Here is a 264,295-nt window from a genome sequence, read left to right on the forward strand (position 1 = left end):
CTAAAGAACCTCATTAATCATGATGCCACAGAGCTTGCACTAAGCAAGGTTGAACCTCCCTTGACTTATTGTGATTCATTCATGCATGTTATTACAGAACAAAAACGTAATTTTCAAATAAAATAAAATAAATTGTTCTTCCTCTGAAATAACTTTCCTTCTTTTTTGACTACACTTAGGCCGCGCGGGCTATAATGTTAACCAATAGTCAAATAGCTGCAGTATTTAGGCATTATTTTACAGTAGCAAACACGCATTCAGGTCTGGCTCCATTATGGCATTTAAAGACCACTTTTCACCATCAAATCAATCCAATGAATCAATCCCAACCTGAAGTTTTCTAGTTTAACATCATGTTTCACTCAGAAATACAGTAAGTTAAATGGTTTGTGAATGACTTATCGGGCCCTATTTTAAGAGTGCTAGCGCTAAGCGCAGCGCTATGCTTTAAGTCATAACGGTGAAGTCAGTGGGCATGGTCATGAAGTTTTGGTTGAAGTTCATAAAGTTCATGAAGTTCATAAAGTCTCGGCGCAAGTGGGTTTGGCGAAATTACATGCCCAAAGCGCTAATGGGCTGGGTCAAGTGCATTTTAATTCTTGGGTTCTCTGGTTATTCCACCTTCAGCTTTCTACTTTATAGTCTATTCCCTGTCAAGCACCAGCAATGTAAACAAAGACAGCACATTTATAAGAAGCTGGTAGTGTAAATGGACCGTATGCAATGAATTAGAAGAATAGAAATATGGATTTACCTCTTTATATGTCTTGTTTTGTTTTTTTGTTTTTGTTTGTTTTTTTGACAGTGACTCACTTTTTTTATACGCATGGAAAATGTGGTTCTTGACAGGATTGTAATTATTTTAATTAAAGAGAATGTAAGAATTAATCATTTTTATCTACTGACGTACAATCATGGCTAGTACTAAAAATGATTGTATCGGCACGCACTTGTACTGGCCGATTTCGATTAAATTCTTTTAAATTTATTTATTGAAATAAAACAAAATAAAAAAATGTAAACAAAAAAAATGTCTTAATTCAAATTACACATCAAACTATATGAAAATATATTCATAATAATGAAGTGGATTAAAAAAATCATACCAAATCCAAACATTTTCCTCCAACTTCTTCCACTGGCCCCTTTTGCAGTGACTTAAAATCACAGGTGGGAAAATACCAATATAAATTAGATAATAAATACAATTGTAAATATAAACAACAATAATAATAATTGAAAAATAAAACATTACCTATATTTTCTCTGGAAAATAGCTAATTGTACTTTGCATCACTTCATTTACCATACACAATACAATACCACAATACACCCCACAGTTTGTGTGCATACACCCACAGATAGCGCAAAAAAAAACAACAAATGGGGTTACTATGAATGCAAATTTTAATACACTGAAAAATACACTCTATTAGCATAACATAAATATATATATAAATAAATAAAAATTTACAACATTCTTTTGAATGTCCATGAACTAAAATAAAATATTTGATGCCATGAGTGTACCTTAATTTACTATTACTATTATTTTGAATGGCCATGGAAAATGAAGCAATGTGATAAAAAATTTACCTGGTCGCAAAAAGTAATCCGTTAATTTACCTGATGAACTTTCACCTTTTGCCGACCCTTTATGCTTCGCAGAGCTAATGTGTGCTTCTAAATCACTTGGACCTTTATTAGCAACTGACACATAAGTGCCAGCTTTACATGTCATACATTCTGCTTCCCACTGATCTCAACCTGGACGAAAGCATGAGCTGTCATTTGCTGCTACTGTCAAGCAACTGTTTGATGCCGAACACAACAGCGCTTCGCGCATTCGCAGAGAGACTGACAGGCAGGAATTTTGCCAATAGTTGCTGCAAGCCTCTTATAATCGACCAATTGGTGTGCGAGAAGGCGAGACTTACAAAGAAGGGTTAAAGCAATGCAAATATGCTTGCACACACATTGAAGTATTAGACCAGATGCACATCATAATGCAACTAAAGCTGAATCCCGGACATTTTCGCAAATTTAGAAATCCCGGCCGGATGCTTTTTTAAGGTCAGAAAAAGAGGACATGTCCAAGAAAAAGAGGACGTATGGTCACCCTACATAAAAGAATCCACACAACTTCTTGAGCGGTGTCATTTCACTGGAATCCAAAGTGTAATATACAAAATTAAGAGAGAGAGAGAGAGAAAAAAATAGCAACACATAAGATGCTTGTTATGTATTGTGTGAGGGTCATAAACATGACTGAACATGTCATTCGAGGTTGCTCTCTGAAATAAATTTGGTGCTTTGTGTCCCAATAGTCTTCACTTCTACAACAGCCATTTTGACAACAAGAGCCAGAGCAGAACTGAAAGAGATGAGTTTTCGATCATTAAAAGGGAGAGATTACAGTCTACAGTCTGTAATTGTTTTTGAGCCCAAAGCTTTTTTAATGCTCCCTGTTGAGCGAAACACAATCTTGTCACAATCTTCACCTGTCAGAGAAGAAGCACTTTTTCTGCAGTACATAGAGTCCTTAGCTTTGTCTTAAACTAGGAACTACACAGTGTACTTACACTATACACTATGCACTCAACCATCACATGTATGAATTTTGAACACTAACGTTTACTACATGGATGCATTTGGATGCATTTTTCAGTTGGGGGAAATTACATTTCAAATGCATGTGATTAGCCAACTTGAGTCCAACGCTTGGGGGCACAGTTAAACATATACTATTATATAATAAATTATTGTGATTTATATGTAGCTCACAAACATTTTATTTATGCAAAATACATGGCTTATTCTGAATAACTGTCAGTGGAGAATAATGCTTTTTGGCAACATAATGGTGTTATTATGTTACAACATTTACCAGCATTTACCTCTCATCGCTTTCTTTCAGTATCTCTCTTGCCTTTTGCTTTCTTTTCCTCTTCTGTGTGATGTATAATGCAAAGACTGGGGCCTATCATTTTACACTTTTATTAGAACACATTTTAAACAGTCCTTGAATTCCTCTGTGCTCTCTCTCTCTCTCTCTCTCTCTCTCTCTCTCTCTCTCTCTCTCTCTCCCTCAATCCTTTGCCACGTAACATGTCAGAATTTTGATGCCATTAGAACACAACTTCACCATTCCTGACCATTCCTCTGTTTTCCCTCTGAGAAGCAATTAGATAGGCTGTACAACACACTGAAGCCGTGTTAGAAAAACTAGATAGGCAGCTACCATCTGTAACAGGTAGAATTGGGTACTGCCTCTTTAAGAGCAGCGCGCTCTTTACTGTTTCCTTTTCCGTTGAGCACTCAGTCTACATAGTGATAGCAAACTGTGCACACCATATGTCTGGGGGGTACGGAAGCTTTTCATATTTCTGTTGCTCTTCTTTTAAGTTATTTTTGTTTATTTAGTAACACTGTTGACAGTGGAGTGTTTGCTGACTGCAAACAAATGCCACCTGTGGAATGCCAGCCACATTGTGAGTCTCTGTCTAACTCAGAGAGATGTTACACTTCTAAGGCAGGATCCTAACTTAAATGGAACCTCATTAGTGACTGATTTGGAATACTCTACATAAAGTAGCTAGCAAATCTTGAAGTTTGATGTTAGCATGTTGCTAAGATGACACCGGAGTATGGAAATTTACATAGCACACACAAATATTGGGCAAAATATATTTTTTTAAATTATATTAAACAGGTTTTTATCCATACTTTCAGCACTGAATGAATCATTGTTATATTTAAAATAAACATTTATCTACAGTTGTGCTCAAAAGTTTGCATACCCTTGGAGAATTGGTAATATATGTACCATTTTTAAAGAAAACATGAGTGAGCAGGCAAAACACATTTCTATTTTTTCTTATGGGATTCATATTCAACTGTAGGTTATAACAGAATGGCACAATCATAAAACAAAACATGGCAACAAAGAAAAAAATGAAAAGTCTTCATACCCTTCTTAGTTCTTAATACTGTGTATTGCTCCCTTTAGCATCAATGACAGCGTGCAGTCTTTTGTAATAGTTGTCTATGAGGCCCCAAATTCTTGCAGGTGGTATAGCTGCCCATTCGTCTTGGCAAAATGCCTTCAGGTCATGCTAAGTCTTTGGTCGTCTTGCATGAACCGCACGTTTGAGATCTTCCCAGAGTGGATTGATGATATTAAGGTCAGGAGACTGTGATGGCCACTCCAGAACCTTCACCTTTTATCTGCTGTAACCACTGGAGGGCCAACTTGGCCTTGTGCTTAGGGTCATTGTCATACTGGAAAGTCCAAGAGCGTCCCATGTACAGCTTTCATGCATAAGAATGCAAACTGTCTGCAAGTATTTTCTGATAACATGCTGCATTCATCTTGCCATAAATTTTCACAAGATTCCCCGTGCCTTTAGAGCTCGCACCCTCCCAAAACATCAGTGAGCCACCACCATGCTTCACAGTGGGGATGGTATTCTTTTCACTATAGGCCTTGTTGACTCCTCTCCAAACATAGCACTTATGGTTGTGACCATAAAGCTCTATTTTGGTCTCGTCACTCCAAATTACAGTGTGCCAGAAGCTGTGAGGCGTGTCAAGGTGTTGTCATTTGTGGCATTGGTGCAGTAAAGGCTTCTTTCTGGCAACTCGACCATGCAGCTCATTTTTGTTCAAGTATCTTCGTATTGTGCTCCTTGAAACAACCACACCGTCTTTTTCCAGAGCAGCCTGTATTTCTCCTGAGGTTACCTGTGGGTTTTTCTTTGTATCCCAAACAATTCTTCTGGCAGATGTGGCTGAAATCTTTCTTGGTCTACCTGACCTTGGCTTGGTATCAAGAGATCCCCGAATTTTTCACTTCTTAATAAGTGATTGAACAGTACTGACTGGCATTTTCAAGGCTTTGGATATCTTTTTATATCCTTTTCCATCTTTATAAAGTTCCATTACCTTGTTACGCATGTCTTTTGACAGTTCTTTTCTGCTCCCCATGGCTCAGTATCTAGCCTGCTCAGTGCATCCACGTGAGAGCTAACAAACTCATTGACTATATGTACACAGACACTAATTGCAATTTTAAAAGCCACAGGTGTGGGAAATTAACCTTTTATTGCCATTTAAACCTGTGTGTGTCACCTTGTGTGTCCGTAACAAGGCCAAACATTCAAGGGTATGCAGACTTTTGATCAGGGCCATTTGGATGATTTCTGTTATCATTATGATTTAAAAAGGAGCCAAACAACTATTTGATGATAAATGGCTTCATATGATCACTATCCTTAAATAAAAGATGATGATCAGTCATATTTTCAAAATCAATGCCAAAATTTCACAATTTCTGCCAGGGTATGCAAACTTTTGAGCACAACTGTACATTATTTTTTTTACTGAACTTGTCGCAGTGCATTCTTAGATTGCATACCTTCTCTGTGAAGGATATACGTATGCCAGTGCACTCTCATAACACACATCCCTATGGCGAGTTTTTGCCTGCGCCACCAAATAATCCTCCTAGGTCCGTTGCCTGCATCACCAAAACGTCACCTTGACTCATGTCCTTATTTTATTTGTCGTTATTCAACTTATTGTGGAGGATTTCAATACTTTACCCAAGGGTACATTTTAAAATGAAACGAACTAAAAATTCTGTCATCATTTACTCATTGCTTTATTATTTTATTGCTTATTTGATCATTGATTTGTTTTGTGTGCATAAAATGAGTTTTCAGAATGTCTGAGTTCCGGTTCAAAAAATTAGAAAAGCACCAAAAAGTAATAAAAAAAATTATACATGCTATTTGTGCACTGTATTCCAGATCCTGAGATGTGTAATTGCTTTGTGTGAGGAACAAATCCAAATGTAAGCCTTCATGCAGCGATCGGCGTCTCCACCGTAACACTCAAATCCCGCTCTCATTTAAACATTTAAAATTGCTGCCTCAACAAGTGTTAACACAGCTTTGATGCCAGTGATGTCAAATGCTTTTGGATTTCGTATGTCTTGCTGTGACATTCTAATGTTTGAATGTTTCACTTTGTTTCTCACACAACTATTGTGTGACTTGTGAGGATTTTGAATGCAATATAAGTCATTTGAAATACTTTTATTGTGTTTTTTGTAATTTTTTGGAATAAATGATTGTGACTGTACTTGCATCTACATGTTACATATTATACTGTTGGTTGGTTATATTGTTGTTAGATAATTGGTTTGGTTTTGGCATAGGGGTGGGGTTAGGTGTTCAAATATATCTATATTATAGTCTAATGTAAATAAAATAATTGTGACTACATGTACCTGCCTGTGACGTGTTTATATTGTCTTTAAGGTTAAGGGTGGGGTAGTCTTGTGTAGCCAGACCTATGACTACGGCATAATTCTGGGTTCTATAGCAGCTTTAATTGGTCAAGAACCACCTATTTAAAAAGGAAAAGCTATCTAACTGACATGTTAAGCAACCAATCACAGTCTGTTTTGTCATTACGGGTGTTTTGGGGCAGGGTTATCGGAGATGTATCATACCAAAGTAAAAGACATGGGGGGGGGGGGGGTAATTTATATAATTTATAAATGGTGCACGAGTCTCCATGAGCAATTGCACAGGAAAAACGGGAGAATAGAAGAAAATGTGCAGAGAGTCTAAGTACAGCACAAAAAACCTCATTATAGAGAATTTTACAGACATAACTAGGTAAACAATGAGAAAATGCAGCTCTGCTTGTGAATATCTGCTTCACTTTCTGCTACGTGCCTAAAACTGAACTCTGAATATCTTTAAAAGATTAGATTCTCTGAATATCTTTAAAAGATTTGATTCTGTGATTATTTCGTTCTCAAAAGCGCTCATTCTATCAGCGCGGAACTTCCAGGCGGACTGATGAAACGTCCTGTGTGTGTCTGCTCATGGAAGTTCCATCGAAGCAGACAATCAAGTTTATGCTGAGTTGATCGAGAAAGCGTTTTCCAGGTTTGTGTGCTATATCAGACGGTTAGAGAACAACCTGTGGGCGGTCCGTGGGTGTGCCGTCTGAGGCTGATACTAGGGGTGGGGTTGGGTTCTAAAAGCTAACAACTTTTTAAGTATAATGAAACATAATGTGTTCATTTACGATAATTCAGAAAATGTCCAAAATGAAATAGCCTTCATGTCAGGAAAGCACCTTTGGTACCTTATAAGGCTTCATATGGAGGCAGCTCATAGGTTTTAAGTGTGAGTCTGTGAAACTCAATATGTAGGTGCATAGGAAATGTGAGTACTTTCATTAGTCCAATGAATAATCAGATATGATTACGTGTTGGAAGGGACAGAGTAATCAGACCATTGAAGGTGTCTACACAGCATAGTGTAAGGCAGTGGTTCCCAACCCTATTTCTGGAGGCCCCCCAAAACTACACATTTTGGATATCTCCCTAATCAAACACACCTGATTCAACTTATTAGCTCGCTGGTAGAGACTCCAAGACCTGAACTGCGTGTGTCAGATAAGGGAGATATGCAAAATGTGCATTGTTGGGGGGCCTCCAGGAACAGAGTTGGGAACCAGTGGTGTAAGATATAGGTAGGTAAAAAAAAAAAAATTTTGCAGATCTTCTGGGCATTTTGCTTCATTAGTGTTTATATTGGGCATTCATCCCTCAGGCCATTGAGGTAGACCCATATATATGCTGAGCCAGATGAAAGGACATGTGTTGCATACCAACAGATCACCTGTGAGCAGCAGCTCCCATTATACATCACTCCTTTCGAACAGAACAAATAAGTGTTTGCTTTCCTTATTAGCACTTCCAGTTGCACCTGAGATTGCAAACAGTACCTCTTGATTATGGAGAACTTGGTCTTCCAATTCAAGTGTTTTCATAGGCAATCAGTGTCTGATGCAGTTTTACAGAATGTTGAAGACCACTGCATAGGCTTGTTTAGATTCTACAAAGAAAACCAGCATGCTTTTCAAGCTGTAGGAGTTCAAGGACTTCACAAAAGGCCTGATTTAAACCGAATCATGGATTAGAGACCTTGTTTCTTAATTAGACAACATGTATTAGTCAACATATAGTAGTAGTCAACATATATTTGAACTGATACCCAAGGATTTTTAGGATATATTCAGTAGGATGATAGTTCTTCTGTTACAGTCCAGCAGTGTGGTCATGTGCCTCCCTAAAGAGCCAGGATATCAGCAGTTTACTGCCTGCCATGTGGCTGGCACAGATGGAAACGGGCCATTCTCTTCATAAGGGGAAAGCAAAGGATAAGGATGCCTGCCTTGCACCACAACCCTGGGGTGAAGCTTCAACAATGGGCACCTGGAGGCCTTGAGTCGGTCTGACTCTCAAGCTTAAACTTTAATAAGGCCATTTCTATTCACAAATGGATTACAGAGCCGTCAGATACTGTATTTATAAAATCAGGAAACAAAAAAGGTGGTTTTGTTGAAGACAGTGCTCTGCAATCCTTAAAGGTAATCTTTAAATAGTTCACCTAAAAATGAATGTCTGATGCTGTTGTAAACCCAAATGACTTTATTTCTTTCGTGGAACACAAAAGGAAATGTTAGGCAGTTTGTTAACCTTAGTCACCATTCACTTTCATTGCATCTGTTTTCAATACAATGTACATGAATGGTGACTGAGGCTGTCATTCTGCCTAACATCTCCTTTTATGTTCCGCATAATTAATCCTTTCTCGTGTGTTTTTCCTGTACTGACAGATCCCCCAGTGTGAGTTCTTTAATGCATGCTGTAATAAAAAAATATCTTACCTTACACTTCAAAGCAAATGTACTGGAGGACAGATTAAATATGATTAAACATATACTGTAATGTGATTTTTAGATGTTTATAATGATTTATTATGATAGATAAGATGCGAACGCGATTGCCGGCTATGTGAACAGACATATTGTTTACATGGCAATTCAGCATGGGATTCTGAGTTCAAGCATAGAAGGTTCTTAAAACCTAGCCCCTCCACTTTTCTTGCACTAGAAGTGGTGAGAGTAAGTAACGGACAGAATTGTAGAAGGCTGGAGTGGACTGACTAGTTTTTATATTCTTTGTTTGACATCAGAAAACATAGCCGTATTGCTGCATTAAAACGGTAATGGCTTTAAACTTTTATTTAGTGATTGTTTGAATGTTTGTTACATTACGAAATACAGATATTGTGATGTTGAAAAGACTGTTTGAGCAGCTGGTTCATTATGACAGTTCAGAACCTCTTTCCTGGTTAACAGCAGCACGAATGCAGATTGCACCGGTTTGATCGTACGCCTCTAAGCCCAGCAGAGTGTAATCACACCAGTTTGATCGTACTTGCGAAATGGTTAAGGAAGTCATGTTTGGAACCACATGAGAATGAGTAAATGATGACAGAATTTTCATTTTTGGGTGAACTATCCCTTTAATGAGTGGCGCATGCATGGCATGCACATGCAAAATTTGCAGTTGATGATCAACAACTACATATGGTTGTTGATTCATTTACAGTACATCAATACACTATTCATAATTTCATACGTCCATATTAAAAATCTCTCATAAAACTAATGCGTGTGCATGTAATAAATATGTATCTATGATAAACACAGTTGCTATGAGGCAAGCGATATACAAAATTGGCTTTGTATTTTACATTTCTGCCTCAGGTTTGTCATGCATAAAACAGAACAGAATATGAATCCGGTTTTTCATTTTGAACAATAATTGCATTTCTGAGGGGAGAGACCTCTCATGACACATTGCTGCCCGCTTCTCAGTCCAAGGTTTTAGACAGAAAGCATCCGATAATTGAGGCCAGTTTCCTGTCTTATTGAGGCTTAATATTTAACCACTGTGGAGCTTCACACATCTTCTCTGTCTCCAGTTTTATTTGAGTACAATTCAAAGCCCATCCCTTCTTTTTGACAGTGCCTGGATTACCATCCAGGTTTATGGAAGGGAGACTGTTATTTTTAATGCCCTGCCTGTTGCTAGGCAGGCCTGTATGCATTGCTAGAGTGTTCTGCTTGAATTGCAGCATGGTTAATTGAGGAGAAAGTAGCCACGTTAATGCTAATGACCACAGCCAGAGTTAAAAGAGAGAGAGCATGACAGATAGGCCTACAAGGAAATGATGAATTCATATTAATTGTGCATTTCATCATATTTATTTTTGCTTGTTGCTTAAATAGCTGACATTCAGACTATGTGACTGGCTTGGTACATCACAGTCTCATGGCTTTACACTGAATGCACTTAAATATGAGTCTCCTCCCTTTGAGAAATACAGATTCTTTTTTTTAAATGTGCAGGTGGCAGCATATATAGTGCATAGTACAGTATATTTAGACATGGGATCAATTGTGGATTCTGACGGCACCTTGAATCAGTCATAACATTCAATAAAGGTAATCAAAAAAATTGATAAAAGAAGGGAACTCAGAGTGCTCCTCATCATTTCTGATTGCATTTATTGAAATACCTTCAAATAGCTTTCAGCTGAAACAGATTATACCTGAAACACTTCACTATTGAAATCACTGATATCACTATTGCCATCACTCTCAAACAGTTTCATCATAAAGATGCACCACAATTTGATTAGCCACTTTAATGGACACATTTTAAAGCTATGATCAGTGCTTTCCCTACAAGCTAGACTATGCACTTAAAGGGGAGACCGGGTTAGTTGTCACACAGGGAAGTTATCACAAGGGCTATGTCTCGGTAACAATGAGATTTGGAGTCAAAAGTCCAATTGCGCAAATGCGTGTTGCAAAAAGAGGTTTTGTTTGTTTGTTTCAAACACCTACTTCAAAACCCTCTTAAATTAGATTATTTTTCATGAATTCTAACCTCCAAAGTAAATTTTCACAATATCATCATATTTTTGTTATAGCTCTTGAGTAAAGAAGTGAACATAATCAAACCACATTGGCATACATTAAGGGCAGGGTCAACTACACTGTACTGTGGACACTGGTGTTTTGGTTCAGCTGGTTTTCATGTTAACTGGTGACCTTTTTCCATTTTACACCAGATGTGTATGACAGGCCGCAGGTTCGTCGATTCTGAAAATCATGCTCCTGACTCAATATCTTGCTCTCCATAAATGCAAACTTATTACATGATGATGTCATCATTGTACAGATAGGAATAAGTGGTATTATTAGATTGAATGGCAGAAGTATGCAAGATTTGTTTTTTTAAATTCTCACCAAGGCAGGAGATTCGAAAACGGCCATCAATAATATGATTAGCGTGACACTACAACGCATTATCAATTTGAGCTACAAGATGGCAACAACAGATGGTAGCATATCTGTATCCACATCAGTGTTCAGTCTGTGCTCGGTGTGAAATGGTATGCATTATCCAGCAATGTGTCCATGTTAACTTGTGCCTCACGTTTACAAACTGATGGTCTTGTCCAATTATGACATTGAATGAAATATTTTTTCTCGTCGAAATGCTTCACCCAAATATTATGCGACATCATAAAATCAATCAGTAATTGAATGAACAAACTTCAGCATGAGTTTGTTTGTTATTAGTGCAGACAGGGTTGGGACAGGTTTACTTTTGAAATGTATTCCACTACAGATTACAGAATACATGCTGTGAAATGTAATTTGTAACGTATTCTGTTAGATTACTCAAGGTCAGTAACATATTCTAAATACTTTGGATTACTTCTTCAGCACTGGTAGATTTTTTTTTTCATTTGTATTGACTATAAAAACTCTGCCAGTACAGTAAGACAAAATACACGTTAAAAATACATTCTCTAAAAACCTAAATATCTTTTGCAGTGTTGTTTATAAAACAAGATTAATCAAATTGATCTTGTTTTAAGAATTTTTTGATATTTTTACAGGAAAACAATAAAAAAATTATTATCAAGAATAAGATTTTTGCCCTAATATCAAAGGTCTTACTAGAAAACAAGAAATTATGATCCATTGTGAATTTTCTTGATAAAAAATATGATCGTGCCTGGTAACGTGCATGTAAAATGGATAAAAATAGCATTTTAGCTTAGCGTAAAGCTGACAATTTACACAATGTTTATTCTGTTTCTTCTGCTCCAAACTTACTTCAAACTTACTTCTCTGTCTATATGTATAAATGTTTTCCATCTGAAAGGACTAAATGTTAAATGAAACAAATGACAATAAAATGCAATGTAATCTCTTCAGTAATCTAAATACTTTTTGAATGTAACTGTATTCTAATTACCAATGATTTAAATTGTGACTGTAGTGGAATACAGGTACTTATATTTTGTATTTTAAATACATAATCCCATTACATGTATTCCGTTACTCCCCAACACTGAGTACGGACATGCTCAGTAGGCTTAGTAGTGACAATAATGTAGATCAACATCATAAGATTGCCCATTGTTGCCTATTGTTAAAGAGTTTATTGTCATTTCAATATTTGATTAAATGTTTTTTTTCATGTTGGTATGCAATATGTTAATGTATCTAATAGTGTAACTATTCATACCAGACTATAACTTTTTGTTCAAACTGCAAAAAGGGGGTTGATTAATGTTATACTCAGATGACCTTTCAAAGCTCTGTAGGGCTTGTGGTAAACATTCTACACATGAGCAGTGGGTAAAAGTGAGTGTCTAAATTTACAGTATGTCTGGATATATTCATAGATATAGAATTTTGTTCATTCAATTACTGATTGATTTTATGATGTCGCATAATATTTGGGGGTAGCATTTCGATGATATGAATAATGACTTTCATATTTCATACAATGTCATAATCAGACAAGACCATCAGCTTGTGAACGAGAGGCACAAGTTGACATGGACACATTGCTGGATAAGGTAGATTTTTACCAAAAGCCTTAAATGCTGTTAGAAAAATAGTTTTTCATGAAAATATATATATATATATATATTGTTTTTATCTTTCCAAAAATCAAATGTTTTCCTAAAAATGTATGTCCACATATGTGGACAGCAGGACTAAGTTGTGAAATTTTAAATAATACCAAGCTATAGAAAGTAAGATATTTTTTTTAAATCAGATTGTTTCCAGGAGTGTTGTATATTCATGTTTTTGAGATGTTACAGACATTACAGCTGATTTTTTGTAAAGCTGCTATGGAACAATGTGAATTGGGAAAAGCACACATAAAAAACTATACAAATAAAAATTATTTGACTTGATTTGACTTTTATGTTGCAATATTTATTTATTCTTTTCTGTTTGGCAACAAAATCTCAATGTTCTCTCTTTGAATTGTCAAACAAACTATTGATAGCCAGTGTTGAAGCATTTTACAAATCAGAAATTAGCATTAATAATTCTGATACAAGTAATGGCCAGCATCTTCCAATTACTGCCAACCATGTTAAAACAAAATTATACATAGTACATTCTGAATCTAAGTACTGATTACCACTGTCCCATGTCTGCCAAATATGTTGAGTGGTTCAAACATCATCTGCATCCTTTTGCTAGGAAGTTTGTATTGATTGCACTTGGCTTCATAGGAAAGCTAGGATGCTCCCTTGCTCCCTATTTAGTGAATGACTTAACCTCCAGTGTGCTGTCTGTCTGAACTGGTCTCAGAACAGTTCAAAATATACCTTATTTTCATCCTAACTCCATATAAAGCCTCTGAAAGCAAATTTGTTTTTCTCAGTGTGAAACTGCACAGTAAATGTAGGATTTATTAGGAAAATAGCGCAATTGTCACTATAGTATACATTGTGCTTAGCAGCATGGCCTTTCACGACAAATCACTCAAATTTTTAAAATACCATTTTTCAATGTAAAAACATATTAGGCTTTTTTTTGCCATATGTAGTTTTGTTGGTGTTTCAAAGACAAACCCTGCTGTGATCGGCGCCATGATGTTTTGACACATGACTCCCCACATCGAACGTTTAACCCTTTTCTGACAGTCTCCTGAACTGAGATCAGTTGGTTTAAATTAAATTATGTGTTGCGTTGTGTATAGCGAAGCCAAATACAACATCCACGCATGCAAACGTGGGGTTGCATAAGGATAAATCTCTCAAATGAACAATATTTGTTGACCTTTTCCATTTTTGTTGCTTCATATATTGTTTTGTGCCTCATAATACATTTAGCTGAAAATCCTATAATAGGCTGTTTAATGCTGGCGTAGATTTAAAAATAGGCATAGATTTTGTTTTTGTGGTGGTGGGGTTTCACATGAAACCTCTGCCACTGATAAAATGTTCACTGTAACATTTAACCCCATATAGTGTGACAACATGCTATTGATTGGTTCAACGTGTGTTCAATGAACTGCATGTTTTTTGGTTTTTCGTAGCCAAGAATTTAAGGTACTGTATTTGGTTATGCAGAAATTCACTTTCAAAAATAAACCCACCCTGAGAAATATTCACTGAGTATAAAGTGTGACAGTTAAGTCTCTCAATTAATATGGGTCATTAAAGTAATATGTATAGAATTATACAAGAATAAGCAAAATGCTGTTTAAAATACTAGAATATGTATACAGCAGTATGCCATTTCCTAAAGGTATTTCATGTCACCTATCTCCATCGTTTGATAAAGTGAGAGAGAGAGAGAGAGAATGTGTTCTGACAGCATAGAACACAGAGACTCTTCAGGTACCTGCCACAGTCTACATGGCCTGACAAATGCCACATTACACAACAAGGAGATATGAGGAGGTAATGCAGGAGAGAGCCAAAAGAAACAGGCAGAATAAGAGAAAGCCTTTACTCTATTCCACTCTGCTGTGGTGAGCATCCATGTTTATTAAATGTGACAGGACAATTTTGTGTGTGTGTGTGTGTGTGTGTGTGTGTGTGTGTGTGTACGTGCATGCGTGCATACAGTATGAGCCATAGGCAGAGGCACTATGGATTGCCTGCAAGCAAAATTAAGAAGAATTGACTGTTTCTTGTTGCCTTATTATAGAGATTTACTGCTAGGCGCCACACACTCGGGGAAGGAGAAGTGCTAATTGCCCTGTCTGTGGAAGATCTGAGATGGTAAATATAAATGAAGGTCAAGGAATGATTTAATTCTGGATGAATTTAATCTTAGGTGGACAGTATGAAAGCTAATCAGTGCAGGATCCATCTCATCTCAGAATGGAGAAAGTTTCAGAGAGAAACAATTATCATAGATAACTTCGATCAGCAGTCGTTGATATTGTCTTCAGAACTGTCTTCCAGTTCTCTGGCAATTTGGCCTCAGCAGATGAACAAACTGCCCAATAACAAGCCACAAGCTTTGCACTGCAAAAAATTATTTTCAAGACAAGTATTTTTGTCTTGTTTTCCAGTAAAAATATCTAAACATTCTTAAAACGTGAATTTATTTACTTGACAAGCAAACTGGTATAAGATTTTAAGTCTTGTTTTGAGAGAAATCTAATCAAATTTAATGAGATTTATGCTTAAAACAAGAAAGAACTGTTTGCCAATGGGGTAAGAAAAATACACTTAATTCAAAGGGAAGACAAGTTTACCCCATTGGCAGATCTTGTTTTATGTCTAAAGTTCACTAAAGTTTGTCAGATTTACCTTAAAACAAGACTTAATATCTTATCCCATTTTCCTTGACAAGCAAATAAATCATGGTTAAAGAATGTTTAGATAATTGTACAGGAAAACAAGACAAAAATTCTTGTCTTGAAATTCATTTTTGTGCAGTGTGTCCCAACTGGGAAAGCTGTCAAAAACATCAGGCTGAATTGTGGCCACAGCTCATCAACTGATATCTTGCATAGATAACCAAAAATGTTACTGCGGAAGTGAAAAAAAAAATTACATCAGCAAGTAACTGCCCTCCAGTTAAGGATGAGTGAGGGATGGTTACGTGAGGCTAGGTAAAGACTAGAGGAGTGACAGAAATTCTAATGGAGGACTCAGGCCAGAGCGTGTGCAATTGCATGATTATCATGCAGGCCGACAGAGTGGATGGACATACACCTCTACACAACAATCAGTTGCCAGGCCCCACCACATTTCAAACTGAATTCTGCTCACAAAACCCACACACACACAGAGAGAGAGAAGAGAGAGAGAGAGAGAGAGAGAGAGAGAGAGAGAGAGAGAGGGAGCAGGGAGAGAAGAAAGCAGAAACGGTAAAAATGAGAGAAAGGTGCAACGTAACAAAACATTTTCAGATCTGTTTAAATCTGCTCAAAATATGTTTACAGCAACGCCAGCCAGCTGGGTGGAAATTGCTAATGTAGAGCATCTGTTGCAATCATCGTTCAGTATGTGATTTCAAACAGGGTGGTTTATAAGCCTGTTTAAAGGTTATAGTGAGAAGGCTTGTCCACCCCAAGGCTTGTTCAACATTACGCAAACAATCGTTAGTGACCCTGAGCCGATGAGCAACTATGACACACTGTTTATTGGCTTCTTTAGACATATTTACAATCTGCTTCCAGTCATGTCAACTTCAGCAACATCAGAGTTTAGTGATGTTTATTACTTTACGCAATTTCCCTATGGCAATATATAGTCATGATGCCCAAAAATGAATATGTTTTCAGAAAGATCTGAAAGACATGAGACTCGAGGCATAGATGTTCATTATAGAAAGTCTTCTGTTCATATAATGTTACATCCTTGTTTTCTTTATGCTTGCATGGGAACATACTGGCCTTAATGAGGATGAATGAAAAAGTGCTGGGAGGGAAAGAAATTACACCCCTGCACACGCATACCTCCTATGTGTTTTTAGATCCTCCGTCAACTTCATTAAAGTGTGTGTGCCTGCTCAAGTGAAATTCGAGGAAGAACACGCATGTTTGCATTACACAAATGTATTTGTCTGGCATGTGATATACCTGAATGTGTGTGTGTGTGTGTGTGTGTGTGTGTGTGTGTGTGTGTGTTTGTGTAAGAGTTCATGTTCAGATCTTTCAATATAGTTTAACATTTGAGAATGTTATTGCACAAAAGACTCAACAGCTGAATCAAAGACAGTTTAAGATCTTACTTAGTATACAGTAATGTACAAGCTGGCATATCATTCATTTTAAGGAATAGTTCATCCAAAAATGAGAAATCTGTCATCATTTACCTACCCTCATGTCTTCCAAAACTTGGATGACATTCTGTCTTCTGTTGGCACACTAAACAATGTAAATTTCAGTCTGTTCCTCACACATGACTTCAGACGACTTGGAATATAGTACATGAATCATATTGACTTTTTTTGGAGCTTGACAGCCCCTTGTCCCCATCCACTTTCATTGTATGGAAGAGAGCAGCATGAACATTCTTCAGAATCTCTCTTGTGTTTCACAGAAAATAGAAAGTCATACGAGTTAAAAAAACATAAGGGTGAGAACATGATGCCAGAATTTCCATTTTGTGTGAACCATCCCTTTAATAATTATTTATTACAGAATTTATTATTAAGTCCTTAAAAAAGTGCCTCAGAGACATTCGACAGTTGAAATAAAATGTATGACGCATATAATAATACGTCACTGTATGCTCAGAATCCCTTGAAGTTTAGTACCGTATGCATATGTGTTCTTGAAAGAAACGAGGGCACGTTCATGTGAGCAGATGCAGTGAATTGATAAAGGTCTATAATGTTTGGTTGCCAGAATGCACTGTTTTTTTCCTTAGGGTAAATCTAACGAACCCGCTACACAATCAACCATATTGTGCAGGATGTAAAACAAATGAATGTGACTGAGGCTACTTCAAGAACAGATGTCAATGAGTGCACCTTTCAAACAAGCAGTAAATTCAAACTACATGTGGGCTGAAAATCTTGAAATAAGGGCATGTGTGTCCAGTAATGGGAAAGACTGGGATACACAGGCCCATAGAGAACCCAGCACAGTGCCACGATTGACAGGAGCATTGACCCTTATGTTATATTACATTTACCATTCGCAGCAGTCAAGTGACAGATGGAATTATGTCAAGAGAGATGACTCTACAATGTCTACAAGGACTGACTAGGATAGGCTGATGGAACCAACAAGAAAATGTCAATGAACGTAAACTATTAGAATTTACTTTTGCCAAATGTTAGGGCAGTTTTCCGACTTAAGAGGAGGCTGGGGCATATTAGTTCCAGTCATGTGAACGGATAAAGGTATTCTTATGTAGTGGGTTTGACATTTTTCTAACCTCTTTCTCTCAGGGGCATGGAACAGATTTACATATCATTCCATGTCTGTGTTTGAGTGATCAGGTTGTGTAGTATGTGCATGCATTAAATTCTCTTGGGCAGAATTTAAGCTTATCACTGCTTTGTTTAGATTTGGCTTGTTTACAAGGAATGCTTGAAAGATTAGACAGTAACAGATCTTGGGTTTTCTGTTGACAGTTTAATTGCAGGACTGTAAGAACAAATTGATATTTGAAAAATAATAATAATAATAATTAATGTAAAACATTATCATTGTTTTAACAACTTTTTATTTAAATGAACTTATAACAAACGTCACACAAACCCATTATAGTAATGTCACATTTAGACTTGTGGTTTCTGCACATTAACATAAGCAGAAGGAGAAATCGTGCCTATGCTTTTTAAACAGAAGCTCTTGTGTGCCCTTTTGCTTAAACCTGTATGGGATGGGGTATACTGGCATGCAAGGAGAGAGAAAAATTCACAGAAATTACAATATTTGCTAATATAATTCCTTTTTTTCCCACTTCAAAGTTTATGATATGAATGCATTTATTTTTTATTTTTTTGTTAACTAAATAAAATCACAAGTTAAAAACAAACAAACATTAGAATAAATATTTTTATTCGAGGATTGATATTCTCAATACAACATCGATACAAAAATATCACAGAAGTAAATATTTTATGACCGATCCAAAATAAAATACCTCATATGGGGTTACCGACAGGGAACCACCACATATGGAGCACCTATCCCAAGTACAAGGGCTGACCTGAAAGGGCATACTTCACGAGTACTGGGCCTGGCATTGAATTCCTCCACCGATTTCACAGGGTGCTGAAGGAGGAAGGACATCCAGGGTTCGCCGGTCCCAGGAACTCACGTGGACGAAAAACGCACACGTTATACCCTCGGGGAGGGGAAAGGCGCTAAGTGCAAGCGGTACACCCAGCCAGCTGCCCGCATACTTACCTGTTCGTACCTGCTATCACAGGGGACAAAACTGGCTCAACCCGGAGATTTTAAAATCTCGCAAAGGTACTGGGTGTCGCCCAGCCTGCTGCTCTACAGATGTCTGTTAGAGAAGTGCCATTCGCCAGGGCCCAGGAGGATGTCACACTCCTAGTGGAGTGTACTCATACTCCCAGGGGGGACGGCGTGCCCTGGGCCTGGTATGCCAAAGCAATGGCATCCACAATCCAGTGGGCAATCCTCTGTTTGGAGCCTTCCCCTTCTGCTGTCCCCCAAAACAGCAAAGAGCTGCTCTGTGCGGTCCAAGTAAACACGCAAATCGCGTACCGGACACATCAATGACAAGGCTGGTTCTGCCTCCTCCCAGGGCAGTGCTTGCAAGTTCACCACTTGATCCCTAAAAGGGGTAGTGGAAACCTTGGGCATGTATCCCGGCCGGGGTCTCAGGATCACGTGAGAGTATGCCAGACTGAACTCTAAGCACGTATTTCTGTCAGAGAACGCCTGCAGGTCCCCAACCCTCTTGATGGAAGTAAGTGCAGTCAGGAGGGCTGTCTTCAATGAGAAGGCCTTTAGCTTGACTGACTCCAGGGGCTCAAATGGGGCTCTCTGTAGGCTCAGCAAGACCACAGAGAGGTCCCACGAGGGAATGAGGTGTGGCCTAGGAGGATTTAACCTCCTGGCGCCTCTAAGGAACCTGATAATCAGGTTGTGCTTCCCCAAGGACTTAACATCTACTGCGGCCACATACACTTAAGGTGGAGAGGGACAGCTGCCCCTCCAACCTCTCCTGCAGGAAGGAAAGCACCAACCTGACTGCACATCTCTGTGGGTCTTCACCTCGGGAAGAACACCAATTCACGAACAGACACCACTTCAAGGCATACAGCTGCGAAAGGAGGTCCATCCACAGGGGAATTCACCAGGGAGGGGCTGTCACGAGGAGCATGAGCTCTGAGAACCAAGTCTGGGTGGGCCAGTATGGTGCCACCAACTCGACTTGTTCTTCGACCTCCCTGACTTTGCACAATGTCTGTGCAAACAGGCTCACTGGGGGAAACGCATACTTGTGCAGGCCCCAAGGCCAGCTGTGTGCCAACGTGTCCGTGCTGAGCGGGGCCTTGGCCAGGGAGTACCATAGCGGGCAGTAGGAGGATTCCTGGGAAGCAAACAGGTCTACCTGAGCTTCGCCGAATCGACTCCAAATCAGCTGAACCACCTGGGGGTGGAGTCTCCACTCTCCTCTGAGGGTCACTTGTCGTGACAGCACGTGCGCTGCGTGATTGAGTTTGCCTGGGATGTGAGTGGCCCGCAACGACTTCAGTCACTGCTGACTCCAAAGGAGGAGATGGCGGGCGAGTTGTGACATGCTACGTGAGCGTAAACCACCTTGGCGATTTATTTATGCTACTGTCGCCGTGTTGTCCATCTGGAATAACACGTGCTTGCCCTGGATCAACGGCCGAAACCTCCACAGAGCCAGAAATGCCACCAGCAACTTGAGGCAGTTGATATGCCAACGCAGTCAAGGTCCTGTCCAGGAGCCAGAGGCTGCATGCCCATTGCAAATGGCACCACAGCCTGACTTGGACGCATCTGTTGTGACAATGACACGCCTGGACTCTTGTTCTAGAGGAACCCCTGCTCGTAGAAATGCAAGGTCCGTCCAAGAGCTGAACGTGCGGTGACAGATCGGTGTGATAGCCACACAATGTGTACTGTGGCGCCATGCCCATCTTGGGACTATAGTCTGAAGCCAGTGCTGAAGCGGTCACATATGCATCAACCTGAGTGGCATAACTGCCGCCGAGGATGCCACATGCCCCAGGAGCCTCTGAAATTGTTTCAGTGGGACCGCTGTTCTTCCCCTGAATGACTTAAGGCAATTCAGCTCCGACTTAGCGTGCTCGCTCGTGAGGCGCGCTGTCATAATGACTGAGTCCAACTCCATCCCAAGAAAAGAGATGCTCTGCACCAGGGAGAGCTTGCTCTTTTCCCAGTTGACCTGAAGCCCCAATTGGCTGAGGTGTATGAGCACCAGGTCCCTGTGCGCACACAATAGGTCTCGGGAGTGAGCTAGAATCAGCCAGTCATCGAGATAATTGAGGATGCGGACACCCACGACTTTCGTAAAGACATGAGGTGACAGGTACAGACCAAAGGGGAGGACCTTGTACTGATATGCCTAGCCCTCTAAGGCAAACCGAAGAAACGGTCTGTGTCTAGGCAAAATCGAGACATGAAAGTATGCATCCTTCAGGTCTACTGCCACTAACCAGTCTTGATGCCGGATGCATGACAGAATGCGCTTCTGTGTCAGCATTTTGAACGGGAGCTTGTGCAGGGCCCGATTCAAATCTCACAGGTCTAAGGTTGGCAGCAACCCACCGCCTTTCTTCGGTACGATGAAGCAGGGGCTGTAGAACCCCTTCTTCATTTCAGCTGGATGGACAGGCTCTATCGCGTCCTTCTCTAGAAGGACTGTGATTTCCACACGCAGAACAGCGGCGTCCTTGCCTACTACCAAGATAAATGGGAGAGGAGGCTGGGCGTCCTCATGGCACGTCACATCCGCTTGATCGTGGGTGTGTGTCACAGCTGGGTGTGCAAAGGCGGAGGACCACAGTGCCCCTGCTGCGAGTGTTCAATGTACGGCTGTCGTGACAACAACAATTGTTGGCCTAGAGTCAGGGGAAGGAGTGGTCTGTGTACCACCTCCTGACTTACAGCGGGTCTCCTCACCCCTGGATCACCCATCTCAGGGACGCTTTGAAGCTTTCCTGGGGTTCTTGGTGCCAGAACGAAGGACGGGGGCATCAGCTTCCTGCAGGGAGCTCTATGCTGGGGCCGAGCAGTTGGCTCGGGCTGTGGAGGAGCTGGTGTTGCTGCCTCAGGAGGATGCCCTCGGCGGCAAGTAGACGGGGTGCAGGATCTCGGCAGCCCGTAGGAAGAATCACGCCGGGGCAGAATGTGCTGGATGGCCTCTGTCTGCTTCTTGACCTTCGAGAACTGCTGGGCAAAGTCCTCGACAGTGTCGCCGAACAGACCTTGGACGGGAGCCTAGGATGATTCCACCAGGTGACGGCGTTTTGCGGGCACAGGTGCACCACAATCACCTGCTCCACCTGAGGAACCTCCGTATACCCCTTGGCCGCCCCCACCATCAAGGGTAGTGAGAGTGGAGGAACTCGAGAGCCGGGTCCGGGCAGTAAAAGGTGCCCACCATGACTTTGTGAGCTCCTCATGCACCTCCGGGAAGAATGGAACTGGGGCAGAGCGTGGCTGTGTGTGGCGCTCTGAGCCCAGGAACCAGTCATCCAGCCATGAACGCTCAGGGCAGGGTGGAGGGTTCCACTCCAGCCCGATGCTCACGGCAGCCCGGGCAAGCATGGCTGCCAGCTCTGCGTTGGCTCAAACTGGACGATCGCAATGTATCTTTGTACATTTACGTGTAATTACGTGCAACTGAGTTCACATGTGAGTGCATGCAAACTAATGAAGATAAATCAGTAGCAAAACTTGGGAGCTTGCATATTTGGATTTGAGAACTTGTACAATAAATATGTGTACTCGTAAGTTGTAATTTACACTCACAGCCCTGATGTGAAAACTTGTAAAATAAAAAATTTAAGTTGAATGTTGCAATCTGCACTCACAGACAATAATTCAAAGCTTGTCTTCTGAATTTACAATTGCAGACAAATAGTCTGTGTAAAATGACATTCACATAAATACAACTACAGACACAAACTCGTATTACACATTAACTTTTGTACTTTCATTCATTTTCACAGTAAAACCACAAATCGGCACTGCAACTTTAAATCTTCACGACCCTGAATTTTGCAACTACTTTTGCAAAAAACCTGTAGCAAAACTCACTTGTGCACTTGTAAATACTGATACGAGAGAGCAAGACCAGTGTTTGGAAGTGTTGGGGAGTAGCTAACTACATGCAGCGACACTACTAATTTAACTACATTTTTCAGTAGCTTGACAGTAGCTCAGCTGCTTTTAAAACAGAGTATCTTTTCCAGTAGCAAACCACTTTTTCCAGCAAGTAGCAGTGTAACGTGACCAAACACTACATCATGTTGGTCAGATTATAACTAATAGCCTTCCTTATTGCGTAGAAGCCAAACTTTTACCGGCAAAACGTCCGACGATCTGGCAGCATATTTCTGTCTGCTGATCAGAATCAGGCAGCGTCGTCTTCTTTTGTTATGGCAGATCACAAACAAAAATAGTGAATTACCACCATCTACTGAGAGCTTATTACAGCTCATTTGGATAAGAAGAGATTGTCTGATGGTTATGTAAATCATGCAACCACAGTTTGTTTACCTTTACAAGACGTACAGGGGCAGGTAAATCTGAAAATGATAAAAGAACACCATTTTATTCTTCTATGAAACAAAGAATGTTTCAGACACTTTGTTCTTAATAGATCACACAAGAGCATATTTACCTTTAGTGTTTTAAATAAAATAATTAAAAAAGTTATTATTGCCTTTTGAGGGATTTTGTTTCTGTTCTAAATATGTTTATTTCACTTCTCATCATATGTGCGTTATTGGGAGCAGTGAGTGAATTATTATTATAATATTTATAAATATACAGTATATATTATTATGATAATCTCAACTTCTTAGCATTTAATTAACTATTATTTTCATGTAAAATAAATGAAATGATTGGTAAAAGAAATAATTTATGGCATGTATTATTATGCAACAATCTAGTATGACCATCCGTCCAATTTTTTTGGACCTGAACAAAGAGAACAAATATTTGTAGAGCAACCTCTGTATGTGACCTGTAAAGCTGGCACTTGCATGTCAATGGCAAAAAAAAAAAAAAAAAAATGCAATGAGCATGAACCCAGGTGAGGGGAGAAACAAGCCCTGAGTCTTTATTCACATATTATCCACACTAAATATTATGTGACAAGAACAAAAAATGCCAGCCCAAGGAGAGTTTGTCATAAAAATTTGATCTTTGGGGAAGTAGGCTACACCTGGCCACAGCAGGACTGTAAAGTGTGAAGTATAGTATAAAAATGATTTTTTAATGGCGTCTGATCTTTTTTGTTTTTATTTTATACTGTTGTATTTAATTTATGGCCATTATTAACTGTATTAATGTTACTATTCATTAAATATATTAAATACATTTAATATATTTAATGAAACATTAAATTTTGTTATTAATATTATTAGTTTGATAGTAACATAAAAAAAATATATATTGCCTCATTAAGTAGCTTCAATGTAGCTAGCTACTTTTTGATAGTAACTTGTAGTGTAGTTAACTACTTTTTCAAAAGAGTAGCATAACTACTTAAAATTATGAGTAGCTTGTAGTTTGTCAAACTACAGTTTCAAAGTAGCTTCCCCAACACTGGTGTTTGGAGGGGGAGGGGCAATGAAGTCGTTTTATTGGTTAATGCCTAGCCAATGAAATGGGATGTTTTTGTACGCGATGACATCACGCCACAGCACCAGCCCGTGCCTTTTTGTTAGGGCAAAGCAGAGCCGGTCATATGCAATAATGCTTTTGTTAGGGTACAATAAATAGGATTTTTTTTTTTTTTTTTACAGAACTGGAAAGCGAGAGAGAGAGTTACATTTTTTTGTTGATCTTCTAGATCAGAGGATAAAAGATAAAACTAGATAAAAACATATAACACAAAACTCAATATTTGTGTCATTTGCTTAATTTGCTCAATGCAACTTGGATGCATTGCATAATTTTAAAGTTTTGTTAATAAATTCAGCAAGCTTAAGCATCATGAATGTGAGACCAAACCTTGCGTTTCTTGAATTCGAGCAGATGGAGGGCTATATCTGGTGCTAATAAAATGAAAATGCAAAGAGAGAAACTAATAATAAAAGTGATATTGTTAATATATTTTACATTTGCCTTTTTTTACATTTTAATTTATTCATTAACTATTTATTTTTATAGTTTTAACAGTAGTATTTGTAACAAGACCATAGTAAACTCACAGAAACATGGATCTTCTTCACTACCATGGTTAGATGTAACATGATTTCTATAAAACAAACTATGACATTTTTGTAATTATAAACAGTAAACCTACACTAAACACATGTAAAAACAATAAATACAAAATATAAATATTCAAAAAATAATTATATTCCCTCACTCCCCTAATGTAGCCTATGACAAATTTAACTGAGCTGAAGTAGTGATATGATAATATATATTATCAATCTATTTCTGCTTAAAGTACAGTTAGTGTTACTATAGTAAATTCAAGGGTGGTGAAACCAAATAATTCAGATGCATCGCTAGATTTCAAAATCAGATGAACTGTGGTACAAATGCATACCAACTCATATAATTGAGAACCAACTGATATACTCCAAGTCTAGATAAACATTTGAATGCAAAGAGGAACTTGACGATAGATTTGATTATTATGACTGATAAAATATCTTTATAGGAAAAGTTCTATTAAACCTCGAGGAAAGTCATTTTGGAACTCTCGTTTCCCAGAGATTGCATGGAAAAAACTTCCTTTTCGTTTATGTGTTTATGTGTCGTCACATGTGTTATGTGTCACTAATAAGATTCATGAAATACTGGTAAAAATTCTTCATAACATATACTTTTGCAACCACACTTTGTCAAGATTTCTTTAAATTGATGAAAATTGGTCATTTTGTATAGATCAGCCAAAAACAATATATTTTTTTTTACTGCTGTTACTCTGAGAGATTTTGGAAAGAAATATCAGATACATTTAACCGACATCAGGTCATCCTCTTGATATAAATCGCAGAGATGTGTTTATTTATTTTGAGTCCAAAATTGTTACTGTGAATTTTATTGTGAACCTTATAATTTTATTTGGTAAATGTCATATACATAAAAGCAAAATTAGTGAATCTTAACTAGTGCCTGACCGATATATCGGTCAGCCGATATTAGCTCTTCACCGATATATCTGTATCAGCGTATATTTTACCGATATCCGCCGATATGAAAACTTTTTTTCAGAACATATAATTCAGAAAACAATGCTTTAGAATTGGTGTCATAGCATAGTTTGTCCAGCAGAGCATGCTCCGGCTCCATTGTTTACAAAGCTGAACTGACGGTGGCTCTGCAGACAGGGCAGAGTTCAGCGGTGTCATCACTGTAAATTGTTAACTAGTTTGTTAAATACATACTGGAAACTTAAAAAAAATGACCCCATCATTTTCCCTTTTCAATATAACTAATATAATGTTAACCTTGTCCCTGACAACCATGTCACTCATGTCTGTTTGCTGTTAGCCAGCTATAGTTTGTCAGTGCAGTCAGTAATGTAGCAAATTGAAAGGTAAACATCAGAGCATCTTTTTGCAGCTCAGCAGACAACGGTGCGGTGGTGGATTGTGTCTGTTGAGTGTTGATTTCACGCTACGCTGTTACCTAGTTGGTGAGACACAATGCTGGAAAGTAAAATAAACAACGTCCGTCTTTTACTCATCGTGACAATGAGCTTATAGCTAACTAGCTAATCACGTAGCTACTTTCATTGTTGTCAGCTGAGTGGAAGCTAATGTGTAAACATGTATTCACCAAACTGTTTATGTTTAGGATTCACAGTTTGGTACCCCCTTCAACTGAACAATTCCAGTTGTTGTCATTTATAAAATGTAATATTTAAAAGTCTGGTTTTCCACTGTTGAAAGTTTCCCCTGAACTTGTATATCAGAATACGGTGTAACACCGCTGCCACTGTTTATCTCTTGACTCGGCAGTATTAATATAGTCATCATTTGACTGATGCTAAACAGTAATACCGATGTTTATTTAGCTATTTATTTATTTTTTATTTATTCTTTATTTTAATTGTCAGCATTTGACTGATACTAAACTGTACTGATATTTATTTAGCTATTTATTTTATTTTTATTTATTCTTTATTTAAATGGTCAGCATTTGACTGTTACTAAACAGTACTGATGTTTATTTAGCTATTTATTTTATTTTTATTTATTTTTTATTTTAATGGTCAGCATTTGACTGATACTAAACTGTACTGATGTTTATTTAGCTATTTATTTTATTTTTATTTATTCTTTATTTAAATGGTCAGCATTTGACTTATACTAAACAGTAATACTGATGTTTATTTAGCTATTTATTTTATTTTTATTTATTCTTTATTTAAATGGTCAGCATTTGACTGATACTAAATAGTACTGATGTTTATTTAGCTATTTATTTTATTTTTATTTATTCTTTATTTAAATGGTCAGCATTTGACTTATACTAAACATACAGTACTGATGTGTATTTAGCTATTTATTTTATTTTATTTATTCTTTATTTAAATGGTCAGCATTTGACTTATACTAAACATACAGTACTGATGTTTATTAAGCTATTTATTGTATTTTTATTTATTCTTTATTTTCTCAGTGTTCATTTCTAGAATTTGTTGACAATGTATTATAATAATAATGTCAAATATTCTTTGATAAAAAACATTTGTTTAAGAAAGCAGCCTTCTGAGTACATTTGCATAGTCATATCAGTGAAAAATCGGTGAAAATCCACATAGAAAAGGTCTGTTTTCATTCCAGATCAAAAATTATATATATCGGCCACCATATGTTTAATCGGTGAATTTTCCCTCTCTAAAATCGGTATCAGTCTCAAAAATCCCATATCAGTCGGGCTCTAATCTTTGCTTTAAGGTTTCATAACTGATTTTTTTTTCTTCATTTGTGTTTCTTAAATATATTAATAATTAAAAATCTAATTGTACTATTTAATTTGCTAAAGAGCTGAATTTAACTTAATTCATTTTTAAATTGCTGTCCTTTTATATTTATTTATTGTCTTTGAAACCCCTGTTGCTATGTGGATGTCTCTGGTTTGTATGTGTATTGTTCTGTAATAATAATAATAATAATAATAATAATAATAATAATAATAATAATAATAACTAATGGGGAATGACCAGGCAAAATAAAAGTACTCACTGTGACAAAAAAAACAGAGCCGGTCATCGTGAAGCAGGGATCTAAATATCCAAGGATACGTTTTTTAATAATTAATTACATAGCATTTAAAAAAGTTTTGTAAAACTTCCACACTTATCAATATGTTTTCCTTCACTGATATACTAACTTATATTATTGATGAAGACCACTTTTCGCTCGACAATGTAAAGTTGTACCAGGTATCCAAGTACTGTACAGGTAGTTGTCCATTAGTGTGATGTCTAAATAACCAACATAATTCATTATTCTTTTAGCTGAAGCAAGTTTGCTAATGATAATCAATATTTAAGGGAAAATGTACAGTCAGTCAGTCATTATCTTAAAATAAACCATGACACGTTGATCAGGGCCCCAACGTGAAGCAGTCTTTTATTATCACACTGAATGCGGTTTATTTTGCGACAAGGTATTAGTAAGTATGGGAGTTTTACAAAACTTCTTTTAATACTATTTAATTAACTATTAAAAAACATACCCTCGGATTGTTAGATCCCTCCATCGCAATGACTGGCTCTGATTTGCCCTAACAAAAAGGCGCGGGCTGGCGCTACAAAAATGTCCCATTTGATTGGCTAGGCATTAACCAATAAAATGACTTCATTGCCTCCTTGTCCGCCAAACACTGGTCTTGCTCTCTCGCATCAGTATTTACAAGTGCACAAGTGAGTTTTGCTACAGAGTTTTCGCAAAAGTAGTTGCAAAAGTCAAGGCATGAAGATTTACATTTGCAGTGCCAGATTTGAGAGGTTGTAAGTGCCGATTTGTGATTGTACTGCAAAAATGAATTAAAGTACAAAAGTTAATGTGTAATACAAGTTTGTGTCTGTAGTTGTATTTATGTGAATGTCATTTTACACATTTGTGACTACTTGTCTGCAATTGTGAATTCAGAAGACAAGCTTTGAATTATTGTCTGTGAGTGCAGATTGCAACATTCAAGTCATCTTTATTTCTAAGGCTCACTTAAAAACAACAACAGTTGAACCAAAGTGCTGTACAATTTCACATCAAAGTGCAATAGTAAACACAAATATATAAAAACAATCAAACAAAGAAAAATCACATAAAAGGAAACATCAGTAAGCACCATATAAAAAACCATCACTTAAATGGTATCAAAAGATAACGAGTACAGATAAGTTTTAAGGGAATATTTAAAACTTGATAGAGATGGGGCAGACCTCACGTGAGAAGGGAGACTGTTCCAGATTCTGGGGGCAACAACAGAAAAAGCTCGATCTCCTTTTGAGTTACAATGGCAGTGGGGAACCGATGGAAGAATTTGATTACAAGAGTATGAGAAAGAGTTCTAGGAGGCGAGTATGGGAGCAAAAGGTCACTACTATATTGTGGAGCATGACCAGACAGTGCCCTGTACACATAGATCAGAATTTTAAAGTTAATTCTAAACCTGACAGGAAGCCAATGAAGCAAAGCCAGTACAGGGGTAATGTGATCCCGTTTAAAATGTGAAATATCTAGCTGTGGCATTTTGGACGATCTGCAAATGAGATAGAGCAGACTGAGGCAAACCACATACACAAATTTACAATAATCCAGCCATGATAAGCGCATTGATCAAAGTTTCCAGGTGTTTACTGGAAAGAAAATGTTTCAATTTAGCAATACACCTTAAATGGAAGAAACTTCCCTTTATCACAGCACTAATTTGTTTGTCAAACAGTAATGATGTGTCAGAAATGACCCCAAGATTTTTGACATGCTTGTGTATTAAAGGAGAGAGGCCCTAGCTGGGCTTCAGTGGCAGAGGAAGTCCTGGTAGGGCCAAAAATCATCACTTCGGTTTTGCTTTCATTTAACTGCAAGAAATTATTTGCCATCCAGCCTTTAATTTCCTCAAAACACATAAACAGAGATTCAACGGAGCTACAGCTATCAAGCTTAACAGGTAAATAAAATTGAGAATCGTCAGCAAAACAATGATAGGAGATATTGAATTTCTGAAAAATGGTCTGCAAGGGAAGCATGTAGAGAGTGAACAATAATGGTCCCAGTATAGAACCCTGGGGCACACTGCAAGATAAAGGGGCCTATATTCACAGAAAAGGTCCTTTCTTTCAGGTAGGAGGCAAACCACTGCAAGGCCAAACCCTGAATACCAACCATACACTCCAATCGATTTAAAAGTATTTTATGATCAGTAGTGTCAAATGCTGCGCTCAGATCCCAAAAAACCAAAACAGCACAAGATCCTGAGTAAAGTGAGAGCAAAATGTCATTAGTGACCTTTAGAAGAGCAGATTCGCTACTCTGTAGCATTCTAAAACCAGACTGGTACATGTCATAAATATGAAAATAATTCAAATATGCACATACCTGAAAATAAACAACCTTCTCCTAAAGATTTGAAATGAATGGCAACTTGGAGATTGGCCTGTAGTTGGAATATACAGTATGATCAAGATGTGACTTTTTGAGAAGAGGCTGTACGATTGCATGCATAAAACTAGCTGGGACTACCCCATTTGTTAGTGAGCTGTTAATAATCGTGGTCACATCAGAGCTCACCATACCAAAAACATCTTTAAATAGATGTGGAGGCAGAACACAAGTCTTACAGCTTGAACATTTCATCTATGACACTAAATCGATAAGATGTGTTGAAGAGACTGGTTGAAAGCAAGTTAGAGAGCCGAGAGGTTTTAATACCAGTTGTGAGTGGAATTTCGAGGGCTGAATAGAGGCCCTAATTTCTTGGATTTTATGAGTAAAAAATTTGAGAAACTTTTCACAGGTCTCAGAAGACAAATCCTGACAGACAGTTGAGACAGGGTGAAACACAGTATCAATAGTCTTAAAAAGCACTTTAGGCCTATTTGAATTTTCATTGATTCATTTAGAGAGGAAAGTAGATTTGGTCAATTTTACTTATTTTTTATAGTTAGTTAAACAATCCCTTAACATTTTATACGAGACCTGGAGTTTATCTTTCTTTCACTTATGCTCAGCCTTTCTGCACTATTGTCTGAGAGAGCGGGTAATATCATTTAACCAAGGCTTAGAGGGACCCTTACCCTTAGCTCTACTGGGTTTAACAGGAGCAACAAGGTCTAAAGTAAAAGAACATGATTTGTTAAAAACTTCAACCAGCTCCCCAGTATCCAAACCAGAGAGAAAAGAGCCTGAAAAATGGGCCTGATAGTAGTTTGCAAATTGACTAGCAGTAGAGAAATGAATGCCCCGACAGAACTTTAAAAACTGCAACCTTATGGATAGGCCGTGAGCAGACAGAGTCAAATACACTTTATCAGAAATACCAACATCAGTAATCTCAAGATTGTTTACAGAAATCCATCAGACAGAACCAGACCAAGTGTGTGACCCAAATTATGAGTAGGACCAGAGACTGATTGTGTAAAATTAAAGGATTCTAAAAGGCATACAAAACATTTCTCCAGAGGTTTAGATGGACAACAGAGGTGGATGTTAAAATCACCGAGAATCATCAGTTGATCACTACGGGATACTAAGTCAGAGAGAAAATCAGAAAATTGATGGATGAAATCCTTGTTAAATTTAGGATGTCTGTACACCAAAGCACATAGCACAGGACCTATAATGTTAATATTTAATAGCTGTACCTCAAAGCTGGAGAACAAGTTTGTTGGGAAAAATGTGCATCTAAAATTATTTTTAAAAACAGTAGCAACACCACCTCCATGTCCAGAGGTCCTTGAAGAGCTGAAGAACGCACAGTCTGGGGGAGAAAGTTCACCAAGAGTGCTGAAGTACCAGGACTTAGCTAAGTCACTGTCACAAATTAAAAAGTCCAAAGAGTGTAACATAAAAAAGTCATTTAGAACAAAAGATTTGTTCGATAATGATCTTGCATTTACTAGGGCCATCTTGACTGTAGTAGGATCTGAGTCCATGGTAGAGCTAGGAATAAAACGCTTCAGCGGATGGAGACTCTCAGGATTAACATGTCATTTGTGCACAACCCAGGCGCGGGGGCGGTGAAAAGAAGACCACATTGCCGTTATGTTGGAACTCCCTAAGGGGACATCAAACACCTGCTTATGCGAGCGATGACGCAAACCTCGGTGAACATTCCGTGGTCGGCGTATAATTCCCAAGGCAGCACACTGATTGTAGATTCCAGCGGAGAGACGATATGAGGAATTCAGATGGAATTCAGAATTTCACATCGGTGCAGTGAGTGTAAATTACAGCTTAAGAGTACACATATTTATTGTACAAGTTCTCAAATCCAAATATGCAAGCTCTCGAGTTTAGCTACTGATTTAACTTCATACAAATGCATCTCTCTTAGCTTTGCATGTTTCAATGTTTGTGTGTGTTTCATTAAAGACGAGATAGAAGAAAGAATGCGGGCTAGGGAGAAACAGAGCAGTGTGTTGAGTTTACATTCGACTGTGAAAAAAAAAAAAAACACACACACAAGATAAAAATAAGTCAAATAAGCAGACAAACGAAATATGTTTGTTCACTGCTGATAAGAAGCAGTCATGCAAGATGATGATGTAACAAGCTTCCTCTGGAATATATGAAAACAATGTCCACTTAACATATTCACAGAGCTGCTACACTGGGGGCAGATACAATAAAGAAACCAAGAGTGGAATCCCTACATGGGAGCGGAGAGAGGCTTTGCATGTAGTGCATTAGACACTTTGCTGTTTGCACGCTGAACACAGCTGAGGCATACTTAAACAGAAGCTCTTGTGTGCTCTTGTGTAGGATGGGGTATACTGGCATGCAAGGAGAGAGAAACAATAACAACACAGCTTCAGTATGATGGTTTGGTGGACTTGGGCTAACATTAAATAAGATGATTTTGATGAAGGAAAGAAACATTATTTGTATATCAGCTGATTTATTTTCTCTTTGAACCACACTTTGACTGCACTTCCATTGCTTGCTGTACTCCATGCAGAGGTTTAATATACTTACATTAAACCTCTAAAGTTATATTAAAACTTAACACAAGCCATCTGGAATAAATCATCAGAATAGTGTAATTTACACTCCCAAAATTTCCCAATATACACCACTTAAAAAATAAATAAATAAATAATAATAATAAATAAATTGTGGACTGATTTTTGATTACATAAGTTATTGGTCATCACAGAAGACTCTGGGTAAGTGCTACAATATGACAATTTTGACATGATTAAAATAAATTAACATGTGCAAGGCATATGTTCATGTATGTTAAAAGCAAACATTGCAATGGTTCATATTAAGAAGACTGAGCCAAATGAGAACAGCTATTTTTACGTGATTAATTTCTGCTTTCACATAAGCATTTTGTAATTAGATGTTTTATTCTGCCAAAATTCCAATGTGTTATTAAATTGCAATTTTGCTAATCAGCCATAACAAATTCCATTTTGCCAGCCATGAGGGCATCTCCCCTCTGAGGCTGCATATAAGAGCCATGAAGGCACAACACAAAAATGGCAATGCAGTTATTACAAATGCCATGTGTAAAGGATTCAGGCGGTCATTATCACAAAATAAACACAGATAGGGACAGGCCTTGTATCATTCTGAAGGGGTTTATTTTGTGATAATGATCGTCTGACTGCACATTATCCCACTTATAACATGGATGTTTACCAAATAAATAAAAAATGGACATGAAATATTGATTTGATTTGAAATTATTTTATTATGTGGGAAGAAATAGACTGCCGAGTGATATGAGAGACAGGAAATTAGCACAGTTACAACATGATCACACTGGAAATCAACACATTGCTTCCTAAAGTGCATCTTCCCTGAAATCAACCCCATCTGAATTACTGACAAGAGCCATCCCCCGTAAGACATTTTGCCTCAAGTGTGATCACATTTCAGCTACCTACGAGACATGGCTTCTGGTCCTGTGGAAACCAGGAAGTAATCACATTCACATACACAATAGTGAGCACGATTTTGATGTTGCAATTTCGATCTAAAAATTACATTTGTAACCTTTAACGCTTTTTCAGGGCACCCACGCCCCCTAAGCATTATTGTTTACATTTGTTCAATGTTACTCTGTAGTTTTAATGTAAAAAACTTGTATATAGTTGACAAACTATATATCAGTAAAAAGTGCTAAGCCACAGGCATCGATGTAAGACCTATGTTTTACAGTAGAAATGTTACTGTCAGAGTAAATTCTTAATTTATGTCAATATGTCAAAATATCAATGCAAGCGTTATGAAAATGAAACCATTATAAAATACGCACGTACCTAGTGAATGATGTAAAACTCCTGTTCTTTTGTTCCAAGCAGGCTTCAGTGAACAACATCCAATTGAACATTCAGTCCAAAAGTGTGCACATTTACAGAAATATTGATGGATTTCATGAAGAATTATTATTTATGTCCATTTTCCACTCATTTATGCCATGTGATGCGCTGATACGCTGTAAATCTCTCATATGGTGATTTACAATCCTCCAGGAAGCTAGAGGCGCAGAAGTTAATTTCTCATTCCAAATATTTTCATGTGAAGAGTTTGCTATGACATCATGCCTACCTCAGGGTCTAGAAGGGACCCCTCTCTTGTCAACTTCTCGCACATGCGCATTCTGTTAAGATGCATTCGCCTGTGCTTTTTTGCTCGCATCTCAGCATATTAATGATGGAAAGCATTAGAAACTTCAATATTATCAACAATATAGCATTATTATTATTATTATTATTATTATTATTTTATTATTATTATTATTATTATTATTATTATTATTATTATCATTATCATTATCACAGAGTGACTATTTGCACTAGGTGTAAATACCTGCCACATAGTGCGGCTATTTGCACTGAAATAGTCTTGTGGAATCAAACAAATTAAAGACAAACTGCTCCTTGAGTGTTTCTGCAATGGCTTAGTGTGATAAGATGGTGTAAATGTGCTTTTTCTATGTGGATGACCTGGGTTCTAATCCTCCTTTTGACCCAGTTTTCCCCCTGTTTTCAGTCTCCACTCTTAATATTTTTCTTTAATACTACGTATAATAATAAATAAAATGAATTTAAAGGTTTATTTCCTCGCAGTGATAGGTTGGTGTAGGGTGTCTGTGGGACTCTAAATAAACTATAATTACAGATACTGATGAATCAGAAGAGAGATGCCAGTTTATTGCAGAGCAGCATGTTAACACTAAGAGTTTAAGCGGTTGATAGAATCATAGAGGTTTGCACATAATTTTGTTGCATCTCGTCAGCCACATGTAGTCATTATAGTGTACTAGGAAGTCCTCTTGACCCAGTTCATAAGAAATCATGTTTATTTGTGGGGTTGACTACACTGTAGAAACTGAAAAATATAAATAATATATTTTCATTTTTATATAATTCGTATATTTAGTGCCTTTTAAGCATCTTAACTTGCTGAGCTACCCAGGCCCCTGTGTGAGTCTGTATTTCTAATTTTATATATATATATATATATATATATATATATAAAATCAACTGACTATAAACAACAGAAAATATATTACATGAGACATTATCAATGACAAATGTATTGTGTGGATCTTGTCTTTAGGACACACATTACATGGTACGAGTGCTGATCTTCGCATATTAAAAGATCGATCTTGGGATTTTAATAATGGATATGGTCAAATGAAGATTGCGATTATTTAGAAAATCTAGATTTTTACTCAGCCCTATCCCCTATTATTTTTATTTTAAGTCATACATTTTGTTTTATGGGTTCATCATATCAAAATCCAATTCTTTTCACATTACCCCTGGAACCTGCTTATGTACCCCTGGTGTATGCATACCCCCAGTTGGGAATCACTGCTCAATGAACATCAGAGTGTCAAAGATCCACCACTAAAGGCAGAAGCTGAAGAAACTGAGGCAACAGTTCAGGGAGACTGAAGAGGAGGAGAAGGGGCCACTGTCAGAGCTGCATAGCATGCTGCAGAATAAACTCCTCACCTTAAGATGAGCTAAATGGCATCGGAGAGAGGCAGGAATCAAGCAGCCTTTCTAGCAAACCCATTTCAGTTTACTAAGCAGCTGCTGGGAGAAACGCATTGGACAGCTTACCTGCTCCATAGCAGAGGTGGACAACTACCTCAGTGGACAATTCACACTGAGTGACAAGAGGAGGGAGCAAGAACTCGGCAACTGTAGGTCCTTGATTGACCCACCCTAGCCAACTCAGGGTTTCCACGGGAAGGAGCCCAGCTACAAGGATGTCTATGAAGTTTCAAAATTTCATGAATTTTCAGCACCAGGCCAAAGTAGGGTGTCTTTCAAGGTTTACAAGCACTGCCCAAGGCTACCCCACAGGCTCTGGAGGATCATGAAGGTGATCTGGAGGAGGGGTAAGGTGGCCAACCAGTGGAGATATGCAGAAAGCATGTGGATTCTGAAGGAGGAGGGGTCAAGGAACATTGGCAAGTTCAGGATGATCTCTCAATGCTCTGTGCATTTTCGCCAGATGACTAACCGACTACCTCTTAAGGAATTCCCACATCAACACCTCAGTCCAGAATTGAGGTATCCCGAAGGTGCCAGTTTGCCTAGAACACTAATGTGTGGTCACCCAGCTCATCAGGGAGGCCCGAGAGAAAACAGCGGACCTGCTTGTGATGTGGCTGGACCTCACCAACACGTATGGCTCCATACCCCACAAGTTAGGGGAAATGGCGCTGACCCAGCACCACCTCCCAAGGAAATTCATAGAGCACGCACTGGACTACTTTAACAGCTTCAGTATGAGAGTCTCATCTGGAAGCACCACATCAGACTAGCACAAGCTGCCTTTGTCATGAACATGCTGGTGAAGTCTGCTGAAGTTGAATGCAGAGGTCCACTCACCAAGTCAAGTGTACGTCAACCACCATTAGAGCATTTATGAATGACTTGATGGTGACAACATCAGTCCCAGGGAGTAGATGGATCATCAAAGGCCTGAAGAAAATTATTTCATGGGCATTCATGAGCTTTAAGCCAGCAAAGTCCAGATCCCTGGTTCTGAGGAAAGGTAAGATAGAGGACAAGTACCGTTTCTCCCTCGGAAGTACTCCAATCCCATGAATCACAGAACAACCTATCAAAAGCCTGGAGAAGGTCTTCGACTGCAGCCTAAAAGATGCTAGGGATGTGCATGGTTACTGTTTTTATTATTGGTTAACCGTGAGGGTTCACAAATGGTTATTTGGTTTTTCTTCATGATTTGGGAATAAGTAAAGTTTTTTGCAGTGGATATGCGTCAGAAACTAATCAAAATAGCAGGGAATAATGTCCAGAGTGAGCTATGAGCTTAAATAGCTCTACATAGATCTCCAAATGATAAAATAACTCACATTAAAGTAAAAAAATAAATAAAAACTCAAACTGTCACTGCCTGCAACATAGCTTTCTTAACAAACAGAAAATTCATAATTTAAGTGCCAAATGACATTTGCTCTGCCTGGGCAGTTTCATTTCCATGAGGCAGCGAACGCTAGAATTGTTGTGTGCATAGAGTTATAGGGCCCTATGGAATCCGTTTTATTTTTTTCCAAATTCCGTTTTATTTTTTCCCAAATTCTGTATTTTCTATGAAAGTTTAATTACATTTTGTCATTAAAAAAAACTGTCTAAACAAATTTTAATAAAATGAAAACAGAACAATTACTATATAACATACCATTGCATTATATTTTATTAAATGAAAACTGTCTATACTGATCTTCACAGCACAATCAAAACCCAAAATTTAGATTTTATTTATTTATTTATTTATTTATTATTATTATTATCATTTTATTTTTTTGACAAACCGAATGTGCCTGGCTCCCACATCTATAGTTTCACTGTATGCCAAATATAAAAATATAAAATATCAAGGAAACCACCACTTCCCATGAGAGAATATGTATTTTTTGTAATTATTTCAGACTTTTCTGAGACTGCTGTGGAAAAGAAATACATTACTGCTTTGAGATGGAATGTGAAGAAATTCCGTTTTAGATAAAAAGACCGTATGGACATTTTTATACTAAAAAAAAAAAAAAAAGGTCTAGTGCCTGTAGTTACAGAATCACCCATTTTTATTTTTATTTTTATTTTTTTTACAGGAAAAAAAAAAGTATTTGTAAAAGTGAAATTAAACAGTTGTTCATTTCCATAGGGGAGGAAGCTTAAATTTTAAGCCAGGCAGCAGTAATGTGGATATTTTTTTTTTTTTTTTTGTCAAAATCCTGACTGCAATATTGCTAAGTACAGTGAATAATGGTTAGCACATAGCCACCCTTGGAACTGAAAATATTTCAAGGTAATTTTATTCAATTTAAAGCAGAACTTGAACTGATTAAATAATATATGGAGTCAGATGCATTATTATAATTTTAAGACAGCAAGGTTGGAAAACAAAATTTTTAATTCACAGTTGACCGTGCATTTCTCACTTTTCTGTAAGCTAAGAAATTTTTTTTCTACTTAAAATCTACATGTTCACTTTCACTTTAGTGAAAAAAATATTAAATATTGACCTGTTTCTCACCCACATCTATCATATCACTTCTGAAGACATGAATTAAACCACTGGAGTCTTGTGGATTACTTTTATGGTGTCTTTATGTGCTTTTTGGACCTTCTGACTTTTAGTCACCATTCACTTGCATTGTATGGACCTACAGAGCTGAGATATTCTTCTAAAAAATCTTAATTTGAGTGTTGCAGAAGTCATACACACCTGGGATGGCATGATGGTGAGTAAATGATGAGAGAGTTTTCATTTTGGGTGAACTATCCTTTTGTTCTAATTGTTAATTTGAAATAATATTCTTTTCTTTACTTTCTTTTTCTTTTTTTGGATTTTTCCCTTTTTCTCCCCAGTTTGGTATGCCCAATTCCCAATGTGCTCTAGGTTTTCATGGTGGCGTAGTGACTCGCCTCAATCCGTGTGGCAGAGGATGAATCTCAGCTGCCTCCGCATCTGAGACAGTCAATCCGCGCATCTTATCACGTGGCTTGTTAAGTGCATTACCGCGGAGACATAGCGTGTGTGGAGGCTCACGCTATTCTCCGCGGCATCCACGCACTACTCACCATGTGCCCCACTGAGAGCGAGAACCTCATTATAGCAACCACAAGGAGGTTAACCCAACGTGACTCTACCCACCCTAGCAACCGTGCCAACTGGTTGCTTAGGAGACCTGACTGGAGTCACTCAGCACGCCTTGGATTCGAACTTGCGGAGACATAGCGCGTGTGGAGGCTCACGCTATTCTCCGCAGCATCCACGCACAAATCACCACGCGACCCACTATGGCGTCATTTTGATATCACCAGAACTTGAATTTGAAAAATCCTCTGAATTCATGATCTTGAAAAAAGACTGGGTGTACTTTGATGTTATCAAAATTTTTTGCTGTTAATTTTAAATATTTGAAAATATTTTGTGTGAATTCACCTCCAAAAAATTCAGGTTGTGAAATTCAAGTTTTTATTATTCAAGTGGTGGATTTCAGGTCATGAAATTCAGGTCTCAATATTCAGATTGTTGAATACAGGTTGAAAAATTCAGGTGGCAAAATTTGAGGATGACATCTGGGAATGCAAGGAAGAGCAAACGAGCGTCGATGTAATCCATTTCTCTCTTGGACAATCGCAAAGCGAAATTGTAAGTAGCTCTTAGTAGCCAATCCGAAGGCAGGAGGCGGGACCTACCAGAATACGGGTGGGGGAAAAAATAACACAGTTTCAATATCTACCATTGAGAGCTTCAAGAGCAGGGTCAGCTGGTTCCTGCGTAAAATCGCTCAGTCTCACTCAGGGCAAAGCAATGTTCTGAAGCTTTCCATCAGCAGCTTGGAGGAATTCAAGGTCACCCGTGCATAACAGAGATTGGGTTATCATGTTTATTCCACGCAAAATCTCTCCCCTCTCTTATGGATTTATAATTATTTTTTTACATTATTTACATATCATACACAATTATACATATTATACAATACCATACTAATTAATATCTATGTCATATTTCATGTTATAAATAGTTTAAGAAATACAATGCGGAAAGGCCACAGAAATTCATGTTTAAATTTTTTTTCTTTAGTTCATGCAGAATAAAAAGAAGGCCTTTGCTGACAGCATTCGTGGTGTCCGGATTCATTCATTAAATGAATACACAACGCAGAGTAAAGGGAAACCGATCACATGAGGGAGGTGCTTCTGTATAAAGAGTCCTGTGACCCAAATCACTCAAGCAGGCATAGCAGTAAGGAGAGGGCAGAAATGGAGAGCTGCAGAAGCCGTGGAGATAGTTGAGTCACAGCTGAGGCATAGGGGGCTGGTGGGGACAGTGACCCGAGGTAGAACTTGCCTTGATTGTGCTACTAGCCCAAGCTACAGCAAGGCATAGGTGAAGAAAAGGAGGGCCCTGATCCAGAGAAAGGTGCCAGCAGCCATCAAGGAGCAGCGATCCAGAAGGATGGCTGACATGCAGCAGGGAGCCTGAACAAGATGGGAGCATGAAACTGAGAGTAAGATCTCATGGGCTGAGCTCTGGAAGGTGGAGTCCCTCTGCACCAAAGTCTTGATCCAGGTTGTCTACGATGTTCTACTAAGCCCAGCCAACTTGTTCTGTTGGGGAAGGATGGAGAGCCCAGGCGAAAGGTACCCTGGAGCACATCTTAAGCAGGTGTCCAAAAGCACTGGGTGAGGGGCGCTTCCACTGGCATCATGACCAAGTCCTGAAGGCCATAGCGGACACCATCCCCAGTGCTATCACGCACTGCAAGTGTAGCGTGCCCAGAAAAAGAACTATTCCATTAGGGGGCAGTATTTGCCCCTAGGAATTGATTTCCATGGGCATTTGTTTCCTTTGTAAGGGCATTTTTTTCTTACCTTATAAAATGACTCTGTGTCATCCTTTTATGTGAAATACTTCATTTTAATCAATAAATTCAATTTAAATGATGAGATATTGTAGGCTATTACCAATAAAATTAAATCAACATCACCTAATATTTATAGGGCTGGGTGTTGGCATTTATTTCCCAATTTAATTTGATTAAATTAGATTCCATTTTTTTATTCGATTTAATATCAATTTATTTTTGGTATTATTTCAGTTACAATGCGAACATGCTTCTATAATTACATTTTGTCTGATCTCTACATTCCGGGATTACTTTTTTTTTTTTTCTCATTAATGTATTTTCAAATATTTTGGCTATTAAGTTAACATTGCCTACAAAACTAAAATAATGCAATGACACAGATGAGGAGATGAAAGCATTTCTCTAGATTAGGAATAAGGAGCTTATTAAACAAAACGATTATCAAATCCTTCATGCCAATTTAGTAAAACAAGGCAAAAATAAACATTTCACAGAGTGTTTAGTCAGAGATATGATTCACACAATAAAAGTGGTTAATGTTCTCTAGTATTATTATTGTATTGTATAAGTGTTATTGTATTATTAATACAGTTGTATTTAACATTAGGGTTATTTAACAAATCCAGATTAATTAACATATTAATATTATTATTAAGTAAATTGTAGCATTTGGTTGCATTATATTTTGTGATGTCTCATACCTGATTAACCTACTATATGTATAACATCCATCCCTCCCGCACCTTTGGCATTTAGCAGGTGAGAAGGCTTTTCAGACAGATAGCCTCTTAAGTGAGATGGGCCAATGAGCAAGGGAAATATAGTACAGGAAGCAATAGATTTTTACTCACATTTTTGTCAATTCCGGTGGCAATTTTGCACTGAGCCCCCATTAATTTCTGTCCCTGGTGGGAGAGAAACCTTCAACCACCTCCCTGCACATGAGCTGGGGGCTTGATCAAACCCCAGCTGGGTCACCTGGGCGAGTGTCTGATGAAGAAAGACTCTAAACATTCGAAGACCCATGGAACATCACTGACAGATAAAGGTATCTCTTGTGAAATGCATGTGTAATGTATAGCAAAAAGCAAAAATTGTGATAAATGCATATCATTTAGATGCTACCACTTACATTTTTTTCAGGTTATTTGCCAAAACATTTTTCACAGTAGATGATAAGCATGCTGCCCTAGGAAATGCACTGTAATGCAGGCCATGTTTCTTACTGTGCTTGAATATAAAGGGAAAATAGGATTGTAAATCACATCAAACAATAGTGGAACTGAGGACCACCATGGTGTGTTGTTAAAAAATGAACAGAACACGGTACATTGAGAATAAGGATGATATGATAGACAAGCTATCACATAAGTGCAAACTTACTGAGCTCTTTGCTTGCAAACTCTAAGCTGGAATTTGGCCTGAACTTGGAGAGAGTCCTGAATCATTGAAGCTTTTTGTAGACGCATTCACTCTCACAGAGAGAGTATGCAAGTGCCTCCCTAAATCTTTAAATGAGTTGCAGCCTGTTTTGGAATGCTGATGGAATGGTGAAAATTAATGTCTCTCAAATACAGCCTTCAGCAAGGATATAAGAATTACATTTTATGTTAGAGCAACATGAAAAACAGTGATCAATGTCAATGAATAAAAACATGTGGATGCTATTTTTTTCCCCTTTATTCTCCAGAAATCTTCTGCTATCATACATCTTAGCTGAGCTGCTGAGTGTCAGGCTACATTCACACTGCAAGCCTTAGTGCTCAATTCAGATTTATTGCTCAGATCTGACTTTTTTGTTTGGCAGTTCACATTATTTTTTAAATGTGGCCAATACCAGATTCCAGTGTGAACTGGTCATGGTCCTGAACTGAATAATAACAAAGACGTTACACACAGCACACTGTCATACGGAAGTAAGCATGGAGGCCACTGAAGTCAGCGTTTACGCATTCATTTATAAGGTGATGTGCAGCAGAAGCCAGCAAATTCGTGAGCAGGTGATAAGGAGGATGAGGAGAAAGAGAGCAAAATTTTCGCTATGCTCTCAAACACAGACCGGTTACGATAGGACCCCTCAAGTTTTGCTTGTATAGAGCTGTAACCCCAAATACTTAAGAGTTCTAACACCTCACTGTCCCTCCACTGACTACCTTCGCAGCTGTCTTCCATATTCACAGAGTGACCAAAGAGCTACCAGTATGTAAAATCTTTGGAGTGACTCCCTCCAGCGCAGCATTGTGATGAATGTCGAGAGTGACATGAAAGTCACATGAATTCCAATATGACTGCTCAGACTGAGGTCGCATTGCAAAAAATCAGACCTGTATCTGATTTAGGAACTCATATGGAAGTGGCCCAAATCAGAATCGAAAAGATCAGATTCTATGTGATTTGTGCTGTTCACACTGTTATGAAAAAAGCAGATCTGAGACACATATGAGCAAAAAAATCAGACTTGGACCACTTTTGCCTGCAGTCTGAACGTAGCCTAAGATGAGCTGTGAAGTTCAAAACAGGAAAAAGAGACCAAATAAGACAACATAATACAAATCTTTACAACTCCACCCAACACATCTGCAATTCCAGGAAGAAATACCAATATCCCCTGGTGGTTTTACACAAAAAGAGTGTGTAAAGTAAAAGTCTGAAAGAATGACAGAAGGTTTAGAAATTGTTTGAAGAAGTCTTGTATTTATGTGGTTAAATATGCTTAAGAAACAAGTGATCAAAACACACTGATGTACAGATTTCAGGTATAGCCTAACTGTTGAGCATTTTTTTAATCGTAAGAAAAGAAATGCTTGTTTGTTGATACTGCTGTCTGGCATACTTGCACAAGAGAGCAGATAACAGGCACTGAGCCACTGCATTACAAACAGATCCTAGAGGAAAGAGGATTAATCCAAATTTATAACAGCATGCACTGTTTGGCACTATGTGCTAAGAGAGTGGATTGGACAGATAAACAGGCAAAAATTGACAGAAAGGGGAGATTCAGGAAACTTAAATCTAGAGGAGAATCTAAATGTTAATTTACATATATTTCTCCAAGAAATAACATGACACATTTCCCATAAAGTCATCACCGTAAACTCGCACGGTTTTGTTTCCTGTAATAGCGAAAATATGATCCTTTTCTCTCATTTTAGTTTCTACTTAGATCCACTGATTTATCAAAGAGCAGTCAGTTGTGCTATGCTATTTCTGTTCCTGTCATAGCTAATTGGATCAAAGAAGAATGTTGGTCTTAACCTTTACAACAGCTGTTAAATCATTATGGCTCAAATAAAATGGCAGCTCAAACAGGAAACTATGTAGGTGAGTATGAGAACATTTGTATGCACCCCTGAGAGGGTATTATTCCTTTTACAGAAATAAAATAAATTTTTAACATCCTGAATGTCCTCACAATGCACTCCAACTTCCAAAGCACACCTCAAAAATATTTCTTACTCCTTGAAAGTATAATATAATGCAAAGATACAATGGCTGTAAATCATTTAAAAAGTTTTGTCAAATATCATGAGATGGTAATTAGTTAATCAAATTAATTGTAATTCATCATATATATATATATATATTTAATTAAACGGCCCCAAAATTAACATAATTCAATATAATAATTATACATATAATATATTAAAAGCTTAAAAAAATTTTTTATACAAATTTAGGTAATTCAAAGACATTACATTATTGTGGTAGACAAGTAAACCATTAGACAATACAAAAAAAAAAAAAGGCTTTAGAAGTTAGTATATTGATTGGTTTCAGCAATCCATTTTGCATTTGTTTTCTTTAGTATGTCTAAGGTAGACTTGGGCTGTTTACAGAATGCGGGCTGTACACATGCGGCAGACAGACCCTTTTGGAGTGTCTCACTGAGCTTGCATAATGTTTCACTGAGTTTCAGTGTCCTAGCCATAAATGCTGCATTTTTAGCATGCTGTATCAAGTTAAATGTACTTTGAAATTTAAAAAAAATATGTGTCTCGAGTGCTTTTTGCATTATTATAGCAACATCAGGAGTTTTCTAAGTGTAAATTAGGCTGCTTGAGCATTCAGTGTCAGATCAAGTTTTGAAAAGTAGTGCTGCGTTCCATTCAACTCGGAAAGTCGGATTTTACAACTTCCTACTAGGAAAATGCATCTTTAAGTTAGAATTACAACTTGTAGGCTTGTGCAGAAATTCTTAACTCTGATTTCACCGAGATGCAAAGGCATGATGTCACACAAACTTGTCGACACTCAGGGACATATACAAAGTAAGTGATAAACATTCACTTTATAAAGTAATATTGATAAATGAGTTTGTTTCCACATTACATGATATTAAAGCTTGTTTAACAAACGCCTGCAGAAAAAGGTGTATAAAACATTATAATCTCTTTTTATAATCGTACACCTGTAGCACACATGCTAGCACTGCAGCATTGTTTATCAGTTGGGTTGCTAGGAGACATCTCTAATGAGAGTCAAACCTCTGCTAAGCTAATGGGAGCATTGCAGTTTTGTTTCCTTAAACGTCATCTTCCGAATATTGGGGAATGGAATGCATTTATGGTCGGAGATATCAAGTAGGAATATCCCACATCCAACTTGAATGGAACGCAGCATAACCAGGTACCCTGACAAAACGAAATATATTGCAAGCAACATTTAAATCGCAAATATTATTAGATAGATTTTTCCAGGTATTATAGACCGCCTTGGTAGAGTCATATGAAAAATTATGATTTTTGAATGTCTGTTCGGGAGATGTTCATTTCACAAAACAGTCATGCTGCAGTTAAAATTAGGCTTGCTTGAGCATTAAGTGTCATTTCAAATTCTGGCTTTCGTGCGTGGATGTGTTTTTAAAATCTCATTTGGTATTACTAGTTAGCTGCGACATAATGTTTGATGCCCAAAGGCATAGGGTGTCTTATTCATTGTGAAACTGTGTTTTCTTAATGGCATGAATCACACTGAAGGCCTAGACTTTAAATGCACGGCCCGCCACTGAATCATGCTATGGTCCAAATAACTGAAATCACATTTTTTCCCCTTTCTGATGGTTGACGTGAACATTAACTGAAGCTCCTGACCCGTATCTGAATGATTTTATGCACTACACTGCTGCCACACGATTGGCTGATTAGATAATTGCATGGATGATTGCTGGTGCCAGACGGGCTGGTTTGAGTATTTAGAGTCTCTAGAATTTACTCCGAAGGGGCCAAAAACAAAAAACATCCAGTGAGGGGCAGTTCTGCAGATGGAAATGCCTTGTTGATGAGAGAGGTCAACAGAGAATGGCCAGATTGGTTCAAACTGACAAAGTCTACAGTAACTCAGATAAACGCTCTGTACAATTTTGATGAGAAGAATAGGTTTGGGGCTGTTTTGGCAGCACGAGGTGGACCTACACAATATAAGGCAGGCGGTTTTAATGTTGTGGCTGATCGGGGTGTGTGTTTATATATATATATATATATATATACTGTATATAATCAGACTGAATAAATGTGTTAAATCGACAGCCTTGAAATATACTATTTATACACTTTCCTTTTAGTAGAAGTAACCTGGTTTCCATTTAGAGCAAACCATTTAGAGCCAGGCTGTTGCCTTATGCTGTATATATATATATATATACAGTTCCTTAGATGAACCATACTGCTACAGCCACCCACAGAGTTGCCTTTTATTTCTCTGTTACATCCCCTCTTTTTTGTGTGTTACCTGAAGCTGGTGTACAAGGTCAGTCTAAATAGGGATCAAGAAGTGCCAAATTGGAGTGAATGATTTTGTAACATGTTTTTTCAAAGGCAATATACAATTAAAGATACCTGCATTTTGATCCACAGTTAAATGGAGAAGGCTAGGAAATGAGTCATAGTTTCAATAAATGTAGAAAAGAAGAGAGGCTCCACGCATGAACCGTGATGAGGTATCTGCTCATACTTTTCAGAGGAAGATGTGGTTTAGGGTGGTGTGTATATGTATCTAAATGTGTGGAGGGAGCTTTACTCATCACTTAGTGTGCTCAGAGTCTCACCAAGTGAGCAAAGGATATAAAATGACAAAGCAATGTTCTCTCATTCGGCACACTTCACTCTCTGAACTGCACTCATACTCTCGCTTCTGAAGGTTCTTCTCATGTAACTCAGTCAAACAGTGAGTATGGATTATGCAGAGGCTTTGAGCTTGTGCAATATCTAAGTGGATATTCATCTTTATTGATGCGAGTCAAGAATGGCAAGAAAAAACCACTGGAAGATGTAAAAACTCAATTTGATCTCCTCTGTTAGATTATGGCAAAATAAATTTTCACCCAAATTAAGATTCTGTTATCTATATTTTCATCTGTTTCTACACTAGTTTCTAATCTGTTTAAGGGTCAACATTTTATGATACGGTTCTATTAGTTAACATTAGTGAATGAAATAAGAATCATGAAATAACAATATACAATATATTTTTGCAGCATGTATTAATCTTGTTTAATGTTAATTTATGAAAATACAGTTGTTCATTGTTAGTTCATATTACAGTAGTTCATCATGCATTAGCTAATGTTAATGTATATACATTTTATTTTTAAAAAGTTATTAGTATATTTTGAAATTAATATTTATCATGATTAATAAATGATGTAAAAGTATTGTTCATTGTGAGTTTAAAGTCATTTTAATATTTTTTTCTAGGGCTTAAAGTCGAAAATGTCATGGTGTGTAACAGTAAACAAAATGGACATTAAAAAAAAGCAAACAAAAAACTAAGTCTCACTAAAACCTGAAATGCTAAAATAATAATAATACAAATAAATGTTGGCATGAGTAGAGCAAAATAATCTTTTACTATTATTTATTTGAAAAATAAGGAGTACAACATTTGTATTTTAAAATATGATTAATGTTTTAAAAACTTTTGTCCACGAAATCAAAGTCAAGTGGTATAACCGACATATACTATAAGTTTGTCAAATCATTAAATATCAATATTTTGACATTTTTATGAAATGGCAAATTTTTTTTCAAGTCATATGGTGTAACCCTGAGATAAGTCTTTGATATCAAAAATTCATGATTTTTTTTTTTTTTACAAGGAAAGTATTTTAATACCTTGATGGGTACACCACATTACATTTTTAAAACTAGATTTTTTAAATATATATATATATTTTTTTACTTTTATCATCTGGACAGCCTTATTACCCTTAAGACTTAAGAAATATATGATAAACATTTTCTTAAATATGTTCTTTGGGGTGAGCAATTCTAAAGAATTTAAAGTATTGAATAATTGTCTATTTTAATTCTGGTAAAATTGCATGCTTAAAGCGATTGAAATGTTAATGATTCATAAACTAAAGATTGAATGTGTTGATTCAGCAGGGTTAGGGCCAGATACAATTTTTAATTAGCTTTAAACAAATACCTTAATGGGAGGCATTACAAGAACTAAACGGTGGAGAAAATATCACAAAAGTGACATTTACTTAATGCCAAGCCATGGTTTAATTACATTGCTCTCTAGCATGCAGGCAGAATAGCCTGTGGAGGTTATGACTCAGCTTCTGTCAGTTGCTGTCAATAGTTTTATGTTGAAGCTGTGTTTTAAGTCTTAAGGTCTCTGTTGAAAGCCAATTGCAGAATGTACATAAAATAAATAAATTAATTAAAAAAACATTCTGACAGCTAAACCCAGCCTGAGCTTTTCCTGGACCCTGTTTTATTTCTGGCTAAGCCACTTCTCTTCCTCACACTAAAGCCCTAATGTTTTGTCAGGCTAGAGATTTCCATAACATACTTCCACATAAAGTGATTGCTCCATGACAATATTCAGATGGACACTTTCTGGTTAACATTGCGCAAATGTAGGTTTTAAACACCTTTTGTGAAATAAATATACAGTGCATGGACATTCACCCCCATGAGATAGAGTAGTATTTGTATTTGTATTTTAGAACAGGTTAAATTAATTTCATTTGTTAATCAAGTATTTGTCTTTTTTTTTTTTTTTTTATGTTACCGATACAGATTGCTTGAGAGGAGCTTTAATATAAATTTTGCATTAAAAATACGAGTGAAGTCATCAGATAAGACACCATATCATCAAGAGAAACCAACTTCCTAGCTAACTTGTTAAGTGAATGAGCTAGATAGCTAGCTTTTCATGACAGACATAATGATTCAGCAGAAGCTATAAAATTGTTTGGCTACTTTTTAGCTGTTGCATCATAATCACAAGGGAATCTTGCAGCAGTTCAAATGTGTTCACCTTTCTCTCTATTGCTTCTGAGACCATGTTGTGTGAGCAACCTCCAAGATATGGGTTCTTGTCTCATGGAATCCAGGAAGTAATTGCCTTCACATAAACAATAGTGCGTGCGTGATTCAGAGGTTGCATTTTCGCTCTAAAAATAAATTTTTACTCCTCTGATGGTTAGGTTTAGGGTTGGGGTTTGGGTTGAGGGGTAGGGTTAATACAATATGCATTCCTGTTGACTTTACTACATAATTTCATAATTTACGACTAAAAATAGAACTTGCGTTTGACACCACTATATAGACATTTCACAACTGCCTATACTTTTAACAACATTTCCAGCTTTGGCCACTGGGGGCTGTAGTTTGAGTTTCAGTAGGCACAGACCGATTTCAAAAGTAGAATTAATAGGCTACTTTGCAGTCTGGATGTTAACACGAGCTAGCTAGACATGAGCGTTACTAGCTACTCTTGTGGGAGTTATTTGAATCCAAATATATGCGTGAAATGACAATGTTTACAAGTCAGTCTTTTAAATTAAAGCATTTGACTACTTTCATCACATTCATTAGTGGGCAAATCTCTTTTCTGCTGAACTGAATGTATCATTTCATAGATGTTGCTTGCTGTCATACGCTTTCAGCTGTCACTCTGTGCTTTATCTCTCTTCAAAGATGGACATGAACTGATTTCCATGAACTCCTTAGATTAGTAATGTTGAGGTAACTCGTGTTCTTAGATATTCCAGAATTATGAGGTCAAAATAGTGATCCCAGTCCATTACACTGTAGTAACTGTGTAATTGGTATATTAATGTTTTTTTTTTTTTCAATGAATTTGATGTTTAGAAAAGATAAGAGTGTAAAATCTTGCAGATCATTAAATCATACCAGATCTTTCTTAATCCTTTTAATGAACTTTATTTGATATGCAGGGGCCGACAGTGCCTGTTCTCAAAGATTGCTTTTAAAAAGCCTTTACAAATTATACAAACTGTACATACAATTATACAAATTATTACAAACTGTATTCCACTACAGTTACAATTTAAATAGTTGGTAATCAGAATACAGTTACATTCAAAAAGTATTTTGATTACTGAAGAGATTACTTTGAATTTTATTGTAATTTGTTACTTTAATATTTAGTGTATTCAGTTGGAAAACATTTATCCCTATAAATGATGCGATTCAAAGAGCATTTGATCAGAGTTGAAACACTTTCTTAAGATGTTACATTCATACGTGCAGACAGAAAGTTAGGAGCAGCATAAATAGAAATAAACCTTGTGAAAACTGTCATGTAAACATTTAGCTTTATGCTAAACTATTATGCTATTTCTAGCCATTTTACATGCACCTGTTACCAGGCACGATCATATATTTTTTTATCAAGAAAATCCACATTAGAATATTAATAATTTTTGCTCTAGTAAGACCTTGATATTATGGCAAAAGCCTTATTCTTGATCAGAATTTATGTATTTTTTTTTTAATCTAAAAATCCTTAAAACAAGATCAATTTGTTTTAACTTGTTTTAGAAGCAACACTGCATAAGATATTTAGGCTTTTTTTCAGAGAATATTCAGTATTTTTAACATGTGTATTTTGTCTTACTGTACTGGCAGATTTTTTATAGTCAAAACAAGTAAAAAAACCAGTGTTGAAGTAATCCAAAGTATTTATATTACGTTACTGACCTTGAGTAATCTAACAGTACATTACAAGTAACATTTTACACCATGTATTCTGTAATCTGTAGTGGAATACATTATTTTTTTTATTTTCTCCCCTTTTCTCCCCAAAATGGAATGCCCAATTCCCAATGCACTCTAAGTCCTCGTGGTGGCGCCTCAGTCCGGGTGGCGGAGGATGAATCTCAGTTGCCTCCACGTCTGGAGACCGTCAATCCGCGTATCTTATTACGTGGCTTGTTGAGCGAGTTACTGCGGAGACCTAGCGCGTGTGGATGCTTCACGCTACTCTCCGCGGCATCCATGCATCCATTATGGTGACCACGAGAAGGTTAACCCAATGTGACTCTACCCACCCTAGCAACCGTTCCAGCTGGCTGCTTAGGAAGCCTGACTGGATTCACTCAGCATGCCCTGGATTCAAATTTGTGACTCCAGGTGTGGTAGTCAGCGTCTTTACTTGCTGAACTACCCAGGCCCCCTCCTAGTGGAATACATTTTAAAAGTAACCCTCCCAACCCTTATTACACCTCTGTTGTCATACAGAACAATTTTGCAGTGGCAATGGCCACAGAGGCTGCTTCCCTGCCACTACCAGCATCCATGGCCATGGAGGCCATTTCCCTTCCGCTGCCAGCATCTCCGGCTATGGAGGCCGTTTCCCTGCCACTGCCAGCATCCACAGCCATGGAGGCTATTTCCCTGCCGCTGCCAGTGTCCACGGCCACAGAGGTCGTTCCCCTTCCGCTGCCAGCATCTCCGGCTATGGAGGCCGTTTCCCTGCCACTGCCAGCATCCACGCCCATGGAGGCTATTTTCCTGCTGCTGCCAGTGTCCACGGCCACGGAGGTCGTTCCCCTGTCACTGCCTGTGCTCACAGCCACGGAGGCTGTTCCCCTGTCACTGCCAGTAGCCACAGAGGCTATTCCCCTGCTGCTGCCAGTGCCCACGGCCACCGAGACAGTTCCCCTCCCGCTGCCAGCACTCACAGCCACGGAGGCTGTACCTCTGTCAATGCCAGTGCCCACGAGTGTTTTGTTGTCTTGTGAGAGCATGTGGCTTTGTTTTGTTTCTGTATCACCGCATGTCTCTCTGTCTTACTTTATACCCCACCTCCTTGTTTGCACATTACTAGTTTATTTGTCACACCTTCCCTGCATTAACATGTTTGACTTCCTTCCCTATTTTAGTCTCCTTTTAGTGCTGTCCAGTGCCAGTGCGTCTTGTGCTTGTTTGTGTGTATGGTCACATTCCTTGTCGGTCCAGTTGCCTTACCTTGTCCTGGTATCCAGTCCCCCATTCATCTGCCCCAGCATGGGTTATATTTACTTTGTATTTTTCCCCTTCGGGGCTGTTTAAATTTATTGGTTTCCCCCTTGTGGGATTTTTGGTTTGATTTTTGCCCTTTTGTTTGTATTAATCAATTCCTTTATTTTTAACTCTACACTTGGGTCCTGAGCCTCTCTGGTTTCTGACAATTTCTGACATATTTTTAGTCTAAAGTCCATCCAACTTGAGAGATGAGATTGTTTGGTTATTATGGTAACCAATGGAAAATTGCCACCTGGTTTGTTCTGATATCTGTCTGTTTATTTCGGAGTGTTGTCCTTTAAAATGGGTTTTGTTCTGACTCCTGGATTGAACAGGGTTGCCTCTGGAAAATTGAATAAAATTCATGACAAATGTGTAGTGATGTGTGATGTCTGTTTTCTTTCACTAACAAGTTCCCTATTTTCCCTCTTGGACCCCAGTTGTGCATGGAGAGCCCAGTTTAACATGACAGCCCATTTCTCTCTCTCCATCTCTCTCTCTCTCTCTCTCTCTCTCTCTCTCTCTCTCTCTCACACACACACACATACACACACTCACAGTTTGTTTTCTTTCATGGTTGGGACTTTCCAATGACATACTGTATGTAGTTTTTATGCATCTCACACAAAGCTTTTAATTTTTTTTTAAATAATTATTTAATAGCCTATGTTTAAGCCGTTTTCCTAATGTAGGTGGTTTAAGGTTTTTATAGACTAAACCTGTCTGACACACACAAATACATATAGATGCACACACAGAGATGCAAATTTTGTAATATGATGGCATTTTCTTGAATAATACAGAGGATAATAACCATTCAGACTGAAGTGTAAGGTGAGCATCTATTTGATATCTGTGTTATTTATGGAATGGATCAGTGGCAACCCATACATTTTAAGTCTAGGCCTTCAGTGTCATTCATGGCATTAAGAAAACACAGTTTCACAATTAACAAGACACTTTATGGACATGATAATTTATGTCGCAGCCATCTAATATCACCAATTTACATTTTACAAATATGCCCATGCATGAAAGCCAAAAGTTGAAAAGATGCTGTATGCTCAAGACAGTCTAATTTTAACTGCAGCATGATTGTTTTGTGAAATACATTATTAAATAAGAGTTGGATACACTCCCAAACTGACATTCAAAAATGATACATTTTCATATGATTCTACCAAGGAGTTCTACAATACCTGGAAAAAGCTATCTAATAATATTTATGATTTAGATGTTGCTTGCAAAAAATTTAGTTTTGTCAGGGTACTCGATTACTTATCAAAACTTGAAGACACTGAATGCTCAAGCAGCCTAATTTACACTTAGAAAACTCCTGATGTTGCTATAACAATGCAAAAAGCATTTACCAATTTACTTGTAGTGAAAATCAGTCCTCCTTCCTGATTAATAAATTAATCAAGCACACAATCAAGCAGAGCATTTAGAGTTTTTAAATCCATAAGGATCTCTTTCTCAGTGGTGATAGTGGCAATAATGACAGCCGACTCTCTCATCTAGGTCTCGTCTCATGCTCTTCGCTTTAAAATTACGTCCATCACTCATTGCATAATTGCGTCACTCGAAGCCAGCTAGAAGGCCTTGACTGGGACATATCTAAAAGATTACACCCACCAAGAACAAATAAATCAACCTGATTGGCTGATGAATCTGACAATCTGACAATAGATGCCTATTCATTTGCACAGCTGATGCATTCAGTGGAAATTCTGAAGGCTTAAGGGAGTTGAGCTCAGACTCATGCGCTGCTTCAGCCAAGATACTCGGCTTCAGCATGCGATGTGATACAACCATCACGCTTTGCTTGTAAGCATTAAGGAATAAATTCTGATTGGATAAACTTTTCATTTGTAGATAAATTAGGAGTGGAAATTGATTGAAAATAAATAGGCAAAAAGGTGAATGAGAATGAAAGGATGAAAACGTAATTTTTTATTAGGCACATTAGGCCAGCAGAGAAGGCTTTGCTGGCCCTGAGAATTCACCACTGGAATGGATGTTGTTAATCACACTGGCTTGGGAGTTTATGATGGTCATGGGTGGCCGCATCCATCAGGACCATGTCAACATGCATGATGGAGGAAGTGCCTATGGGACTCCCAGAGCTCTGGTAATTGATTACATGTTTAACACATACAAACAAAACAGTGCCACTGAGAGCTGCTAAGAACATTTTTCATGACTGATGTCTCAGAATTCAAGTTGATGAAATGAAAAATAGTATGCATCAACCATGTATAATGCAGATATCAATAATAACTTCCAGTTCTGAGCTACATGTCCACATTGAGACTATTAGTTCCCCCAGCAGTGTAATGAAGAAACACTTTTAAACAGACAAAACTAAATATTTATTTTAATCTTGAACTGTACTGCTGAAAGCTTCAAATTAATTTTGGTGCTGCCAAAATTCTTCAGTAAATGTATTCAGGGCTTGGGTCATTTGATTATTGGTTTTAAGGTCAGGTATGGAATTTCTGCACCATTAGCATCACCTAACAAAACTGCAAACATAATGACTCAAAATATGATTCCTTGATCCTTCCCCCTTTGGTCAGAAAACAGAGCCACAGCTTTTTCACTTTAATTACTTATAGTTACCTCTGTATATTCAATGCATTCTCATGAGTATTCATAGGTGTTCTTTCATAAAGTGTGGTTATAGCACATGTACATTCAAGGATTTATAAATATTTTTACGTTTCTAAAGCTGTAAATACATAAAAACTGTTACATATTAGATGCTGTCAGTACGTCCATATTATACGTTTCAGTGTCCATCCAAACATACAAAAATGTACATGTAATTACTTACGAAAACCTATGAATAAAAATGAGATGAGTTTTGAATCGAATAAAACCTATTAATAGATGTAACCACATGGAGCACATTTTTAGATTACCTCACAAAACATTTTTTACACTGTACCTTCAAGCCAAACATATCTTCTTAAAACTCAATCTACATTGCTCTCTGTTTAAAACAGAAACACACAAGCTCAGCTTTTATCCATGGAAATGGATACATAAAATCCTTTGCTGCTCACAAGAAATAGGATTTAAGGAATACTTTAATCTGATCAGATCACAGACATGGAGCAACAACACCCAGACTCACTTATTATTATTCTCGGCGATTTTAACAAAGCCAACCTCACCCGTGAACTGCCAAAATACAGACAGCACATTACATGCCCCAACAGGGACAGAAATATACTGGACCACTGCTACACAATATTAAAGGATGCATATTTCTCTGTCCCTAGAGCAGCTTTGGGATCTCTGATCACTGTCTGGTTCATCTTCTTCTGACCTACAGACAGAAACTTAAATCAGCTAGACCTGTAGTTAAGACTGTAAAAAGATGGACCAATGAAGCAGAGCTGGAACTACAAGCCTGCTTTGACTGCACTGATTGGAGTGTTTTTGAAGCTGCAAACACAAATCTGGACAAGCTTACAGATACTGTGACATCATATATCAGTTTCTGCGAGGATATGTGCATTCCTACTAGGACTAATTTAATGTTCAAAAACAACAAACCACGGTTTACTGTAAAGGGGATGCTTATAGAAGTGGGGATAAAATCTTGTATAATCAGGCCAAAAACTCACCGACTAAGGAAATTAAAATGGCTAAAGGAACCTACTCTGGGAAGCTGAAAAACAAGTTTTCAGCTAAAGACCCTGCATCAGTGTGGAGAGGCCTGAAAGACATTACTCACTTCAAGACACCATCCTACAACACTGTAGGGACCCAACAACTGGCTGATGACTTGAATGTGTATTACTGTAGATTTGAAAAGCCCAGTCTCACACCCCACACCTGCTCTGACCTTCACTTCACACAAACACCAACACCTCCTGTAGGCCTGTATAGCAGTAAAATCAAACAAAGGGAGTCCAAACAGACTACAGATCCCATCAAGCCTTGCTCACTTTACACCTAGGTGTAAAATCCTGTAGGATCGAACTCTCAACTCCTATTGGATGAAACACATGACAGAATGCTTCCCTCAACCATGATGTCATCGAGAGTATAAAACCCCATCTCACCCTTTTGCTTGCAGAAGTAAAGAGAGAAGATTTCTCTTCCACTGTCACCTTCGCTGATATCTCCACCAACCCGCCGAGAATCCGCCGCCATACCACCTGCCGACAGAGTGAGGAAACGGCCTCCCATCATCACCCGAGATTTGAGGAACCGAGTAGGAGTCAAACAACGGATGAACACGCATTCTACCCGAGTCCTCACGCAACTCAAGTAAGAGGTTTACGTCTGGGCAGAGATAGATTATTATAGTGTGTTGTTCTTGTATATCAAGGTTATTGTGTGTACAGTTTACGGACCACCGAGTCCGCTCATTGCTGCTAATAATATTCAAGGTATTACTGTAAATTACTGTTACCACAAATGAGATTTGCTGTGTTGTCGTCCAACCACGTTGGGCTGTTTGTGCATTTCCGCCATCGCGGGTGAGACCAGCACACTGAGTTTATCCATTAAAGAACCAATAACCGAGGCGGGTGGATTACGAGCCATTCGCGTTGTCTCTGAGTGATAAAACTAATGGTTGACGTCTCTCCCACGATCGCTAAACCGGCTTCGGTGTCATCCCCCTGCTCTCTCTCTCTCATACTAACCACAGACACACACACGACCCCTCACAAACATACCCGCACACACATTTGGTGAACAGATAACTTGGTGATAGGGCCCAGCTTTGTCCCTAAGTTATCGTACCAGCGGAGACACGTGTTAAATGGGCAGATGCCATTAACCAGTCTCTCCGCCCACATTCTCTGGCTGGAAACCTCGCATGACACACTCTCCACGAGAGCCACGCCAGCCATTTTGTGCACTCCTTCTCTCCTTATGCACACAAACACACACACATACACCAATTCACACACACACACACACACACACACACACACACACACACACACACACACACACACACACACCTCTACCCTCCTCTCATATTTAATAGGCTTATCTGTTACCATATCTAATCATGTTTCTGTTTAGTTTGTAGTTGGAAATGGTAAGTTGTATTGAATTGATTATTAATTGATATTATTGCATCAATAAAATTTTGTTATACTTTAAAGAGAAGTGTTTTGGTACTGTTCTGCATGCACCTGTGCCAAGGGCTGGCAGGGGATGTCAGTGCTCAGTTTCAAGCCTTCATTGTTCCCTTTTTGAATGTCGATGTTCTCCGGAGATCGATTTCCTAAGAGAACAATCCTATATTGAGACTGCTATACTGTCTGGTTATTAGTCCCTGATTCCAGGGTGGTGCCACTGCAATATTAATTCTTATTAAAATTCTATTGATTTTGATAATTAATAGTTATCTTTGATGATTGTTGATTTGAAGGACTAATAAGCTAATATTGATTCTAATCAATGTTCTATTGATTTTAATAATTAATAATTATCTTTGATAATTATTAATTATTGCTAAAAACCAAACCTGCTCCCGAACGAAGCCCCAACAATTCTTACTTAATAACTACATATACTTATTATTAGGGTTGGAAGGGTTACTTTTGAAATGTATTAACTACAGATTACAGAATACGTGCTGTAAATTGTAATTTGTAATGTATTCCGTTAGATTACTTAAGGTCAGTTATGTATTATAAATAATTTGGATTACTTCTTCAGCACTGGTAGATTTTTTCACTTGTTTTGACTATAAAAACTCTGCCAGTACAGTAAGACAAAATACACATGTTAAAAATACATTCTCTGAAAAACCTAAATATCTTATGTAGTGTTGTTTCTAAAACAAGATAAATCAAATTGATCTTGTTTTAATGATTTTTAGATATTTTTACAGGAAAACAATACAAACATTATTATCAAGAATATGATTTTTACCCTAATATCAAAGGTCTTACTAGAAAAAAAGAAATTATGATCTAACGTGAATTTTCTTGATAAAAAAATATGATCGTGCCTGGTAACGTGCATATAAAATGGCTAGAAATAGTAGTTTAGCTTAGCGTAAAGCTGACAATTTACACAGGGTTTATTTCTATTTCTTCTGTTCCAAACTTCAAACTTACTTCTCTGTCTGCTCGTATGAATGTAACACATCATAAGAAAGTGTTTCACTGCTGTTCAAATGCACTTTGGATCACATCATTTATATGGATAAATGTTTTCCAACTGAAAGGACTTAATATTAAACGAAACAAATGACAATAAAATGCAAAGTAATCTCTTCAGTAATCAAAATACTTTTTGAATGTAAATGTATTCTAATTACCAATGATTTAAATTGTAATTGTAGTGGAATCCATTATTTGTATTTTAAATATGTAATCCCGTTACATGTATTCCGTTACTCCCCAACCCTGCTTATTATTGTAAATAAATAATTTTGTCTCGCTATCGCCCGTGACAGTATCAGCTAAAATGATTTAGTCTCTTTAACTTAACTTTAACTCTTTTTCAGGTCAGAATGTAATTATAATTTTATCTTTAAAAATAAATAAAATAAAAATAGAATATAATACAGTAGATGTTGCAAAATAGAGTATAATTGCCATTGTACAAGCTTTTAAATCTTTTTATGTATAAAGTATATATATCCCTGAACAAAGGGGTGGTCAAAATCAAAAGTAACAGTCTGTAACTGATGTGGCCACCAGCTGCATTAAGTACTGCAGTGCATCTCCTCCTCATGGACTGCACCAGATTTGCCAGTTCTTGCTGTGAGATGTTCTTCCACCAAGGCACTAGCAAGTTCCCGGACATTTCTGCGGGGAATGGCCCTAGCCCTCACCCTCCGATCCAACAGGTCCCAGACATGCTCGATGGGATTGAGATATGGGCTCTTCGCTGGCCATGGCAGAACACTGACATTCCTGTCTTGCAGGAAATCACGCACAGAATGAGCAGTATGGCTGGTGGCATTGTCATGCTGGAGGGTCATGTCAGGATGAGCCTGCAGGAAGGGTACCACATGAGGGAGGAGGAAGTCTTCACTGTAACACACAGCATTGAGATTGCCTGCAATGACAACAAGCTCAGTCCGATGATGCTGTGACACACCGCCCCAGACCATGACGGAGCCTCCACCTCCAAATCGATCCCGCTCTAGAGTACAGGCCTTGGTGTAACGCTCATTCCTTCGATAATAAAAGTGAGTCACCCCTGGTGAGACAAAACTGTGACTCGTCAGTGAAGAGTGCTTTTTGCCAGTCCTGTCTAGTCCAGCAAAGGTGGGTTTGTGCCCATAGGCGACAATGTTTCCGGTGATGTCTGGTAAGGACCTGTCTTACAACAGGCCTAAAAGCCCTCAGTCCAGCCTCTCTCAGCCTATTGCGGACAGTCTGAGCACTGATGGAGGGATTGTGCATTCCTGGTGTAACACGGGCAGATGTTGTTGTCATCCTGTACCTGTCCCGCAGGTGTGATATTCGGATGTACCGATCCTGTGCAGGTGTTGTTACATGTGGTCTGCCATTGCAAGGACGATCAGCTGTCCTTCCTGTTTCCCTGTAGTGCTGTCTTAGGCATCTCACAGTACGGCAGCATGCCTAAGGCACGTTCACGCAGATGAGCAGGGACCCTGGGCATCTTTCTTTGGGTGTTTTTCAGAGTCAGTAGAAAGGTCTCTTTAGTGTCCTAAGTTTTTATAACTGTGACCTTAATTGTCTGCTATCTGTAAGCTGTTAGTGTCTTAATGACCATTCCACAGGTGCATGTTCATTAATTGTTTATGGTTCATTGAACAAGCATGGAAAACATTGTTTAAACCCTTTACAATAAAGATCTGTAAAGTTATTTGGATTTTTACAAAATTATCTTTAAAATACAGTGTCCTGAAAAGGTTTATATATAAATACACACTGGTGGCCAAATGTTTGGAATAAATGTACAGATTTTGGTCTTATGGAAATAAATTGGTACTTTTATTCACCAAAGTGGCATTCAACTGATCACAATGTATAGTCAGGACATTAATAACATAAAATATTACTATTACAATTTGAAAAAAAATTTCTCATCAAAACATCCTCCACGTGCAGCAATGACAACTTTGTAGATCCTTGGCATTCTAACTGTCAGTTTGTCCAGATACACAGGTAACATTTCCCCCAAGCTTCCTGTAGAAATTGCCATAGATGTAGCTGTATTTTCGGGCAGTTCTCACGCACCTTACAGTCTAGCTGATCCCACAAAATCTCAGTGGGGTTAAGATCCATAACACTCTTTTCCAATTATCTGTTGTCCAATGTCTGTGTTCTTTGCCCACTCTAACCTTTAATTTTTGTTTTTCTGTTTCAAAAGTTGCTTTTTATTTGCAATTCTTCCCATAAGGCCTGCACCCCTGAGTCTTCTCTTTACTGTTGTACATGAAACTAGTGTTGAGTGGGTAGAATTCAATTAAGCTGTCAGTTGAGGACATGTGAGGCGTCTATTTCTCAGACTAAAGACTCTGATGTACATATCCTCTTGTTTAATTGTATCTGGGCCTTCCACATCATTTTCTGTCCTTGTTAGAGCCAGTTGTCCTTTGTCTTTGAAGAATGTAGTGTACACCTTTGTTTGAAATCAGTTTTTTTTTTGCAATTTCAAGCATTGTATAGCCTTCAGTCCTCAAAACAATGATTGACTGACGAGTTTCTAGAGAAAGCTGTTTCTTTTTTGCCTAATATTGACCTTAAGACATGCCAGTCTATTGCATACTGTGTCAACTCAAAAACAAACACAAAGGCAATGTTAAGCTTCATTTAACGAACCAAATAGCTTTCAGCTGTTCGATATCATGGCAAGTGATTTTCTAGTACCAAATTAGCAATTTAGCATGATTGTTAAGCATAATGTGTTGGAGTGATGGCTGCTGGAAATGGGGATTGTCTAGATTTGATAAAAAATGACTTGTTTTTCAAATATTGATGGTGCTCTTTTTTAGATCAGTACTGTCCTGACTATACTTTGATTAGTTGAATGACAATTTGGTGAATTAAAGTACCAATTTCCTTCCGAAACAGCAAAATCTGTACATTATTCCAAACTTTTGGCCGCCAGTGTGTGTGTGTATATATATATATATATATATATATATATATATATATATATATATATATATATATATATATATCAATATCTTAGACTAATATCTTTAACAATTAATTGAGATATTTTAAGTCAGTAAAGTCTTTTTCAGAAGTGATGTCTGAAGTTTGCAAACTATAGGCATCCAATGAGATTATTTCACACATTTGGAAACTGAATCTGACAGGTTTTCTATGTTTGTCATCAACAGATTTGTTGCACAAGTGGAGAGTAAGGATTCATCTTAAACATTTTCGATTGTCCATAACTTATTATACTGTTTTTGGTCATAAAACTCACATTATTACATCAATGGTTTTTACAGGAAATTATTCTCCACTTTAAGAATTTATTATTGTAACACTCTGCATATTTCTGTACAAATAACACAGTGCATATAACTTTCTGCTGACATTTACACTGTGGGCATATAACATTTCCACATGCATAAGATGCATAATATCAGAAGATGCTACACTGTAATCCTCTCTACAGCAATCCAGATATCTGCAGTGGTTGTTGTATATTGTATTTCAGAGATTGACACTTTTGTCACTGTCGACATTCCTGGGAGTTTATTCGACTCCATTGACCTCTTTATTGCAGAATAACCTGTACTGGACTCTCGGAGACTAGTATACTCCAACTTCTCATAGACCTGGTCAAATTGAGCTGATAGTGATGGGTGGATAAGAAAATAAACGTTAACATATGAGAATGAAACCAGCGAAAGACTTTCTCTTAACCAGTAATGTGTGTCGCCACTCATACAGTAGGTGCTCTAAAGTGTTTGTTTTCTGACATGCAAGTGTAACCCAGGTTAAAAAACTAAGCCTCGGAAATAACACTCTAAATAAGCCCTAAATGCCTAAATGATAAATAAATAGGTGTGGAAAATAAATAATTGTATTTTTGTCAAAACTTATCAAAAGTTTTTAGAATATTTATTAAAATTGATATACAACTAAGCAAGAATTAGGAAAATAAATAAAACACTGAAATAAGAGATTGTGATGTAGATACTGATGTGACGCAACCCACGTATGATGTAGTCATGCAAAGAATGCGGAAGCGGAGAGTGAAATGTTTCGGTGAACACGAGATGAAGCACGAGAGAGAGAGAGAGAGAGAGAGAGAGAGAGAGAGAGAGAGAAGCTGGAAAAATAAATGATGATGGTCAAGATGGAAGTGGATGCGAACCGATTGTGGAATCACATGTCTATGTGAGGTATTAGCTAGAATGTGAAATCATCTGGCTTGGTCAGGCCTTATGTTTGGATCGCGAATAGAGGAGAAACTCTGTGACACTGGAACATGTGAACTGAAACTCGGTGAAACCGAGATGGTGAGCCACCCACAAGTGTAATCTGAGAAAATGGAACAAGTGTGATTACAGACAACGGATTGAGAGCAGACGTTCTGTGATTTTATTTTTGCAGGATTAAGGAACTTTACATCTATGAGTATAGAGACAAATTCCACACTCTGAATGTCTTTATCATCCACTGGAACTAGAGTATTTCATATGAGCCTACTGAGATGTTCTGTTGAACTATTTCATTTGAGCCTACTGAGAATTTCTACTGAACAAAGTATTTTTACTTTGTTGTTTTAATATTATTTTGTTTTGTCTCTTTTGTTTATTGGGTATATTTGAATTTGAGGTTGATGGGCTGATGTGAAAAAGGCATTAATTCTTATTAGGAAAAAATAATTAAAAAGAAAACCAGTTAAGTTGAAACAGACGTGTTTGTAGACATCTGCGTGTAGATGATCCAAAATCGCCTTATCATAGGGATGTTATCATAGAGTATGAAGGCTGTTCTGCTCTATTGACTCTTGAACCTCTGTTGCCATACACTTGCCAGCAGTAACTGAGCATGCCACTGCTGACGCAGCTCCACCTGAAATAAAGTGATAGTTGAACACCTGGTGAGGAATCCATGAAATTCCCACATGCATACGCCTTTCGGACTTAGAGTGTTCTCAGGAACGAGTCCATGTCCCAACGCTGAAGTTGATTATGACACCTGGAGAGGTTGTGTAGAATTACTTCTCCAAGATCCTTCGTTTTCTGATCTGCACTGATCTAGAAAGATATTAGACAGCATACTACCTCCAGCATCAGAAACTGTGAAGCAGTTAGGTGCAACAGCTCTATTTAATGAATACCTTAACATCTTAGACTCTTCGTTTGCCACAGTTGAGGACGAAGACGATCTCTTTGCAAATTTTTTGAGTACATTGCAGAATGCAGGAGAAAAACCCTCCTTGTATCTACAACGTTTACAAGCAGCCCTCACAAAAGCAATCAAATCAAATCAAATCACTTTTATTGTCACACAGCCATATACACAAGTGCAATGGTGTGTGAAATTCTTGGGTGCAGTTTCGATCAACATAGCAGTCGTGACAGTGATGAGACATATACCAATTTACAATAACATCAAATTAACACAACACAATTTAAAGTCTAATATACACATAATTACACACAACACAATATACAAATAATAACATACACTGTACAGTATACAATACACACAATATAGATACACATTATTCAATAAAAAAAAGTATATATAGTATATATAGAATGTACAGTAGGTTGTATTGTACTGTATTGTCCGTTGATAGTAAGTTGTTAAGAGAGAATATAATCTAATAATAATATAATTTATGACAGTCCGGTGTGAGATATAAGAGTAAGAGTATAAAGTGCAGTGCTGATGTATTTTGATCGTGGGAGATCAAGAGTTCAAAAGTCTGATTGCTTGGGGGAAGAAGCTATCATGGAGTCGGCTGGTGCGGGTCCTGATGCTGCGATACTGCCTACCTGATGGTAGCAGTGAGAACAGCCCATGGCTCAGGTGGCTGGAGTCTCTGATGATCCTCCGAGCTTTTTTCACACACCGCCTGGTATATATGTCCTGGAGGGAGGGAAGCTCACCTCCGATGATGTATCTGGCAGTTCGCACCACCCTTTGCAGTGCTTTGCGGTTGTGGGCTGTGCTATTGCCGTACCAGGCGGAGATGCAGCCAGTCATGATGCTCTATACAGTGCAGGTGTAGAACCGTGTGAGGATGTGGTGGTTCATTCCAAACTTCCTCAGCCATCTCAGGAAGAAGAGGCGCTGATGAGTCTTCTTCACAACGACTTCAGTGTGGATGGACCATGTGAGTTCCTCAGTGATGTGGACACCCAGGAACTTGAAGCTGCTGACTCTCTCCACTGGTGCTCCATTGATGGTGATGGGACTGTGTTCTCTGTCTTTTCTCCTGAAGTCCACCACAAGCTCCTTTGTCTTACTGACGTTGAGGGTGAGGTTGTGCTCCTGACACCATTGTGACACACATGTTTCATCATTGTCAGTGATCAGACCTACCACCGTCGTGTCATTAACAAACTTAATGATGGCATTGGAGCTATGTGTTGCCACACAGTCATGTCTGTACAAGGAATACAAGAGTGGGCTGAGAACACAGCCCTGTGGGGCTCCAGTGTTGAGGGTCAGTGATGAGGAGATGTTGCTGCCTATTCTAACCACCTGGCATCTGCTTAACAGGAAGTCCAGGATCCAGCTGCACAGCGAGCTGTTTAAGCCCAGAGCCCGGAGTTTCTCATCTAGCTTGGAGGGCACTATGGTGTTGAATACTGAGCTGTAGTCTACAAACAACATTCTCACATAAGTGTTCTTTTTTTCCAGGTGGGAGAGAGCAGTGTGTATTGCAAATGCAATGGCATCATCAGTGGAGCGGTTGTTGCGGTAAGCAAACTGCAATGGGTCTAGAGAGAGAGGCAGCACAGAGCAGATGTAATCTCTGATTAGTCTCTCAAAGCATTTGCTGATGATGGGGGTCAGAGCAACAGGATGCTTAAAGTCATTTAAGCAAGTGATTTTTGATTGCTTTGGAACAGGCACAATGGTGGATGTTTTAAAGCATGTGGGGACTACAGACAAAGAGAGGGAAAGGTTGAAAATGTCCGTAAAAACACCAGCCAGCTGGTTCGCACACGCTTTGATGACGCGGCCCGGAATGCAGTCTGGACCCGCGGCTTTGCGGATATTCACCCGTCGGAAGGATCAGGTTACATCCGCTACAGAGACAGAGAGTGAACTAACCTCTGTAGCTTCAGCCGCGAGAGCTCTCTCCGCGAGGGCAGTGTTATTTCCCTCAAAACGACCATAAAATGTATTTAGCTCATCCGGGGGAGAGGCAGCGGTGTTCATAGCGGAGTTTTAATTCCCTTTAAAGTCCGTGATGATGTTAATTCCCTGCCACATGCTTCTAGAGTTGGTGGTGTTAAACTGTCCTTCAATCTTGTTCCTGTACTTGCATTTTGCTGATCTGATTTCGGAGGGCATAACTGGCTTGTTTATGCTCCTCCGTGTTCCCGGAATTAAAAGCGGAGGTCCGCACATTAAGTGCCACGCGAACATCGCTATTTATCCATGGCTTCTGGTTCGGATAGATCCGTGTTGTTCTGGTCGGAACAACATCCTCTACGCACTTTCTGATGAAACACATTACGCTATCAGCGTAAAGCTCGATGTCATCATCAGAGGCGGACCACGGAACATCTCCCAGTCCGTGTGATCAAAACAGTCCTGTAGTGTAGAGTCTGATTGGTCCAACCAGCACTGGATCGTTCTGAGGGTGGGTGCTTCCTATTTCAGTTTCTGCCTGTAAGCGGGCAGAAGCAGAATGGAAGAGTGGTCCGATTTGCCAATTGGTGGGCGGGGGAGGGATTTGTAGCCATCCCGGAAGGGAGAGTAGCAATGGTCCAAAACCCAGTCCCCTCATTTGTTGAAACTAATGTGCTGGTGGTATTTTGGTGTGACTGATTTGAAACTGGCTTTATTAAAGTCCCTGGTCACAATGAACGCAGCCTCAGGGTGCGCGGTTTCCTGCTTGCTTATAATCCCATACAGTTCCTTGAGTGCCCGGTCTGTGTCGGCTTGTGGGGGGGGATGTACACAGCAGTGATAATGACCGCTGTGAATTCCCTCGGTAGCCAGAATGGTCGACACAGAAGCATGAGAAATTCCAGATCAGGAGAGCAGAAAGACTTGATAGAATGTACGTTCCTCTGATCACACCAGGATTTGTTGATCATAAAACATACACCACCACCTCTGCTTTTACCTGAGAGGTCTTTCGCTCTGTCCACTCGGTGCACGAAGAACCCCGCGGGTTCAATGGCTGAATCTGGAATCTCAGCAGACATCCAAGTTTCCGTTAGGCAGATAATGCAGCAGTCCCTCATCTCTCGTTGGAAAGAAATCCGCGCTCTCAGCTCGCAGAGTTTGTTATCCAGAGACTGAACATTTGCCAGTAGAATACTGGGTAGCGTGGGTCGATTTGTGCGGCGTCTTACTCTGATGAGAACGCCGGCTCTGTTTCCCCTTTTCCTCCTGCTTTTCTGTGGCTGTGCAGCACAGACAAAGAGCTCCGCTTGCGTGTTTGTAAACAGCGGGTCGGCATTGAGGAATTTGAAGTCCGGTTTACGGTGTGTAATTGCTGAGCCAATGTCCAAAAGTGTTTGTCTGTTGTAGACAATAAGGCAGACAACATCCAAGACAAAAAAACATAAGAATTGTAAACAAAAAAACAAAACACTACCATGTTGTGTCGGAGCTCGCAACGCAGCAGCCATACTCGGCGCCATCTTGAGTCCAATGAAAAGAGGTGCTATTTCTTTTAATGAAGCTGATAAACAGCTCTTGAAACAGTTCTGTCGAGGCTGTTGGAATGACACGTTAATAACAAACCTCCAGTTTGAGAGTAAAAGAGACAATCTGCCTACATTTTCTGAACTGCTTTTACAATTACGCAGTGAAGAAAATAGACACTTTGCTAAAGAGAGCCGTGTGTGGCAACATCTGAATGTGCATCACCAGAAGGCTAGCTCTAATGTTGATTCTGCAAATTCCTTTGACTTAGAACAGAATATGACATCAGAGAGAAATGAAGTTGTAGAGTTAAGACGACATGTCACAAAACTCCAAAGTCAGCTTAACAAGCAGAAAGCTAAGCAAATGGAGAAAGCAGTGCTACCGCAGAGTAAGGATATTCTTGAGTTGAGAAAACAGATTGCAGAACTCCAGATTTAGGTTACGAAGCTAACGTTCCAAAAGCCACCAAAGCTAAACAAAAACCCCTGTGAGACCAAACAGACTTACTCTAAGTCCACTCAGCCAACCATTTCAGCCGCTGTCCAAGAGTTACATAGCAGACCCAAACCAGGCTATTGTTTCTGCTGCGGCGAGGATGGACATATCGCATATGTGTGCGAAAACGAACCAAATTCATCTCTAGTGAGCAAAAAAACGGAAGCAGCTGAGAGAACTACAGAGTTTATGGGACCGCCCGCAGGGTGCAAGAGTATCAGAGTCTTTAATCTGGAATTAGCCCATGTAGCGAGATGTACACGGGCTACTATGTGTAAGTCAACCCTCAAGAAGCCAATGGGAAAAAGGAGGAGCTCAAAGCCATTCCAAAGTAAAGGTACTTTGGTCAGCCTTCCAAAGGGGCTGATAGGAGCCAAATGTACTGCTCAAGTGTACGTGGAAGGGAAACTGTGTTCTTGCCTCCAAGACACAGGGTCGCAAGTAATGACAATTTCCCAAACTTACCATGAGCAGAATCTAATTCCACTGGAGAATTTGCTAGAGGTAGAAGCAGCAAATGGGCAGACAATACCCTATTTAGGTTATGTCGAAATACGGGTCAGGTTCCCTGAAGATTTCCTTGGTTCTTCCGTAGATGTGTCGACGCATGCTCTAGTAATTCCAGATACAAATGGCACTGCTCAGCCAAAAGTGCTCATCGGTACAAATACTTTGGGCCTGGCATACGAAAATCACCTTGAGATAAAGGATACTGTCTGCAAATTCGTCCTATTCAGATATAGAGCAGTTGTAAAAACCATTGAATACAGACGAAATCAAAGAGTAAACAGCAACGTCGGAGTTGTCAGACTTCCCAGTGCTACTGCAGCTGTTGTACCTGCAGGGCAAAATTGCATCCTTGAGGGAGTCGTAACTGTAAAAGGCCAAGTGACGGACAAGTGAGTAGTGATGGAATCCCCCTTGCACTCCTCTGTTCCTGAGGACTTCTAGTCGCCAGTTGTTTGCTAGACTTACCTAAGCATCCATCTCAGAATGTCCCAGTAGTACTTAAAAATGAGATGGAGCATGATAGTACTATTCCTGATAAGAGTGTGATCGCTGACATCCATGCTCTACAGAAAGTAATGTCAAGTAAAGGTGCTCAGAAAGAAAACATGCCCCAAAATGCACAAGGGAAACCTGCAGAGAAACTCTGTTTCGACATTGGTGACTCTCCATTACCCAAAGAATGGAAGGGGAGAATTTCTGAGAAATTACGAGCTATGCCCGAAGTCTTTGCTTTACATGACCTTGATGTGGGGCAGACCGACAAAGTGAAGCACAGTATCAAGCTACATGATAACACTCCTTTCAAGCACAGGATTAGACCAATACACCCTGATGACTTTAAAGTGGTCTGTAGGCATCTTCGTTACTTGAAACTGGAATAATCCGGGAATCAGAATCTTCCTCTTCGTCACCCATTGTAGTTGTCAAAAAGAAAAATGGTGACGGGAGTCAAGCACAACAACTCACTCATTTTCAGTCATAATAGAGATGGCTGAACATGAGAGAAAACATGAGAGAAAACAAAAGCAAAATAGTTTTGGGGCACTTATATGTGTCATGTATTCCCTGTGGTTTGTTTAGTTTTATTCTGAGTACTTTGTTTATCTTTTGTTTCATTAAAGGCTGCATTTAGACCCTCATTCCTCGCCTGCCTCGTCACAGAAAGACTGACCAAAAATGGATCTAGTGGCTGTCAGAATTCTGCTCCTTAAGCAAGGGGACCGTCCAGTTGAGGATCACGTCCGTGAGTTTGTAAGAGCTAGCGAATTTAGTGTACTATCCAGACCGCTCTCTGGTGGTTTTTCCGGACTGGTCTGAATAGTACACTGAAAGGACCTAATGCCTCTGGTTGATCCTCACTGGCACTCTACGAATATGTGGAGAAGGCTCTGGAACTTTGTAGTTCCCTTTACACAGTGGATTATGGTGGGAACCCCGGGCCAAAACCTGCATCTTCGGCTCCCACGGCTCCTTGCTCCAAGTCTTCCATGGCTCCTTGCTCCAAGCCTTCCATTGCTCCTTGCTCCAAGCCTTCAACAGCTCTTTGTTTTAAGCCTTCCACGGCTCCTTGCTCCAAGCCTTCCACAGCTCCTTGCTCCAAGCCTTCCACGGCTCATTTCTCCAAGTCTTCCACGGCTCCTTGCTCCAAGCCAGCACCCACGCCTGCCACGGGCAACAAGCCAGTGCCCACGCCTGAGTCTGCTCCACACTGTGTCACACCCAAGTCTGAATCTGCTCCACGCCATGTCACAGCCAAGCCTTCCACGACTCCTTGCTCCAAGCCTCCCGTGGCCCCTGTCTCAAAGCCTTCCATGGCCCCTGTCTCCAAGTTGAATGATCTGCCACTGATGTTGTTGCGTAGGGCCATGAAGACCCTACCTCACAAATTGTCAGCGCCCATGCCTGCCACGGCCAATGAACCAGTGCCCACGCCTGCCATGGCCAACGAGCTAGTGCCCATGCCTGCGTTGCCAACCTCATCCGTCCCAGAGCCAGTGTTGCCAGCCTCAGCCGTCCCAGAGCCAGCGTTGTGAACTTCGGCCATCTGGAGGAGGAGGAGAATAAAGCCTTCTGTTCCCAAGTCTCTTCCCATGTACACGACCATGGAGGTCATTTCCCAGTCTCTGCCCATATTCACGACCACAGAGGTCATTCCCGAGTCTCTGCCCATGCCCACGAACACAGAGGTCGTTCCCGAGTCTCCGCCCATGCTCATGACCACAGAGGACATTCACATGTCTCTTCCCATGTACACAACCACGGAGGTCATTTCCAAGTCTCTGCCCATGTTCATGACCACGGAGGTTGTTCTTGAGTCTCTGCCCATGCCCATGACTACAGAGGTCATTCCCAAGTCTCTTCCCATATACACAACCACGGAGGTCGTTTCCCAGTCTCTGCCCATATTCACAACCACGGAGGTCATTCCCGAGTCTCTGCCCATGCCCACGAACACAGAGGTCGTTCCCGAGTCTCTTCCCATGTACACAACCACAGAGGTCGTTTCCAAGTCTCTGCCCATGTTCACGACCATGGAGGTCGTTCCCGAGTCTCTGCCCATGCCCACGACCACAGAGGTCATCTCCGAATCTCAGCCAGTGTTTATGACCACAGAGGTCATTCCCAAGTCTCTGCCAGTGTTCACGACCACAGAGGTCGTTCCCAATTCTCTTCCCATGTTCGCGACCACGGAGGTCGTTTCCCAGTCATCCAGGACTCATTGTCTTGAGCCTCCCATGGCTCCGCCTTCCATGGCTTCGCCCCTCGAGCCTGCCTTGACTTCGCCTTCATTGGCTTCGCCCCTCGAGCCTCACACGGCTCTGCCTTACATGGTTTTTCCGCTCGAGCCTCTCCTGGCTCCGCCTGCCTTTGTCGAACCTCTCCTGGCTCCGCCCACAGAGTTTTCCATGGCTCTGCCCACAGAGTCTTCCACGGCTCCGCCCACAGAGTCTTCCATGGCTCTGCCCGCTTCCCCAGAGACTATTCCTCCAGCGGCTCCGCTCGCTCCCCCAGAGACTATTCCTCCAGCAACTCTGCCCGCTCCCCCAGAGACTATTCCTCCAGCGGCTCCACCCGCTCCCCCAGAGACTATTCCTCCAGCGGCTCTGCCCGCTCCCCCAGAAACTCCTCCTCCAGTGGCTCCACCCACTCATCCAGAGACTCCTCCAGCAGTTCTGTCCACCTTACCAGAGACTTCTCTTACAGCAGCTCCACTGCCTGACCCAGTCCCTGTCCAGTGGCTGCCTCCCAGGCCTCCTGACGCTGTCTCGGCCCTGCGGCTGCCTCCCAGACCTCCTGACCCTGTCTCGGCCCTGCGGCCACCTCCCAGACCTCCTGACCCTGTCTCGGCCCTGCGGCCGCCTACCAGGACTCCTGATCCAGTCCCCACCTTGAGGTCATCTCCTTGGTCTCCTGGCCACCTGCCTGATCTGCTCTGGTCTCCTGGCCATCCGCCTGATCTGCTCTGGTCTCCTTGGTCCTCACTCCCACCAGCTCTGCCTCGGTCTTCCGAGCCCCCAGCTCCTCCTCAGCCCTCTGAACCTCTAGCTCCAGCTTGGTCCTCCGAGCCTGCAGCATCGCCCTGGCTCTCCATCCCTCTGGCTCCGCCTTGGTCTCAATTATCCCTGAATTTGCCTTGTTCCTCTGCTCCCCTTGCCCCTTGTGCCCCCTTGAACTGCCTGTTTCCCCCTTCCCCTCACATCCCATGGACAATTTTTAATTTTTTGTGAAGTGTCTGGAATCCACTCCTTAAAGGGGGGCTCTGTCATGTATTCCCTGTGTTTTGTTTCATTTTATTCTGAGTACTTTGTTTATCTTTTGTTTCATTAAAAGCTGCATTTAGAGCCTCATTCCTCGCCTGCCTTGTCACAATATGTATATCAATCATGGGCCAAAGTTTGAACGTGTGAAGAGTGACGATGTTAGAACCGTTTGCAAATCAAATATTCTGGATATTATATTCAAACCTTTGAGAATTAAGTGAAATCAGGCATTGCCACCAAAACCAGAACTGCTTAGAAACCTAATATAAATTCATAAATATTTATTCTCGCAAGGAATGTTTTGGGTTTAATACAAGTTGAATTCTATTGATGGCATTTGTGGCATAATGTTGATTACCACAGAAAATAATATCAACTAATCCCTCTTTTTATTAAAAAAAAAAAGAAAATCACATACAGTAAGGCATACTATTTAGGTAAACGGATCCAATACATAAAACATGAACTATACACTGTTTCAGAAGTATAGCCGCAATACTTGAACATAATATGTGTTAACAGGACTCTAGTGTGATAAAATTACTACTAACCTTATCTGTGTGAATTTATCCCATATTTGGTAACATTTTACAATAAGGTTCCATTCGCTGATATTAGTTAATGCATTAGGCATCATGAACTAACAATGAACAATATATTTTTTTACAGCATTTATTAATCTGGTAAAACTTTACAATAAGGTTCCATTTGTTAACATTAGTTAATGCATAGGGTATCATGAATAAACAATTAACAATAAATGTTTTATAAATCTTTGTTAATGTTATTTAATAAAAATACAATTGTTCTTTGTTAGTTAATGTTCGTAAATATTGTATTGACTAATGTTAACAAATACAACTTTGAATATTAAAAATGTATTACTATATGTTAAACTTAACATTAACTAAGATTAATAAATGGTTAATAAGTTTTGTTCATTGTTAGTTAATGTTAACTAATGTTGTTAACTAATGTTAACAAATGGAACCTTATTGTAAAGTGTTACCATTAATCTTTGTTATTGCTAGTTAATAACACAATTGTTATTAGTTCATGTTAGTTCATAGTGCATTAACTAATATTAATATATACAACATTTGATTTTAAAAATATATTACTATATGTTGAAATTAACATTAACCAAGATTAATAAATGCTGTAAAAAATACTGTACATTGTTAGTTCATGTTAACTAATGTAAACAAATGAAACCTCATTGTAAAGTGTTACCCAGTATTTCAACTCTGCATGCCTAAATCCCGGCAACTTTCTCACAATGTAAATGAAACCGAAAAGAGAGTTGACATGACTTTGAGTTTTTGGTTTTCATCATTGTGTTCGGTTTTTGAACAAGCTGTCTTGTTATCCTGTCCATGATCAGAAGTACGGAGAAGACACAATGGAATATGTGCATCTAAAGTAAGCAAACAGCTGCTTTACGTATGGAACACTAGAGTAGCAGATCTGCGGCCAACAAACATGCTCATTTCGGCCCGGTTATCAACTGCAGTCCATTCTAACGAGCGACTCTGATCTCACCACGTTGTTAAATGTAGAAGTCCACTCCCAGTGTCTCGTGTGTGCTTTTGAATTCTCCAGTGTAATGCGAGCTCATCCATGAGGCAGCGCAATGATTAGATAGAAGCATAAATTCTCATGAATAATGTAGAGAAATGCTCAGAATCTAATGACATATTAGCATACTCTACAACAAATCACAACTCAGAGTTTACGCCAAACCCTCATATTTCATGATGTTGCTTGTATCATGTTTAAATTGGAAGAACAAAATGGCTAAATAATAATAATAATGATAATAATAATAATAATAATAATAATAATAATAATAATAAACACTTTACCATTAACAATAAGCATAATGAGAGCAATAATTGTTTTCAATTATGTACAACCTGTACATGTCTTATAACACCTCAAAAAATGTGTTTTGGTGTTTCATGACCCTTTAAAACAACATTCTGAGAAGGATACATGGTCAGACAAATGGAAAGTCCATACAGCCAATCCACCATATGGAGTCACTGTATGCCAAATTCTGTTCTATAATGCAGCTTGAAATGCAGCAAAGCTCGCAGCTCTCACAGACACCCCTATCTTTATTATAAGTAAATAAAGAGGGAGCTGCTGTATTGAAAATATATAATTAATAGGGTTCTTAGGTGTTTCTGGAAGATTTAGAAGTAAATGTCTAAAGCCAGTCCAGGGACTCTCAGCTGGACCTCTGTGCCATGCCTATACCATGAAATCACATTAAAACCCTTTTCAGCATTGGAGATCTTTAGATTTTCAATTACCTTCCCCCAGTGCTCCAGCCACCTCTGTGATTTCCTAACCCACTCCCCTTTTCTCATGAAGGCCAGCTGATCTGGATGCAGGTGGGGTTGAGATTGATTGTGCTGCTGGTGGGAGCTATGATGAGCTGGGCAGCAGATGCTGGTGATCAGATGGAGCTGTAAACTGCCCTGACAGATTTGAACAGCTGTGATGACCCTCTGGTAACAGGTTGCTGAGAATCAGGTCCATTTTGATATTGTTGTCCCCTATACTGGCTAATCACAAATGCTTATTTATCTTCAGCAAATATTCATTGTTTTTGAATCCCTTTTTGCTTGACTTACAGCATGACAGGAATCCAGGCTCTGAGTATGGTTCATCTGTGAAAGACCACATGACATGAAACTTAGTAATGTGGCTTTTAGTCTATTTGTATTAGCTTTTAAGTCACCTATATGCTAGTGTACTCCTAACTGTTGACAAAATTTACTTCAATTCATTGTCTTTCTCCTCAAAAAAATGGATAAGATATATTGATGACTCATGTAGCACAGATTTTTGTTCTATCAAATGCTATCAAGTGTGGCAAGAGGGGGCGAGGATGAGAAAAGGTAATGAGAAGAAAAAACCTATGTTAAAATTACAGAAATGTAATTAAAGAAATGTAGCCAACTTTGCCACCCCGGGAATTTGCACAAGTGTGAAATTAAATCCATACATGAAAAAGGTCACACAGGTCCGTTTCCTTCAATTAAAAAGGCAGGAGACATGGAAACCATTACAAAAATATATTTATTTTATTTGTGTCACACTTAATCAAAAACAGTAAAAACACTAGTAAACTCTGTGGCACTAGAACTGTGTGAAACTGCAGAGATCCACATCACAGTAACAATTCATACCACGCTCAAACACACACACAAACACACACACACACACACACACACACACACACACACACACACACACACACACACACACACACACACACACACACATATATTATAAAACACACAACACTAAACAGAGCTGAAACTTACCAGCAGGAAGCAGCTAATTGCATAGAATATCTATCCTAGAAAACACCAGGATTCAGCATGTCAACAAGCCCACCAGGAAAAGGTGGCTCATTAGACCACACCAAAATAGCCAACAGTGGTAACGCAACAGATAAATTTGCTGGGGATGAACAGCCAGCACTACGGTTCCCAACATCTGCAACATCCTTGAATTCGTTAAAAGTCAAATTACATTGACCAAAACAACATGCCATGACTTAGCCAAACAGCTAATGGAAAGTAGCACTCAGACGACCCATGTGATACTGGAAAGAAGGTTGGGCTGACAGAGATGCATCCACAAGTGGCAGACAAGAGCCCTCAAATAGACTGGATGTGACACTGATCAATGACATCATTACTCAAAAAAAAAGAGAGGTGACAGCCTATCCTGCTACATATGCACCCTGCAACTGACTAAGGCCTATTGGTTATTTAAAGAGTAAGGATTTTGCATATGCTCACCTAAAATCAGTGAAGATACATATGGGCGCCACCGCCAGAACAAACGAGTAGGCTTGTGACCCTTAACTTTTCAATCTACTGACGCGATGCCACAGCACAGTTGAGTGAATTGTGATTTTCTTATTTTAAAAAGTGTAAAGAGATTCTTTCTAAACAAGGACAGAGCAGCAGGGGCGGGAGCGCTGAACTGAAGGCATGAGCAAGATAGACAGTCAGACTCATCTGAGCAACCAATCAGAACATTAATTTCAGCTGAGATAGGATATTTGTCGCCATAATTTGTGCTGTTAATTTACTTTGCTGATAAACTTGAACATATTTATGCATTTAAATACAACTTATGCTATTAAACTTTGTGAAAATACTGACTGTCCCTGCGCTAGTTTTTGTTGATCTTCGCAGATGCTGGCCAAGATATCTGAGTTGTCCCATAATTATATCAAATGTCATTTTATTTCTGCCTTTTACTTCTGTTAGTGGAGCTTTTTTATCATGAGATCAAATAATTAAAATTTATATTTCAGGTATTTCACATTAAGTAAAATTTTTATATGTGAATGAAGGAAAAACAATGCCAGGGCAAATGGAGAAACAATATGCAGAAAAACATTTTATGCAGTTTTGGTGAAAAAACAAATTATGGAAAGATGACAAGAAAATCTTGTTTATTATAACATTAAAACTATTCAGTTTTCTGTTTTGCGTGTACATCTCTATACTCTTTGCAAATTTTCACACTTTACACACTTTATTTAAGACATTTTTATAAAAACATGACACAGTGTTTGTGTTGCGCATCCACAAGTGTCTGACTGACTTTTGGCAAGTTTCTAAAAACTTTAAACTGTTTAGATGCTGCTGACTGCAGGCCTACCACTTTGGTGCTGTTCACATTTTATGGCATTGTAGCACTCGTGGGTGATACTTCTCTTGTTGAACTTCAATGATTGTTCAATTCCACCATACAAAGAGTGCAAATGAGATGTTGAATGTTCTGTTCTACACGCACGCACACACACACACACACACACACACACACACACGTGAGTGAGTGAGTGAGTGAGTGAGTGAGTGAGTGATTGAGTGAGCAAGCAAGCATGAGAGAGTGAGAGAGAGAGAGAGGCTGAGAGGGAGAGAGCTGCGCTGCTGCTCCAATCTGATTAGCTCCGATTGCAATCATATTTTCAAATGGAAATGTTTTCAAATGGTGTTCAACATCAAATTGAGGAAAGCCTATGCATTGCTAAAGTTAAAAAAAAAAAAAATATATCGTACTTAATTAATCTCATGATCCCCCGTGAGAAAGCACAAATTAGCTTTCCAGGGGGTTTCTGAGACCCCCCTAGACCCCCGTAATTTACATAGTTACTATGAGTGCATAAAAACTACATGCTAAATAATTACAAACATAATTAACAAAATGCTGTTAAAAATAGTTATACAGTACCAGGACTGTAGCAAGTCACCTCTCCAAAAGATTTCATGTTAATTACCCAAATACGTCAACATATGACCAAAAAACTGCACTCACCAAGCAATTTCATGGGGTCTTTAAAGCTTTACCTGAAAGTTTAGGCATCAGCACAGTTTTCATGTTATTAGCGTATTTACTCATAGCCTATACGTGACAAACAACCCCCAGCAATCCCTCACCTATCTGTTTTCTCTCTATCTGCTTCTCTTTGAAATCTCAGAGGGAACAGTTGGTTGTTAATCTTGTTTCAGCGAGCTGACAAAAGCTGTTGTTTCATGCACAGAGGCTTGCATGAGCCAACATGTTTCCGTTTCACACAGCGCTGAATGAAACAATCTGTTCAGGATGAAATGCCACAATAATATGTCAGACTGTTAAAGAGATTGTTGAAAAAAAAAAAAACACTAAATGGCTGATGATGAGAGCCTCCAATTTCACAGTTACTTAATTGATTTAAAGAAAGAACACAAACCCTCCATCAGGGAACAGAGGTTACACTAGTAACCTAGACATTCCCTGTCTGTCACTCACTCGACGTTGTGTCAATGTAGTGACACTAGGGGTTCTTATAGGTAACACCACAGGTGCTGAACCATGTCACGAGGTACGGAAGAGTGGACACGGGCAAGCTGCTGCGTGCCTCGCAGCGAGCACTCGACCACGTCGTGAACTTCCAGCAAGTTAGGTAAGGCGTCTCCCTAGTCCCGTTAAGGGGGAAGGAGGCACTTACCCAAGGAGGCTACAGGCACTTACCCAAGGTGGCCTTTCTTAATATTGCTGTTAAGCAATTTCCCACTGAGCACCTTCTGGAATAAAGCTGGGAAGTGCTCTTCCCTCTCCAGGAGGGAGGGCACTATGGAGACCACATCCTACCAGAGGGAGGTTAACATGTGGAGAATACCTCACATGGACTTACCAACGGGGAAGTTCACATATGGAATTATGCCACCGGGAGGACCCTATCTACGGAGAGGGTACACAGCAACAGTGGCTGAAGCAGAGTGAAGCTCTGATGAGGGGAAACACAGGGTTCACCTAAGGGGAAACCGAACAGTGGAAACGTGTCACACAGGATTACCAAGAGGGGAATCACCAGTGCAATGGAGCACTGAGCCCGAGTACACGGGCTCACTTGAAAAGGGGCATACCACGAGTACTGGGCCTGGTGGCATCACTCCTCCACCAAGTTCGTCACCGAACAGTGCTTAAGACTTAAAGAGGTGTCCAGGGTCCACCAGTTACGAGGAACTGTTGTGGACAAAATAGCGCACATTATCACCTTGAAAAAGGGGAAAGGCGTAAATGCAAGTGGTACACCCAACCGGCTGCCCGGCCTACCTGCTGTTACCCTGTAACACTAGGGATGAAACCGGTTCTATGCGTAGGTTGTTTTCTATTTTAAGCAAAGGTGATTGGGGCTCTTAAGATCGAACCCCTAGTGTCACTACATCGACACAATGTCGAGTGAATGACAAACAGGGAACAGTTTGTTATATGATTAGTTCTGCAGTTAGTGTTAATCATTAATTGCCAAATAATAATAAATAGCCACTTGTTGTGAGGGGCACCTACTATGGCATTTGCATAATACAAACTTAAAACAACATGGTTTTTCAAAATAAACTAAATGAATGTAAAAACCACAACCAAGTAAATCTATTTGAAGTTGAAATAAAAGTAACTAAGTACTTGTGATGTTGATATGTTGCTAGTATTTAATGTATTGTCTTATGCTGACAAGATCTGGAGAGGCTGAAAGGCTGTAGTGGATACTAATAGTAAATGTGAACCTGTTTGAAGGGCCATACACATGTAAACAATACCCATAGTGCCACAAGCGATAAGAAACAGGACATTCTATCAATTGCTTGGTTTCTATTTTTGTGGCATTGTGCCAGTCCAAAATCCTACAGTACTCCTCATACAGTAACTGTACATTTAAAATCAAATGTGTTCTGATATGCTGTGTTTGTGCTGTTTAGCGCAACATTGTCACGTTCAATGTGGACAGACAAATATCACTGGAATCTTATTGCATTGAGTCTGTGTAGGACACTATTGTTACATTTTCAGGAATGAGGCTGGGATTAATCACGGGAAACACAGAGAACAGAGACACAACCAAAACCCAAAACCAAACTTCAGACTAAAAGTCTTAGTCCTCCTAGCAAACTCTAGTAGCCGCTAGGGCAAATGTTCCAAGTGTTACAGAGCCCCCCATCCAAGGAGCGGCTCCTGACGCTCCTTAACACATAAAACAAAACAAAAAAATAGTTCATAGGAAGAGCAGGAGGTGGAAACTAAGGTGTCGGAACCGCAGGAGGTGGAGACTCAGGGGGTGGAGCTACAGGAGACAAGGGCTCAATGGCGGAGCTGCAGGAGGTGGAGGATCTGGAGATGGAGCCACAGGAGGCAAGGGTTCAGAGGGCGGAGCCGCAGGAGGTTCAAGAGGCAGAGCAGCAGGAAGTTCAAGCAAGTCGGCAGCCACTTGGAACAGGATAGCAACCGCTGGGCAGGGGTCATACAGGAAGTGGGCGGTAGCTGGGCACTGAACAGACTGGTGACTAGTGTCTGACAGGTGCTGGTTACTGAACTGAGCAACAGCCTGGTGGTTTGTGTCTGACAGGTGCTGGCAACTGGACTGAGCAAAGGGCTGGTCGACTGCCACTATGGACTGGAAAGAATAGTCGACAGTGACAGGGGACAACAGACTTGTCGACAGCCTCAGGGAAATGGACAGCCTCAAGGAATTGGACAGACTCATCGACAGCCTCATGGAACTGGACAGGCTCGTCGACAGCCTCAGGGAGCTAGACAATAGGAAGGAAACGGGAGCCAGGGTTGCAGTCCAAGCAAGTGCGCTTTTTATTATTCCAAATATAAATATTATTTATGTCAAAATGTGCTTTTCAGCCAGTCATTTACTTTTCACACATTGCTTCAATTATCACAGTCAGCATAAACTCAATACAATAATACAGCTTTTCAGTGTGGAGCTTCTGGGTGTTTGGCTCATACTCTCTCCCTCGGTCTATCGCTACGGTGGCCTTTTAAAGCCCGTCTCTGTCATCACTGAAACGAGACTCAGGTATTTAATATCAACAATCATCAGGTGATGGTCCTTACCGCTTACTCTCTCCCCAGTGACAGACACACAACCATGTCCCACTCCACATACCCCCACTGCTTAACTCAGGCCTGGGCCCCATCCGGCCTGCTAACCCCCCCCATTCCTGGAGAGGAAATCAGCCAGAACCATCTGCGGCCCCGGCCTGTGGACCACCTTAAGTTTGAACGGCTGTAGCGTCAGGTACCAACGAGTGATCCACGCATTGGTATCCTTCATGTGGTGGAGCCAATGAAGCGGAGCGTGATCTGAGCAGAGGATGAAGGCCTGCCCCAGCAGGTAATAGCAGAGGATTAGGACTGCCCACTTGATGGCCAGGCACTCTTTCTCAATCGTGCTGTACTTAGTCTCCCTCAAAAAGAGCTTGCAACTAATGTACAGCACAGACCACACACCCCCTCCACCTCCTGCGAGAGCACGGCCCCCAACCCCCTCTCTGATGCACCTGTCTGCAAAATGAAGGGGAGAGAGAAGTTAGGAGCATGTAGAAGCAGCCTGCCACAGAGTGCAGATTTCACTCTCGTGAAAGCCTGTTGGCACGCCTCCGTCCACTGGGCCGGATCTGGCGCCCCCTTTTAGTGAGATCAGTCAAGGGGCTGGTGACATCAGAGAAACTAGGCACAAACCTTCGGTAGTAGCCAGCCAGCCCCATAAAACTCCTTTTTGGTCTTGGGATGTGGGCAGGCCGCTATCACCGCAGTCTTATCAATTTGGGGCCATACCTGCCCATGACTCAAGTAGAAGCCCAGATACCGTACTTCCACCCGTCCAAATGCACAGCCCAATCCTGTGACCTCAGGACGGCTCTTAGATGCTGCATATGCCTCTGCCAGTTGTTACTGTATATAATGATGTCGTCCAAATAGCCAGTGGCATATGCAGCGTGCGGCCGGAGAATCTTATCCATGAGGCACTGGAACGTGGCAGGAGCCCCGAGCAAACATAACGGATGAGTGACGAATTGGTGTAATCCGAACGGTGTAGAAAATGCCATTGTTTCTCGGGATAATGTAGTTAAGGGGATCTGCCAATACCCCTTTGTTAAATCCAGTGTCAAATAAAATTGAGCCACGCCCAACCGATCGAGCAGTTCATCAATTCGGGGCATTGGGTATGCGTCAAATTTAGACAACGTGTTGACTTTCCGGTAATCTACACAGAACTGGACTGACCCGTCACTCTTAGGTACAAGAACAACTGGGCTGGCCCAATCACTGTTTGATTCTTCTATTACCCCCATCTCGAGCATTGCCTCTAATTCATCCTGAATCACTTTTTTCGTATGTTCGGGCAAGCGGTACATCCGACTACGCTCTACCACTAAGGGTGGGGTCTAGACATGTTGTTGTATGAGGTTCGTACGACCAGGAAGAGGAGAGAACACATCTGCAAATTCCTTTTGCAATTTGGCCACCCCCGTGAGCTGGGACGGTGAGAGGTGGTCTCCACAATGGACCGGGGTGAATGGATCACTTTGAACTTAACCTACGGCCCGAGCTCCGCCCTCTCTGGAACTACCGTCGCCATGGACATAGTAACTGCCTCTCTCCATAATTTAAGGAGGTTGAGGTGGTAAATTTGATGTGCGCTGCCTCTATCTGTTCGTTTAACCTCTTAATCAAGATCCCCGATTGCTTTGTGACCTCAAAGGGCCCTTGCCACTTGGCAAGTAATTTCAAGCTCGATGTGGGGAGTAATACAAGTACTTTGTCTCCCGGTGCAAATTCCTGAAGCTGGGCAACCCTATTATAGAGCCCGCTTTGTGTCTCTTGAGCTTGGAGCAAATTTTCCTGTGACAACCGACCCAGTGTGTGTAGCCTTGCTCGAAGATCAAGGACATACTGAATTTCATTTTTGCTTTGGGAAGGTCCTTCCTCCCATGCCTCCCGTATGACGTCAAGCACCCCGCAGGGCCGACACCCATACAGGAGCTCGAAGGGGGGAAAACCCCATGGAGGCTTGTGGGACCTCCCTGACTGCAAATAATAGGGGTTCCAGCCATTTTTCCCAGTTTCTAGTGTCCTCGTGTACGAACTTACGAATCATATTTTTCAGGGTTCGATTAAATCGTTCAACCAGCCCATCGGTTTGAGGGTGGTAAACGTTGGTGCGAATCGATTTAATTCCAAGTAATTCATGAAGTTTGTGTAGTGTACGTGACAGAAATGTTGTGCCTTGATTGGTGAGGATTTCCTTCGGAATCCCCACCCGGGAGATAATTTTGAAGAGTGCCTCCGCAACACTGTGTGCTGAGATGTTGCCTAAAGGCACCGCTTCCAGATATCACGTTGCATAATAATACAAACCGATATCCGCATGCCGACCGCTTTAATGGTCCATACCAATTCTTTCAAAGGGGGCCTCGATTAATGGTAATGGACACAGCGGCGCTCTTGCGGTGGCCGGTGGATTCACCAACTGACATTCAAGGCATGCTGCACACCATCTGCGCACATCCCCGTGAATGCCCGGCCAATAAAAGTGGGCCATTAACCAGTGCATTGTTCTTTCTTGTCCTAAGTGACCCACCATAGGATTATGGTGAGCCATCTGGAAAAGTGTTTCCCGACGGCTCAGTCTGCGTTTGGAGGAGTTTCTGAAAGCGCCACTCCTGGATGCTAGCCAGGGCACGGATGACTTCGCCCAGCGGTGAGGTGTCCATGGCGGCCAGTCTTCTTTCTTTTCCCGGGTTCAAGCAAGTGTGCATTTTATTATTCACTTTAAAGTCAAAATTAACTTTTCAGCCAGTCATTTACTTTTCACACACAGCTTCAGTTATCACAGTCCGAATAAATTCAATACAATAATACAGCTTTTCAGCGTGGAGCTTCTGGGTGTGTGGCTCATACTCTCTCTCTCTCAGTCTGTTGCTCCAGCGGCCTTTTAAAGCCTGTCTCCATCGTCACTGAAGACACAGGTGTTTAATATCAACAATCACCAGGTGATGGCCCTTACCTCTTCTTCTCTCCCCAGTGACAGACACACAACCACGTCCCGCTCCACAGACAGATTCAGGGAACTTTATAGGCTTGTCGACAGCCACTGGGAACTGGACAGGCTCTTCAACAGCCTCAGGGAACCGGACAGATTCAGGGAACTTGATGGGATTGTCGACAGCCTCAGGGAACTGGACAGATTCAGGGAACTGAACAGGCTCATCGACAGCCTCAGGGAACTGGACAGGCTCTATACTATATACTGTGTATACACTAATGTTAGTCATTAAACAACACATGATAAGATTATAAAGCACTGATTTTATTCATGCCACCAGACTAAAATGTAAACAAATTAATCATATTTACACTGCAAGTTGATATGGAAAATACTTCACATTTTTAAATGATCTTATAAATAAATTAACTTTTACATTAACTACACTCCAAAAGAGACATTTTTAAATGCATGACAACATAAGCAAAACACAATAGTAGTTAACTCCAGGTATACTTGACTATGTGTTTTTGCCTCGGTTTCTTTCTTTGTATTCATCATGAGCTGACAGACTTTTTTGGCTGCTCTAAATCCAGCACTTACATTCAAACAGACAGAATCATTATAGATGTTATGTAATATTGTGTAAGGTGGTTTTTTTCAACCTACAGTGGTTCAAGCTGTAGGAATGCTGAGGTGACTAAAGAAATGGTATAAAAATTTGCTGTGTTAAATTTTATCTGTTACCACCTTCTGCTACTTATACCAATGATGGAAATAAGTGCAGTTAAAATAGCTAATAATGTGAGAGAGCGTTGTTTAGGACCGTACTATGACCTTATTGTAATGCAATTTGGAGCACTTAAAAGTATATAGTTTATACATTTAAACTGACCAATCAGCAGACCACCTTTAACCCCCACTGTAACCCCAATACACAAACATCTCAGCCAGTAGGCTGATACATCACTATCAGCACTCTCTGGAATGCAAGATGACCATTTTCACAAAGGAATAAGGGTTGTAACACAGACATGAATATCTTTGTTCATTTTCAATCCTACAATTGACCAAATATGATGGTGGCGCGTGAGCAGCGCGAGGCTCGGCTTCACTCTAGAGTTAGCAGATTAGCAATCATCTATGTACTTTCTGTCAGTCGTTTTGTATGATATAACATTGCAAGCATTGCATATAGCCGACAAATCCTGTTAGACATTTGAGCGCTTTGTACAGGTGCAGATATCGACACTTCACTCGGACTCCACCAGCTACCACCGGAGATAGCCAGGCTTAAGTAATTCAGGTAGTCCAACAGAAAGTGCCCCTCGCAGGCGATGAGATCATAAACAGAAGAGGGGTAAACGTGGAGGGCTGCGTGCTAGGCTTAAGCTAAACCCACATCGACCGGCACTCCCCAGCATTTTCCTCACTAATGTACGATCTCTGGAGTTTTGCATGATTAAATGCAGACCATTCTACCTGCCCCATGAATTGTTTGCATAGACCTTTTTCACAGACTGTGATGATGCATTTCTGCCTTATTTATCAGCATAAATCGTGCATTTTTTTATATTATAAATTTTGTAAATCTTGAGTGTAAATTTATAACATTATTCTTTGTTTTATATTACCCTGGAATTAGTTTTAATAAACGAATTACCACAGCTGCGAGGGGGTTTCTATTACAGCTGTTGAGAGAGTGACAGTACATTCACCATCTTCTCCCATTTTACTGTCTTAATCCACCGCTCTCTATTTTTTTTTCCTTTTCTGGAAAGTCATTCAAACATAATAATGGATATTTTCTTTTGGTCATGGAGCAAATGGGTAAGTGAAAATAATATTTGCTGCGATCTCCCATTCACTCCCATTCACCGCTGTTGAAGTTTACCCTTAAACTTAACTTCCAAACCCCAGAGTGTGAAAAAGATCTATTACTGCTATTGCTGTTTATATCCCCCAAGAGGCTAATGCTAAACTAACCTTGAAAGAACTGTGCATTTGCATAATTAAACTGCAAACTACACACCTGGACAACACCTTCATTGTTGACAGTGATTTTAATCATGCAAAACATGAACAAATAGGTGCGGCTCCTACTGCATGTGCGGGATGCTGCCTTCAGGTCAGGAGACCGGGATGCCTACAGCTCATCCAGGTTAAATCTGAGGAGGGGAATTAAAGAAGCCAAGCGTGCCTACAAACAGCAGGTTGAGGACAACTTAAAAAAATGCTGCTCCTCGATGCATGTGGCACAGAATTCACATCCTCATGGACTATAAACAATCTTACTCTCACCCTGATACCAGTGATGCCTCCCTTCCTGACAGTCTAACACATCTGAAATCCTGACTGCCCTCAACACTAGACAACTACCAGTTCCCCTATCATCCTAATAGGTCAACAGAGGATGCCATCATCACTGCTCTTCACTCTGCCATGACCCACTTGGATAATAACAATTCCTATGTGAGGATGCACCTTTTTTTCCTGAGGAAGGCTCACCTATCTTCACAGATACTGGTGAACTTTTATCGCTGTACCATTGAGAGCAATCTGACAAACTGCATCTCAGTGTGGCATGGCAACTGCTCAGCAGCTGACAAAAAGGCTTTCCAGCAAGTGGTGAAAACTGCTCAACATATCATCGGTGCCTAGCTCCCAACAATTACAGAAATTTACAATAAACGCTGCCTGCAGAGGGTAAGAGGCATCCTCAAGGATCCCTCTCATCCCAATCATGGACTGTTTACCCTCCTCCTTTCAGGGAGATGCTACAGGAGCTTGTACTGTCACACCAGTTGGCTTAGGAATAGATTCCTTCCCTCTGCTGTTGCCCTTCTGAATTCTGAGCTAATGCGTTAACCTATCCCCAACACTTTCTTCACATACCCTTATCCATCCTTACAATGCACACACACAGCGGTCCATACAGGACCCTCATGGACATTTAAAATGCACATTCACAGTGGCCCATTAGGCCCATTAACCTGCCTTTGCACAGGACTATTGCTACTACTGCACCTTCCGCACTGTATTTTACAGTAGCTTGCGCAACATTTTTTACAGGATTTGCACAGCTTTTGTATAGCTAACGGTTACTGTTTATAATTAATACTGCTGTCCATTATCCGGCACTTCTACAGTTAATACTTTATTTAACTTACTTGTCATATTTATTGCTATTTGCACTTTTGGTCAGAAACTAACTGCATGTCATTGTCTCTGTATGCATACACTACACAATGACAATAAAGTTTAATCTGAATCTGAATTAGAACAGAAAACAACACAAAAACATCTGTAACTTCTGAATGAGAGATGTTTACAATGATGTACAGGTTGGCACGTGCAGAGGTGGATAGAGTAGCCAAAAATTGTACTCAAGTAAAAGCTTTTAAAAAGTCTTAAAAAAATTAATTACTCAAGTAGAAGTAAAAGTACTAATGTTAATAATAAATTGGGTAAGAGTAAGAAAGTATTGAATTAAAAGATTACTCAAGTAGCGAGTAACTAGTTACATTGCAAATTGCATTGCAAAGATCTGATTATTAATTTTAACACATTGCGTGCATGAATCATGTGCCTAAGTCATCCTTTATACCCACTGTTAAAAAGATAGTTTAAAAATTAAAATGATGATATAATTTATTCACCCTCGTGTTCTAAACCAGTATGACTTGGACACAATGAACACAAATAAGGAGATGTTAGACAGAATTTTAGCCTCAGTCGCCATTCACTTCCATTTGTTTGTGATTTTTAAAAGTGAATGGTGACTGGGGATATCAGTCCCTAACATTCTGCCTAACACCTTGTTTTTGGTTCCAGAAAAGATGAAGACACAAAGGTTTGGAACAACAACAGTGAGTCTAAATGATGACAGAATATTAATTTATGGGTGAACTATCACTTTAAGGATGCTTAACAGATTGAGTTTGAAGAAAAGTTTGGAAACGTTCCTAGCAATTATTACAGAAAAAAACGAAATGTCTCACAGGCTCAATTATATTATTATGTATAATACTGTATATTCTTAGTTATGAATCAAAGCAAGATCATGCATTATTAACACCTAATGTCGCTATTTCACAACTTTTTAAAGTCCTGCATGGATTCTTAGTTCAGTATATTCTTTAGCTTATAGTATATACACTGACCAAAGAACTTAGATCATTAGTTTTGTGCAATAAAAAGTGATTAAAAAAATGTATTTGAGTTCATAGCTTTTTCTCTGTTGTCCTTAATAAAAATGCATTGTAAGCGTGCTTTATAACGCATATGGCTGTATGCTCGTGCCGCATTATCAAGAACGCAATCAGCAGAGCAAAATAACATTCTGTTTACATCAAACGCTGCGGTGCAGCAAGATGCGACAAAAACAAATTGCTCCCATTGTAATCAATGACACTGTCTACAATGGATGCGTCCACATGGCATTGCGACACGACATTGCTCACATCCGTTGTAGACAGTTTGTATGAATTTATATGCACTGATGTATTGCAGCTGTGACACCTCCACCGAGCTCTCCCTTGCTCCGTTCACTTTCCCCGAGCTTCTAATCACCTGTACCTGCACTTCGTTACCACAGTAATCAAGGACAGCTCATATACCCGTCACAAACTCACAGTCACTGTCTAATCTCCCTTAGGAACACACAGACCTCACTGCTCTTCCACAGCAGTGTCCTTACTCTTCGTATGCTTATCATCATTGTGATACCTTCTTCAGTCATCATCATCTGCAAACCAAGTGACTCAGTACACAAGTTAAGTTTGTCTACTGTTATACTCAACAGTGTTTCTATCTGTGTTTCAATAAAGTTTCCGCATCTAGGTTCACCTTCCATCTGCGTGTGTTGACTTCCTAACAGAAGACTAGACTGGCATTATGGACCCAGCTGGAGCAAATCTTCATCTGTCCCTGGACGATATTGAAACGCTGGTTAACTGGTATTGTCAAGCTCTCATCACCACTTCACCAGTGTCCACTTCAAACTCAAACATTACCAACCCATGAGAATCTGTCGATACTCGACACTGCGCTTCCGCTCCACTTGCTGCTGCCACTTCTTCGGCCTCTGCCTCCGAGAGTTCAGCCAGTCCTTTGATCTCACCAGCACCATACACTGATTCAGCAGAGGATTGCAATGGCTTTCTACTTCAGTGTTCACTTGCTATGGAGATGCAGCCTCACAGATTCAGTACTGAAAAAGGTAAAATGGCATTTATCATCTCCTTCCTCACCAGGCGAGCTTTGCAGTTGGCCACCACCATATGGGAGCAGGATGGATCTGTCACTCATTCCCTCGAAGCTTTCATCTCTCACTTTAAAGAGGTCTTTGGCCATGCCATTGGCCAACTCTATCACCTCCACCAAGGAAAACGGGCATTATTTGACTATGCCATCCAGTTTAGAACTCTAGTGGCAGCCAGTGGATGGAATGAGCCATCCTTCTTGACCACTTTCCGGTTACTTGACAGGGACTCGAACCTTCATTAAGTCTGCAACTTTCAGCATATGATGACACTATGGGGCTAGAGCGTTTCATTCAACTTTCCATAAGAGTGGCCAATCATATGAAATCATGCCAATCTGAAACTGTTCCTCGTCCATGTTTAACATCCTCCAATGCCCTACCGGCTCACCATCCTGCAACCTCTAAGGAACCCATGAAGGTCAATTCATTCAGTTTAAGTCCCTCAGAACATCAACACCATATTCAACTTCATCTGTGCCTATACTGTGGAGCTGCTGGCCATGCCATCCCAGAGTATCCAGTCCATCCACCATGTCTAACGGTGAGCTCCATAACCTGTTCCCCAGTCATCTTTACACTACTGAGCACCACCGTGACGAAATCCTCTGCCTCTGTTTCCCTCATAGTCAAGGCCTTCATCGACTCAGGCTCAGCAGGGAACTTCATCTCAAGGGCACTCTGCCAACAACTCCACCTCCGCATGACCACTCGCCCGTCTCGCTTCCGATCCACTCAGTAGTGGGACAACCACTAGGCAAAGGTCTCATCACACATGAAACAGTCCCAGCAACCCTTCGCATTGGTTTCACCCATTATGAGAGCATCACCTTTCTGGTTCTGGACAGATCCACCGCTGGCGTTATCCTCGGCAGGCCATGGTTGGTGCAACATTCTCCTATTATATCTTGGGTGTCTGGAGAATTCCTGTCCTGGGGTGAGGCCTGCTTTCAGAGCTGTTTGATACTTCCTCGTTGGGTTCCTAGTACCATTACCCATTCTGACCCACCATGTCCAGCCTTTTTCTTTGCCACCTCCATTGAAAGTCCCCTGAGCGATCGCAAACCTGATATCCCTCCAGTCTGCCTAAACTACTGAGATGTCTTTAGTCTTCAGAGAGCTTCACAGCTGCTACCTCATCGACCCTAGGACTTTGCCAGTGACCTGCTGCCAGGAGCTCCGTTACCATGAGGTTGCAGCTATTCTCTCTCACTCCCCAAACAAAGGGCCATGGAGGAGTACATGGAGAAAGCTTTCAAGCAAGGATACATCCATCCCTCAACGTTCCCTGCCGCATCAAGTTTTTTTCTTTGTTTCCAAAAAGGATGGTGGTTTACGGCCCTGCATAGACTACCGTGCTCTGAATGAGGGCATTGTGAAATTATGGTACCCTCTACACTTGGTCCCGGCCGCTCTGGAGACTTTATGGGGAGTGTTAAGGTTTGGCGCGTAACCGTAACAAAAAAGGGCGATCACAAAATAGATATGGTTGCAAAAATATGTATTTATTACAAAGCTCTAGGGGAAAACATAATGAAATGAAAAACAAAAATGATATCCAAATGCCAACCAGTTCAACCATGGCCACAAGGTAGATGGGACAAACGAAGATCTCATGATGGTAGAGAAGTTATAATCCAAAGACACTTGCCACCAGCCAAGTCCTGCAAAAAAACAAGAAAAGAACAAAGAGCATCGAACAACCCCTCAACAACCCACTGGTTAACAAACAAGCACTTAAATACCCACAGCCCATCCAAACCAGGTGTTCACAATATCTCAATCACAGACAGACAGCAACGGATAACTAACAAAAAGAAAAACAAAACCAAAGAAAATAACACAGTAAGACTGTGACAGGAGCAACGGTGTTCACCAACCTCGACCTGCACAGTGCGTATAATCTCATCCGAATACGTAAAGGAGACAAATGGAAAACTGACCTCATAACACCTACTGGCCACTATAAATACCGGGTGATGCTGTATGGCCTGGCCAACGCCCCCTTCATATTCCAGGGGTTCATGAACGAGATTTTCCATGAGTACCTCAAGCGATTCGTCCTCATCTATATCGACAACATCCTCATCTTCTCCCGAACCTTGTCTGATCATACCATACATGTTGCTTTGGTCCTAGAAAATCAGTTGTTCCTCAAAGAGGAGAAGTGCACATTCCATCAGTCCTCTGTTCACTTCCTGGGATATAACATTGGTACCAAAGGCATACAGATGGACTCAGGGAAATTTCAAGCTGTTCAGACTTGGCCAAAACCCACTACTGTCAAGAACTTGCAACGCTTCCTTGGGTTTGCAAACTTCTACCGATGCTTTATAAGGAAATATAGTACCATCGCGGCACCTCTCATTTCCCTCCTGCGTGCCAAGCCAAAGTCTCTGTCCTGATCCTCCCAAGCCGATCATGACTTCCAGTGACTCAAAGAGTCTTTCACCACTGCTCCAATCCTACAAAATCCATATCAGAAAAGACCATTTGTAGTCGAAGTGGATGCTTCCACCACTGGCGTTGGAGCCATCCTCTCTCAGCGGCTGGGGAATCCTTTTAAGCTTCACCCATATGCCTTCTTCTCCAGAAAACTGTCCCCAGTGGAGCAGAACTATGACATTGGCAACCGGGAGCTTCTCACCATCAAGCTGGCCCTGGAGGAATGGCACCACTGGCTTGAGGGTTCCCATCACCCCTCTCAAGTAATCACTGATCACTGCAACATCGAATACTGCCAGGAGGCACTTTGGCTGAACCCTCGCCAGGCCAGGTGAACCCTATTTTTCACACGTTTCAATTTCACCATCACCTATCGTCCAGGGTCCAAAAACATCAAGGCGGTTGCCCTCTCCTGGCTTCATTCTCCTGACACTGCCTCTATCACTCCAGAATCCATCCTTCCTCCATCCCTCTACGTCAGCCCCATTCAGTGGACCCTGGACAAGCAAACTGCAGAAGCTACCTCCACCGAGCCTGCTCCACCAGGGTGTCCAGAGGGACACACCTACGTACCCACAGCTCTCCTGGACTCCCTGCAGTCCATCCTGGGCACGGGACACCCACGTATCCACAAGACCCTCTCACTTCTTCGAGATCGCTACTGTTGGCCCCGCATGTCTCAGGAAGTCCAACACTTCGTTCAAGCCTGTCCCGAATGTGCTATGTCAATGTTGGGCCTCATGTATTCAGATAGAAGACAAAGGCAGGCCTAACACAGTCATAAACTCTAACTCAGTCCCCACATACCAGGTTGTAAATCTTACTGATAATAACCGCACCAAAATCAAACAAAGGGAGTCCAAAACAGACTACAAATCCCATGAAGCCTTGCTCACTAAAGGATCGAACTCTCAACTCCTATTGGATGAGGCACACAACAGAACGCACCTCAACCATGACATCATCAGGAGTAGAAATACCTCTGAAATGCTTCCGGGATTTGCTTCCAGCATCTTTGTTTGCCGTGTATAGATGCAGCTCATCGCTGCTCTCAGGTGCAGCCTCGTGGCACAAGGAAGTAACGTCTGACTTGAAACTGTGGCCATACAATCTCCATCTCACTGGACAAGTTGAGATTACTCTGTGTTCAACCGAACACTCTAACGAATCCGAAGGAGACCGCCGAGCAATCCGCATCTTCATCCGTTTGCCTGCAGAAGTGAAGAGATTAAAGATTTCTCTTCCATCTTCAATCAAGTTGACATTTCTGATTTCTCCGCCAGCCCGCTGAGAATCAGCAGCTGTACCGCCCTCCGACAGAGTGAGGAAACGGCCTCCCGTCATCACCCGAGCCTCGAGGAACCGAGTCTGAGTTAAAGGACGGATGAACACACATTCTGCATCCTCATGCGATTCAAGTAAGAGGTTTACGTCTGGGCAGAGATAGAATATTATAGTGTGTTATTCTTGTGTTTCAAGGTTTTGCTTGTACAGTTTACGGACCGCCATGTCCGCTCATTATTAATATTCAGGGTATTAATTATCACGAATTTGATTTGCTGTATTGTGGTCCAACCAAATTGGACTGTTGTGCATTTTCTCCATCGCGGGTGAGACCGGCAAACTGAGTTTATCCATTAAAGAATCAAAGAACGCGGGACTGTTTACGAGCCGTGCACCGCGTCTCTGAGTGATAAACTAACAGCTGCTTTCTCTCCCACGATCGCAAAATCGGCTCTCTCGTACTAACCACACACACACATGCACACACACACACACACACACGACCCATCACAAACATTCTGGTACATATTTTTGGCTCGTAGATAGCTTCTTGCTAAAGCTCAGCTTTGTCCCTAAGCTATCGTACAAGCGGTTACTCGCGGTAACTGTTAGACGCCATTGTCTGGTTTCTCTCTGCCCACATTCGCGGTCATATTCCCTGGCCAGAAGTCTCGCGTGACATACTCTCCACGAGAGTCACGTCCGCCATTTTGTGCTCGTCCCTCCTTACACACACACACTCGCTCTCACACACACACACACCCTCATGTGTTATATGATTATTTTGATTTCCATATCTAATCATATCACTGTTAAGTTTGTAGTTGTAAGTCGGAAGTTTATTGACTGCATTGTATTAATTATTAATTGATATTACTGCATAAATAAACTTTTTATTACAAAGAGAAGTGTTTATATTACAAAGAGAAGTGTTTTGGTTTGTTTTGCATACGCCTGTGTCATGCTGATGGGATGTCAGTGCTCGGATTCAAGCCTTCATTCATTGTTTTTTTCCCGAAAATCAATATTCTTCGGATGTCGATTTTCCTAAGAAAACAATCTAATATTGAGACTGTTATACTATCTGGTTATTAGTCCCTGATTCCAGGGTGGTGCCCCGTCAATGTTAATCCTTATTAATATTCTGTTGATTTTTGATAATTGATAATTATCTTTGATGATTGTTGAATTTGAATGATCAATAAGCTAGTGTTAATTTTAATTAATGTTTCATCGATGTTAACAGTTAACGATTATCTTTGATAATTGTTGATTTAAAGGATTAAAAAAGCTAACATTGATTCTCATCAATGTTCTATTGATTTTAGTAATTAATAATTATCTTTGATAATTATTAATTATTGCTAATAACCAAACCCGCTCCTAAATGTAGCACACTACATTTACTGGAGCCCCATATGAGGTTTTAATGAGTTAGATTCAATTAATTAATTTAAATATTAATTAATAAGTAAAGAAATAATTATTAATTATTTCTGATAGTAACACTGATCTAAACAACCAGTAAAGCCCTACATCTAAGTCCCCTCATCATTTTCCAGATGGCAAAATCCTTCCTCTTCCCATACCTCATCGTCCCTGGTCACACCTAGGAGTGGACTTCATAACCGATTTGCCATCCTACAGTTTTTACACCTGTGTGCTGGTGGCAGTCAATCAATTCTCCAAAGCCTGTCGAATGGTACCTCTGAAGGGACTACCTACTGCTCTGGTGACCGTGGAAGCACTATTCCACCATGTCTTCCAAAACTTCGGCATCCCAGAAGACATAGTGTCTGACCGTGGTCTCCAGTTAATTTCCCGGGTGTTGAAGGCTGCCTTCTCCCTCCTGGGAGTTTCATTCAGACTCTCGTCTGGTTATCACCCTCAGACTAACAGACAGACAGAATGGAAGATCCAAGAGATCAGATGCTTCTTGAGGACCTACTGCCACTGCCACCAACACAGCTGGAACCTTTTTCTTCCTTGGGCCGAGTATGCCCAGAATTCCCTCCAACAACCTGCGACAGGGTTAACTCCTTTTCAGTGTGTGCTCGGCTTTTAGCCTCCTCTGTTCCTATGGTCCGGTGAGCCATCCGAGGTCCCCACTGTTACACACTGGTTTGAGGAGAGTGAGAGGATCTGGGACGCAGCTCACGTCCATCTTCAGAGGGCAGTCTGGCGCCAAAAGTGTCAGGCCAATGCTCGGCGCTCCACTCCACCTCCATACCAGCCCGGGCAAAAGGTCTGGCTCTCCACATGAGACATCCGGCTCCAGCTGCCCTGTAAAAAGCTAAGTCCCCATTACATTGGTCCCTTCACAATTACAGAACAGAAACACAGCCACATACCGGCTTCATTTACCCTCACATTACAGTATTGCACCTACCTTCCGTTTTGTTTCTTAAACCTCACCATCCTTCTTTGTCTCCTTCTTCCTCAGAGTCTGGTGGAGCTGATGGTCCTCCTCCTCTGCTACTCCACTATGATGGCCCAGTGTATGTTGTATGGAAGATTGTGGACTCTCGACGTCTGAGGGGTCATCTCGAATACCTTGTCAACTGGTCTTGGGAAGCCCGGGACGACATCCTGGATCCGACCCTGATTACCAACTTCCATGTAGATCATTCCAATCATCCGGCTCCATGTGGACGGGGCTGGCCCTGGCATTGGGGGTCTCAGTCCTCTGGAGCAGCACGTAGAGGGGGGGTACTGTCATGCCTCCACCGAGCTCTCCCTTGCCCTGTTCACTTTCCCTGAGCTTCAAATCACCTGCACCTACACTTAGTTACCACAGTAACCAAGGACAGCTCATATACCCGTCACAACCCCACAGTCACTGTCTAGTCTCCCTTAGGAACACACAGACCTCACTGCTCTTCCACAGCAGTGCCCTTACTTTTCATATGCTCATCATCATCGTGACACCTTCTTCAGTCATCATCATCTGCAAACCAAGTGACTCAGTACACAAGTTAAGTTTGTCTACTATTATACTCACCAGTGTTTCTATCTGTGTTTCAATAAAGTTACCACATCTGGGTTCACCTTCCATCTGCGTGTGTTGCCACTGATATAAAAAATTTATAATTAAAAACGGAATCACGCTGAAACTGTCCATTACCATAACAAACAAGCCCTCATTATCATTATCACCACAACTTACAGCATGTTTTCTTAGTTTAATCCATAATTCTGTATGCTGAAATCCCCGCTTGTTTTGGTGTTGAATAAAGCCATCGCATAAACGCAATTCTTCAATTATTTCATTGTGTGAAATAAAGATAGTGTTTGTTTTGAGTGCTTACTGCTGTTGCTGCAGTGATGAACTTGAGTGGAGTGACAGAGCGCCACTGTAAAGTTCGGTGCCGTAAAAGTAACATTCAAAAATCTCTCAATATATTACGCATTTATTAACACTTATTGAATGAAAACCAGTAATGTAACCACAGTATCGTCCCCCATTGTAACGAAGTAAGAGTAATTTTTTGTTTATTAGATTTTACTTGAGTAGGAGTAAAAGTACCCACCATTAAATCTACTCTTAAAAGTAAATTTTCTCCAAAATGTTACTCAAATAAATGTAACGGAATAAATGTAGCATGTTCTTACCCACCATATGTATCTTTACATTTGTTTTTATATATATATATATATATATACTGCAATCCAGAAGCCTTATAGGGGGTAAAACACTATCCAGCTCAACACTTTCTCATGAAACTTTCACCAAAGACCTCCCTCTCACCCACCACTATTTTATATGCCTCTGGTTTCGAGTCATTTAGAGAAAAGTACTCGACTTAAAAGCCTGAGAAAATTTAATCCATCTTTGATGAAAGTTGTTGGTTGAGGAGGAGGAAGAAGTAGGGGGATTTAATTAGGTGTGGTGGCTAAGGCTGAAGCACAGCAAACCTCATCTCCACTGACTGCAAGCATATTTCTAACACAGCTCTGGGCCTCAACATTCCTACAAAGCTCCTTTCCTCCACCTGGCTGTGCTACACAGTGATGAACTTCACTAACTGGTTCAAATGTAGCAGTTATTTCAGATAAGGGCACTAGCATAGACATTGTAGAGTCTTTGAAAATCTGGCAGACCACTTGAGACATGTCACTGTCAACAAGAGAATGGACTAAACGAGGGGAGATTGAAAAGACCAACTTCATGTTTCGACCGCACTAGACAGTGGTGCAAGTCAGAGCAGCAGTTTGTATGCTTTGTTGGCCACAACAAAGGTGTTTCAGGCTCTAAGCAGAGGCTGTCTCATTGGCTTGTTGAAGCAATAAGAGTGCTTATGAGGCACATGGTGTGCCTTCGTCTTTGGGCATTCAGGCTCATTCTACGAGGACCGTGGCATCCTCATGGGCTTTGGCCAGAGGTGCATCCTTGGAGGACATTTTTATGGTGACAGGGTGGTCCTCTCCGCATACTTTTGTTAGATTTTATAATCTGGACGAGGGTTTGACTTCCCAGCTTGCTTGTGCGCCACTGTATGCTTGACACACGGGCTGAAACAACTGCAAGCTACTGTTCGCATAGCATTATATCATTCCCACTGCATCATCACGCAATGTAGAGTCCCTACAACATGGAGCGTCTCGGTTATGTGCGTAACCTTGGTTCCCTGAGTGGGAACGATATGCTGTGTAACTGGCAATACTCTCTAATAGCTGTATAGGCTCGTGCCTCTCTCAGACAGTCGGAGGGATGGCGCTGTGGACTAATGCTTATAAGGAGCCCATGACGTAGCTCCTTAGGGGTGTCGGTTAAGCGCCATCAGCCAATTAATTGCCGTGATTGTAGAAGGGCTTCAGACCACATGACCACTGACGTGTTCCCATAGCGTCATTATGCAGCATCTCATTTACACTCAGGGAACCAAGGTAACATACGTAACCAAGACATTTTTGGACATGTAGACTACATTGGAGTTACCTTATAAATACCATGGTGTAAGTTCCATGGTATTGCCATCTGATTCCATCACTGTACCAAGGTACTGCCACAGCATGCTAGTTTTTTGAAAGGCAATTTTTATCAAATTCAATAGTGCTGTCTTGTTAGTTTTTTAAAGATGCTTAGCCCATTAATGGTACCCAATGGTACTCAAGATTATGTAAAAATGCTGCTCCCAGAGTCACCAGAATTGAACGCTTTAGTTCCGTTTTTGCTTAAAAAAAAAAAAAAAAAATCTCCTGGGGGTGCATGCCCCTGTACCCCCCTAGAAAATAATGGTACACTATTTTCTTTAAGCGTGACCTCTTACCTGAAATACGTTGGCTGTTATACTGAGTTGCAGACAGGTAGTGGCATAGCTATTTCTAGTCACCATGTGCAATCATATATTAAAATCGCCCAGCTGTCCATTGTCTGTGCCCAGTTTAATTTGCGCATATTTATTAATCATAGCTCAGCTCCCCCGTCAATGATCTGGCACCCCTGTAGCACCGGCAACCAACATTCTCTGCCACCGCCTCTGGTAACAACATTAGGCTCTGCAAACAGCATGTGGCATGGGAGCTTCAAAACAAATCAGAAACACTCTCTGCCTGTCAATCAATGTGTGTTTTCAGGTTTGCTGTCATTGGGTTTGCTGACATGTCTTTAGAGGGCGAGGTTTTGGAGAGAGGACATTTGTACATACAGCAAGATGCAAGTTTTACAGCAATGCTCCATTTCTTTTCTTTTCTTTTCTTTTCTTTTTCTTTCTTTTTTTTTTTTTTACAGTGATTTTATTTTTATCTCAACTCTGGAGGATTGGGATTTGGACACATAAACACATGACTTTTAAAAAATTTGTATTCATATGACAAACTCTTACATGTTGCCTAGGTATCCAATGCATAGCATTTTAGATTATGCATAAATCATCACTAGAGTATAACCTGGTAAAGGTTTATAATGTGTTTGAAATGGTAGGTGAGTAAAATATGTTAAACTCTTTAATTTTAAAGAAAGGATATGTAATTTGCATGTGTTTGTGGATATGGTGCTGATGTAATGAGCCAACATACAGTACAAGAACAGTGTAGATTTAAACATAAAGATACAAAATACAAACAATTAAACAACCCAGGACTGAGAGATATATATATATATATATATATATATATATATATATATATATATATATATTTGTTTTTTTTTTGTTTTTTTTTCCTGAACTTGAATATTTAAACAATTGATTACCCCTTTTCAAACTATTAAGCTTAAATACTTCACAAATTCAACTGATCATTTCAGCTAGTCTTTGTGAATAATATTATAGTCTATGTTTTTGCCTTTCTTCACATACACCAGAGACTATTTAGCAGAGACGGGCCACTTCTCTTGAAACAAATGGGAGGAATTGGAATGCCCAACGGTCAACGGATTTAGAGAGGAATTCGCACCTTACAGGCAAAAGTGCCAATCACCTTTTAAATACAGACATCACCTGTCAAACAACTTGAGAACGCACATTTGCATTACGTGCTGGAAATTATTATTATTATCATTATTATTATTATTATTATTATTATTTTTTTTTTTTTTTTTTTTTGCGTAATCCGAGGTAAAGAAGCACAAGTTTTTATCTATTTTATTTTATTTCAATTGAAGACTAAATGAAAGATTGAACAATAAAAGAGTAAATACCAACTCCACAGGTCATTCTGACAGTATTCTTATCTAGTCTCTTGAAGTTGTTTCCTTAGTTTTTCTCCTACAAGATCTGGAGGGGCATCTCTGATGATTTATTCCCCTTTTTGACTCTTAAATTTTGCATTTCAAGCTCTCTTGTGTCCTTTCATCTGGCCAAACAACAATTTAGCCCCTCCTTTATCACTGCTCTAAGATTAAATAAACTAGTGTGATTCATGTTTATTTAATTTCTTTGTTATTTTTTAACACCTCCCCTAAGGTTTGGGTGTTACAATTACAATTACAAGGGTATTATGCTATAAATGTGGTTTATGAGGACATTTCTAGTGTCCCCATAATTCAAATCACTTAAAAAATATACTAAACAATGTTTTTTGAAAATGTAAAAATGCAGAAAGTTTTTTGTGAGGGTTAGGTTTAGGGGTAGGGTTAGGGGATAGAATCTATAGTTTGTACAGTATAAAAATAACTATGTCTATGGAGAGTCCTCATAAGGATAGCCGCACCAACGTGTGTGTGTGTGTGTGTGTGTGTGTGTGTGTGTGTGTGTGTGTGTGTGTGTGTGTGTGGACTGTTCGTGTGTCTTCTAATTCGGCATTACATGTGTGCATCTGTGCATCTCAGTTTGCATGCGAAGAGCTTCCATGAGCAATACTGCACATCCTATTACTGTTGGAAAAAAAACAAAAAACAGATCATATCTGCCATAGAAGGGAGGTGAGATTAGATTGCTGCTGGACAAATGCACGATTAAACTGAATACCACTGACAGAAGAATTACCTCTGACCCCATTGCCATATCCCATTGTTGAACTGCGTCTGTGTAAGAGAGGGTGGGACCTTATATATGTACTTTTGTGTATAAACATTTTTGTTCTTAAACACACACAGCTCTTGAAATTGTCATTATGGGCTTTTGAGTGTATCATTCCTGGGATTAGCTGATGACATGTCAGCACTTCCATGCCTCTATATCAATTAGGGATCCTCATTATTGTGAATTATGAAGTTAATTTATATCAGGCCATAGCAGGCATGATGGTGGGGGCCCAGGTAATAAATTTATCCTTGCAGCATGATGGGAGTACAAAAATGAAACAATTACATTTGATATGTAAATATGCAAGGCAGCTATTTGCCATATATGCAAAGTGAAATTACAAATAAATTACAAATGTACCTCTGCTCATTGAACATGAGTGGAAAATATTACCTCTGCTCATATACATAGTGGAAAATATTATGATTGCATAAGAAAACATAGCATTTGAAAATATAATATAATATCATATATATATATATATATATATATAAATATAATTAATAATTTAATAATTAATAATTAATAATTAATAATTAATAATTAATAATAATAATTAATAATAATTAATAATTATATTTATTTATCACACATTATACATTTGCACATATACAGTGAAATTCTTTTTTTCCACATATCCCACCTAAGCTGGGGTCAGAGTGCAGGGTCAGCCATGATACGGCTATATATATATATATATATATATACACTGGCGACCATAAGTTTGGAATAATTTTGCTGTTTCGGAAGGAAATTGGTACTTTAATTGACCAAAGTGTCATTCAACATTCATGTGGTTATCAGCCACAACATTAAAACCAGTCCCCTATATATATACTGTATACTGTATATATATATATATGTGTGTGTGTGTGTGTGTGTGTGTGTGTGTGTGTGTTTGTGTGTGTGTGTGCTATTACTGTGCTATTATAAAGTTATCTCAACCAGACAGTCCATGTTTCTTTAGCATTCTACATTACATAATCATGCTCAAAGTTTCATGCTAATCCAACTCTAATGGACAAAATCACATAAAAAAAAAAAAAAAAAGAAAAAGAAATTTTTTTATATATATATATATATATATATATATATATTTTTTTTTTTTTTTTTTTTTTTACTATAATAGTATTACAAGATATTTTCCTCTGTCACTTTTCAAACAGCCACGGCAGCTGGTAAACATGATTGTAACATACAAATTCCTTTGAACATATGGTTCGTTAGACTAACACCATTTTGTTCCTCCCTTTTCAGAAACAGATGGTGCTTCTGATTGACAGTTCTTGTACCCCTTGTAGTCAGTATGTTCCACATGGTACTTATGCATCCTGGTGATTATGCTAGTGGTTATCTATAACTCATTATACTGTGCTTACACTGTTCTGTTGTCAGGCCATTAAAACGCTACAGTGTCCAGGGAAAGATTAACATGAATAAAGGGATTAGCATCCAGTGGGCCTGAATTTAACATGTCATTTAATCCAACTGCTCCCTGGGTATTATACTTTGCCCTCATTTTAGTCCAGCATCCCCTCTGCTGGAAGTATAACCCACAGTTTCAGCAAGTACCACAAATGTGACTCAGTGCTTAACCTGGACATATGTTTTTCAGGAATCCTGTGATCATTCTAAACCTCAATGGAGATTGGGCAGCGGAGTGAAGCATAAAGAATTACTCAACTGGAAGCAAAATGTTCTATGTGCCATCAGGCCCCATAATGCACACAGGAAAGCACAAAACTGCACAAGTTTAATCATTCTCAAGGAAAGGCTAGATTACACTGCCCTACTTTTAAATTTAGAAAATATTATAAAAATACTAGGTATCATACTTAGACTGTTAATTGCCACAGGAAAAAAAAAAAGAAAACTACATCGTAGAGGCACTAATCCTCCTGCCACAACTAAATTACACTTGCCTCCTTCGTGGAGCCTGACTTCAAGTGCTTGTTTGCATTTCCATTTCTTGAGCCTTATGGACTCGAATGCTTGATTTCCATAGGCTGTTTACCATATGTTTTAGAGCATCATACACTACTAGATTTTCTCTATAGTCAAAAATACCAGACACATTTGATAAACTCTAACTAGATGGAATCATAGCCTAAGAGTAAGAAATCTGAGACTGTACCCATCATATGCTAAACAATATTCTGTGAAATCTGTTGACTATAAAACCTGCCATGGACTGAAGCCGATGATCCCCGACTCAAATCAGGGCAACAATTGGTTTTAAAGTCGCACAGTTTTAGGAATTCTACCCCATTTTAGCATTAGTTTATGGTATTAGATGTAATGAGGTTACATTTCAACCTAAATCTAACCATATATATATATATATATATATATATATATATATATATATATATATATATATATATACAGTGCATCCGAAAAGTATTCACAGCGCTTTTTTGTTACATTACATAACATTTTGTTATGTTACAGCCTTATTCCAAAATGGATTAAATTCATTATTTTCATCAAAATTCTACAAACAATACCCCATAATGACAACGTGAAAGAAGTTTGTTTGAAATCTTTGCAAATTTATTAAAAATAAAAAATGAAAGAAATCACATGTACATAAGTATTCACAGCCTTTGCTCAATATTTTGTTGAAGCACCTTTGGCACCAATTACAGCCTCAAGTCTTTTTGAGTATGATGCTACAAGCTTGGCACACCTATTTTTGGGCAGTTTCTCCCATTCTTCTTTGCAGGACCTCTCAAGCTCCATCAGGTTGGATGGGGAGCGTCGGTGCACAGCCATTTTCAGATCTCTCCAGAGATGTTCAATCGGGTTCAAGTCTGGGCTCTGGCTGGGCCACTCAAGGACATTCACAGACTTGTCCCGTAGCCACTCCTTTGTTATCTTGGCTGTGTGCTTAGGGTCATTGTCCTGTTGGAAGATGAACCTTCACCCCAGTCTGAGGTCCAGAGCGCTCTGGAGCAGGTTTTCATCAAGGATGTCTCTGTACACTGCTGCATTCATCTTTCCCTCGATCCTGACTAGTCTCCCAGTTCCTGCCGCTGAAAATTATCCCCACAGCGTGATGCTGCCACCACCATGCTTCACTGTAGGGATGGTATTGGCCAGGTGATGACCGGTGCCTGGTTTCCTCCAGACATGATGCTTGCCATTCAGGCCAAAGAGTTCAGTCTTTGTTTCTCATGGTCTGAGAGTCCTTCAGGTGCCTTTTGGCAAACTCCAGGCAGGCTATCATGTGCCTTTTACTGAGGAGTGGCTTCCGTCTGGCCACTCTACCATACAGGCCTGATTGGTGGAGTGCTGCAGAGATGGTTGTTCTTCTGGAAGGTTCTCCTCTCTCCACAGAGAAACGCTAGAGCTCTGTCAGAGTGACCATCGGGTTCTTGGTCACCTCCCTGACTAAGGCCCTAATTTCCCGATCGCTCAGTTTGGCCAGGTGGCCAGCTCTAGGAAGAGTTCTGGTGGTTCCAAACTTCTTCCATTTACAGATGATTGAGGCCACTGTACTCATTGGGACCTTCAATGCTGCAGAAATGTTTCTGTACCCTTCCACAGATCTGTGCCTCGATACAATCCTGTCTCTGAGGTCTACAGACAATTCCTTGGACTTCATGGCTTGGTTTGTGCTCTGACATGCACTGTTAACTGTGGGACCTTATGTGGGACAGTTGTGTGCCTTTCCAAATCATGTCCAATCAACTGAATTTACCACAGGTGGACTCCAATCAAGTTGTAGAAACATCTCAAGGATGATCAGTGGAAACAGGATGCACCTGAGCTCAATTTTGAGTGTCATGGCAAAGGCTGTGAATACTTATGTACATGTGATTTTTTTGTTGTTTTTTATTTTAAATAAATTTGCAAAGATTTCAAACAAACTTCTTTCACATTGTCATTATTGGGTATTGTTTGTAGAATTTTGAGGAAAATAATGAATTTAATCAATTTTGGAATAAGGCTGTAACATAACAAAATGTGGAAAAAGTGAAGCGCTGTGAATACTTTCCGGATGCACTGTATATACACACCGATCAGCCACAACATTAAAACCACCTGCCAAATATTGTGTAGGTCCCCCTTGTGCTGTCAAAACAGCGCCAGCCCACATCTCAGAATAGCATTCTGAGATGCTATTCTCTCACCACAATTGTACAGAGCGGTTATCTGAGTTACCGTAGACTTTGTTAGTTCAAACCAGTTTGGTCATTCTCTGTTGACCTCTCTCATCAACAAGGCATTTCCGTCCACAGAACTGCCACTCACTGGATGTTTATTTTGTTGGTTTAGGCACCATTCTAAATAAAATCCTAGGAGATCAGCAGTTACAGAAATACTAAAACTAGCCCGTCTGGCACTAACAATCATGCCACGCTCCAAATCACTGAGATCACATTTTTACCCCATTCTGATGGTTGATTTGAACATTAACTGAAGCTCCTGACCCGTATCTGCATGATTTTATGCACTGCACTGCTGCCACACGATTGGCTGATTAGATAATCGTATGGATGATCTCAGTGATTTGGAGCGTGGCATGATTGTTGGTGTCAGACGGGGTGGTTTGAGTATTTCTGTAACTGCTGATCTCCTGGGATTTTCACACACAACAGTCTCTAGAATTGACAAAAAATGGTGCCAAAAACAAAAAACATCCAGTGAGCGGCAGTTCTGCAGATGGAAACGCCTTGTTGAGAGAGGTCAACAGAGAATGGCCAGACTCGAACAGACAGATTCGAACTGACAAAGTCTATGGTAACTCAGAACTGTACAATTGTGGTGAGAAGAATAGCATCTCAGTGTTGTTTTGGCGGCACGAGGGGGACCTACACAATATTAGGCAGGTGGTTTTAATGCTGTGGCTGATCAGTGTATATATATATATATATATAATAACTTAAAATTAAATGCTTGTGACATGAACTTGCCATCAATTAACCGCAACAGAATTCAGTAATTTTTTCAGATTGAGTCAGAACACTCTCCACACCAGTTCTCTTCAATCCTGATTACTGAGGCTTTGTTAACGTCTCAATGTGCCTCAGCAGAGTGCATTTCTAATTATCTGCTCAGAAACATTACGTCAGTTATGGCTAAAGTCTCCTCTGATGGATCCGGCAGCTGGATTGGAACATTTAATTGCTGGTGTGACCCATTTTATGAGTGCTATGCAGCTCATTAGCTGTGAATAACTAAACCATTATCTCTGAGAAGATTTGATCCAAAGTGACTTATAGTAAAATTATTACAGTAACAATCCCCCAGGAGGAAACTGAGGTTATTTGCCTTGATCAGGGTACCTTTGCTTGTATGCATATGGCAGAAGAATTTATCCAAAGCAACTTACAGAGCATTTAAGGCATATGGTTTACCAGTTCCCTGTGTGTTCCCAAGGATTAAAACCCATGACTTTGGTGTTGCTAATACCATGCTTTACCCATTGAGCTACAGGAACACGGGTGATACCGTATAATATCCCTTGCAGGTTTGAACCTACAATTATTTGGTTAACAGCCCAGATAATTACAGTAAGCCACTAGGTCACAGCACTAAACATCTCATTTCACAACTAAATTTAATTCTCATATAATTTTGTCTTAAAACCCTTTTTTGCTCATAGTTGCCCTTATAATGAGAAGTTATTAGAGCTTGTCTCTCGCTTCACCCCTCCTATGAGACTTAACGGTCCACCAAAGTCTCTGTCACTTCCAAATAAGGCCCTTCAATATACACTATGCCGGGTGGAGTTTTATAATGACAGTAATTGAGCAATTTGTCTTTTCCTCAGCCAATACAGTGCAATAATCTCTGAATATAGATCTGATTCAGTAAATGCCACGTGTCTTTTTGGCTGCAGAATAAATGCATTTGCATTATAATGTGATGAGCACCTACAGAGTGGGTGTTGAAATATGCCACACTGCTCCTGGTCTCGGTGCCTGTAGTGGTTTATTGCCAGAGTAGCAAAGTCATCCTGTTGAATATGAAAATCTCTTTATCCACTCATTTACTTGATGTCTGAGATGAACCAGTCAAGGCAAACATAAGGAGGTTTAATCCTTATAGAATTGATTCTGCAGACTCTTTTATCCAGGAAATGCAGGGTTTCGGTGAAGGGGAGGCTGTAGGCAAAGCTGGTGATGAAGCTATAAATGCTGCAATAGTGAAATAACACCAGATCTAAAAGTCACAGATGTTATTAGTTAAATTAGGATACTAAAAATGTTCAGAGAGGCACTGAATGCTTATGCATTGATTAAAGGCACTACCTCCAGTCCAAGGTTTAGAATACCTGGCTCATTATGGACCTTGTACTGAAAACCTAACCTACATTGAAAAAAAAAAAAATGATAAACTAAAATTGTGATTCATGTGGTATCATCTAAATGAACTGGTTTTATTCAAGTCAATATTATTTAACATCACTACATCAACCAGAATAAATTAGGTTACACCAACAAAACTAATTTTAAGGGTTAGATCAGATATAATTAGATTCTTAAGGTAACAATTGATTTTATTGTTTTTTTATCTTACAGTTAGCACTTAAGGTTAACAAAAGTTTAGCACCTTTTACAGTGTACCTGCTCAGGATGACCAATCTATTGTAATTGATGGTGCTTCTTTAACATACAATGGGGGTAGCATATCCTGACAGACAGATATTACTAAAGGCAGAAAATACTACAAACATAGTAATGAGGTAAAAACATGGGTATCATATCTAATAGGGCACAAAATACCTATAACCTTAACCCTAACCGTAACCAAAGAATGTGTTGCACTGATAAAATGTAAATTCTGCAATGATAATCAATAACAATAATTTACTTATGTTTCCCGCCTTTTGCTGTGGTAATGTAATTAATGTGGGTCATTGTTATGGGGTGTCTTCATGATGTTTTTAAACCAGAAAATGTATTGTGCACATACTGTACTTAGGTGGCTCAGGTTTTCAGAGTGCCTTTTCTTAAGTCTTCATTTGTGAGAAGTAGTGCATTTCATGAGCCAAATTCGCAAATGACTTTGTCTGGGGTGAGCGTCCTGACACTTGAGGCTTCTTTCAGGCAGGCAGTGATTGTCTACGAAAGAGGTCTTTCTTTCTAACAGCCCTTTACATGACTGAAGGCTTAATTCATCAAGGGCAGGGAAAATTATCTGGGGGCTAAATGCGGTGGCCTTTGTAATTGACAGAGTACACATTGGGCTATTATCAGTGCTTTTCCCATCCATCTGCCCTTATCCCGCCCACACACAGCCTGCCTGCTCACACTTTAAGTGCAAACAAGCAATGGGTGCTCAACTGTTAGTAATAAAACGCAGTGCTCAGAATCAAGGGCATAAACAGTATTGTGCTCCGAGAAGCAATAAAGAAAAGGATGTTGTTGTTGTTGTTTTTTTTTTTTTTTTTTGCTGTTTGCATAATATTTTTAATGCTTCATAAGTGAGAGCTGATGCACTTTTAATTTGGTAATTCATTGAAAAGGATGCAGCCAAAAGGCCTATTTTTGGAATCATAGAAAAAAATCACAAAGACACAAATAAATAATGTGTTTTTAATGAGCTGGCAAATGTCAACATTTTTTTTAAAGTGGTCAGACTCTGAGGGCTTTTATTCCCCTCCGTTCCTATAGAGGGCCTCAGTGACTATTTTCTATGTATTTACTTTGCCTTATTCTGTTAGTCTGATTGTTAATTACTGCCAACCTGTTCCTTGTTTGCTGTGTTGTAAACAAACTGTGGTGCCTTGAATCTTTTATTGCTTATTTTATTGCTTGTCTATAGTACTTGGATTTTGCTTTCTTTCTTAACACTGATTTAAGGATTTGCCCTATGGACTTCGTTTGATGGTTTTCTGCACTGTTTATTTATTTATTTATTTTTTCATTAACACTTGTGTTCTGTTGAGATCGGTTTCACTTCCTCATTGTTTGGGGTCACAGTGACCCCAATGATTAAAATGTGAAAATCATAATTTTAATTATGAGTATTAAACAAAAAATAAATAAATAAAAATGAAAAAAATAGAAAAAATGTATTCATGTGTCCTTAACTAAGATGAACCTGCCAGATTCCAGCCTTGCTGAAGCACCCCCAGTTCATCACTGATCCTCCACCAAATTTCACAGTGGGTGCGAGACACTGTGGCTTGAAGGCCTCTCCAGGTCTCTGTCTAACCATTAGACGACCAGGTGGAGGATCTGTGATGATCTGGGGGTGCTTCAGCAAGGCTGGAATCGGGCAGATTCATCTTTGTGAAGGACGCATGAATCAAGCCACGTTATCCTGGTTATCTAGGAAGAAAACTTGTTTCCCTCTGCTCTGACAATCTTCCCCAACTCTGAGGATGGTTTTATTCCAGCAGGAAATTCTCCATGCCACACAGCCAGGTCAATCAAGGTGTGGATGGAGGACCACCAGATCAAGACCCTGTCATGGCCAGCCCAATCTCCAGACCTGAACCCCATTGAAAACCTCTGGAATGTGATCAAGAGGAAGATGGATGGCCACAAGCCATCAAACAAAGCCGAGCTGCTTGAATTGTTGTGCCAGGAGTGGCATAAAGACTGGTAGAGAGCATGCCAAGATGCATGAAAGCTGTTATTGAAAATCAGGGTTATTCCACCAAATATTGATTTCTGAACACTTCCTAAGTTAAAACATTTTTATTGTGTTGTTTAAAAATGAATATTAACTTGTTTTCTTTGCATTATTTGAGGTCTGAAAACAATGCATCTTTTTTGACCAGTTTTCATTTTCTGCAAATAAATGCTCTTTTGGAATTTGGGAGAAATGTTGTCAGTACTTTATAGAATAAAACAAAAATATTTATTTTACTCAAACACATAACCTATAAATAGTACATCCAGATAAACTGATAATTTTGCAGTGGTCTCTTAATTTTTTCCAGAGCTGTATATACAGGTGCATCTCAATAAATTAGAATGTCGTGGAAAAGTTCATTTATTTCAGTAATTCAACTCAAATTGTGAAACTCGTGTATTAAATAAATTCAATGCACACAGACTGAAGTAGTTTAAGTCTTTGGTTCTTTTAATTGTGATGATTTTGGCTCACATTTAACAAAAACCCACCAATTCACTATCTCAAAAAATTAGAATACATCATAAGACCAATAAAAAAAACATTTTTATTGAATTGTTGGCCTTCTGGAAAGTATGTTCATTTACTGTATATGTACTCAATTCTTGGTAGGGGCTCCTTTTGCTTTAATTACTGCCTCAATTCAGCGTGGCATGGAGGTGATCAGTTTGTGGCACTGCTGAGGTGGTATGGAAGCCCAGGTTTCTTTGACAGTGGCCTTCAGCTCATCTGCATTTTTTGGTCTCTTGTTTCTCATTTTCCTCTTGACAATACCCCATAGATTCTCTATGGGGTTCAGGTCTGGTGAGTTTGCTGGCCAGTCAAGCACACCAACACCATGGTCATTTAAGCAACTTTTGGTGCTTTTGGCAGTGTGGGCAGGTGCCAAATCCTGCTGGAAAATGAAATCAGCATCTTTAAAAAGCTGGTCAGCAGAAGGAAGCATGAAGTGCTCCAAAATTTCTTGGTAAACGGGTGCAGTGACTTTGGTTTTCAAAAAACACAATGGACCAACACCAGCAGATGACATTGCACCCCAAATCATCACAGACTGTGGAAACTTAACACTGGACTTCAAGCAACTAGGGCTATGAGCTTCTCCACCCTTCCTCCAGACTCTAGGACCTTGGTTTCCAAATGAAATACAAAACTTGCTCTCATCTGAAAAGAGGACTTTGGACCACTGGGCAACAGTCCAGTTCTTCTTCTCCTTAGCCCAGGTAAGACGCCTCTGATGTTGTCTGTGGTTCAGGAGTGGCTTAGCAAGAGGAATATGACAACTGTAGCCAAATTCCTTGACATGTCTGTGTGTGGTGGCTCTTGATGCCTTGACCCCAGCCTCAGTCCATTCCTTGTGAAGTTCACCCAAATTCTTGAATCGATTTTGCTGGACAATCATAAGGCTGCGGTTCTCTCGGTTGGTTGTGCATCTTTTTCTTCCACACTTTTTCCTTCCACTCAACTTTCTGTTAACATGCTTGGATACAGCACTCTGTGAACAGCCAGCTTCTTTGGCAATGAATGTTTGTGGCTTACCCTCCTTGTGAAGGGTGTCAATGATTGTCTTCTGGACAACTATCAGATCAGCAGTCTTCCCCATGATTTTGTAGCCTAGTGAACCAAACTGAGAGACCATTTTGAAGGCTCAGGAAACCTTTGCAGGTGTTTTGAGTTGATTAGCTGATTGGCATGTTAAAATATTCTAATTTTTTGAGATAGTGAATTGGTGGGTTTTTGTTAAATGTGAGCCAAAATCATCACAATTAAAAGAACCAAAGACTTAAACTACTTCAGTCTGTGTGCATTGAATTTATTTAATACACGAGTTTCACAATTTGAGTTGAATTACTGAAATAAATGAACTTTTCCACGACATTCTAATTTATTGAGATGCACCTGTATATACTGGAACAAGGTTATGTATCTCTTTTGTTTGAAGCAATTGCTTCAGGCTGACTTTCAGTTTCCCCTCACAATAGATGCGGCATGAAGTGAGGCTTCACCAAGGCAAAACCCTGCTTCTCCAAGAATGTTTTCCTCCGGTTCCTTTTGGTAACACACCACTCACTGTTGTGCATTGTATGCACTAATATCAAGGATGCTGAAGAAAATTACCTGGTGCCAATGGGCACTCTTTCGTTGACAGCTGTATGAGGCAACAACTTTGTCCATGTGCATGTCTGTGCAGTTGGTGTGGGAAGGTTGCACAGACACATCTTTCACAATTGTGTGGACATTTTTGTTTTGAGAAATTGCACCTTCAGTACCAAACAGAGTCAAAGCATGTGAAAATCCACTGCCCCTATTTTTATAACTGGGCTCAAAATGACCCCAAACATCACTTATGTAGCAGACATCTGAAAGATCACAATTAAGTCAAAATCACATTTCTGAAAAGATCTTATATAATTAGGAAAACTCGTGAAATATCGATATAAAAAAAAAAAATAATGATGCATACGTTTTTTCACTATTTGAAGAGGGTTAAAAACTTTCATATCTTACATCTTGAGATACATCACTCCCTGTAAGGATTGTTTTTCCTACTAGGCTCAAGTCTTGTTGCCTTTCAAAGCAAACAGAAGTTGCTTAAATGAAGAAAACAAATGAAGAGCAAAAACAAAAACAAAAAAATCAGACCCCAGCTGCCTAATGCCAAACATTGTAAGCATAGAGTATTAGAGCTTATTATCCCATTTCAGAGCAATGGAACAAAGCTAGGAACAGGGTCAACGTGGCAAAATAAATAGGAGTGAGCACACACGCGCACACTGCACAGATGCACCCGGCCTCAGCAGTGCCATAAGCTGCCCACGGCAGTCTGTGCCAGACACTGTCACTCACTGCGGCACAACAATGACTTCATGAGTAAATTCAAATCAGGCAGTAAAGGCTCAGTGTATTAGGCCTGTATACCTACACTATGAACTGCATAGGGCTTTCCTGCCAGATTGGACCGGGTGCATTCCAGCACCAAGAGAATCGGTACATGTGTTACAGCATGTGCCATCCATGTATGATTCACGGCTGCTTATTTTACGAGTTGCATTGCATTTAGTTTCGTCATTACTTACTGATATGGTCCACTTGCAATAAATGTATTATTACCGCTCAGATTACACATTACTTAAATATACACTTAATTTTAACCACAATCAAACCTGGAATGGATTATCGTTTGTTAAAAACAGTTAATTAATCCAGTCAAACACAATCTAGAATCTCCATTGTGATTGGACCAATCAATGTGAGCCCACTTTGAACATTCTTCATAAAAAAAATCTATCCCCCTACCAAATAAAAACTATTTGTTTTATGGGGGGTCTTTAGTCCTTACAACAAGGGGACTTTTTACCCTAAATACTATCCTTTCACTTACTGGACAGTTATTGGAAAAACTACTGATTTAATCACTTTGAACATAACTGACAATGACATATTAGTATTTTGTCTGAAAACAAATGCGATAATTTCAGGGATTCACATTCGCTGCATAATTGGACAGTTATTGGACAGTTATTGAAAAACTATTGATTTAATCACTTTGAACAGAACTGACAATGACAAATAAATATTTTGTTTCAAAACAAATGCAATGATTTCAGGGATTCTCATTCGCTACATAAATTTGAGACATTTAAAATGTTATTACATGTTAGGTTAAATGACCTCAAAATCAACCTTTAGGCATTCAATTCCTTCATGGGTCAAGAAAATTGTGCAATGCAAAGTCACAAACAGGTGTTTTTTTTTTTTTTTTAGAAAATAAAACCAAAAGGGACTTTTGCTGCCATGGGCCTTTTGCTCCATTGTACCCTACCATTCCAAACCCTTTTCATTTATTTATTTGCATTTATATTTTACACTTAATTATTTGTTTTGCTACTGATACGAGAACATATATTTATATTATAATAATGTGCTATAGCCTATTAATGCTATTATAAATATTATACTATGTATTACTACTACTAGACAACAGCCATGTAATTCAGTTGTTCTTTTCAATTATATCAATCACCTAACCCATAGTGAATATGATAAATGTGCTGTAATAAGAGGAAATATTCAAACGCCGTTGTCTCTAATTGTAAGTAAGCGTTGCATAATAATTACAGTGAGCGTGGAGAAGCGCACTGTCAGTCTGGTGCGCGCTGTGTGGGGCGGTCTCTGCTAAGACATGTCTGAATATGTCAAGAATCACTTCAGCTGCCGCACGCTCTTGCAAACAGCACTCATCTCCTGCAGTGGTGCTGCGAGGAAAGAGTTTAATATATGATTTTTAGCTTCGGAAGATTATGAGGGATTCCAAAACTGCTTTCTTTGCGATTGCCGCGTGCAACGAACCTACAGTGTATTGGAGTGGAAGTAGAACAGCCGGAGCGCTGTCCGGGGTGCTGAAGTCAACAAGCCAGAGGTGCTGAAGAGAGCACAGGCATTCACACAGGAGTGTATGTCTATGCCATTGAAGTCTTGAGATGACTCGGAAAAGGCTGCGTTCTGTGGCTGCCTGGGGATTCATTGCGTGGGAAATAGGAATTTTGCTGAGGTAAGAAAACATTGAAAAAGAAAACATCTTTTTATTTATTTATTTATTTATTTATTTTTTTCGGAGAATGTAAAGATGAATGTCTTTCATACTGAATTCAGAGTTCTTTTTATAGTTCATCTTGGCTTTCAGCATCTGTTGAATACTCTCTGGTTACTTGATCTTTACGTCACGATATGTGAAGGTTGAAAGTATCAAAATGCAAACATAGAGATACTAATTTTACGTTTGGAGAGGCTTTCTCATATTAAACCATTAAGTCTGTTCACCCGTTGGACCCAGTTTCAATGCCATATTAGCACTAGTCTCGTAAAGCGTATTTAGCCTGCTTTATGAGGACTATAAAATATGCTGTAATGAATATCCATCTTCCCCACCGGGTTCATAATGGCTGTCGAAGAAATAGGTAAAGTTTGTAAGGAGCTTTTTCTCAGTGTAACAGGTGATATATTGCACAAATTTCATTGATAAAGCAATTTAGCGCTCAGGGAAATGTCACATCACGAAAAGCACGCTCCCATGGAACAGAACAGAGGTTTATTTACATAATTCTGAATGATTCTATATCGGATTATTTAGGTAATGAGGAATATTACCCCTTAAACGCACCCGGGACCCGGGACCTCATTTCACCCCCTGTACAGCATTTTGGAGTTGTGCCCACACCTCTTTAGTATTCCTCAATCTCTTATAAATAGTGTAACACAAAAGTAAATAAATAAATAAAAATGTAGAATGGTTTAAGTACCAAAAGAGTATAGGGCCATTAGAGACTAGGTATGTAAGAGTGTCAGTGTCAGTGTGTTTTTTTTTTTTTTTTTTTTTTTTTTTTTTTTTTTTTACTTCCACAAATTATATTTTTTTGATTATTTCATATCTATATAAGTTTACTATAATGGGATATCTATTTCTTTGTTTATTACAAGAGGAATGAGTCTATATTCATACATATAAACACTATATCATGTTGATTTTCTGTGCAACTGTGAATTAAGAACAATGGTGAATTATCAGTATCCCATGCGCATACACGTACATATTATACATGCTATTTCTTACTCAAGGTGGCGCTGTTGTTTCAGTGATTTACTTTATTTAAATTTGACATTGCTATTTGATGAAGAAACAACATGGTAGTAAACTATAGCATGTGTAACACATGAACAGGATGATATGACTATTGTCATTTGGGTGTACTATTGAAATTATGTAAGTTGTGCATCTATTTAGACTCAATAAGTGCCTGAGAAAATACTTATATGTAACTTAGTTTATGTGTATCTTATGTGTTTCTTATGTGTAATATGTAGGTAAATATGTTTTTGACAGTCTCTGGAAATTTCAGTGATAAAGTAATGAACCCTAAATTTGTCCAGATTTGTTGCACTTTCTCTTTGATCTATATATATATATATATATATATATATATATATATATATATATATATATATATATATATATATAACAGTATTTTATTCTAGGTCTCTAAAGACCCGAATATGTAAGAGTGTTTTTTGAAATTCCCATGCATTTAACCAGTAAATGGAACAGCAAATTATGGGAAGTAAGGAAAAGGAAAAGGACATTTGCTGTCTCCCTCTTTGTTCAGACAGAAGTTGTTTACAATGAGTAAATGGACATTCATTCAATTTAATTGTAAATAGTAAAATACCATTTATCAAGAAGTGTGTTGAAGAATTGTATTTCTGTATACTGACACTAAGTCCCAGTGGAATTTTACCCTCCTATGAGGTTCCTTGAGAGTATCTGATAGTGTTCATTCGAGCACAGTCAGTCACAAAGCTTATGGTTTGTCTCAAACACTGAATGATTAGTCTATTTTTACTCTGCAATCCTCATTTTCACCAGCCTTTCTTCTTGATCTTGCAAGTATCACTCCACAATATGAAATTGGCACAGAGAAGAGGATGGGTTCTCTTGAGCTGTGCTGAACCCTCACAATTCTTTTGGCTGATGATGCTATGAATTTTTAATGTTTGATTTGTCGACGATACGTGGGCCCACACAAGTGTAACGCCTTGCATTATTAATATGTTGGCACTTGTAGTGTCCATGTCACTTTTGTATTGGTTGGCGTTCTGACTACCCTGAGGGAGAATTTTTACCTTAAGCCATTTCAGAGGAAGTTGTTTGCAAAGAAATGCTGGATACATCTCATTCCACTATGGAATACCTTCAACAATCCATAATTAATTACAGTGTGCAGGAAGCATTATTTATCACTACCAAGTCTCAATTTAGAATGACTACAAAACAAAGCACTAATGTATAATGCACATTGAAAGATATGTTAGTGAGCTGAAACTGGCCTTGGATATTTAGCAAGAGCAACGAAACAAAAAGACTGATCTTAAGAGAAGGCAAAGACACTACGGATAGTGTCAGGGGCGGTTCTAGAGGGGGGGCCAGCGGACAGAAGCCTGGCCCCCAAATGGAATTTTTTAGACTACTGTTTGTCTATGAGTTAAAATTGGGGCATAGCTCAGATGAAGTATCTAAGGAAAAAGCTCAGTTATTGAATATATAAGAAATAATCAGGTTCCTATTACTGATTCCTTTGAAGATTTAAACTTTATCCATTTCATATGAAGCGAACCAATATTTTAATACTATAATACCCATGTCTTCTACTGCATAAAATACATAATGCTGTATTATAAAAAAGTTTTATTGTATTATTCAAAACATAATGCAAGTTCACACAAAGAAATACAACAAAACATAAAGTCCTCACCACAGATGACCACATACATACATCAGCAGACACAACAGAACAAACAGCCCCTAGCACAAACACACTAAGACAGGGGCACACTTAGAATTTGTATAGACAGATATAACAGCTGTCAGTCTATTCTCAGAGATGATGATGGAACATGGCACAGTAAGTTGTTGTGCTCCTAGCCTAAGACCACTCAACACAGGCCTACCATGCCCCTGCTTGCTAGCTAGTCATTATGTGCCTCTGTGCTGACATGAATTTGAATGTGCTGTTTTCTTTAAAGGGATAGTTCACCCCAAAATGAAAATTGTCATCATTCACTCACCCTCATGTTTTTTCAAACCCATATGACATTCTTTCTTCCATGGAAAATGAAGGAGATGTTAGGCAGCATGTTAGTCTCAGTCACCATGCATTTTTTCTTTTTTTTTTCTTTTCTTTTTTTTTACATATACAGTATACTGTATACTGTATATACAATGAAAGTGAATGGTGACTGAGGCTAACATTTCACCTAACATATCCTTTTGTGTTCCAAATAAGAAAGTCAAAGTCAAGATTTGGAACAACATTAGAGTAAATTATGTCAGAATTGCAATATCCCTTTAAAAACATAAATAAACAGGATCCTGGAACAGTCAAATAGTAAATGTCATTCCCAGTGTTAGGCGTAATTTGATTGCAAAGTAATTAGTTACTATAATGTATTACTTTTTTAGATTTCGGGCCCTATTTTAAGAGCACTAGCACTATGCCATATGAAGTTTTGGTATTTTTGTGCAAGCATGTCCAAGTGGGCTTGGCAAAATTGCGTTTGCAAAGCGCTAATGGGCCGAGTCAACTGCAATTTAATTCTGAGGTTCTTCTCCGGCACCGTCATATTATATACACTGATCAGCCACAACATTAAAACCACTTACAGGTGAAGTGCATAACATTTATTATCTCGTTACAATGGCACCTGTCAAGGGGTGGGATATATTAGGTAGCAAGTGAACAGTCAGTTCTTGAATTTCATGTGTTGGAAGCAGGAAAAATGGGCAAGCGTAAGGATCTGAGCGACTTTGACAAGGGACAAATTGTGATGGCTAGAAGACTGGGTCAGAGCATCTCCAAAACGGTAGGTATGCAGTGGTTAGTACCTACCAAAAGTGGTCCAAGGAAGGACAACCATTGAACCAGCGGCAGGGTCACTCATGGGCACCCAAGGCTTATTGATAAAGTGTGATGCTTTGGGCAATGTTCTGCTGGGAAACCTTGGGTCCTGGCATTCATGTAGGTGTTACTTTGACACATACCAACTACCTAAAGATTGCTGAAGACCATGTACACCCCTTCATGGCAATGGTATTCCCTGATGGCAGTGGCCTCTTTCAGCAGGATAATGCACCCTGCCACGCTGCAAAAATTGTTCAGGAATGGTTTGAGGAACTTGACAACGAGTTCAAGATGTTGACTTGGCCTCCAAATTCCCCAGATCTCAATCCGATTGAGCATCTATGGGATGTGCTGGGCCAACAAGTCCGATCCATGGAGGCTCCACCTCGCAACTTACAGGACTTAAAGGATCTGCTGCTAATGTCTTGATGCCAGATACCACAGGACACCTTCAGGTCTTGTGGAGTCCATACCTTGACAGGTCAGAGCTGTTTTGGCAGCACGAGGGGGACCTACACGATATCAGGCAGGTGGTTTTAATGTTGTGGCTGATTGGTGTAGTGCATTCCCTGTCAAGCACCATCAATATAAACAAAGATAGCACATTCATAAGAACAAGTAATGTAAATGGACTGTATGCAATGAATAATAAAAAAAAAATAATAATCTGGACCTGCGTTCTTTTGTGCATTAAATGCATCCTTGTTGAATGTCAGGGATATTTCTATGACAGTGATACGCTTCTTTAATAAGCATGGAAAATGTGGTACTTGTCAGGATTTGGATTTACGCTCCGATATATTATAGAGAATGTAAGTATAGTATTATTAATCATATTCATCAACCAACACAAATAACATTAAAGAGATAGTTCACCCAAAAATGAAAATTCTCTTATCATTTACTCACCCTAATACCATCCTAGATGTGTATGACTTTCTTTCTTCTGCAGAACACAAATTAAGATTTTTAGAAGAATATCTCAGCTCTGTAGTTCCATACACTGCAATTGAATGGTGACCAGAACTTTGAATCTTCAAACATCCCATAAAGTCTGCATAAAAGTAATCCATAAAACAACAGTGGTTAAATCCATATCTAAGCGATGTTATGAGCAGGTGAAAAACATCAATATTTAAGTCCTTTTTTACCACAAATCTCTACTTTTACTTTCATGCTTACATTCTTCTTTTGTTTTTTGGCAATTTGCATTCTTCATGCATATCACCACCTACTGGTCAGGGCTGGTCAAAGGTAGAGATTTAAAAAAAACAAAATGACTTAAATATTGATCCGTTTCTCACCTACACCTATAATATCGCTTCAGAAGACATGGATTTTTACCACTGGTAAAATGGCCTTTATGTGATTTTGGAACATTTTAATTTCTAGTCATCATTCACACAGCTGAGATTTTCTTCTGAAAATCTTTGTTTGTGTTCGGCAGAAGAAAGAAAGTCATACACATCTGAGATGGCATGAAGGTGAGTGAATGATGTGAGAGTTCATTTTTGGGTATCTCTTTAACTATCCCTTTAATAGTGAATGTGTCAGAATGCACTTTACTTCTACCAGTCAATTTTGAAAAATGAAATTAATTTATTGAAACATGAAAAAAAATTCAACCAAAAATGTTTCTAAATTCAAATTACACTTCAAAATAAATTAAACTATAATCAAAAAAAAAAGAAGTGGTCAAAAAAATCAAACCAAATCCAAACATTTTACTCTCTCCAACTTCTTCCACCGGCATCTTTTGCAGTGACTTAAAAATCACTCTACGACAACAGGTGGATAAATACCAATACAAATTAGATCATAAATACCATTGTTAATATAAACATAAAAGTAATAACTGATAAATAAAAATAACTTTAAAAATGAACTTAAGTAATTGATAATGTGATTAATTTTTGATTACGTAATAGGTAAAGTTAGTAATCTGAAAACAACTTTAGAGAACGTAATTAGTAATTTGTAATGAATTACTCTTTTTTTAGTAACTTACCCAACACTGAAAATAACATGGGAACTAAAGAATTTCAACATAAAAGTCAAGGCAAAAAACAGGGAACATGTGACAGTATTTTATTACTTAACAGTAATAATGACATTTCCATTCCATTGATTGGCAAAAGACGATGGATTTGATTATGTACAGCTATGTACATATCTGCTTTTATGATTAGTGTTCATAATTGCCATTCAGGGGTGAACAATTCATAAATAATTTTTGTCTTTTTGTCAACATTTGTCTCTTTTATTAGGAACTTTTTGTGGCAGCAATTCTGCCAACTCAGATAACTCAGTTGCCTTGGCGGACTAATATCAACACTGGACCACAGACAGTGTAGGTCACCGTGCATCATTGTGTCATCAGCACCAAAAGAAAAAAAAAAGAAATATTTATGGATTTGCTGAGTTTCACACTCACAGTAGACTAGATTACTGTTACACCCACCAAAAAGTTCCAGGTGTGTATTATTATTTTAATGTGGGCATAGATATAAGTATTTGAAATGCCTAATATTATAATAAAATTATTAGCCTTTCCTGTGCAAAGAAATATCAAATTTTATAACTTCATTACCATGACAACATAACATCATGAACCCTAAAACCCTAAAATGATTGTAAAAACTATGATTTTAACAACTTTTAACAGAAGAATTACTGTAAGTGCTAAAAAATTATAAGCTTCCCATTTCTGCATTTAAACCCTCCAAAAATGATCCCCATTCACTACCATTGTAAGTGAAGAAAAGGTATAACAGGAGAATGTCTTGATAATAAAAAAAATAATATTCTGATCCCAAAATGTATGCACAAATGCATAATGTAAAGGCAGATGTTGGTTTACATTTGTGCTGCTCTCTCTTTCATTGTCTGTCTGCAGGACCGCTCATTGGAGCGGAATGTTCCAATAAATGAGAGCAGCTCACCCCTGAGTGGGTTGAGCACCTCATATATATAGTTGCAGTTTTGCTGGCAGTTTACCTTTTACCATGTGCATTAACACCAATGGGCCAGCCTTATCCTCCGGCTCTCGTTCTTTAAGAAACCACTCGGCTTCCAACAGCACTAATGCACTCTTTGACTCTCCCTTTAAGGGGTATTTTAGTCTTTTCCTTTGTGTGTTTAACTCTTCTGCCTTCTGTGCCAGCTCGCATATTGTAAAAGGCAGATTAGGTAGCTCCCGTTGCATTTTTTGATAAGATTTTGTCACAAAGCTTTGATTGCACTTTGAGTTATTCTGCCATCCCGTTCCTCTTGAATACTTTCTTCAGAGTTTTTGAAAGCTGTAGAAAGAGAGAGACATTGAACTAAGCCGCTTAAAAATGTTAAGGTTTGTAAGACTTTTCTGTATCAGGAGGAAAATATCATGGGGCAAGAGCTCTAAGAACTGACAAGACAAATATATACACTACCGGTCAAAAGTTTGGGGTCACTTGCCTGAAATGTTTCTCATGATCTTAGAAACCTTTTGATCTGAAGATGTATGCTTAAATGTTTGAAATTAGTTTTGTAGACAAAAATATAATTGTGCCAACATAAAAATGTTATTTAAAAAAAAAAGTTTTTGAAATTGATGACTTGGACCGAATAATTAAGAAAAGCAGCCACTAAGTGCCCAGTATATAGATGGGAACTCCTTTAATACTGTTTAAAAAGCATCCCAGGGTGATACCTCAAGAAGTTGGTTGAGAAAATGCCAAGAGTACATTTCTGCAAAATCTAGGCAAAGTGTGGCCACTTTGAAGATGCTAAAATATAACATAGTTTTGATTTATTTTGGATTTTTTTAGTCACAACATAATTCCCATATTTCCATTTCTATTATTCCATAGTTGTGATGACTTTACTATTATTCTAAAATGTGAAAAATAAAATAAAAATAAAGATTGAGTAAGTGACCCTAAACTTTTGAACGGTAGTGTATATATATATATATATATATATATATATATATATATATATATATATATATATATATATATATATATATATATGTATATACACATACTACTGGTCAAAAGTTTTGAAACACTTACTCATTCTTTATTATAATTTTTTTTTTCACATTTAGAATAATAGTAAAGTCATCAAAACTGTGGAATAACATAAATGGAACTATGGGAATTATGTTGTGACTAAACAAAATCCAAAATAAATAAAAACTGTGTTATATTTTAGCATCTTCATAGTAGTCACCCTTTGCCTAGAATTTGCAGAAATGTACTCTTGGCATTTTCTCAACCAACTTCTTGAGGTGTCACCCTGGGATGCTTTTTAAACAGTATTGAAGGAGTTCCCATCTGTGTTGGGCACTTATTGACTGCTTTTCTTTATTATTATTATTTTTTTCATTAAATTTTAGTTTTATAATGAAATAAATTAATATGGTGGCACAATTATATTTTTGTCTACAAAACTAATTTCAAACATTTAAGCATCCGCCTTCAGATAAAAAGATTTTTAAGATCATGAAAAACATTTCAATCAAGTGTTTCAAAACTTTTGACCGGTAGTGTGTGTGTATATATATATATATATATATATATATATATATATATATATATATATATATATATATATATATATATATATATATATATAAACACAAAACAAAACAAAAAGAGAAAAAATTTGGCTTAAAAAATATTTAAAACTCAATGAGTTAGGTTGAACATTGAAATAAATGTGTAACTAACATAGTTCATTTTCTAAATATGCCAGAATTAACACTATTAGAATATAAACACAAATCAGTTACATTTACTTTTATTCAGTTAGCAGATGCTTTTATCCAAAGCGACTTAAAAATTTAGGAATGTATTTATATAGAATTTAAATGATGAATTAATTCAACAAAAGCAATTAATTCTAGGGGTACAGTAATATAAGAGATGTAGTAAAAGAAAACATTCCAGAATTGCTGAGAAAACTACAAAAGATAGTACAGAGATGTAAGTGAGACACTGTGAGACAAAAGAAAGATAACTTTTGTAATAATTTATTACAAAATTATTTATAAAGTAAAAAAAAAAAAAAAAAAAGTACAGTGGCAAGAAAAAGCATGTGACCCCTTTGGAATTAGCTGGTTTTCTGCATTAATTGGTAATAAAATGTGATCTGCATCTTCATCAAAGTCACAAGTATAGACAAACAATGTGCTTAAGCTAACAACACACAAACAATTATAATCTTTCATGTATTTATTGAACACCGCATTAAACATTCACAGTGCTGAGGAAAATGTTTGTGAACCCTTAGATTTAATAACTGTTCGATCCTCCTTTGGCAGCAATAACCTCAGCCAAGCGTTTCCAGTAGCTGTGGAATTGACCTGCACAACATTCAGAAGGAATTTTGGACCGTATTTCCTTACAGAACTGCTTCAGCTCAGCCATATTCTTAGGATGTCTGGTGTGAACAGCTCTATTGGGGTCATTCCACAGCATCTTTTTTGGGTTAAGGTATGGGCTCTGAACGGGCCAAGGTGGATTTTATTTTTTTGAAGCCATTCTGTAGTGGATTTACTTTGATGTTTAAGGTCATTGTCCTGCTGCATCACCCAACTTCTTCTGAGCTTCAGCTGGTGCACAGCCACCCTGACATTATACTAGGATATCTTGATAAACTTGGGAATTAATTTTTCCCTCGATGATGGCAAGCGTTCCAGGCTCCGAAGCAGCCCCAAATCATGATGCTCTCTCCACCGTACTTCACCGTTGGGATTATAATTTCATGTTGGTATGCAGTGCCCTTTTAATGTCATACGTAGTGCTGTGTGTTCTTCCCAAACAATTCAACCTTAGTTTCATCAGCTCACAAAACATTTTCCCAGTAGCGTTATGGAGTGCCAAGGTGGTCAATGGCAAACTTCAGGCATGCAGCACTGTTTTTGTTGGAAAGCAGTGGGTTCCTTCGTGGTGTCCTTCCATGGACATCATGCTTGTTTAATGTTTTCCGTATAGTAGACTCACGAACAGAGATGTAAACCAGTTCCAATGATTCCTTCAAGTTTTTGGCTATCACTCTAGGGTTCTTTTTTTACATCACTGAGCATTTTGTGCCATTTGAGTCATCTTGGCTGGATGGCCACTCCTAGGTAGAGTAGCCACAGTACTAAATTGCCTCCATTTATAGACAGTTTGTCTAACTGTGGACAGATGAATATCTAAGCTCTTCGAGATAACTTTGTAACCCTTTCCAGCTTTATGCAAAGCAACCATTTTTGATTGAAGGTCTTCTGAGATCTCTTTATTGCGAGGCATGGTCCACGTCAGCAGATGTTTCTTGTCAATAGCAAACTCAAAGTGTTTGAGTGCTTTTTATAAGTCAAAGTACCTCTAACTCACACCTCCAGTCTTGTTTCATTAATTGGATGCCAGATAAGCCAACTCCTGACTCAAATTAGCTTTTTAACCAACACTTTTTCAAATCTAGACTGTGAATGTATTCAATATGTACAAGAACAATACAATAATTTATGTGTTATTAGTTAAAACAGATTGTGTTTGCTAATTATTGCAACTTAGACAAAGATCAAACCAGATTTTAAGACAAATTTATACATAAATGCACATAATTCCAAAAGATTCACATCATTTTCCTTGTCACTGTAAGTGAATTAACAGTTGTTATTCAAGTGTTCAAGGAAGAGCACTTTGTTTTCATTCCACCATCAAGGTTCACTGAATGTGAAGGTTTAGGAGAGTGATTTTGTGCCTATTTTGATTTTGTGCCTATGGATGTACTCATCAAACAATTGAAGCCTCGGGTGCTGCCTGTATGATAGGAGCCGTTATAAAAAGTCATTTTCTACTAAAGATAAAATTTCTTCATAATCCTGAAGTGACTTTTCACACCAACATATGTTTATCATACAAATATATAAAACTCTTTATTTTATTTTAATCCCTATATAACACATCAAACACCTAAATATCATCTCTCAGCTGTTATGTTGCTTTTTAACAGATAAACAAGTTGTGTGGAGGTGACGTAGAGCTAAAAAAGTGGCATGGGAGCTTCTGGGGCTGTAACCTGAGTTAGGCGGACTGGTCACGGTTTGTGCATAGTGGAGAAAATAAACTATAACTGTGACATTTAAGCCACCACTGTGGCAGATGATGCGTTAAGCGCAAACCTCAGTCACACATCAGTGTCGCTGCTGTCACATACTGTGGAGTGTGAGTTCCTGTTTTTCTCAGTTCGTGCTTATAAAGGCAGTCAACTGCATCTACTAAATCAATATGAAAACCTCTCAGTCAGGCTTGAAAGGGAGCTCTTCCCTGTCCACTTAAATTGTTTCCTGTTTCCTTTTGGCTTGGCAACACTCACTAACCAGGCTGAAGTGTACATCTTGTAAGAAAGTATTAAATACTAGAAGTACAAGCAATTCCTAAGTCAGGATTTGTGTTCATTTGATAACAGCTATTTTTAGCTTGGGAAAATGCTAGAGATCAGTCTGAAGACCACAGCGAAATTTCCGTGACAGCTTTTTAAACCTTGTGCTTTCTCAGTGATGCAACTACTCAAGTGAGTGGCTGAAACCAAATGTGAACAGTGAATTGTGAATGTCTCTACACCAGCCTGAGCTGTGATGTGCACAGAACGGGGGCAGCAGGGGTGCAAGTCCCTCTATTTACAAATCTGAAGGTGCCCTTTTGGTCGTCCAGAAATAAAGTAGACATTTTAATAATTAAATTAAAATGGTAAAATAAAACTAAATTAAAATCTCAATATAATCTCACAATAGCAGTAATAATGTTTTATTATGAGGTTTCAAAGAGGTATTAAAAAGAAATTAAGTTTAGGTGCCTTTAACAGTGCGCACTACAGCAGATCGGGGGCGGATTCCAATCGCAAGTGATTCTCTATGCCATACTCCCTCCGAGGTACAGAGCCCTTGAAGTGGGTTCTCTGAAGGGAACACGGAATTACTGTATGAATGTACTCTTCTTCTTGTGGAAGGGCCCATTCATTTTCTTATTTTCATTTCGAATGAGCTTTCGAGTGGTGTCCCCTCCTGCAGCAGTGCCCTTTGAGGGAGCAAAAATGTAGTTTTGAATTCGGCTTGGAGCATTGAAGTCACGTCACGGAGCATCAGTTTTTTTTTTTATTCTGATTGTGTTTCATGAAGTTACTAGCGAAAAGCGACAAAACATATCTTTTTACAGCATGTGCACTCTAAATGCTATTTTCTCCAGGCCGTAACTTGATAAAAATGTAATATGTGAATGAAATAATGTGTTGTTTTCTATTCGCGAACTTCTCGATCAGCACAATGATTTGACCGAATGTTTGACAGTTTGTGTGGAGTAAAAAATCATATTCAATAAGTTATGGAAACGGAACACTTCTAATTTGTCAGCATATTAAGAAAGCACCTGAATAGCCTATTGCCTGCAGGCATTGTAAAGTCTTTAAAACGACACTCATTTTGTGTTATTGAGGTGAGTAGTTATTAACGAGTAGTTATTAATTATTTTTGATGATTTCTTTTTCAGCACGGAACGTCAAAAGTATGCCAAAAAAAATTATGTTTTATTATTTAAGTGACTCAAGAGCAAGCATACTGTAATTTGCTCATTTATTTTCTGCCTGCAATGGCAACATGTATAATAAATAATATGTAGCTTACATTTTAACATGTTCACATACTCTGAACTCATTTTTGAAGCTATAATAATTTAATTTAAATACTTTAGAATCCAGAAATTACATTGCTTGCATTGCTTTTGTTTATTTTGTTACAAACCACCCGGCTCAAGGCAGAGTAACATGAAGGGGAGGCCAGATGTGGATAATATTTATTTAACAAACATAAATATTTATTAAAGAGTCAAAGAAACATAATCAAAATAGGTAATAAGAAAAACAAAGAACAATAAATCAGAAAAATCAACTGAAACAAATTAAGGTGCTGGTGAGCAGTGTTGGGTAATATTACTTTTAAAAGTAACTTGTTAGAATATTGTGTTACTCCTTAAAAAAAAAAAAAATCAATTAATTAAAAAGTGACTGTTTATGGAAAGTAAAGTGTTATGATACTTTTGCTTTACTTTTTTTCTTACAGCCACTTTCTCTTCTGCTATGCTGCTATGTTTTCCATACAAATAAGCCATGCATTGCATACAAGAGACATTACAGGTCATGCTAGCTACTGTGCAACACTCATGTCAAAACAACATACTAAACAAACAGATATTTAGAAAGTCTACAATCAGTAGGTCTTCACGTCATATTTATTATAATCAATAACATGAATATGCATGATTTGTTTTTCCATCAACATGCCAGCCAATATGAATAATGAAGAATAACCACTGTCTTACCTAAAGCAGCAAAGTCCAGCACTTGAACCTGTATCATCCGTCATCATGTGCTGTGCCCATTGACAATGCCAGAGACAACTTGAGATATTTTTCAAAGGTAAGGATAAAATTAAGTGGTGAATGCCAGCCTAACATGTTCAAGGAATGTGTCTGATAGTAAATAAAATATTTTTCACTTAAGTCATCTCAGCACAAGCTTGTTTTGTGTTGATCCACGGTGCGTACAGACGCCACTGGTTGATCGCATACAACTTCAATCGTGCATATTGATATAACTTGAATATAATCCTTTTTAATGCAACCAAAATGTCATAAAAACAGTTTGTTTCACGAATCAAACTACTTCTTTATTATAAAACAAAAATGCAGAATCTTTTTAGAAATTAAGACGTTTTCTCTGCATACACAAACAATGTAGAACGCTGCTCGCAGCCACTGATCCAGAGTCAGATTTTCTTATCTCATTCGCCCAGTTACAGGGAGCTGCAACGTGGAGCAGTTCGGTGCATAAGTCATTTCACCCTGTATATCACACCGTGGCCAGTGGAAGTCTAGTCTTATAATCCCTCTGCCTAAATGTGTTTACTGATTTTTTAATGCATTGTGTATTTACACATGAATCATTTGCGTTTCATTTAACCAAATTCTGAAAGTTAAATTCTTTAAAGCAGTTTGGATGCAAACTGATCCTAGGGCAGTGGTTATGGCAGCTTTAAAACAAAGCAATTTGGTTGCACAAAAAGTCAACGACGATTCCATGTTGTATGTAACTATAATCATGCCATGGCCACGGGAAGACTTCTCCCGGTTTATGCCTGTGCTATATTATACCGCAAAAATTTGTGTTTACAAAATTTTAAATGCAGCGTACATGAGTCAATCATGAAAAACAAAGTTTCACTTACACCTTTCACTTATGAGGACACATTTCTTAACTCTCGGTTTGGTTGTCATGACAAAGGCATTTGTCATTTGTCAAAAGTTTTTGACAACTGCACATGCAAGCTCCAGTGCACAACAAATCCACTGCTGCAAATGATGAATACAACTGGATTCCACCGAAGCATTCAGATTTACATTCCTTTACCAGCAATAATTTGCAGTTTTTAAAACATAAATCACAAGGTGGGCTAAAAGAAGACTTATTGTGCTCTGTCCATCACTGATAAACATGGCTCATACTCTCTAGAACTACAATACCTATCATGTGCACACATACTACCACATCATTGTCTATGCATCTTTGGTAGGCAAGCCTCACACTCTCTAGAACTACAATGACCATCATGCACTATGTCTCCTCCTCGAAGTTTGCACACTTTTACGGGGAAAGGAGAGGTTTACAAAATCAATGCGTTACTTTGTTTAAAAAGTAACTCCGATATTATGGTCTAAAGAAAATCTTGTGTTACTTTACTTGTTACTCGAAAAAAGTAATCTGATTACATAACATGCATTACTTGTAACATGTTACCCCCAACACTGCTGGTGAGGGGAGGCAAAAACTCTGGGGAGAAGGGCCTTTTTTTAAGTGTGCTCAATCCAGGACTCATCAGGTAACTCATTGCACCTGTTCCTAGACTCTACCCTGGAAAAGAGACACCATCTGGTGGACAAAAATAGCTTCTACACCCACGGCCGTAACAATTTATGAAACATATAGTTAGCAATTTGGCTGTGTACTCACAGAACGACGCTAACACTCCAACGCAGAACTATAAATGCAAAACAACACAGGTCAGATAAAATGTCCACTCTATGTATTGTGTTGTAAGTTCATCAACAGATTAATACTCAATTGCTACCGCATTTCCGACATCACATGGAACACCTGCAGTGTAGACAGCTTTATTATTTATAATGGGTGCGGTTGCGTTGTTTTCAATGATAGTAATCGCATACGTTTTTTATAGAATACTTCCATTAACTGAAGGAGCTGTCTGATTCAGCCAAAGCCAGTTTGGTTTTTGTTTAAACTTATAGACTAATCACTTTCAGAAAAATACCATGATATTAAAATTTTTGGACATGCAGACTACCCATTCAAAACCATGGTGACGAGGTCAGAATGGAAGCAGCAGAGATAAAATGATAAAGTGAGGGTGCAGAGATGAGAAAAATGAAAAGAGTGATGAGACAAGAAAAAGATTAGAGAGCCATATAAAAAAAAGACACTGTGTCGTTACCATGGTAATGCCATGGTACTGAATTATTTTATTCATATTTCATGATGCTGTCATAGTACTCTAAGATACTTAAAAACAATACCATGGTTTTACTGACACATGTCAAAAACCTGGGATAATCAAAGACCATGTCTGAAAAAAGTGTAAAATATGGTGCTTTTTGTTAGGAATATAACAGAATAGGCTATTATTTGTCCAAAAAGGAAATAATGAGGGGGGGGGGGGGGGGTATGTTTATAAAACAAGAAAAATGCTTAAATACTCAAACAGCAAAGAATTAGTTAAGTATATATAATAGCTACTCTTTAAAAAAATCAGTGCCCTTTTTATCCTTTCGCCACTGTCCCTGCTTAGATCTGTACATGCCACTGAGCCTGAGCAGAGTTGAGCTCAAGCGAATGTGGCCCTCTTGATATGCAGTGTGGCTCTCTTAATATGCAAGTACATTTATAAACAGTATATATACTGTATATGCACCATATAACTACCATTTAATACTGTAACAATTTAAGTACTTTATATATAATTTGATTAATGTTTGATCAAAAAAGTGAGCAGTGAATAATGGCTTCTAATGGGTAGTTTATTATAGGACATGCTTCTGCATAATTAGACATACATACAATCCCCAAACAAAGTAGTTAATAAACTAAATCTCTATGTGTGCTGGGCCAGCTTGACCGAATGGCTTAAACGACTAGTGACCTGACTCATAATGTGTATCTGGACCAGGAAAGCCCAGAGTTTATTTAACTGGTGACTTAGCCAGGCTATGTGTGGATTTATTTAAACTAATGACCTAAGATAGCTACCTGTGCCATTGCCAGATTTAGCTAAGGCTTACCTTGTTAAAAATGGGCTTCTATGTGTCATGACTGAAAGCAGACATTACCGTGCAAGCTGGTGGAAGAAAACCCCAGCAACCGCCTGAGCAATAGCATCTTCAGGAAAAAAAATCTCGCAGCAAGTACGCAATTTGATTGGATGTCAAAGGACCTATCAGCTTACATCATACGAGCTGATTGGCTTAACACATCACATGTAAGTGAACTGGCTAGCTATAGATAATAAGTTTAAAGAACCTAGCAGCTCGCACCACGTAGAGCTTCATGACTGAACTTCAAGTTATACAGTATCTCTGTTATGTGTGTATGTGTGTGAGATGGTGCACATAAAGGATATTAAATGACAGCAGATATGAAGAGAAGATGAAAGTTACTTGACAAAGACCATCTTCTGAGGATGCATTGATCCATGTATTGATGCAAGGTATCCACAGTCTTGCTTTTGTGCTACAGACAATCAGTTCCTTGTTAGTGAAGGAAACGAATATTAAGTGTGTGTGTGCATGTAATATAAGTAAGATTGTGTAGGCTATGGGAGCTTGCAAACACAAGGCATTAATTCAGCAGGTGTATCAGAGCACCTCTTTCTCTTTGTGCTTCCATGCATCCCATAAACTTAAACAGCAGTAATTTCTTCTCTCCAGTCCGTGGCTGGCATTAAGGGAACATTTAATGTTGTGAAACTGAGAGTGCAGCTAAGGGCTTAGTTCTAGAAGTTGTCTAGGCACTTTTCCACCACTGGGCCGAATGGTTACTGTTGTTGAACTGTGCCGTTCTGTACCGATCCGGGCTTGTTAACACGGTTAGGGTTTCTTTTTCCATTGTGTTGCTGTGAAATCACGATTGGAATGGACTGACTGGGCAAGTGGGCAGTTGTGAGTCGCCATCTATTAAAGCCTTTCTACCAGTTTTTTTGCCGTGAGTATGGTTAGCTAACTGTATTGAGAAAACTGGGGCGGGATCAGTTTGTAATCGTACTGTGTTCAAGTAAAAATGGTACTGGAACTGTTACTCTCTGTGCTCAGAATCATTTGGCCCAATGGTGGAAAACCACTTTTTCCTCTAAAGGTTCTGAGGGATTAGTCACAAATATATTACATAGATCTTGTCAATAGTGTCTGTTGGAGACCAGGTTTACCAGACATAATTCAAACATCTGGCAAAAGAAATTTCAGTGCTCTGGAGAGTGAGAGATTTATGCAGTGAGCGTATTAGCCATTTGAGTAAAAAGGAAATGAGGGTCTTTCATGAAAAATGGAGAAAGAGACAGAGAAACCCTAGGGACTCCCGTCATTTCAGTTAGTGGAATAAAACCAAAGTACATTGAGGAATGGAGAGAGTGTGCAATTACTCAGAAACAGAAAAGAGTTTAATACCCACAGCAGTGAACTTTTCTGGTACCTTGACATCGACCACATTCTGCCGAGTTATTGACAAGCGCCACCTCCCATCAGACATATTTGCATCAAATCAAATGTGTTTACCTTTTCCTGTGGCACTACTGATAGTGTGTTGCATGATCAGCCTCAAAGACATGGGTTCTGGTCCCATGGAAACCAGTATGTAAATGGAAACTGGAGCTCACACAACAACACTTCCAGTTTAGCCACTAGGGGCAGTTGTTTAAATTTTGATAAGCACAGATTCATTTCAGCTGAAGAACTTTCAACCTACTGTTGCCGAATTCTGTGTGATCAGTCTGATTGTGGGAAGGTGGCAGAAGAGTAAAGAAATCTTGAGGCACTGAGAAATGGGAGCTGATGCAATTTGGCTGGATTCAGGGTGACCCTTCACCAACCAAGACAGATACAAAATGCTAGTAATTGAGAGAATGTAGAAAGCATTGTGGTCCAAATTATGACACTAGCCCATTGCCCTGACATTGTCCCATAATTATAGTGCTTTGTGTAGTGTGCATGTGTTTGTGGAGATAAGCTAAATAAATTGTTTGGACAGAGATACAGTAAATGGAAAAAACAGAAGGTTTACAAATACAGAATAGCCTTCATTGCCAGCTTATACTCATCTCACTGGCAGGAGTTAAATGTTGCACCTAACAGACAGTCATGTCTGTTTAAGGGAGTGAAGAAAAAGAACATAACTGTCACATAAACAGACATAGAGTATGTTTGCGTTCTGACTGAGAGCATACTCTAGAGGTTCTCCCCTGCTGAGCAGCTCCTAAAGAAAAAAAATGCTGTTGGGGAGCCTTTACACCTTTTTAACAAAAAAAACAGGATTTTCTATATTTTAATAAGCCCAGATTCCACAGGGCAACTCACAAAAATTACGCCAGTCTTCTAAATTTGGCAGACACGGATTTAGAAAGTGCAGTTGCTATACAAACTGACCTGTGTCCCAACTGCTCAGGCCAGAGAGCATGTTCTGCCTGGCTGGAATTACATTACATAGTGTTTGCCTTGTGATGGACACAGACAACCAGAGAGTCACATCATGGCTATCTGATCCATGATTAAATTGATAATATTTACCCTTACATGCCCCTCTGCACTCACTCCAAGGGTCATTGTAGTCAGAGGTTAAAATTGGGGGTTGGCTAATAATGCTTTGTGTGTCTGTGTTATAACAGTATGGCTCAGACAGTGTATTACTTTTACTGAATTTATTGTAGTAGATTGAAAGACCAAGAATGCAAGCACATTAAGGATTACAGCACAACATGGAGCAAAGGCTTGTGCATGTAGCCTCACAGACCCAAAAAATGAATGTAGTAAAATGACAGTTGAACAAACCAGAAGTATTTTAATAGTAGAAATAAAGGCTTGGGATATTTATGTGGGCTTCCATCTGCTCCAGTTACTGCTGAAAACCCTCAGGCGACCATGTCCACAGAGTCTGAATCAATGTGCTCAGATTTACTGCTTCGCTCTTATTTACCTATTTATTTACTCAGCTATTTGCTTATGTTTGTTTGTGTATTTGTATTTCCATATGCCTGAACTGAATTCCAGAGATTGTGTAATGTATAAAATTAAGACAATCTTTTTGGATTGCATTTATTTATTTCAATGTATAATTTATCTGGCTTACATCTATATGAATACACTGGAATCATCCTTTTCTAAATAAATATTTTTGTCTTATTTTACTGTAAAAATATCTAAACATCCTTAAAACAACAAGCAATGCAAAATTACATAGGAATTGCAGGTGTTTGAGTTGAACTCAAGTGGAGGTTCAATAAATGAATGTCATTGCAGCATTTTTCCTGCAAATTTAATGATATTCATCTGGCATTCAGAGATTTATATGCGCTAAATATGCTTCCACATCTGAAACACCACAAAACCACTCACGTGATGCGCTCTGCTCTATCCTACTGTATCTCTGTAGTGAGTGTGTTGATTAGTCTTCCCTCGATATTGGTGCTTACCACAAAACTATTGCGACCGATTTGGATTCTTCTCAAAATTGTCTAGTTTAAAATGCTATGGAGGAAATCAAACATTCCAAACTGTTAACAGCACTGACGAGGTAAAGACTAAAGACTAGCATTAATCTAACCACAGTAATAAGGAGCCATCCATGGTCTTACTTATGCTTATGATAATACAATATTAATACAAGGGCAAGTAAATAAAGGGCTTTAAAGTCTGGAACTCCAAGGTGTATGAAACATTTGTGGACAAAGATTTCCTCATGTGTAATGTTCTGTATGGATTATGTTTCATAAATAAACTTGCCTTATTTGATTTCAAATATTCCTAAAGATTACTTACAGAAAATCAATAAGAGCCTAATGAAAGGAAAACAATACCTGTTTTGGATTAGGAAAAAATATTTTCTCTAGCACAGTCCCAACTCCCTAAAGTGGTCTGTTAATTGGTACAGTGAGAATCTTATTCTAGTCTCATAACAATTATCATAGAAATAAGGTGTTAATTAAATTTAGCTTGATTTTGTATTTCATATAGCACCTTAAAGTAAAACAAATAAAATACAAAATAAAAAAAATAAAAAAATATCAAATACTCAGAGAACTAAAATACTTCAGATACCTAAGAGTATCATTTAAATAACATAGTGTAAATCAATAACATGGTACTTACACAGCAATAAGCCAATTTTTTTTTTTTTTTTTTTTTTTGGAAGGCCATTATGAGAAACTCAGATAATGAGGTCATGTGAATACTTTAAGTCTAGAGATGCATTGTATTCCATATTTACATTCAAGCTAAAAAAGAAAAGGTAGAAAGTCTGCTCCCAAACTCATTAAAATCACAAGTTTTGGTGCTGTTCTTTTAAAAAAAAAAATTGTTTCCGGAACCCCCTACAAAATAAGGTAACACTATTTTACTTGATAGGTAAATCTTGTAAGGTTAGAAGGTTTTTATTTCTATCTATTCATAGCTTATGGTTGGATACCCTTAGACCCTGATATTTTGGCCTTAGCCCCTTTTGTTTTCAAATCCTAGAGACGCCCCTTATACTCAAAGAATCTTTCTAGATTTCTCCGAAAATAAGACTTTCATTTTACTTGTCATGTAAAAGTATTTTGTTTTTATGATGTTTAGATATTTTACCCTAAAACAAAACAAAAATGGCAAGAAAATTGTTTTTATTTATTTATTTATTTATGCAGTGTATAAGCTACAGTGGAGACTCCAAACTTTAAACATTACATTACAAGTTCCTTTTGGTTGAGAAGAGAGAACATTGTTATTGTGGTCAACATGATTGTTGTAATTGGCACAATTATGTTGACCTTGAACTTGAAAGTAGTTACGATAATGTTTGTTTATTTGTGTGTGCTATAAAAATCACTGCTCAAACACATATGTGAACACCATTGTCATGATTTTAAACATACAAAGGTGTGCATGTTTAACATAAGAGCACAACTGGGGAGGCAAGGTTCTTTGACCACTTCCAGTCTAGATTTAATTTAACAGAAAAGTCCTCCGATCAGTTGACAGAATACTGAGTGCTTGTATCTTCTCTCTGAGGCAAGTCTATTTTGGAATCTCTAAGGGAATTAGTTACAAATGGCAAAGTACGTTTAGGTTAGGCTAATCACTTTATATGAACCACTTATGTTGTGCCATTCCTCCATTATAAGTCACTTTGGATGATACACTCTGCTAAATTAAGTAACATGTAAAACCTGCCTGAAATCTTGCTTCATAGTTGTGCCACATTTGATACAAGATGGACAAAGCCTATTCAGTCAAGCAATCACAATGACTGCATTCCTAGCAGGGCCCACCAGGAAATCAATACAATGTATACATGGCAACACAATCCATTTTATGAGCAGCTCAACCCTGTATCCAAATCATTGGGATGATGCACACCACACAGGCAAATAGGGGCTTGGGGATTAATCTACTTTCATCAAAATACTGTTTAACATTCAGTTGCACCAGCAGTGAGTATTCCAGCATGCTATGAGTATGTACTTCTGTTTCTTTTCCAAGACCTCAAAATGAGACTTCAAAATGAAAGTATTTTTTGTTCTGTAGAAAAAGAAATCTTCTTGTAATTGTGCATATATTTTGGCTGCACACTCTTTTGCTCTTCTGCCAACATAACAGTTTGTAAGTGGCTGTTAAACTTTGGTTTTGATTGATGTGGTTGATCCATTTTCTCATATTTTTTTTTAACACCATGGTTTGGAATGGGCTTAATCCAGTTACCAGGCAGCAATGCATGCTCTCTAAGATATGTTTGTTTTTTTCAGGCTGGCTCATGTGACAGGATTTATCATCTATCTGAATGTCATATTAATGCTCATCCAATAATACTCAATGACAAAACAAATCTAACGATCCAAGAATGAGATTGTGTGAGACAGTGTGGCAACACATTAACTCCGTTGTTTATCTACTTTAATAAATGACTAGCACCTTTACAGGAAAAGACATATTAGCTAATGCCCAGTCTATGCCCGTCAGCTAAACAGCACATGGCCCATCACCATCTTACACAATTTGCAACACAAAAATGACAGTGGGCAACATCCAGAGAAGGTGAACCACTACAAAACAAAGGAGCTAAATTGTGGCCAGCCTCCTCGCATTAGCAGAGTAAGACAGCACAGTGAGCACCGTGCTGACAGGCCAGGTCACACTGCTGTGGATCCACGTTAAGGATGGGAAGCAAGAGGTGGGGTGAGCGGGTTGTTTGTCCCACAGCAATGACAACCCAATGAGACTGAGGCCTACAGGGGATGATGACAAAACTGCAGCTAGATTATGTTCACACTAACTGATGCTTTTCACAGACAGGCTATAAAGCATATGATGGAATATAAATGAAGAAGCTATTATATGGTTGTATAGTTACTGTAATGCATTTTTATCTGATCTGATGCAGTAAGCAGTAAGCTGGAAGATTTTTGGATTCAAAATCACCAGGCTCTTTTTTTGTGAGTACGCAAAGTGCAGTGCTATGCTCAACGACCGTGCGCTACGTCTTGTCCAATTTTTATGAGAGAGCTAATTCTAAGCATGATTTTTGTGCCAGCGCATTAAGCGCAAGTGGGTGTGGGTGAGAATTTGCATTATCTGTGGGTGTATGTGTGCAAACTGTGGGTATATTGTCCACATAGCAAATTTGGGACCTTTAGGACAAACTATATAGTGCCACCACCAGTTAAAAATATAAATTTACTTTTGAGTGTATCTTTTAAACCGTTTGTTCTAGAGACACAAATTGTTTTTTTTTTTTTTTTTTTTTTTTTGTCTGATCACTCTCAGGAGTCAAATAGACTCCTTACATTTAAACTTTGCTCATTATAGTGGCCGCCATCCACTGGATTATAATGTTTACATTTTAAATAGTCCGATTTGTCCAAACAATGGCTCAAAAGAATCTCCAGCCCAAGCCGCACAGAAATTATCATAATGAATTTAGATTTTTGCCTTTAACGAGGTCGGCGTAAAACAGGTAGTGAGGCTGTATCTCAGCAACCCTTTGTCCTATTGATTTGAAACTTAATATGCTTCGTATGGACCATGACCTGAGGTTACATACATAGTTTAGTGACAGCGCCACCTATGGGTCAAGAAATGGCTATTTTTGCCCATAACTTTTAACCATATGTCCTAAAATTATGAGCTTGGTGTCTTTGGATTCCTTGGGTCATGCATATTTCAACAATAACAGTTCTTCACATATTGGCCATGCTGCCTCTCCACCATATTGATTTTTTTTAAAGTGATATATCTACATTTATATTTTTATATTTATTCATTTAGCAGACACTTTTATCCAAAGTGACGTACATTGAGGAGTATAATAAAAGTGATTCATCCAAAGGAGGCAGTAATAAGAGAAGTGCTGTAATACAAAGTTGCAAATTGCTTAGAGAAGCACAAGTAAAGAGGAAGGTAAGAGACAGTAGTGAACAAGAATGAATTTATAACTGTATATATATATATATATATATATATATATATATATATATATATATATATATATATATATATCTTTTGAAAGCATTATTGCATTTAAAAGAAAATTGGTATGCATCTTCAACATCATATCGTGAGGGTTCCTGAGCAGTTTGGACATAGCACTACATAGTGGTCAAAATGTTTCAATTTAAACAAAACTTTTTATGTATCATCAGGGTTGGGGAGTAATGGAATACATGTAACGGGAATACGTATTTAAAATACATGTAACTGTATTCCACTACAATTTAAATCATTGGTAATTAGAATACAGTTAAATTCAAAAAGTATTTAGATTACTGAAGAGATTACTTTGCATTTTATTGTCATTTGTTTCATTTAATATTTAGTCCTTTCAGATGGAAAACATTTATACATATAAATGATGTGATCCAAAGTGCATTTGAACAGCAGTGAAACACTTTCTTATGATGTGTTACATTCATATGAGCAGACAGAGAAGTAAGTTTGAAGTAAGTTTGGAGCAGAAGAAATAGAAATAAACCTTGTGTAAATTGTCAGCTTTACGCTAAGTTAAAATGTTATTTCTAGCCATTTTCATGCACGTTACCAGGCACGATCATATTTTTTATCAAGAAAATTCACGTTGGATCATAATTTTTCTAGTAAGACCTTTGGTATTAGGGCAAAAATCATATTCTTGATAATCATTTTTGTATTGTTTTCCTGTAAAAATATCTAAAAATCCTTAAAACAAAATCAATTTGATTGATCTTGTTTTAGAAACAACACAGCATAAGATATTTAGGTTTTCCAGAGAATGTATTTTTAGCATGTGTATTTTGTCTTACTGTACTGGCAGAGTTTTTATAGTCAAAACAAGTGAAAAAATCTACCAGTGCTGAAGAAGTAATCCTAAGTATTTAAAATACGTTACTGACCTTGAGTAATCTAATAAAATACGTTACAAATTACATTTTACAGCATGTGTTCTGTAATCTGTAGTGTAATACATTTCAAAAGTAACCCTCTCAATCCTGTGTATCATTGTGCCCTTATTCTAAGTCTTCAGAAAATGGTGGAGTGAAATGTTTATTTTTTAATTCAAAACCTGCTGACTCTCAGCTTGGTATGACTCTTGGACCTGGAATGCTTGTGGCAAAGTGGTGCAGAGGTCTGAGCCTAGCTCAGGAGAGCTTGTAAACCATTGAGAATTTGCAATGTACATTAAATCCTTTCTATGCTTTCTCTCTGTTGTGTTGGATATCAGCAATATCAGCTTTCCGGCATTTTAATATAAAGAAATACGTCTTTTGAACGCTTTGTCGAATTTGAAAGAAGATTGGTATGCACATAGTGGTCAAAATGCTTAGGGAACTTAAACAAACAAACAAATAAAATTGTATGTATCATTGATTACTTTATTTTAAGTCTTAAGATAATGGCAGAGAGAAATTTCTATTTATTAAAAAAAAAAATAATAATAATAATTTAAAAAATTGGGTTCAATCCTTCCCTGAGGGATTTTGCAAAGTGGTGTCAGTTTAATTTGTGTGTCATATTCGGTCTATGTGTGCTGCAATGCTTGCCGTTTCGGGGCTTGGCCCCATTATTCCTGCCTGCAGTTATATGCAGGGTTCGAGTTGAGGGGGTATGCGAGGGGATCACCCTGGTTGCAAGAAATACCAAAAAGCATCCCCCTTGTAAAACCACCATCCCTTTAGATCAGTTGTGTCATGTATTACTTAGAACTAAACGAACATTTTATAAATTACAGACTGTAAATAAGGGCGATTAGCCGGTCAGAATTAGATTTTGACGTGTGGGATTGCCAGATTTCTATAGGTGAAATCCCCAATTATATCTTGACACTTGAACAGTTTGGAAATATTCTGCCAGGGTGATACTTTAGTCACGCAATTTGGCAACCTTGAGCACGCAAGCTCTCTCTCCACTGCGAAAAGATGCAGGTTTCTGAAAACACTGGCAAACAGGTATGTCGGAGATTAGCAACGACTTGTCCTTCCTAGTGTTCACACAAAACATACGCCACTGGAGGTAATGCAAGTTTTTAAAAGTTTTGTGCACTTTCAAAAATGGCCAAGGGAACAGTTCAAGAAAATATTTAGTCTTTCTTTAAAAAGAAGAGAACAGAAGATAAGATATTGCTATGACGAGTGTACAGTTACAACATGTACATGTTTTTAATTCAAACAATTTTCAGGGTTTCACCCATAAAACACTTTTTTACACCATTTAAGCATCCTTCATAGAAACAGCCCAAACTTCTTTTACTAGGTCAGTTATTGGAGTAGAAATAATGTGTGTATGTGACATGTGGCGAGCAATCTAGAAAAAAAAAAAAAAACATTTTCATGATCATAATGTGGATTATTTTCACAAAATTAATCATAAAATACAATGACGGAGGGTAACAGGTGCATATTATGTTCATGTGTCCTAAGAGTCAATGAAGTGACACTCATTTTTGTCCTGATCTATTAAATTAAAAATACATAAAAAAATGCAATTCACATAATCCATTACCTGAATACACCTCTTCTATGATTAGCATATTTTCAATTTCTGAGTTTAAAGTCTTAAACTGAGTTTGTTCTTGGGCTTAAAGTAAAAAAAAATGTCATGTGGTTTTGAGACAGTAAAAAAAGTCAAAGTCTCATTAAAAGCTGAAATTCTTGAAAAAATACATTTTGGCATGACTAGGGAAAAATTATATTCTATTGTTATAAAAAAAAAAAAAAAAGCTGTGAAACAATTGTATTCTAAAATATAATTAATATTTAAAAACGCTTTTGTCCACCAAATCAAAGTCATTGGGTGAAACCAACATGGTAGCCATTTTGTTGTTTATGTTGACCATAAAAACCATTAAACAGAGCGGACACCTTTAGACCCTCAAGAATGAGCGTGAAGTCTTAAAAAACATCTCAAATTCCTATCGAGATTTTTATAAAAAAAGTACATTTTGTTAAAGACGTGGTGGAACCCTTAAAAAAAAAAAAAAAAAAAAAAACACCATCCCCCATTAATTTTTTTACAGATCGACCACTGGTTATATTTATTATTATGTTTATATTTACAATTGTATTTATGATCTAATTTGTATTGGTATTTTTCCACCTGTTGTCCTAGAGTGATTTTTAAGTCACTGCAAAAGGAGCTGGTGGAAGAAGTTGGAGAGGGATAGGAGAACCACATCTTCCATGCGTCTAAAAGGAGCATGTCACTGTCATAGAAATATGCCTGACATTATTTTGCTAATGCTTACAAGAAATCAATCAATATTTCTATTCTTTTAATTTATTGCATACAGTCTATTTTACACTACAAACTTCTTATGAATGTCCTGTCTTTGTTTATAACACTGTTGCTTGAGGGAATGGACTATATAATAGGACACAGATGCTGCAATTGCCAGAGAAGAACCACAGAAATAAATTTAACTTGACCCAGCCCATTAGCACTATGCGCACATAATTTTTTCAAACCCACTTGTGCCTAAACATAGACCATGCTTGCACGAAAATACCAAAACTTCATGGCTATGCACATTGACTTTGCGCTTATGACATAAAGCATAGTGCTGCGCTTAGTGATAGCTCTTAAAAGAGAGCCCATCATCTCTATTCTCCTTTTAAAAGAATAGAGTTAAATCACATCATGTGAAGCATTCAAAAAAAGCTCAATACTTCAAGCCCCCATAAAATGATACTTGCGCTTACCATGACTAAATATCTATGACTGTATAATAATAATAATAATAATAATAATAATAATAATAATAATAATAATAATGTAATAGTCATGGCTGAATAATAAAGAACATTTTGGAGTTGTTGCAACCCCTTTTTGGAGTAACCTCACCCTCTTTTGGAAATCTCCAGCCTGCAGATATCCCTACTTGATCCAGGTAAAAAAAGAAAAAAGAAAAATAAATCTCCAGGTTTCCATAGGACCAGAACCCTGGTCTTGGAGGTTGCTCACACAACCTGTTATCAGGGAAAGGTGATCATATTTCAACTGATGCAAAAATGTCTGATGAGGTCTGGTGCTTGTCAATATTTTTGCAGAATGTGGTCGATTTCAGGATATATGAACATTTGAAAGCAACTTGTCAATTTCTCATGTGATCATGTTGGCCAGTGGGGAAGTGTAGTGAAAACTATTATAATCGTGTGTGGCACATGAAACCAGTTTTATCATTGTGCTTAAATAAATGGAATTTGTGACAAATTTAAACCACTGAACAGAATATCAATAAGCAAATGATATATTTCAGATATTTTTTTGTTGATTAATTTTGTGTGTGAATCTGTGCAAAGGTGTCTGTTTTGCATTTATACTTTTATCTGGGACTGAATGCGAAGAGAACGAGTGTGTGGAGTATAAGAGTGTTTTAATTAAGTCAGAGCTGTCACACTGTAAAGGTTAAGCTATAACTCTTTCTCTATAATGGTTGGACTGTGAGCTGATGCTTTCAGTTAATTTGTCTCAGCTGTCCTGTTTCTATCACTGAAATGCTCCCTCTATCTGCCTCTTTCATTCTCTCTCTCCTGTCTTCTACTCCCCCTCTTCTCTCTCTTACTCCTTCATGTGGTCATGTGAAGACTTCTGAAGTACTGCCCTGTCCTCATTTTGACTTATCTGTCATTCTGACCCTTTATATCATTCTTTATATCTTTTTTTTATTATTATTATTTTCTTTTTCTTATGTGTACTCACAGTCAAAATTTTCAAAAATATATTCTGATGTGAATTAGCCTCAGGGCTAAAATATGATATTATCCTCAGGGCCCAGCCTTTGTGAGCACCAATGCAATGATGTCATCAATGAATGCATTGTGGCTTCCTCACTTCACACATGGTGAAATCCATGTTGGGAAAGCTAGTTTGAAACTATGGCTTGTCATAATGCAAACTACTCACATACTACTCACAAGTAGTTCAACTACAGTCAAGCTACCCTTCAGAAATATTTATTTAGTACAAAAATAATGATGATCCCAATTAGGATTACAGCATTAATTATATTTGAATATTTGTTAAATTTACATGAAATACCACACATAAACATAGAAAACACCATATTTAAATAACTTAAAAAGTCGTTAACATAGTGAGGAAAAGCAGAATTTAACAAAATACATTATTTGAAAAATGATTATAATGAATACTATAATATTATTTTGCATATTGCTACAAAAACAGAATCTGTAAAATGGTGCACAGGCATCTGCCCAGGAAGTCAAATGATTCAGAAAAAAAATTGACCAGTTAATTTTCAGGTGAAGCAGAGGGAGGGTATTGTTGCGCTCAAATTCATATTGTCTCACTTGTATTACTTCAAGTGCGTGGAGCCAAAGAACTTGTCAAAAATAGCTGTCCGCACACTAAATTAATATACAGACAAGAAAAAATGTCTAGCAAAAATAATTTTTTTAGTTTTACATTTGCATAGACTTCCCAATGCTTCATATGAAAGAGAATGGATCTTTTAGGTGAGCATGCTTGCTTATTGCTTCAGTTCATTCGTCTGTAAAGCTGTGTGCGCAATACAATGTGAAAAAAATAGCGATGTGGCATTTAGTCATGCTACACAGGTACTCAATGGAGAATGTATCTTGTCACTGGAAAATCTACTCTGTTTTGAATACAGCTGAGCTACTGCAGTTTCACACTACTGAAAACTGTAATTTTTCTCAATTTAACTCAACATTTTTAATCTGTGCCATTCTGTAGTTAAGACTGTAGAAGTCACCATAGAGACAGGGCGTGTATGTAAGAGAGAGTAGACCTGTGTTAAATGTAACCATATGTTCTGTTATTTTTGTCACTGATTCTTCTGTGCACTGAGGTAGAAAGCAATCTACGGATGTCGGTATTCTTCCTTCTAACTACACACCTGCACATTCACACCATCTTCTCAAAGCTCTTCGATCGGCTCCAGCATGAACATCCTATGTGACTGCTTCGCTCTGTTGGCCACCATTGATGCTTCATTGGCCGGTGGTTTCCATGGTAACTGTCTCAAGGCCTTGTTCGGTAATGGTGGGAGGGAAGGGGGTAGTGTCAAGGACAATATATCTGGGGCTGCAGGAAACCAGTAAGACATTTGGACCCAGAGATGTCTCCTCCTGAGGGTGCAAGAGCAAAGCCATGGCTGAAAGCTTTCTCTGGTAGGGATGTTTCTGCTTCTCCCCAAGATCATGGTTTAAGGAAAATGGCTGAGAGAGAGAGAGAGAGAGAGAGAGAGAGAGAGAGATGTTGCCAGTTGCTTGGCCCTTTCTACTGAGAGGGAGCTTGTTAATTGGAGGTTCACAGTTTACCTATTGTTCCTGGAAGCAAAGGTGGGAAGTACACTGTTGGCTAGATAGTCAGGAAAAGGCCCACCGCAGAGACACAATATTCCCAGCCTGAGGGTTTTACTTTGTTGCTGTCAGTTTCTAAGGCAGCATCAGTGCTGGTTAGTTTTGAATATAAAATACCCATACCACTTTTGAAGTGTTGAAATAAAGTAACAAAGCTACAGTGTATTTGGCCCAGGAAATATAGCCCATGGAAAGATGTCAAAAAGGTGGCCTTTCTACCTATTGGCATTGGTGTCTCGTACCTATTTTGTTGTGGGGCACCAGACATGAACAAGGGAAAAAGAAAAAAAAAACTTTTGCATGAGATGAAAATAGTCTAGATGTGAAAGTCAAGTTAGTACATTTAGTGCATTAGTATATTTATGTTTACCATCAGGGTTTGAAATTAACAATTGCCAACCCGCCAAATGCAGGTAAAAACAGCGGGTAACTGCGTTTTTCCTGCATTGAACATTCTGTGAATGCCGGGCGACTCTGAGTCGCAACCGAAGCTAATATAATTGTATTCATCTCACGTCCAGTGTTTTATAAGCACTCAATATGCCTCTCTTAACTTATATGCGCATCAATGCGGGGCGAATGAAGCGTGCTTTCGTGTGAACCGCAGCAGCGCACATCAGCACACTCCAGAGATAAAATTGCCTGTGAAAGTGCAGAGCGAATCTTGCTGATTCAGTTGAAATGTACTCGATGTCGCGAAATTTACTCAATGTCGTTACACCCCTGATATATATATGTACATGTATTCGTCACGGTACTGATGTCACGGTTCGGTGCATGCAGTCAGACGAAGAATACACAGGCGATCCACTCCAATCCAGAAGGGGGCGTGTGCGGTAATGCAACACTGTTTGCTAACCGCCACAACAGGAAAAAGAGCAGAAGAAGAAGAGACCCATCTATGCACCAACCCAAAACAAGAATGGCTTCTCCTAATGCACAAGTTTTATTTTTCATTATTCTATTTATTTTGTACTTTTATAACACAAGAGATGCTTTTCAGTTTTGTAGCTGATTGTGACCAAATACCTTTTGTTTTTTATCAATCCTACAAAAAGTTATGGCCTATGCAAGAGTGCATTCTGTTTACTGCTTAGTGCTTAATACACTAAAGGAGGCTGTACAGTACTAACTACCTCAGGGGGGACTAAATGCCGCTAGGTGGAACAAACTGTAATTTGCACTACTGTCTGTTCAAAATAAATGAAAAGAAACCTAGCATTTGGGATTTGTTGCTTTTTCCTGTTGTATCGAACTCATATTGAACCATGACCCCAAAATCGAGGTACGTACTGAACTGTGACTTCTGTGTACCGTTACACCCCTAATATATATTCTGCCACAGTGTTTTAGACAAGCCCCCCCCACCACCTTTTTTTTTTTTTTTACCAACAATAATCTTTTTGTAATTATAACTTAATAATATCAGATTCATCATGTATGCTGCTATAGCCGAGTGTGGAGAAACACTAGAATTCCCTCAAGTTTCATTTATTATTGCTTTGCTTCAAACTGGTCTAGTTTTACTTTCTTTCAGAGCTTTGAAGCAAAAACAACAGAATTCAAAGCCACAGAAAATGAGGAAGAGAAAAAAAAAGAGAATAACTGGTAACAGAATGCTTAGAGGAATGTCAGTGTCAACAGTGGCGAGCAAAGCCGATCCATGCTGAGCAAAGCAGTTGTGTGTGATTGTGTGTTTATGTGTGTATGTGCTCCCCTTACTGGGTGATTTTTTGGAACAGAGCAGCGAGTGTCAATAGTCATGTCCTCAGAGAGCTCACGTGCTTTTAATCCTAATCTGACAGCCTGACATTTGACCTATAGTCTGGCGAGACTGAGAGACAATAACAGCTATGCTTCAGCATCCAGAAAGAAGCATTTCAACAGACAAACTCTCATCACATTGTCTATGACGAGAGTGGGGTAAATGTCACAGATTGAATTTTATTTAACCAAATCACAGTTCATGCTCTGACATTGCACTGACATTACGTTACGTACTTGACAACCCATAGGTGAACAATAAATCATGGTGAATAACACCCACACACTGAGCCGCAGTACAAAACAAATTTATTGGCACATGTAGTGTTTTATTTGAACACGTATCACTAGATTTTGAGAAAAATATCTAAACATCCATAAATAAGATATATTTACTATTACTATTTTATTTCGTCCACAGCTTTCCCTAACTCCTCTAAGATACCTCTTGATTAATTAAAGCAAAAAAAGGATCAATTTAATGTAATGGACATAAATTCCTGAAAATATGTCTTATGGTTTTATTAAGCCAAACTGATCAATGAAGTGTCCTTCCCATAGCCTCTTCAAAATCTCAGTCTTTAGTAACTAGAAAGGACAGGCTAGGATCACATAAACACATACCTACCCACATACACAGAATGGCATATCACAACAATGGGGTAATCGGAAAGACATAAATAGTCCCTCAAGCTTTATCTGCTGCTATCAACAGAGCTTCCATTTACCCAAAGGAAGTGTTACAGGAATTATGGCAGCACAGATTTTCTTCGTGCATCGCAATTTGGAGCTTTGTCCGTAAAGTTGGGAGTAATGGAACATTACCTACACTACCAACTCTTTATATATTAACCATGTATGGTCAGTGCATTTGCAATTGTTTAGCATACAGAATTATATGATGTCTGCATTACGCACAGCTTGTCAAAGTGCATCTTTTATAATATCTCTGTATTCTGCTAGGCATTACAGTGCTTGCAGTAATGCTGTTCAATAACAAGTCTCTTTTTATTGACATTTTTACCTTGTCTATATTTTATACCTAATCTAATGTTCAACATTATCAATTTGTTATATAGGTGTAGATTTGAATGTACAGGCATAAATCTCATCTGAATTGTCATCCTTCATATTCTGGGGTGTCATGATTCACTGTTGTGTTGCCTTGTGTTTCTCCTTTGTCTTCTGTTTTCCCTGGACTACACTTCCCAAAATGTACTGCCCTCATCTCTGTCAGCTGTTCCCAATTGTACTCATCTGTGTTCCATTCCCTCGTTAGTCCTTGTGTATATAATGCCCTGATTTCTGTTCCGTCTTTGTCAGTAATTGTGTTTTCACCATTTCATGTACTGGTTCCTATCAAGGATGTAACGTTTGTTTTATTTCCTAGTTTCTAGTTTTGCCTTGTTCCAGTGTTTACCTTGTTTTTGTACTTTGATTTATTTCTTATTAAACATCATGCTGCACCTAGATCCTTCTTTCTTACTTCCTTCAAACGTTACAGAACAACTGACCAAATGGATAGTGGCTATGTTCAACCAGTTGAGCCTGGAGGATTTACCCATAAGGGAATACTCGCATCGTTTCAGCGCAATTGCCAGCTTCACTGGATTTGCTGATTCCCACCTTAAGTCAATTTACCGAATCGGACTAACAGCTCACCGGTGGAGGGAATTGCCGGAGACAGGAGACTACACGTGGGAGGAATACATGAAATTGAAACTTGAAACTCTGGCTTCAGAGGATCCTCCTCTCCCTACCCCAGTCCTGGCTTCCAGGCCTTCCACGCCTGAGTCTGCTCCACGGCAGGTCACATCTACGCCTGAGTCTGCTCCACGCCATGTCATAGCCCAGCCTCCCGCGGCCCCTGTCGCCAAGCCTCCCACGGCCCCTGTCTCCAAGTTGAATGATCCCCCACTGAGGTCAGTGCGTAGAGCCATGACGACACTTCCGTACAAATTATCAGAGCCCATGCCTGCCACGGCCAACAAGCCCACACCTGCCATGGCTTGGCTCCTCGAGCCTCCCATGGCTCCACCTGCTATGGCTCCAGTCTCTAGTCTATAGCCACCTCCCAGGCCTCCTGACCCTATCTCGACCCTGTGGTCTCCTGGGTCCCCTGGCCATCCGCCTGATCTGCTCTGATCTCCTTGATCTCATGGTCATCCGCCTGATCTGTTCTGGTCTTCTGGGTCTCTCGGCCGTCCGCCTGAGCTGCCCTGGTCTCCTTGGTCTCTCGGCCGGCTGCCTGAACTGCCCTGGTCTCCTTGGTCTCCCAGCCATTCACCTGATCTACTCTGGCCTCTTTGGTCCTCTGGCCATCCGCCTGATCTGCTCTGGTCTCCTTGGTCTCATGGGCATCCGCCTGATCTGCTCTGGTCTTCTGGGTCTCATGGCCATCTGCCTGAGCTGCCCTGGTCTCCTTGGTCTCTCGGCTGTCCGCCTAAGCTGCCCTGGTCTCCTTGGTCTCTCGGCCGTCCGCCTGAGCTGCCATGGTCTCCTTGGTCTCCCGGCCGTCCGCCTGATCTGCTCTGGTATAAAAGGAGTTGGTATGCAACCACTCATTCAGATTTTCTCTTCGGAGCCAAGCGGTTGTATTCAGTGCGCTGAATTCAATTCCCTCCAAAGATGCACCTCAAAACTGCTGGATTTTCGGCACATTTCAGCGGCTTCTCCCCCTCTGCACCCGTGGAGTGCAGAGAACGCCCCTGGGTGCTTCGGCAGAATGAAAATAAGAGAGTATATTCTAAAAGAGTATATTTTCATACACAAAAAGAGCAGCACACAAAGCGGAACGTCTTTTTAAAGATGTCTTTCCATTTGTGTGTTATTCCTGGTTGCGGTCGTTATCTCTCTGCTTCTGACGGCCATGATCGCTGTCTGACATGTCTGGGCACTGCCCACATGGAGACATCGTTTGTGGATGAGTTATGTCCTCATTGCGAGAACATGACCATGGCAACGTTGTGGTTGCGGCTTACTCTCATAAGAAAGCAAGCCACCTCAGCGGCTCCCCGCACTGGTCCTTCTACCTACGGGTTTGAGGCCACGTCAGTTAGCACTGGGGGCGATTTGGGGACATTAATGGGACCATCTCCGTGTGGGTATCCCCCCATGGACCACCCATTCCCCAGCACGCTCTCTTGCCCCAGTTGGGCTCTCGCACGAGACTGCCGGCTCGTCTCAGCACGAGTTCGGCTTCTCGTTCGGAGCTCGGGAAGACGATGAGTTATCAAGCGCAGCATCGGAGAGTGGGCTCGTCCAGTCTGATGCAGAGGCCACGCCCCACCCCACCCCGACCCGGTCCCTTTCTTTCCGGAAGTGTATGAGGAGCTGACAAGATCATGGGAGGCACCTTTTACTGCCCGGTCCCAGTCTTTCAGCTCCCCCGCTCTCACTACCCTCGATGGTGGAGTGGCCAGAGGGTATTCGGTGATCCCCAGGTGGATAAGGTGATCACGGTGCACTGGTGTCCACAGAGCGCCACCACCTGGCGCAGGCGCCCGAAGCTCCCATCCAGGGCCTGTAGGTTTACGTCGTCCCTGACGACTGTGGCCTACGGTGCCGCTGGACAAGCCACCTCCGACCTGCATGCCATGGCTCTCCTGCAAGTACACCAAACCAAGGTGCTAAAATAACTGCACGAGGGTAGTTCTGACCCGTGATTGATGCAGGAACTGCACTCGGTGACTGACCTCGCTCTCCAGGCGACGAAGGTCACAGCGTGGTCTCTCAGGCAGGTGATGTCCACCTTGGTGGTCCAGGAGCGCCACCTTTGGCTCAACTTGGCCGAGATGGGAGAGGCAGACAAGTCACGGTTCCTTGATGCCCCCATTTCCCAGATTGGCCTGTTTGGCAATGCCATCGAGGACTTTGCCCAGCAGTTCTCGGCGGTGAAGAAGCAGACGGAGGCCATACAACATATCCTGCCCCGGCACGGCTTAAGACCACACACCCTGTCTGCTCGTCACCAAGGGCGTCCTCCTGCAGCAACAACACCAGCTCCGCCACAACCCACCCCCGTGGCCCGGCTCTGGCATGGAGCCCTCCGCAGGAAGCAGATGCCACCCGTCTCACGGCCGGCCGCTAAGAACCCGAGGAAGGCTTCGAAGCCCCCCTGAGATGGGCGACCCAGGGGTGAGGAGACCTACTTCTCTGGAGCTGGTCGACAGACCACTCCATCCCCCGGTGGAGGGCCGGGAGGAGAATCTTTTGTCGCCGCATGCCCAGGAGGCTGCGGCACCCAAAAGCCTGACAAAAGAATGGTTTCCTCGTCTCCTGGGTCACATGTCTGATGCACATGGCCATCGTCACGATCACCGTCCACTGTCCCATTTTGGCAGGAATGGCGCTCCAGCGGCAGACCCCCCGCCCCTGGGCGCCCAGCTGTGGTACAAACACACCCACATGGGATTGGTTCCAGTGGACTATGGGGACGAGATTCCTCCTCCCCCCACCTCGGCCAATCTTATGGTGGGCGGCAGGAGCCAGGTATGTGCTTCAGTGTCCCTGGACTTTTGACCTTGCATTTCTACAGGCAGAGGTTCCCCTAGAGCAGGTCTCCAGGCACGTCGTGGTTACAACAGATGTCTCCAAGACGGGCTGGGGCACCGTATGCAATGGGCACACAGCCGCCGGCTCCTGGACTGGACCACGGCTGCGTTGGCACATCAACTGCCTAGAGTTGTTGGCAGTACTGCTCACCCTGCGGAGGTTCTGGCCTTTGATCCAGGGCAAGCACGTGTTGGTCCAGACGGACAACACAGCGACGGTAGCATACATCAACCATCAAGGCAGTCTACGCTCCCGTTGCATGTCACAACTCGCCTGCCGTCTCCTCCTCTGGAGTCAGAAGTGCCTCAAGTCGCTACGAGCAGCTCACATCCCGGGCGACCTCAACACCGCAGCAGATGCACTGTCACGTCAGGTTACCCTCAGGGGAGAGTGGAGACTCCACCCTCAGGTGGCCCAGCTGATTTGTAATTGATTCGGTCAAGCACAGGTAGACCTGTTTGCTTCCCGGGAATCCTCCCACTACCCACTTTGGTACGCCCTGACTGAGGCACCCCTCGGTATAGATGCGCTGGCACACAGCTGGCCCCCTGGACTACACAAATACGTGTTTCCCCCAGTGTGCCTACTTGCACAGCAACCTACTGGCCCACCCAGTCGTGGTTCTCGGATCTCACGCTCCTCGCGACAGCATCACCCCCCCCCCCGGCGAATTACCCTGAGGAAGTATCTTCTTTCTCAGGGACGGGGCACCATCTGGCACCCGCGACCAGACCTCTGGAATCTCCAAGTCTGGCCCCTGGACGGGATGTGGAAGACCTATGTGGCCTACCACCCGCAGTGGTAGACACGATCACTCAGGCTAGGGTGCCTTCTATGAGGCGCCTGTATGCCTTGAAGTGGTGTCTGTCCGCTAAGTGGTGTTCTTCCTGATGCGAAAACACCCAGAGATGCGCAGTCGGATCGGTGCTTTCCTTCCTGTAGGTGAGGCTGGAGGGTCGGCTGTCCCCCTCCACCCTGAAGGTGTATGTAGCCGCTATTTCGGCTCATCACGATGCAGTAGGTGGTAAGTACTTGGGGAAGCACGACTTGATCATCAGGTTCCTGAGAGGTGCTAGGAGGTTGAATCCCTCCAGACCATGCCTCGTCCCCTCATGGGACCTCTCTGTAGTCCTTCGGGGTCTACAGGGAACTCCTTTTGAGCCCTTGGAGTCAGCTGAGCTTAAGGCACTCTCTTTGAAGACTGCCCTCCTGACTGCGCTCACTTCCGTCAAAAGGGTAGGGGATCTGCAGGCATTCTCTGTCAGCGATTCGTGCCTGGAGTTCGGTCCGGGTTACTCTCACGTGATCCTGAGACCCTGACCGGGCTATGTACCCAAGGTTCCCATGACCCCTTTTGGGGATCACGTGGTGAACCTGCAAGTGCTGCCCCAGGAGGAGGCAGACCCAGCCAAGCTAAAATAAGCTTTACGTATCTATTTGGATCGCACACAGAGCCTTAGGAACTCCGAGCAGCTCTTTGTCTGCTTTGGTGGACAGCGGAAAGGAAGCGCTGTCTCCAAACAGAGGATCGCCAACTGGGTCATTGATGCCATCGCGATGGCATATAAGGCTCAGGACGTGCCACCCCCTGTGGGGTTACAATCCCACTCTACCAGGAGCATGGTGGCCTCCTGGGCCCTGGCCAGTGGCGCCTCTTTGGCAGACATCTGCAGAGCAGTGGGCTGGGCAACACCCAACACCTTTGCGAGGTACTTCAATCTCCGGGTTGAGCCGGTCTCGTCCCGTGTTTTGGCAGGCACGATCAGGTAAGTTCCGGGACAGCTGGCCAGGTGTACCGCTTGCGCATAGTGCCTTTCCCCTCCCTTGAGATGAAGACGTGTGCTCTTGACTCCCAGTCGTGTTCACAGACTGTGATCCCTGGATGAATTTCCTCCTTGGCCCTCTGGCAGCTGAGTTTGCGGAGAAACTCACTGACGGCCCAGTACGTGCGCTAATGAGATCCTGTACTGATGTAGGTGCTCCACATGTGCTGGTTCCCCGAAGGCGACCCCATGTGATATCTTCCGCAAAATCGTTTCCCTGTTGGTAAACTGCATCTTCCTTGGGCAGAGGCCGCTCTGCCCCCAGTTGCCATGCTCTGTAGAAACTCCTCCCCCTTTGGGTAGGACCTACCATGGGACCTCTCCACATGACATACTTCCGACAAGACTCGGTAAGACCATGTGACGTATTACACTCAAAATACCCCCCCCCCCACCCCCTTTCTGGGCAGGGTGTGGTCTCCGCGGTCTTGGGAGGGACACCCCCTGACGCAGACACTTATGGCTCCCAGTAGGTTAACAAATACCACTCTTTTTGGGGAGAAAAGAGAGGAAAAGAGGCCTCTGCTAGGCTAGCCTCTCCCTATCGTTGGGCAGTTGACTTGTTCCTGAAGGACCGTTCGATGCTCATAAGAGCGCTGGGGGAGGTTACATGACGGCCTGGTGTGCTGACTACGAGGCACGCAGCAGTCTGCCCGTCACACACCACCAGTTCACGTAACAAGGTTCAGATAGTTGTGGCGTTTTGTATAGGGACCCCTAGTGTCATAACATCGACACAACGTCGAGTAAGTGACAGATAGGGAATGTCCTGGTTACTTTCATAACCTCCGTTCCCTGATGGAGGGAACGAGACGTTGTGTCCCTCTTGCCACAACGTTGAACTACCTGCTGAAATGGCCGGGACCTGGTCTCGGCTCCTCAGCACAAAACCTGAATGAGTGGTTGCATACCAGCTACTTTTATACCTGTATGTCCGGGGTAGTGGCATGCAAATTCTCATTGGCCTTTTTTCAAAAAAGCAGAGGTGTTTGGGGCTCCCAAGAGTGACCCCTAGTGTCACTACATCAACACAATGTCTTGTTCCCTCCATCAGGGAACGGAGGTTACGAAAGTAACCAGGACATTTTTGTACTTTGATTTATTTCTTATTAAACATCACGTTGCACCTAGATCCTGCTTTCTTACTTCCTTCAAACATTACATGCGGTAAATAAGGGCTGCTTATTCTAAAGCCTTGTGTAATGCCTCAAATCGAAAACCTGAATATTTATTGTGATGTCAGAAGACATTAGTATAACTCCTTAAATTTGTAGCCTTGCTGACTGTCGCAGCCGATTTGCTAAAATCTGCCCCCTTTTCATCTCTCTTTTTATTTCACAGTCTGGTAGCGTCAAAAGAACAGGAAAACCCCAGAGGAAGAACAGCACCCATGTCACCCTCTGACTTCCTCGACAAGCTCATGGGAAGAACCTCAGGTTATGATGCCAGAATTAGGCCCAACTTTAAAGGTAGTACAAACACAGCTATTCTCCCTATTTTTATTTATTTTTTTTTATTTGTTTTACTCCCTTTTCTCCTTGAAATGAAAATATTGTTCTTTGTTTACTCTAGTGGTTAATTACTGATATTTTGTGGAATAGGCTGCCCATTTCTTGTTTTTGATTATTTAACTATAAAACGATAAGATAAAATGGTCATTTTGCCTTTAAGATTTATTTTGTATATGGTACAGAACAGACGCAAATGGGACTCTATATTCTGTTTCATGCTGTGAACTGATTATGTAATAAAATTGCACAGATCCTGGTTCCAGTTGTCTCTAGACTTTTCTGCTTATGAACCCGAACACACTCTTCCATTATACACTTACATAGTGGCATTGATCCCAAACCATCCAAAATCATTAATCAGCCCCAGATTTTTTTAATTATTAAACTGGCAAAGGACTTCCCCTCGGAAGCTCATTTACAGACGGCACTTATTCATAAATGTCAAAGTAAAAGGGGGTTTGGAAAGGCTCAGGACAGCACATTGGAAAAATCTAATACTCAGAGCAGGGAATGATGGAGAATGATGGTGAATGATAAATGAATGGAGCCTTGTAAGATGTGCTACAAACAGATGTATAATACATCAATAGCTTTTATTTCTTCACAGCAATATTTTTAGTGAAGAGGTAAAGATTTAGTCATAAACAGTCAGTCAAATCACCCAAATATCCCCTCTACACTTTCCTCCACTTACTGTCACAGTACGTGTCATTAGCCACATTTCCACTATCAGGCCAAATGAGGGCGTGCTAGTGCATGGCAGGGCCAGTTGCATTCCCACTGTCACTTCAAGGGCTTCAATATGCCGACTTGGGGCTTTTCTTTATTTTTTTTATTTTTTTTTACAAACAACATGAACTCGATATTCTAGAAAACATGATACCTCAGTTTGAGATTCTTGCTTGTGAAATGGGCGGGGTGTGTTGACACCAGGGCAGCGTATTAAGGGCGGGTTTTAGGACAACGCTGCTGGCCCAATGGTGGGAACACAGATCAAATTTGGTCTCAAGGTCTGAGGCTATTGGCCCCGGCTGGCCAGTAGATAGCCCTGGCTTGCACTGGCCCAATAGTGGAAAAGCAGCTACTGGTAATGGGGACATGTAGTGAACATGGATTAGACAGCAACACATCAAAGACAGTTTTCTTTGTGGCAGAAAATATGCAAATAAGAGGAAACAATTGACACTATTGCTTTTAAAGCTAAACATGAATTCCAACAAAATACATTTAAGTGTGAATTAAAGGTTATTTAAGTGAAAGTAGAAATGTCATGCGCTCACATGTGCATGTATATACACAGATTAACCAATGACTGCTTAAATGATGGGGAAAAAACTCTAACAGCCGACATCAGTGTACAACAATGTACACAAAACAAAACAAACACAATAAATAAAATAAAACTTGAAGCTCTCTTATCAGTGAAATACATAGTACCTTTAAAGAGGTTTTATTTATGACTTATTTCTTTCCTCTTTCTCCAGGTCCACCTGTGAATGTATCATGCAACATATTCATTAACAGCTTTGGCTCCATTGCCGAGACAACTATGGTATGTATTAACAATCCGGAGATGATGCATGATTTTCCGTGCACATATCCACAAATGCCCCATAGTGGTGTTTACCCATTATAAATCATAGCAATAATATCAGCACTGTGTTGATTGTTTTTACAGGGTATAATTAATGCACTTATAGGCTGTCATTACAATCTGCTGCTCAGACTTAATGGAAATGGTATAGCATACATTAAAAGAGCTTCTGCTTTGTACAGAGTGAATATTTCCACTTGCATGCATGTCGTACTACATCTAAATCCAGATTATGAGCAAGACCTTGGGACACTGTTAAGTGTCCGCCAGCTGAAAATGGTAGAGAGGACACAAACGTGTTTCCGTAGCTCCATGCTGCTGGGAGTCATTTTGTAATGTGAAGTTCTCCAACATGATGGATTAATGAGCACATTAAGCTTTTAAATTACCCAGAACCTTATCTTTGTCTAAAGGAATTCATTGTGAAATTGTTTGGTGAGCCAGAGGCATTATGAATGCAATGCTTTACATGCTTGCTAGCACAGTGACACATCTTAGTGCTTTCCAAGAAACTTTCAGTGTTCATTAGCTTCATTTTGAACCTGGAAAGAGCTTAAAAAGTATTTTGTGATGAGTGCAGTTCAGGTTAACACCAGGGGTTTACACAAGCAGAGATGGAGACAAAAATGCAGGTAAGCAACAACTGAAGGGTGGAATAACATCAAGAGAAGGGATAAATGTTCAGACTAAGAAGGCACCCAAGCCTGGCTGTACTGGGGTCTGTGGTAGTTGACTGCAGGTAGTTATATCTTCAATCCTCCAGGCAATCAGCAAGTGAGTGCCAGAGAGTAGATATTGTTCTTACTTTTGCAGTTCTTCCCATAGGGATCTTGTTTGTCCATTATATGCTACCACGGTTGAATTGACACAGGCTGCAGGTGTGCCCAGCAATGAAACCCAAAATATGTCATGTACTGTTGCTTTTATTTACACATTTATTTACAAACCAGATCTACATGTAGGAACAAGAAGATGTGCTTTTAGCTCTCTACAAGTGTCCCAACATTTCACTTTATGACTGCAAATGCTTGTCACACACATATGAACACACACTGAGAGAGCCCTATCGCCTTCCTCCCTCAGCTTGCTCTGAATAAGTTATGAACCAAGATGGCACACTCACTCTTAAGTAATTACTGTATGTCTGACTATACTCAGAATGGTCTCCTTCTCTTCATAAATATTCCTTCCTTCAAATTGTCTCTCAAGTTCTTAATCATTTATTCAAATAAACAAGCTGTTCTTTGTGAATCAGGGCCCAGCTGTGGTTTGAGAGAGCATTTCTCCATTTTAAGGCTGGATTACATTATACGACTTTTAAAATCTGAACAGATTCTAAACACTAGGTTTCATAAACTTATCGACTTTGTAAATGGCTGCAGATAAAAATTGGGCATCACACACTAAACGACTAAGGATCACACACTACCAGACAGTCAAGTCAATTCGATCTGATCTGATCACAAACTCACACAGAAACACACGCCACGTGACCAGTATGGCCTCTAGAAACTGCAAAATGAGTTGGAGATGAGTGGCATTAAAAGTTTACTTGAGTGCTTGTTCACCATCTCCATTTCTTGAGCTTCATGGCCCCATGTGATCTATTTTCATTAGCACTGACTCGGCCCGACTGCAAATCGGGACTAAAATTGATGTTAAAAATCTAGTAGTGTTATCCAGCCTTTACAAACATAGACAGCAACTTTAACAAGCAACTAATTTTATTGTTTCTCTAAGCCTTTAAATGCATAGGTTTAAAAGTCTGAGTCCATTTGTAAAAATGCATCTACTTTTTAATTTTTTATTTTATGCAGGTTTTTTTTTTTTCATTACAGAATATAGTATCAGTATAACCATGTAAGTGAAAGTTGAATTTAAAAATGTATCTTTTTTTGTATTTGGTATGTCCCTCTTGTGCTTTAATGAAGCTTATGCAAACCCGATGGTTTACCTGATCTTGTTATCCCAACAAGATTTGATAATGTTTCAAAGAGCATCTTGTGTGCTTTAATGGAAGCAAGGAAGTCTGGTCTTTTATGTCAACAAGGTCAATGTCACAAATATGTTTTTGATTAGTGACCTAGAAATAGTACAGAATCTTAAATATGTCTTATTTTGTATTTTTTATTTATTTATTTATTTTTTCTTTAAAAAACTTTTCAACTTTTCAAACTCCTAAATATTTCTAACTTTTGAATTCCAGATTTTTTTGAATTTTATTTTTTTTAGCCCCACTATATTTTCTATAGTAAAGAGAGGATAGACTCTTAAAGCTGTTTTACACCATCAGAATCATCTTAGTTGGCCAAATCACTCATAGCGTTTGAAAATGGAGGTTGCTTTGATTAAATGCTTACTTGTCAAATCCGTCAATGTTTCTCAATTTTTAACACATTAATTTCAAATTAACTTAAATGGCATTGTTAAAGTGTATCAAGAATGTTTATTTCACTGAATTGTATCAACATTCTGACCATGTTCTCTCAATTACAGTCTCAAGTGCATCTGATAAACAATACACATTTCAGCTAAATCTATCTTGAGGAGAGTACTCATGTGCAGTACACAATATCCCCCTAACTTGTTATCCCTGGCTAAGGATTTTTCTCTGGATAGGCTTTCCCATATGTCACATATGGATTATAGCTACCCTTCTTAGACTTCTTGCCCTTAATATCTGGCTCATGTATATTGCCTCCTCTCAGCATTAGGCCCATGCGGTAATCCTAACATCCAGGAACAAAGAACACTGCATTAAAAGATCTTAGTTCCCATATGGAGGAAAGCTGATGAACAGCCCTCTTCATAATGATAATGTACCACCATTCACATTTCATTTGAATGAAAAGCAAAGGCTGCCTTATTGAAAAGACCAGTTACAAGCATACAGTATGTTTTGTTATGGTTACTGTTTCCCAGCATGTGATGCTGGTGTGCTTGTGTCCCTGCCAGGCTTCTAGTTTAACCAGCAAGACTTACTTAGTCTACTAGCATCTGCAAAAAGACAATGCTGGTTGACCAGCATTTTTTTTTTTTTTTTTTGCTGATGAACATCATGGCTATGCTGATCCACCAACAAGACTAGCACCAAACCAACATAAAATTGATTTTAGCAGGATAAAGAAAGATTTGAGGGAAATATGTGGCTGAGCTACAAAAAATTTCAAATGTCATTCAGAAATGTATTCTGAAAAACCTGGGAATGTTTGAAATTTTGTTGTTTTCCAATTTATTATCTCCCTAATCCATAAGCACTACTTCTGTCAGAAAGACTTGAGAATTAATACAAATTAATTAATACGAACAAATTAATACTGACCTACGGTCAGAGCTCAGATGCTGCTTGAACCGTCATATCCTGCTGGAGGCGATGATGGCAGGGGAGCGGAGCTTACCCCCGGCCATGATGGGACTTAAACAGGTGGAGTTTGGGTGGGATGGGGGGGGTAAAAACACTAAAGTATGCGAACAATGAGAGACAGCTGTCCGGCTTTTAAAGCAGAGCTGTATTGTGATGGGTGAGATGCCTGATAGATGAATTCCAAGGTCTTCCTGCTAGAACTACGCTTACATTTACATTTCTATCAGAAAGACTCGATATTATTGGAATTAATACAATCTTAAAGATACTTATATCATTTGGTATGTGAGGCTATTTAGCAGAGATGAGTCACTTCTATTTAAATGAATGGGAGAAATTGGAACGCCCAACAAAGAAGCTCTAGCACCCAACAGTCAATGGATGTAGAAAGGAAGTCCTGCCTTGCAGGTAAAAGAGCCAGTCATCTTTTAGATACAGACATCGCCTGCTATACAAGCAGGGAAAATTGCGTGTTTTAGCGTAATATGAAGTCAACATTCAGTTGAGTGAAATGCGATTGATTCATATATTAATACACACTGCATTAAAAAATCAGTAAATGCGTTTAAGCAGAGGGATTATAAGACTAGTCTTCCACTGGCCATGACATGATGCACAGGGTGAAATACTCACTCAATTCTCTAACTTATGCAGCTGAACTGCTCCATGTTACAGCTCCCAGTAACTGGGAGAATGGGAGCAACGTTCTACATCGAATGTGTATGCAGAGAAAATGTCTTTGTTTCTAAAAAGATTCTACATTTTAGTTTTAACAAACAAGTAGTTTGATTCATGAAAAAAACAAAAACGTTTTTATGACATTTTGGTAGCTTTAAATACGATTCCATTCAAGTTGTATCAATATATGCCTTTGAAGTTGTCAACCAGTGGTGTCTGTACGCACCGTGGATCAACTCTTAACAAGCGTGCACTGAGATGATTTAAGTGAAAAATATTATTATATATTATTATATTGCTTTAGGTAAGACAGTGGTTATTCATTATTCATATTGGCTGCCATGTTGATGGAAAAACAAATCATGTATATTCATGTCATTGATTATTATAAATATGACATGAAGACCTACTTTCTAAATACTTGTGTTGTTTTGACATGAGTGTTGTACAGTAGCAAGCATGACCTGTAATGTCTCTTGTATGGAATGTATGGCTTATTTGTATGGAATGCATAGCATAGCAGAAGAGACAGTGGCTGTGAGAAAAAAGTAATGCAAAAATAGCGCAAAAGTAATGTAACGCTTTATTTTCCATAAAAATGAACCTTTTAATTAAGTTACAGTTTTTAAGGAGTAACGCAATATTTTAAAGAGTTACTTTTAAAAGTAACATTACCCAACACTGGTAAAGACATGCATGAATTAGGAACCTGCCACATCTGCCTGTCCATGTACTGGACATATTGAAGATATTAAAAGCTCAGCAACTCAGCTAAGTACAGCAAATAATAAGAAAAAAGGGTTTAGAAACCTAATTGATCACTGGTCTGGGAGCAGAGACTGTTGCAATCTCAGGATTATTAGCTGCTTCATATTGTGTATATGACAGGGTCACTTGCTCATGTTTTGCATTTAATCAACATTAAACTAATAGTTTTTGATTTTCTTTCCATATCGATGAGTGGTTTATCATATCTGGAGATTTTTGCTTGTAACTGCCTTTTTTTGGCCATTGTTCATATTGAGTTTTGCTGACAACATGAAGGTTTAGAGTTGCCAACAGTTAGGCTGACAACATGTAAGTTAAGTGTTTCAATAGTCACTACCAAAGTAGCGAGTGCAATGACTGAGCAATCTGTCTGCAACAGAAGTCACGGACCTTTCACATGCCTTTATAAAGATACGATTTATCGCTGGGTTACTGGCATGGGTGCAGATTCACACTTTATGCCAGTGAGTCCTGCTTGAGCAGGCAATCACACGGCAGATGTTTGGAGATTGAAATGGAGCCACTGAAGGCCTGCAGCGGGTTGAGGGATCGCAGATGTGCTGCACGGGTCCTGTCGGGCGCCTCCACACTGACAGCAAAGACCCAAATGTGCAGAGTACAGAATTAGCCTCCAAGTTGATGACAAAGCTGGTACGATTTTGACAAAGCAGCAATGTGACATCTAAACGCTCCATCCGCTTACCAATATTCTGTAAAAGATGCAACAAAAAAACAAATATCTTTCTGAAGTAATATCAAATAATTCTCATAATCCCAAAGTTTTGTTTAATACAATAACTAAAATCTTCTCTCCTACTACTAATTCAGGCCTTGACGCTACACCTGAGACTTGTACAGCATTTTTAGATTTTTTTTATGGGTAAGGTGGATGCCCTACGATCTAGTATGACTATTAGTAGTCTCGACCTCTCTGAACTTTTCACCTGCTCTGCTCTGTTTGATTGGTTCGAACCAACATCTCTAACAGAGCTTATGGACATAGTCCAACAGATTAAGCCTACCACCTCTTCTGTTGATGTTATTCCCACCCGGCTCTTTAGAGAGGTGCTGGATACTATTGGCTCTAGTGTATTGGCCATTTTAAATAGCTCTTTAAACAGTGGCTGTGTTCCATCATTCCTTAAGCAGGCAGCGATCAGGCCACTTCTCAAGAAGCCTAATTTAAATATGACCGATCTTAAAAATTTCAGGCCCATATCTAAACTGCCTTTTTATCAAAAATCTTGGAGAAAATTGTTTTTAATCAGCTTTCCCTATTTGTCTCAGGTAACAATATTCTAGATAAATTTCAATCAGGTTTTAGATCGCAACATAGCACTGAGTCTGCACTTCTCAAGGTGTTGAACGATTTATTACTTACTCTGGATTCTGGTAGGTCTGCAGTTCTAATGTTACTCGATCTCAGTGCTGCATTCGATTCAGCTGACCATGCTATCCTTCTTAAACATTTAAGGGATGAGGTTGGCATCAAGGGCACTGCTTTAGTTTGGTTTACATCATACCTCCCAGATAGGACTGTGAGGGTTATGATTGGAAATTCTTCCTCTTCCTCTGCGTTGCTCACTTGTGGGGTACCCCAAGGGTCCCTATTGGGACTCATTCTATTTTCTCTCTATATGCTCCCTTTGGGTTCTATCATGAGGAAATATAATATTTTGTATCATTGCTATGCTGACGATACTCAGCTATATGTTCCTCTTAGTTCTGATTACTCATGCTCTGTTCTTCTAAAATGCTTTGAGGACATTAAATACTGGACTGCAAAAAACTTTCTCCAATTAAATGAGAGCAAAACTGAGGTTGTTGTGTTTGGTCTTCCTGGTGCTGTCTCTGATATCACTAGGAACCTAGATACTCTGTCTTCAAATGTTCATCCTTTTGCAAAAAACCTAGGTGTGGTTTTTGACTATGAGCTTAATTCTGGAAAACAGAGTAGCTTTTTTCAACTAAGGTAAATAGCCAAATTAAAACCTCTGCTCTCATTTAAGGATCTGGAGATAGTTATCCATGCCTTCATCTCATCTAGACTTGACTATTCCAATGCACTGTATATGGGTCTAAATCACTCATCTCTGTATCGCTTGCAGTTGGTTCAAAACGCAGCTGCAAGGTTGCTTACTGGTGCTAGGAAGAGGGAAAACATTTCACCGGTTTTAGCATATCTCCACTGGTTACCGGTGCAATATAGGATCCATTTTAAGATCTTGTTATTTGTTTTTAAAGCTTTAAATGGTGTGGCCCCTTCTTATCTGTCAGAACTTCTGAGCTATCAACAGTTCCCTAGAACCCTCAGATCCTCTGACAAATTTCTCCTGCAAATACCTTGCTGTCGCCTAAAGTTTAAAGGGGATTGTGTTTTTCTGTTGCTGGCCCTAGACTATGCAATAGTATAACTTTGGACATTAGGTCTGCCCCTTCCCTTCCTGTTTTTAAATCACGCCTGAAGACGTATCTGTATTCCTTGGCTTTTACATTAATGTTTATTGTGGATTTTATGGGTAATTTCTTGTTTTTGTGTTATTTTTCTTATTAGTCTTTTATTCCTCTGTATCCCGTTATTGTTTTATTTGCATATGTACAGCACTAGTTGCTCTTAAATGTGCTATATAAATAAATTGACCTTGACCTATAATGAAAGTAGGCCATGCTTCATGAGCAGAGATGTTCGCCACTTGAGTGATCTGTGTCATGCAAAGGAGAACATTAGTGTGCAGAATAGAGATTCAACAGTTTCACGGTGATTTATTCGTTGTTTTTTTTATATAATTTGTCTATTATTTAACATTATTAATATTGCAATGCACCTTAATATGCTGCTTTATATTACAGGCTGGCAATAAATGTTGATATATTATTATCATTAATTATGACTGTCATAAACAAACAGAGAGGAGAAAGCTGCTGGGAAAATGCTGCTTCAACTTTCTTTGCACCAAAACTGCATTTTGTTTTATCTTGGCAAAATAATAAACGCCTTTTACTCTCCTGTAACGGGGGGGATTAAAATAGGAAAGGAGGAGGCGGGAACCAGACGAACCATCAAAGTAATATTTAATGAAAACTTAAACAAAAAGACACAAGCATAAACACACACACGGCAGTTGCGTTTGGCTCTCTCTCTCTCGAACTGACACATCCGGCTCGTCTTTATCCCTCTCCTCGGCTGATTAGCCCAACTGGGGCCCGGGCGTGCACCCTCATGGCCCGGCCCCACCCTCCTCCTCGTCACACTCACCCCTCGTTTTCCTTAGGCTGGGGAACATGGCGGGGTTCCAGGCTTTCCACGTCTTCCTCGAGACCTGGGAGGGAGACAAGGGGAGGGAAAAGGGGAGAGGGAAAGAGCGAGGCGAAGCAAAACAATGAGAGAGAGAGGAGAGAGAAAAAATTGGCTCGCCGGTTCCCAGACACGCTGTCACCTGGTCCTCGACCACTCCTCCACCCTCTGGTGGACGACAGCCGCTCCTCCCCGGGTGGAAAGCAGCAAGTCCTCCAACCCCTGGTGGATGGAATGCCCCTCCATGTTCTGGTGGCCGGTAGCGAGCCCCTCTGCCCCTGGCAGCGGCTCCACCTCTCCAGGCGGCCGGCAGCAAGCCCCTCCTCCCCTTGCAGATGGCAGAAGTTCCTCCGCATCCAGGTGGCTGGCAGCGACTCCTCCGTCCCCAGGCAGATGGCCACGGCTGCTCCTTTGTGCAGAAGGCAGTGACAAGGACTCCACGACAGCGCATCACTCCTCCTTCCCGGGTTTCGGCACCAATGTAACAGGGGATTAAAATGGGAAAGGAGGAGGTGGGAACCGGACAAACCATCAAAGTAATATTTAATGAAAACTTAAACAAAAAGACACAAAAATAAAGACACACACGGCAGCTGCGTGTGGCTCTCTCTCTCTCTCGATCTGCCACATCCGGCTCGTCTTTATCCCTCTCCTCTGCTGATTAGCCTGATTTGGGTCCGGACGTGCGCACTCAAGGCCTGGCCCCACCCTCCTCCTCGTCACATCTCAATTCTTGTCAGAGAGCATTCTCTCTTTCTTAGCAGTGTATAGTTAACAGACACGCAGATCTCGCATTCAGCATGGCTTATGAAACATCGCATTTGGAAATAAATAAATAAAGGCATTATCGGAGGTTATGCTTAAATGCTGACGTTAGAAAACTGTGGTTGTGTTATAGTTTACAAGCCAATATCACCAAATTCTGGTATTATAACCTTCTAGTTACACTGTGGTCAGTTCCAGTGGAACCTTGTCACATTTGCCGGAAATGTAGCCGCTGCTTCCGCATTGCAAAATAAGGTGGATACAATCGTACTGGGAATATTACTGTTGTCTTTTATATCAGTCTCCGTGATGTTAATCTGTCACGTTCCTTTGGAGTGCCACACGTGCAGCTGATCAGATCGGGAGCGACATTAAGACAAGTGCTATTCATCCTTTTTCTCTTCCTTATTCAGCCTTTGGTGGATTTCCAACATATCTAACTTTAGCATTTGCAATATTTTTGGCAAAATCTCAATTTCACGCTTTAAAATTTTTAAAAAAAAATTGTGTCAAAATGCAAATTCTAATTCAACTGAAAAATCAGAAAAACCGCCCAGCTCTAAATCAACATTTGCCAGGCTGTTGACAAGTGGGAGATCTGACACAGTTAAGGTTTACTAAGTCACTAACCTTGTTTCACCAGTCTCCCTCGAGGAACTACACATGTAGAGTTTAGACACTTAGTTGGGAGTTTTTCCCTCATCCCACCACTCATTCTCATTCACTCAGACACACAGACTTTCTAATGAAGTTCTTCGAGTGTTTTAGAAAGACAGAAAGACAAGATATGAAAACTGCCCGGTTCTCTGTCCGCCTTTCTGCCTTAGAAATTGTATCACCCACGCACTGTCACCTTCCATTCATTATTAGTGGCTGTTTGTCCTAGTTGCTTTCAGGCACATTCAGACTGCTGACTACAGTATAGTGTTTTTGTATACCCTTACATTTTGAATAAAGAACCACTGATGTCAAAAAGCAGAAGCTGCAATATCTCCCCAGATTTATTTATTTCAGCTTTCATTAGTTTCACATTGTCGTAAATCTGTCTCCAAGCTTATTGTTGAGGTTTTACTTTATTACTCATATGCAACTCTGCCATGCTCCAAGGCACATACTACAAAAACATGGCATAAAATTGTATTATATGATATCATATTATATTGCATTAGATTTTACCCTCAGAAAATTAATTTGCTTTGACTGTGTTTCTGAAAATTGCATTTAAATAGTGTGTTGTTTGAGAATGTGTCTGAAGGCAAACGTAATGGCATTCTATAATATGTCTCCAAGTCAGGTTAACAGAAAATAAAAAAGCCCCCCTTCCCCAATGAGGCACATACATAATGCTAATATATTCTGACATTGTTTACATATTGAGCAAAGAACCATTGAATCATTGCGTATGCATTTTCTTTTCTTGGATGCCATGTGTCTCACAACAAACAATGCAAGCTTTCTCCTGCAAAGAGTGGAAATTATACAGCAGTCCAGAACAGATCTGATTAATGAGAAAGATGATTCTTCAAGCCAAATTATTGAACTGGAGACTTTCTGGAGGTATAACCATAGCCAACGTCACCAGTATTGCCAGTATTGCCATGGCAATACTACTTTAATTTTAAGTATTGCTCGGCAATACTACATTTCTCCTTCGTACAGCTTCATTAACCTGCATATTTAGCTCTGGTAAAGTGGCGCCTCCTGCGTCTCTCTCTCTCTCTCTCTTGCTCTCTCTCTCTCTTTCAGTTTTAATGTGCTTTATTGGCATAACAAACATTTTTACATTCGTATTGCCAAAGCGTTTACAGCTGAGCTGCATACAAATAAAACAGTGCAAAACAAAGTCAGTGCAAAACAATGTACATAATACAATAAAAACAAATATACAGTGTATTCTTGACAAATAAAGTAAAATAGATAATGTTACATAATACAATTTTTAAGTTACACATAAAGGAAAAATAAAATATTACTAAAAAACTAGAAAGAGACAAAGTATGTTGGAGATGCAGACATGGGTCAGTTCACTTACTGCCCCTCATTCTGTGGCTATCACACAGCACTCCTTGTATTCACTTAATAAGAAGGGCGGTATTTTATTGCTTGTTAAATGGTCAAATGTGCTGTGAATATGTTTAATTTTGTGGTAAACATTTTCCCGGGTGGTTGTGTATTTTGTGCATGCTGTTAGAAAATGCAGCTCTGACTCGGTTTTATTTTGATCACAGTATGGACACAACCTTACTTCCTGCGGCAGCCATGTTTTCCTGTGTCTGTCCGTTTCTATAGTGAGGTTGTGTCCACTGAATCTGTACTTTGTGAAGGTAGCTCTCACTTTTTTATCTGTCACTGTGTACAGATAGTCTGCCATGGTGTAATCTCTTTTTAGGGTCAGATAGCATTGCATTTTACTCTGTTATTGTGTTTGAGTTTCCCAATAAGTGATATGATTTTTTTATTTGTGCTGTAATTTGGATGAATCTAGTTAGTTTAGCAGTGTTGTTCTGGTCCAGGTCTCCAGTGTGATGAGGGTTATTAGATGTTGGTGAAGCATCAGGACTAAAGCTTCAGACCAGCTGAGAGAGGGGATTGGTTTCTTTGCTCAACTACTGGTATTGCAGGGCTTTATAATGGTATGAGTGGGGGTCACTGAGCATTAGATGTTTCCAGAATTTGATTACCCATTTTGTATTTTTTTAAATTAGTGGATATTTGCCCAATTCTGCACTGCATGCATTATTTGTTATGTGCTGGTGTACTTGTAGAATATTTATTTATTTACAAAATTCTGCATGCAGTGTCTCAATTGGATGTTTTTCCCATATGGTGAATTCTTGATTTGGATTTGTCAGTGGACCCCACACCTCACTGCCATACAGGGCAATTGGCTCAATCACTGATTCTAAAATTTTTAACCAAATTCTGACAGGTATCTCTATAGGATCTCTATCTCTATATTGTCTTTTAATGGCATAGAATGCCCTGCAAGCGTTATCTCTCAGTTCATTCACTGCAGGGTTAAGGTTTCCAGTGGAAGTGATTTTTAGTCCTAGATAATTGTAGTGTGGTGAGTGTGTTATTTGGTTATTTTCCTAATGTGAATATTCGTTGTGTTCCCTGGGATCTGGATCTTTTCTGGAAGGTCGTGATTTTAGTTTTATTGGGGTTTACTGTCAGGGCCCAGGTCTGACAGTATTGCTCTAGCAGGTCCAGGTTCTGCTGTAGACCCTGTTCAGTGGGAGACAACAGAACCAGGTCATCTGCGAACAGCAGGCATTTGATTTCTGAGTCGTGTAGAGTGAGACCAGGGGCTGCAGATCTCTCCAGACTGAATGCTAGTTTGTTGATATAAACGTTAAACAATGTTGGGCTTAAACAGCAACCATGCCTCACTCCATGCTCCTGGGAAAGAAATCTTGTTCTTTTTGTACTAATTTTGATGCCACATTTGCTTTCAGTATAATACACTGATATAATGAGGTCATAGGTTTTACCTCCTATGCCACTTTCAATAAGTTTGTAAAATAATCCATTGTGCCCGGTTACTAGGGTGGGTAGAGTCACATTGGGTTAACCTCCTCGTGGTTACTATGTGGTTCTCACTCTCGGTGGGGCACATTGTGAGTTGTGCGTGGATGCCGCGGAGATCAGCGTGAAGCCTCCACACTACGCCACCATGAGGACCAAGAGCGCATTGGGAATTGGGCATGCCAAATTGGGGAGAAAAGGGGAGATTTTTTTTTAATTTATTTTTTTAATAAAAAATATATATTGCATCAGGTCCAGATGCTTTTTTGGGATTTAGAGTTTTAATTTTGTCTTTAAGTTCTCTCTCTCTCTCTCTCTCTCTGTTGTCTCGTGCAGCACTCCGCAGTTCATTTGACGCTTGTCAGCTTTAGTGTGAGCGCATAGTAAGCAAAGGAAGTTGCACATTTGCTGAACTTAAAGATTAAACCTATTCACCTTATTCAGCCCCGCCCCTTTTCCGTGCTCCGCTCTTCCGAATTTTGTCATCTAACTTCCTGTTTGTATTAAAGCTACTGAGTTGATCAAAACGAATTATGTGTGGGAGCACAGAAAGTATTTTTTTACAAAGGTGTGAGTCTACACCACTCCTTTACTACATGTAAATGCTAGTGAGGTGTTTTTTCTGCCACTCTAAACTCTTTCTGTTTTTACCACACCAGCGGAGTTAAACTGGACCTTACAGATCACATTCAGACATACGTGTAATTCTGCTTAATTTTTAGGTTTCAACTTAATAAGTTGTGTTCAAATGTATAGTTGATATGAAATTTCCAACTGTGACAACTCATCTTATTACACATGCAAGTTGAACATGAAAGAAAATTACAATTGTACTTTTTAAAATTAATTTGCCACACTTCATTTCTAGAGGCTTAAATGTGATTTAACACATCAAATTGTTGTAAACGGTATATACAATAAACCACACTTTTGCGCACGCGCGCGCGTGTGTGTGTGTAAATACAGTGTCACCCCTCCCCTCCTCCCGGTTTAATGCTCACAAAATCTGCTTATCTTAACTATAAAGCGACAGGTGAATGACATGAGAAGATGGTCAGAGGTGTCTTACAGAGATATTTTTAATGACTTTGTGTTGTCTTGGAGTTTCATTAGCACAGAAGAATATCAGTACGTCCACAGCTTGAAGGTAGGATCTTGTGTATTTATGAATGAAGCACTCTTGTTTTAAAATCTCCCCGGTTTGCTTCCAGTTGTTATGACATTCCCTGAACACTTTAAAATACTCATGATAGTTTTTGACAACTCTATAACTGTAAATCCACTTTGCTAGCTAATTACACTTTGGCATCAACACCATAGTTATCTATATCCACAGTTTTCCTGAGCAACCACTGGGCGGCGCCATGATGATTCTAATGACCTATTTTGTATTTCTTGTCTCGAGACGCCAAGAAATAACTGCCATCCACAGGAGAACAAAAACCATTTAAGTGTTGCTTAGTGTAAAAATGAATTTCAGGCTCAACTTGTGCAGTTGTTGGCTGTGAATAATTAATTATATCAACGTAACTAAACTCAGACCATCTCTTTATGTCATCTACACACTCAGGTGAGGCACTGTCTATAAAAAACGGTCATCTCGACTCTGTGAAGTATCAGCATGTTTTTTTTTTTTGTTTTGTTTTTTTTTTTTTTTTTACAATTTTAACAAATATAATACCTTAAACATTATATTACCTGCTAAAAATATACGCCGATGTGAGGGAAAACACTGGAGACCGGAAAATGAAAACAGTCAAGTCGTGGAGCACTTCCGCGTTCATGTAAAAGGTGGATGGAACCGCTAGAACGGAAGTTCTAAGACAAAATCTTCAAGAAGGCCGCGCGCTAGTTTCTCTGCCGCATAACCTGTTAATTCGACATACAATAACGTTATAGCGCATTACTGCAAGCAAGCAACATGATAAAACAATCGCTCCTGTTTAACATGCAGTTCAAGCGTGCAACGTTGCAGCGATCTGGTTTTGTCTCGTAACTTCGTGGCAGTCCCTCATAAAAAAGCATTTTTGACAAGAAAGGCAGAAACAGCAAAAAATGCTTTGTGTGTAATTCAGCCAGAACTACTCAGAGCTTCAGAGTTCATCACCCTGCTAAACACATGCTACATCCCTCATCTCCATCATCTGATGTTGACTATACAGGTATACTCTGCCTTCTGATTTAGTCAAGTTGAATAATATAAGTAGGCTATATGTAGCCTACTGGTAATAGAAGCCTAGATAATAATAATAATAATAATAATAATAATAATAATATAAATTCTATAATATAATACCTGTCACTGATTCTTGAGATAAGGGACAAAACATGTCTTACATACAAAAGTCAAATGTATTTAAAAAAAAAAAAAGAAAAGAAAAGAAAGAAATTCATAACAATAAAAATAAATCTAAAGGAAATGTGTGTACTCAGGGCATTTTTTTACTTATATTTTAAAATAATTTCATTCGAATTTTTTAAAATGCATGCTCTATACTTGGAAGCACATGTAACTTAACCTGTCCTCAGCAAGAGGTCACAATGTTAAACTGCTAAACAAAGCGTTTAAAAATGCAACAAATTCATAAATATAAGTATCAAATGAAAGGTAGGGATCTGTAAGATATCAAACAATACATTAAGAAAACTTTAAATGATATTTTCCATAAAAAAAACTGCCTATCAAAGATGTGTCCTCTCTTTGCATCAACTCCATCAGATTTAGAAAAAAATCCTGAATAAATCAGAAAATGTCCTGATCAGCTTTAACTCCGAGTACCCCTTTCCCACTTCCTGCTCATGGTGAATGCAACGGTAGGACACGTTCTGGTACGTTTGATATTTTTCATATTTTAAACAATGTATAGGTCTCTGCGGTCACAGCTTCAACTTGTCAACTCCTTCATTCTCATTATTATAATTTCTGTTAAAATTATGGGATCAATTTTGGCATTTTAGTTTAGTTTATAGAGGCATCATCAACTGGGGGGGGGGGATGGCTCCAGTGTACAACACATAGTTAAGATATAAAAATATAACATTTTATCAACTCAGTCAGAATTTTCAGAATAGTATGAAAAATGAAAAATGTATATATATATATATATATATATATATATATACTGAATGTATTTTATCACTTAACTCCTTTACTGAACAATATTATTAGATCATTAAAGACTTTACACTAGTTGGATGAATCAAATTAAAAAGCACGCTTTTTGGTGTGTCTGACGGAGTTGACACAAATGAGAGTAAGATGCAAATTATGAAGTGAATAAATGTCATTTTTCAAAAAAAAAAAAAAAAGCGTTTTTATAAAAACCTGTTCCCTTACATCGTTCGTTAGCTGAGACCTTTGTCTACAACTATATCTATTTCAAATAATTTAGTATTAAAAAATAAAAACTAAGATTTTAAACATGTTTTGTCCCATATCTCAAGAAAAGTGTTGTAATATACATGCATACTATTCAAAATGTAGTTTTATAATCTATCTTTAATATACATGTTATTATCTTTCAGTAAACATAACTTATTTAGCAACAAGGTCCCGTCTTTTAGGATTTCATCTGTTAACATGTTCATATTAACATGTGCATTTTGTATACTTCAAACTTGTGAGCATTGACTGTTAAAGGGATAGTTAACCCAAAATGAAAAAATCTGGTTTCACATCACATTTTCACGTTCACAGTAATGATGACAGAAATATATATATATATATATCTTTTTAACTACCTGTTTAAATTTTTGTTAAAGGTATCTGCCAGAACAACATCAATGTATGTCAGTACATGATTGCATCACGTCTTGCTGGGAAACAAGTGACTGAAGAAAAGGGTGATAATGTAGACTGTATACTTAAAAAATGTATCTACAATTAATTTAAAGAAAAGGCTAAATTTTGAGAGGTAACTTTGAGAAACTTCAACTAGTGCCGTGTCACATGAACAAGTATTTTAGAAATGCTTTGTTGCGAATAATTACAAAAATGTTAGTACACATACTGAAGATAATCTAAAAATGCTTCTTTCAAAGTCACCAAAATTTAAGCTTGGGTGCCTGACCCCGGACCCCCCTAGACAATAAGGGTACACTTCTTTAATTGTTCAGGTTTCTCTGCATACCCAGAGAACAAATCCTGCAGGCACTCCTGATTTCAGTAACAGACTGTAAATTCATAAAAATATACTTACTTAAGTGTGTGGTAATATGCTTACGTCAATGAACACAAAATTGAAAAAACGATTTTATAGCAGGTTGCCCACTCATTTTAGCATTTTATACCACAGCATTAAAATTTGTCAATACTACTTTGACACATGATGGCACCCCTGGGTATAACCATGCCTTGTGTTGTGTTAATAGTCAAAAAAGCTTTTAAAATACATGACCTCATATAACCCATGGGTAACAATTGAAAAGCTAAAGCAGGGCTCGACATTAACGCTTATCTGCTTGTCCGGGACAAGTCGATTTTTGAAGGGGCAAGTGAAAGAGAATTTTACTTGCCTGACCGAACAAGTAGACTGATTAAATGGTTAATAACAAAACAATAACCGGCTATATTTGTGATAGCCTAGGCCTGTGTCACTTATTAGAAAGTTAATATTTTTATTCTGCTGTTGAAATAAGAGCACATAATTTTATAATTCGCAAGCGATCTAGTAACAGCTGTGCCCTGATTGATTGACAGGTGGCTTATGTGTGTGCTGAACATGTGCGTGTGTTCTGAAAATGCTCGAGCTAATGTGTACCTAAATGGGCAAATGCATTTCAAAATTCCACCAAAATGCACGTCTTCGTGAGGGATTCATGTAAACACAGAGAGTGATGTCTAAAGTGAATGTAAACAGCGGAGAAAAAGCAGATTTGTATTAAAATGTACTTGTAAGTATAAATGTAAGCTAATAGACCTGCTGTTGTCTAGTGTGTCATTATAATAATCAAACAACCAGAACCAGAAAACAAGAAAACACTCACTGCTCTTGACTGAATAACTTTTTTACTCGGACAAGTGAATGACCAATTTACTTGTACGGAGGACAAGCACATGATGATGCTTAATGTTGAGCCCTGGCTAAAGGACCTGTCACAAGCTCATACTGTTGAAATACATTATAACAGGAGGTCTGTAATACCTGGAGAGAGCTATCTGTTAGTATTCCCATTTAATGGCAGCTGCATGCTGCTACATTCATCCCTGCATGCAACCATATTTGCTTATTGGCTAATTTTTTTAGCCAAAATTATGAGTCACATTTTTGGAAGTCTATTATGCCAGAATCTATCAGCAGGGGCTGACTGCCCATGCTAACCAGTCAAACCTTGACCCCCTGAATTGCACACTTAATAGTCAGTGGAAAATCAGCATATATAAATTATTTTAAGTGTTTACCACAATGAATGATACCAATGTAATTGCAAGCACTGCGCTAAATGTCTGTAAATTTTAGACAGCATATTACTGTCCCATGAATCTAAGTAATGATGCTTATTTCCATATTTTGCAGCCAACTTTCAGTGGCTGATCATGTTTGTACATGAATATACCCATTATGTTTAATTTAGAACTGGCAGAGAGACCTATTTCACCTCTCGTGTGCTGTTTGCCTTGAATGGTGTAAAGCTTTGCACTTTTTTCACAGGATTACAGAGTGAACATATTTCTCCGGCAGCAGTGGAACGACCCACGGTTAGCTTACAGCGAGTATCCGGATAACTCTTTGGACCTGGATCCCTCTATGTTAGACTCCATTTGGAAGCCTGATCTGTTCTTTGCCAACGAGAAGGGGGCGCACTTCCACGAGGTTACCACAGACAACAAGCTCTTGAGAATATTCCATAATGGAAACGTTCTCTATTCAATCAGGTAAGACTCTTCAGAACTAGCAGATGAGAATGCTAACAAGCAGTGTTGGGGTGTAACTAACTAAAAGAAGAGATGCTAATAATTTTTCAAAAATGTTCAGTATCGTGACAACAGTTCAGCTGTTTCCAAAATAGTCTTTTCTAGTAACAAGCTACTTTTTTGCCAAAGTAGTGGTGTAGCACAACAATATGCTATGTTGCTGTTTTAATCTCAGCCACCTGTATTACGGATACAGACTGATCACACTGTGAATTCGGCATCAGGAGGTTGAAAGAAAGTTCTGCTAGAGAAATCGGTCTGTGCTTACCAAAATTCAAAACCACTACCCCCAGTGGACAAAGCTGGAATTGTTGTTGAGGTGAAATGTCCACAGGGTGGCACCAAAAGTGAATTGTATTTTAAGTTGTATATGAGGTAACACAGTCAACACCAATGCATATTTTAGTAATTCTACTCAACTAATTTTTCAAACAAAAATGCAACCTCAGAATCAAGCTCACCAATGTGAACGCAATTACTTTTTATTTTCCACAGGACCTAAACCTGTGTCGCAGAGTGAACACAATTACAACCTGGTTTCTATAAGACCACAACCCATGTTTCGGAGATCAGTAGCACCATGGGGATAGACAAAGACATTTGAACAGAATGGGGCTAATTTCAGGGTACATTTGGAACATTCAGAAGCAGCATTTGATGTGTGATCATGTTGGTCCATTAAGCTTTACAGTTAAGAAAGGTGAGGCAACAATTAAACATGCTCACCTAAACTGTACTTTCTCTCATACACTGGAAAGTCTGATTCATTCTATTGAATTCATGATTCATATCTTCCCATAAGGCCTGCGCCCCTGAGTCTTCTCTTTATTGTTGTAAATGAAACTGGTGTTGAGTGGGTAGAATTCAATGAAGCTGTCAGCTGAGGACATGTGAGGCGTCTATTTCTCAAACTAGAGACTCTGATTTACTTATCCTCTTGTTTAGTTGGACATCTGGCCTTCCACATCTCTTTCTGTCCTTGTTAGAGCTAGTTGTCCTTTGTCTTTGAAGACAGTAGTGTACACCTTTGTATGAAATCTTCAGTTTTTTGGCAATTTCAAGCATTGTATAGCCTTCATTCCTTAAAACAATGATTGACTGACAAGTTTCTAGAGAAAGCTGTTTCTTTTTTGCCATTTTTGACCTGATATTGGCCTTAAGACATGCTAGTCTATTGCATACTGTGGCAACAAAAAAAACAAAAAAAAATGACAATGTTAAGCTTCATTTAATGAACCAAATAGCTTTCAACTGTGTTTGATATAATGGCAAGTGATTTTCTAGTACCAAATTAGCAATTTAGCATGATTACTCAAGGATAAGGTGTTGGAGTGATGGCTCCTGGAAATGGGGCCTGTCTAGATTTGATTTTTTTTTTTTCTTCTTCTTCAAATAGTGATGGTGCTGTTTTTTTTTACATCAGTAATGTCCTGACTATAATTAGTATTCAGTTGAATGCCACTTTGGTGAATTAAATTACCAATTTCCTTCCAAAACAGCTAAATCTTTACATTATTCCAAACTTTTGGCCACCAGTGTATATATTTTAAAAGATATTTCCCCCATAATTAGCTTAAATCTGGTTAGCTACTTTTGTTAGTAGCATGTAGAATACACTTTTAGAAGATTTTCCTTGCAGTTGTTACATTAAAGTGTTATTTCTACTTGATCTGACCCTTAAAAATGACTTTTGTTGGTGTAACCTTATGTAGTCAGGCTGATTTGATCATAGAAAATAATAAAACCAGTTTGTTTGATGTTACCAAACAGCAAATTTTTTTTAGATTACCTGAAAAAAGAAAAAAAATTTTTTTAGAGTAGGTAACTTCTTTTCTAAAAGAATAAATGCTAAGAATAGTTTAATTTCCCTTTGTTACCCTAATTACCCTAACCTAACTTTAATTAGTCATTGCCAGGGTAAACGCGGTGTCATTCAAACACAGTGTTCCTAAAAAGCCATAGGAAGACAATATCACTGCAGCAGCATGAGGGCATATGGGAAGTTAACAGTGAAAAGTCAATTACGTAGGGCTTTGAGGAGAGATGACGGAAGGTTGCGCAGATGTGAGATGACAGAGGATTCACTCTGACTGAAGTCCACGTGGTGCCCTGAGGGACAAGGAGCGTAATTAAAACATGGCCAATCTGCGGCTGTCAGACTCGTCTCTCTGCTTTAGTGGCCCCGTTCAGAATTCCCACTGCTCAAGCAGCTTTAGATGCTCACAGCTCTTCCTCTTGATTCCCTTCTTTGTCTGAGCAATGGATTTTAGCATAACAAATTCAGAAGATGTTCCCTGGAATTGCATTTACATTTTTGCACGTATAAACATATGCTTGGGCAATGAATACATTACCATTTTAAGAAAAGCACATATTAGAAACAAGAAAATGTTTTTAACCAGATGTGTGCGTGATTCCTAAAATCTGCCATTTTCATTCCATTTTTAGATTGACTCTGACGCTTTCATGTCCAATGGATCTGAAAAATTTCCCCATGGATGTGCAGACGTGCATAATGCAGTTGGAGAGTTGTGAGTAATCTCGTATGACCTCCTCTCATCAAGAGCTTGTTACATAACTCCCCCAACCCCTCTTTCAGATATGTGTAGAACACAGACAGTGTTTCTCATTCCAGAATATAACTTATGCCGGTAGCCAGGATGAGGTCAACAACTGATTTGATGTGAAGCTTGTTTGGCATTAGTGTTCACCTGATAGGGTCATGTTAAATTATGTCATGGGTTGGCAGTACCCTGTGGACATCCTGCCTGTTGACGTAAAATCATCATGTAGAAGTTAATGTCTGAAATGTGAACTGCATTTTTAAAGGCAATTATTCAGTGACCCCAAAAAGTGTTTAAACACTTAAGCCACATTTAAAATATGTATGAATGTCATTGCATTAGATAACAAAATATCAAACCAAGCTGAATCTGCAAGAAAGTGATGCTACACCTTTTATCAGAACTAACTTCACTTTTCTGAGCCAAATTTTGTTTTACTTGATTAATTACTTTTAACTATCTTGTCCCATGTTTATTCTGCAAGGACATGTGTGAACATGAGAGGTACTAACTTCATACATCCACTAAAAGAGAGCTTGGGACCAGTTGGATAAATGTAATTAAAAAAATGGCCAATAAAAGTTAACTTAGTTCTGAGAAAAGGTCTACCGTCATTTGTTTGCAGATTACTTGTTTACTTGGTTTGTTATTTTCTTATCTAATGCAATGGCATTCATGTACCAAATTTTTGTGGCCACTTTATAGCAAGCAGTAACAGTAGCAATCTTTCTACAGCTCAAGTGCAGATTGCCTGGTTTAAGATTAGTGAATCAAGTGGTCAAAGTAGAGCTTACTGTTGACTTGAAAACAAGCAACTCGCTCAATCTCCCCCATGATGACTGCTCTCTGTTGGGGTTAAGGCTTTTAATGAAAGCCCCCATGTAATGAGAAATCTGTCTTCATCGCCACATGTTACAAAAAGGCCATGTTCATGTCAGTAAAAGAGTGTCTGATTACTCTTGATGATATGTTTTATTTCCATTTATGTCCACCATTTCAACATCAAATCATTCACCTCCCTGTGCAGATGCAGTTGCAGCCTTTAGGATTATTGGGCTGGTGAAGTTGCTAATGCTTTGTGATAAGATTTGTCTAATTTCTGAGCCTTGCACCTTTTTCATCATGCACTGTAGGTAGCATGCTTTATGCCTCAGTAGACTATAGTTCAAAGATGCAATAATGTCTAAGCCTTGGGAAAGGCACCAAATAAAAGAATAAATCAGTTAGTTTCTTTATTTACTTATTTAAAGTATTCTTCTATTAAAGATCACATCAGTGGCACAGTAATATGAACTTAGTAAGTAAACTGTCAATCTAAAATTTAAGTCGAAGTTGTAAAAGTGATGTGAAGGAAACATGCACAAAACAAACTGTCTCCCAGTGGAGCAAAATATATTTCAGAGTCAAAAAAGCCACTGAAGCCACTAATGTTTGTGTGAAGTTATCTTATAATAAAAATTCACATTAAAATATTTTGTCAAATTCTAGTTTTGTGCATTATGGTAAATGTACTCTTTAAATGAAGAGAGCTATCTCAAACAGTCTTTTGGCCTTGCCTCAAAAACAAACATTCTTCTAAAATCTGTATGGTGCATGGTCTAAAATATTAGGCCACGCCCACACTCATACATTTCGAACACTAATATGTTTGAAAAGCCATTAATTTCGCCCCGTTTATGCCTCACATCCACACTTATTCAAACATTTTCCTCCACTGAAAACAGAGCATATAGAAAACGCTCTCCATTACCATACACTTTGCAAAACTATGACGTTGACGTTGCGTCGGAATTGCTGTAATTTCAGTTTTGTGTTCAATTTCAATGATAACGACAAAACATTTATTCATTAATCAAACTCTATATGTTCTTGTAAAATATCTTAGAACAAAGAAAGTGCTCCTGCTGGAAACAGTGGTATAAAACAATGTCAAAGCAAACAAATACAAAAAAATGTGTTCACAACAGACCTTTAATTGTTAAGGCTGCTGCCATATTGGTTCTTTTTACATAATGTCATGACTTTCAATTCGGAGATTTCATAGAATGCATAGAATTCAATTTCATAGAGTTCACAAATTTTAATTGAGTTCTACAAAGACGTGAATGTTTTGTACAATTTGGTATCTTGTAATAACATAATGTATATACATTTATATAAAGAAAATCTAAACCTTTATCTTGGTCATTCTCCTAGTTGGCTACACAATGAACGACCTCATCTTTGAGTGGCAAGAGAAGGGACCTGTGCAGGTAGCCGACGGACTAACTCTCCCACAGTTCATCCTCAAGGATGAGTCTGATTTAAGATACTGCACCAAACACTACAACACAGGTAATTTTCACAACTTGGCACAGACAACAAAAAAATAAAGTACCCTAATAGAAACTGTTAAAATGACAGAAAATGCTATAATAATTTGAGCTTTAAAGGAATGGTTGACCCAAAAATTAAAATTCTGTCAATATTTACTTACCCTAATGTTGCTCCAAACCCGTATAACTTTCTTTCTTCCGTGAAACACAAAAGGTACATTTTAAAAAGTCTTCACAGGGTTTATTTGCCATATAATGACAGAAAGAGAAAGAGAGAAAAGAAATCTTGGAGAATGTTCTTGCAACCTTGCTTCAATCAGAAGCAAGGTTAAGGAGAAGCTTTCATCAGCTGATAATTGAAAAAGCTTGTTATCGCTCAGTATCTCTCAGTCTCTGAATTATGCATCCACTCCATTGTGCTCGCCTTGCCCTATCATGGGTGACACGTAAACATCAAGGGTGGGAGAGACAAAAACACTGTCAGTGCACATTGCCTGAGACTGACTGGTAATTACATAACACACACACACACACACACACACACGTACATACAGCTTAGAGGCCTTGAAGCCCGCACAACTCCGATTTGGAGATAGATGCAAGTAATCTTCAAAAAACAAAAGAGAAAAAAAAAAAAAGAAAGAAAAATTTATGGCAGTATAAGTGGTCAAGTCACTATGTCATGAGAATTTCTGAGAAAGGATTTTTAAAAAGGACAAGACTATGATGAGTTTATATGCTTGTTTAACGAATAGGGGACAGGGTTCACTAAAAGTGTGAAAACAGAAAACATCTGGTGTCTGAAGTGGCCCTGAAACAGTCTGTGATAGAAACAGATAATTTTTAGAAAGTGTAAAGTTTCAAAGGACACCATGATTAGGACATTATCTTGCATAAAAAAATAATAATAAAAAAAATTGTTTGCAAATCATAAAAATGCAGAAGTGAAGTAAATAGGACAACATCCAACTTGGATTGTCTAGCCTGGAAAGAGCCATGGAAAGGCTGTTTGGATAAAAAAATGAAGTGTTTTCTTCTTTTACAAACAGACTGAGATTGATTTTATTCATCAAAATTCTGGGATAGTGTTTACATGCCATTCAGTCAAGTGGGACCTTAAGAGACTAAGTACTCATAAGCCCTCTCAGATGTAGGCTACTTGAATTGATCAAACAGTCCTATTACTTTGCCTTCCATTTTGTCTCTTTGTATTTAAAACCAAAAAATATTTCAGTTTTTGCAATAGTGCATATACAGGAAGTCATTACACACAATGGTGGCAATCCCGAGGAGGAGGCATGTGCTGGCCCTGTGTATCTGTGTCCCCAACGTGGAGAAACGTCATATGGATTACAATAAAAATGTGCGTACAGACTATTTAATGCACAGAGGTGGTATAAATATATAAAGACCGGAATTACAATCATGGGAAACAACTTCATCTGCTAATTGTTGATGATTTAAGATGCGCGTTGTTATGCGCTCCTGATAACGGCAGCGTGTAGAAACGCATTTACAGTCAGCTACTTTTGTTTGCCCAGTCTTATGTGCTCACTTATAATGCAGCTGCCAGTCAGTGTGATTGTTAACAATCATGTTAAAGGCCACGCTTGTCACGGTCCTGTCACTCTGTCAGTCTGAGTTTTTGTGTGACAGGACTGTGACATCATCCTTCTATGTCTGTCTTGTGTTTCATTTTCTGTCTCTGTGTGAGCGCACGGCTTCGGTTGTTATTTCCCTGCTGTGCGCTCCTCAGTTGGTCTCTTGTTTCATGTTCGGAGCATGGTGTCTGGATCCTGACTTCCCTGTTTGGTTCGGTTTCAGTTGGTGTTGCGATTCGGACACTCGTGCTCCATGTTTTGTCTGTTATTGCCGTTAGTGCATTGTGCTTATGTCATCTTGGCGGCATGCACTCGCGTCAATCGTTTATGTCTGTCTCTCATGACCATGGGCGCGCTTTGCGTTGCACTGCGTGCCCGGGTCACGAGCTGTCTTCACGTTGTGCTGAGGTTCGGTCACTTCAGTCTGAGGTGTCGGGTTTGTGTGTGGCCGAACCCTTGCAGAGGCATCCTGTCTCATTTTGTCGTCTGTTGCATGCATTGCGTGGCGTTTGTATGCTACGCATTCTCTCGTCTTGTCTGTCGGTTGGCATGAACGTATATTGCCTTATTGTCTTGGCGAAGTGCGCTCATGCCATTCGGGTGTTTGTGTCTTGTGAGAGCACATGGCTTTGTTTTGTTTCTGTGTTGCCGCGTGTCTCTCAGTCTTGCGTCATACCCCACCTCCTTGTTTGCCCATTATTAGTTCATTTGTTACACTGCCCTGCCCATTAACCTGTTTGATTTAACTCCCTATTTTAGTCTCCTCATGTGTGCTGTCCAACGCCAGTTCCTCTTGTGCTTGTTTCATGTTCATGTCGGTCTCGTCTCTGGTTCCCGTCCCTAGTCGGTCTGGTCGGTCCTGCTTCCCGTACGTCTGCCTCAGCCCAGGTTCAGTTGGCTTTCAGCGCTCGACTTTATGTTTGTCCTCTATGGGGTAGTTTATGTTGGCTTTTGTTTATTTCTCTATTAATAAGTCCTTTTGGTTTTTAATCTGCATTTTGGTCCTGCCTCTGCTTCATCCCGTGACAACGCTATAGTAATCTAATATTATGCTATTGCCTCTTTATGAAGATAGTGAGTTTACATCATCATAATTATGACCATTAGCCTATTATTAATAATCTAGCAAGTTTCCCCAACTTAAAATTTTTGGTTTCCAGTTCCAGAACATTCCCAGAACAGAGCTTTAAGGTAAGCTTTTGGTTTTCCAGGAAAATGTTCTTTACAGAAATAGAATGTTTGTTTTAGGTTGTACACAATGTTTCCCCTACATTCCCTTAACCTCTTAATTTCTTGATCCTTTCTGCATCCCTTCTGTGCTTCAACACGGAAAACTGTGCCTTGTTTTTCAGTTTCCTAAAAATGTCCTCAGCACTATTAATATGCAGATATTAACGTCTCTGTTACCGTTGTAACCTCCGTTCCCTGATGGAGGGAATGAGACGTTGTGTCGATGTAGTGACACTAGGGGTCACCCTTGGGAGTCCCAAACACCTCTAATCTTTGAGAAAAGGCCAATGAGAATTGGCGAGTGGAATTTGGATTTCACTCCCCTGGACATACGGGTATAAAAGGAGCTGGCTCGCAACCACTCATTCAGGTTTTGTGCTGAGGAGCCAAGACAAGGTCCCGGCCATTTCAGCGGATAGTACCGCGTTGTGGCAAGAGGGACACAACGTCTCGTTCCCTCCATCAGGGAACGAAGGTTACAACAGTAACCGAGACGTTCCCCTTCTGTCACTCACTCAATGTTGTGTCGATGTAGTGACACTAGGGGTCCCTATAGAAAAATGCCACAACAGCTGGACCATGTTACGAGAACTGCTGATGCAGGTGCAAGCAAGCTGCTGCTTGCGTAATAGCAGGTGCATCATTCTGCACGTAACCTCCCCCAACGCCCCACAAGACGTCATGAATTTCCCCACATCCCAGAGGGGGGGAAGCGACGTAACTAGCATGGGAGCAGGTGGCGCCAGCCACTGCCTTTTCTATCTGTTTTCTCTCCACAGTGTATTAGATTCGGCTGGGGCCATCTAATGCTATTACACATGCCGGGGAAGGTGTTCTTTTCCTTTCCTATTCTTTTGGGGGAAAAGACCCCGCAGAGACCACATCCTTCCCGGAGGAGAGGTAACGTGGCAATACATCACGTGGGCTCATTAGCCGCACATGGAAGAGGCGCGGTGGTAGGTCCTGCCCAAGGGAGATGCGGGTCTGCTGACAGGGAGACCATACCGCGGAAAATACATCACAGGGGGTTACCGGAGTAACCGGCACCTGTGGAGCACCTATTCAAGTACAGGGCATATTAGTACTCATAGTGGGTCTGGCTGCGAATTCCTCCGTCGAATTCGCGAGCCCCAGGGCTAGGGAGGAAGGACATCCAGGGTTCACAGTTCGTGAACTCGCATGGGAGAAGAAGCACACGTCTTCGCATCACAGAGGGGAAAGGCGCTATACGCAAGTGATACACCCGGCCAGCTGTTCCGTATTACCAAACTTAACTGTTCGTACCTGACAAAACACGGGACAAAACCGGCTCATCCCGGAGACTGTAAAATCTTGCAAAGGTATTGTGTGTTGCCCAACCCGCTGCTCTGCAGATGTCTGCTAGAGAGGCGCCGTGGCGCCATGCCCATCTCGGGACTCGAGTCTGAAGCCAGAGCTGAAGTGGTCTCATATGCATCAACTCGAGCAGCGTGACCGCCGCCAAGGTTGCCATATGCCCCAGGAGCCTCTGAAAGTGTTTCAGTGGAACTGCTGTTTTCCGCCTGAATGACTTCAGGCAGTTCAGCACAGACTGCGCGCACTCGCTTGTGAGGCGCGCTATCATTGAGACCGAGTCTAACTTAACAGAGTTCCTAGTCATGGTTGCTGAGCTAGCGCCATCTTTTGCACCTCAGCCTGCACCATGCCACGTCACAGCAACGCCTCAGCCTGCTCCGTGCCACGTCACAGCAACGCCTCAGCCTGCTCCATGCCACGTCACAGCAACGCCTCAGCCTGCTCCATGCCACGTCACAGCCACACCTGAGCAGTTGGACCTGGAGATGGTTCCCACCCTTATACCCACCCTTAGTTCTCCTGAGCAGGCAAGGGGAACTTTCAGCCCTCCGACCGTGCCTGGACCCTCCGAGCCCTGGATTTCGCCTTGGCCTGTCGGTCCCTTGACATTGCCTCAGCTCTGCGTTCCCTCGGCTCCACTGCGGTCCTTCAGCCTGTCGGCTTTGCCGGGGTACCTCTGGCTCCTCCTTGGTCTGTCGGTCACCTGGCTCTGCCTTGGCTCTCCGATCCTCTGGCTGTGCCTCGTCCCTCAGATCTGTCAGCTCCACTGGGGACCTCCTTCCCTACGGCTCCACCTTGGTCCTCAGTCCCACCGGCTCCACCTCAGTCTTCCAATCCCCCAGCTCCGCCTTGCTCCTTCGAGCCTCCAGCACCACCTTGGTCCTCCCTGCCATCGGCTCCACCCTGGCCCTTCGAGTCTTTGGCTACTCTCCGTGCACCAAGTTCCATGGCTCCGCCCCTCGAGCCTCTCATGGCTCCACTCCCCATGGACTTTGCCCTGGTCACACGCCTCAAGACATAATTGTTTTCAGCTGAATCAAATCAAATCACTTTATTGTCACACAACCATATACACAAGTGCAATAGTGTGTGAAATTCTTGGGTGCAGTTCCGAGCAACATAGTAGTCGTGACAGTGATGAGACATACCAATTTACAATAAACATCAGATTGACACAACACAATTTAAAATCTAATATACACATGATTACACATAATACAATATACAAATAATAACATTCAATGTACAGTATACAATACACACAATATAGAATACACATTATACAATAAAAAAAGTATATATAGTATATATAAAATGTACCGTAGGTTGTATTGTACTGTATTGACATTCAGGCTGTCGGTTGATAGTAAGCTGCCAGTGTGTTGTTAAGAGAGAATATAATATAATAATAATATAATTTATGACAGTCAAGTGTGAGATATAAGAGTAATAAAGTGCAGTGCTGATGTATTGATCGTGGGAGATCAAGAGTTCAAAAGTCTGATTGCTTGGGGGAAGAAGCTATCATGTAGTCGGCTGGTGTGGGTCCTGATGCTGAGATACCACCTGCCTGATGGTAGCAGTGAGAACAGCCCATGGCTCGGGTGGCTGGAGTCTCTGATGATCCTCCGAGCTTTTTTCACACATCGCCTGGTATATATGTCCTGGAGGGAGGGAAGCTCACCTCCGATGATGTGTCTGGCAGTTCGCACCACCCTTTGCAGGGCTTTGTGGTTGTGGGCGATGTTATTGCCATACCAGGCGGAGATGCAGCCAGTCAGGATGCTAAAACAGTGGATACAGGGTGTAAAACAGTGAAGAGAAATGCTTATTTTATTTAATCTACCCCCCAACCAAAACCCTAGTCTAACTCTAACCATTAGTAGAGACAAAATGCAATGTTAGGGACAAAAACGCAACCACCTTATCATGCTCATGATTGTTAATGCAAACGTGATTACTTCCTCATTTGATTGGGGATTGAACTGTGGTCTTCCATGCAACTGATGCAAAAGGGAAAGTTATTGTTGTTGAGCTGTTCCAGATATGTCTGATGGGAGCATGTCAGTGAGTCGGCATACTGTTGCTTATCCTACGGTATTGGAACTTTCTGAAACAGCATGCTGACTTCCTGTGTGATCATATTGTTTATTCTCTGTAAAGCTGCTCTTTGTTTGTGAAAAGTAGGCATATTACACAAGTTATTGAAAAAAAATTGTTGAATTATAAACATATTAACTGCTAAGTTGACAATATATATGTATATATATATATATATATATATATATATATATATATATATATATATATATATATATATATTTATACAACAGTTAGTTCCGGTCCTCGAATCTGATTGGACGAGAGACATTCCATGATGGTCTGACACCATCAGCACTCCGACGCTTCACTGTGTGTATCACTCCGCTTGTGTTCATGCCTTTCTAAACTAAAGTGTAAGAGCAGTGCTTATGTGCTGAGAGCTACTGTTTGTCTTTTTTTACATGTATTTCTGTTTTTTTGACATTATATATGTTAGCCAGCAGGTGGTGGCAAAAGATCATTTTTATGTGTAATATGAGCCAGTTAAGTGACGTGAAGTGAATCCGCGTCTGCCAGTGTTTACATACAACACTCCGTGATCGCTTGTATCACTACTAAAGCTAGGAAATAGCTTTAAACCACTTTAAACAAACAACTTCAGCATTACGGCTCATCACAGCTGAGAGACACAACAGACTGATTAATTACACAAACTGAAGGCGCTTACCTTTTATCGGACTTTCTACACTGGAGTGGACTCACTGTTTAAAATGGCAGAGGACATTGCGGTTTCTGTAGTGAGACTCTTGCGCACTGGTTACCGCAAAATAGAGACAAATACCTCCGCTTGGATGGCAACTTTTCCACTGAGAAAGCTGATCTTCAGAAAGCTGACAGCATCTCTGCTTGGGTGTGGCAACAGGTGATCCCACATGCTCCGTGTCTCTCTCTCTCGCATGCACTCACACACACACACACACACACATCCACCCACCCATCCTTGTTTATCCAATAACTTGTTAGAAACAGCACAAGCCCCGTGATACTATTTCTGAAGTGAAATTTTTGAATTACTAACGAAGGTTTGGACGCATCATTTGGTTTGAACCAGCGATGGCAGATTCTGATCCGTCGCGTAAGAAAGTAGTTCCAAGCACAAATGCGTTTTTATGACCGTACTCAGTTTTACCTCATTTTTTTACATTTATTGATCATTGAACTTTTGTATATAAGCAATATCACACTCGCAAACGTGCTATATGGCCCTACATCAGCACCTCTTACCGGAGTTTCCGCATTGGAGAGGAAATACTGTTCAAAATGGCGGAGGAGATTGAGGTTTCTATAGTGAAAGACTCTCACGCACCAGCTACCATGAAAGAGGGAGGAATACCCCTGCTTAGACTGCTATTTTTCCACTGAGAAATTGGATGTATTTCACCAAAATGACATTATCTTCAGAAAACTGACTAACAGACTACAGCATCGTCAACAGGTGATCGCACATGTTCCATATCTCTATCCATCTCTCTCGCATACACGCACACACACATATCCATGTTTCTCCAATAACATGTTAGAAACAGCCCAAGCCGTGATACTATTGGTAAAGTGATGTTTTTGAGAGGCATCATTTGTTTTGAACCAGCAACGGCAGATTCTGATCCGTGGCGTAAGAAAGTAGTTCCATGCACAAATGCGTGTTATGACAGTACTCAGTTTTTCCTATTTTTATTTTTTTATTTTATTTACTTGTTCATTGAACTGTTGTGTAAAGCAATATCACATATCATGCAATATGGCCCTAAATCAGCACTGCTGTGATTGCCTATAACACTCGGCCTGTGGCTGAATCACAGCAGTGCTGATGTAGGGCCATATCGCACTCGTGCTAGTGTGATATTACTTATATATATATATATATATACACACACACATATACACACGCACGAAAACTTTTTGGTGTGCCACCCTCAAAATTTTACTGTTCCCCTCTGGCAACCCCATATAAAAAATCCAGAAGGCACCACTGACTGTATGTTCAGGGAGACGTGTCAATTTCTAAAGGGAACTAGATGTCAGTCCAGTTATTCCCTGAACTCCCACCAAATATCTTACTTAGTAATTTAATCAATATTGGCACACATAAGGCATAGTGATATTGATTGAGTTAAGAGATTCATGTCCAAATAAAAGGTCAGCAAAATGTGTGTCTAGGTTTGAAGTATTATGGGTTTATTTAGTTTATGGATAACGCATTTCGTATATGTATTAAACAGAGAGTAGATGGTACAGGACATAATCTTAACAAATCCATACTTACAACTGCTAAATGCCTACATTTTGAAAGGACATTTTGCTATAGAATTCACAAAACAAGAGGGATCAGTAGACCACAAACCGGTTACATAAATAATTGCAACCAGGGAAAATATATAAATAGGCTATACTGCATATAACATCGGCAGCTCTTATTCATATATTGACATTATTTATCATACGCAGCAATATGTAGCATTTACATATATTTATTTTATGTGACGATAACATGCCCAGTTTTGGTCTGTAAAGACCATACTAAAAAGTAGCACATAGTTTTCAAAAATCACTAACACTGTATTCAGCTGGTTGCCTTCTCAGAGGGAGAAGCTGTTAGAATTACATGGGGACTGTGTGATATATGTGCCCATAATTTCATGTAGTTTGTCTTATTTCAGGCAAAATCATTCTTATTACGAACATGAACCATGTCATTCAAAGTTTTAATTTCACTTATAAATCATCAGCACAAAGTACAAAGCAACTTCAAACTACCAAGGTCTAAATGGCTTTTTACATTTTTCTTTTACATTTCAGAATGCTTGAACCCATTTACCTTTTCTTTTTACGTTCTTTTTAATCTTTTTATTTCACTTCCTCTTTGGCAATCTATTCTTTGTTGTTACTGCATAATGCTTTGTTGACCTTTCTTAATCCTGTTTATACATGAAGCTGCTTGCCAAAGAAATACACCTGTGAAAAGGCCACTGGCCCAACCCTAAAAGCTGTAACACAGAAACCTTTTTATAACGCTTCAGGAGAGGCAGGCTTGGTGAACTCTGCTGTTTTGTTAATTTAGTGCTGATGTATCTGGGCCAGCAAGGCACTAAAGTGCTGAAAATTTGTTAAACTATCCAATCAGAGCAGACAAAATAACTACTGTGATCAGAGCTGTCAAAATAGATTACTTTACCCACTGAGCTGTGATTTAGTTTCTCGACCCACTAGGGCCCATACTATTTTACATACGGATAGTTCACCCAAAAATGTTAAATCTCTTGTCATTTATTCACCCTCATGCCATCATAGATATGTATAACTTTCTTTTTTTTTTTCCTGCTAACAACACAAGCAATGATTTTTAGATGAATATCTCAGCTCTGTTGGTCCTTAAAATGCAAGTGAATGGTGACCAGACCTTTGAAGCTCCAAAAATGGAGAAACAGGTCAATATTTAAGTCCCTTTTTTACTATCAATCTCCAAAAAAGTGGACATTTATAGTAAACAATGACTTAAATATTGATATGTTTCCCACCCACACTTATCATGTCACTTCTGAAGACATGGATTTAACCACTGGAGCCTTGTGGATTACATTTATTCTGCATTTATGTGATTTTTTTTTTTTTTTTTTTTGGAGTTTCAAAAGTCTGGTCATCATTCACTTGCATTGTAAGGAGCAACAGAGCTGAGATATTCTTCTAAAAAATATTTGTTTGTGTTATGCCGAAGAAAGAAAGTAATACACATCTGGGATGGGATGAAAGTGAGTAAAAGATGATAGAATTGTCATTTTTGGGTGAACTATCACTTTAATGCTATGTCTACTTATCTCCAAAACAGACATTTTACACAATTTATACAGTTACATGCAAGGAGAAACAACAAGAAAGAGAGTACCAAACATATATTCTCTTTCTACATACAGTATTTGTATATAGAATAGTATCATAGAAACATTGGGGTAGTTGTCACACAGGGAAGATGTCACAAGGGCTATATCTCAGTAATGGAAAGATTTGAAGTTCAATTGCGCACATTTTTGCTTTTTCTAGCAGAGGTTTTGTATGTTGGTTTCAAACAACTAGTTCAAAACCCTCTCAAATGACAATCATTTTTGTGAATTGTATCCTACTAAGTTAATTTTCACTATCATCGTATTTTATGGTAAAGCTCTCTGGTAAAAAAAAAAAAAAGGTGAACATAATCAAACCACACTGGCATACATTCAGGCAAGGGTCGACTATATTATGAAGGCAGATTTTTACCGAAAGGCTTAAATAGGCTATGCTTCGGACAAAGGTATTTTTCATAAATATCAGGTTGGAGCAGCTTGCCACATTTTTATCGGAGCAGGCTGTCAAGTGTTTTAAATGCCATAAATTTATAAAACATTTTACAAAACATTTAACATTTTTGTTGACCAAACCAATGCTTTAATATTTTTTATATTACTGCTATTGGGACAAATTGTCACATGAGGTCAACGTATGTTCAATAAACTATGAATCTCCTAGGCAATAAAAGTGAAAATGTTCAATAGCTTATTGTAGCCAAGGCTTTAAGTTATTTGGCTTTGCAGAAATTGACTTGAATTGACCCTGATAAATACACACTAGAGTAAAAAGTGTGACAACTATAGCCCCGGTCTCCCCTATATTGCTGTAAAGTCACTGCATTCTCCATGTATGTTATTGTTTGCTTGGTTAAGTGTGTGAAATAGAATGGATTGATTTTTCTCTACAGTTTGAATGCAGTTTTAGAGGGCTTCATTCAGTGTCTGGCCTGCATACATTGTTTTTGTAGCTTATTTGCTGCAGGCGTCCCCGCTTGATTGAAAACCACTTAGTGTCCAAACTGCTCTTTGCATTTACCTAAGATGGAATAAATAATTCATTGCTTGATCTATGGCATATTTCAGTTCACTGACGGACCACATATTTCACAACACTGTCACACTGTGAAATATACTACACTTTGTTTTTGTTGGTATTACATGTGGAATGGGATCTGTAAGATAAGTGAGTTGAAAAATTCCATATCTCCCTTTTGGGTAAAGACACATGTCTCTGCAAGCAAATGTCCACTATGAAGCTACTGCATAGTTATACACCTATGCTCTGTGATTATATATGGAATGTGCAGTCACCACTCCCCAAATCTACCCATAGGCCTTTTTTTTAAAATCGCATTACTCGTACAAACAGCCCACTTTGGCCTTATGGGTTCCATATTAAGAGGCACAGGGGCACAATAGAAGCTAACCCTTCAAACCAATCACATTATCCATTAATCACCACCATGACTTTCTCTCTCAACACTGGTTCATTAACACTCCTTTAAATGTGATCTCCCCTCTCCAGTCTGACAAGATGTACATTGTGCCTTCCGCATGGCTGCTCACACATTTCCTGCCACATATGACCTCCTGCTCTGTCATGAAGTTCTGCCCACTCATACATTTTCACATCTTCGCCAGTTGAGTCATGCATGTGGAATGTGAAATAACCACATGGCACAGCTTTAGTGATGTCGCAGCACGTTTTCATCCCTGAGATTGTACAGTGAGTGCAGAACAACCCCATCAGTGAAAGCAGGGGTCTGGGGACTTTCAGGGGCATTTTGAGGACAAATGGGTCTTTATACATGAGAATACTGACTTTTTTATTTTAGGAAAGGGGTCCTTTACAAGGGGATCACCTTAGATGGGGGTCTTTGGCATTAAAAGGTTTAAAAAGGATGGAGTATCCTTTGGGTTGCACAAACAAATAGAAGATTTACAGTTTGAAAACAAACTGAGCTATAGAATTATAATGATTAATACATATAATCCTCAGAATTGATTGACATTCACTGCTAAATTCGATAAGGGCACCTTTTCTGTTCCAAGTGCTTACATTAAATACCATTATCATCCTCCTCAGCTCTTGCCTTTGTATTTTTTGTATGGGAGGGACATTATGGCTGAGAAACTCAAGGGCGTAAATGGATTACAGAGCCCATTAGTCTACATGAGCTGAGGGTGATATTCATAACCTGATTGCCCCTAATGATCTCCCATCATTTTCCAACTCATCAGTTTTAAAATATTACTCATCCTTGAAATAAGATGAACATTTTAAGACAATATGGAAAAAAAAAAAAAAAACACTTCAGCGTGTGGTTGTGCAATCTGGGTTTACTCAAATGCACTGTAATTAAACAGAATATGCTGGGCCAGCAGTAGAGGTCTGCACGTGCATTTAAATGAAACCCGAACCTGACCCGTACCCGAAATCGCTCACTGTCTTTATAATTTCTTCTCCTAGCAAGTACTGTTGCAATAAGCTGTATTTTAATGTAAGCATTTAGGCAACATTCGTAACAGTATTGTAACTGTAATCAGTACGGCAGCCCCTCAGTACACTAGAGCAGAAGGGATAAAAACTTTGTCTTACAGTTTATCAAGCGCTAAAACATTGCTTGGTGCAGAACAATCTGGTATACAGTGCATCTGGAAAGTATTCACAGTGCTTCACTTTTTCCACATTTTGTTATGTTGCAGCCTTATTCCAAAATTGATTAAATTCATTATTTTCCTCAAAATTCTACAAACAATACCCCATAATGACAGTGTGAAAGAAGTTTGTTTGAAATCTTTGCAAATTTATTAAAAATAAAAAACGAAAAACTCACATGTACATAAATATTCACAGCCTTTGCCATGACACTCAAAATTGAACTCAAGTGCATCCTGTTTCCACTGATCATCCTTGAGATGTTTCTACAACTTGATTGGAGTCCACCTGTGGTAAATTCAGTTGATTGGACATGATTTGGAAAGGCACACACCTGTCTATATAAGGTCCCACAGTTAACAGTGCATGTCAGAGCACAAACTAAGCCATGAAGTCCAAGGAATTGTTTGTAGACCTCCGAGACTGGATTGTATCAAGGCACAGATCTGGGGAAGGGTACCGAAAAATTTCTGCAGCATTGAAGGTCCCAATGAGCACAGTGGCCTCCATCATCTGTAAATGGAAGAAGTTTGGAACCACCAGGACTCTTCCTAGAGCTGGCCGCCTGGCCAAACTGAGCGATCGGGGGAGAAGGGCCTTAGTCAGGGAGGTGACCAAGAACCCGATGGTCACTCTGACAGAGCTCCAGCGTTTCTCTGTGGAGAGCGGAGAACCTTCCAGAAGAACAGCCATCTCTGCAGCACTCAGGGATCCAATCAGGCCTGTATGGTAGAGTGGCCAGACGGAAGCCACTCCTCAGTAAAAGGCACATGACAGCCCGTCTGGAGTTTGCCAAAAGGCACCTGAAGGACTCTCAGACCATGAGAAACAAAGACTGAACTCTTTGGCCTGAATGGCAAGCGTCATGCCTGGAGGAAACCAGGCACCGCTCATCACCTGGCCAATACCATCCCTACAGTGAAGCATGGTGGTGGCAGCATCATGCTGTGGAGATGTTTTTCAGCAGCAGGAACTGGGAGACTAGTCAGGATTGAGGGAAAGATGAATGCAGCAATGTACAGAGACATCCTTGATGAAAACCTGCTCCAGTGCGCTCTGGACCTCAGACTGGGGTGAAGGTTCATCTTCCAACAGGACAACGACCCTAAGCACACAGCCAAGATAACAAAGGAGTGGCTACGGGACAACTCTGTGAATGTCCTTGAGTGGCCCAGCCAGAGCCCAGACTTGAACCCGATTGAACATCTCTGGAGAGATCTGAAAATGGCTGTGCACCGACGCTCCCCATCCAACCTGATGGAGCTTGAGAGGTCCTGCAAAGAAGAATGGGAGAAACTGCCCAAAAATAGGTGTGCCAAGCTTGTAGCATCATACTCAAAAAGACTTGAGGCTGTAATTGGTGCAAAAGGTGCTTCAACAAAGTATTGAGCAAAGGCTGTGAATACTTATGTACATGTGATTTTTTTTTTTTTTTCGTTTTTATTTTTTTTAAATTTGCAAAGATTTCAAACAAACTTCTTTCACGTTGTCATTATGGGGTATTGTTTGTAGAATTTTGAGGAAAATAATGAATTTAATCCATTTTGGAATAAGGCTGTAACATAACATGTGGAAAAAGTGAAGTGCTGTGAATACTTTCCGGATGCACTGTAATACAGTATGAAAACAGTCTCTATGTAACAGTCTCTTTGCAGCCTGAACTTGTTCAGAACATAGAATCTTTGTGACACCTGCGCTATAACAATCTAGATGCAGCGCAACGAATGAAACAGAACGCAGGTGTCTCGACAAGCGTTTTTGAACCTTTACGTATTATTTTAACTTTACACTGTGTCTAAAAATGTGCCAGTCCTGCGCAAGACACTGAAGAAACAGCTAAATGCGATGCAACAGTCAAAGACATTCATCCAACATCTGTTTACATAAGAAAACAATGGAAAAACAGAGCAGACACATGCAAAAACACATTCGATATGAACGGCCCCCAACTCATCCGTTCGCCCGTGTCTGTGATTAAGAGAGTGCGTGCGCAAAACAAGTTCGGTGGGCCTGTTTGTTTTTTCATTAATTCCGAACCCAAAGTCCTACTTGAAAAACTGACCAGGTTCCCGGTCAGGTTGCAGACTTCTAGCCAGCAGCACATCCCAGTGTTGAGCTGTAAACCTTAAATGTCAACAGGCTCCATAACAAAGTCTGCTTTTTTTTTTTTTTTTTTTTTTAATTCTCTTTTTCCTCTTACTTCTCTTGCTGCTGCTTTCACTTAGTCTCTCAGAGGCTTTATTTCAGGTCACCTCAACTACAGTGTTGACAGCTCCATCCAGCCCAGACTTCTGAGGAGAGTAGAAGTGTGTGTTTGTTTATTTGTGTCAGTGTGTGAGAGAGTATGTTACAGTCCAGTTACATTTCTGTGGTAAAGACACTCCTTAGATGCCACTGTTTGTTTAAGCACATATTGAATTTAGCTGGATATAGCAGGATTTAGCAGGGTTTAATAATGTGTTTATTTTGTAGTGTGTTTTTTTTCTCTCTCTCCCGTACTCTCTAGTGCACTCTGGCTGGAGAGTAAGCCAGTATGGATTTATTACAAAGTGAAAATCTCCTAGGGAGTTTTTGAATGAAAGAGACAGAAAAAGTGAAAGATGTCTCCCTGCTTTTTAGGAAGGCCTCTAAGAAATTTGTTTTGAGAGAGGAGGCTTAGTAGCAGAGAAAAAAAAATAGACTGCAGCTAAAAGCTCTCAGATTGTATAAGTAGGTGCTCTCTACCTTTCATGCGGATTGTGTGCATAAACCTAATATTTTCTAGGCTATTTACAAACAATGTCTGCTTTTAAATTTGACTAAATAATCCATCATTTAATTTTGTGACATAGTTTTGCCATATGTTGGACAGAAGCAAATTATACTTTCATATAGTATTTTCATGATTAAGTGATACTATATGATCACAAAGAGTCTTTTTTAGTAATGGAAAATGTAAAACAGGTATTTGGGATTCCTTATGTCTTCATTTAGTTTCATCAAGTGATCTTTGTAATAATAATATGAATAAGAATTTATGATATTATTACTGTAATATATATGAATATTAGAAGAATGCAACAATTAATTATGATCAGTGTAATTTTCATCCAATCACAAAGAGATGCAAATGTAGATTACATTTTCTGATTTATGACACCTTTTCAAGAACTTTATCAAACTTACCTTATTGAACTGCCAAAAGCAAAGCAAAGCAAAACAAAAATCAAAATCCCTGGCCACTCATTCTATACATAATATTATTTTTTTCAGTATTACTGAGACTGTATTTTTGCAATTGTATTAGTGCTCCTATTAAAACCAGAATGTAACCACGTAACACCTATCAGGTCTAACAGTAGTACCATAAATCCTCTGTGATGGTTTTCACATGCCTTCTCCTCCTGCTAGGCAAGTTCACATGCATCGAGGTGCGTTTTCACCTGGAAAGACAGATGGGCTACTACCTAATCCAGATGTACATTCCCAGCCTGCTCATTGTCATCCTCTCCTGGGTCTCTTTCTGGATCAACATGGATGCCGCACCTGCCCGTGTCGCCCTGGGAATCACTACAGTGCTCACCATGACAACGCAGAGTTCTGGATCTAGGACATCCTTACCTAAGGTCAGAGTGTGCTCATGTCACTGGTCCTACTTGACCCACCCCAAGCAGGATTTAAACCTGTTTACACACTGCACAGCTATCCCATACCAGCTGGTTACCGTTACATTCAGAGTAAAAGACTTCCCACTGATGTAGGATCAGCACCCTTGTTAAACAAAATTTGAACAAAAATGCTGCATCACTGGTCTTAAATCAGCATTAAAGCGTAAGTTCCACCAACACTGCTATGCATCCCTTTTTCCCTCCATTCATTCTTAGTTATCATTTATTAATGCAGCCTATAGTGGAATGTGTTAAGCTTATCCATGTGTGAAAGCAGGCGGACAGTGTGTGTTGCATATTAAAAACTCATAAATGTAGCATCGACTTATGTAACATAATTACACATTCCAGAAAACAAGCTTTTCACCTGGCAAAAAATTATCTCTGATTTATAACTCAGTAGGCACATTGTCAAAGGCATAGTTCACACAAAAATGATAATTCTGTCATAATTTACTCACTCTCAAATCTCATTACTTTTTTTATTCTGTGGAACACAAATTGAGATATTAGGCAGAATGACAACATTTGTCACTATTCACTTTCATTGCATCTCTTTTCCATGCAATAAAAGGTCATGGTGACTGAGGCTAACATTCTGCCTTGCATCTGCTTTTGTGTTCAGTGGAAGATAAAAAGGCATGTGAGTTTGGAAGAAAATGAGGGTGAGTAAATGATGGCAGAATTTTCATTTTTGAGTGAACTATCCCTTTAAGGATAATGGTCTTTCATGAATGAATAAAATCAGACCGATCCCTGTGCCGTTCAATAATATAAGGCTGGGCTGTTATGCAGGCTGGAATGAAAGTGCTCAAGGCTAAGTAAAGCATCTGAGTACTAAAGTTTTTGTATGTCTCTGTCGTATAGGTGTCCTATGTCAAGGCCATTGACATTTGGATGGCTGTGTGCTTGCTCTTTGTCTTCTCTGCCCTGCTGGAGTATGCCGCAGTCAACTTTGTTTCACGACAACACAAGGAGCTCTTACGGTTGCGACGGAGAAGAAATAAGTCCAGCAAGGTATGAACTGTGCTCACAGTAAATGGGGGAATAATGTGATGTGTGAGACCTGCTCGATTTGAGTTATGAGAGCTCACATTTTTGAGAACTCACATTTATGCAGACTTTGTAAATTATACATTTCATGCACACTCAGGAAAAAAAGGGTACTGTTTAAGGTACAAGGCCGTCACTAGAGTGGTATCCTTGTTTTGGGTACATATTTGTACCCTTAAGGAGACAAAAAGGTATTTTTGTTTGTTCCTAGAGGAACAAAACATACAAATGTACCTTTAAAGGTACACAATAGTTCCTTAAGGTACATTATGTACACAAAACAAGTTAAGCATTTTAAATAGAGGTACAGAAAAGGTCCCCTTAATGGTGCCACCCCATTGACGGCCCTTGTGCCTTAAACAATACCTTTTTTTATGAGATTGTGTTCTTGTGTCACTTTAGTATCTCAGTGGGAAGTCTCAAACACTGTTTAGAGACTTTTGAATTCATCATCTATCAACAGCATGAATGGGAAAGCAAATACAGTTTCTAAGCAAGTGTTGAGGAATGCAACTGTTAATGTGTGGTTGTCTTTACCAGGCCTAACCTGGTTTGTTCCAGTTTTTTCACATATCACATGTGCAAGAGTGCTGTTGTACTGAATATCAGCATGGCTGTGATTGGGCCATGGCCCATGGGTTAATATCAAGTAACAGGCATGTCAGACATAATAGGGCCAGCTGTTTTGTTTTTGTTTGTCAGCCAATGAAAATAGTTCCAAAAGAAGCCAAATCTGGATCAAGTGTTGCTGAGTAAACAAACAAAAATAGTGAAGCATTCCAGTGATGTTATACAAAATACTGTATGAGCACTATTGGAATTGAAATGAGTGAAAATGAAGTAGCTGTTGTATTGTCTTTCGTATACACATGTTTTGAATCACATGTATTTGAAGCTTAAAGATAAATGGGTGAATATGAGTTAATAGTCAGGTCAAAGTCATGGTAATAAGAACTCGTTTATGCAAATTAATTTCTGGAGTTTCTGGAGCATATTATTGCTTTGAAAAATATTGGAAAACACCTATTTAATCATGTCAGTTGTACTTTTCTTAACTAACCAAACAAGAACACTTGACAAGTTTTTTTTTTTTTTTTTTTTTTTTTTTTGCGCAACAGCACTGCAACCATAACAAAAAGAAGCCATAAAAGTGAAACAAATGAGAAATGTGAAATGAAAAAAAAAAAAAAGAAAGACAGAGCACAAGATACCGACACAGACACTAAAACAATGAATTTACCCTGGATGAGGAGGGACTGTCACATCTGTTGCTTTTGGGATTGACAGAAGCTGAAGCAGATTAGTTGTGCTGATTGAAAGACTGATGGAGTTTCTTTGCCTTCTGGACTCGGCTCAGATAAAGTCTGAATACTCTTATCACAGACAGTTTAACTGATGGAATGTGCATGTTTTGGAAGGCACGTTGAGTTGATCTGATGAAACCCAAGATGATGCTATGCGTGAAGAGCTTAGATGAGTTTAGATGTAAAAAGGTCACAAATTATAATTAATTTGGCAATGATTATGCATTTAATACAGTGCAAAGGTTGTTTGTGTTCAAATGTGAATTGAAATAACCACCTGGAATTTTAAGATGATTCTACTATATGGTATGACTCCAAGATTGTTAGTCCTATATGCAGCACTGCCGCCTAGAGTTGAAAAGTAGTTAATACATCTCCATGGCATATCTAGCTAGCTACTTTATAATCAAACATTTTTATTTCCAAAGCTAAAGCTTGCTGAACAGCACAAAGATCAGATTGCCATTATAGTCTGTTTATACACTGTCTCATCAGAGTTAATTAATATTGCGTGCGAGCAGGGACATTATTTCCCCGGGCTCTGTGGAGTTGCAAGATTATTGACTTAGTGATGTAAGCTTTAACCATGTGAATATTCAGGCTTTTTTTATTATTATTTTTTTATAAGAGGTGCAATGTGTATTAAGTTCAAATGGCATTTTGAAAATGGACGTGCAAGCAATTCAGCCCCAGAGATTAATAACATTGTTTGGTTGCAGCATTATATTTCAGATGAAACCATATGATTTCACAATAAAGAACATTTTTCATGCAGTTTCATTTCTTTTATATGCTTGTACTTGTGTACAATCCTTTTTTGAATACCACCTACTGCTTAAAGACATATTTCACACTAAACTAAAAATTCTTTCATTATTTAGTCACCCTCATGTTGTTCAAAACCCATATGACTTTTTTTTTTCTTTTCTTTTTTTTTGTGATAGACAAAAGAAGAGAATGTAAGTGAACCCTTACAAGTCTGGAATAATGTACAGATTTTGCTCTTATGGAAAGAAATGTTTACTTTTATTCACCAAAGTGGCATTCAACTGATCACAATGTATAGTCAGAACATTAATAATGTGAAAAATTACTATTACCATTTGAACTTCTTAAACTACTTCAAAGAGTAGCACACTCATCAAAAAATCCTCCACGTGCAGCAATGACAGCTTTGCAGATCCTTGGCATTCTAGCTGTCAGTTTGTCCAGATACTCAGGTGACATTTCACCCCACGCTTCCTGTAGCACTTGCCATAGATATGGCTGTCTTGTCGGTTACTTCTCACGCACTCTACAGTCTAGCTGATCCCACAAAAGCTCAATGGGGTTAAGATCCATAACACTCTTTTCCAATTATCTGTTGTCCAATGTCTGTTTCTTTGCCCACTCTAACCTTTTTGTTTTTTCTGTTTCAAAAGTGGCTTTTTCTTTGCAATTCTTCCCATAAGGCCTGCACCCCTGAGTCTTCTCTTTACTGTTGTACATGAAACTGTTGTTGAGCAGGTAGAATTCAATGAAGCTGTCATCTGAGGATATGTGAGGCATCTGTTTCTCAAACTAGTGACTCTGATGTACTTATCCTCTTGTTTAGTTGTACATCTGGCCTTCAACATCTCTTTCTGTCCTTGTTAGAGCCAGTTGTCCTTTGTCTTTGAAGACTGTAGTGTACACCTTTGTATGAAATCTAGAGCCCGACAGATATGGGATTTTTGAGACCGATACTGATTTTAGAGGGGGAAAATTCACAGATTACCGATATGGTGGCCGGTATAGTTAATTTTTGAGCTGGAATGAAAACAGACCTTTTCTATGTGGATTGTTCACCGATTATGCACTGATATGACTATGCAAAGGTACTCAGTAGGCTGCTTTCTTAAACATTTTTATCAAAGAATATTTGACATTATTATTATACATTGTGAACAAATTCTAGAAATGAACACTGAGAAAATAAAGAATAAATAAAAACACAATAAATAGCTTAATAAACATCAGTACTGTATGTTCAGTATCAGTCAGTTGCTGACCATTTAAATAAAGAATAAATAAAAATAAAATAAATAGCTAAATAAACATCAGTACTGTTTGGTATCAGTCAAATGCTGACCACTAAAATAAAGAATAACTAAAAATACAATAAATAGCTAAATAAACATCAGTACTGTATGTTTAGTATCAGTCAGTTGCTGACCATTAAAATAAAGAAAATTTCAAATAAAATAGCTAAATAAACATAAGTACTGTTTAGTATCAGTCAAATGTTGACCATTAAAATAAAGAATAAATTCAGATAAAATAAATAGCTAAATAAACATCAGTACTGTTTAGTATCAGTCAAATGCTGACTATATTAATACTGCCAGTCAATTATTGCCAGGTTGTAAAACAAGAAGCATTTACACCTGCTGAGACAAGAGAAAAACAGCGGCAGCGGTGTTACACCGTAGTCTGCAATACAAGTTCAGGGGAACCTTTCAACGGTGGAAAACCAGACTTTTAAATATTACATTTTATAAATGCAACGACTGGAATTGTTCAGTTGAAGGGGGTACCAAACTGTGAATCCTAAACAAAACAGTTTGGTGAATACATGTTTACACATTAGCTTCCACTCAGCTGACAAGCAATGAAAGTAGCTACGTGGTTAGCTAGTTAGCTATAAGCTAGTTGCCACGGAGAGTAAAAGATGGACTTTATTTACTTTCCAGCATTGCGTCTCACCAACTAGGTAACAACATAGCGTGAAATCAACACTCAACAGACACAATTTACCACCGCACCATTGTCTGCTGAGCTGCAAAAAGATGCTCTTTTGTTTACCTTTCAATCTGCTACATTTCTGACTACACTGACAAATTATAGCTGGCTAACATAGCAAACAGATGTGATAAACATGAGTGACAGGGTTAATGTTATATTAGTTGTATTGAAAAGGGAATATGATGGGGTCATTGTTTATTAACTTTCCAGTATGTATTTCACAAACTAGTTAGCAACATACCGAGAAGACACCGCTTAACTCCGCACTGTCTGCAGAACCACGTCAGCTCAGAGTCAGCTCTGTAAACAATGGATGGTATATCGGTCGGTCACTAATGAAATCTTCAGTTTTTTGGCAATTTAAAGCATTGTATAGCCTTCATTCCTTAAAACAATGATTGACTTACAAGTTTCTAGAGAAAGCTGTTTATTTTTTGCCATTTTTGACCTGATATTGGCCTTAAGACATGCTAGTCTATTCCATACTGTGGCAAAAAAAAAAAAAAAAAAAACAACAAAAAAAAGACAATGTTAAGCTTCATTTAATGAACCAAATAGATTTCAGCAGTGTTTGATATAATGACAAGTGATTTATTTAGTACAAAATTAGCAATTTAGCATGATTACTCAATGATTAGGTGTTGGTGTGATGGCTTCTGGAAATGGGACCTGTCTAGATTTGAACAAAAATTACTTTTTTCAAATAGTGATGGTGCTGTTTTTTTACATCAATAATGTCCTGACTATATTGATTTGAGATCAGTTGAATGCCACTTTGGTGAATTAAAGTACCAATTTCCTTCCGAAACAGCAAAATCTGTACATTATTCCAAACTTTTGGCCGCAAGTGTGTGTAATATATATATATATATATACACACACACACACACACACACTACTGGTCAAAAGTTTTGAAACACTTCATTCTTTATTATAATTTTTTTTCACATTTTAGAATAATAGTAAAGTCATCAAAACTATGGAATTACATAAATGGAACTATGGGAATTATGTTGTGACTAAACAAACTATGTTGGGCACTTATTGGCTGCTTTTCTTATATATATATATATATATATATATATATATATATAAGTATATATACAATGAATATATATTTATACAATTGGTGTCAATGGTGACATTGGCTGTCATCTGCCTAACATCTCCATTTGTGTTTTACAAAAAATAGAAAGTCATATGGGTTTGGAACAACATGAGGGTAAGTTAGTAAAGGAGTAAATGTGAGTAAATGTTCCCTTTTGAGTTAACTATCCATTTAATATCTCATATTGTTATTTTTTTAAGTTATGAAACTCATGCACAATCATTAGGCATGTGTGTAGCATGATATCCTGCAGGTTGAGAGCCATTATATTTTATTAGTATGCATGCTTTGTGTTTTTTTTTTTTTTTCCTCTCTCTTCGATTCCATGCTGTGCTGAAAGACTATCAACCAAACATTTGAAGAGGAGCTTACTGAGTCATTGCGTTGCATCAATGGCCTACGCAGTGCCGAGCCCGTTTATGGATCGATGAGCCAAATTGATGAATCAAATGATGTGGTAAAGAAAGAGTACAGTGCTTCATCCTAGTCCCTCCTTTTGACTGATGAGATCTTGATATAGTTACTCCCCTTCCCCACCATATGTCCACCATTTTCATTCGATGTGAAGTTTTCATGAAACAGTAAGTTATTATGATATCAAGTATCATTTAGATAAGGAGAAGTGATCATAATGTCTAGATTAAACCGCTTAATGAGTCTTTTATGATTCATATGATTATGGATTCATATGATTATCATTTGTAATGAGCAAATGTCCAATTTTAACAATACAGTCAAAAGTCCCTATTAGGGAGCATGATATAATAAGCCTACATTCTAAATAATATATGTTTGTCACTAACATACACTGGTGAGGCCTTACCTATATAACTGTCAACTAAGAATTTAAACTATTAAAAATGTCCTACCTACTTTACGCACACAAGCCATAGCAGAGCTAAATTACTCAATACTGACATACTGATGAGGTTTGAATGTAATAATAATTTAACCTCTGTAGTTTCCCCAAGTGTTTCTTTTAAGTAAAATACCTTTCAGCACTTTCAAATAAATAGAGAACTTGAGTTCAATTATTTACCTTTCATTTCTTGTAATATGACCAATGTAATTGTAATTAGGTAGAGGATATTTAATGGTACGTGTGAAGGAAAGCAGATGCTAAGTCAAACTCTCACACTATATTCTCCACGCTCCTTCTCCAACAGTCATCTGTATTGATTCATAGTTTTGTCTGGTTCTACCAGGCTTGGGTGCAAATAGTCAGGCTGTGTGTCAAATGCTATTTTCACTACGTGCAAATAGTCATTCTGTTGTAATAATGATTCATCTGATAATAATGTCACACTCATGATATATCTCACTCAGTTAATCTAATTAATTTATTGTATTTTATTTTGTTCCAGTGAAAGCAACACAAATACAATGTGATCATTCCTCATGTAAGTTCCGTGCACGAGGTGTTAAGGAGATATAGTACTTATTAATATTATGCCCTTACCCAAACCCCTTATCTAAACCAATCAGTAGAGTGTGTAAACATGATAGGAAGCTGTTGTGTGTGACAGAAGCAAGTAACTGTCACGTATTAGATGGAAATGATGTCCAGCGACGTCACTGGCTGTAGTGAAATTCATAGGAATTAAAACGAGTGCAGTCACACGATATCATACAAATCAGCCAAATTTAGAATAGTTGTACGAATCCTGACGATTTCGCCATGAGAGTGTGTTGGTAGCCATTGTTGATAAAAAAAATTCTGCTCTTTTTTTGTTTTATTTCTTTTTTTTTTTTTTTTTGGCTTAAGTTTAAAATTAAAAGGCTAGGATAATATCTTTTTCACGAAGAAACGTGAGTGTTTCCACCTTGTGGACCCTCTTATTAGTGCAAATAATTCCAGATGAATGCGCATTCTGTGTGTTCAAAGAAGCGCGGTAAGAGAAATCGGGCTGCGTGTGTTTAGTGCCTGAGCATAAAGCGTCCTGTATGCGGACTCTCTGCATTTGACCTTAGTATCCTTTTAGGCTTAATTCTCGATAGCATTCAGATTGGAAAACAATTTGGTTTCCCTAGAGGAAATATACTGTAAATGTGTATGCATATATTTGATATATGCATCAGCATATACTATTGTAGATGATTTTCACAGACATGGACTAAAAACCAAAACTCCAGTTTTGATTACAAGGGGTCTTTCAGGGGCATCTCTTAGAACTGGCTGACACTAAAGCAGCGTGTTTACACTGTAATTAAATGTGTACGTTGACACCTTATATCGCACAATTTTCCCATCAGGTAAGCAACAGTTTCAGTGAATGAGAACCTTGCAAGTTCATCTTCATGTAGGAGTATTTAAGTCTTGATTGCCTGTATCCTTTCTTGTGCTCAGGAGGAGGACGTGCGGGAGAGCCGACTGAGCTCCACGCCCAGTGCAGGGAAGGACGGAGCTGTGCCCAAAGCTGCTAACAATGCGGCCACAGCACACTCTGAGCCAGCCCCTGCTGTCGGCAAGAGTCATGAGGAGATGAGAAAACTCTTCATTGACCGGGCCAAGAAGATCGACACTGTGTCCCGTGCTGGCTTCCCACTGGCCTTCCTGTTTTTCAACATTTTCTACTGGGTTCTGTACAAAATCCTTCGCCACGAGGATGTGCACAAGCCATAGATGAAAAGACATGGCGCATTGCTCTTTGGAAGGTTTAGTAGTAACACAGCAAAGGAACTCTGGTGTTATTACATGTGTGCGACACTTCCTGCCAAGATCTATGCTACACACTTAAAATGACTGTGAGAAACTGATGTCAAGGATCAATGGCTACTTTCAATACTTTGAATACTGTTTGTGTTGTGCACACATATGAGGACACTGCACTCACTATACAAGTACAGAGGCATCTGTAGGGCCTCTGGCACACCTGTCCCCCACGTACACACCTAAAAAAAAGTGGTCTGCACTTCCATGCACTTGTTTATTACAAGAGCACTGTTTCACAGTCCAACACAGTTTAGACACTCTCTGCAGACCCTTGTAGAGACAGATATGTGTGTCTTGCACTGGTCTTTGTCAATTCTGTTGTCTTACAGCTTTACTGCCAATGTTCTGTGTTGTATTTTTGATATACATTTATTTAAAATGCCAAGTATATAACAGAGTGCAAGAGCAGAGACACATTTCTAAACACATTGTATGTTGTTGATCATTTTATAAGGAAGCATTTGAAAGTTTTTACTAGCAGTTGATTATATCATTCAATTCTTGACCAAAAAGCTATCGTTTTATCCGGACACAGTCCTGATTGTTGACCAGCTCTAGAAACCAGCAACCAGGCCAAAACATTCTGAGCTAAATCTCAAGAAAGAACCAGCAGAAAAGACTCTTCTGTTTACAATTATCAACACCTTAACATCAGCTGCCACAAAGGAAAGACAAAGGGATACTTTATAAAAATAAGCCACATTTGTAAGATTTTAATGGGTAGTGTTCTGTCGGAAACCACAGAGCAATCAAAAACATCCTTTCCCAATTTAAGTAGTCCTTAAACAAAATCGTTATTGTTTTAAAAACCATTGCATGTCCATTCAGACTTGATGCCAGCACAAAACAATGTGGCGTGTTGCAAATTCATGAATGGAGAAAAGAGTTCAAGGAATGGTGAGGCTGTTGAGGAAGATGAGACAGTCTCTCTTTCTCTCTAAGGGCAATGGTTATATCAGCCAATGTAATTTCCAAGATAAGCTCTAAAAATATTAAATAATAATGTAATAAAAAATGAAATATTGTCATATGTCTTGGAATCAAGCATAGTTGACTGTGAATATATTATTGTTTTAAACAGATGTAACTATGTATGGTCATTATATGGCAAGGTATTATTATATGAATATATGTATATAATGACTATTTAATTCTGCCTCTTAGGAGGTTTTACTATAGAGTTGTTCGTAGTGCATACCAACTATATACTACAACACTGTCTTCGAAAAATTTGTGCTGCTATGGGGTACTAAAACACAAGATCTCCTTTAACATTTGCACTGAAATTCATTATCATATGTTCAGTTATGTGTTCTATAAAACACAATTTTAGTTGTGTATTTTTGCAATTACACATCCATAAGCGGTTTAAAAACATTTTATGGATGTATTTTTACATCACTGTTCCATGTACTTAACCTGAATGTGTGATAGGTTTTCACAATTTATATGACACAGTTGCAACAGATCTGCAAAATATCGGGACCAGACAGCTTACTTAGCTCATTTGATCTTGTCATGCATGATGAAGGGACCATTGTCTTGGAGAAATATTAACATTACCTGTGCCATATAAATTGTGAAAACATGTATCACACATTTAGGTTAAGTACATGGAACAGTGATGTACTTTGCATTTGGCACACACCCTCATCGTGGAAGGGACACAAAAGGTTTACAGGCATTTACAGTATAATCCAAGAACATTTGTAAATTATTTTGCACAAACATTATTAAAATGTATGCATGAACTGGATCTGTCAGTCAATTGTTCTCACTGCTATAAGAAAAGAGTTCCTTGTTACACATATTACATGTAAATATAATTATAACAGTCATAATACTAGCAAAGTTTATTTAGAAGTTCCTCCACAAAAGATTTACATATTAAAAAGGAATATTCTGGGTTCAATACAAGTTCAGCTCAATCGACAGCATTTGGGGCATAATATTGATTAATAGCTACATACAACAATGTATTTTGACTTATCCCTCCTTTTATAAAAAAAAAAAAAAAAAGAATAAAAGAAAAAATCTGGGTTCCAGTGTGGCACTTACAATGCAAGTAAATGGGGCCAATCCGTAAACATTAAAATACTCACTATTTCAAAAGTAAAGCCACAAGACATACAGTGCATCCGGAAAGTATTCACAGCGCTTCACTTTTTCCACATTTTGTTATGTTACAGCCTTATTCCAAAATGGAATTAATTCATTATTTTCCTCAAAATTCTACAAACAATACCCCATAATGACAGTGTGAAAGAAGTTTGTTTGAAATCTTTGCAAAATTATTAAACACACACACACACGTATTCACAGCTTTTGCTCAATACTTTGTTGAAGCACCTTTTGCACCAATTACAGCCTCAAGTCTTTTTGAGTATGATGCTACAAGCATGGCACACCTATTTTTGGGCAGTTTCTCCCATTCTTCTTTGCAGGACCTCTCAAGCTCCATCAGGTTGGATGGGGAGCGTCGGTGCACAGCCATTTTCAGATCTCTCCAGAGATGTTCAAACGGGTTCAAGTCTGGGCTCTGGCTGGGCCACTCAAGGACATTCACAGAGTTGTCCCGTAGCCACTCCTTTGTTATCTTGGCTGTGTGCTTAGGGTCGTTGTCCTGTTGGAAGATGAACCTTCACCCCAGTCTGAGGTCCAGAGCACTCTGGAGCAGGTTTTCATCAAGGATGTCTCTGTACATTGCTGCATTCATCTTTCCCTCGATCCGGACTAGTCCCCCAGTTCCTGCCACTGAAAAACATCTCCACAGCATGATGCTGCCACCACCATGCTTCACTGTAGGGATGGTATTGGCCAGGTGATGAGCGGTGCCTGGTTTCCTTCAGACATGACGCTTGCCATTCAGGCCAAAGAGTTCAATCTTTGTTTCTCATGGTCTGGGAGTCCTTCAGGTGCCTTTTGGCAAACTCCAGACGGGCTGTCATGTGCCTTTTACTGAGGAGTGGCTTCCGTCTGGCCACTCTACCATACAGGCCTGATTGGTGGAGTGCTGCGGAGATGGTTGTTCTTCTGGAAGGTTCTCCGCTCTCCACAGAGAAATGCTGGAGCTCTGTCAGAGTGACCATCGGGTTCTTGGTCACTTCCCTGACTAAGGCCCTTCTCACCCGATCGCTCAGTTTGGCCGGGCGGCCAGCTCTAGGAAGAGTCCTGGTGGTTCCAAACTTCTTCCATTTACGGATGATGGAGGCCACTGTGCTCATCAATGCTGCAGAGATTTTTCTGTACCCTTCCCCAGATCTGTGCCTCGATACAATCCTGTCTCGGAGGTCTACAGACAATTCCTTGGACTTCATGGCTTGGTTTGTGCTCTGACATGCACTGTTAACTGTGGGACCTTATATGAGTACTTATGTACATGTGATTTTTTTTTTTTTTTTTTTTTTTTTTTTTATAAATTTGCAAAGATTTCAAACAAGCTTCTTTCACGTTGTCATTATGGGGTATTGTTTGTAGAATTTTGAGGAAAATAATGAATTTAATCCATTTTGGAATAAGGCTGTAACATAACAAAATGTGGAAAAAGTGAAGCACTGTGAATACTTTCTAGATGCACTGTAAACAATATGAGTGCTGACATGATTTTAGTGTGATAAAATCGCTTACTACCCTTTTCCGTGTAAAGTTAAAGCTAGATAACTTATTTGCCATGACAATGTAATGTCACCAGACCCTAAAACCCTAAAATGACTGTAAAATATAAAATTTTTAAAATGTTACAGTTCAAATAATACATGAGTTTTAACAAAATAAAGTGCTTTTATACAATTAAAATGTGATACATTTCTGCATTTAAACTCTCCAAAAACTGGCCCCTTTTCACTTCCATTACAAGTGCCTCACTGTAACCTCGATTTTTTTCTTCTTTTTTCTTTTTCTTTTCTCTTTTTTTCTTCTTTTTTTTTTTTAAGAAAAGGACGGACGAGTCGAAATAATTGTTTGTGGTTCTTAACATTATTCCACAAATGCTGTCGACTGAGCTTAACTCGTACTGAACCTGGAATGTTACACTGTAACATGAACACTGCATTGTAAACTGTGGCCAGAATTTCATAGGTCTAAAGAAGCTCCCCCTGAGAACGCCTGAAAATAAAGATGATTATAAATGCACACTTTGTCTATTGTTTAGCTAGGTGCATTCAGTCACTCACTCCACGTGTGTGTACTTGTAGGCTGTATTAAACACCAGGTAAAAGGGCATTAGATTAAATGTGGAAGGCTCGCTGTTCTGTTCTATTTTGTAATTATCTTGGGTGTAAATGATAGTTTGTAAGATGACACTCGGCCGTCTGAGTTTATTTAAGTCCTCATCTACACGCCCCTTCTGTCTGTGAGCGCACCGGCTAACACTAAGCAGCGCGCTGTGTGCACGAAGGTGTGCAACATGAGTCTCTACGGGAAAGTGGCTCTGGTCACCGGCGGAGCACAGGGCATCGGAAAAGCCGTAGCTGAAGCCCTCCTGGAGAATGGGGCAAAGGTTTCTATTCGATTTGTGAAGTTGCTTTGTTTTCTTTTTTTTTATCCGAGGTTCTAAATAGGTTCTTGAAAAGTTTTGTCCGAAAGTAGATAAACACACACGCACACAAACATATATATATATATATATATATATATATATATATATATATATATATATATATATATATATATATATATATATATATATGTATATGTGTGTGTGTGTATATATGGATTTATCTACTTAACTTTCGGATAATACGAAAAGTCGTTTTATTAACCTGTAGCGTTACGTTATTAATTTGTGTACATTACTGATAATTCAGGTAGCACTGGTAGACCTGAATCAGTCTGTGGGCGAGGACTGTAAACGAGAACTAGACGGACAGTATGGAGAGGATAACTGTATTTTTATCCAGTGTGACGTGACGGACGCGGGGAAACTAAAAGGTAAACTCAGTGACTGTTTACATTGCTCTCATACGATTTTTTTTTTTTTAGAGGTTAAAATCTCTTAAAGATACACTATTCTACTTCTTGTGCGCACCTGTATGTGCAGCGTATCATATTCATGGACAGAGTCAAAGTGTTTCTAGCAAGTCAGTCCACTGTCAGCCATATGTGGAGCGCTCCCGGAGGGCTATTTCCAGTCATGCCAGTGCAGCTCCTATCTACTTGAATGGAGAATTACCAAAATCTCAAATACGGTTGGTCAAGATTACGATCAAAGAACATATTTCAAATCAGCAATAAAATCTGACAATACTGGAGTAATAAATTGTGATTCTTTACCTCATATTACGCTAAAAAAAAAAAAAAAAAACATCTATTTCCCCGGCTTGTATAGCTAATGCTCATGCGCGTTCTAGAGTTGATTGACAGGTGATGTCCGTATTTAAAAGGTGATTGGCTGTTTTAACTGTAAGACGGGACTTCCTTTCTACATCAGTTGAACGTTGGGTGCTCAGAACTTCTTTGTTGAGCTTTCCAATTTCGCCCATTCATTTTAATAGAAGTGGCCCATCTCTGCTAAATAATCTCTGACAGAATTTAATTAGGCCATACAGATTTCCATAGAGCCTCAGGTTAAAACAGAGGAATGTTCCTGGGAAAAGTTTTAAAACAACCAAATTATTATTATTTTATATATATATATATATATATATATATATATATATATATATATATATATATATATATATACACACACTTAAATAATTGCTCAAAGACAAGAGTTTATCAGTCGGCGATGGTGGTAAGAAGATTGTACATTCCTGTTCAACTTGTTTCTAATGACACACTTAATGTAGAGTTTAATAAAAAATCTTTTTTTTTTTATTTTTTTTTTTTTTTTTTTTTGTGGAATGCAACTACTGCAAGTCAGGGAAGTGCATACAGGCTGCAGGAAAACACTGGCTATGCTGCCTCCCTGGACAGCTTGTTTGGTTTTGAAAACGGTGTCAGAAGGGCCCCTACAGTTTGACTAAAACACCATAGTTATTAAGACATAAAAAATAAAAAAAAAACACATTTTCTTTCTTTTTTTTTTTTTTTTTTTTTCTTGTTTTAGAAACCTTCCAAAACACAGTCAAGAAGTTTGGTCAGTTGGATATTGTCATCAATAATGCTGGAATCAACAATGAGAAGAACTGGGAAAAGACCATTGAAGTAAATTTGGTGAGATAAAAAATAATTCTGATATGAACTTGGTTTGGTCAGGTTACTTTTTTTAGTTTTAACATGTCATTGGACACGTACATCTCAAGATATACACAGCTAAGTGTGGATCATGTCACATTTGTGCCTTAGGGCATAACATTCAACTGCACTTCAGAAAAGGAATTTAAAAATTCTCTCTCTCTCTCTCTCACACACACACACACACACACACACACACTTGCATTAATATCATTGTGGGGACTCTCCGTAGATTTCCATGCATTTTATACAGATCTAACGACAATTTCTATCCCCTACCCCTAAACCTTACCCTCACAGAAACCTTTTTGCATTTTTACATTTTCAAAAAAACATCACTTAGTATGTTCAATAAGCCATTTCCCTCGTGGGGACTGCTGGCTGGGCCCCACAATTTAGGTGAACTCAGGTTTTACTATCCTTGTTGGGACCAAATGTAGTATAAACCTGTACACACACACAAACTCCACCCCTTGCTTCTGATCCAACAGATTTCACAACAGCACATGAGGTGGAGGGAGCACCATTATATGTCACTTTTCACAAATAGGGTGCACTTTGTAGTCTTGTTACTTTTTTTACTTTTTTTTTTTTATTTATATATATGTATTAGTTGCACAAATCCTGTGTTTTTTGGTGAGAACTATTAGATATGTTAGAATACTACTATCTGACATAAAATTAAAATGAATAATGAAAAATAAATCTGAGGTTGACATTGATAATGAGGTTGATAAACATTTTATGAATTTATGCACTGTCAAAATAGTTTATGCACAAGATATCTATAATTATTCATACTCCACAGTGTTAAGGAATTTGAGAATGGTTGCTAGACTTGCAGAGGACATGATAAATCACTCAAAAAATGTGTTACAATGTGTTAGCTCATAATCTCTGGCTAGTATCCCAACATAATGTTTTTACTCTCATTAGTCAGCTAAGAGGTTCACATAGGTTCACCCTAATGCAATCCCAGGTGTGTTTGACTTTCTTTCTTCTGAAGAACACAAAGATTTTTAGAAGAATATTTCAGCTCAGTAGGTCCATACAATGCAAGTAATGGTGGCCAGACCTTTGAAGCTTCAAAAGTCACATAAAGGAAATATAAAAGTAATCTGTACGACTCCAGTGGTTTAATATATGTCTTCTGAAGCGATGCAGTCACTTTGGGTGAGAAACAGATCAATATTTAAATCTTTTTTTTTTTTTTTTACAATAAATCTCTATTTTCACTTTCAGAATGTGAAAGTGAAAATGGAGATTTATAGTAAAAAAAGGACTTAAATGTTGATCTGTTTCTCACCCACACATATCATATCACTTCTAAAGACATGGATTAAACCAGTCATGTGGATTACTTTTATGCTGCCTTTATGTGATTTTTGGAGCTTCAAAGTTCTGGTTACTATTCACTTGTATGGACCCACAGAGCTGAACTATTCTTATAAAAATCTTTGTGTTCTGCAGAAGAAAGACCTACACACATGGGATGGCATGAGAGGGGAGTAAATGATCAGAGAATTTAAATTTTTTGTGTGAACTATCCCTTTAATATGACACCATACATTGTGAACTGTGTGCTTGTAATTTTGCAACTGTTGTCCTCTTCAGACATCTGTCATAAAGGGGACATATTTAGCCCTGGAACATATGAGTAAAGAATACGGAAAGGCAGGTGGGGTTATCATCAATGTCTCATCGATGGCAGGTAAGCTTCTAATAATCTCATCATGTGTCAAACAAATGTGCATATGCTTGTTTTGAAAACACTAGCCTCATATTTCAGAACAACGTGTTCTGAGTGCCGTGCTTATGAGTTACATAACATTATTCGCTGGCTCATTAGCAATCTATATAAGTCAAATGTTTGCTCGCACTAAGGCAAGTACAAATATATTTGACCCGGTGAATAAACTGCTGTTGTGTCTGTTGCCAAGGATCTGCACCTCCTATTGAAAACTGAAAGAACATGTGCAATAGCACCTAATTATAAGTTTCTCAATATACCCTGTGCATTTACTGAAGTTTACAGTTAAATGACTAAGAGTTTGCTTGATGATTAAGATGCAAAATATTCAGATTTATTATTAAATGTCACTACAACACACCTTGTTTTCCCAAGAATCCAGTCTTAAAGGATGTTCAAATGTATTATGAACAAAACAACAGAAAGGCATATAGCAAATCATAAGTTTTATGTCCCAATGACTAGCTTTCTTTCTTGCACAATTTTCAACCCACATGTTTGTCTGCTGTTAAGGAAACAGCCATTTCATTGCTGGAACATTTTAAGTGTGAGACTTTTTTCAAGAAATAATACAATCCCTTAATTCAGGAGTACATTGGGAACACAAGTCATGTGCTGAACTATTCACACAAATCACCAGTAAAACGGCAGGTAATCAGTTCATAAACACTTACTTTTTGCCCTGTCCTCCACACGACACAAAGCTATCTTATGACTTCTTAACACTATTACTAGCGTATGATTTGGAAGGCAATACATTTTAACGTTTGCAATACATAACCAACTACATTTACATGTTTGTTCGCGCATGATCTCATTACTAGGGTGGTAGGTTTTGTTCATTTCAAACTCGAGAGCCTTTTGAACTCCACCGGCGGGTCCAGATGGGAGCGCTATGTAGCGAAATAAGTTTATGCTTAAAACACTTAAGTCCCCAGATACAGAAGTCAGGCATATGTGGTATCATTTTATAGCGTAGAATCTAAACTTTTCAGAGAATACCATCGCTTTTGCATTTGTTACATAAAGCCTTAAAACTTTTGCGTCACAAATGAGCACCACCTAGAGGTCACGTCGTAGAAAAGTTTTTCATGTAGAAATTGCAGTAAATAGACAAGGCATATATCAAATGAAAGCTCTCATTCTCAGGAATGTGACTGTACACCACAGTTCGAATGATTTTAAAAATAATCACAAAGTGAAATACGATATTTGTAAGACAACAAAGACAAAAGTCTTAGGTTGTCTTCTTTAAAATTCACCATTTTTTACTTGCTTGCTTGGTAAAATAATCCAGTGTTATATGTCAGATGTCCAAAAAAAAAAAAAAAATGCAGTCCAGCAAAAAAAAAATCATTATAAACAAATCATTGGCAAAATGTTATCAACTACTGATAATGAAATGTTGAGGATCTAAGCTTAATGACCCCTAGATTGAGCTTCTATGGTGTGAATGCTCAGCTGCATTAGAGAGCCACCTACATTTCAGATCTATATATTGTGATGGAAGGTGATGGATGGGAAAAAAAAAAAAAAAGAAAAAAAAAATCCTATGACTTGCCGCTAATATATAGTGGAATGAATTAGGACTTTTTGCAGGGAGATAGAGCAAACAGAACCAGAATTACATGCTTATGAAGTTAGGGGGGAAAATGTGCATCATAAGATTGTAAACATATATACAATATTTATGAATGATTGGAATCTTTTCTTAAAATTTGGGGAGTTGTCTGTAAAAAGAGACCACTTTTATGCAGTTAGTCCACTGTATTTGAGTATGGTGAGATTTTAAATTTAGGAGTGAAAAATTCCAGGCGGCAGCCAAAAAATGCACCAGAGTTGAAGAGATGAAACTTCAAAACCTCATCTGTTTAGGAGAAAATGTAAGCTCTCTTTTAACACACTTATTTTCACCATGTAACTGGTGAAACACATGTAAGGAACCATGCAATACAATTTTATATTTTAAAAATATAGCCGTAATTTTTTTAGATCAGGCTGGTAATGGCATCTATTTTTCCTTGTACCTTCTGATTGATGTTCTTAGGGTTTTCAACCAGGTTTTCAAACATGGACCTTTTGAAAACATACAGATATTGTATATATTTCAAAAAGGGTTATATTAATGATCTGTTCAGCATTATAGAAGGTAACATTGTCTATTAAAAGTTGTTAATATAAAGTTATTGTGTAATATGACCACAAAAAAATCTAACGGTAAGTTGGTTGACAGTCTGGATAGGGGTTCCTGGGTCAGTAAAGATTGAACACCCCTGATTTAAAGCTGAAGTATGTCATTTCTGCACCACTAGCACCACCAAACGGAAAAAAACAACTTTTCAAAGCAGCTTTCGGAGTACACCCCCCGTCTGCCATTGGTCAAACAAAGAGATAGTCCCGCCTCTAACCGGGTATTAGCGGGTCACCTCAAAACAAATAGAGCAATTTTCATAGCACAACAGAAACACAGTGTTTACAGTTTGAGAAAATTAACTCATGAATGGCTTACTAATACAGAAGTTGTCTTTGCATATTAAGATAGCAAAAGATAGCATTGTGTGAGGAACTGGGTAAAAAGTGTTTGAAGTGAAAATCGGCAATTTTACTTGTGATTTGAGTTGAGTTTCTTACAGTATATATTTGAATGCCAGCCAAACAAAACATTTTTATTTTTTTCAAAACATGAAGAAAACATGAGACAAAACAAGAATGCTGTACATTAACATACACCGAATAGATGCTTGGCACGGTCTGTGAAAGTAATCATTGTATTTCATATTTCTATGATACTCGCAGCTGAACTGTTAGTGGGGCTTTGCCATACAATGTTTGATGTCAGAGGTCCAAGATTTCTATAATTCGAATTGCAATTCTTCTTTTGTTGGTACATCTCTCTCCCAGCTGTGGTGTGGAATAATCCCCATGTCTAACATCTGGTTTTGCAGCAGGGAGAGTGCTGAAATCAGCATATGGTAGAACTCTTTTGGCACTTTTGCAGCACATTGAATTGTGATGAAAGAAAAAGCATGTCTTTGTAGGATGACCTCATCATTTGGTTTACTCTTTATTACCATCTTACTTCTAAATTAACATGTTTACAGACAAGAAAGCTCGGAGACTTTCTAAGAGCAGTTAAAACCGCCAGAATGGGAAACAGAACCTTCCTTTGTACAAAAGTGGGTTATTCACTGGATGTGCATACATGTTGTGTTTAGATTTGTTCATCCAGAACACGCAAATACTGTCTAAGCACTCTGGCGCCTTTGGCTGACCAGGTTTGATGCCGCTTGTAAAGGTTTTTTTATCATAACAAAGCCTGAAGGCTATGGGAAATATTCACTGCCCCTACAATGACATTCCACATAAAATAAAGAATAAGTTAACTGCAGATATTTCTTAACAAGACAACAGGAGAAAAAGCAGGTGGATTTTTCACAAAAAGTTAGACTTATATGGGTTTATAAAAGACCAAATTGCTCTATAAATTTATGAGCATCAGTTTAGGAAATTGTGTGTTTCAGTTTAAACCAGGTCGACAGCCATTAGCGTTTTCATACTTTAATTCAAGGAGAAATCCTCGACCTTGGAACATTCAGAGTTTTTCCATGACAAAGGTATTGGTCATTTTTGCTGCAGTCTCAAATAGATGGAAGCCTTGTGCTTCTAAACAGCAGAGGCCCTAAGGGGTACCACTGGAATACCGAAATCCTGGTTACAAAACATTATTTATCAATCCTTATCAAAACAGTAGAGGTTTTATTCAGTCTACTGTAATGATAATGTAGCCATGAACTTTCATGACTTGCTGGATGGTTGGAATTAATGTTTGCTTTGTTTCCTTCCAGCATTTCTCCATTCTCCTCACCAGCCAGTGTACACAGCAACGAAGCACGGGGTGATTGGATTTTCACGAGCTTTGGCCGTGCGTACATCAATTCTGTCTCACCAGTTTACAGCAAAATTTATTGGAATAATTTGTAAATTCTTTTCCTTAAACATGGAACATTCCAGTCTACTGCACCTGACAACCAAACTGGCTGATCAGATGTGTTTTTTTTAGCATGGAACAAGCACAGTTATTTCCCCCAATAGAGTAGTTGTGCTTGCTCACAGATAGGATCTCTCACCCCTGTGTGTTGACATTCTTTGCGCTGTGTGTGTAATTTAGGCTGACCGTGTTTGGACACGTTTTGTTGTCAGCAGGACGCATCTGAACAGGGCAATTATGGAGTGAGGATCAACACACTGTGCCCAGCCTTTGTGGACACCCAGCTCCTACGCACTGTAGAGCATGAGGAAACAATGGGCAAGTTTGTCAAGTACAAAGATGAATTCAAGGAAAGGATGGACAAGTATGGCGTTCTTAAGTAAGCAAAAGCAAAAAACTGCTCTGGTTACTAAGTGAAAAGTTCTGTATGGGATTGTCGAGGCAGTTTTGGTGTTCAGTCAGAAATAAACAATTGTTTGGGCAGGCAGTGACATTCCTCTAGATACACTGTAGTGGCACAGTGTAGTGGTTTCTCGGTACAATTTTGTTTTGTCAAGACATTTTATGTTACAGTACATGTAAAAAAATCCAACCAAGTCTCATGACAGTTCATTATAATATAGTACAAGATGGTGAACTCGTAAGAAATCCAGTTGGCTCGTACAAAAACAACTTTTACTTAAACAGAGAAAAACAAACGAACCAATGAACAATGATATTATGATTTTTTTTTTTTTATGTTTATTCCCTAACCCAAACCTAAACATAACCATAAGGTCTAACCCGTTTACCAAACCTTAAACCTCACTATGATTTTAAAGGAAAATTATTTTTGTGTAACAAGGAAGAAAGAAAACTTCTCTATAGCTGGGTTTCCATCCAACAATTTTTATGCGCATTTTCAAATTGCGCATAAGAAATCATGAATGGATACTCTTGATATGCGAATAAACTCTCCAAATTTGCATCAAATTTTATGCGCTAGGAGGAGCTGGATATTCATGAGTTTCGCATTAGTTACAATGTGCATTAAGGTTTATTTGCATAACGATGACGTGTTTTCACCATTCGTGCACATGTTATGAGTGTGCGATAGCTTGATGTGAACAAAAGGTCCCACCTTGGCACACAATTCATCGTGCATAGCTCTTGGCATTCGAAAGTGTTTAACCCACTGCTGGTCTTTAAAGTGGGTCCTCACAATCTGCCAGAAAAATTGAGCGCAGATGTTCCCATGTATGCGGAGGCTGGCAGTGTATGGGCATCGCATCCATTTCAGCCCTCATTATATCAGATATTAAACTTATTCTGTGGCATATCCTGGCTCCAATTAAAACTTTCCCTGATCCAGACAAGTCTCCCTCAAGATAATGTGCATGACGTAGTGGATGGAAAAGCGAATTTCTTTAGTCAAATTTTTAGAAATACACTTAAAATGCTAAACCTTTCGATGGAAACCCAGCTTATGTGAATAAAAATTTTACCTTTTTGTATGAATCAAGATGTATCTTACTATTTTATATCTCGTACAAATTATTACAGATGATTTTAGGAGACTGTGTTGCAAAAATCAGTGGATCAAATTTTTTACACTTTAATGGCCCCGATATATACTTCCGGAGAAGTTCTTTGTTCTTCGCTCAGAGTCAAAAAGAAGTCCTAAACAGCTGAGCAATGGTATACTGTTTGAAAACATTCAGACACCCGCCACACTGCTGTGGGAGGTGTTTAGAAGTACATTTAAATATGAGGATGCTACGTGTAAAACCTAATGTGACATTAAAGTGTGTTATCAATGACTTTATGCCTTATTCTATGAGTAGAATTCACATGAGGTCAGAAAAGGAGCTGTTTTAACCACTTAATGATGATTTAAAGTAATATATATGCAGTACAAAATGTTTACTCTGTCTTGTTTACATTCTGAATTCATTGAGCTGAATTCACTGAATTCATTTTATGACCGCGCTATACGCGGTCATAATATGTGCCGATTACACTGTTTTTGTAATTTATTGTGACACTGATGCTACTGCAAAGATAAGAATAAAAGGTGTACAAAAGAGTGTTAATGTGCAGAATACAGACAAAAGAATGATAGTCAAATCTTACTTTGGGCAGATATGTGAATGGCATATCTCTGTGATATGGGCACTTGAGAGTATTTGAGTAGATTTGATTCCTTTTGTAGACTAATTAAACAACCAAAAAATCACATGACATTGTCTTAGAAAAATGTTTCTGCGTGAACGATTGTACAGATATAGGTAAATTTGCACCAGCTCGCAAATAACTCTGCACGTTGTTGTGTCATTTTGTTAACTGATCTTGACTGACTGAACAACATAAACAAAGTAGGTGGAGCTTCAGGTCACATCTACCGGTGACGTGGACCAATAGCAGTAAGAAGGTGTTTAGCAGCCGGGTAGACATTTTCTTAAAAGTTCGCCCCAGCGAGCTGTAACGAACCACCGAAACGAACTAAAAGACACTGTCTTTTTGGCCAGATTTTGTTCTAAATTACATCACACCCATTCGTTCTTCAATTTCACAATGTATCAGGGCCTTTAATTTGCACCACCCACTGATTAAAGGTGGCTTAAACTAGTGCCCGACCGATATATCGGTCCGCCGATATTAGCCTTTCACCGATATATCGGTATCTGCGTATATTTGACCAATATGAAAACTTTTTTTTTCAGAATATATAATGCAGAAAACAATTATTTAGAATTGGTGTCATAGTGTAGTTTGTCCAGCAGAGTGTGCTCTGACTCCATTGTTTACAGAGATGACTCTGAACTGACGGTGGCTCTGCAGACAGGGTGGAGTTCAGCGGTGTCATAACGGTTAGTTAACTAGTTTGTTAAATACATACTGGAAACTTAATGACCCCATCATTTTCCCTTTTCAATATAACTAATATAACGTTAACCTTGTCCCTGACAAACATGTCACTCATGTCTGTTTGCTGTTAGCCAGCTATAGTTTGTCAGTGCAGTCAGTTATGTAGCAGATTGGATGGTAGACATCAGAGCATCTTTTTGCAGCTCAGCAGACAACGGTGCGGTGGTGAATTGTGTCTGCCTAGTGTTGATTTCACGCTATGTTATTACCTAGTTGGTGAGACACAATTCTGGAAAGTAAAATAAACAATGTCCATCTTTTACTGTCCGTGACAACGAGCTTATAGCTAACTTTCATTGTTGTCAGCTGAGTGGAAGCTAATGAGTAAACATGTATTCACCAAACTGTTTTGTTTAGGATTCACAGTTTGGTACCACACTTCAACCAAACAATTCCAGTCGTGTCATTTATAAAATGTAATATTTAAAAGTCTGGTTTTCCACCGTTGAAAGTTTCCCCTGAACTTGTATAGCAGAACACAATGTAACACCGCTGCCGCCGTTTATCTCTTGTCTCGGCAGTATTAATATAGTCAGCATTTGACTGATACTAAACGGTAATACTGATGTTTATTTAGCTATTTATTTTATTTGTATTCTTTATATACATGGTCAGCAATTGACTTATACTAAACATACAGTACTGATGTTTATTAAGCTATTTATTGTATTTTTATTTATTCTTTAAAATTAAATTAATTTGTTGATAATGTATAATAATAATGTCAAATATCCTTTTGATAAAAATATTTAAGAAAGCAGCCTTCTGAGTACCTTTGCATAGTCATATCGGTGCAAAATTGGTGAAAAATCCACATAGAAAAGGTCTGTTTTCATTCCAGCTCAAAAATTAAATATATCGGCCACCATATCGGTAATCTGTGAATGTTTCCTCTCTAAAATCGGTATCGGTCTCAAAAATCCCATATCGGTCGGGCTCTAGATTAAATAGTATGTTTTGCTTTCAAGATTTTTTTTTTTTTTTACATGCGCTTAAAGTTAAACCAAATCAAACTCCTCCACTCAATCACTTAAAGTATTGCATAGCTGGCACTTTATTCATGCCACTCACTAGCAGTATGCTTCTGGATTTGCAGGTATTTCCAGGTAGGTGTGTGTTGGGTTTGTTTTTTTTTTTTTTGTTTGTTTGTTTTTTTCTTTCAGTTATCTAACTGGTTTTTATGTGTTTCCTATTCACATGTTTTTCCCTGTGTCAGAAATGTTTGTCTACTTCAAGCTCTTTTTAGACACATGAGGGTGAAGTTATGTTGGAAAAACATAGTGAAGATAAGATTAAGGACGAGTGACCCCTTTTACAATACAATAAAATGAACTGCCTTGTTAAAGTGTGTTTGCATGGCTCTCTGCTTCCTGGAGCTGCATCATAAACTCTCTTTGTAAAGTTTGATTAACGTGTTCTGAGTTTAGTTAATTTCACGTTATTCTACAGGCAACTCTACAGTAAGAGATTTTGATTTTGTTTTGTCTGTGTCTGTATATCTATAGACCATCACTGATTGCAGAGGGAATGCTGCAAATCATAACAGATGAAAGCCTGAATGGAGCTGTGATGAAGATCACCTGCTCTAAAGGGATTCACTTCCACACCTATGAGCCTCTTTCAGCTTGAGAGCCATAATTTCATCAAGCCATTTCTGTTTATCTATTTCTCTCCACTCCTCAAAAGGACCATTTATTTTAATTAAATTCAGCACAAACACCTCAGTCACTAGCTGGCATGTTTGATAGGTTTTTTTTGTTTGTTTGTTTTTGCTGCATGGCTAAAATGTGGAGCGTTCTGGGGTTTCTCAGTGTTCTTAAGTAACCAACCCTGCTGTATAGTCTGATTCAGAAATATGTAGGCAAGGTGTGGATTTTGTAAGAATATTATATTTATCATTTCAGTTTTGTAAAATTAAATATCTTTCTAAAGCTGTTTCCTTTTCTGTAGTGCCCTTGATCTTTAATGTGTACAGAACTGTATTTACTGTGAGTGATTTAGTGTGAGTGAGCTTTAAAAAAAATCTTTATATTTATTAAATTACTGTTTTGTGGCTTCTATCATACCTCAATAGCACAAAACCAACTAATTAAAAAATATAAGTTTGTCTTTGATATGTTTTAAGTATGTTTAAATTTCTTTATGCCAACGAGAATATCCTAGGATTTTTAATGTTGCATAAATAAAGCAATAAACTTCTGAAAAAGCAAAGAAAATGATCAATTGTTTAAAATTATCTTAATCTGTAATATGTTGATATGTCAGCACTCCTCAATGTACTTATTTGTTGTAGATGAAAAGAGACATACAGTATAGTCTCTGTATTCTCCGTGTAACCCATTGAGGCAAAAATGGTCTCTCATAGATTGAAACATCTTGAGTACAATTCCTGTGAAGACGGCCATTAATCCGGCTGTCATAACTGTGACATGCATTGCATGTATTCACACAGACTAAAATGTGAATCTCTCCTTTGCTCCATGTTCTTGTTTTTGCATTTTACCTCCATTATTAGTGTTTTGAAATGCAAATCCAGAAATAAGTGTCACCTGGCAGCTGTGTTTACAACCATGACATTCTAATATTTGGGAATATGCACAATTGCCTGAGATTAACACAGTACCAGAAATTAGTTTTGCACTGTATGTTAAATATAGGACATTTCTAGCTAAATTCAAATTAAGAATAAATGGCTTTCCATGAACAGACCCAAACGCAACAAATAATAATAAAACAAAGAATATATATATATATATATATATATATATATATATACAGTACATATTTATGAGCTACCCAGCCAAGTCTGAGATTATCACTTTAACCAAAAGTGAAATAAAAAATCCAATAAACAAAGCGCAAGTATGCGTTTCCCCCGGTGCGCCTCCATTCTGTCATCAGCAAAGTCAGAGTGGACATGGAAACAGTTCTGTTAATTGCGCCAAAATGGCCCAATCAGCCCTGGATTCTGGAGATGGTAGAAATACTGGATGGGCCTCCATGGGAAATACCACTGAAGAAAGACTCTCTCTCTCTCTCTCTCTCTCTCTCTCTCTCTAACACAAGGCATGATTTGGCATCCCCAGCCAGAGCTGTGAAGCCTACACGTGTGGCCTTTGAACAGAGCACAGCGGACAAGCCAGAATTGGCTCAGTCGGTTATGAACACCATTTTACAGACTAGAGCACTGTCAACGAGACACCTTTACGGACTGAAATGGAATGTGTTCATTAATTGGTGCTTTTCATGCGGCAAAGACCCAGTGAACTGCCCCATAACTGAAATTCATACATTTCTTAAGAGCGATCGGACGCAGGGTTCACTCTGTCAATGCTCAAAGTTTATGTTGGAACTATATCAGTGTATCAAGCCGGCACCTCTATAGGCAAATATGATTTAATCACAATTCCTTAAGGAGGCGGGGCAGCTAAATCTCCCTCGCCCGGCTAGAGTCCCGACTTGGGACCTAACTTTGGTCCTAAAAGTGCTCACGGGGCCTCCCTTCAAGCCTCTGGACTATGTTTAATTGTGTGTGTTTTCTTCTAATACCGCATTACTGCTGGATCTGGCCTCAGTAAAATGGGTCAGTGATTTACAAGTACTGTCAGTTGATAATTCATGTCTAGAGTTTGGTCTGGGTCTTTCAAAAACCACTGTCAAACCCAGAAAAGGCTATGTGCCTTTCTAACCACACCCTTCAGAGCACAGGTCTTCAAGCTTTTTTCCCTTCTCCATTTAATTCGGATGAGGAACAGTCCTTGTATTTGTTATGCCCTTTGTGAGCACTACACACATACGTTGAGCGCACACGCCACTTCAGACTGTCTGACCAGCTCTTTGTATGCTATGGAGGATGCACGAAAGGAATGTCCTTCTCCAAGCAAAGACTTTCTCACTGGATCATTGGTACTATCACCCTGGTTTACGAGCTGCAGATTGCCCAACTGGTGCTAAAGTACACTCAACTAGAGGTGTGGCCTCTTCATGGGCATGGACGAACGGTGTGTCCTTACAAGACATATGTTTTGCAGCAGGATGGTCTTCTCAAAACACATTCGCAAGGTTTTACAACCTAGACGCAACGTCTCTCTCATAGCAAGTCATCGCTGTCTAGAGCGCTTGCTATTTCATTGGCCGAACATATACTTATGCCCCTCCCTGTCATTTTACACAACCGCCTGCATTCAGACCGTTGTATTTCCCAAAAGTCACAGGCACTTTCATTACAAATAAACTTCCTTCCCAACTGGGTTTGTGAAGGGGTTAATTCATATTATATGACTACAGTTCATATATCCATTCTGAGTTTTCCCCTCTTGGTCCACCATGAGGGTCATTCACTTGAGGCATACTCATGTTGGTCACCATCCCGTGGGACTGCAGCGTCATGTTTCCTCTCTGGAAGGTTATGTCGTGTAGTGCGGAGTGATGGGACGCTGTTCCCCATATGCACCAGCTTAGTGACGCAATGTCAAAAGTTATGACTGAGTCATAAGGGAACATCTCGGTTATGCATGTAACCTCGGTTCCCTGAGACGAGAGGAACAAGACATTGCGTAAGCTGGCTGCACTACAAGACTCAGAGTTCTTTGAGGTGTGAGTGATGTGCTCTTTGCCCCTTAGTCAGAAAATTCTGAGAAATGGTGTTTGCGTGCCTGCTTTTATGCCGAACAGCTTTGTGCCTAAAATGGCGGGACTTAAACACCATAGCCAATCCTGCCGTTATTGTAGAAAGGTTTCAATTAGGTTGTGTAGATGGACACTCCCCATTTGTGTCAGCTTAGTGACGCAATATTTTCTTACCCTCGTCAAAGGGAACTGAGGTTACATACGTAACCATGACGTTTTCCATGGTATCAAATCATCAGTGCAGTTACAATAACTAGACTAAAGTCTAGATGAACAACTGCTAAATACATATACAATAATAGTGATTAATTCTTTCTCTCTTTTTACTGTAAATAAACTGATGCATGTGCCCTGGTTGGCTCATAGGGGTTTGATAAAAAACATCTCTCAAAGTTTTCAAACGTTACATATGAAGAGGATTTCCTTTCTACACATCACTTTAAATTCCTTTGATGAAAGATCACAGAGATTCACAGGAATGTGACTGCTTTGATATGACAACTGATAAAGATATGAATGTCAAAGAGGGCTGGGTGTGAACTGTCTAAATGAGAACAACTTGGCGTTCAATCTAAATCCGAAGAATTCGTGAAGAAGGAAGTGTTGTTTGTATATTCTAGAATCAGTTCCTCATTGCATTCTTGTAATAACCACAAATGAACCATGCTGATGTGATGTCAAAATGTAAACAAAAGAATTACTCATAGGCTACTGTACTTAGGTATTTGCAATAAGTCAAACATTATAAGGGAACACTGATACACTTGCATCACTTGAATGAGAGGAGACAAGCTCCGAAATCTACGCCATTGAGTCTTAGGTGAGGTTTGAGCACAGGTTACATGCAATCCATAAGAATTCTTTGTTAATGACAAGTAGCACCTCAGCTGAAAGATATGCAGCTTGTTTAATTTTTGCAGTTTCTCATGTGAAAGTCATGTGAAACGAGATGCACAGCATGTTGAATGATGTGCCTTACTGTTTACTGGTGTGTGAGTGTAACTCATGTACATTAATTTTGTGTCAGTTTCAATGGGAAATCAAACAAATTCATCACAGAGAAGCTTAAAATGTTCTTTCATTGAAATGAGGAACTCCACCAAGAGTAGATTTGAGAAATGGGGACGTGAGTGCTTGCGAGAGAGTTTCAGAATTTCCCTTGCGTCTGGCGTGTGATATTTTACTCTTTCTTTGAAAAGGTTTCACTCTGGTTCACTGTAGTGCCATCTTTGAAAACGAGGCTGTAAGGGATAGACTTACCATCTCTTCAATGGCACGCATAGTATAAAGCTATCAAAAAGATCCTAGATGACATCTGATTTTCCACAACTCATGTTGTCTGAAGTTTTTGTCTACTGAATGTTCTTGGAAAGATATTTTTCAATGTTTCATCAGCAGAACGATCAAAAAACACTTTAAACAACTATACAACCCATTAAATGTGCTGTAAGCGATTTTTAATAGAAATCCTACTCTCTGAAAGATATTAATGAAATAAGTGCCCTGAGTTACAGTATATCAGTGGTCACTGTGACAACTCTAGACTCTGTAAACAGCAAACAAAAAGTGTGTCATTGATCTATGACAGCATGTCAATGTTGTTTACTGGCGCCCCCCTCAGGACAAATCGAAAACCTGCCATGAGGCCAGACTAGTTCTCTTTGATCCAAGTCACTTTCTGTCGTTCTAATCTTTGATTTGTGCTGAGTACATCTGCACTGCAGTGGCTTGAGTTGAGTTTATGGTCTTCAAATTGTGTTGATCAATATGACTTTAAAACACCAATTATTTATAATGTGTTCCACACATGCAATCTGTATACTACATCACATAATGGCATTGCCTGTGTGTGTGTGTGTGTGTGAATACTAACTGAAGCTCCTGACCTGTATCTACATGATTTTAGTATACTGCACTGCTGCCACATGATTGGATGATTAGATAATCGCATGGATGATTGTTGGTGCCAGACGGCTGGTTGAGTATTTCTGTAACGGCTGAGTTAAGGGGGGAAAACATGATCGTGTGAGTTCATATATGAAAAAGGAATCTCATAAGATCACACTAATATGGTCCACTCCTTTTTGAAAGCCCACAGGTTCCTCCACATGATGTAGCCATATATGGGGATAGTTTTTCCTGTTCAGAAAGTTTTGCTTTTAAAAACATTTCCATGGATGTTCTTAGCAGATTCCTTTCTGTAAATAACAACAAAAATCAAAATTAAATATAAAATTTATTCTGAAGCGATCTCCAAGATCCTCCAAGAACATTTTTGTATTTCTCTCTTAAAACAGACAGGACTTGGTTGTCCTACAGACAAACTATGTTAGACAAGCAAGATACTGCTCCTCAAGTCCAAAACAAATGTTGTGAGGGAAAATTATAATTTGTATTTTTTTTTTTAATAAGAACTCAATAAAATTGTTCTAATTCCAATACTTTGTGAGGCTGCTATTTTGTCATGCAACTCAGTCCAAAAATGAGTGTCTTTACATACACTTTAAAAGTTCAATTTCAGTCAGACTAAAGCAATAATTCGTCTTTTTTAAATGTCATGTAAATGCTTTGAAATTGTACCAGTCCGGTTTTTGTGAAATCAAATTAACAGACCTAGATAATGCCACTGTAGCATGGCACCGTCCAGCATTTTTACAAGTTATTCGGGCCACAATTGGCCTCGGCGTTATACGCAAGCACCGAAAAGGTGGTGCTGAGGTGCTGCATGACCTGTATTTAACCTGGAAGTCAAACGCAACATAAAGCAGAGAAGAAGCTAAACAGGATAAGTCAGCCTCCAAAGGGCACTTTAAGGGAGAATAGTCATTATATCTATGCTGCAAGATCACTTAAAAAATAATTTACAATAAAAATGACTTAAAAGTTGGTATTCTGAAAAAAAAAAAAAAAAAAAAAAAAAAAAAAATTATTTTTAGCTCCACACCTTTCAGCCCTGCAAAGATCTCACAGTGAATGGCAAAGTCTTCAAAGCTAATAGGGCATAAGTACGGTCACTTCTGAATGGAATGCACCCTGTATTATGGCGAACATTAAAAATGTTCATTTTTAGACGGATCAGCCTGTAAGCCATTCACACCTGTGACACACCGACGTGCCTCAAGGCCATAACCATGTCTTGAACATGGGGGGGGGGACCAAATTATTTAGGGGGTGGGGGGTCGTGGGTGTCCTCGGTCCTTTAAAATATTAAATGCGGTAAATGCAATAATTTTCTGAATAAAGGCTTTAAATATGTTAAAGTTTTTTAAATGCGACCAAAATGTGATAATTTTTGGTTTTAAATGATTTTTTTAAATTTAACGTTTTTTTTTTTAAGTTCACACAGTATAAGACAAACACTGTGTTTGCACTGCAAGCAACTTGCCTTTTTCAGTCATCCTTTCTTTCTTTTTTGTGCTGTCTCAAAGAAAAGATGAATATAATTTGAATTTCTTTTCATAAATGATTTATCTGTAAAATAACATGACTGTCAGCTGGCTAGCAAAAAGAAAATACACAAACTTTTTTAATGTTCTCAAGTTGTCCCTCATTGTTTTTCCCCCCATAGAATCTTAACACAATATTTTCTTCAAGAATCCTGACGCTGCTCTTTTACATACAAAAACACTTCATACTGACCACTGCTGTCAGTGTCCAAAGAGAAAAAAAGTCATTATAAAAATACCATAAAAGTAGTCCATACAACACTAAGCTTTTCTATGGCCCCAAAAAGCTTGGAATAAAGTGTACAAGTCATATGGAATACTGTTATGATGTCTTTATATTGAATATTTAATAACGATTTATAGAATTTGTCCTTTATGAAGCTTGACAGCTCCTGCTCACCATAAACTGTTATTCTATGGAGTAGAGCTGCTTAAAATATCTATTTTTATGTTCCAATAAAAAAAAAACAAAAAAAACAAAAAAACAGCATATGTGTTTTGAGCAACATAAGGGCGATTAAATGAATAAGTAAAAGTCAATTTTCCATTTTTAAGTGAACTACTCCTTTAACTGGTGTCTCATTTTGAGCACAGACCTGACAAGGGCATACTCAAAATAAAATGGTCTCTTTTGAAAGAAGACACTTAGGAGATGCTGTACAAAATTACAGTTAATTAAAGACATAAAAAATTATTTAGAAAATCATAAATTGATTGTTAATTATTACCTAATAATATTTGCATTAAAAATATATGACATTGTCCTTGTCACAATCTAAAAACTCAGTGAAAGCCTCAAATCACAAGTCTAATGTTCTAGTTCTAATCTGAGGGTGATAACACTACTTTGTGTTTTATCAATCATTTTTGTAGACAATGTCAAATGAATTTGCCAAAAAGTTCCTTCAAAAGCTTGCCAGATAACCACATTCATTCAATTCCTTTACAATATACACACATTCACTCTTTGTCTTAAGCCTGATGTTTTCACATTCAACGAATCACATACTGTACATTACATATTTTTAATTCAAAACGGCAAATTTTGCAAAATGGTGAACAGTTTGCACCCTTGGAAATTACTGTCGGTTGGTACAACATTTTAATCATAAAACAGTGGTCAAATTTAGCATATTTATTTAGATACTTCATCTCACATGACACAATTTGGCCATATCTGATTATTGGAGGGGACTTGTCTCTAATGTTTATTCTTTTTAATGTATTCTAATGACTTATCATCTTATCTGTCTGCCATAGCAACACCCATATCACTGAACACCCATCTTTTCAGTAGCATTAAATGTCTTTCTTTATAAAAAAAAAAAAAAAAAAAAACATTTAAACATTCTTTTAAACATAAACACATTTTTCGTGATCTTACGTGGACTATTTTCACAAATTCTATCATAAAATACAATTAAAGAGGGTAACATGTGCATACTATGGCCAAGGTTAGCATGATAGCATTAGCACCATGAATGAGAATGTAAACATTACAAATTACACATTATCTACTGCATATATCTTACTTTCGGTTATCAAGTGATTATAACAGCTTCTTTTACTTATCTCATGTGGATTCCATTCATAGAATGAGGCAGCAAGCATGATATTTATTAAATGTAGCCTGAAGCAAATGACAGGTACATTGACAACAAGTGGCATCCTGACATCCAACATGCCTATAAAAATACCAACTGGGAAAATATAGACAACCCAAATATTTTCTTAATCGTCTTTTTATTCACGACATCTCTCTTCAGTCTAAACATTATTATTATGCTTTATACTGACTTTATAATGATAATATCTTTATTGAAGGCACTAAGTAAAATGAAGCAGAGCTTGTATAATCCAGGAGCAAATTGTGTTGTCTTCTGCCTTCGGACATCACCGTAAGCACAATGGATAACTTTGTTCTGCACCAAAATCAATGTATAAAGAATTTAAGATATGCACATGGCTATAAAGTTGTCCATGTTGTTGTGTCTGTCATGCTGTTGAGAAGCTTGTTTGCTGACTTTGACACACTTCTATGATGCAAAAGGCCAACCGGAAAGTTTACGTCACTTCCTCAGCTGACGTCCTTTCTTCAGCTATTCGATTTGGACTGAGAGATGAAGACTGTAGTTCGACTACAAAAAACCCACGGTAGCTCGAATAGAACTGCCCATGTAAACGTACTCAATCTTAGTGGACATCTGGACGGTAACTTGTTCTAACAAATCTGTGAAACTTAAATTAGCTCTGCACTTTTACTGTACTGTTGGATATCAAGTGTAATGTAATTAAATTTACTCACAAATTTAAACTCTATGTGTTTAGTTAATTTCTGCTTTTTCAATATATACTCACTGAGCACTTTATTAGGAACACTATGGTCCTAATAAATTGCCTGCCGTGGTCTTCTGCTGTTGTAACCCATCCGCCTAAAGGTTCGACGTGTTCTGCATTCTGAGTTACTGTAGCCTTTCTGTCAGCTCAAACCAGTCTGGCCATTTTCTGTTGATCTCTCTCATCAAAAAGGTGTTTCTGTCTGCAGAACTGTTGCTTACTGGATGTTTTTTGTTTTTGGCACAATTCTGAGTAAACTCTAGAGACCGTTGTGCGTGAAAATCCCAGGAGATCGGCAGTTACAGAAATACTCAAACCAGCCTGTCTGGCACCAACAATCATGCCATGGTAGAAATCACTGAGATCAAATTTTTTCCCTATTCTGATGGTTGAAGTGAACATTAGCTGAAGCTACTGACCCGTATCTGAATGAATTTATGCATTGCACTGCTACCACATGAATGGCTGATTAGATAATCGCATGAAGAAGTAGGTATACATGTGTTCAGTGAGTGTATGTATAATGTGACAATGTAATGTACAAGGCTAAAAATATTTAACTTCAAAGCAAAAAAATAAAATAAATACAACAAATATCTAAAACTAGGCATTTTGTGTCAATAACAATATGCATGTCAATGTGAGAGTTTCCATAAAATTGCCAATGCTTAATTTAGACAAGTTGGATTGTGGATTATGATTTTAGTACAGGTAAACTGTGGATAGTGTTGATTGTGTTTCACACTGTCTCTCTGACTTACTGTGCAGATGTCTAGGCCTTACCCACTTTTAACCACTTATCTCACTGTTTATTTTACCGGACGCTTTGCGTGTACAATAATTAATCACCTGGAGGTGCCTACGTTTTTTAATCAGCACATTAAAAGTGCTATTGTTTACAAGCAACTGTCAGCAAGGACAGATTATATAGCAGGCCAAAGGGGCCAAAGGCCTCGTATTGAGAGGCTTAAGGTGGCCCAACACCCAGAAACAAGCCACTGCAGTGCATATGTAAATCTAATGATGAACAGCATTTGAATGTATGTCTGTGATTGTTAAATAAATAAATCAGAAAACTTGACTTTACATCTCGAAAATTGCGATAAAGGGGACCTCCAAAAAGACTTGTGCTCCAGTCTCTGATTGTCACAGATATACATATAAGCTGCTCACAGAATTTCTGTGAAATTACTCATTAACAGGAGTTTGAGTCAGAGTAGTGAATTCAGTCAAATAATAAATAAACCTTTGTAATACGATAAGAATTAAAACTCTGCACTTGTAGGATATCCAGTCCTTTTTTTTTTTCTTTTTGTGTGTGTGTGTGTGTGTGTGTGTGTGTGTGTAGAGACCTTTTCCCAGTTTGACACAATCATTTTCATAAATGCAGGTTTAGTGCATCAGCTATTAGTAAGCTGGCAATTTTTTAGGATCTCCATTTTCGGTCAGGTTGACCCCGGTCTAAATAAAATGTCTGACAGCCCTTATTTTCTTTATCATGATTTGATCTTGACAAAGTGTATTAAAACTTAGGTGCAAAAATGGAAACACTGTCTTGTATTCTTGTCACAATGCAAGGTCAGGCCAAGCACCAGCACAGTACAAAAGCTGTGATGAGAGACATCACTCCCCCTATAATTAAATGGCGCATATGTTGTCAGTTCAGTCTGCATAGACTCTGGTACCCCTTTTCCACCGAGATGGTTCCAGGGGCCGGTGCAAATTCTTGAACAATTCCACCCATTTCCACCACAGAAAAGGACCCCTAAAAGCTTGTTGGTCTTTAAGGAGGAATAGATTACTTCAAGGGTATATATTTGGGGATAAAATTGGGGATAATATAATGTTTTGTCACCAGGTAACGTTTTCCAAACAACAACAGTTTGGCTAGCTACTGTCTGTAGCAAGGAGTACTTCTTCACTCTAAAACAACAACAACAACAAAAAAAAACTCAAAAATGTTGAACATAAAAAATGTTCAGCAGTGGTCCACAGAGGTAATGATCACTCTACTTGCGAAATGGTCATCTACGGAGATCCAAGATAAATTAGAGAGCTTGCAAAGGAAAAAAAGGATCTACGAGGAGATATGGCAAGAAATGCATTGGATTCAACAACAGTCAAGCTCGAGATAAAGCATTCTCTGTAGCTGATCTCGTTAAGTTATAACATTTGCCAACTTTGTTAGCTTTCATTACACTATTGCCATCTTATTTTGTGCATTGCTTTTGTTTGTAAGTGAATTTTTGGCCAGCTACTCACTTATTTAGGAACATATCAGCTATCTGTTAAGTACACCGGTGGAATTCTCATTACTCTGTATGTTTAAACATGTCCTCAAAACAGGAGTAAAAGCTGTACACAAACACAGTGGTGCACCATGTTTGTTTGTGGGCAGGATAGGTTTTCACATAAAACTATCACATAACCATGTAACCCCTTACGTCACCATTCGGTTCTCAAGTCAGTGGAAAAGCAGTTTTCGATAGGCTCCAGATTCCACTCACCCAAGAATCAGCCAAGCACAGGCTCCAGCACAAGAACCAGCGCCATTTCAGTGGAAAAGAGGAATGGGATGGAACACTTCCTTGTATGACACCCACCCAGTTTAATGGGGTTTTTAGTTCAGTTCTCACTTACACAGTATGAAGCAATGTGCACATGACAGGAAAGGATCAAGAAAGGAATAGTGTAACAAAACAAAGCCAGATAATTACTGATTTTGAGTCTTTCGAGAGTGTAATGGTGTTCCAAACTAATAGGAAAAACAATTTGTTTTTCAAATTACTAGGCAAGCTTGTCTCCATCCTTATCAAAGTATAAGTTTTTAACTATCAAATTGATAGTTAAAATATGGGCCAAAGTTTTCTGTTTCTATGTTTTCTGGTTTGTAGGCTGAAAGCTTTCAGTGTGTGTGTTTAAGCTTCAGATTTTGACCGTTTCTGCAGATTTTTTATTTTTGTATTACAATATTAATTTATTAATTTACAACATGTCATCAGTAGTGCGAAATCAAAAATGGTAATTGGGATATTGTTTTAAGGCACATGGGAATTCTATCACAATTAGCAACTAAACCCACCCCCACCTCCATGAATCTAGATGACCCAAGAGTATCCTCCCTGGTCGAGAGGAAAAGGAAATGTGCAAACAAGCTGTTATTGTATCGTTATTTGAGATAAGCAAGAGGTGTTTAGTTCATATATTCTTTACGAACTATGGTGGGAAAATCTAACACAATATTCTATTTACTGCCAGTTCCAGCAGTGCATACTGGAGATATCTTCAATGTAAACACAGCAGGGACAGTCTCTTGAGGATTTGTAATCTTGTGCTCAGCTTGATTACTACAGTGCTGTATGAGCAGTTTAACATTTGAACAGGACATTTTGAAATAGAAGACGAGAATAGTATTACTAAAATAAATAACATCACATTGATCTGAGGCTTAAACTTAATTGGCACAAACCTCTGATTAACATCTGAATAGCTCGTTGTGCACAGATAAAGAAAAAATATATACACTAGAGGACTTGTGGATAGTCTCAGACTTGTGCACATTCCAACTGGTGTTGCTTGGGACTTGAGACTCAATCAGCTCGCAGGTTTACCGAGCGCTCTTATGTTTATTTTACAACAGGAGAGCTGAGTGGCCCAAATACTTGCCTATGTGCTCGTTTCTAATGATAAGATGTTATTGTAGGGCTTCCCATGAGCATGTGAAAACTGTTTTGACTGGCAGGCAATGAGGTCTTGGCGGCTGGCCAAGAATAATAACTCGGCTCCTATTGGCAAAGCAAATAAGCACTGAGAGTGGTGTAAATTTATAATCAAGGGACCAGAAGGAAATTCTTTTCGGAACAAAACAATGCAATAAAGTATACAATAATTTAAGGGGTTAGCAAAAGAGACTCAAAGGTCAAAAATAGGTTGCCCATGAGGCATCATAAAAATGAAATGTAATTAGTTTCTTATTATTCATATTCTAAATATTATTCATAATATATCTGTGAGTGTCCTACTGTAAAACAGTAAAGAGGCAATGTCTAGCACTAAATTACTTATTTAAAAAAAAAAAAGCTCTAAACTAAAATACAGCTTCATGCAGGTGTATGTCAAAGACAAACTGTATAAACCCTCTTGTTGAAAAAAGTCTTCTGTGATACCAATTATATCTCTTTCTCATTTCATATGCCCTAGAACCTTTAAAAATACTCTCATTAACATGAGTGATTAGCTCAATTAGCGATGCCCTGCTCAAGAGGTGCAGTTACCGGCATGTCTGCGACAAACCAATTAGGAAGGTAAAGAGTTCATAGATATGCATGAGGTCCTGCTAATTAGGGGTGAAAATAAACCTAATGTGGAATGGGATCTGGAATGACGAGGATGGTGAAATGGAATGAAGTGAGCTTGCATAAACACACACTTTCAGAAAAAAAGAGGAGGAATGCATAAAGTGCTCCTTCTCACCCACTTTACCAAGTAATTTCTCTCATCTCCCCTCACCCCTCTTTCAGTCCATTTTTTTTTTTTTTTTTTTTTTTTTGTGGGATGATGATTAATGAGGGCAGGTGATGGAGGCGCAGATTACAGCAGCACTGGAGAGCAACAGAGCCATGTGTTCAATGGCCAATCAACAGAAACTAATGACACATTCATTATGAATGGATCCCTGTCCCCATCTTTCATTCACTGTTTCCTTTTTTTAAGACCTGAGCAGGATTATTATTGCAATCATTAGACTCAGTCTAGCCTGCCTTATTCACCAAGGAACTTTCACTGCAATACATTACATCATGACTTTCGTTTCAGAGCGTAGCCAGATGGAGTTTACAGGTTTCAAGTTACAAGCAGTCTAATAGTAAAGCAAATTCCCCATTTAACAATAATACTTGTATAGAAAGTTATAGAACTCGCTTCCATTTCTCTCAATGCAGAGAATCATTCATCCTTCATTTTACAATGGCTGGGCAGATTCAGTTCTGCTTGAGTTATTGTTCTGTTTTGAGTGGATATTGATTTTGAGGTTCATTTAAAGCCAAGCAAATTATTCAGTTGAGCCTCTGCTCAATTGTTAAGACAATAAAAACTTGTTATATTGAAGCTTCCAGATTTAATGAGCCTAATAAAATAAGAAAATGTTTAGATAATTTATGGAGATTTATCATTTTTGTCCTGCCTTAAGGTCATAATGAACAGCTATTGCATCCCTTCTAACACCAGTATTAGAAGCATTTCAGCTCAGAATAAGGATGTTTTCCAACAAATGGCAAATAGAAACAGAAAATTTCATAGTACCAGATTCAAAATCAAGACCTCCGATTGTGCAACTTGAATGTTGCAGTATCCAATCAGAGGATGTAAAATTAAAACAATGATATGAAGGCTACTGAAATATCTGCAGTCTCAAGGAGATGCTTTGATTGAGCAAAGGTAAGAAATAGTTTACCCCAAAATGCAAATTCTCTCATCATTTTCTCACCCTCATGCCATCCCAGATGTGTATGACATTCTTTCTTCTGCTGAACACAAACAAAGGTTTTAGATGATTATCTCAGCTCTGTAGGATCTCAGAATGCATGAGGTGAATGGTGACCAAAATTTTGAAGCTCCTTAAAGGTCACATCTGAACACCAGAGACCTGATTCCACAGAGTGGGTTATGGTCCCATATTTCGGTTGGTAGAGAGACTGTGGTCCTCCTTCAGATCATTGAATTTCAGTTGTCTGCAGAGACACACATCAGTGCCCAGTAAGGGTTGCATAGACTAGTCGACCATAACTAATGTATTCAACACTGTCAGCTTTAAGTCGATTAGTTGCTTTCTACGTAATTTACAAAACACTTCTTTAGGAAATACAGCTAGTGGCAGATTTCCAAAATGTAGTATGGCAAGGGAAAACTCATTCATATTAATGCGGAAAGCTCTACCTGATTTGTTAGGGTTAGGTTTAGGGGTTGGGTTATAATTTCTCTGACTATTCAGGCAGCGCTTTCCTGATTTCATTTATCGCTTTACTTATGTATATAAATGACTCTTCCCCTGCCATACTATATTTCGGAAACTTGCCAGAGGATATGGAGGCCAATGGCTGTGCACTGCAAGAGCAAAGTGGCTCAGATGTGCTTTGATAAAGATGACACAAATAGGACAGTAACCTCCAATATATGCAAAGTGGCCTTCACACATAACAGAAATACTAGTGCTATGCAAAATCATTTAAAAATACACCCGTCAGCACTAGTTAGCAGTGTTGGGTAATGTTACTTTTAAAAGTAACTCGTTAAAATATTGTGTTACTCCTTAAAAAAGTAACTTAATTAAAAAGTAAATTTTCATGGAAAGTAAAGTGTTACATTACTTTTGCGTTATTTTTGCGTTACTTTTTTCTCACAGCCACTTTCTCTTCTGCTATGCTTTGACATTACAGGTCATGCTAACTACCATATAACACTCATGTCAAAACAACATAGTAAACAAAGAGATATTTAGAAAGTAGGTCTTCACGTCATATTTATAATAAAGAATCAATAACATGAATATGCATGATTTGTTTTTCCATCAACATGGCAACCAATATGAATAATGAAGAATAACCACTGTCTTACCTAAAGCAGCAAAGTCCAGCACTTGAACCTGCATCATATATGTCATCATGTGCTGTGCCCATCTACAATGTCAGTCAACTTAAGATGTTTTTCAAAAGTCAAGATAAAATTCAGTGGGGAATGCCAGCCTAACATGTTCAAGGAATGTGTCTGATAATAAAATAACATTTTTCACTTAAGTCATCTCAGTGCACACTTGTTTTGAGTTGATCCATGGTGCGTACAGACGCCACTGGTTGATTGCATACAACTTTAAAGGCACATGTTGATACAACTTGAATGGAATCGTTTTTAATGCTACCAAAATGTCATAAAACGGTTTGTTTCAGGAATCAAACTACTTGTTTATTATAAAACAAAAATGCAGAATCTTTTTAGAAACCAAGACATTTTCTCTGCATACAAAATCGATGTAGAACGTTGCTCGGAACCACTGATCCAGAGTCAGCTTTTCTCGTCCCATACTCCCAGTTACGGGGAGCTGTAACACGTTCAGCTGCATAAGTCAGTGAATTGAGTATTTCACCCTGTGTATCATGTCGTGACCAGTGGAAGAATAGTCTTATAATCTCTCTGCCTAAACATGTTTACTGATTTTTTAATGCAGTGTATTAACACATGAATCAATCACGTTTCACTCAATTGAATGTTGACCTCATATTACGCTAAAACACGCAATTTTCCCGGCTTGTATAGATAATGCGCATGCGCGTTAGCGAGTTGATTGAAAGGCGATGTCTGTATCTAAAAGGTGATTGGCTCTTTTACCTGCAAGGCAGGACTACCTTTCTACATCCATTGACTGTTGGGTGCTAGAGCTTCTTGGTTGGGTGTTTCAATTTCTCCCATTCATTTAAATAGAAGTGACTCATCTCTGCTAAATAGTCTCTGGCCTCACACTCTGTAGAACTACAATGCCCATCATGCACTACATCTCCTCCCCGAATTTTACAGTTTTACTCCTGATTTCTTGCAATACAGGGAAAGTAGAGTGGTACAAAAGCAATGCGTTACTTTTTTTAAAAGTATATTATGGTCTAAAATAAAAAATATTACTTTAATTTACTCGTTACTCGGAAAAGTGATCTGATTATGTAACGCACGTTACTTTTAACACGTTACCTCCAACACAGATAGTTAGTGATTTTCAACATGATCAGTGCAACTTTGTGTTGGAACATCCGACCTTGTTGCTGTTTGTTACTTCAAGAACAAGATGTGCTGACAGTTAGAAAAACGCTTCAAGTTGGAGTACGATGAAATGACAGAATGCGTCACCATCCTGCATGCTTGATCCTGTGCCGGCCCGTAATCATCTGTACAGGCAGCTGCAAGAGTAGGGGTAACCGCCTACATCTAAGATAGTCCAGGCTACATAAAGATATGTTCAGACACTTTTATCTAATTTACAGCTCAATGTATGCACACCTTTTGTTGCACATTTCTAATAAAAAGGTGCTTAAGAAAAAATAAGATAATGGTTGATGTTTACTCCATCCGATCCATTCACATACAAAACAACTCTCAGACCGTGGGTCATAATTTTTCCCTCAGGTGTCACACTACATCCGTGTTTCCATGGCAACCTATTGGACCCCAGGCACAGCCTAGCTGGCTCTTATGCCTTATGACATGTAGCTACATTGCTATTTTTAAATTATATATAGCTAAAACCCATTACATTGTAGCAAATGTAGATTTATCTATAGTATACTGTAACATAAAGGTTTGCTGAGCATCTCACCATATCAGAGTATCTCTTATTCAATACACACACAAGAAACGACAAGAAACTCACAGACATGCCTTGATGACCAATCACTAAAAGCAGGGTTGGAAGGGTTAGTTTTAAAATGTATTTCACTACAGATTACAGAATACATACTGTAAAAGTTCATTTGCAATGTATTCCATTAGATTACTCAAGGTCAGTAACTTAATCTAAATACTTTGGATTATTTATTTGGAATTGGCAGATTTTTTCACTTGTTTTGATAATAACTGTTTTAAACAAGTTATTTGTTAACTTATAACAATAATAATTGTTAATAACAAGTAAATAAAACATACCAGTACAGTGATACATTTCTATAAAATAAAAAAAAAATTATAAAAAAAACTTTCTCTGAAAAAAGCCTAAATATCTTATGAAATATGTGTTGCTTCTAAAACAAGATAAAGTAAATTTATCTTTTTTTAAGGATTTTAAAATATTTTTTTTACAGAAACACAGTACAATCAAGAATAAGATTTTTGCTTTTAAATTATGATCGAACTGGATTTTCTTGATTGAATTATTATTAGAATTACCAACTTGTAATTGTAACTGTAGTGGAATAGCTACTAATATTTTGCATTTTAAATATGTAATCCTGTTACATGTATTCCCTTTCTACCCAAGCCTGACTAAAAAGACATGCACACTTGCCCTCCATGATTGCTTCATTGTGTCTGCAGTATTTAGGGCACGGAAGGGAATCTAGCCATATGAACAGGGGTCAATGACCCACTGTGTGGTTGTCAACTACAGAGAGAAAACCCACTGATGAAAAACAGTTTTACATCATTGCCTAGTACACAAAGGAAACATGAGAAGGGTAAAGCTGCCTTTGAGACCAACTAGTCAGACCTCTGATGTCTTATTGTGAGATATTGTGAGGCAGACCTTTTATGTTTCTTACGCAAACCAAAATCTGATAAATCGGATATCTTGTGCAATGACACCCAGGACTAAGAGCTCATCCAAAGGTTACTTGACCTCAGACATTTACTCAAATTACCACTAAACATTAATAACATGTTCTGGCAACTGCTCATAAAATAGTACATTGCAAGCTTCACCTATATCAGGAGTCTAGGAGTTGACAACACAAGAAGGAAAAGGAAAAGAATTTTCCTAAAAAATTACGACATCATGCCTCTGGTCTTCAGTAGAAACATTTGCAATAATACTCAAATTTGTTCTGGTCTAAACCTGAACAAGTTAAGGTGGTGGTACTGGGCTTGGCAACACATATGTTGTACAGTTGAATGCAGGTAACAATGACTCATGAGCTGGAGATATATAAATGTCCTCACCCAGATCAGTACCACAGAGAATGTCTTTTACCTTATATTACAACAGAGGTGCTAAAGTGTGGCTGACAAAGTAATAACATGGTGGGGAAACTGTTGGTAATGTAAATGAATATTGAGGATCTGAATTTATTACACAAGTGTGTGTAACATTTCAATGGGGCAGAAGTTCTGAACCAGCTAAACTCACTCAATTCAAGTTCTTACCTTCACACTTTATTCATCACTTAAAGACCATTTGCTCAAGAAAGAATCATCCACACAATAACAAACACATGGCATCCATATTAACACACTTTATTAAAACTTTATCTGATAATCAAGTGAATGCACAACTGCTGTGACTACGAACTGATCCTGCTTTTAGGCTGGACTGTAATACAAAAAAACAGACCTTAGAGGGCGCCATAGACTCATTTACCTTTCAAATTCACTTGGTTTCCAGTGACATCTAGAGGACAAGGCACTTACTTATTTAATGTAAATGTAACAGAAGAGTCAGTTTGAATGCATACTAAAACAGGTTGTTTGGGATGTGATCAAATTCACATTGTCGGCTCTATATTTTGCAGAAAATTCGATGTATCCTTCATCCTGGAAAGAAAATGGGAATAAAAAAACAACAACATTGATCTGCGGTCCTCTTTCTATGTGGCCAATTTTCTATTGCTCTCTCTCTCTCTCTCACACACTCACACACACACACACACACACACACACACACACACGCACACGCACACGCACACTTCCTTAGTTATCTAAATTAAGACATACCATAGAGTTATTTTACCATAGTTTCATATTAAAGCCAATTGTCTTAACTATATAACCATCAACAATAGATAAATTACTAGAAACTAAATCCTACACCTAAAAGAAAACCTTTTGCATTTTTAGAATTGAAAATTCTTTTTTTTATGATTGATGTCCCTGGATGTCCCTAAAGAGAGGTTTTGTAAGATTTACTAAACTTCTGAGGACAACTTTGTCCCCAAACTAAAGCTTAGTACTTGCACATACATACACCTTCAGAAGAAATATTGATGTTCAGCCATAAAGTTGATAATAACACTTACATGTTAACTATTCTCTCCAGTCTTTCTTTAATATTCTAAGAAATGGGAGGAAAAATTATCAGTTAGTCAACTTGTCAACTAGTGCATCCTTAGCATGAAAAATGCCATCATCTTTTAAGCAATCATCATCTTTTAAGCAAGATTGACGGATGGGTGGGATTGGATGGATGGATGGGATTGGATAGATTGGACGAATGAATGGATTGGACGGAGGATGGATTGGATGGATGGATGCTCACCTCTGGAGTGGTCGGAAGAGAAGTGGCTGAAGAGTGTCTAGTAGCACTGATGTCAGATGGTGGTCGGATAACAGTGGAAAAGCCATGTGAAGACACTTTTTTAGACAGACACAAAGGGAAATTCAAATTTCTATTTTAAGTATGTACAGTTTCTATTAACTGAGTACACATTTAAAGCTAAAAAGCTGCCGAGTACCTGTCTCCTCTTCGAATTCACCCTTGTCTGTGCTGACAATACAAACACCATTTCCTGATGTTAGTGCCTACAGAAGTAGATAAAACGTTTTGTTTGTGAGCACCATAGAACACATTTATATACTCTCTATGAAATGCAACATCTTGTATTCAAAAAGGACTTAATTACTTTTCAAGGGCTGCAATGTTGCCACTTTAAAATATAAGATAAAAATTATGTAAAATAATGCACTTATCAGAAACTGAACCATTAGGTTGTTGAATCACAACAAAAAAATTATGCTTCCTGAACACTTCAGTTGCTGTATACATGCATATGTCCTCTAAAGTGGGTACACTGTTTTCCTTGCACTTTCGTAATGAGTTTCCCTGTAAGCATAGTAAACTGGCACATGTGAGAGCATTGCTAATGTGTCTGCCCTGGAGACAGTTACTGCTTTTCATCATGTAATTAAAGCTTAATCATCAAAGTAAGTTTAGTAGAAAGAAACATTATGTCAGTGGTTCTCAACTGGTGGGTCACAACCCAAAAAATGGGCAGCAGGTCTGTTCTGATATGGCCACAGACAGCAGGGAAAATATAATGCTAAACGCAAGTAATAAAACACAACTAACTATATAATCAAGCATAAAGTAGTTCTGATAGCTAAATGAAAAGACTCATTAACTTTTAAAGGGGATAAAAATTACTTCCATTCTTTTTGTTGTTGACGTCAAAGGCTGTGCATCCAATCAAACTCTATGGTACTTTTGCACAAATTCATCTGTCACTTGATGATAATATGGCTTATACTAAAACAATACTTGGGACAGTGTTTTTCCATGTGTTAGGCTGGTAAATCACACCTCTGTTGTTGTTAATGCATTTATAAAACATAACTCATGTATATTGATATTTAAGAGTTATACTCATGTTAAACTCATGATATTTTAGTTTACTTTTGAACGATTAATGTTGAAACTGTCACACGGGTGGTAAATCACACTTCTGTTGTCATTTATGCATTTATGAAATGTTACTCATATTAATCATTTTGAATGCAGTACATTGTAATATCAATACATTTCAATGTGTGATTTTATGGACATTTTTGTCTACTTTTGCATGATAAATATTGGTACCATTTTGGGCTTCCACTTGGCCAATATAAAATGTTGGTCCTGAAGCAAAACCACTGCACTGTACCACCACTGCAACTGAAATTTAGTTCAACAGTCCCAAACAAATGTTAAACTCTTGTACCTGTGCTGAGGTCAGTGCATGCCTGGTCTCTAACAGCAGCAGGCGACTCTCCAAGTTCTCCCATTGGTTGCTCTCAATGATAATCTTGCCTGCCAGACTTTTCTCCAGCGCTTGTATCCTGTGTTCCATAAGGGCCAATCGCTGCTCCAGCCTGCCAACACTATCCAGAAGCCTATCCTCCAACCCCTTCAGCCTGCTCTCTAAAACACACTCCTAAAGAGACATCGTGTGAGAGTGGACTGAATGAGTTCAGAACTATGCAGATGAATATGTTTACAGAAATTGCAGGATGCATTTTCTCACAGTAGAATTGGACGGTTGAGACGAGTCCTCAAAACATTCACTGTCTGTCTCCCTCTTTTCTGTTTCCTCTTCCTGCTGTGGCTGCTCATCTGAGAAAAGTCTGATCCGATTATGCGTTGAGCTGCTGCCAAGGTGTCTTTCCACCAGTGTCTGCTTTTGGGGAACCTGAGAAGAAAAGCTGCAGCTATAATAATAATAATAATAATAATATAACCAAATATGTGATGTTTATTTTCCAAAACATGAGCTCAGGTAACTGAACCCTTACTGTCAGGGTAGGTAATCCTAGTGAGTCACTCTCAGCAGATGGGATCTCATTCTTAATGCAGCTCTTATACTGAGGCCTTCTCTTTGGCTTATTGACAAGCTGTAAGACAGACTGAATAAGCGCTGTGTCTGCAAATACATAATTCAAACAAAAACAGCATCTGTCTGTGGTTACACTGTTAACACACCTTGCTTTCTTTAGTAAGCTCTTTGTGTTTGTTGAGCACAAGGCCAATGATATCACAGAGAATGGTGACTTTCCTCTCTGCAAAGCCAAACTGCAGGAACTGTTGTTTGGTCAGCAGTGGTTTATAGCTGAAAACATCTCGCAAGACCTACATATTGAGACATCTTCCCATTAAAATACAACCAAAAATACAACACAAATAAATGTTAAAACTTGAGGGAATTAAGTAAAGAATTCCAAAGGAAGTGTTTCCCTATTATATTGAAACATATTCCCATTAATCTCCAACAAAAAATACAACCTACAGAGACTAAATAAATGTTAAAACTTGAGAAAATCAAATAAAGAAATCAGAAAGACATTTTTCCCCACCATAGAGAAATTTCCCCATTAAAATACAACAAAAGTACAACTTACAGAGACAAAATAAATGTTACAATAAAGGGAATTAAATAAAGAAATCAGAAGGATGTTTTCTCCAACCACATTGAGAAATTGTTCCATTAAAATACAACCGAAAATACAACTTAAAGAGAAAAAAATATATAAAGGAAAAACCTGGAAATTAAATAAAGAAATCAAAAGGACATTTTTCCCAAACATACTGAGAAATTCCCCCATTAAAATACAACCACAATTACAACTTACTGAGACAAAATACATGTTACAATCAAGGGAATGAAATAAAGAAATTCAAAGCATATTTTTCCCCACCTGGATTAAAATCACAAACAAAAAATGGGTTTGTAGTATTTCTGGCAGGGGAGCAAGGAAACCACCAATCATAATCACAGAATTAAGCCTGATAGAAACAATGAGCTAAAGTGCAAAGTAAGAAAAGACAAATGGAAAACTGCTCAACACTATCTTCCTCTTAACAACATCTCTAATTTTTAGCAAATGCCACCAAGGCCTCCTGCTGCCCTCTAAGTTATATGATGGGACCGCTATTACTCTCAGCATATTTCATATGAGCTGCAGATGATCCTGGGACAAGGGCCAGAACTCTTTTAGAAAGGCACGGATTAAGGTCAATGAACAGGAGGAAGTGCCAAAAGACAGAGCAGCACTTCAGCCTCATAGCTAAATGTACAGAATCAGGTTTGAGTTAATCGGAGGTCAGATGACTTGGACCAACATGAAAGACCCCTCCTTTTTTTGTTCTCTCACTGAAGGAGATGTGAGCAGAGAATAGTAATTACTCAAGACTTGGTGGAGAAGGGCTGCCTGTTGAATTGCTGAGCGCTTTACTGGAGAGTGAGGCTGCAGATGCTCCATATCACTGAGCTCTGGAGAGATTCATGTTTCTGATGAGGTAGTTAAGCCCTTCCAGATCAAGGACAGTGCCAATAAATAAGGCTTTTATTCATTACAACACAAAGCCTGGCTCTGTAAAATTTATAAGAAGTAAAATTGCTTTTCAAAAAAGCAATCTATGTCATTAAAGGCTAAGCAAAGAATATTATCAATATCTCAGTGGTAGTTCCACCACATTTAGCTTTGGCATATTGCCCTCATAACTGAAACAAGGCCAACAGCAATCACTTTGATATATTTAAAACAACCAACTCCTCAAAAACACTAGCTCTTTAATGTAATTGCAAACAGTTTATAAAAATAATTAAATGGGGGCTGCTATGTCAAAAAATGCATGCTAATAAAGAGGAGTGATGTTGATTCCAAATAAAAATGGTCCAATAACCAACCCTAAACCATGAACCAGAATACTTCTTAAACTCCTATATTTATATGTTTAGGGACATTAAAAAGAGTTAATAAGCTAAGAAATACTATATGAGGATTAAGATTCACCTTGTAAACATTCTCAATAAAGCATAGATCATTCATTCCAGTCAGTTCAACACCATATTCGATCAGGTGCTCTGCAAGTGATGGGGAGAAGGAAGTGAAGGCATAGCTCACAACGGGAAGATACGCTGATGGATCGCCCACAGCCAATCTGAAACATGATAACAGAACATCAAATTATGAAGAACTGCTACTGACAAACAACACATTAAAGAATGTCAAATATAAAGGTTTCCTTTAGAATGTGGCATCACAAAAAAAAGAGCATCAAATTGTCTGCAAGCCATCTTGAGTGTGTCGTGCTGGAGACAAATTAAGTCATCTTTCTGGATCATCCCCAGCATATACAGATCTGTAATATGCAAGAGCATGTTGTGTTTGATGCATCTCACAACAAAAATTCATCACCGAGCATCTGATGTGCAGCTTGGGATTCTGGTGGAGGAACAGAGCTGGTTTATGTAAAGCCTGTTTACAAAATAGCACGGCACTGGAGAGGCTCCGGACAAGTCTTCAACTCCCCAAACTTCAAAACAAAATATAGGACATGAAACACTAGCGGAGCACCATTTTGGATGTTTATACGAATCAAGATGTTTAAAGCCGCAGCCAAAAGGGGGGAAGCATCTAATGAATTACATCCCGCATATATCATCTCTGCTGACTGCATGTGAAAAATACATTCAGAAGAACTATGGATTTAGATAGCCTGCTTTTAATCCTGGAAAGGGAATGAGATTTTGTATGCAGTTTTTATCCGAAAATCCTGGGCTGTCTCTGTGGTCACATTCTGTAAGAGAGCCCTTTATTTACTAAATTGACGCTCATGGAAAAAAAACAGAAAGCTCTTTTGAGGACTAAAGTAATTCACATCTCATTCACTATATTATGATATTGTCCTTTTGTTTACCAATAAGAATCTAGTTCACTTGTCAAGTATGTTGGCTATTACAAGTAATTAGATTCTAGACCACAACTGTCAGAGATCCTGTTCATTCAGTGTTGATTGTTTTAGCTAAACTGATCTGCTGAAGTCTAGAGTGCTCCTGTGCTGTGACTCCTACATGAATGTTACGAATCACAATACTTATCTCACTAATGTTAATCACACCACTTCTCTTTTTCCATTTCTGAAAAGAAGACCTCAGCCTGCTTCTCTGACAGCTGATCATCCACTTGACTCAGACTTTCATTACTTCCCCACCAGCCAAGAACATTGTCACCCAAACATAAAAAGCCTGTACTAGGACTCATCCTGAATTATCATCTGATCCTTGCTGATCATTTTACAACTGCCTAGTACCATTATTTCCTGCTGTCTAACATATGGACAAACAGGCCCTTCTTTGACCCTGACTGCACTCAGTAATCTTAATATTCTTATTATTATTATTATATATAATACAATATTATTGGAACTCATTCTTTGCTGGTCTGCGTGTATCAGTCACATAATGAATGAGTAAATGAATGAATGAATGTTGCATTTATATAGTGCTTTTCTGATCCATAAGTCCTCCAGCAGAATCTAAAATGTTGCCACATAACTTGTACAGAATAAAGCAACCAGAATTTGAAACCTATTCATTTGCTCTTGACATTGGTTTTAAAGAATCAAGAACAAAATCAATATGTCTGTGGTCTACAATGCATAAAACATACACATTGTCTTGTTACAGTTCTGATCTGGGTCAGGTCCAAATGAAGCATTAGTCTGAGTAAATATGAGAGGAAAAGATGGTCAGTATGGCTTTTCAGTGACTAAATAAAAGCAAATGGGGGAAAAAGCATGTTGAAAGTACAATTTCTTTTCATCTCTACAGAGCCACTGGAGTGAAATGCAAGCTTATTCAGAGGGCTAAATTGACTTTTCCATTAAAGGGGTAGTTCACCCAAAAATCTAAATTCACTCATTTACTCACCCTCATGCCACACTAGAAATTTCTTTTTAACGTGTTTCCTTTTCCTAGTTGCTTTTATTTATGCACTGAAAATCTTCCATTGTCAGAGTCTACAAAAACAATAACGTTAGTATAGTCAACAAAGGCATGTAAACCAGCTACCTTTCTCCGTATTTACTGTAATAAAAAAGACAGCCTGTATGTACTTATTGTTCATAAGACATTTGTGTCTCTGGTAACCTTCACGGACTATTCAAACAGTCTTTAGCAAACTGCAGTTGGAGTCTGAGGCACATGATCACCTGAATATAGGGCTGCACGATTATTAATTGTTGATTATTCAACATAATTGTTGATTATTTCCCTTTATATTGGAATTATGATTGTGATTTTTGTGTGTGTGCGTGCGTGCGTGTGTGTGTGTGATCAATAGAATTTACATTAAAATAGTTGTTTTGTGTTGGACAGCTGCATTGCATATTCTTTATGTACTAAGCAACATGTCTAAATAAAAATGAGAACGGTTCACAAAATGACTGTATTTGCATAAAAAACAAAAGCGTTTTTCAAATTTTTTTAATACATTTTACACAAAAAAGCAAACAAACCAACAATACTAAAATAGTAGGTTGTCGTTACTGATATGCCGACAAACTGATTTAAATGTTTCTAATTTATCATTGCACACAATGGACATTGCAAATATGTAACTGACATTTTTCAGGACTAGATAATTGTGACAACTGCAATTGTAATCGCGATAATTTGTTCGTTTAAAAAATTACTTTCCACTGATCTGATCTGTGCAGGATTTGACAACTGAATTTGGTTATGCTTAATCTAGTATTCAATTAATTTCACAGCTGCTGCTGCTGCTGCTATAATACAACCTAGAAGAATCTACAAGAAAGTAAGCTTGAATCCAAAAGACTGTGGAATTTATATACTAAACAATTGTATGAAAGTATGTTAGGAAGAAGTATGACCTTTTTTGTCTACATGTGAAGCAAATTATAAGCAAACCCTCCAGCTTGTTAAAAGAGATATTCAACAATAATAGTTCTGTGTCTAATTCCATCATGTTTCATACCTTTTATAGTCCACTTCTCTGGGATACTTCAGAGAGCGGAGAGACGCTTCCAGTTTCCTGAGACATCCTTTCAGATCACCAGTGGCCATCTCTGCCCTCTCTGGGGGTTTCAAACGGAGTTACATTATTAAATAACGCAGTCAATGCAACATTCACAGACAATGCAATGTAACAGAGTTTAAAACATGTCAGTTAGTTTTACTGTAGGCTACACCACTTGTTTTGGTTGATTTTACTAAGCATTTTATGTGTTATTCATTAACAAAGTTCTGTTTTACGGGGGTATGATTTTTATAGTTTAATAAAGGTGTTATATTTGCCTTACTTTTGTTTTTGCCGCTGAATGTTGCGCGTTTGTTGTGATTGGTCTCTTTGCACGGGAGACGACGAATTCACCCAGTATTTCAACTCTGCACATTCATGTCTGCGTTCACTGTAATCTTTCAAAAAACTTTTTAAATGATTAGGTGTTTAGTGTGAAACATCAAGCGTTTATTTATTATATTAGTAAAAAAAAAATTGGTAAAATTTTACAATAAGGTTATATTAACAGTCGTTAACTACAAAGAGACTACTTTTAAGGCAATTATTAATCTTAGTTAATGTTTCATTAATAAATGCGGTCAAATATATTGTTCATCATTAGTTAATGATACCTAATGCATTTAATAATGTTAACAAATAGAACCTTATTACAAAGGGTTACCATTTATTTCGATTTCTTGACATGACAGAATCCTATTCGTCGAAAGTGCTGCTGTCTGTTCCTATGGCTAACTTACGCTGAGCGATTTGCGTCACTTCCACCAATAACAAGAAACGTCAGCTTGGCCAGAGTGTTCGAGGAGGCGGAGAGACAGACAGGAGGAGCGAGCGGACTGAGCACTATCTCACTTTGAGCAGCAGTAGCTTTCAGTGCTGGAGCTGTCAAGATGGCTGTCACGGGCTCCTGATTAAGGACTGACATAATTTCATCCGTGAGGTTGTGGCAGATCAGCGAGCCATTTCGTCGCGGCGGCGGTAGAAGTGTTTCGCATACATAGAGGTGGGTGGTGGTGGTGCTTTGAGATATCGATACTGGGAAAATAAATGCAAGAGTGTTTGATGCGTCACTGGGTATTACAGCCAATCAGATTTTGAGAACATATGTGGAAATAGGTTTTTTAACCAATCATTTTAGAGCGAGGCGGGACTTTGTGCGTCATTCGAACATGTTGGGGAACTCGATGCTTACAAGATTTGAGCTGTATTAAACGTTGATTTCTGTGTCAGTCATCACACTCATACGTTTACTAGAGTTTAAACTTAAAATATGTAAAATAAATAAATAAATAAATAAATAAATCTAATTTCTAAATTACTAAAATTTCTAAATCTAAATCTATATGATATCTCATGGCTGATGGTAAAACTCTTATGTAATGTGTCAGATGAGTTCTTTGTTTGGGCAGGAATCAGCAAGGCTACTCATACAGTATGCAAATATAGACAAAATAGTACGAGAATTTAGATCAGGGTTGCACTAAGAAAGTACCTTTTGAGTAATCAGGTGACCTAAAAAGCCATCTTCAAGTGTTGTAAAAAAGCACTTGGTGCTGATACCTTAGTTGTTCCATTTTGAAATGCTGTGTCAGAATTTACAGTAAACAGTTTGCTGTCAGGATTACGATGATAAGTACATGCACCGGGTTGCCAGACCTGTTCACTTTCACTTTTGATAGACCAATGTGGAAAATTAAATGAGAAAAAGCTCAGTCTTACATAAACTGCTAAAGATATTCAGTTTAACCTGAGGGTACATTTTCTTACTCTGAATTTAAGTAGGCTATAGTAGGCACGCATAATTGGTTTTAAAGGTTTAAAGACGTCTCCCCCTAAGCAAAATAGAGAGAAATTGCTTTTAAGAGTTCATTGACCTTGTTCAGATCACCAGTCCAGTTCTAAGAGCCTGGTCAGTACCTGGATGGGAGACCTCCTGGGGAAAACTAAAGTTGCTGAGTGTAGTGTCAGAAAAGTGCTATATAAATGTAAAATTCATTCATTTCAATTCATTCTTTCATAAGATTTCTCAAGCTCCTCCTAGAGAATGCCAGTGAGCAGGTGCAAAAACATTACGTCAGTCCTGAGCAAGTCTGTCTTATCACATGAAAAACTAGTTCATATGAGAAATGGTGTCATGATTCAGCGACAAGGAGAGTAACCAGAGAGCTAGCCAGGGAGCATTCACGAGTCCATTAAAGAAGAGAATGACAAGCCTGGCTCCCAGATTGAGACATGTTTTAGTGAGGGAGGCCCTTGGAGGGAGTCAGACAGAGCCACATAAAAAGGCTTAATGCATATCTCAGAGAGGATTAGTGCTACTGCATTGGAGATAAAGCTACCATCAAGGGCTTTATGCTCAAAGTTATCCTGTAATAATAAATAAATAAATACAAGAAGGATTATATGATTTACAAAAGCTCTCAGTAAGAATGACACAATAACAGCAGGATAGTGCTTGTGTGTATCAAATGTCTCAGAGTGCTGAGATTACTAGTGGTCAACCGATATATCGGCCGATATTCCGAATTTTTTAATCATCGGCATCGGCCGACAAATGTTCCTATTTGGCCGATTGTTTTTTAAGGCCACGAGGGTGCAGAAAATTGCCTGCTTGCATGTGAAGGAGCATCTGAGACATGTTAACAACCAGTCACAGTTCATTTGTTGTTACGTGCCATCATGTTACTGCAATAACAGACAAACAAGTGCAATACAGTGTCATTGAAACATATCAGAGCTGCGGCAGACGCGTTTGAGCTCATAATGTTAAAGTGCTTGCCTGTTTCATTCTCCTTCTCTCTCCTCAACAGTTCCTTCTATTTTTATGATAAAAAGGCCAATATCAATAAAACTTCTATCATATACTGTCTGCAAATATGCAGATATCTCATTTAAACAGATGTAATTCACAAACCCGTTTTCTTCCCATCCAGCATACTTCTAATATCTTCCTCTGAAGTACGTATTCCACCAGCCAGAATCAAAACTTCAGGATAAGGATCAAATGTTCCTCTAATAATTCACAAATCATGATGGTCAGTCCATGATAATCCAAGCAGGCGACCCACGGCATTTAAACTGTCAGTACATTGCTGCTGATTTTGCTGGATCCGCACACTTGAGTGCAACTTCAAAGTAAAAGCGCCTCACATGCACTGAGTAAATGCCATATTCACTGTGCACTGTGTATACAATTGGTTTGATTGGGTGTTTTATAAGAAAATGTGATTGGTAATGTGCAGATGGTTGCTGGACTACTGTGTGTGCTGTCATTTCCTTCTTTCTAATATATTAACAGTTTCTTCATGCAGAAATAAATTATTACAATTTTATGACTAAACAGAAATCAGAAGAAACTACTAACTACCATTTAAAATACAATCTTATTTTTAAAGAATTAAATATAATACAATTTTATTAATATAACTTATTAATATAAATTTTGTGTGAAATTGAGTAAATAAAGTGCTAAATAAGATTTATTCATTTTTTTTAGCAATTTTGTGTTTATGTTATTTACTATATTAAATTGTGTGATATATCTGCATTGTATCTGCCTATCGGCCACCATGCTCTCTGGATATCGGCATTGGCAATTAAAAAACCTCAGTCGACCACTAGAGATTACGTCAGCTCCTGCTTCATATGGATTTATTTTCACAAGAAATCAGAGGCAGAAACTGATCTGAGACCAGAACTCTAGTGTTTTAAGATTCATACTCCGCATAGATGCATTACTACCAAGGAGGTCATTTCCTGTTGCTAGTTCTACTCCTTTAACTCAATGACATAAATGACCTCTATATATCTACTTCTTTATATTTAAATAAAGCTTAGAATGTTGTCATTTTGTTAGATACAATATAAATACTATAGTTTAATAGTGTAGTATATATATATATATATATATATATATATATAAATATAAATATAAATATATATATATATATATATATATATATTATTCTTTATATTAGTGCTCTAAGTGGCGCCATAGCTCGGGATGAGCACGAGTACTCGAGTACTCGGACATGGCAGCAATGATCGATCATAAAAACGATGATTGATAGTAATCACGCATGATGTGACTTTTCACTTAATTCGAAATCCAGTGACAATTACCTGACAACTAAACACATAAACAAAGAGGGAGCTTATTTTTAATTTTGAGATAGATTACGTTATGGTTTTGAGGGGTACATTGATTGTCAGAAACGTCTCATAGCAACCAAACTGATACAACACTGCAATGCTATCATTACGATAATCAAATAAGAGTGTAATTAACCGTGTTTTGAACACCTGTCTCTGCAAAACGTTTGCTAAACACGTTTTATTATCATTTCATGTAAGAATTTTGACTCGTTACTGGATATTATGTAATAAAAGTAAATGTTTGTCACTGACTGTAAACCTCCCTGCCCTGCACCTGCATCTCGACGAAATGGGAGTTGAAGATTTCTGCACGAGTTTCCAAGTTAGATGTCCAATATAGTGTCATTCCTTTGCACTTTCCCCAGTTGAAAGGTGGAAATTCAGGCTCTCCGAGTTGAATGGAACACTTCATGAATCGCAGCAACAACAATACAGAGCATCGCGGCTTTCCTCACAAGAGCGAACATTTGGACACACACACACATACCAGGTGCGTGTGGCAGTGGACTCGATGCGCTGAAGCAACGCATCTCCCAGCAGAAAAACTGGTGCATGCTTACTAAGATTACTACGGTAACCTGAAGGAAGAACAGACAGATGTGCGTTGGGCACATTCTTTCAGAGTTGTACAGCGAATCTTCACGTAATGATAAAATATGATGCATTATATTTTGAAACTTTTGTACATTTTGTAACATATTATTTTATAACAGCCTGTAATAATGAATAGACAATACACTGGAACAACAAGGCACAATGCAGCAGCCATAGATGTTTGTCAGACATGTTATTATAAATACAGTTATGAACATGTAATCACCCCTTGAGTACTCGACAAGTACTCAAGTAATTAGTCCGAGTACTCGAGTAGACAAAATGACCAAAATGCCCATCCCTAGTCATAGCCAGCATCAAGCGCCGTAAATTCTAGAGACTGTTATGCGTGAAAATCCCAGGAGGTCAGCAGTTACAGAAATGCACCAACAATCATGCCATGCTCCAAATCTCTGAGATCACATTTTTTCCCCATTCTGATGGTTGATGTGAACATTAACTGAAACTCCTGACTTGTATCTGAATGATTTTATGCACTGCAATGCTGCCACACGACTGGCTGATTAGATAATCGCATGGATGATTGTTGGTTCCAGATGGGCTGGTTTGAGTATTTGTGTAACTGCTGATCTCCTGCTATTTTCACACACAACAGTCTCTAGAATACACTCAGAATGGTGCCAAAAACAAAAAACATCCAGTGAGGGGCAGTTCTGCTGATGGAAATGCCTTGTTGATGGGAGAGGTCAACAGAGAATGGCCAGACTGGTTCAAACTGACAAAGTCTACGGTAACTCAGATAACCGCTCTGTACAATTGTGGTGAGAAGAATAGCATATTAGAATGCTATACTGAGATGCGGGTTGGTGCTGTTTTGGTGGCACGAGGGGGACCTACACAATATTAGGCAGGTGGTTTTAATGTTGTGGCTGATCGGTGTGTGATCGGTTTATATTCTAAGCTAATATAGTAAATGGTACCAACACATAACATCTAATAAAGTCCTGTCTGCTTATACTGAAAACAAATCTGTCTGCCTGTCTTATCTGGAAAATGCTAAAAGATTTGATTGTTCTGCAATTGCACTAAAACGTTGCCTTGTTCTTTAGATCTGCAGATGGGTCAGGCTCTGTGGAGGGTGGTTAGGAACCAGCAGCTGCAGCAGCAGTACAGTGAACAGTGCTACCTCCAGCAGGAGAGAGAGCAGGGCAGAAGGATGGGGCCCCCACTGGCTGAGCCTCCGCAGCAGCGCCGCACACCACAGTGCCAGGTCCCTGGTACTGACATTAACCACCTGCTCCGTGTCCGCAAGGGCAAAGATGAGCAGGGCTTCATTGACCTTGAGATGCTGCCACCTGAACTCAGCATCACCATCCTCTCTTACCTGAATGCTACCGACCTGTGCCTGGCCTCCTGTGTGTGGCAGGACCTGGGCAATGATGAATACCTGTGGCAAGGGTTAGTTATGATGTGTTTCGTTTTCATATAAAATCAGTACAGTTAATAGGGATTTTGAGATTCAAAATATTTATAAATTATAATTCTATGCCACCTGCATAAGAGCCCAGAAGCAGGGTGTTCTTTAGCACTTGACAAAACATTTTATCGAATTCAAGGGATAGTTTTCATGCCATCCCAGATGTGTATGACATTGATCTGCAGAACACAAATGAAGATTTTTAGAAGAATATCTTAGCTTTATAGGTCTATACAATGCATGTGAATGGTGACCAACATTTTTAAGCTCCAAAAAGCACTTAACGGCAGCATTAAAGTAATTCATAAAACTCTGGTGGTTTAATCCATGTCTTATGAAGCGATCCATTCAGTTTTGGGTGAGAACAGACCAAAATATAACTCCATTTTCACTATGAATCTTGACAGCAGCCTCCTGGGCGATCATGATTTCAAGCTCAAATACACTTCCTAGCACCATGTAGCTCTCTGCGCATGTGTCAAACGCTAGGAAGTGTAATCAAGCTTGAAATCATGATTGTTCCTTGAGACTGCAATGGCAAGTTGTACAGTGAAAAAGGAGTTATATTTTGGTCTGTTCTCACCCAAAATTATTAAGATCGCTTAAGAAGACATGGATTAAACCACTCGAATGGTGTTTTATGAATTACCTTTATGCTGCCTTTATGTGATTCTTGGAGCTTGAAAGGTCTGGTCACCATTCATTTGCATTGTGTGGACCTACAAAGCTGAGATATTCTTCTAAATATCGTTGTGTTCTGCAGAATTGTACATTATTGTGGCAGTAGACAAGTAACAAGTAAAGCATGATTAATTGCATAACTTTTCATTTCATTAATCGCACTTTAACTGACAGCCCTTATAATTTTTTTATATCTTTTTTTTTCTCACTCATAGGGAATGTGCTTTTTTGTTTCAGTGTTTCTCCTATTCAATTTCTTGTTTTTCTTTGTCTGCCCTCTAGCCTGTGCAAGTCCACTTGGGGTCACTGTTCCATATACAATCGAAGGCTTCCATCTGGATTTTCTTATAGAAAGCTTTACATGGAGTTAGATGAAGGAAGTCTAACCTTCAATGCCAACCCGCAAGAGGTACAAAAAAGTACAAGCTTTTGTTCTGTCTTACCACACTATCATCTTCATAATTAGTGGCCAAGCCATTTAACGTAATAATGGATAGGGAACAGAGAAATTATAGTACCCACAATGTGCATTGGAAATACAATTCTGACCAGCCCTATCTACGATTTATGTTACTGCTTCCCTTTCCACACTGTAAATTCCCACATATCTCGTTAATGCTCCTACTGAAAACTAAATATATTATTTTTACAAGTTCACCTGGGATAAATAATGGTGCATGACATAGCCTTGTAGACCGCAACCCATGCTGCTAGATTAAAGTGAAATTGATGGTTTTTCTCTCATGCAACTTGCTCTTAAAACATCACTTCAGTCCAAAGATGCATAAAATGTCTTTGACTCTCCCTTTGCCTATGTCTTAGGTTAGATTAGCAAAGCTTTAGCTGTCCACTTAAAGGACATGTGATAGCCTTGCACTGGACTAAACCATGGTGTCTGGCAAAAAGTGTGCCCCCCTCCTTCTCTTTTGCTTAATCCCCACACCCTGTTTTATGTGGGCTCTTTCATTCAGGGTATCAGTTACTTCATGTCCAGAGGCATTCTGTTGGACCACCCGAAGGAAATTGCCAAGTTTATATTCTATACCAGAATGTTGAATTGGAAGATGCTTCGGATTTATCTTGATGAACGGTTTGTTCCTTTTCTTGATATTTTTAACTGTAGTTCTATGTCTATGTCTATGTCTATGTGTGATTCAGACAGGTTACGTACTGAAAATGACTGTGCTGTTTAATTTTGGTTATAATTACTGCGTTTGCAGGCGAGATGTCCTGGATGAGCTAGTCACACTTCATAATTTTAGCAACCAGTTCCTCCCTAATGCACTCAGGGACTTCTTCAGACACATTCATGCCCCAGAGGAGAGGGGCGAGTACCTGGAGACCCTCATCACCAAGTTCTCCCATCGCTTTTGTGCTTGCAATCCCACTCTGGTGCAGGATGTGGGCCTAAGTCCTGGTGAGTGAACTGCAAAACTCTCATAATCAGCACTTCTCTAGTCTCTTACTGTTATTGTGACACCAAGATCACAGTCATTTGCTTTGCTGTTTGTTAACTGCTGGTTTTAGGCGTGTACAATGTACAGGCGGTCACAAGTGACGTTCTCAGATTTTTGTCACAGGCAACAATTAGAAGCTGAAATACTGGTTCCAAGATTGGTACAAACAAATCACAAACTGCAGGATTAGCATTGTAATGAGTTCATTTGAATCATCCTCAACCCTCTGGTAAATGCAGTATGTGTGTGATGTTGTCTTTGTATGGAGCAAGATGTGAGAAATCCTTGTACTAACACTGTCATTTGCCTCTAAAGCCAAGCTAAGCCCACTGGCTTAAAGTGTTAGCAAAAGAGGACCATGCTCCAACCAATCAAAGTTACTCTCTGTAACAACAGGTGACTTGTTGTACATGTGTACTACTGTAGAAGCTGAATGACAGTTAAAGTTCCAAAAAGTGTTCTCAAGTTGTTCCCATCTTAAAGGAATATTCCGGGTTTTATACAAGATAAGCTCAACTGCATTTGTGTCATAATATTGATTACAACAAAAATGAGTATCGACTCATCCCTCCTTTTCTTAAAAAAAAAAAAAAAAATGGGGGCCAGTCCTTAACCGTTCAAATACTCATTGTTTCAAAAGTGTAGCCACAAGATGTAAACAATTTGCATGTTAACATGATTTTAGTGTGATAAAATCACTTACCTTTTCTGTGTAAGATTATAGCCAATTTTACAACTTCATTGTCATGACGATGTAGTGTAAACAAACCCTAAAACCACCGTAAAATCGACGATTTAAACAACTTTACAGCTTAAATAATACATGACTTTAAACAGAAGAATTAATGTAAGTGCTTTTATAAAAGCTTCACATTTCTGCCTTTAAGCCCTCCAACAATTGGCCCCATTCACTTACATTTTAAGTGCCTTTAAGTGCTTTTTGTTTTAAAGAAAACGACAGACAAGTGGAAGAATGTTTGTGGTAATCAACATTATGCAACAAATGCTGTCAATTGAGTTTAACTTGTATTAAACCTGGAATATTCCTTTAACACTATGAAGGAGTTGTTGCATGATAACATCGGTGTTTCTTCTATATAAGACTCGTGCCAAGATGTTTAGAGTACTACTTGTCTTTCCCCCTTTAAACGCTTTAGCCTTTCCAAGCCACACTGTTTTCTTTCACTCTTCACATTTTAATCATAACATTAAAGAGAAAAGGTGTAAACAGAAATGTGAAGGCATGACAGAAAGAGAACTTTTGCCAATTATCTGATGGATGCAGCTATGAAAGCCTGCAAAGTTCTTACAGTATTTGAGATAGAATTTACAACATGCAGCATAAAGAACACACCTCTCCTGGTTTTGCAGATGGAGTGTACGTGCTGTGCTACTCTCTCATCCTTCTTTCCATCGACCTCACCAGCCCCCATGTGAAGAACAAGATGTCCAAGAGGGAGTTTATCCGAAACACACGGCGGGCTGCTCAGAACATCAGCGAGGACTTTGTAGGCCACCTCTATGACAACATCTATCTGATCGGCCACGTGGCGGCCTAGCCACTACAGCGCATGGTGCATTAGAAAACGGCGTCTGGCACATAAAACACTGGCGACTGCGTTGGAAGGATTCTGCACTAGGAAGAAAACACTGTCAGAACACTGCAGGTCATTTTAAACTGAAGTTATATGAGTTAAGCTCTTAATATGATGCGCTGCAGTGCATTACAAAGGAGTGGAGAACACGAACAGCCACGATGTGAAGAATCAACAAAACAAGTCAGCTGTTAGCAGGCTAACATTCTAGCTGTGGTAATGACAAACTTAACCTACCACAAATCGCTTAACCATGCAGAACCATGTAGCTACATAAAGGGATATGTGATAAGCTATGAAGTCAGTTAAAGATGAATGTAGATTTATGGGGCTTGCGTAAAATTAACAAGACATCTATTTTCTTCCCCATTCTAATTTTGAAACCTCTCGTGATTATCCTATGAATGACAGATTTGTTTTTTTGTTTTTTTTTTGCAATATCTAGAGTAGCATTCCAAAAAGATTATTCTCAAATTCACAAACTCCACTAATCTCCTTACTGTCAATCATATCAATTAATTATTCTCACAACAGCCATAAAACAGGCTATAAATATATCTTGAAATAAATTATAGTGTGTGTGTGTGTATATATATATATATATATATATATATATATATATATATATATATATATATATATATATATATATATATATAATATTATTATTATTCCAGTGCACTACAATGGTTTTCCACCTAGACCATATTTTAATACTCTAAGAAATTTAGGCAAGTCTACAGCCGCTGTAATATGAAAGGATTGACAGACTAAAACAGATAATGAACAAAGGGTTTGTGTGTGTGTATGTGGTTTCTAGTTTTACAAGGATATATGTTTGTGCATTGTCACATGTGTCTCATGTTCCTTGAGAGGAGTAAAACCCTGTGAGACTTTGTTAGCACTGAACTTTTATTGTTTATCATCTGTTGTTAGTTTGGTTACTTTTTGTTGGTCATCTTCTTTTCTACAGTTTTCTGATTTTCTATATATATATATATATATATATATATATGTATATATACACACACACACTTCCGGTCAAAAGTTTTGAAACACTTACTCATTCTTCATTATAATTATTTTTTTTTTTTTTTCACATTTTAGAATAATAGTGAAGTCATCAAAACTATGGAATAAATGGAACTATGGGAACTATGTTGTGACTAAACAAAATCCAAAATAAATCAAAACTGTGTTATATTTTAGCATCTTCAAAGTGGCCACACTTTGCCTAGAATTTGCAGACATGTACTCTTGACATTTTCTCAAACAACTTCTTGAGGTATCACCCTGGGATGTTTTTAAACAGTATTGAAGGAGTACCCATCTATGTTGGGCACTTATTGGCTGCTTTTCTTTATTATTTGGTCCAAGTTATCAATTTCAAAAACTTCTTTTTTTTTTTTTTATTATTACATTTTAGTTTTATAATGAAATAAATTAATATAGTGGCACAAATATATTTTTGTCTACAAAATTAATTTCAAACATTTAAGCATACGCCTTCAGATCAAAAGATTTTTAAGATTATGAGAAACATTTCAGTCAAGTGTTTCAAAACTTTTGACCTGTAGTGTGTGTGTGTGTGTGTAGTGTGTGAGTGTGTAAGAGTGTGTGTGTGTGTGAGTGTGTGTGTGTATATATATAAACCGCTGTCATTGTCCATGCAAACACTTTGAAAATAACTTTTGAAGACACTTTAAGATCAACTTCTATCAAGTCATGTCGTTTTTACTGAACATCTGAGTGCTTTAATCTAGAAAACCTATGCCTTTACCTTTTTCTCAAATAGTACTTTGGAAATTACTTGAGAAAATACTCCCAACTCATGAATGTTGAGTCATCATTCGTTCAATTCGGATGGTGCAATACATTTGTGCGTGACAACAGATATATATATTAATATTATTATTATTCAATTTTATTTTATTTAGACTTTCTTTTTCAAAATTGGGTGCCAATAGTGAGGATTGTGTACTAAACTAACATATACACAATAATTATTCACAAGCTCTGCATAGTTTAATTTAATGTTGAATATTTTATTTGCAAATAATGTATATATTTAAGTATATAAATGTATAAACATTATATTTTATTTTAGAGGATTTTAACTAAGAGTTGTGAGTTTTCCCGCAGTTTATAGAGATACTTTTGCACTTTTTGGCATATTTACCATGTCAGAATGCTAAGAGCACTCAACCACTCAGCAAACTATGTGACATAATTTATTTGTGAAATTTCATGCCAATAAAGGTTAACCTATATAATATGGACTATTGTTGTCCAGTGTTAAATTAACTAGCAGATTACAGCTCTTCTTCCCCTGGTTCCTTTGGTCTTTCTTTTTACCACGTGTAGCAGTACATTTATCCAGCAAATGTAATTCTATTCTTTTTTTACATAGATTTCCGAATGATAACACTGGACGAACGCACTTACAGATTGTATCCAAAAAAGTACATAAAAATAAAACAAAACAAAAAATCCCCGTGTTGATATTTGCATGACGTTTGCATACAGTACTGTGTGTATTCACTTGGTGGTGGCATATATATATATATATATAAACAAAGCTTAAACATATGCTTATTGCTAATAAAACGTAGCATGCCATACATACAGTATTTTAACAGCTGCCTTTTATTCATTATGCCATTAATCCAAATAAATTATAGGAATACTTTTTCGAACATTCACGTACCCTTGGTTACATGAACCTCTATTTAAACACAAATTACTATATTTTAAATCTATTGAATCTTAGTCAAATGAGGGGTTTTCTTCCTCGAGAATGTTGCCCACTGGACAGACAAAAGAAAAACAAAAGGCGACGTCTAGCACTGAGTTACTCGTGTTTTATGTGCAGTAAATAGAAAAGCATAGCTTCAAACGCTTTGCAACGTTTTGAAAATGATTCTGAATCTGAAAGACATTATGCTCTCCATTTTCAGAATAATCGTGTTTATCATCCCCGTTCAGCGTGTTCGACTGAGGCGGACAATTTTGCAAGATTATTTAAAGAGGCTCGTTATATTTGTAATGACATCATTCAGTTCGGATGGTGCAATTGTGTGCGTGACAACAAGTATTTAATCTCATTTAATTACTTGTTATGAGGTTGTGTAAATGCTTATGTCTTATTATATAGCCTTATAACACATTAATTTACTTAGTTCGACCTCCATAATATATCAACAAATTGAATGTTGAAAAAAAAATAAATAAATAAATATATATATATATATATATATATATATATATATATATATATATATATATATATATATATGCAAAATGCATAATGCATATTTTTTTTTTTTTTTTTTTTTTTTAAACCTCCCAACCCCATTCATTTTCTGTTTTGTCCATGGATTTATCAAAGGCTTGTCGTTTAAATGTTGTTTATCTGAGGTGACGTTATGTTTCTCAGGTCTAATGGCAGAGGTTTGGCTATAATTTGGCATGATTGATGAAGTCCTTGCGTTCGCTATGACTGCATTTCATCAATACAACCCGCTCAACGACAGAGCGAGCCTCTCTGACGCCTGAAATTGCGTCTGGTCTACCTGACACCATATAGAAAATGTAAAGACCTTGGGAATTTGACACTTCTGTGATGGGAAGATATGTTGGGATACCAAGAGGCTAGTAAAAGAATATTTAAATACATGAAAGAATGAATGAATAATAATGATAATAATAAAAAATTCCAGTAGTAGTAGTAAAATAATAATTTAAGTAGGCCTATTTTACACTAAACTAATGAACTATACACATTAAATGCGCTTATACGCGGTTGGTGCTGAGGTTTTATTATTATTATTATGTTTATCATAAATCGGGATAAATAAGAGTTCTCCGATAAGTACGCTATTATAGCTAGTAGAATAATAGCGCAGGCTGAACTGTCGTGACTTTAAGGAGAATAATAGAGCATGACTGTTCTCTTATTATTATTTTGGTAAGGAATCACCATAAATGCTTCTTCCTCTAGCCAAGTGATTTGGTGTATTTTAATAGTGTTTCTCTCACGCAATTCGTTCGTCGACTGAATGGACGCCCATGCAGATGCCAAATTTCATGATGCTCAAAAATGAAAACCACAACTGCCAACCCAAAGGTCTCCACTTTTATAGCAAATGCCTTTAGTAATTGGAATTTTGGTTTTAGTTTAATATTAACGTTTATGGTCGGGGCCATGGAAAGGGCTACTTTGACGCACATCTGCAGTCTTTGAAGTCGATAATTTTGAAATTGTCTGTGTGAGGGACAGGGCCATTGTAGCAGACCGATCCAGTGGAGACAAGGTCACAAAGAGTGTGTCTGTTCTTTCAGTGCTGTGCTCTGATTTATCCTGCATATCGTCTATATTTGTTAGGAATAAGTGAATTTGATTTCAAAAGCATGTTTGGTAAAGACTTTTATGCCAAACAAAATAATAGTCTACTGGATATGCAGCCTATACTACTGCATTGTTTCAGATCTCACACTAACTTGCCAGCGCACCTACAGTAAGTGTGAGTTCTGTCCACAATCCAGTATAAAGTACACAATACATTTACATATAAATATGGGTGGTATGTCTGTTAAGGCCAGCTGACGGGAAATCAGTGCAGTAACGTCAGGTAAAGCTGTTCTGTGTGATGACGGCAGGTTGTTTAGGCTGGTCCTCTCTCCAGGTGTCCTCCTCTATAACGCGGGTATAACCCAGACCCTTCGCTAGAGGACGGGAGCTCCCCTGTTTCGATAATTGTTTCCTGCACTTCCCCCAGCGACCACCGCCTTTACCGCGATGTAGGTTTCTCTACTAAATAATCAAGAATTTCTGAGTGACTATTTAGGTTGATTGACTTCCTTGGTCATATATCATCGTAGGGAAAATGCGATGAATTAATTTCCCTGTCCCGGTACACCGTTCAAGATGACGCCTTTAAAAATAGGAACTTTTGCTTGTACAAATGCCTTAAAAAAAAAAAAAAATCATGTTTTCATAGTTATGCTCATTTGGATGCAGGAATTCTTGCTGTTTGGTCGTTTGTGCTGTTGATGAACGCTCCTGTGATTGCAACATTTCCACATCACATTAAAAAGCCAAATAAATGAAAAAGACTATAATATCGATGGTGCTATGGAAACTATATGTAGATGGTCCTCAAACAGCACTGTAGTCTTTTTTTTTTTTTTTTACGACAACCTACCTTTAAGGGACAAATGTTAAAATATTATTACATAATAATATTAGTAGTTGCCTATAAACTCTAAATCCTAAAACGCCGCAAACCCTAAAAACAACATTATGCCACAAAAAGCCTACTGTCGATTAAACTTGTATTGAACCCGGAATATTCATTCTAATGTTTATTATTATTATTATTATTATTATTATTATTATTATTATTGTTTATTATTATTATTATTATTATTATTACTATGTCTATTTGTTAATGGGGGGATTTGTGGACTTAGTAATGCAGTTAGATTTGATAAAATGTCGTTTTTATTTAGAAGTGAAAAGCTAAAGTTAGACCCTCTGTTGTAAGATGCCCAACTCAGAATTGGGGCTGAAGGCCCCCAGTGGCATACTGTTGCTGGTTTTATTATTTAATTGAATAATTACTATAATTCATTGGGTTAATTTTTAATAATTCCATGCGTTATTACATCTCACCTTCACTATTCATCATAATGGCTAATTGAGTAGAATCATGAATATTATTGCTATTATGACATCCCTTCCATTAAAATATGTGCGTTTAAATATATTCAAAGGCATGTATATAATTTATAGGATAACTTTACATTTATGAATAATCAGTTGGATCAGTTGTGAAATCTCCACGTTCTTGATACAGGCACAATATTAATATCTCAGTTGACAAATCTAAAGACAAAGCTTAACCTACAGTATGATTCCATCAACTTCTTAGATAGACCAGATATGCCTATCTCAGAGGTCACCTATTTACGAGCGCAATCATAAGATCGGATCTAAAAAAATAAAAAAAACAGTGGAATAAATATGGGCTTCTAAAATGGGCTGATGACGTTGCCGTCTGCATGACAGTGATGCGCAGATACAGTCTTCTGTCATTCACACTAGAAACGGCCTTCACGGACTGTCCATCTCACAGTTCTCCACAGGTGTGCCACAGCTGAAAGCTAGTGCCAAATCCAGCCCAAGAGCATCAGGCACTACTGAGAGCGGATTCTTTACCTGTCTGAGGTGAGTTTTTCATGTGAGACACCATTCCCCAAACGCCTTCCATAAGTGAGCAGAGTTATTGCAAACCGTCTTATATATTACCGAGGTCGTGATCGCAGAAGAATGTTTTATGGTTTGTTTATTCATGAGACTATTTCGCTTTGACAGCGGCTGTCCACTGTCACATGCCATACAGAACGCTTGACGTCTGCTGGTATTTGTCACTTGGGGAATTAAGCAGAGAATTATTCCAGGGCCGGAGAGCCGATGGAAGACATTAATGCACAGAGCATGTCATAGATATAGCCTAACCAACCACTACACTGACTGCTGAACTGCTTCACTTGAATTTGTATTGAAACGATTGCATTACATCTTCCGTTCCAATCATTCTCTGAATCGATTAAAGATTCAAATAAATAGGATACATTATAAAAATAAAGACATATGATCACAGATGAATTCATAATTACTCTTATTTTGGTAACACTGTACCTTAATATTCCCTTTGTTAAGGGCTTATAAAGGGGTGCGTTATTGACTAATAACTCATTTACAAATCCATTATAAATGATGTATGCAGTTATAGCAACATGCATTAAAAGGGCAACTTTCATCCAATACTTGCGAAATATTGAGCATTTTAAATTACATGTTATAAATGCTTAATAAATACACTTATTCATATGTATTTTAATCAAAAACATAAAATAATTCCATAATTCATGATTTTTCAAAGTAGCAAATACAGAGTATTATAGTGAGATTAAAAGGAGGGATGATGCCATTTTGCTACAGTCCGCTTTATGTTTATTTAACTGTAATGTCTTGACTCACTTGTGTCACTTTCCTTGTACGCTGATGTCAGAAGAATGGCTTGACCTAGTCGTAGTTACAATATAAAGTCTTTTCAGGTCTTCATGCTAATTCTCCGCATATATCATATAATAAAGCCTGATGCCTATTAAAACATACTCAACTTTTTTGAACAGGTTTCTATGTTGGCAACTCCTTAATTCATGCTTCACATTTGTTCACTTTATATTAAGGTATATTTATTATTCATTAGTAATGCTGAATAGGTTTAACTAAGCATTCATAACATGATGTTAAATGGCTCACTATATTTGGCAGGTATTGCATGAAAGGCACCCTCTTTCATGTTGTTATACATGATTTATAATGCATTTGTAAATAAACCCCTTTATAATCCCTTAGCAAAGGGAACAACCTATATTTTTAATATGACTTTTAGGGCCTTGCTCTGTTATACCTCAAAAGGCCATACCTGCATATATTGGGCAACAATATAAACTTAATACATGCAATTAGTTTTTATTTAGGCTAAACCAACCTCAAAAACAATAGTTGCATTGACTCACTTAGGTAACTCTTGTTTATCAAGCACTACATCCACTCACTGTGCACTTTATAAGGAACACTATGGTCCTAATAAAGTGCCAGACGTGGTCTCCTGCTGTTGTAGCCCATCCGCCTCAAGGTTCGACCTGTTGTGCATTCTGAGATGCTATTCAGCTCACTACAATTGTACAGAGTGGTTATCTGAGTTACCGTAGCCTTTCTGTCAGCTCGAACCAGTATGGCCATTCTCCGTTGACCTCTCTCATCAACAAGGCGTTTCCGTCCACAGAACTGCCGCTCACTGGATGTTTTTTTTTTTTTTTGGTTTTTGGCATCATTCTGAGTAAATTCTAGAGACTGTTGCGCGTGAAAATCCCAGGAGATCAGCAGTTACAGAAATACTCAGACCAGCCCGTCTGGCACCAACAATCATGCCACGGTCGAAATCACTGAGATCAAATTTTTTCCCCATTCTGTTGGTTGATGTGAACATTAACTGAAGCTCCTGACACATAGCTATATGATTTTATGCATTGCACTGCTTCCACACTATTGGCTGATTAGATAATCGCATGGATAAATAGATGTACAGGTGTTCCTAATAATGTGCTCAGTGAGTGTAACAGCCTACTAAATATACTATAAAGAATAGTGTTGGTAAATACATTCTGAAAGCTGAAATCTAAGTAGACATCTGAAAAGATGAGTCGTAGCCTACCATTCTAAGGGGACAACATGATGAAATAAAATGGCTTCATAAGTTGATAAATTTGATACGTGGTTGAACCTATGTCAGAATGAGCTCACCGCGTGTGGAGTTGTAGGGAACTTGTTGAAGAGACATCATCTTCCCTCAAAGCTAGTTCATCAACAGCGCCAGTGAACTTGGAAAATCCTGCTTAAATGTGCAATATGGTTGCGCAGGGCCAGCAGGGTCATCCCCTCTCTCCGATGGTAGGTGTCTGGCCCTCCGGCTCTCTGGCTACAATAATATCCAG

General features: G+C 38.7%; 4 protein-coding genes across 13 annotated transcripts in view; 3 read left to right on the plus strand and 1 right to left on the minus strand.

Moving 5' to 3' along the window:
- Window positions 1-112,484: 112,484 nt before the first annotated feature.
- glra3 (glycine receptor, alpha 3) lies at window positions 112,485-204,284 on the plus strand. 2 transcript variants are annotated; one of them, XM_051702954.1, is made up of 10 exons: window positions 112,485-112,719; window positions 152,246-152,373; window positions 153,900-153,967; window positions 172,059-172,282; window positions 174,770-174,852; window positions 177,082-177,219; window positions 193,337-193,551; window positions 194,461-194,610; window positions 200,162-200,278; window positions 202,169-204,284. In XM_051702954.1, exons 1-10 carry the CDS (start codon window positions 112,649-112,651, stop codon window positions 202,442-202,444), a joined length of 1,470 nt encoding a protein of 489 aa, XP_051558914.1. In that variant the 5' UTR covers window positions 112,485-112,648; the 3' UTR covers window positions 202,445-204,284. The 2 variants fall into 2 exon arrangements, with proteins under 2 accessions (XP_051558914.1, XP_051558913.1); XM_051702953.1 differs by lacking the exon at window positions 200,162-200,278.
- Window positions 204,285-206,773: 2,489 nt separating this feature from the next.
- Window positions 206,774-219,559, plus strand: hpgd (15-hydroxyprostaglandin dehydrogenase). Of its 3 annotated transcripts, none has more exons than XR_007897723.1 (7): window positions 206,774-207,032; window positions 207,340-207,463; window positions 208,584-208,690; window positions 210,326-210,422; window positions 214,307-214,383; window positions 214,630-214,828; window positions 218,862-219,006. XR_007897723.1 is itself a non-coding variant. In XM_051703019.1 (7 exons), exons 1-7 carry the CDS (start codon window positions 206,940-206,942, stop codon window positions 218,983-218,985), a joined length of 777 nt encoding a protein of 258 aa, XP_051558979.1. In that variant the 5' UTR covers window positions 206,789-206,939; the 3' UTR covers window positions 218,986-219,559. The 3 variants fall into 3 exon arrangements, 2 of the variants coding, with proteins under 2 accessions (XP_051558979.1, XP_051558978.1); XM_051703019.1 differs by having other exon boundaries at window positions 206,789-207,032; window positions 208,584-208,681; window positions 214,665-214,828; window positions 218,862-219,559; XM_051703018.1 differs by having other exon boundaries at window positions 206,829-207,032; window positions 214,665-214,828; window positions 218,862-219,559.
- Window positions 219,560-237,736: 18,177 nt separating this feature from the next.
- cep44 (centrosomal protein 44) overlaps window positions 237,737-264,295 on the minus strand; it is a 28,936-nt gene continuing 2,377 nt past the window's right edge. The window contains exons 1-12 of one of the 6 annotated variants that reach the window (XM_051702978.1): window positions 246,472-246,607; window positions 246,091-246,205; window positions 245,766-245,865; window positions 242,778-242,925; window positions 240,967-241,113; window positions 240,780-240,878; window positions 240,512-240,676; window positions 240,209-240,421; window positions 238,967-239,033; window positions 238,771-238,865; window positions 238,532-238,566; window positions 237,737-238,049 (exon numbers count right to left, since the gene is read on the minus strand). In XM_051702978.1, the coding sequence (XP_051558938.1) occupies window positions 238,001-238,049; window positions 238,532-238,566; window positions 238,771-238,865; window positions 238,967-239,033; window positions 240,209-240,421; window positions 240,512-240,676; window positions 240,780-240,878; window positions 240,967-241,113; window positions 242,778-242,925; window positions 245,766-245,854 (1,107 nt within the window). In that variant the 5' untranslated portion in view covers window positions 245,855-245,865; window positions 246,091-246,205; window positions 246,472-246,607 and the 3' untranslated portion in view covers window positions 237,737-238,000. Of the gene's footprint in view, window positions 238,050-238,531; window positions 238,567-238,770; window positions 238,866-238,966; window positions 239,034-240,208; window positions 240,422-240,511; window positions 240,677-240,779; window positions 240,879-240,966; window positions 241,114-242,777; window positions 242,926-245,765; window positions 245,866-246,090; window positions 246,247-246,471; window positions 246,782-264,104 lie in introns of those variants that run through there. The other 5 variants (XM_051702979.1, XM_051702977.1, XM_051702975.1 and 2 more) reach the window with 5 other exon arrangements.
- On the plus strand, window positions 246,671-258,006 carry fbxo8 (F-box protein 8). Of its 2 annotated transcripts, none has more exons than XM_051703007.1 (6): window positions 246,671-246,810; window positions 251,627-251,975; window positions 252,958-253,084; window positions 253,647-253,765; window positions 253,896-254,092; window positions 255,504-258,006. In XM_051703007.1, the coding sequence occupies exons 2-6, from the start codon at window positions 251,635-251,637 to the stop codon at window positions 255,689-255,691; spliced, it is 972 nt and encodes a 323-aa protein (XP_051558967.1). In that variant the 5' UTR covers window positions 246,671-246,810; window positions 251,627-251,634; the 3' UTR covers window positions 255,692-258,006. The 2 variants fall into 2 exon arrangements, with proteins under 2 accessions (XP_051558967.1, XP_051558968.1); XM_051703008.1 differs by lacking the exon at window positions 246,671-246,810 and adding an exon at window positions 250,172-250,452.

This window comes from Myxocyprinus asiaticus, chromosome 7, assembly GCF_019703515.2.
Source record: "Myxocyprinus asiaticus isolate MX2 ecotype Aquarium Trade chromosome 7, UBuf_Myxa_2, whole genome shotgun sequence".
In the NCBI taxonomy this organism is placed as follows: domain Eukaryota; kingdom Metazoa; phylum Chordata; class Actinopteri; order Cypriniformes; family Catostomidae; genus Myxocyprinus; species Myxocyprinus asiaticus.

What these genes read in the sequence shown, in the direction of transcription:
- glra3 (XM_051702954.1), top strand. Translation starts at nt 112,649, where the DNA reads ATGACTCGGAAAAGGCTGCGTTCTGTGGCTGCCTGGGGATTCATTGCG. An exon ending in AACGTTCTCTATTCAATCAG is followed by an intron (nt 172,283 to 174,769) that starts GTAAGACTCTTC and finishes TTCCATTTTTAG; the next exon opens with ATTGACTCTGACGCTTTCAT. An exon ending in TTGATGAATCAAATGATGTG is followed by an intron (nt 200,279 to 202,168) that starts GTAAAGAAAGAG and finishes TCTTGTGCTCAG; the next exon opens with GAGGAGGACGTGCGGGAGAG.
- hpgd (XM_051703018.1), top strand. Translation starts at nt 206,940, where the DNA reads ATGAGTCTCTACGGGAAAGTGGCTCTGGTCACCGGCGGAGCACAGGGC. An exon ending in TCCTGGAGAATGGGGCAAAG is followed by an intron (nt 207,033 to 207,339) that starts GTTTCTATTCGA and finishes CTGATAATTCAG; the next exon opens with GTAGCACTGGTAGACCTGAA. An exon ending in CAATGTCTCATCGATGGCAG is followed by an intron (nt 210,423 to 214,306) that starts GTAAGCTTCTAA and finishes GTTTCCTTCCAG; the next exon opens with CATTTCTCCATTCTCCTCAC.
- fbxo8 (XM_051703007.1), top strand. Translation starts at nt 251,635, where the DNA reads ATGGGTCAGGCTCTGTGGAGGGTGGTTAGGAACCAGCAGCTGCAGCAG. An exon ending in GATGAATACCTGTGGCAAGG is followed by an intron (nt 251,976 to 252,957) that starts GTTAGTTATGAT and finishes TCTGCCCTCTAG; the next exon opens with CCTGTGCAAGTCCACTTGGG. An exon ending in TCAATGCCAACCCGCAAGAG is followed by an intron (nt 253,085 to 253,646) that starts GTACAAAAAAGT and finishes TCTTTCATTCAG; the next exon opens with GGTATCAGTTACTTCATGTC.